This window comes from Filicampus tigris, chromosome 17, assembly GCF_054856515.1.
Source record: "Filicampus tigris isolate MCC_2025a chromosome 17, RoL_Ftig_1.0, whole genome shotgun sequence".
Taxonomy (NCBI): Eukaryota; Metazoa; Chordata; class Actinopteri; order Syngnathiformes; family Syngnathidae; genus Filicampus; species Filicampus tigris.
The window spans coordinates 2468026-2731953 of NC_141233.1; the positions used below are offsets into that span (position 1 = coordinate 2468026).

General features: G+C 40.6%; 2 protein-coding genes and 55 non-coding genes across 62 annotated transcripts; all 57 read right to left on the minus strand.

Moving 5' to 3' along the window:
• Positions 1-3292: 3292 nt before the first annotated feature.
• cfap58 (cilia and flagella associated protein 58) lies at positions 3293-22245 on the minus strand. The gene is made up of 18 exons (XM_086012658.1): positions 22166-22245; positions 21620-21901; positions 21307-21455; positions 21050-21200; positions 20728-20922; positions 18707-18844; positions 18141-18300; positions 12868-12950; positions 12574-12765; positions 11653-11814; positions 11402-11548; positions 10044-10184; positions 9110-9333; positions 7502-7610; positions 5973-6077; positions 4986-5105; positions 4732-4856; positions 3293-3738 (listed from the first exon to the last, which is right to left on the minus strand). Exons 2-18 carry the CDS (start codon positions 21872-21874, stop codon positions 3636-3638), a joined length of 2559 nt encoding a protein of 852 aa, XP_085868784.1. The 5' UTR covers positions 21875-21901; positions 22166-22245; the 3' UTR covers positions 3293-3635.
• A 9119-nt stretch (positions 22246-31364) lies between these two features.
• On the minus strand, positions 31365-134926 carry igsf9bb (immunoglobulin superfamily, member 9Bb). Of its 6 annotated transcripts, none has more exons than XM_086013040.1 (22): positions 134675-134926; positions 109523-109714; positions 104284-104430; positions 98823-98974; positions 96550-96667; positions 82985-83126; positions 81379-81524; positions 70205-70347; positions 67538-67678; positions 66483-66599; positions 65639-65789; positions 63617-63740; positions 62042-62217; positions 59625-59851; positions 57503-57587; positions 53393-53557; positions 51747-51792; positions 39911-40395; positions 38758-38956; positions 35352-35479; positions 34094-34326; positions 31365-32965 (listed from the first exon to the last, which is right to left on the minus strand). In XM_086013040.1, the coding sequence occupies exons 1-21, from the start codon at positions 134736-134738 to the stop codon at positions 34112-34114; spliced, it is 3363 nt and encodes a 1120-aa protein (XP_085869166.1). In that variant the 5' UTR covers positions 134739-134926; the 3' UTR covers positions 31365-32965; positions 34094-34111. The 6 variants fall into 6 exon arrangements, with proteins under 6 accessions (XP_085869166.1, XP_085869163.1, XP_085869162.1 ...); XM_086013037.1 differs by having other exon boundaries at positions 34094-34173; positions 34286-34326; positions 38758-40395; XM_086013036.1 differs by having other exon boundaries at positions 38758-40395; positions 63629-63740.
• A 34472-nt stretch (positions 134927-169398) lies between these two features.
• Positions 169399-169480, minus strand: trnas-gcu (transfer RNA serine (anticodon GCU)). Its single transcript has one exon. It is a non-coding gene; the product is annotated as a tRNA-Ser (tRNA).
• A 12498-nt stretch (positions 169481-181978) lies between these two features.
• On the minus strand, positions 181979-182060 carry trnas-gcu (transfer RNA serine (anticodon GCU)). Its single transcript has one exon. It is a non-coding gene; the product is annotated as a tRNA-Ser (tRNA).
• Positions 182061-182265: 205 nt separating this feature from the next.
• trnas-gcu (transfer RNA serine (anticodon GCU)) lies at positions 182266-182347 on the minus strand. The gene has a single exon. It is a non-coding gene; the product is annotated as a tRNA-Ser (tRNA).
• Positions 182348-182543: 196 nt separating this feature from the next.
• Positions 182544-182625, minus strand: trnas-gcu (transfer RNA serine (anticodon GCU)). Its single transcript has one exon. It is a non-coding gene; the product is annotated as a tRNA-Ser (tRNA).
• A 997-nt stretch (positions 182626-183622) lies between these two features.
• On the minus strand, positions 183623-183704 carry trnas-gcu (transfer RNA serine (anticodon GCU)). The gene has a single exon. It is a non-coding gene; the product is annotated as a tRNA-Ser (tRNA).
• Positions 183705-184036: 332 nt separating this feature from the next.
• trnas-gcu (transfer RNA serine (anticodon GCU)) lies at positions 184037-184118 on the minus strand. Its single transcript has one exon. It is a non-coding gene; the product is annotated as a tRNA-Ser (tRNA).
• A 617-nt stretch (positions 184119-184735) lies between these two features.
• trnas-gcu (transfer RNA serine (anticodon GCU)) lies at positions 184736-184817 on the minus strand. The gene has a single exon. It is a non-coding gene; the product is annotated as a tRNA-Ser (tRNA).
• Positions 184818-189580: 4763 nt separating this feature from the next.
• On the minus strand, positions 189581-189662 carry trnas-gcu (transfer RNA serine (anticodon GCU)). Its single transcript has one exon. It is a non-coding gene; the product is annotated as a tRNA-Ser (tRNA).
• A 563-nt stretch (positions 189663-190225) lies between these two features.
• On the minus strand, positions 190226-190307 carry trnas-gcu (transfer RNA serine (anticodon GCU)). Its single transcript has one exon. It is a non-coding gene; the product is annotated as a tRNA-Ser (tRNA).
• A 204-nt stretch (positions 190308-190511) lies between these two features.
• Positions 190512-190593, minus strand: trnas-gcu (transfer RNA serine (anticodon GCU)). The gene has a single exon. It is a non-coding gene; the product is annotated as a tRNA-Ser (tRNA).
• A 206-nt stretch (positions 190594-190799) lies between these two features.
• On the minus strand, positions 190800-190880 carry trnas-gcu (transfer RNA serine (anticodon GCU)). The gene has a single exon. It is a non-coding gene; the product is annotated as a tRNA-Ser (tRNA).
• A 206-nt stretch (positions 190881-191086) lies between these two features.
• Positions 191087-191168, minus strand: trnas-gcu (transfer RNA serine (anticodon GCU)). The gene has a single exon. It is a non-coding gene; the product is annotated as a tRNA-Ser (tRNA).
• Positions 191169-191243: 75 nt separating this feature from the next.
• Positions 191244-191325, minus strand: trnas-gcu (transfer RNA serine (anticodon GCU)). Its single transcript has one exon. It is a non-coding gene; the product is annotated as a tRNA-Ser (tRNA).
• A 208-nt stretch (positions 191326-191533) lies between these two features.
• trnas-gcu (transfer RNA serine (anticodon GCU)) lies at positions 191534-191615 on the minus strand. Its single transcript has one exon. It is a non-coding gene; the product is annotated as a tRNA-Ser (tRNA).
• A 681-nt stretch (positions 191616-192296) lies between these two features.
• Positions 192297-192378, minus strand: trnas-gcu (transfer RNA serine (anticodon GCU)). The gene has a single exon. It is a non-coding gene; the product is annotated as a tRNA-Ser (tRNA).
• Positions 192379-192584: 206 nt separating this feature from the next.
• Positions 192585-192666, minus strand: trnas-gcu (transfer RNA serine (anticodon GCU)). The gene has a single exon. It is a non-coding gene; the product is annotated as a tRNA-Ser (tRNA).
• Positions 192667-193344: 678 nt separating this feature from the next.
• On the minus strand, positions 193345-193426 carry trnas-gcu (transfer RNA serine (anticodon GCU)). The gene has a single exon. It is a non-coding gene; the product is annotated as a tRNA-Ser (tRNA).
• A 366-nt stretch (positions 193427-193792) lies between these two features.
• On the minus strand, positions 193793-193874 carry trnas-gcu (transfer RNA serine (anticodon GCU)). The gene has a single exon. It is a non-coding gene; the product is annotated as a tRNA-Ser (tRNA).
• A 205-nt stretch (positions 193875-194079) lies between these two features.
• trnas-gcu (transfer RNA serine (anticodon GCU)) lies at positions 194080-194161 on the minus strand. The gene has a single exon. It is a non-coding gene; the product is annotated as a tRNA-Ser (tRNA).
• A 206-nt stretch (positions 194162-194367) lies between these two features.
• On the minus strand, positions 194368-194449 carry trnas-gcu (transfer RNA serine (anticodon GCU)). Its single transcript has one exon. It is a non-coding gene; the product is annotated as a tRNA-Ser (tRNA).
• A 206-nt stretch (positions 194450-194655) lies between these two features.
• trnas-gcu (transfer RNA serine (anticodon GCU)) lies at positions 194656-194737 on the minus strand. The gene has a single exon. It is a non-coding gene; the product is annotated as a tRNA-Ser (tRNA).
• A 522-nt stretch (positions 194738-195259) lies between these two features.
• trnas-gcu (transfer RNA serine (anticodon GCU)) lies at positions 195260-195341 on the minus strand. Its single transcript has one exon. It is a non-coding gene; the product is annotated as a tRNA-Ser (tRNA).
• A 208-nt stretch (positions 195342-195549) lies between these two features.
• On the minus strand, positions 195550-195631 carry trnas-gcu (transfer RNA serine (anticodon GCU)). The gene has a single exon. It is a non-coding gene; the product is annotated as a tRNA-Ser (tRNA).
• Positions 195632-195835: 204 nt separating this feature from the next.
• Positions 195836-195917, minus strand: trnas-gcu (transfer RNA serine (anticodon GCU)). Its single transcript has one exon. It is a non-coding gene; the product is annotated as a tRNA-Ser (tRNA).
• Positions 195918-196593: 676 nt separating this feature from the next.
• trnas-gcu (transfer RNA serine (anticodon GCU)) lies at positions 196594-196675 on the minus strand. Its single transcript has one exon. It is a non-coding gene; the product is annotated as a tRNA-Ser (tRNA).
• Positions 196676-196881: 206 nt separating this feature from the next.
• Positions 196882-196963, minus strand: trnas-gcu (transfer RNA serine (anticodon GCU)). Its single transcript has one exon. It is a non-coding gene; the product is annotated as a tRNA-Ser (tRNA).
• Positions 196964-197169: 206 nt separating this feature from the next.
• Positions 197170-197251, minus strand: trnas-gcu (transfer RNA serine (anticodon GCU)). The gene has a single exon. It is a non-coding gene; the product is annotated as a tRNA-Ser (tRNA).
• A 206-nt stretch (positions 197252-197457) lies between these two features.
• trnas-gcu (transfer RNA serine (anticodon GCU)) lies at positions 197458-197539 on the minus strand. Its single transcript has one exon. It is a non-coding gene; the product is annotated as a tRNA-Ser (tRNA).
• A 526-nt stretch (positions 197540-198065) lies between these two features.
• Positions 198066-198147, minus strand: trnas-gcu (transfer RNA serine (anticodon GCU)). The gene has a single exon. It is a non-coding gene; the product is annotated as a tRNA-Ser (tRNA).
• Positions 198148-198351: 204 nt separating this feature from the next.
• Positions 198352-198433, minus strand: trnas-gcu (transfer RNA serine (anticodon GCU)). The gene has a single exon. It is a non-coding gene; the product is annotated as a tRNA-Ser (tRNA).
• Positions 198434-199109: 676 nt separating this feature from the next.
• Positions 199110-199191, minus strand: trnas-gcu (transfer RNA serine (anticodon GCU)). Its single transcript has one exon. It is a non-coding gene; the product is annotated as a tRNA-Ser (tRNA).
• A 206-nt stretch (positions 199192-199397) lies between these two features.
• On the minus strand, positions 199398-199479 carry trnas-gcu (transfer RNA serine (anticodon GCU)). Its single transcript has one exon. It is a non-coding gene; the product is annotated as a tRNA-Ser (tRNA).
• Positions 199480-199685: 206 nt separating this feature from the next.
• Positions 199686-199767, minus strand: trnas-gcu (transfer RNA serine (anticodon GCU)). The gene has a single exon. It is a non-coding gene; the product is annotated as a tRNA-Ser (tRNA).
• Positions 199768-199973: 206 nt separating this feature from the next.
• Positions 199974-200055, minus strand: trnas-gcu (transfer RNA serine (anticodon GCU)). The gene has a single exon. It is a non-coding gene; the product is annotated as a tRNA-Ser (tRNA).
• A 522-nt stretch (positions 200056-200577) lies between these two features.
• Positions 200578-200659, minus strand: trnas-gcu (transfer RNA serine (anticodon GCU)). Its single transcript has one exon. It is a non-coding gene; the product is annotated as a tRNA-Ser (tRNA).
• Positions 200660-200864: 205 nt separating this feature from the next.
• Positions 200865-200946, minus strand: trnas-gcu (transfer RNA serine (anticodon GCU)). The gene has a single exon. It is a non-coding gene; the product is annotated as a tRNA-Ser (tRNA).
• Positions 200947-201619: 673 nt separating this feature from the next.
• trnas-gcu (transfer RNA serine (anticodon GCU)) lies at positions 201620-201701 on the minus strand. Its single transcript has one exon. It is a non-coding gene; the product is annotated as a tRNA-Ser (tRNA).
• Positions 201702-201907: 206 nt separating this feature from the next.
• trnas-gcu (transfer RNA serine (anticodon GCU)) lies at positions 201908-201989 on the minus strand. The gene has a single exon. It is a non-coding gene; the product is annotated as a tRNA-Ser (tRNA).
• A 205-nt stretch (positions 201990-202194) lies between these two features.
• Positions 202195-202276, minus strand: trnas-gcu (transfer RNA serine (anticodon GCU)). The gene has a single exon. It is a non-coding gene; the product is annotated as a tRNA-Ser (tRNA).
• Positions 202277-202480: 204 nt separating this feature from the next.
• Positions 202481-202562, minus strand: trnas-gcu (transfer RNA serine (anticodon GCU)). The gene has a single exon. It is a non-coding gene; the product is annotated as a tRNA-Ser (tRNA).
• A 206-nt stretch (positions 202563-202768) lies between these two features.
• trnas-gcu (transfer RNA serine (anticodon GCU)) lies at positions 202769-202850 on the minus strand. Its single transcript has one exon. It is a non-coding gene; the product is annotated as a tRNA-Ser (tRNA).
• Positions 202851-203524: 674 nt separating this feature from the next.
• trnas-gcu (transfer RNA serine (anticodon GCU)) lies at positions 203525-203606 on the minus strand. Its single transcript has one exon. It is a non-coding gene; the product is annotated as a tRNA-Ser (tRNA).
• A 206-nt stretch (positions 203607-203812) lies between these two features.
• Positions 203813-203894, minus strand: trnas-gcu (transfer RNA serine (anticodon GCU)). The gene has a single exon. It is a non-coding gene; the product is annotated as a tRNA-Ser (tRNA).
• A 206-nt stretch (positions 203895-204100) lies between these two features.
• trnas-gcu (transfer RNA serine (anticodon GCU)) lies at positions 204101-204182 on the minus strand. Its single transcript has one exon. It is a non-coding gene; the product is annotated as a tRNA-Ser (tRNA).
• A 524-nt stretch (positions 204183-204706) lies between these two features.
• Positions 204707-204788, minus strand: trnas-gcu (transfer RNA serine (anticodon GCU)). Its single transcript has one exon. It is a non-coding gene; the product is annotated as a tRNA-Ser (tRNA).
• Positions 204789-204994: 206 nt separating this feature from the next.
• Positions 204995-205076, minus strand: trnas-gcu (transfer RNA serine (anticodon GCU)). The gene has a single exon. It is a non-coding gene; the product is annotated as a tRNA-Ser (tRNA).
• Positions 205077-205750: 674 nt separating this feature from the next.
• On the minus strand, positions 205751-205832 carry trnas-gcu (transfer RNA serine (anticodon GCU)). Its single transcript has one exon. It is a non-coding gene; the product is annotated as a tRNA-Ser (tRNA).
• A 206-nt stretch (positions 205833-206038) lies between these two features.
• trnas-gcu (transfer RNA serine (anticodon GCU)) lies at positions 206039-206120 on the minus strand. The gene has a single exon. It is a non-coding gene; the product is annotated as a tRNA-Ser (tRNA).
• Positions 206121-206326: 206 nt separating this feature from the next.
• Positions 206327-206408, minus strand: trnas-gcu (transfer RNA serine (anticodon GCU)). Its single transcript has one exon. It is a non-coding gene; the product is annotated as a tRNA-Ser (tRNA).
• Positions 206409-206612: 204 nt separating this feature from the next.
• Positions 206613-206694, minus strand: trnas-gcu (transfer RNA serine (anticodon GCU)). Its single transcript has one exon. It is a non-coding gene; the product is annotated as a tRNA-Ser (tRNA).
• Positions 206695-207214: 520 nt separating this feature from the next.
• Positions 207215-207296, minus strand: trnas-gcu (transfer RNA serine (anticodon GCU)). The gene has a single exon. It is a non-coding gene; the product is annotated as a tRNA-Ser (tRNA).
• A 208-nt stretch (positions 207297-207504) lies between these two features.
• Positions 207505-207586, minus strand: trnas-gcu (transfer RNA serine (anticodon GCU)). Its single transcript has one exon. It is a non-coding gene; the product is annotated as a tRNA-Ser (tRNA).
• A 522-nt stretch (positions 207587-208108) lies between these two features.
• Positions 208109-208190, minus strand: trnas-gcu (transfer RNA serine (anticodon GCU)). The gene has a single exon. It is a non-coding gene; the product is annotated as a tRNA-Ser (tRNA).
• A 5286-nt stretch (positions 208191-213476) lies between these two features.
• trnas-gcu (transfer RNA serine (anticodon GCU)) lies at positions 213477-213558 on the minus strand. The gene has a single exon. It is a non-coding gene; the product is annotated as a tRNA-Ser (tRNA).
• A 206-nt stretch (positions 213559-213764) lies between these two features.
• On the minus strand, positions 213765-213846 carry trnas-gcu (transfer RNA serine (anticodon GCU)). Its single transcript has one exon. It is a non-coding gene; the product is annotated as a tRNA-Ser (tRNA).
• Between the last annotated feature and the right edge of the window lie 50082 nt (positions 213847-263928).

The following is a 263928-nucleotide window of genomic DNA, read 5'->3' on the forward strand; positions in this document are numbered from 1 at the left end:
AAAGTAAGGTTAAATATTTTCTGTCCGATCTCTGTGATTGCTGATTTCAAAATCAACTTGAAATTTGCAGCGTTTTTATACTCTTTGAAATTACAATTCCATTTGGCTATCTTTTCTAAGGGCAAATAATCAGCACTGTGAAAAAAAATTATCCGTCCAAAATACGACTTGGAAATACTAGCTAATATCATTAGGCATCATTATTCAATATCTTTATTTTATGAGCGAGCGTGATCATTTCAAAGGGCTCAGAAGAAAGATGGTAATTGTGCATAAGCAGATGATTCTCACTAGATTTTACACCCATGTGATCAAGTGGATCGTGATCGGTCGATATTTTGCATTTCATAATAATTTCATAATTTGTGCAATCAACATCATTGATCGGATCAACGATATAAGACAATGCAGTAAAAACAACCTCATTCACTCCGAAGTATAATTTCTGTGCTGCTATCATGTATATGTGAGGGTACACAAATGATCCGGGGTGAGAGGGACGGTACGGTCTCCAAGTGCCCACTTCACGTGCATGACTAGCGCAATGCATTTAAAAGGAATGAAAGGGCCCATCGTGGTGGTGATTGAAGTTAGCTGTGACCACCCCTACAGTGGCGCATCCCTTCTTCTTGCAGATCCACCAGCCTAGCCTGCCCATATCTGCCAAATAACCAATATAGGGCCACGCGGCATGCAGAATTTACGTTCTTCACCAAAATAGAGATCATTACCCTTCAAATACAAGACCTGGCAAAAGTTATGAAATCACAGATTCTGGAGGATAATCATTTAAATGTTTAATTTTGGAGGTATAAGGCACGATAATAGATGGTCCACAAAACAATTTTTATTCAAAAAGCCACTCTTCAGGGCATGTATCATGCAAAAAAAATGTTAACATGCTAATTCTTCACCAAAAACACCTCCAATGGTGGTGGTGTTTGCCTCCATTCACCCATCTCGGAGCATCTCTGAGCATCAGCGCCGCCCAATCCAAGAAAATGATTGGGTCCTCAATCTTATACATGTAAAGGCCTAGATAGACCAATCCGACGTCAGACGTCGGGAAGCGTCGGGGCATCAGATTGCACCGTCTGATTGATGTAATGAACACCGTTGTAACATTGGATCCCGTTGGGAAGCGTCTGGTGGGCGTTTCAACATGTTGAATCGGCATCGGAAGTCGTGACATTTGGTCACCCTTGATTGGCTGTTAGCTAGCAAATCAGCGCACGGTCCATGAACAGGAAGTGACGAATGCGTATAAACAATGAGCGGTGGAAAGCCTTGAGAATTTCTTTGCTGCCTTAATCTTCTTACAAGTACAAAAGCGGGGGTTGACAATTAAGTATTTCACGATACTGTGTCAAGAGCGTGAAGGGATTTTCTTCGTGTGGGAGTTCATCCTGAGTGAAAAATATAGCAGAATGCATTGTTTACATTTATATTTCGCCCATAGTCCATCGTCAATAGCTTTTCGGTTGTTTTTTTCGGACCATGAGGAATAGTGACAGCCGCCGCTGATGGTATGGAGGGGTATTACATCTAGCGCATGCGCAGAGGGTACTTAAAGGTCACCGTTGCTGTCTGCTGTCTGTTGTTGCGTTGTATTTTTCCAGCGTGACGTGCCAACAGTCGGTAAGCGTTGGTCACAGTTGGCCGACGTCGGATTGGTCTATATAGGCCATTAGATTGAGTGACGCTATGCCAACTTCAACATAAAGCTGAACAAGTAATACTGTACATTGATATCAATGTCTTATTTGTCTTATACTTTGAAGTCAGCCCTATGACGCAACCATGGTGGCAGCTGACTTGGCTTCGATTGGAGGCTGGCCTGACCGCAGTCAATCTGACTGAGCTGGAATATGCTGACGTAAAGGCACTCTGATGTAGGCGTACATGGTGCGCGCATGAATATTTCCAGTACTCTTCTGGGTACTCATGTGCACTCCTGGTAAATTTCTTCATAAATCTCATTGGAATGGCATCAAACAAAAGCTCCAGCATCATCACCTTGCCCAATGCAGATTTGCGATTCATCACTAAATATCACTTTCACGCAATCATCCACAGATTGCTTTTCTTTAGCCCACTATAGCCTTGTTTGTTCCTGTTTAAGGGTTAACAGTCACTTCTGTTTGGCTTTACTGTTTGTAAAGCCCATTTCCTTTTGGCGGTTTCAGTTTGGTGACAGTCAAGACTCCAGTTCCTGCTCATTTGTACCTCATTTGCTTTGTTGTGCAGTTTGTATTTTTAAGACATTAAATTTTCCATCCCAGCGCTTTGAGGTCTTCATTTATCTACCAAGATGCTTTCCTTTTACCACCTTCCCATTTTGTTTGTACTGCTATAATTCCTTCATTTGTCTCAACTGACATCACTCTTGTTGGGACCATGATTCACGTCACTCCGTTTGGTGCAACAACTTTCCAAGGTGTAAGCACTCTTATTTAACTGCTGAATAATTAGCAGACTCAATCAAATGCAGGTGTTTGTTTTAGAACTGAAAATTATAAGATGATTCCATATTTTCCCTCTCTTTGCTGTCAAAAAATTGTGACTGATAACATGTTTCTTTTAAACTTTTTATAAGTGCATTTTAAAGAAAGAAGGGGGCATTTTGAATAGAAATTGAGTGATTCTATAATGTGTGCCAGGGGTTGTAGTAGATGTGCTGTTGTATCCTACATGGGGACTAACCAGAGCTGGGCATCTATGCTTTAGACCATCCGTCTGAGTTCCCGTCTATAATTCAGACCCGCCCGGTCGGTCCGAGCCAGCCAAACAGATGAGTCGAGAACAGACTTTACCGGTACCACGTCACACGCAGGTGCCCCACTCCTGACACGCAGCCAAACAAAGAAAAAGTATCAAATAAAACAATGTTGCATACCTTTCAGTCCCACAGATGCAATGACATGTGCCCCATTTTGTTTTTATTTCACCGACCACCATTCTGTGCGTGTGTGTCTGTTGTTTTTATTTGATATTTTTTTATTATTCTTATTTATTTTTTATTATGTTCTCAACACCGATTGGCTGTCGCAGACGAGGGCCGGACTGGGACCACGTGGGGTTGGCTGGAAATGCCACCCATAAGTTATAGACGGATAGACGATGTCCAGCTCCAGGACTAACTATGCACCAAAGTTACTGCCCTTCCATTAATGCATTTGGTGCATTTGCAGCTGAATAACAAAACTCACCAAAGGCTCTTCATCCAATCTGAAAAAACTTGCCAAAACACAAACAAAGTCACGTCTCATCTTTGGAATGTGTGTACTTTTAATCAAAAAACACAAATCTTTGCACATAATGACACACATCCTCAGAATGTTTTACAGATTTGTCCTTGAAAACACATCACAAATGTGAAATTATTCATACTAAGACCTGTACAAAAAATAGCATAATTACGTGTAAAAAAACCATTCTTATAATAATGCATTGAGATTTCCCTTCCACTGTATCTATGGTATATTTGTCAACCATAATAGGGATACATAAGTTATCCATGTATTTTCACACATTCAAGGGTTTGAAGGCGCCATGTCCAGTTCCTGAGGCACATTTGATTAGTGATATTCACCTACATTAAATGATCACACTGTAATTTGAAAAATGTTCATTTGTCATCTGAAAAGTTCATCAAACTTGAAGCCTCCGCCAGCATAATGTGGCTTGTTCATGAGCTGAGGCAGTACCAACTGTTCCCCCTTGGTTTTAGACTTGTCACTGAGATGAGACAGAGCAAATACATGAATTACATTGCATGTAACGTCAGGTGTCCATGTAGAAAAAGATCATTTGAAGAATTACATAATTGTCAACTCTTTTCCAGCAGGTTCTGTAAAGGTGCTCTCTTATCTCCTTCTCAGGAAATCAAGGGAGGCTTGACGAGTGTCCAAAGAATACAAACCAAACACAAAAACGACCATTTGCTTGGTTTGTCAAGCTATAGAGGTCTGGGCATTTGAACCAGAGGATTGAAGTTAGTTGAGAGGAAATCAGAATCATGAAAGATCCACTGCTATCAAAATTCAGTTCTTTCTACTGCTTTGCGCATAACATAGGTCAAAATGAGTCTTTTCCCTCCTCAACCTTCATGGTCATGCCATGGCTCCTCGCGGCCACACAGCGAGTCCTCTGAGGCGGGCTGACTGATATGTGCCTATGTGTGGCTGTGTCGCTTAAAACTCGGAAATGTATTTTTTGTGTGTGTGAAAGATTACTCTTAGGAAGCCATCTTCCACAAAATGCGCCAGAACCAGTAATACTGGTAAAGCATTATAAAGGCATGTGTTACCCTAATATATATATATATATTTTTTTTTTACAGTAACCACTATTCTAACACATTACGTTCCTCATTTACGTAATCTGGTTGTCAATTTTATGTAAAGCAGGCATCTGTTGAATTGTAATGAAGTAACTTTTAATCTAAATTAGTTTAAAATCGAGTAATCAGTAACTTAACAAACTTACTTTTAAAGTCAAGATAGTAAAGTAACTAAGTTACAAGGTAATCAGTAAAGTAACTAAGTAATTATTTTACACATAAAAACGTGTTTTTTGATGGCATGGAACCTTGAATATTGCGAAAACAACCCGTGTTAATCTGTCAAGTAATTTTGACTAAATTAAATACCTGGACAAAGGGCATACTGGGCTTTTCCAACCCAAATTCCATTCAATTAAATGTACCTCAAGCCAATTAATTGATCTTACCTTTGTAGCTTTTTCTGACTGAAATACTTCTTCTTGAGTTCTGCCATCTCATTGATCAACTTTTGATTCTCGTTTTTATACTCATTCATCTTTGAGTCTAGCACTCTCACCTCTGCAGTCAGTGCCTGTGAAATCGAAGCACTGATTTATAAAAAACTGCTACCATGTTTTATCTGAAACCACAAATTGTGGTATATGATACATGTGGTTAGTGATTACAGGCGAGTCTTATTACAAGAAAAACGCTTGGATACCATTAGCTTTTTGGTCCTTTCCCGCAATGTCCATTGGCAATGCTGAAGCTGCTCAAGTGCCTCTGCGCCTGGCTGCCGAGCCAAAAATTGCTGCAGCTCTACATACAGTTTCTCCTTTTCCTATTTAGACAAAGGGGAGGAGAAACATTTAAAGTTGAATAAAACAGTTGCGAAAAACACTCATACACGTAACTGGAATAATAGAAAAAGTGGTTGAATGCCTCTATGATCAGGGTGCATCATCTCTGAATGAGTTTTATTAAAGTAGAAGTCAACCCAAACATATTTTTTGAAAGAATATGTTCTATGCAGGCACACTAGTTGAAACAAGGAATTCTGATTAATATTGTGTTTGTGGAATATGAGTTAAGCAGCAAAATCCACCTGTTTTTAGCCATCTTAGGGGTCGGCCATTTTGTTACTTCTGTCGACTGAAAATGTCATCACACTTGCTCAGGCCTCAGATAACGAGCAATCATGACTCAGATTCAGAAAACAGGTGAGCTGTGATTGGTCGTAACCTGAGCAACTGGGATGTCATTCTCAGTCGGCAGAAGTGATAAATGGCCGAGCCCTGAGATAGCTTAAACAGGTGGATTTTGCTGTATTCCATAAACACAATATTATTGAGAATGCCCCGTTTCAACTCGTGGGCCTGCATAGAACATATTCTGCAAAAAAATATGTTTGGGTTAACTTCTCTTTAAGGCGTTCAGTTCAGTAGCACCTTTGAAGTCATTTTATCTCTACCCAAATGATTACCCGATTGCACGTGGAGTTAGACCAATAATATATACATAATAATAATATTTGGCATATTTGTAACAGTAAAGGAAAATGTGTACATTTTAGAGATGCCCTAACATATGCAATAATCCAGACTGATTTTGGAAAGACAGGCATGAGGATAAACTGGTTTAGGGTCCATGCTGGGCACAAATCATCCAACAATTCAACAATTTTAGGGAAACACAACAAGAATGTCACCTGTAATAAGAATTCAAGTTCTTCAAAGTCTTCAGTCTTGTTGATGAGTCTTCTCTGTAAAGTGTGAACCTTCTGGATCAGTTCATACTTGCAGGGATCACTGCCCTGTCATTGACAATCATTTAAAATGTGTTAATGGTTTTGGGATCAAGTGATAATGTTGACAAGCAGTATATTTTCTAACACTTTTTCTACTTATCTAATACAGAAGAATCTCTGAAATTCTAAACAATTTGGAAGTCTGCCAACATTTTTGAGGAAAATGTATGTCTAAAGTCACAAAAAAAATGAATTTGCCATCATGGCATCAGCCGCATCATCATATCACCACACCTGAGAGCTCAGCATACATCACAAGAACTGCTTTCAGTGAGCATCAATGGAATAAGTATGTCTGTGTTTTCAGGTGTGTCACCGTATTATTGCAATCCAATGCCAATATCTCGAGTTTGTTATTATTTTGACCTTTTAACATCATTCGACTCTGTGTTCTCCTGCATTTCCTGTTTGAAGTGGGTAGCCAAATGACCAGGGAAAACATCTTATAGCCAGAGGTGGGCATTCCATCCCTGGGACGGACGAGAACTCTTTTAAAAAGGACGGACTGAGGATGAAGGTAGGTTTTCGTCCGTCCCTCTAATCTGCCCTAACCGGGTCAAGTACCGGCTGTCGTGTTGTGTTGGGTTCTTTTAAAAAGCAAGACTGCCTGCTAAGCCTGCACAACACCGGAGTGCTCTTTTTCAGGTGCGTTTCCCCTCTGCAGTATCGTTCTCATAAGCATAGTCTGCCCTCTAGTGGATGCCCGTTTCACTGACGAGGAAAAGAAAACCCCCCAGAAAGCTATGAGTCGGAAGTGGAAGACGAAATAACACAATAAAAAGTGAAAATGTGCAATAAAACCCAATAGTATTATGTTATTACGCACTTAAACTTAAATATTCTCGTGATGTCCCGTGGCTTTCTCCGGTCCTCCTTCTCGTCCTTCTCCTCCTCCTCATCATCATCACATCACGACAGTGGTTTCTGGTAGCTAAAGCTATCTTAGTGATACACAACAATTAAACAATTCAATCCACTCACGCTACTCCCAGTCGGTAAGTGGATGAGCATAGGAAAGCCAGCTCATAAGCTTGAAATAATGTTGGCACGGGCACTTATTTATTTTTTTGGGGGGGGGCACTGTAAGGTTGGAAGTGCTTTAAAAGTACGAGGACGGACGGTGTAGGAGGACGATCATTTTTATGAATAAGGACGGAGGGACGAGGACGGAAGTCTACCCAGGTCGCGGGCGGAGGAACGAACCGGCAAAAAAAGGCTCAAGTGCCCAGCTCTACTTATAGCAAGATAATTAACTTCTTTGCTGCCAGACTTAGCCAGCAAAAACGTACCTCCCTATCCGAGACCAGTCACGACACACAACATGCTGAAGATGGAAGTCGATTGCTGTCATTTTGTTTTTATGAACCCAACGTCAACAATTTGGGTTTATGAATGTAATGTTTTCAGCATATGATTAGCCTTAAACTCACCTCCAGTCGCCTCCATCTGTGAATATTTATGGGGTTTAACTGTTCCTCAAGGACACCGTTCCTCGTCCTTTCTCTAGCCAGCTCCCTTTGCAGGGCAAACAGCTCTCGTCTACAACACACCAAAGGTAAACTTTATTAGTCAAAAATGACAATGGGAATTGGTCTGAGTACTGTGGAATAAAATGACTTGCTGCTTAATGCCTGAAATAATAATAATAATAATAATAATAATAATAATAATAATAATAATAATAATAATAATAATAATAATAATAATAATAATAACAAAAAAAATAATAATAATAATAATAATAATAGTCACACCACATGATGTTTTTTCCAGGGCTCGAAATAACTTTTTTTTTTCTTTTGGGAGCAGTTTTGCAAATCAATGACTTGATTTGAGAAGCAACTTTCTGTACTTTGTAATTTTGAGGACCAATTTTTTTTGAAGGTTAATCCTAAGTACCTGAAACAAGGATTTTATTAAACACAAAAAAAATGCATCAATATAGCAATGAACAATTTTTACTTCTTATATAATAAACTGGTTTTATTTCTTAAATTCACATTGTATATAGCAGCAAACTGTATTTTCTTGTCTAGAAACATTTTCACTGGGATGAATTCAAACACAAATATATATTTCTGCTTAAACTTAATATTTCTGAATGGGTTGTATGGTATTTTAGCAAAATTAAACTGATTACAAAATACACAAAAAAAAACATACAATGTACTGTAATGTGAATTTGAGAACATGTATTGTGCAGATTTCAAAAGTTTTTTTCCTATTATTATTATACGTTATCATACGTATGTTATATTAGGCCACTCCTCCTGGCTGACGTACACCATAACAGTTTTATGGTTTCGAGTTCTGTTCAGCGAGTATGATTTTCACTCCAGAGTGCACTTATTAATTTGCCTATTTCGTAGTTCAAAGTTGGATACGTGCCGCTTTAACACGGTTCAAGCAAGACTTCTGGGAAAAGTATACTCGATCACCCAAGCACTTAATTCCGGTGTTAAATGGTTACCTGTCAATCTTAGGTCATGTCATCTTCCAAACCGCTTATCCTATATAGGGTCGCGGGGAGTTGCTGGAGCCTATCCCAGCCGTCAATGGGCGAAGGCAGACTACACCCCGAACTGGTCGCCAGCCAGTCGCAGGGCACACATAGACACTGTCACTGAGCGGGAATCGATCCCACGCTGCCCGCACACAACTCAGGCGTGTGTACCACTACACTATCAGCGGACTCAATCTTAGGTCATCAAAGCAATTCGCCTTACTTCTGTTTTTTCCCGTCATTCTTTAATGATTCTGGCTTAAGAGTGACTTCGCAACATGTTTAGCCGCACGGGCTAGCCAGCTAAAGGGTGTTGCTAGCTAGCTTGTGGCGCGTGACGTGAGTGCGACCAGATCATCCCAACGGTTCAGTTCTCGGAAACCTGAAGTCTGTGATTCTCAGTTGTGCTATTCAATGAGTTTTGATGAGGCGCAAAATGCATATTTTGACTCACAAAGTGCAACGCTAGTAGAGTTGCTAAGACATTCAGTATTGGTCTTTCATAGATACTCTAAACTATTATTTACTTTCTTACTTAAGATCATCTGTGTTGGGTACAGCCTTGTCCAAGATATTCTTTTCACGCCTGATCCTCTTAATTTCTAACTTGAGGAGGCGGATGTCTTCCATCCTCTGGTTGTGGTGAAAGTCCCTCTTGCATATGATTGATTGCTGGATCTTGACCTTCTCATACAACAGAGTTCGTTCTTCATTGCGTCGTAGCAGCTGTTTACCCAGGTTGTCCCGTTCCCTGATCACCTTGAAATTTCACCAACAAAGTTTAGTACAAGTTGAGTTGTCTTCATGTATTGTAACTTGTTTTCAATGGATTGTGGTATTATAGGCAACAAACACCAATTAATAAACAGATCTATATGGCATTGTATAATGTACAGACCCTACTATAGATCCATGTTTACCGGTAATTCATTTCTAGTAACTGTCATGTCTGCAGCAAGCTGTGGCATAAGATGCCCCCCACAAGATTTTACAAGTGGTTTTATAAAATCAAAGCTGTAAGCTTTTGTATTGAATTACCTTCCAAATGTGTTATACATCTTGTGTTCATATTATGTTGGTCTTCAAGTTATTTATATTTTCAAAGAAAATGAATAATTTCCTTTAGTGGGGAATCTTACTCTGCACTACCCTATAATTTTCAAGGGGCAGCACCCTTGGAAAACATCATGCCTCTGTTTTTGCAACACCAAACGGTGCTTTTGAAAACACATTTTTTCAGTGATGGATATTTTCTATGGTTCTAAGAAGCAAAATATTTTGTAATATCTTTTGTAAAAAGTAAAGAAAATTGGGCATGTAGATGACATCAGTAAAGTATGTATTCATTTAGGTCAGTCGTCAGCAACATGCGGCCCGCGGGCTAAAATTGACCTGTCGGCAATTATATTTGGACTGCCAGATGATGTTGATGATAAAAAAACTATGAGAATTAGGGATGTATTCCTTACTTGATCCAGTTGTTTTTTCAGTTGCATGAGTTCAATTTCTTTGTCAGTAATAATTTTCTGAAGTCTTTCTTGTTCTGTTTTCTGCTGCTCAACACGTCGGATTTCTTCCTCCAGTTGCTGAGTTATCAACTTCAGCTGTCCCTGGAATTTCATACAGCGGGAGCACAGCATGAACAATATAATAATAATAATAATAATGATCATTTTATATATATATATATCACTTCTGTCGATTGAAAATGACATCACAGATGCCCTGAGGGCTCAAATAAGGACCAATCATGGCTCAGTTTCAGAAAACAGGTGAGCTGTGATTGGTCGTTACCTGAGCCCTGAGCAACTGTGATGTCATTTTCAGTCGACAGACGTGACAAAATGGCCGCCCTCAGTGATGGCTAAAAACAGCTGGATTAACTCTTATTCCACAAACGCAATAATTATCAGAATTAGGGATGTGCGCGACTAGTCATTTAACTGTTTAACCGTCTACGATTTATTAAACGTTTAGTAATTTACTAGACGGTTAAATGTTGCATAAAGAATCACGCATCTTGCTCCTCACGCCTCTGCCTCTGTCAACAAGCTGAAGACCAAGAGAGAGAATTGCTCCCCCCCCCGCCATCCTGCCCCACCTCGCCCTCACACACACATAGTAGGGGGCGGGGACACTAAGTTTGAGGAAGAAAAGTAAATTCTGAAGATGTCGAAGCTACCACGAAAAACAACGGCACCATTTGGGAGTATTTTGATGCAGCAGATGACAACAAGGTCGTCTGTAGGCTTTGTAAGCATAAACTCGCTTCCAACCACTCTCCCGAAGCGACGAGAAACCACATCCAAAGTAAATCTCGATGTGAATCTGCAGGTCGATGGCGGCGGGGCCAGTCAGACGAGCATGAGAGCGTTTGTTCCAGCCAGGCGCTGCGATGCTCACCGCACAGCAAAGATTACTCAACTAATTTGTAAAATGACGCGATATGCTGCCGCTTTCTTTTGTTGAGGGCAGACGGTTCGAAAAATTAATGCTGTATATCGAGTTTGAGTACGTGGTGCCAAGTCGCAAAACAATAACGCCCCAACTCGAGAGTAGCCATAACCAAATGAAAGAGGAGATACGACGAGCGTTTACTACGAGTTAACTATGAAAAATGCGATTAACTACGATTAAATATTTTAATCGATATATATATATATCTAGATAGATAGATAGATAGATAGATAGATAGATAGATAGATAGATATATAAATGCTCCTGTGGGGTGGCTAAAATGACCTCCCCAAATTATTGTCATCATTGTTGGCAGGGAATAGGGAAACTCAGAACAACAAGCAACGAAGAGCAAGTTGAGCTGCGGTACCTTGAGATTATCATTATCTCGCACTAAGCGCTTGTGGTGCTGCTGTTCTTTGTGAATGGTCATCTCCTTTGCTTCTATTTCATCCTTCAACTGAGTATGCTGGGTGTTCATTGCCCGCATCTTTATCTTCAACTTTGCAATGCCGTCCTAGGTGGGGTAGAGCCATTATATATATTAAACAACAACAGAAATAACAAGAATGAAAGTAAGAGTGATTCAAGCAAATGGAACAATGTAAACTACTTTCATACCTGAGCATCAACAAGATTTTTGCTGTAGTGGTTCCTTTCAGATATCACAGAATCCAATAGCTCCTCTTTCCTTTCAAGCTTGCACTCTTCCTCTGCAACTCTCTTTTTCCAGTTATGGATTGCCATCTCGCTTGTTTCAAGTTCATTTACTTTTTGTTGCACCTTTTCCAGGAGAAAAAATATCCGAATTATTTCACAGTAAACATAATATCTTACAATATTAAAACAGAAACATGTTGTTGAAAACAGTGTGTGATCTTGACCAAAGAATTACTGACCCTGCATATACAGTAACAATACATTATGAGCTTTGAACCTATCTAAATTGGTTACATCGGTCGAGCGCCTCCCTAGCCCCGAATGGAGTGGACAAGTTAAAGTCCTGACTTAAGTGCAAATGAGTTTTTGTTGACTGTATGATTGAGTCAAAACAATTCTGTGAAGGTAAATGGGCCCAAATTCTTTCACAGCAATGCAAAACACTCATGATTTTATATCAGTCATTGCCGCTGGCACAATCAATTTGGTTCATGGGGGAATAACTTTTTATATATATATATATATATATATATATATATATATATATATATATATATATATATATATATATAGATAGATAGATAGATAGATAGATAGATAGATAGATAGATAGATAGATAGATAGATAGATAGATAGATAGATAGATAGATAGATAGATAGTGTAATAATCTGTAACATTTAAGTGTTACATAAAATCTCAAATTAGAAATTAGAGTAATTATTTGTTCAGGGAACTGAATGCGAAAACGTACAACAAAGTACATTTTGGGTAAAATGGCTATTTTCAAAAGTAAATTCATTCATTTTCCACCACTTATCCTGTTGAGGGTCACCGGTAAGATGGAGCCTCTTTCATTCAACAATTGTTATACATGACCTGCCTTTTGTAAAAGGTTGTTGTTGTCGTTGACATAGCGGTCACGTTCCTTTTCCAGCTCCTGGATGACCTTCCGCAGCTTCGATATATCCACGCAATGGCCAGTAATCTCTTGTTGTAGTACTCTTTTGTCGGTCTCAAGTTCCATCACAAGACACTGCTGTACCTCCACTGCCTCTGTAGCTTTCGCCACAGTCTTTTGATCGGGGTCACCGAAACATGTAAAAGGGTATGATTAACTGTAAACAAGGTTGAAAAGACTGTGAAGCAAGAATTTTACAATAAAAAAGTACAATACCTTAGTCAAGAGATCTCGTTCCCTGGTTAGGTCAGAAATTGCTTTCTTGTCAGCTTCAACTTGCTTTTTTGCAGCTTCAAACTCTGCAGATGGAGCAGATGGACAAGTTTTGTTCCATCCATCGTTGGTTCATTTGCTCACAAACACCAAAGCCAAGATGCTCAAACTGCGGGCCACAACATTTTTTGCAGCCCACAACATGTACTAAAGTCCGTCCGTGGGCCGGACCGGTCGGACCCTCCTGCCTGGCCGGATGCCCATTTTGCACAATGTTTATGAATATGGCTGGGGGGTCGCGGCGAGATAGATAGATAGATAGATAGATAGATAGATAGATAGATAGATAGATAGATAGATAGATAGATAGATAGATAGATAGATAGATAGATAGATAGATAGATATTTAATGTTCAAACAGATAAACTTTGTTTATAGCAAATAATCAACAACTTAGAATTCACGTTCCAAAAAAAACTGTGACACGGTCATGATTACCACTGTTATGTCACCTTTCCTTTAAACAACATCCAATAAACGTCTGGTAACTGAGGACACTATTTTTTAAAGCTTTGTATGTGGAAAGCAGGAATTTCCCATTCCTGTTTGATGTACAGCTTCAGCTGTTCAACAGTCCGATGTTTTCGTTGATATATTTTACGCTATGCATCACACATATTCAATGGAAGGCAGGTCTGGTACCCGCAGTCATTTACCACGAAGCTGTGCTGATGTCTTTGGCCCAACGGACACGACATCCACAATTTTCAAAAACAATTAGTGATGTGGACTAGTCAGACCATAGAACACTTTTCCATTTTTCACCAGTCCTTCTTGGATGAGCTCGGACCCGGAGAAGACGGCGGCGTTTCTGGTTGTTGTTGATAAATATATTTTGCTTTGCATTGTAGAGTTTTAAGTTGCACTTACGGATGTAGTGATGAACTGTATTTACTGACATTGGTTGTATGAAGTGTTCCTGAGCCCATGAGGTAATATTCTTTACACATTGATTTTGATTTTTGATGCAGTGCCACCTGAGGGATCGAAGGTCATCCATGGTGTATCCATCCATTATCTGCCACTTATCCGGAATTGGATCGTGGAGGAAGCAGCTTTAGCAGAGAAGCCCAGACTTCTTTCTCCCCTTCTTCCAGCTCTTCTTCCAGCATCCCAAGGTGTTCCCAGGCCAGCCGGGACACATACCTCAAAAGGGAGGCGTCCAGGAGGCATCCTAACCAGATGTCCGAGCCACCTGATCAGGCTCCTCTTAATGTAGAGGAGCAGCAGCTCGACTCTGAGTCCCTCCTGGATGAGCGAGCCTCCCACCTTATCTTCACAGGAGAGGCTGGACATCCTGCGGCAGAAACTCATTTTGGGCGCTTGTATCCGGGATCTTATTCTTTCGGTCACAAACCACAGCTCCTGATCATAGGTGAAGGTAGGACCACAGTTTGACCGGAAATTTGAGAGATTTGCACAAAGCTTCTTCTTCACCATGATAGACCAATACAGAGTCCGCATCACAGCAGACGCGGCAGTAGTAATCCGCCTGTCGATCTCCCACTCCATCCTGCCCTAACTCATGAACAAGACACCAAGATACTTGAACTCCTCGACTTGGGGTAGGATCATCCCCTCATCCTGACCCAGAGAGGGCATCCCACCCATTTCCAATTGAGCCCGATGGTCTCAGATATGAAGATGATGACTTTCATCCTAACCGCTTCATACTGCGAACCACTCCATTGAGAGTTTGAGATTGTGGCTTGGAGAAGTCATCAGTACCACATCATCTGCAAAAAGCAGAATATACAGATGCCACCGAACAGGATCCCCTCAATACCTTGGCTGTGCATATACTGTCCGTACAGGTTATGAACATAATCAGTGACAAAGGGCAGTCTTGGCGGAGTACAACCCTCACTGGAAACAAATCTGACTTACTGCTGGCAATGTGAACCAAACTCTGACATGACAGGTGATCTTTGTTTCCATGTCGACTTTTTGTCATGCCACTTTTTGTTATTGTTCTTTATTGTTATTGTATTGTTTAATACAGCCTGTAAACATGCTTTACTTGGGGCGGCATGGTTTAAGGGTGGAGTGGGTTCGATCCCCAGCCTTTGTGTGACCATGTCGAAGTATCCTTGAGCAAGATACTGAACCCCCAGTTGCTCCTGATGCTGCGTCATCGGTAGGTAAAATGAGGTACAGTGTGAAGCGCCTTGAGTACCGCAGATAGAAAAGCGCTATACAAGTGACAGCCCATTTACCATTACCATTTATCATTGATGGCATCCCTTATAGCCAGTGTCCAAAAGCAGGTTGGGGGATTCCCGCCACATTAGGCACCGACCACTGTATTGCAACAGTTGCGATTGGCCACCTCGATAAGAGAGGCGCCGAACATGGTCCACTCTGACTCAATGTCCCCCGCCTCTTCCAGGATGTGAGTGAAGTTGGGTGTCTGGGATGGTGGAAAGGTGGGAGTTCCTCCCAGTCACGCCCTTCTAGGTCTCCCTGTCGTGAGCAATGAAGTCACCCAGAAAAACAATGGAGTATTATCTAGCACTCCTTCCAAGGACTCCAAAAAGGGTGGGTACACTGATCTGCTTTTTGCTGCATAGGCACAGAAAGCAGTCAGGACCCATCCCCCACTCAAAGGTGGGGATAGGCTATCCTCTTGTCCATTGTGGTGAAACCCAACGTGCAGGCGGCAAACTGGCGGGAAAAAACTCTGCCCACCTACTCTGCAACTCTCACCATGGGCAACTCCAGAGTGGAAGATTCAGGTCTGGACTTTTACTTGGCCATTCTAACACCTGGATATGTTTAGTTTTAAACCATTGCATTGCTGATTAGATGTTGTATGTTTAGAATTATATTCTGGTTGGAAAATAACCCTCCATCCAATTCTCAAGGCTATTGCAGACTCCAATAGACTTTCTTCCAAAACTGCCCCGTCTTTGGCGCCATCCATCAATTTTAACCATCTTCGCTGTCCCTGCTGAAGAAAAGCAGCTCCAGACCATAATGCTGATTGCTATGTTTGACAATGAGGGATCGTGTGTTCAGGGTGATTTTCAGTGTAATTTTTATGCCTAACATAACATATTGTATTTTGCCCTGAAAGTTAAATGTTGGTTTCATTTGACCAGAGCACCTTCTTACATGTTTGGTGTGTCTCCCAGCTGTCATATGGTAACCTTCAAATGGGACTTTTTATTGATTTCTTTGAGAAATGGCTAGAAAAGGCTACATTTGTGCAGTGTGCTACAAATAGTTGTCCTACGGACAGATTCCCCCACCTCAGCTGTGGATCTCTGCATTTCATCCAGTGTGATCATGAGCCTCTTGGCTGCATCTCTGATCAGTGTCTCCTTGTTTGGGCTGACAGTTAAAGTGGAAGTCAACCCAAATATATTTTTGTCAAGAATATGTCCCCAGCAGGCCCACTAGTTGAAACACAACATTCTGATTAATTTTGTGTTTGTGGAATATAAGTTAAGCAGCAAAATGCACTTGTTTTTAGCCATCTCTGAGGGCGGCCATTTTGTTTTCTGTCGAGTGAAAATGATATCACAGCTGCTCACAACGACCAATCACGGCTGACCTATTTTTTGAATGTGAGCCGAGATTGGTCGTTGTGAGCAGTTGTGATGTCATTTTCTGTAGACAGAAGACAAAATGGCCGCCCCCAAAGATGGCTAAAAACTAGTGGATTAACAGTTATTCCACAAACGTAATATTTATCAGAATGCCCTGTTTCAACTGGTGGGCTTACATAGAACATATTCTTGAAAAAATTATGTTTGCGTTGACTTCCACTTTAAGTCCTAGATAGACCAATCCGACATCGGCCAACTGTAACCGACGCTTACCCCCTGTGGCGTTGGGCCAACTGTCGGCATGTCGGGCTGGTAAAATACACCGCAATGACAGACAGCGACACTGACCATTAAGTAACTTATGCGCATGCGTGAGATATAATATCCCTCCATACCAACGGCGGCGGTAGTCACTATTTTCCCATTGTGAGAAAAAGACAACCGGAAAACTATTGGAAATCTATAAAAATGTAAGCAATGCATTCTGCTCCATTTTTCCCTCATGATGAACTCTCACGCGAAGCAAACCCTTCACGCTCTTGACACAGTATCGTGCAATACTTAGATTGTCAGCCTTCGCTCTTGTACTTGGAAGAAGATTAAGGCGGCTAAGGCGGATTTCACAAGGCTTTCCATCGCTTACTGTTTATATGCATTCGGCACTTCCTGTTCTTGTCCCGTGCGCTGATTCGCTAGCTAACAGACAATCAGAGTGACCAAATTTACGACGACGATTCAAACGCCCGCCAGATGGTTCCCAACGGCATCCGATGTTATGACGGTGTTCGCTACATCAGAAGGCACAATCCGACGGCCCGATGCTTATTGACGTCCAATGTCGGATTGGCGTTTAGAGGGATGGCTGGGTCTTGGTAGGTTTGCAGTGGTCTCATATTCTTTTCAGTATGACCACTTCAACAGTGCGCTGTGAGATGTTTAAACCTTGTGAAATCTTTTTATATCCTAATCCTGTGTTCCTTGGTCTTCATGATGTTATTTGTGCTTTTAACAGACCTCTGAGACTATCACATATCAGGTGCATTTATATTGAGATTGATTACACACAGGTGGACGAAAGGTATCACCATCAGTCATTTAGGTCAACCTTGAATCATTCATAAATCCCGAGGGAATTTCTGGAGTGAGTTGGCTGACAGTAAAGGGAAAGGAATGTGTCATCTTGTGATTGTGTGGTCTCATCAAATGTCATTGATTTTTTGCATATCTACTGCTTGAGTCTATTTTGTTGATTGTAGAAACTGTTCATTGCCGCAATGCAATGGGACGAAAAAACAATGACAGCGCACGTTTGTACCTTTTGTTTTTGCTTCCTTTTTTTTTTTTGCTTGTGTTGACAAATGGCAGAGCACAATTGAGCGTCATTCTACCTTGATGTAACATGTCATGTGAATGGAACAACTCTTCTTTTATGCATTCATTAGAATTGTATGTGTATAAATAAAAAGCCAGTATTATATGCTGTATTGTCATATTGGTTTTGAGATGTTATATTCTGTACTTCAGGTAGTTAACAATTAGCATAATGGACATTTTTGCTCAATACATGAGGCCAACAGGGAACACCCTCATCGTTTCACCCTCAAAGTTTCCATCAGTCTCAAAGCCTTGTGTGTGTGTTTAGACGCACAAGATAAAATCGCATACCTTTCTCTAGCCCAGTGATCCGAGCTTTTAGAATCCCTCGCTGTACTTCCACATCAGCTTTCTGTTCCTCCACTAAACGGAACTTCTTTTGGATGGCCTCTTTCAACTTTCTTTCTTTGGTTATCTCATGGCGCATCTGATTCACTGCATCTTCTTTCAACTGACAGGTGTGGAAGGAAGCAAATTTTATTGACAATTAAACATAGGCAATAGAGTAGCCAAAATTAGTTCTTCTTTCAACTGACAGGTGTGGAAGGAAGCAAATTTTATTGACAATTAAACATAGGCAATAGAGTAGCCAAAATTAGTTAACTACTGTATTGACAAAAAACATTAAAATATATCATTTTCTGTAGTCAGTGTGATATTTGTTGTTCATTTTCTTTAAAGTTCTCTCCTTTAGCAATCAGGCTAATTGTATTTGAGTCACAAATCTGCCTTTTCATTGACTTTATTTTGTTTAATTTGGTTGTTGTATGCTAGTTGACTTCATCTACTGGCATCATCTACTGTAAAGACCATAGTTATTTGTGTGATTTGTATGTATTCCATTCGTGCTACGCAACCTTAATCTCGTTTAAATTCTTCTGATTCTCCCAAAAGTGGTGTTCTCTGAGCGATACGAGTTGATCTCTGTCGCGCTGCAGCTTGTTGGTTTTATTTTGCAACAGCTCGAGATCCTTGGTGATTTTGTCAAAGCCCATCTGTTGGAAAAGAAAAGTATTCATTTAGGCTGTCATTGAAATAAATCAGGAGACATAATATTTCCAGCATATCCTGGTTCGTCCCGGGGCCTCATGCCAGTGGGACATGCCCAGAACCCCTAACCAGGGAGATGTCCACGAGGCATCCTAACCAAATACCCGTGCCACCTCATCTACGTCCTTTCATCGTGGAGGAGCAGTCGCTCCCGGATGACTGAGCTTCTCACCCTATTTCAAAGGGAGAGCCCGGACATGCTGTGGAGGAAACTAATTTCAGCCACTTGTATCAGGGATCTTTCTGGCACAAGGCACAGGTTGTGACCTTAGGTGAGGGTAGGAACGAAGATAAACCGGTTAATCGAGAAATTCACCTTTGATTAAGCTCCTTCTTCACCACAACGGACTGGTACAGAGTCAACATCATTGCAGATGCCACACTGATGTCTTGACTTTCTCTTGTGTTGCTTTTATTCAATGTTTTGTTTGTTTGTGTAAAATGTATTTTTTTTGTATATATAATAATAGTTGTTCCTATATTTTATACACGTTCGACGTAAACACAGAAACACACACACACGCACACACACAAACCTTCAACGGCTCGAACAGCAGGTCAGGCTCCTTCCCTGCCAGACAGGTGACATTGCACCTCCCTATAGATCCAGCTTCTGTAGCTGAGGATGGGAAATCCAAGGTCCCCACCCTTGGCTGCCGCCCAACTCTCTATGCACCCGAACCCTTTGACCCCCCAAACCCCCCCCCCCCCCCCCACACACACACACACACAGGTAGTGAGCCCCTTTCTGACTGAGCCTGGCCGGGCCCCGTAGGTGCAGGCCCGACCACCTGAAGCTCACTTTCAAACAGCCCCTCCAGGCCCGGCTCGAGAGGGAGGCTCCGGTGACCTGTATCCGGGCAAGGGAAAATTGAATCCATTATTTTTATTCATCATAAGGGGTCTGTGAGCCATCCTTAATCTGGTCCCTCACCAAGGACCTGTTTGTCATAGTTGACCCTGCCAGGGGCATTAAGCCCCAGACAATTTAGCTCCCATGATCATTGGGACACGCAAACACCTCCACCAAAATAATGTGATAGCTCACGGAGGGGTGTTGGTTTACTTATTTAAATCAAATTTAGCTTTTTAAAATTGCTTGCTTATTTAAATTTAATACATTTTTTTTAAATGAAGAGTAGACTATGCTCAAAGTTGGTCACATTCATGATACTGACTGATGCCTTAAAGCTGCACTCTACAGGATTTTGCCCCCAAATATCTTTACAATAGCCTTTTCATTTGACCATTTATGACTCCCACATATTATGAATTGTGGATTAACACTTTAGCTGTTCACAATGGGTATTCTTACAAGCCTCCGGAAAATAATTTTCAGACTGGAATCGGGTTCGAATTACCTCGCGCTCTTTGTGAGGATGTGACCTCATGCGCGTTCTCCTCGTCTCACTGAGTCGCGACTAGAAACTATTATTTCACTATAATGGATTGTACATCTGCTCAGAAAAGACCGCCATCAAGCACGCTCCAGACATCCACAGTTTCTCAGAAAGGGCAAGAACTCGGGAACGGATGGCGGAAGGGTACTCCGGCTGTAGGTGGAAGGCAATACACGGACCGCTCCAGCACGCCCGCGACCCTTGTGAGGATAAGCGGTATAGATAATGGTCAGATATTGTGACAGCACATTGGTCAAGAGAACTATCTATACATTTACTGAAAATAAAAATAACCCACAAATGCGCGAGGAGGACATGCCAAGTTTATACAAAGAGAAGATCTGTGGAACAGTGGATTGACTCTATGCCGCACTAGAGGGTCCACACCAGCGATAGTCGTGTTTTATCATGGAATCTGTGATAAATACCTTCACTGACTTCAGTTGCTGCGCTAATCTCAGCTGCTCATCTTTGGAGTTTTGAAAGTCCTTCTTCACAGTTTGGATCTCTCGAACCTTTGATTCCAGGTCAATGGCCATCTCGTTCACTTCTTTTTCCAGTTTTTCTTTGATCCTTTGCTCGCGGGAAATCTCATTCTGTTGTAACTGAATCTCATGTTGGAGCTGCATGTAGAGAAAAAGCAACAATTTGGCAGACAAACTGGATTTAATTCAGCGCATTCAATATTGTACACATTGCCAGAATATGGTCATAAAGCGGTAGTAAATGGCATTATTTTGGTCTACGTACCTGAGAAATATTGTTCAAGGCATCCTCCCTTTGAATCTCTGTCTTCTGCTTGCTTGCAATGGCAATGGTCAGCTGTTCTCTGAGACTCTCCACTGTTGTCAGCAGTTGATCGCGCTCATTCGTCAAGTCTTCAATCATTTTCAGTAAATCACTGAAAACGCATTTTGTTACTAAGCCACCTACCTAATTACATAATAGCCACACTAAACACAAAGTTGCATTTACAAGCATGTTTACAGATGGGTGGTTGGACTCACCTCTGATCTTGGTTTGCAGAGGCCATACTTTGTTGTTCAGCTAGCTGTGTTAGGGTGGCAACCTCCTCTTGTAAATTCTTGATAGTCTCCATATTGGCTTGCTCTTTATTGTAGGCAGCATCAACCATTTTCCAAGCTTTATCTAATTCCTGTGTAAGTGATTATGATTAAATAAACTCTCATAAATCAGTTTCATTAAACTTTAATACTCTCTCTCTCTCTTTATATATATATATATATATATATATATATATATATATATATATATATATATATATATATATATAAAATTGAGCCCCTATGTAATGTATACCATCTTAAGTGAAGTCAGTGTTGCCTCATCATCTTGAGACATCTTGCGTGAAGCTTCAAATTTGGTTGAGGCTGACGCAATCTCTGCACTGAGTTCCTTGCATTTAGTCATGAGCCTTTTCTCATTGTTGTTGGACTTAGTCAACGCATTGAGGAGTTTCTCATATTCCTCTCGGATCTTGACCATGTTTGGTTCCTCTTGGTCCTCAGTGAGCTCACTGAGCACCATCTGGAACTCCTCCAATGACTCAGCCATGTCTACTCCTGTTGGACTCTTTCCCTCCTGTAAATAACAAAACAATTTATTTATTTATTTTACCATGAGCCAACACTCAGATCTTTTTTTTTTAGCATATTCCAAAACGTAAACAGCAACATTATAATTAAATTAAAATTTAAACATGTTTTGTACTTCCATAATCAATCAAAATAGAACAAATGCATTTTAAAAGAGTATTACATAATATTCTTTAAAATGTTGCTCATATTGTAATTGTAAATAAGTACCGTGGAGTACCATTTTGTAATCAAACTCTAGAACACTTACCGCAATTTATGACCCAACTAGAGAAAATAACGTAGTGTATTTTGGAAGGCTGTTGTTGGCTACCGTTTATATTGGTTGCCAGACAACGATCAATCTCGCGAGAGAAAATTGGCTTCGCCGGGGACCAGGAAGTGAGTCTGACGTGACATTGGCTCAAATGACGTGACGTTATCCGTTACGTATCCTGTTCAGCGAAATCCTACATGTTGTAGCGTGGTTACTACTCGTATATATGCTGTACTATTATCAATTGGCATGGTAATTACAGGATGATTTGGGGACTGAGGGAGGAAAAAGAAAAATTTACCTGTCGTGAGAAAACAGCCTCCGGTGCGATTAGAACATATATGCGTAATTAGTTTGGGAGCGGAAGACTGAATTGTATTGAAGATATCTGTATCACTGTATGCGTGACGTAAGGCTGCATGCACGTTAACATCAAATGCACAATGTCATAGGTGACCGTGGATAAGAGCCATGACGTGATGAGAGATTTCGGCCTTGTTGCTTAAGTTACACTTTTTTTTTCTTCATCCAGCCATTATCTATTTTAGTGTACTATTTCTGACTTTCTTGAGAATTAGTGTCTATCTGTCTATCTATCTATCTATCTATCTATCTATCTATCTATCTATCTATCTATCTATCTATCTATCTATCTATCTATCTATCTATCTATCTGTCTATCTATCTATCTATCTATCTATCTATCTATCTATCTATCTATCCATCCATCCATCCATCCATCCATCCATCCATCCATCCATCCATCCATCTAAACTTTCTGTCCTTTGTTTTGTTTGACGTCAAAAGGTGGCAAATGTAAATATTTTTTCTATGAGTATTAAGTCTGGGCTTCTCTGCTAAAGCTGCTTCCTCCACGACCCGATCCCGGATAAGTGGCAGATAATGGATGGATACACCATGAATGACCTTCGATCCCTCAGGTGGCACTGCATCAAAAACCAACATCAATGTGTAAAGAATATTACCTCATGGGCTCAGGAACACTTCATACAACCACTGTCAGTAAATACAGTTAATCACTACATCCGTAAGTGCAACTTAAAACTCTACTATGCAAAGCAAAATATATTTATCAACAACAACCAGAAACGCCGCCGTCTTCTCCGGGCCCGAGCTCATCCAAGGTGGACTGATGAAAAATGGAAAAGTGTTCTATGGTCTGACGAGTCCACATCTGTAATTGTTTTTGAAAATTGTGGATGTCGTGTCCGTTGGGCCAAAGACATCAGCACAGCTTCGTGGTAAATGACTGCGGGTACCAGACCTGCCTTCCATTGAATATGTGTGGTGCATAGCGTAAAATATATCAATGGAAACATCGGACTATTGAACAGAAGCTGTACATCAAACAGGAATGGGAAATTCCTGCTTTCCACATACAAAGCTTTAAAAAATAGTGTCTTCAGTTCCCAGACGTTTATTGAATGTTGTTTAAAGAAAAGGTGACATAACAGTGGTAATCAGGACCGTGTCACAGGTTTTTTTTAAACGTGTTGAGTTCTAAGTTGTTGATTATTTGCTATAAACAAAGTTTATCCGTTTGAACATTAAATATCTATCTATCTATCTATCTATCTATCTATCTCTCTATCGCTTGGAAACTAGCCTTATTTGAGAGTGGGGGAAGCACTGTTGTGTTTAGGTTTGTGCAATAACAGACATATTCTTTTGGAAAATTGAAACATTTTTAATAAATTAAAACTGATGTAATATACACCATTATGAATTTACAACTACAGTAAAAGCATACCAAGACATTTGAAAATACAAAGAAAACAACTGACAGTTCATTTGAGTTCAGTTTTTCAGTGATAGGGGTGAACAAGAATTCCAAATAAAATCCATTATTTCTGTCTGAAAAAGGAGGAAAACGTTATCTATAAAAAGAAAGAATTTGCAACACTTTCTCACAGCCCGTGAACAGACTGGACTAGATTGTTACATTTCTGGATGAAAACATTTGCATGAAGAAGCATCTTGAGGTACTGAGTTGTTTGAGTTACTGTGAGCACACTCAAAACATTTGACAGTGACAGAACTCAAACAGGAAGACCAAACTATGGTGAATAGTTCAGTTTGTCCTTCTTCCACGATATTGCATTTGGTTTATGGAGTAAATAAAACAGCTTCATGAAACTTTAAACTTTAGGATAGAGGCGGCACAATTGAGGATTCGAATGTTTGCAGCAATCAGTTTTTATATGAACAAAAAGTAAAGCACTATACTCCATCCAACAACATGAGAGCACATCTTATGCATTTATGTAAGCACCATAATTAACTAAAATAGCAAAATCTGCTGTTACAAACAAAGCAGTATTAGGGACGCACTGAAAAGAAACCATAACTTTTCAGCAGAAACAAAAAACAAAGTACAGGTCTCAGACTGACTGAAGTTTGACAATATTAATTTATTCTAAAGAAAATCATTTTTACAATCTCATACAAGAACTTTATTTCCATATTTTTTCACTGCAGCCCGAATACTGCTTTATAATTAAGCATATTTTCACAGGAGTAAGCAAAGTACAGGTGCATTGCAATAAATTTGAATATCATGGAAAAAAAAAAAAATTTTTTTGTGATAGTGTAAATTGATAGACTTGTCTCACAAAGTGAGGCATTTCATGTCTTGTAATTTGGATACTTTTTTTGTCATAGGATTATGTACACGTGCATTGCAATAAATTTAAATAGCGTGAAAAAAACAAATATTGTGGCAAAAAATAATTTAAGTCTGTATTGACAGACTCTCCTCACACAGTGAAGCATTTTCAAGAAATTAGAATAAAACATTACAATATTACATTGGAAATGATCTCTAAAATAGAAATTAGGTAGGGATTGGCCTTTATAAAAAATATTGTCCAATGTGTTAATGACTCATAAATAGTTATGAGTTTAACTTTTTGAACCCAAGTAAATGTTTTTTTTTCTACAATATTATAATTTATTGACAGGCACCTTTGTAGTCAATGGTAGCTAAAGGTCTGATGACTTATAATGCTTTACTTTTCATACAGAGTTGTCTCCATCTAGTGGTGAGTTTTCCAAACGTAGAGATTGCAACTTCCAATGCGTTTTCATTGACCTCATCAGATTGCTGTCATCAAGGTTATGGTGAGCATATCTGAATTACTTTCCGTCACCTCACATTCTATCAAAGCACCGTGTTGACAAAAAATGAACAACATCACAAATCAATTCCAAAGGCAAATGGTCATGAGGATGCATTCAAATCAAAATGTCCTTGCTCTAAATATTGCCACGTTGTAACTCTATCATGTCCCAGAAACAACAACAAAGACCACACATGGCCAGCTCCTACAGTACAACACGCAAGTGTGTAGCTACATTTTGTCTGAGGCAAGGAAATACAGTGAACTTAAAAAAAAAAAAGCACCACAGCTGTTTGAAAATAGCACCAGTTTTCAGAATGTACAGGTATATGGTGTGTGTGTGTCTTTTTTTTTGGCAATGTAGTGCACTAAGTTGAATTACACCAAGTGTGTTGAGTACCTTAAGAAGCTGCTGAAATGCTCGAACCAACCGAGTTAAGAGAACATCATACTACCAAACATGCTCGTGCTTCAACAGAAAAAAAACCAAACACACATTTGGAAGTCCTAAAGTCAGTTGAAAGCAGCATCATGAATCACTGTTTCATATGGTGAATACATGCATGTCAAACCATTCCAGTTGGATATATTTTGAACTCAACGAAACAATGGAGCACAAAGAGTGCCATTGTTCTCGTAAGCCCCCAATGTGGATACAATAAACTAATACAAGTAAAACATAATTTAAAAAAAACGATGAAATAAAGTTGATAGCCCACAGTCAAAATTATATTTACTATTCATGGCAAGCAAACATTGCTATAAAAATAGGTTGCTGTGTTTGTATACAGTACAGTGAAATCCATTAGAATGCACCATTCTCTTTTGTTAAATATTCTTTTTTTTTCTACTGCACCGCTACAATATAAGCACAGATGGATATAAAAATAAATATAGACTTGTACATTCTTTTAAAACATGAATTGTCCTCAAATATATATATATATATATATATATATATATATATATAGAGCCATTTGGGCAACACACATACATGGGTATATTATATTTCTATAGAGATTCTTTATATTTCTTGGCTCTATAATAATCAACTAATTTCTATAATCAGAGGATGTCTTTTACTCACATTTTGACATTGGTCTGTTACATAATGGTAATAATGTGTCACTGAACCTACACTACTCAGATCCCCACTCAAGTCTTCAACATGTGCATTATAACCTCTTCTACAAAAAAATTAAACAAGACAAGGTATGCTCATTCATTATATACAAACTGTAAGGAAAGTATGGATTTTTTTCTTCTTCTCTGTACACTGAAACAAAAAGTGATACTTAATTTTAGCAATACTTTTCCTCTGTGTCACTTTGATCGGTGAACTGACGCAAAGTGAATCCATGTTTTGTCAGCCAGTGTAAGATAAGGATCTCTGTCCCAACAAACGTATGGAGCTCATTGTCATATATATCTTGCTATTCATGGGGTAGCCATCATCCACCCCAACATCCCCCCACCCTTTTGCTGGAAGAAGCTTTATAAAGGGATGAACCAACCGCCAATGACATTGCATTATATTTTTAGGTAGTGTACTTAGGCTAAAGAGAAAATGCATTTCACAACAATACATAAATGAATATGTAAGAGAGAAAGGTTTGATTTGTGCAGCATGTGTTAGCACCAGGTTGTCTACTTGTTGTTGTGCACATGGCTAAAGCCCGTAAAGCATGTGAGACATATAATTGACCTCGAAGAAGTCGGTCTAGACTAGATGCGTGTGAAAAGCCCGAAGCAGGCTCTTTACATCTCCTCAGATTAAGTCCCAAGTGATACAGTACTGAGATTTATTTTCAAGTCGTGTGATTGAATGTCCATGGATAGAAGAAGTAGAACAGACACATAGAAATCACAACTTTAAAACAATACAAATACAACCGACTATGATGCCTTTTCCAAACAATGATTCCACTTGTTGGGCTGCGAAAAGCTGGACAAATATGTGATTTCTACGCAGAGCAGCTCTCATAGTTGTATTCAAATCAGTAACATGTTCACAGCGATTCAACTACTCTCTAGTTTTACTTATCACAAGTTAGACAGCAGTAGACAGAGCACTAAACTGATTTTTACTCGACTATTTTGGAAGGGAACTTTAATCTAATCACCATTATTAACAAACTATATACGATAAAATGACCCCCAACCTCCTACTGCCTGCACCAATAAGACAGCTCTACTTAATTAGGGGTCAAACTGTTTTAGTAAATATTCAACCTTTGTTGAAACAAATACACTGAATTTCAGTTGCCTGCCACGTCAATTCATTTTGTTCTTTGCAATGATCATTTTGTGCTTTAAATATTTATTAGGAGAATAGTGTACGTATATCATTGATTGTTTTATGTTTGGGGGTTGTATTCCTCTGGTCTGGGATCCCTACAATCCAGGTATAAATTAATCATTAAGTTCATTTTCAAAGTAGAAAAAAAAAAAATCATATGTTAGATCATTTCATTTTATAGTGACTTTAAAGTTCATGCTTTTTTTTTAACTGATTTGAATAAATTGGCATTTTTCCCCTCATTTTTGATTATAAAATATATATTTTTTATGAATATAAATGAAAAATATGTATAATTTCTGCATCAGCAATGTAACTTGGTTTTTGTAGTTATGCGTGTCTAAGTTTGTCAATTATTTGATTAACATGTTAACTGATTGTTTTTGTCCTGCTTATTTATACAGCAACTTTTCTTGAATCAGTCAGTGAGACATCTCATTCACATATTTAACATATTTAACACTAGGCAGCAGCAAGAGTGTGTTTCAGGTTTGCAAATGTCTTTTCAGTTTATGAAATGTCTTTGCAGTTTATGAAACAAGAGACCCTTCTTTGTCTCTCTGAGTGTGATTCAAAATCAAGTAACATATACCAACAAAGGACTTCAAACCTCTTTTCTACATACTTACTGTATGTGACAGTAAGTATTTTCTTTGGATATGCATGCAGAAATGCAGCCATTATACCGTCCTGGAATTGGCATAAGCATCATGAGTACAACATTGCTCAAAGGTTGTTCAGCAACCCTTGGTAAAATATAAATAGTATCATAAATTACTATTTAAATTGGCATCAAGTAGTAGTAATTATCATTTCATTGTTAAATTGTGTTTGGCAAAATGTCCATACTTTATTCTGTATTTGTAAGTAAGGCCAAACCAATGGGAAATGTTAATCTGAAATTATGGAATTTAAATTTTGAAATATGACAATTAACTAAAAAAATATATAGTGAAGCATTTTATTTAACCTTCGTATATTAGGTGTTTTGTGAGTATAGGGACAATATCAATGGTTTAGAGTCCATTGAAAATGTTTTACGATATTAGCTGTGGAAAATGGTTGAAAAACACTAAATGTAATTATCTCAATTGTAGCATATTTCAGAAGACTTTGCTGGCCTTGTGGCTGGGATAGAATCTTCACTCAAAATGATTCACATACACATATTTTTTATATATACATCTATACAGTGTATACGGAAAGTATTTAGACCCCTTGAAATTGTTGACTTTCTGTGCCATTGCAGCCATTTGCCAAAATCAAAAAAGTTCATTTTATTTCTCATTAATGTACACTCAGCACCCAATCTTGAAAAAATCAGAAATGTATAAATGTTTCCAAATTAAAAAAAAAAAAGAAAAACGGAAATATCATATGGTCATAAGTATTCAGACCGTGAAGCATTTTAGGAGAAGCACCCCTTTGAGCTAGTACAGCCATGAGTCTTATTGGGAATGATGCAACATGTTTTTCACACCTGGATATGGGAATCTCCTGGAATTCTTCCTTGCAGATCCTCTCCAGTTCTGTCAGGTTGGATGGTGAATGGTGGTGGACAGCCATTTTCGGCCCTCTCCAGAGATGCTCAATCGGGTTTAGGCCAAGGCTCTGGCTGGGCCAGTCAAGAACGGTCACAGAGTTGTTCCGAAGCCACTCTCATTTTAGCTGTGTGCTTCGGGACATTGTCCTGTTGAAAGGTGAACCTTTCCCAGTCTGAGGTCATGAGCACTCTGGCAGAGGTTTTCTTCCAGGATATTGTTGTACTTGGCCGCATTCATCTTTCCTTCAATTACAACCGGTCTTCCTATCCCTGCAGCTGAAAAACACCCCCACAACATGATGCTCCCACCACCATGTTTCATTGTAGGGATTGTATTGGGCAGATGATGATGTGGTTTTCTCCACACATACCGCTTAGAATTAACACCAAAAAGTTCAATCTTGGTCTCATCAGACCAGAGAATCTTATTTCTCATAGTCTAGGAGTCCTTCATGTGTTTTTCAGCAAACACTATGCGGGCGAGGCTTCCGTTGGGCCACTCTGCCATAAAGCCCAGACTGGTGGAGGGCTGCAGTGATAGTTGACTTTGTGTAACTTTCTCCCATCTCCCTACTGCATCTCTCGAGGTCAGCCACAGTGATCTTTGGGCTCTTCTTTACCTCTCTCACCAAGGCTCTTCTCCCACGATTGCTCAGTTTGGCAGGACGGCCAGGTCGAGGAAGAGTTGTGGTCATCCTACACTTCTTCCATTTAAGGATTATGGAGGCCACTGTGCTTTTAAACGTTGAGTGCTGGAGAAATTCTTTTGTAACCTTGGCCAGATCTGCGCCTTGCATATCTGTATCTGATCTCCTTTGGCAGTTCCTTCAGTTTTTCTATTTTCATAAATTAGCAAAACTTTCTTTATTTTTCTGTCAAGATATGGTGCTGAGTGTACCTTAATGAGAAATAAAATGAACTTTTTTGATTTGGGCAAATGGCTGCAATGATACAAAGTGAAAAATTCCGAGGGGTCTGAATACTTTCCGTACCCACCGTATACAGTGGTACCTCTACTTACGAAATTAATTGGTTCTGGAAGACATTTCTTAAGTAGAAAATTTTGTAAGTAGAGACGCGTTTTCCATGTAAATGTCCTAATCCGTTCCAAGCTCCCCAATATTCAGACAGAAATGCTTTATAAAGCATAAAAATGCATCAAAACATGTAACAAGTACATGTTACAATTGCACGATAAATGAGAGTTGTGCATAATGTAAAAAACAAAGAATAGAGTAAAGAATAAAAATGATGGTCGTTTACCTTTCAATTGCTGTCCTCATCGCTTTTTGCCCTCTTTGCCCTCTCAAATGTTCTCTCTCAGAAGTGGTTTTTGCCTGGCGTTTTGTAAATAAATGATTTAATAAAATGGTGGCTGTCGATACACTACGGTCATATTCTTTGGCGAGATCAACTAAATGCATTCCTTTTTCATACTTTTCTATTATCTCTTGCTTTGTTTGTATGGACAAAAAAAACGATTTTCTACTTGTTTTCTTTTCCTCGTTTCTAATTCACGTAAAATGATCGGAACATCTCATGGCCCGAGGGGCTAATGATGAGGACGCTGCATAGACATATCTATCACATATATATCTATCTACCTGTCTATCTACGCACATACGGTACACACACATGCGGTAGAGGTCCCTCTTAGACAATGGGATGCCAGGAAGATGCTAGGTAATAGCCAATGGCAGAGCAGCAATGAGTATGTTGCGTTCAGGAAACGAGTAGCAGCCCATACCCTATTTTTACCTTTCGTATGCTGAAATTTCTTTCGTAACAAGAGGCAATATTTTCCAGTTGAGGCGTTTCATAACTTGAAAATTTCGTATCAAGAGACGTTCGTAAGTAGAGGTACCACTGTATATATATATATATATATATATATATATATATATATATATATATATATATGGCCCTTTCGTTATCAATATTATTGCAATATTTAACATGTACCTAAAGAAATGACATTTTTTATTTTATTATATATTTTTATATATATATATTAATATATATATTTATTTTCTAATGAGAGAAATAAATGTTTTTCATGCGGTAAAATAAGCAGGCTCAATCTAGTATTAGCTATATAATTGTGATAACTTACACACACACATATGTATATATATATATATATATATATATATACACATATGTATATATATATATATATATATATATATATATATATATATATAGTTTTGTTTTGTTTTTTAAATATGTTATTCAGTGTTAATAATACTCCCAGATATTGTTCAATTATTGGATGGCGATGCAAATTTAAGGTTGCATCTGATTGGTCCAAGTCAGATGAAAACATACAATTCCCTATGAAATGCATATTGCAATGCCATTATCATGATGACAATAACAATATTTTTTCAATATACATATAATCTAAATTATTCAATTATTCGCTCACCAGCCTTGACTTTGATATGAACTCAAATGGCATCTCATTCTTAATCCATACAATTTATGACATTGGTCCATTCTTTGCATTCTTAACTCTTGTGGGAAGGCTTTCCACAAGGTTTCATTTTTGAATGTGTTTCTTGGAATGTTTGACTATTCTTCCCGAGTTTACTTGTGAGGTCACACACAGTGTTTTGACGAGAAGGCCTGGCTCGCAGTGGCTGCTATAATTCATCCCAAGAGTGTTCTGTTGTGTTGAGGTTAAGACTTTCTGCAGGAAAGTCAAGTTCTTCCACAAGAAATGATCTCATCTCATCCATGTCTTTATGGACCTTGTTTTGTGTACAGTCATGGTGAAACAGGGGGCCGTCCCTAAACTATTCTAACAAATTTGGGAGCATGGAATTGCTTGACATGCTTCCAATTCAGTGAAAACAGTTTGGAAAGGACGCTTTCTGTTCCAGTGACATGGATGACACGCATGAGAGAGAGAGAGAGAGAGTTGAACCTGACTGGCCTGCACAAAGTCCTAACCTCAAACAGATAGAACGCCTTTGGGATGAATAAGAGCGGGGACTCAGAGCCAGGCCTTCTCGTTCAACATCAGTGTGTGACTTCACAAAAGCGCTTCTGGAAGAATGGTCAAACATTCTCGGAAACATACTCCTAAACCTTGTGGAAAGCCATCCCAAAAGAGTTGACGTCGTAACAGCTGCAGAAGATGAATTGATGTCACATTAAGCCCTCCGAAATGGGATGTCATTTAGTTGATATGCTAAGTCAAGATAGGTGAGCAAATACTTTGAGCAATGTGGTGTATAGCAATCCTCAAGTCTGACTGTAACTCAGTAAGATGAAACGCAATAATCTAAGTCCGTGATTATTATGACACCTCCTGTTCTTCATTTCATCCCAACAGTATTCACTCTGTCTGTCGAAGAGCAGATTTTAACGTCTTTATACCTTCCAAAATGAAATAAAATGAATATTTAAAGAAAAAAGAGGAAACAAAAAGTGTGGCTGAAAAATGTAGCTGCCTCTAAATTGCCCATCCTATTTCTTAATAGGTGACTGTTCTTAGTCTCACTTACAGCATGAGACCGCATACAAAGGCTAACAAAATGGAAAATTACATTCGTACTGTGGAGCAAAATGGCTCAGTAGAAATAACATTAGCGAGTTGATGTGATGTGAAGCAAGCAGCAGGTCACTGATGGTGTAGTGGTTCACTTGCCTGACTTCAGTGCAGGCAGCGTGTGGCGGTGCGAATGTGAGTGTGTACGCTTGTCAGTCTTTATGTGTCCTGTCGTCGACTGGCGACGAGTTGTAGGTCTCATCGGCCTTTTCCCCAAAGATCAGCTCAGCTTGGACAGGCTCCAGCTCCCCGCGACCTTAACCAGGTTAAGTAAGTGGATGGATGAGGCACGCAACCAGACAGAAACATTTAGCTCAGTTAAATTCTCTATGTTGGCAAATCCAGTACTATGGCACAAAATCCTTTTACTTTTTAGCTATTTTAGTTTTGTCTTGATAATTTATTCTGGTTAGGATTTTGAGCCCTCTATACTACCTACAGTAGAAGAACTGGAGACTATGGTGTAAAAACTGAAACAAATGAATGGACATAGCAAGATTTTGCTCCAGTGCAAATTCTTTTCAGATGTGAGAAATGAAAGAGTGCCTGGAGCTCCTGTTCATGATTTCCTCTTGTCCAGGCTCACTAAGGCCAGAGATTGACTGTTTCTGTGAAATACAGTCCGGCTAAATAAAACATGCCACAAGCCAACAGTAAAGTCATTTCTGCAAAGAGGTGAATTGTACTATACGTTGGTCCTGTGTGGTCCCACGTCCTGTTCTGTGAGGTATACATTAGAAGTGAGAGCACCCTTTTTCTTTTTTGAGTTTCAGCAGAATTAAAAAAGGTGAGCAGGATCTGGTGGAAGGTGTGGCTGTAAACGGAGACCTACGCTACTTTGAAGGGTCCTGTACTCACTCACTTAGCACAGGCAACATGATGCAAGCCTGAAATGCGTTTCAATTGGCTAACTAAACAGGAGGAAAATTGGGATTTCAAAGAAAATGTTGGTAGAGTACCGCCTATTTTGAAATAACTTTTTGCACTGGAGAAAAACTTTGCAAAACTATGGCAGGTATCATTCTGATTTCATTTGCTAGAAATGTAAACACATTGAGAATAATACTAAATGTGACCATATAGGGAACATGGTGATTAGCACATTGATTCCAGAGGCCATCATTTAGAAATACATAATAACCCAACTTTTCAGATTTTGGAGGGATTGTCATCAGGGTTAAATGGATATCGATCTGATTGAAGTGTTCAAACTTCATTCATTGTCATAATAAATGTAGAAAACCATCATAAATGGTTGAATTGCCCACTGGTTGAACAGGTTGCACCAAATTGAAATGCTTCAAAGTCGTGCTCCTCCCCTCAGCAGTTAATACACTGCAAAGGGAAGAAGTTCTAAAACGTGTCGACATACAATATATTTGACCTTAATTTGTGTGGGTTTTCAGAGGAAGGTGGCATGGTCTAGTTCTACGTTGTCCATACAAGCCAAGATAGCCTTCTGGTCTTCTCGAAGGGGCCGGCGGTACAGCAGAGCAGAGAAGCGAGTGTATGGATCATGTAGGAGGAGCCGTTTCTTTTTCCTGTGGAGGTAGAGCGCTTCTTCGGGCTGAAGTACCTGAGTGATGTGGGCCTGCTGGGTCTGAGAGGTGGAGACACCTGGAAGAGGAAACACTGGATAGTTTACAGCCACCACATCTATGGCTAGAAACCAGCTCATATAGTTCCATTGTGTTCACTATCAAATAACAAAATTAAGGTTAGGGTGACTGGAAGACAACTTCTGATATATTTCATATACCCCAAAAATAATTTTGCTTTATTAACAATGCAAAATTCATACAGGTATGTGAACACGTGAATAAAATTACAGCTGTTCAGTGTTATTTGGGACAACTCCTCTTCCGGCCAGCTCCAACAAGGGTTTCATGAACTTGAACACAAGCCTTATAGTAGGTTCAAATTTGCAATACAGTATTTTGTTGCAGCTCTGTTCAAAATGCTACTGCCTCATTTATATTATCACATGCCTTGTTCATGGGCGGGGGAAGAATGGAGCCTGAGAATGACAACAAACAATCCTACTGTAAAAGGTGAAGAGAAAACTGAGCCAAAAGGAGAAACTTTTCATTTACTGGCTGATCAAACCTTTACCAATGATCATGGGTTCTGGGTAGGTAGTGAAAGCTTGATGAAAGTGTGACATTTTATAGTTGTATGATTACAAACAAACCAGCAGAATGTATATTTTTCAAGCTGGTAATAATAGAACATAGTGGACCACCACTATTTGCTGGGGATAACAACCGGGCTGCCCCACGAATACAGAAAATCCGTGCGTAATTGATGGCCTATACAAATGCATTGTAATTGTTATTATTGAAAAAAAAGGAACCACCAACATTCTTGAATAATCAGAAATAAATGGCCAATAAGCATTTCCCACAAAAAATGGGGGGGGTGTTGATTGTCCTCCCCCGCCACAAAAAAAAAAAAAAAAAAAAAAAAAAAAAAAAAAATATATATATATATATATATATATATATACACATATCTATATCTATAAAATAAAAAAAATTGACACAAAAAAATCCACAAATACGTGAATTTGTGGGTGCCAAATTGGGGGTCCAATGTATGTGCTTGATGTTGAAAGGTAACAAACCATGTTCATGCCAACATACCTGCTTTCCTCCTAGTCTTGGAGTTATTGTTATTCATTGTCATCTTCTTAGCTTTTCTAATACGTTGGTATCTCAGAGCATCAATCCTCTCAGACCCCGAACGGACACTCGGCGCGCCTCGACGTTTTCTAAATAAGGAGAACAAAAAGGGAAAAAGGGTAATAACTCCATGCCAAATATTTTCAAGGGAATATAATTGGATCCTAACTCTAATTGAGTCCTCCTTGATCCATGCAAGAGGTGCAACACTTTGTTAAAGGATCAACATGAGACACTTTAAGGTGCTGTCTTCCTAAACGTGTTATGATCTTGTGAGCTGCTACATTAGTTGATAAAATTTCAACAGCCTTAAACACCGGTTAAGAGGGCTCATTTGGAATATGCATATTTTGATGAAATGATCCAATCTCCATTTGAGACTGACATTGTTCATTTTGGAGCATATAAAAATTAATATAACATTTAAATGAATATGACATTTGATGAGAAGTTGAAATTATAAACTATATTTCTATGTATTTTACATGAATCTTTCCTACTCTGAAAATAACAGATGCAAATGCTCCCTTGGTGTGGCTTGTCAGTGGCATCAAAATGTATCTTTAGCTCTCTCTTTGTGAAGGCACTTATGACTTGGTAGCCCAGAGATTTCTGCCACTCACACACCATAAGCCTATTTATGTGTCTTGAAGCACAGAAAACAATTAGTATTACAGTGGGGCCATCCATCTTTCCACAGTGGCTGCAGAGAGAAACCAAGGATCATTAGAACAGGAAGGAAAATCACAGCTGAGCAACAAAGCATTATCGATATGTATTCATAGACATGGAAACTGTCTACAATGGGCTTCACCATGCTGACAGGGGGAGAGATGGCTGGAGGGGAAATGACTACGCGGGAACAGTCACATAATGAAAAATAAGCCAAAGAAAAGCGAAGCACTAGGACAAGAAATGTAACAAGAATTACTCAATAGAATTGTTTGTTTTTTGAAACGGAGGAGGATTTAGCAATGGCATGCATGGCAGTTTGCACATGGAACAGAACTTTAAAGGGGAATACATTCAAAAGCTTTTCATCGAGCAGGTCACTTGAACTTTATGTCAGCACTCCTGTGTTCCCAAATTTTTGTTCTTCCGGATCGAGGGGCACGTGCTGTATAGTGTGACACTTGCTTCACATGACTGAGAGAAATGTCCTGCAGCATTTACCTGAATCTGAAAGCAATTTTTTTTATCCAAGTATTTGTTTCATGCTTTACAAGTTTTAAGACAATGTAGGCAAATGGGATACGTATTAAAAAATTAGAAGAGCGTCGTTGGTGTTTCTGTATCTGTTATATGCTTTTTGATTCGTTTGCTTTTCAATTGGGATGCCTCCTGGACGCCTCCCTGGTGAGATGTTCTGGGCACATCCTACACATCTTAGGAGGCCCCCGGGGACCACCCAGGACCTGCTGGAGAGACTGTCTCCCGGCTGGCCTGGGAACGCCTTGGTGTCCCTCCTGAAGGCTGGGGAGAGGGACGTCTGGGCTTCACTGCTAAAGCTTCTGCGCCCGCGGCCTGACCCCGAATACACGGAAGGAAATGGATGGATGGATAGATTGATGGATGCTTTTTAATTACTTGAGGTAATGTTTCAAAAACTGTCAATTTTAACTGCGCGCTTGTTTAAGATCATAAATCTGCCAACGGGGAATTGTGGCTCCCAGTGGAGACACAGCTAAGTGTTACTTACAACCCAATACTTACAATGTACTGGATGGAAATATTATTTGGAGATCATACAAGAAATTAAATTATTTCAATTATTGATGGCAAAATGCGACACTTGAGAAGGTTTTACAGCAATCGTCCTTGGTGATGAGCAAGTAAAGACGCACTCATCGCTCTACATGACCTACAATGAGCAGTGTGGAAGCTAATTTTGTTTTTTAAAAGTTTCTAAAAATATTTAGAAATAACGCTGGGTTACTAGTCTTTTTGTTGATACAGTAAAGTAATTCAAGCAGGAGGAGTCTCAGTTGGTCATGGTCTCCTGTTGCCTAAATGTGTTTCTCAGGATGCAAAGGCAAAGGCAGTCAAGGGTAAATGATAAAGAATTATGTCTTCATTCTGCTAATCAGTTGTGTGTAACCCTTCATGTAAATTGTTTGACGCTACTGCAGGTACTGTTACACTGAGACTTAGCTTCCAGATAATAATGACGTGAGTTAGCCAAACCACCGGACCATATAACTATGTTGGTGATCCATTTCTCACTTGATATTCAATATATTCCGACTGCAGCATTGAGTATGAATACTAATGCTTGCTTTGCAAAACAGAAAAAAAAAACAACTGAAATGACCTACAATTGACTGAGCGAAGCAAAAATTGAGCCAAGACGCATCTCTTGTATTCCCCTTTAAAGGACGAGGTGATCAAAAAAGCCCCACCTGCTAACCCCCCCCTTTCAGACATGGATCCAACCCTTACCTATTGCGGTGAAGAGGACTTGGTCACAACAACGCTGCCCAGATAGCTGAGATCAATCAAAAACAAAGCACGTAAGACTCCAGGAGCTATTAAAACCAACTTACCATACTGTCCCTAATTCATAATGATGACAACATTGCGGAACATGAGAAGCGGACAGGCCCTGTGACACACTTGGCCCAACAACCTTCCCTTGGGAATGAGGTTCTTGTGAGGCAATTAAAGGGATCATTGAGAAAAGGGTTACAGAAACAGAAAAGAAAGTAGATTGGGAAAGGATCTGAAAAAGTGGATGGGGAGAATTGGTCATGAAAACAGGTTACTCAGGCCGAGGATGGGCCGCAGGGCCTGCCAAGATGAACTCTTCGTAAAGCATCCCTCTGCATGACACAGGCATCCTCAAACGCTTGGATCTAGACATAACAATGGATATTTATCTGGGGATTCAATTAGATTAATATTAGGGAATTCCTCCTGTTAGGTGAAAGCAAGATAATGTATGATCTAAATGGAGACAGGGATCCTGAGCAGATGTCTGCCAATCAACCGACTAAGGATTGCGCCGAAAAAAATCACAGACACATCTAGTAATATCGTTTGTTCTCAATGATATATTGAAGTTCATTGAGAAAGATTCAATGTACTGAGTGCATTTTTGACTGTTCCTTAATACTGCTGTGGTAAAATATTTGGATAGAATTCCAAAGCAGCATTAACAGAAAGAGGTTTAAGAGTTGGCAAGAAATATAAATTGTATGTGCAGGTAGGTCAGTAGGTAATGTTCTTAAGATGATGTTTGTTTGTTTTTTTTCAAATTGATGGATGTTGCACGCTACATTAGTTAGCAAAGTATTAAAGTGAAGTCACATCAAAGCATTATGGGTTGGGCGGATGACTCAATCCCTACCTATATGGCTGATGCACCTACCCTGAAGCTGACAACTGGGATGGAGAGGGCTCGGATGGAAGGATCTCCTCCGCAGTCCTCCTGTGAGATGGCACCTGCCCAAACATGTTGCTGCTTTCCATGGGTGGAGATGGCGACTGGGAAGCTGGATAGCTGGTTGCAGATGAAGCAAAGGCCATGTGGGAACGATAGCTAGGACTGGATCTTCTGCTACCCTGGCCTAGTGCAGGTGAGGAAGAAGGGGAAGATCTCCTTGAGAAGGTGACAGTGGAAGGAGGTAGGAGGGTAATCTCAGACATCTCTGGGGGGATGGGAGTTTGAATAATGTTTGGACGTGGCCGGGGACGAACAACAATCTCAGGAGATCCCTCTTGAGAACTAAAGGGGCTTTGGGTCAGAGGGGAAAGTCGAGAGGGCTGGAGAACCACCTGATGCACACCAGAATCCATCCTACGAGCCTGTCTTGGACTAAAATGGGGGGTAGATTCAAACCATCGGGTATCCAGGCTACTGAGGGTGGTAGGTCTGATATGAGCCATTGGATCGGTGTAAGGCAAAACTGGAACACCCATACCGTGGCTTGTACGTCTTAGCTGCCCTAAATGAGCCTCTTGCATAGCTAAATGCCTGGCTGGAGAGCCATGAGGCCTGGTCTTGCTGGGGGACTTGCTTGAGTAGCCCTGTGGTGCTTCTAGTGGCAATACAGATGGATAGGTAGGCATTGGGAGAGAGGAGGTCTGGAAAGCACTAAGGGGAAGAACAGGGGGTGGGGGTGGATAGGGAGAATCATGGCGGAGATGCAAAGAGTGGTGGGGTGGGAAAATGAATTGGGGACCCTCCACAGTTGAAAATGTAAAATCCATTCCCCGCCAGAATTCTGGTGAATGGGAGGAAGAAGCTAGTGTCAGAGGATAAGGGTAGCCAGAGACAGCATACTGTGTGAAATCACCCTCCCCCATTTCTTCTGGAATCATGGGATAACCAAAAGGACTTTCTGTCAGATATGGAGGGGAGGACATGACAGAGCTAAGTGGACTGGTATCGGTCATGTAAAAAGGAGGAGGAGGATCATGATCCCCATGGGAGCCCAGGTAGCCATAGAAAGCCCTATGATGGAGAGAGCCTCGAATCTGCCCTGTCGCCTGGAGTCGACTGCTCTCCATGATAGTCATACCTTCAAAGGGCTTCTGGAAACGAGGGCTGTAGGCTGGAGGCTGGAGGTAGGATTCATGACTCGAGATGGGTGAAATCTGGTGAGGTCGAAGGGGGGCCATAACTGGTGGAAGAGGCCTAAGATCGTCATTCTCTTCATCCGACTGCCGAAATTCAGGATAGAGATCAGATTCTTCCACGAAGGGGAACCCCTCAATTCGGCGGGGCTTGACAGAAAACTCTGCATCAGTTGGATCAACGACAAAGCGCCCATCTGGACCACGGCTGATGAGTTCGATAGGTGTTGTTGCTTCAGCCTCTTGCTTGGAGATGGTGTATCTCTTGCTTGTTATTGCTCTTTTGGTCTTCTTGTACAGAGACAACTCCTCCTTCCTCCCTGGACTTGGGGGTGGTTTCTTCCCATGTTGGTCATGACTATCCTCAGATGTTTCTGATAGTGATGTCTTTGACCGAATGCTTTCTGGACTCGCCTTTCCAGAAGATTGCCTATGGAGAAGAATATAGTCCATGTGAAAATGGAAACATAGTCATCTGTCCACTTAGGCTGGAATATTCAGAACCAGACAAAAAAGGACACATCTTAGCAAGAACTGGCCCATTGGTACAACCAAAAGGTAAATAGGAACAATTCTATAACATTTGCTCATTTACTTCTGGTCAAACAGTTATGGTGTGTTTTTTTTCTGTGACAAAATCCTGAAGGGGTAGACAAAGGAGGGAATCGCTCACGGTTATACAATTCATGCATCAAAATGTCAACAACAAATTTGTTTGTTAGTACTCATGCAAGGAAATACCTTCTTGTCAAACGCCAAGATACCAAACCAAGATTTAAAAAATAAATAAATGAAAAAATGAAAAAACATGATTGCAGTCGTGGAAATGTTACTTATCTGAAAGAAATTGTGTTTTGATGTATCACTGTGTTAAAATGTCATATCTCCACTACATGAGGATTGACTTTTTTACATAACCTGTATTCTTATTTGTGCGCACCTGCATGTTCTGCTTAAAAGTATGCAGCTAAATAACCAATTATTTGTCGCTGTGCTGTGAAAAACACTTACCGTATGTCCATTGTTTTCAATTTTCTTGTAAAATGCACTGATAACAGTGTTTTCAGCGAAAAATATAACTGAGCTTGTCAGTAACAGAGGCAACGCAAGATGTCTGACCTCTGCCTTCAGAGGTCTGCCAACTGGCTGTCCAGGTTAAACCCATGAAACACAGACAGCCGCAGCGCAAACAGAACACAATGGCTACTTGTGAACGTTTTAATGTTTTCTAACTTAAATGCTAATAAATAAATACATTGCTTGACAGGGGATAGGCAGATTTCAGACGAGGCTATAGCACCCCTTAGCTAGTGTACCACTGTGCATGAAGATACTCCATTTTCCGACGAGCGCCTTCATTTTTGTTTTCTTCTGCAGAGCGACTCGGTTAGTTTAAGTTTGAATATTTGTTCTGTTTGGAATGTCGCTAGCTACCTGTGTCATCCGTGTGTGTTGTTTTTCTTTACCCCAAAGCTTGGCTCTGTGTAACTTCGTTGGTGTTTTTGCAGAGCATGGCTCATCCAGTTTTGTTGAGAGTATTGTCTAGCAATTCCCATGTTGTGAAATAAATTATTTTTATTATAAGACGATTGCCTGTTTATTGCCTGTTTCCTGATCCCATCGGTGACTACTGAGCCTGTCGTGTTACCACAAATATTAACTCATTTTGAATTTGATGCCTGCGATACATTCCAAAAAAGCTTGGACATAGACATGTTTACCACTGTGTTGAATCACCTTTCCTTTTAATAACACTCAACAAGCATTTGGGAACTGAGGGCACTAATTTTTGAAGCTTTGTAAGTGCAATTGTTTCCCATTCTTGCTTGATGTACAACTTCACATGCTTAACAGTCCGGGGTCGCTGTCATATTTTGCGCTTCATAATATGCCACATATTTTCACTGGAAAACAGATCTACACTAATGGCAAGCCAGTGCATGGTCACTAACACACCCCTACACCATTACAGATGCGGGCTTTTGAACTTTGCGCTGATAACAATCCGGATGGTAGTTTTTCTCTTGGGCCCGAAGGACGACATCCATGATTTCCAAAAACAATTTGAAATATGGACTCGTCAGACCACAGCAAACTTTAAAACTTTGTGTCAGTCTATCTAAGATGAACTCTAACCCAGAGAAGCCAGCCGTGTTTCTGTGTGCATGGTCACATGAGACACATCACAGGCGGGCTTCTGCCTTGTGCGCGCAGTCTGACAGAGTGATAGAGTCCGAGAAATGTAGTTACACTAGTAGTGTGGCCACTGCCCACAACTGCTGCTTATGACTGAAAGCATAACGTTATTTATGGAGCACAGCGTGAGAGCTCTCGCTCTTGTTTTAAAAGATGAGTAATGTATATCAGTCCAAAGCCCGACATGGGGGGAAAATGTGGCCCGACTATTTTTTCACTGAAGTACGCAACAGCTGTGTCTGTCTCATTTGCAAGGAGACTGTTACTTATTTCTCATTTTTTTCTTCTCTGTCGCTGGTCCTTCCCTTTGGAATGACCTTCCACTGGATGTAAGGCAAGCCCCCTCTCTGTCCATTTTTAGAACCTGTTTGAAGACACATTTCTATTTGTTGGCTTTTCAAATTTCAAATTTTCGGCTGTTTACCATTGTCTATTGTATATAGTGTTTTGTGTTAATTTATTGATTTCACTTGTTGTGTTATGGCTATTTTTGTTGTTGCATGTAAAGTGCTTTGTTACAGCTGGAGCTGTTGTGAAATGCACTATACAAATAAAATTGTATTGTATTGTATTGTATTGTATTGTAAATGTAGAAATTCAGTGAACATTTTTTTTCAACAATTTGCCATTTTTCAAATTAACACTGGCCTGTACTGGTGAATATGATATATGCTGACTCACAACAGAGGACACATCCTGGATTTGGTCATAACTAGGGGTGTAACGGTGTTCTAAATCACATTTCGGTTCGTTTCGGTTTTTGGGGAAAATTCGGTTTGGTATATTTTCGGTACAAAAAAAAAGATTTTTTAAAAATATATGTTTATTTTGAAAAGATGACAAGTAAATGGTACTTTTTTTTTCCCAAAAAATAAATAGCGAACCATTCGGGTGATATTCTAAGAAATTACACCAGAATAAAAAAAATACACTAACAATATAGATCTCTTAATTTAGTAAATTTTTAAGACACTGAAATCTTTAAACACTCAGCAGCAAAAGCCTATGACACACCTAAGTATTCAAGTTAAGTTGTCATTACAGTACATGTATACACTTTTTGTGATAAAAAAAAATACATACAATTACAGTTACAATTATCACTAACTATATTAAAACTCTTTTTATAATGAACACTTTTTTAAAAGTCTTTATGAAATTGTATACACTTTTTAGGCATTGCGATCTTTGAATGTTCAACAACATATTGTAACAAATTGGGTTATCTGTGTTGTGGTCGGATTTGTGTGTCGCTGAGTTGTGATGTTTCCGAGGTTCATGAATGCATCGCACGACAAGTGATTGGAGCAGCGGAGAAAGAAGAGCGCGAGCAGTTGTACTTGGATTAATAAAAACGTTTTAAATTTTAAATTAAACTATGTCTGACGGTGTGTTCCTGGAAGACGCTACAATATGATAAATCTCGCTATTTAAGTTTGACGTTTTGGGCTAAAAAGACTGCTTGCTTCCTCGTCTAAGAAACATTCACAGTCGGATGATGCCGTGCATGTTAGACGTGCTAGCCGCAACATAGCCGCCGGTTTCATGTAGCAATGTCGGCACACAACTTTCGGACTTATCCACGCACCTTTCCCCTTCGCCAATGGGGAACAGGAAAGCCAGAATGTTCCCAAACAGGAGACCGCAGTATACGCGGGTAACTTCGAGCTCTGGCTCTTTTCTGGCTCTCTCTTTTGTGCCGCCACTCTCGTCTCCCGCATTCAACAGTCAGCGTCCGTGCGTAAGCTCGCGCTAATAAGTGGACCGAACCGAACGCAAGTGAACCGAACCGAACATGCCATACCGAAACGTATTAATACACTCGAGTGTACCGTTACACCCCTAGTCATAACCTATGGCCTGTCCGCTGGTGTGTCCTCTGTTGTTGACCTGGCTGTGTCAGACCATTACTGTGCGTATTTTAACATCACCGGTTTTAACCATCTGGCAGCCCCGGTGAGAACAGTGAGGAAACGCTACCTATCTTCTGAGGTGGCTGCAAATTTTGACATTTCAAAGTGCACTCCTGCCGACATTTTACCTGCACCCTGTGATTTTATTGTTGACAATTTTAACCAGAACCTGAAATCAGCCTTGGACTCAGTAGCTCCACTTTTAATAAAAACGACAAAAACAAAGACTGTACCCCCGTGGAGGAATACTTCAATCACAATTTCAAAAAGAAAATGCAGGAGTGCAGAAAGGAGATGGAGAAAGAGTAAACTTACAGTACACCATGAAATATTATGTGAACAACTAAAATCCTACAATGAAAAATAAAAACCGTCAAACGGGCAAGAATTTCCTATTTCTCAAACCTCATTACAGTTATTAGAAAAAAAAACAGATTCCTCTCCTCCACCTTTGAACTTTTAAGTAGCTCTGATTTTAACAAGTCCCCACAGAGACCAACAGACACGCTCTCTGTGAGGACTTTGCAGACCACTTCAGAAGTAAAATCAATAGCATAAGATCCAGTCTTTTAGCCCGTCACATCACAAATTTCAGTAAATCTGGACAATCACATTTACAAGAGGAAACATTGGGCCGTAGAGTCACTGATAGTGTAGTGGTACACACGCCTGAGTTGTGTGTGGGCAGCGTGGGATCGATTCCCGCTCAGTGACGGTGTCTGTGTGTGCCCTGCGACTGGCTGGCGACCAGTTTGGGGTGTAGTCTGCCTTCGCCGGTTGACGGCTGGGATAGGCTCCAGCACCTCTCCCCGCGACCCTGTATAGGATAAGCGGTTTGGAAGATGACACATGACACACTGGGACGTTTTGCCCTGGTTGACGCAAGAACAGTTGGTTGAGTTTTCTCCCAGGTAAATCCAACAACCTGCCTTTTGGACCCAATTCCCACATTTCTTTTTAAGACTTTTTATGGATTCTTTGAGGAACAAATTTTAAATATAGTCAATTGCTCTCTCCAGATGGGCGTCTTCCCAACTTTTATAACGGTGGCGGTGAAGCCCCTTCTGAAGAAGAGGAACTCTGACCCCAGCGTTTTTAATAATTACAGACCTTTATCCAACTTACCATTTTTAAGTAAGATTTGAGAAAAAACTGTGTTTCTCCAGTTAAATCATTTTTTAAACACAAATAATATTTTAGAGAAATATCAATCTGGTTTTAGGATGAACCACAGGGACGGCTCTTTTAAGGATTTTGAATGATATTAGGTGCACTGCAGACGTGAGAAAACTCACAAAATTGTTGCTACTGTATCTAAGCGCTGCTTTTGATACAGTAGATCGCCAAATTTTATTAAATAGACTTAGTGGGCATCTCTGGTACTGTTTTTAACTGTTTTTATTCCTATCTCACAGACCGATCTTTCTTTGTAAGTATGGATACTTGTTCCTCCAGAACCCATGAAATTAAACGTGGGGTTGCCCAAGGTTCAATTTTAGGCCCAATACTTTTTAATCTTTATATGCTTCCCCTTGGGGATGTCATCATGAGACACGGCGTCAGCTTCCACAGCTATGCTGATGACACACAGCTGTATATTTCCGTGTCTCCTGATGACACAGGACCCATTGATACCCTTTTAAATTGCATTTTAGATATTAAGTCATGGATGGCAGAAAATTTCATACAGCTCAATCAGGACAAAACTGAGGTTTTAGTTATTGGCCCTGAAGGTCAGAGAGAGAAACTTTTACCAAAACTACAAGATTTTAAACACTCAGAATGTGTGAAGAACCTGGGCGTCATCTTTGACTCTGAGCTTAGTTTTATTCCTCATATTAAAAATGTAACTAAGATAGGTTTCTATCACATTAAGAATATCACTAGAGTCCGCCCGTTTCTCTCTCAGGCTAACACAGAAGTGCTGATGCATGCTTTTATTTCCTGTCGTTTCGATTATCGTAATGCCCTGGCCTCCCCAAAAAGAGTATCTCTCCTTTACAACTACTCCAGAATTCAGCCGCTCGGGTGTTGACGAGAACCAGAGGGTGGGAGCACATTAAACCAGTTTTAAAATCGCTGCATTGGCTACCCTTGTGTTTCAGGATCGATTTTAAAGTACTTTTATTAGTTTATAAATGTGTTAATGGTCTAGGGCCATCTTATTTGTCTGATTTGCTTTTACCATACCAACCTTCGCGGATCCTGAGGTCCTTTGGCGCCGGCCTTTTAATTATTCCTAGGGTGAGGACCAAAACCAACGGCGAGGCTGCATTCAGCCATTTTGGTCCTCAACTTTGGAATAGACTGCCAGAGGACGTCAGGTCCGCAGAGACTGTTGATATTTTTAAGAGGAAGCTCATGATCTACCTTTTTAGTTGAGCTTTTAAATAATTTGAGTAATTTATTATTATTATTATTGTTTTTTTTTTATTGGGGATTATTTTTACTTTATCATATTTTATCATACTGATTTTAGTTCTTAGATTATATTACTGTTTTGTCTTTTACTTTTGTTGTTTTCTGTTGTTGTTAGCTTTTAGCTCCAGTGTTTCCTCATGGGGAGCCTCCACGTTGGGGTGGGTAGCTGCCATTCCCGCGGGGGGCGTCATCGCAGGGGCTCCTTAGGTCCAGGTGACCGGGGGCCTCCACGCTAGGTGTGGGGTCTCCCCGACTGATCTGGGCCAGGGTCTCTGTGATGGTGGCACTCCCCGTGGCCCGTGGGCTGTCATTCCCCTCAGCGTGAATGAGCCCCGCTTGGGTACCCTTTCCTCATATGGTCTCTCTGTGCCTTGTCATGTCTTTTTTAACACAGTTTATCAGGTTGTGTGCTTTGTGTGTGTGTATGTGTGTGGGTGTGTGTGGTTGTATGTGTATGTGCGAGTGCTAATGTACTTGCGGATATATGTCTTTGGGTTTGTTGGGAGGGATGATGTTTGCGGGTCTTCCTTTTATGTTGTCTTTTGGACATTTTTATTTGAACAGCACTTTGAGTTGCATTTTTTTTTAATGAAAAGTACTATAGAAATAAATTTGATTGATTGAATGATATATTTGCTAACATATTTCCCTGTTATTGAATTTGAATGAGTTCAGAGAACATTTAATTGCAAGTGTCAAATGTTTCAAATGGACGAAAAGTGTTTAAGAATCTCGACATTTAAATAAAGTAAAAAACTAAATTCAGACTGGTTTGCTAAAATGTGCTTGGATTTATTGGTGTTCCATATAAAAAAGAATGTCACGATAAATGGTCAGCAACCCACATTTTCACCTCACCAAATCTGGCCCTCTTTGCAAAATGTTTGAACACCCCTGATGTAAATGCTCACATAAGCAATTGCAAGCCTCGTGATAGTCGGTCCACAGCTCTATTTAAGTATCTACTGTAAGGATTCCTTGTATCCATTGAGGAGTCTGTTCATACAGTATCTCTCATACTTATGGACGGTAGCCGGTTGTCTCGGCTTATGGTTCCCAATCTAATAGTTTTCCCACGTCCATGAGTATGAGTTTAAGGCATCAGAAGCAGATGATTTGGGAGGATTTCTTGATACATAAAACCATTGAATTGGAAGTGTGTACTTTTTTACTTGACTGTAGACAAACAGACAAATTGATAGTTGCATTGCGAGATGTTTTCACTAAGAATAAATACTCTATTTTCTATGTTCAGCTGAGAAAAAAAAAACCACAAACAGTATTGTTGTTGCATTGAGGGTGTATTCGACCCAGAGCATGCAGCTAGGTCAAATGTTTGGACCGGGAATCAAACACAAGTGTCAAGGTGAATACAGTGTGCAATTTTTAGGGGATACTGTACTGTTTGGCACTCACTGGGCACTGGAAAGTTCAGGTTTGTACCTACTTGCATCCAGCCCCTCCCAATAATGCTCAATACTGGGAGTGAGGCTAATTGGACTCCTGTAAAATTGGGGAGATCAGAAAATAAGGTGGTATAAGGGTGAAAAGGAGTGCTTGGAAAATACAGTAGCTTGGTACTGATATAGACAGTAGTTAGGAATAGCTAGATGGGATGAAGAAATGAAGAAAACAGAGGTCTTAATATTAGGGTAACTGGGAATTTAGGGTAAGCAAGTGAGAAAGTAATGACTGGACCATAGCGTGTGGAAGTGTATGCATAGCAAATAACAAACACATGACATTACCCCTCCAAAGGCCAATTTCTATCTTTCTGCTGTAAACTGAAAACATTTGGTTCCTCAAAAGATGAATAGATAATAGATAAGATACCAATAGCACAGGTTTTACTCCCAGGTATTTCCATCTGGATCAGACGCTTAATTAGAAAATAGCAGACAAATTAACATTGAGTTATCCTTTACTTAACTACAATATACTGGTATATTTTAAAAAATAAACTATAATGTGTGTGTGTGACAAATTGATGTCAGTAAACATTTGCATAATTTTTTTTAAATACGCTTTTTCATGATTTCAACTTTCAGTTATTGTTTTTGAAGGTCACTTACTTCATCTAAAGTTTAAGTCTCTTATCTTGGTCAGTCTAAAACATTCACTTCTCGCCCCCAATGAACTCATTTATTGAAGTTTTTTTAAAAAATCATTTTAGTGGCATCTATCTTTTAAATGTTTCTGGAGACTTCTGAGTTCATTTGCTGCTGCTATCATGTGTTACATCAATGAACAATGAGCACGGCCCAGAAAAAGCCACGTAACGCAAGCCATTACCTCCTCTGTGTTTCACAGATGAGATTGTACCTTTGGGATCATGAACACTTTGAGGTTCATTTTTGTCCCATCAGTTCATGCAACTTAATCCCAGAATTTTTTGGTCTTGTTTCTGTAAATTTCAGCTTTCCTGACATACCTATTCTTCTTGCTGACATGTGGGTTACCTGTACTTTTTTTCCATGTTCAGTGAGTTCATTGCTTTCTCTAAAGCAGGGGTGCTCAATCATGGTCCTCAAGAGCCCCAATCCAGCCTGTTTTCCATCTCTCCCCACGTGAACACAGTTGATACAAATGATCACAATCGTTATCAGGCTTGTGCAACGCTTGGTGATGAGCGGATCATTTAAATCGGATGTGTTGTAGGCAGGGAGGGATCGAAAACAGGCTAGATAGGGGCTCTTGAGGATCAGGTTTGAGCCCCCCTGCTCTAAAGCTATCAAAATGTTTCTGTCAACACCCGCTGCTGCCTGTTTTCCCTCCCTGGTTTACCTGTTTGACATCTGTCACTCAACATTACCAATGGTTGGACTGGTGTTAACTTTTGTGCAATGGTTCTGATTGATATCCCATCTTCACAAAAACTTGTTTTTCCACCCATACACAGTTCTCCTGTTTTCATGTTGGTCACACCTCAAGCTAGTGTAAATCGTCTTCACAGGAAAAACTCACTTTTGAAAGTTAATTATTTATTATCTGCACTTTATATGTTGCTGTTTCAATCCAAAATAAAATTTGAAACAGCATATGTTTAATATTGTACTTGGTGTGAACATAAATGGCATATTAATATTTCATAAGCGCTATCTGCATGATGGCATTTGATTGCCATTGTTCTATAACAGATATATCACTGATGGCATTCCACACTGTTTCATGAAACTGTGTAATTCTCCAGTTTTTTTTTGACTGGTCTAGTTTGTCTTCATTGGATCTTTTCCATCTGTTTGTGTATTTAGTGTAATGAATGCTTTTTCTCAGAATGTCATCGATCACGTGCTACAGTCAGATGACTGCTTTTTCGCTTTAAACGTGCTGCACACCTGTGATGCCTCATAAACCGTGATGAAGAGTCGGAACGTAACTCATCGCGTTTACAACAAACTCATTGTGCTTCAGCTTCTCCGTGCCTTTAATGATGCGCTTATTATTTAATTTGGTTAAAAGCATGACTGATGTCAGTTCAGCCCTTTCTTTTTGGTTACCTTGGTGCACAAATATAAGCCTTTTTGATTATTATCATAAAAATATAACCTTAAGGGAGGCGGCACGGTGGTCGACTGGTTAGCACGTCCGCCTCACAGTTCAGAGGTCGTGGGTTCAATCCCGGCCCTGGCCTCCCTGTGTGGAGTTTGCATGTTCTCCCCGTGCCTGCGTGGGTTTTCTCCGGGTACCCCGGTTTCCTCCCACATTCCAAAAACATGCATGGTAAGTTGATTGGACACACTAAATTGCCCCTAGGCGTGATTGTGAGTGTGGATGTTTGTCTCTGTGTGCCCTGCGATGGGCTGGCAACCAATTCAGGGTGTCCCGCGCCTACTGCCCGAAGACAGCTGGGATCGGCTCCAGCACGCCCGCGACCCTTGTGAGGATAAGCGGTATAGATAATGGATGGATGGATGGATAACCTAAAGGGGGAAGTCTCCCCAAATATATATTTTTTCAAGAATATGTTCTATGCAGGCCCACTAGTTGAAACAAGGCATTCTGATAAATATTGCGTTTGTGGAATAAGAGTTAATCCATCCGTTTTTAGCCATCTCTAGGTCAACTGAAAATGACACATCACAGTGTCTCAGGGCTTCAGTAACAACCAATCACAGCTCACCTGTTTTCTGAAGCTGAGCCATGATTTGTCGTTATCTGAGCCCTGAGACACTGTGATGTCATTTTCAGTCGACAGAGGTGACAAAATGGCTGCCCCCTGAGATGGCTAAAAGCGGGTGGATTTTGCTGCTTAACTCATATTCCACAAACACAATATTAATCAGAATGGTTTGTCTCAACTAGTGGGCCTTCACAGAACATATTCTGGAAATAATATGTTTGGGTTGACTTCCACTTTAAGTTATTGAATAGAGCTGAATAGCTAGAACTCAGTGCAATAAAATGGCACCGCTCCAAGCATTGGTGGGCTTGTCCCATATTATAGTGTTTTGAGATTGTTGCACAGTTTTTCCAGGTTTTTCCAAATATTTATATTTGAAATGTTTAATGTTATGGTAAATGTTCAATTTACCACTTTAAAAATTATAATAATCCCTCCCTCTAATCCTCCACTCAAGATATGATGTGGAGGTAGCTGTTGAGGAGAGAGACAAGAGACTTCACACACTACTGCGCAACATAACATATACCTGTACAACTCACCATAATAATAACTTCATTTGGGTGACTAATACATTACTAGTTGGTTGTGCTTTACTATGGGGCACGTCTAAGACAAAAATTCCAGGTCTGATTTTTGGCCCCAGTCGAGCCCTGGATGCTATTTTCCAAGTTGGGTACCTGATGCAGTTGTTTTCAGTCTACAGCAAAAATAAAGGATCTGACCTCACTTTTCGAAAATTAGAGGAAGGGCACATATATGATCAGATTCAGATCAATAGTTACCTGATGCCACTTTATTTCACATCAATTCGAAATTGGAAGTAGAGAGATTGAGAATTTTTTTTTCAAATGGATTTATCATCACTCCATGCTCGAATTGCAATTCACTTTAAATATCCAGATTTATGGATGGTAAGACTGCATATAGGATTTGTCTGATTCCCATCACTTGTCTTATGAACCTCTGCTACAGTGATCAATGTAATGTTTTGCTTTCTACTCTGATGGGCCTGACAGCTGCTTTTTTCTGAACAAATGTGCATATACAGTGTTTGTACCCTAAAGTCAGTTTTACAATTATTATAAGATTATCAGGGTGTTCCTATTGAGTTGTGTGTACGGTACTTACGGTGTTGCCATACTTTTTCTTAAGTGGGTAATGGAAAGAGGCGGATCTGGAAGAAAAAAAAAAACCCGGTGAATTCCACTGGTTCATGTCATTATTTTTAACAACTCAAACACTGTAGAAATTATGGAAAGAAAGTACACAAATTTCGACACTTGTCTGTCTTTAAGATGATGTAAACATGTATATAAAACCCGTATCACACTGATCGGCAAAGGTTTGTAAGTGTTTATGTAGGTAGCGAATATTGTTTTTTCTTCAGGGTTCTTTCAAGGTCACAAACATTCGCCAGACATTTGCAAACGGTTTTAACCCATTAAGGACGGGAGCGCATAACCGCGTTTCTACCACTAGAGCCGGGAGAGCGTATACCGTGCGTCATTTTCTATTTTTCTATTTAATATTTAATTCTCGGTCCAATGAAATGCATCAGAATATACACGTGACGATGTCGTAAGCCCGCGGAAGATGTTCCAGAATTCTTTCGAGTGATAATGGCGGACCCCGCGGAGCTCTTAAATGAGTAACGGCAGTGATATAGATGATGCGATTGTGGACTTTGAACCAGTAGAACCAATTGAACGTGGTATATGGCTGAGATATATGTTTGTAGACAATGACAATATCAACGTCTTTGTAACAGAATAGAGGATGGTTATTACCACTCGATTTTTAAAAAAATTAAAAATAGTACTTCTCTTGCACTGAAAGTTTATTTTTACTTCGATTGAAACAGTAAAGATGAATAAACTCGGGTCTGTGTGAAAGCCACATGTCTGAGCTCTTTAATTCTTTTGGAATTATGTTTCTGGATACGGGCTTAAGACAATCAACTCCGAACATTTACACCTATTTAGCTTTCAGAAATATTGTAAAACTGAGTCTAAAAACTAATAACCTTTAACTGGCCACTTTTTTTTCAGGATTTACAATTGATTTTGTCACATAAATAGGAATAAATTGGTTGCACGTGACAAACTGAAGTCATCCAAAAACCTGAATTTACTGTATGAACAACATTTAAAGAAATATTTTAAGATTCTTTACTCTTTTACAAGAGGTTTATTAGTTGGAAGAGTCACCTCATAAATACTTCATGAGGAATATGCCACATTGTAGTATTTACAATATTCCTTGAAAGGCATGCTATATACACTAGTTATAATAATAATTTCAAGCAAATAGTTAGCACTTAAAGCAGGGGTCACCAGCATGGTGCCTGCAGGCATTAGCGTTGCCCCCAAGGTGCACATGAGTAGTCTGTGGACTTGTTCTAATACCTCACCAGTGAGGGGACATTGTGGTTTCCAAGGAATGTTTTTGCCCCGATCATCTGAAAACGTAAACACTTGCAGAGAATATCATTGTATCTGTTTCGTACTTTATCGAATATTTTTTGATAATTATTGTCAGAAATCATTAACATGATAAGTATCTTCCCTGCATAGAGGAATATAAATTATTAATGATAAAATATTAATCAAGCTAATTTGAGTGAATGTGTTATTCCAGGAGTGTGTATGCAACTGGTAGTCATTCACAATAATCAGTACCCAAGAGGTAGCTCTCAGTTTTAAAAAGGTTGGTGACCCCTGCCTGAAAGGTTCCACAATATTAGATACAAAAATACACTTCGTCTTTTCCCTTACCCTTTTTCTTTTTTAACTTCCGCCTCCGCTGCTTATTGACAAAGCAGGCTGCCATTGTACTGAAAAGGATGGCTGCAGCCAAGAAGCAGATGGTGGCCACTATGCCAGCAACAACTGGTCGCGCCAACCCTGATTCTTCAACCATCTCTGGAGGTGGAAAGAAGTCTGCAGAGTAAGAAGAAAATGCATGTCATGAATAGTAAGAAAATAACAGCGCATAAGCAACAACAATTACATGGTGATGGTGCTTACTGACGCAAGCACCGGTAGTTATCCTCTCTCTTTGTTTGTGTGGGTTCTCCTTGGGTTTTATGGCTCTAGTACTTTAAAATATGTGAAGGTGCGACTGTGAGCATGAATGGCTGTCTGTCACTATGGGTGAGTCTTATGATTCAGCTGAGTCAGAAAACGTCTTTCTGTGCAACAACTGAAGGGTTTACCTCTACTCTAAGAGATAATAATGCATAGCATTGCACCAATGTAGGAACACTTTGTGCCAACCCGGCCGCAACGACATTGTTAATTTTATGTTTTTGCTTTAAAGTTTCAAGCTTGGAGAGCCAGGAAAGAATTTTATTATTTAACGTTTGGGGGCAGCAGAGAACTTGGAGAGTGCTTCAGCCAGCCAGAAACTCGCTTTGAGCAACTGTTATGTACTCAGTGATCACTTCAACATCAAGTTTTTGAGAGGTTTAATTTTAGATGAAAACTGGCATATTGCAACTGTAAATGCTTGCAGGATGTGTCTTTGAATACCAAGCATAATCATACAACCATGGTCTAAAGCAGCAATACTGAAATTGAAATCTGAAAGGGCCAAAAAGATTGTTTTCAATAGGTCAAAGGTCCATTTATTAGGGTCGGTCAGGCCACATGCGATAATACTGTAAAATTCAAAACAACAACAAAAATTGTTAAAATAAGATTTGTTTCCATTTTGACATACGACAAAAGATGATCCCTGTCATGAATCCAAAACAAATACACCAGGAGGTGGGTTAAGGAATATTTTTCTTTTTAAAGGAAAGAGGTTTTTATGTCCGAAGGTGAATCAAGCACCTCTGGAATTCCAAAAATAACACACGCTACAATCAAATCAAATGGTCACTCTTTTATTATTTCTGCATCTGTGAATGGCTTCTTGTGCTTACCCAAAATCGATGTCCAAGCTTTTACTGGGCAACTCAAAGACATTCATAGAGTTGTCCTGAAGCCACTCCTTTGTGATGTTTGGCTGTATGCTTAGAGTTAGTTGTTCTCCTGCTGAAAGATGAACCATTCCCACCGTTTGAGGTCAAGAGCGCTAAGGAGCAGTGTTATTATAGTTTTCTCGGCTAGATTACTGTAATGCACTTTATTTTGGAGTCAGCCAGTCCTCTCTCAAAGGCTCCAGTTTGTCCAAAATGCATGCGTACTAACTGGAGCTCGGAAGATGGAGCACATGACACCAATTCTGGCCTCCCTTAACTGGCTCCCAGTGCATTTTAGGGTTCAATTTAAGATTCTCTTATTTGTCTATAAATCATTAAATGGTCCCGCCCCGGCGTACCTGAGCTCCTCCCCTCCTACGCACCTTCCCGCAGCCTCAGGTCTGCGGATCAGGCGCTGCTCGAGGTGCCGAGGACCAAGCGGAGCCTCAGTGGGGATCGAGCCTTTTCGTCTGCTGGTCCTTCCCTTTAGAATGATCTCGCACTGGATATTAGGCAAGCCCCCTCGCCGTCCATTTTTAAAACCCGGTTGAAGACACATTTCTATTCTTCGGCTTTTGATCAGACCTGACATTTTCGGCTCTTTTCTGGTGTCTATTGTATATAGTGTTTTGTGTTAATTTATTGATTCGATTTTGTTGTATTATGGGTATTTTGTTGTTTGTGCTTTTTTATAGCTCTAGCTGTTATGAAATGCGCAATATAAATAAAAATGTAAGTGTAAAAGTGTTTAAAAGGGTAGGAATCGTGTGTGTGGAGTCCTAATGGTTTAATAGAGGAGTAAATCCCCCCCCCAAGATAAAATTAAAAACAAAATATTCTTAAAAAAAGTAACCTTTACGTCGCAGAAATTCACTACTTGTGTGGGGGTTTTGGAATTGATCACCTGCAAAATGTGAGTGGACACCAGCTCAAAAAGCTAATGTGCTTGAAAAAAATAAAGACATTTTTTAAATCAGTGTCAAAAATATTTTTAGGGACACATAAAGCCATTTATGATTCAAATTTGCTGTTGATCAGTGTTATCTGAGATTAATGGATGACGTGATGTGAAACGGGACGGTTGCCTTCGCGAAATTCATGAATCCTTGATAATTATACAGCTTGAATAGAAAATAACCGGCTTATCCCACGGGCACTTGGAACAAAAATGATTAGTGAAACTACCAAATCATAATTTCACACATTTTGTTAGTCAAAATGGAAAGATTTATGTGTGGTTGCAAATAGGGAATTTTAACGCTATTCAGTACTCAAGTGAACAGATTTTCTAGTTTGACTATGTTAAATAACAACCACAGTTATGACGGTAAAATCATTTTTTATTGTTACACATATATTTGCTATACAGGTGATGCAAGCTCTTAGGCTGTACTCTCGTCAGTCTTTGTGGTTTTGTTGCAGCATATCATTCGAAAAATCAATTGTTAAATGTTCAGTTAGGGCTGCTCGATTAAGCGATTTTGAACTGTAACCGAATTTTCTGGATAAAACAATGTTAAAAACTTTCAAATCGGCACGTTCGATTTTGTCATTTTTGGTGTATCCAAGCCACCGTAGTTTCCTCAGCATTTCCGCTTCCTCCCACGAGCGTGCAGTCCGAAACAACGACAACATCCATGGCTACCGGCGATTCTGCTATTTGCTCAGGCAAGTGAGCGTTTAGTTAATAAATCGGGCAAAAATAGATCTGTAGTGTAGTGTGTGCCCCGCATGTACAATACAACCCGTGAGCAAGTAACTCAACGGCTGAAAGTTGTCCCTTTTTTTCCTCCTCTACAACGGACCTCTGGTCTAGCTGGACTATGCATCCGTACTTAAGCTTGACAGTGAATTGTATTATTGAGTGACAGTTTTGCACTAATCATTGATTTATGTTTAAGTAAGACCAGGGAGAAAAGTGAAAGGCTAGTCACTAGCTGGTTGGAAAAATGACTTGCTGACAGACTGTTTGGTTTACAGACTTGACTGTCTACCTTCTCTCATGTTGATGATTTCGTTTCAGATGGTATATGCACTTTCATTATTGGTTTAATAAAGAACATATCTGAAATCTATTGTGTAAGTAAAATACTGTTAATCCCAATGGATTGTTCTGTGTGTATTAAGTTAAATTGACTGGCATTTTGAGTTCAAAGGAAGAAAAATTAAGTTTAAATAAAAGACATTCACTGCAATTGGCTGGCAACCAGTTCAGGGTGTCCCCCGCCTAATGCCTGAAGACAGCTGGGATAGGCTCCAGCACAACCCTTGTGAGGATAAGCGGTACAGATAATGGATGGATAAAAGACATTCAAAATACTTAATTTTTCATTATTTTTCATTTTACAAAGAAATCGTAATCGTAATCGTAAAATTGAGTTTGAGAGAAAATAATCGGGATTTTCCTTTTGGAAGGTTCTCCTCTTTTCAGCTGGGAGAAATCCTTGAGGTGTGACAAAGTGACCAGAAGGGTCTTGTTCAGCTCACTTACTAAGGACCTCCCCACCCCACACAGTCACGCTCAATTCATATGGGTGGCCAGCCCTCTGAAGAATCCAAGTGGGTCCAAAGTTCCCCCATTTACAGATACAATGTGCTCATTGGGACCGTCAAAGCAGCAGACAATTTCCTGTACCCTTCCCCAGATCTGTGCCTCATGACAGCCTGTCTCGAAGGTCTACACACCTTTGTCTTCATGGTTGATTTATCCCCTTGAAAGGCTCTTATGGACTATGGGCCCTAATTTAGACAGGTTGCTGCCTTTCCAAATCACGTCTAAGCAATCGAAATCACAACACGGGCACTCAAGTTAAACTGCAGAAACATTTTAAGGATGATGAGCTAATACTGCATTTAATCTCACTGAAGACTGTTTTGTTTGTAAGTTTCTGAATCAGCATCCCGTGGCAGAATGTCTTACCTGTACTGGACACACCGACAATGTTGCTAGGCTCACTGATGGTGTCATCCATGACGGCCATGACGCGGAACTCATACCAGGCCTCCTACGAGAAGAACATACATATCAAATGTTTAATAATAAATATTTTGCTGGCGTCGGGGCGAATTCATCACCTCCAAAATCATCACTTTTCAGGAGACCCCAAAAACGGCACATTTGTTCAATCATTAACATCATATCGTCAAAGAGAGCAATCCATTTTCAACACTTTGGATTGGTCAATAATTTGTAAAGGTAACACCCACATGTGTGGACTGACCAATAGTATAGATTTGTGAAAAAATCTGAAAAGTATCAAATTGTGTCGTAGGAGGTTCTGGCCCAGCAGGTGGGGGTTCTCCAGGTTGTGTCAGAGGTGAATCTCGGCCAGGGTAGAATTTCAGAACAAATGTGCAAGAGACATCTTCAGTAGCGTGCCCTTATTTCATCGGCTTGATGGTCAACACCATCTACAAGGGTGGCCCTCAGCAGGCTAATCAGTCCTCACCTTGTTTCTCATGCTCAACCATCGCTGAAATTCATCCTGTTATGTTGATGTTCTTGGTGCTTCCGCTTAAGCCAAATCCACTGGCTGCTTACTTCAGTCGTCTCTGAGCATCCTCTGCAAAGCTTGACCGTGGCTTCCAAATGTTTTCAGTGCCACAAATCCTCTGACTACTTCAACTACTTGTAGATGGACTTCGCTTTTCTAGCCACTGCTTCATCACTACTGCTAGTTCAGAGTACTTCAGATTCTTTACACAAAAAGACTTCCTCAAAAGCGTTCTCCCATGGGACCGTGAGCTCTGTAATGTAAGCAGTCTGATTGAATGGGACCAGAGCACAGAGTCTGGTCTGATAGAATAATCAATAGGATAATCAATTCTAAAAAAAATTCAGTTGTCACAGTGTTTCAAAATTTCAGTACTAAGAAAGAATGTAGAAGCCTTTCTAAGCACCGCTGATGAGATGCTGATCTCAACCCAGTACAACATGCTTTTCAGTTAAATCACTTCCCAAATTACACATGCCAAAGACTCTCAAATTAAAACTGGTCCACACTCAAGTAATTGCATCCATTGTGGGCAGATAAAGATAAAGGTAAAATCCCAAAAACGTCAGTCTGAAAAATGTCCAAATATTTCTGAAGTACCTTCTTTTTCTACTAAACAAATATTTGTGTCCCTCTGTTTACAAATTATGGATTATGGACCAATCACTATGACTTCCTGGCCTCGAGTCTTTCTTTTGTCTTTCTGAACACTTTCTGTACCTATTACATCACTCTTGATACGTCATTGTATTTTCCTTAGCTGTTCCAGACTGTTTTGAGACTTGGTGCATTGTTCCCAAGAGCAATTTATGATAATGCAAATCCTAGACAAACGGTGTAACAAAATCATCCACCAAGTCATTTCCTTGACTGACATGGGACACTAAACTTTGATAAACATGACACACTAAATAAGAAAAACGATAATTTCAGTGGAATAAGAAACCAGTAGTAGAAAAGTATTCAAGCGAGTAGGTGTGTCATGAGAGCGTGTAGGAGAAATGTGAGTGGGTGTTTTCAGTTTGATGAAAGGAGAGATAAAAGAATCAGCATGGCACTGGATGTAGATTAAAGACAGAAGCTCACACATTATGTTTTACAGCAGAATCATTCCAGCAAGCAATTGAAAAAAAATCCATGTGACATTAAGAATGATAGAGTCCAATATGTTGGTTTTATTCTCCTGACACAACTATTTTTCAAGGAGACTTGTCATGATATTCATAATTTATATTGATTCATTTTCACATAGTACTTAGGTAAATAAGCAAGTGTGTTGTGGATTCTTTCAGCACGAGGGGAGTCAAAATTCTGGCATTATACATCTTTCAAACTTACTGTTATTATGACGCACATGAACAACAAACCTTTAAGTTTGTAAGGGAGATACAAACACAATGAACCAACAAACCAACAAAGCTCAGTGTAGCTATTTTTAAAATTTTCCTATATCAGTCATGTGATTTAAAACTATTTAACCATCCAACTGGCCCAAGTAGTTGAACATGGAGCTACCAGAAGAGAACTTATTCTGGTTCCTATGTTTACCTGGATGAGGTCACGAGCAAGCATCTCTGTCTCGCCCGAGGGGATGCTGTCGTCCAGGACCTCCCATCGCTCCCCCAAGCGAAACTCCATAACATAATGCTGGATCGGTGCTGTGTGATTGGCGGGCGGGATCCAGGTAAGCAGGACTCCCTGCTGCGTGCGATTGGCTGTGAGGCACCGTGGTGGGGTAAGCAGCACCAGTGGTTCAGGGGTACTTATAGGAAATACTGGAAGAGCAAATTTGGATTAAAATCCCATGGTTAAGATATGACAAAATGTTGTAGCAGCATGACAACAGTGAATCACTACACATTTTTGTATATGACACGAATCCCCTCACAAACCATTCCTATTATCTGACTTCAGTCATACTTAGATACCACAGTATAAACTTCCTCCTTGGCAATGTTACATTCATTTTCTCCAAGCTATAACATTTTGGAAGCATGTCTGAGTTGCTCTAGGGGCTGACTGGCAATTGGAAGATAACTGGTCTTACTCCGAGCAGTTCCTACACAATATATGTTTATCGCCATTATGTAGATGTGTGAATTTGTAAACTAGCTAAATTTTGTTTCTGTGTAGTGGAAGGAGACACTGAGTGAATTTAAAGAAATGCTATCAAAATAAAAATGTGCAAATAAAAAAAAGTCTTCACAGTGCTTCACTTTTTCCAAGATTTGTTACATTACAGCCTCATTTCAAGACGGAATAAATCACATTATACACACAACACCCCATAGTGATAACTTGATTTTTTTTTTTTTTTTTTTTTGCAAATTAAAAATGAAAAACTAAGACATCACCTAAGTATTCACAGCCTTTTCTCAATACTTGGCATGAATTTTCTGCCAAACAAAATATGGCTGTGGGCCTATAAGCGTTGTTTTTCTTGTGATTAATCCTTGGCCAACGTAAGGAATAGTTAAGTTAGTAACTTATCACATTGCTATTTAAGCAGGAACATATTCTCCCAAAAAATACTCCCGCTCATCAAGCAAACTCAACAAATCATAAACAAATTTCATTTCCAAACTAAAAAAAAAAATCGTGCTAATATGTTAATGTTTATATTTATCTCACAGTGTAATTTGATGACATTTTAAATTCAGATTGCATTTTTCTTAATGTTGGATCTGTCTTTCATACAAGTATAAGGAACCATGGTGACTGACGAAATGGTGTTCTTGTATTGTACTATTGGAATTTATTATAGTGTAAGTTTGTACATATAAACATCCTTGAACCTCAACATTAGAGCTTGTTATTCATATGTGAAATAAAACGGGTTTTTCACATCACTTATGAAGCTACATTTCTTTCCTTGTTGCACGCTTATATTCCACTGATTTCATACAGTATTTGATCTGAAAATTGAATACACAAATACAGCTGAATATCGTTGGCAATTAACGGATAAAATGTTAGGAACAATGAAATAATGATGTATTAATACTAGTGCTGTCTAGCAATCAAATTTTTAAACTAATTAATCGCAAAATGTTCCATAATTGATCGCGATTAATCGCATTTTTCAACTACAATTTTTTACAAAGCTTGGAACCGATATTTACTTGAGTAAATTCTTGGAATCAATGTGGAAAAAAAAATTAAAATATATTTCGACAACAGTTGAACGATACACCAAAGACGTACAACTAATATGATATTTGAATTTGGCTGTGCAAAGTGTGCAAATTAGTTTGGATTTCTCCAATGAGCCGTCAAGCAACTTTTTAAAGTAAAACTACGTAAAAGTCCGTCTTTGCGACAGTGACTCTCTTCTAAGTTTGGCTGCACAGTGAGCAGGAGTCAGCTGCTACAGGAAGTAAATCAAACTGAGTTAACTGAGTTAATTTTTTTTGTGTGTTATGAAATTTAAATTAATCTCCATAGTTAATGCTTTAATTTTGAAAGCCTTAATTAATACTTATGATGCGGTTTAATGAATATGGTCCTCTATAATTTACTATTACACAAAATGTAGATCAGGGGTCACCAAGACGCTCCTCAAGGGCACCTATCCTGCATGTTTTCCATCTCTCCCCGCTGCAACACACCTGCATGAAATGATCAGCTCATCAGCAAGCTTTTCAGAAGCCTGATAACGATACATATCATTTGAAACAGGTGTGTTGCAGCAGGGAGAGATGGAAAACATGCAGGATAGGTGCCCTTGAGGAGCGGACTTGGTGAACCCTGATGTAGATCATTACATTTATTTTTATTATGCTCATTAGTATCCCTCAAGAGAAATTCAACTCACACTCTACGGTATAGTTGATGTTGCACACCACACCGAGAACACGATTCAACAAATGCAGGCATGCAAGGAGATATGTCAGAGTGAAAGTAGTGCACAAACTTTAGTAATATCAGATCCTTTTGTCATTGGCAAGTGACACCAATATGCTCACCTAATGTGTTCACAGTGACAACCTCGCTGAAGGGTCCTGTGCCAAGCTTGTTTTGGGCTAGGACGCTGCACTGGTATGTTGTCTCGGGCTCCAAGCCAGGCACCACCATCCACTCTTGGCCTCCTGGCACAGGTACTGAGAACCAGTCATGTGGACCTAAACGCTCCCTTTTTAGCCTGCACATGAGTCAGGGTGAGAGGTGAGCTGGACAGGCAGAGACTGTTACATTTACAACTACAGTTCATCTGACTTTGTAGGATATAATTCAATACCCATGTCATTTAGTCATTATTTCTGTTACTTCTGTACTGCATATAATCATCCTTTCTCAAACTGTTCACACGATTTTGCTACACATGTGAAAAGGTTGTCATGTAGCACACTTGTCACTAAAACATGCAGTCAACTTTTATCCAAAATAACCTAATTTTCCCTACCCCCGTTCACTCACAATATACACTGATCACATCATCAGTTGAACTTTCACTTGATGGTAAGCCCATGCTGCAGTTAGCTTTGCATTTTGCCGTTTGCCCATGCCATACATTCAGGAGCTGATATATGATTACCAAAAGATGCACATGCAGCAGTTGCAACAATCTTGTAAAACAATACTGTAATGACAAATCTTGCCTGTAAATATAATGACAAAAACATTACTGTATCTTTGAGTTCATACATTTGAGAGAAGGGCATCACTGACTAATGCGTGATCAATAACTATATAATATATTGTAGAGGTAATCAATCATCAATCATTATCTCTGCCTTGCACAGAGTTATAGAAATTTAGTTTTTGGCTAGTTTAATTAATTAATTAATTAATTGATTAATGTATTTGTTCATTTGTATTATTTGTATGTTGCTGCAGCATACGTAACTCCAAACCTCTCATGCTTGTGAAAGGCACCAGAAAACAAAACATCGAATGACGTCCTTTGTCCGGATTTAGGATCGACTATTTTTAAAGAATAATCCACAGAAAACGGACACCACCTACAGGACATATATGCACATTTTCATTGCTATATATCATGATTTTTTTTATTTTGTTGCATACAAATTGTAATTAATTATTGATATTTCACCTAAACTTATAATTTCAAGTATAGTCTGAAAGCTGCAGACAAGCATAAAGCAGCTTTGTATCAATGTTAATTATTGTGATGTAAAGATCAGATGTGCTACTGTATGTCCCACGCCATAGAGGTATGGCCAAAACAGTGCTGGAAATAATGTGTCAAGAAGATGTTGTATTATACTGGGTAAAAAAAAATAATATTTACTATGACAGAGCTTATATCGTGTGAGAAATTGTTCACATTGTCAGGTTACCAAAATACAAGGAGTACAGCATATGGACTACAGTCAAGCAAAGCAAAGCAGCAACAGCAGCAGAGGTAAAGGAGGTAATTACTATGTTCAGAGTGCAAATTTGAGAAATATCAACTCAATCTGGATTTAATGTTTTCTAAAAAAAAAACCTCTTCTGTATGCAATCCTGGAGAAGACATTTTTAGAAATAAATACTACGAGAAGAAAAAGCAGGAAGCGAAGCAGGCTGGGATGACTCACACATGGCCGTACCAGACTGAGAATGTCTGCTGGAAGCCTCCGTCGTAGCCCACCTGCCACGACACATTCGCCCAGGTGGAGGATGCCACCACATGGACGCTGGTGGGTGCGTGGGGGCTTGTGCCTACAGGGAGGGCAAGCAGTCGGATGTGTGTTGATAAAAGAGCATGTGAGTCATTGAAACTGTCTTTGTGTATAACAAACAGATAAAACATAATCAGCCACTACAACAAATTATCTCTGTAAAAATAAAGTCTCTTTCAGTGCTAATATCAAACCTGCATGTTTTTTCTTTCCTGACTGCACAAAAAAAAAATGTTGAACTTAAATTAGAAATTAGTTGCCATCCTTGCATCAAATGTTTACTCACCACTACTGGGAAATCGTATCACATAAAAAAACAAGAATGCTGTCGCAAGGTAGGCGCAAGGCAAATAAAACATCACAGGATATTTGTGTTATTAATAGTCAGTATATACGCTACATATATTTTAAGAGCAAATCATCTATCATCTTACTGGAAAATCATTCTATAAACAGGGGCACAAATAATAGTTTTGGTCGTGTTTCTGCTTTTTGTTATTGTGGCAAAATTGAGCCACACACCCTACCACAAGGGGCGTGTGGCTCCAACAATTAAGGGGCCCCCTATAAATAGATTGGGGTGGCATCCTTGTGCCTCTTCCTCATCTTCCTCTTCCATGGAGCCGGCACGCAGGTGGAGTGCGCGGGTTGGCGTCGATCTGAGAGCGTGGCATTGTCATCTAAGGTACGCATGTTTGGTCGATTCAGCCTCGTAATAATAATATGTTTAATTCAGTTCCGCTCCATTACTGCAGTGTGGTGTGACTTGGAGCGGAACTGCTCCGTGGTGTCTGTCTGGGCGCGGGGCGCTCCAACGGGTAAGGCTCTGGCTGTCTACTTTCAGTAGTTGGCTGGGAAGGAAAAATAATAGTTGTTTCCCCCAGCCATTGATTGTGGAGCCGGGCCGCGTGCTTTCTCCAGTCACTCACTGAGCCTGTTATCATTCCCTCCGGTAGGACCTTTTAATGTTGTGGTGTTAATCTTGTTTTTGAGATTTTGATTAATTCAGTTATTTCATTTTTCAGTGTTGTCACTCACCATTGGTCCTGGGCCACCTGCTGTCTTGGCTCTTACAGGACACTTTTAACTTGTCGGGGGGACTGGCGACAGACAATTTTTATCGGGTTGTGCCTGACGGCAACCCGATTGGGAACAGCTGGGCCGTCTATGCCCCAATCGGGTAACACATTGCCCCAGTTCTTCCAGCTTGGCCCCTCTCCATAGTCCAACCGCTGTACCAGTCCCCTTGAATTGTTTTAGAAGTATCATTATTTTGGTTAGCCTTATTTCTGTTTTTGTTACATTACCGTTGGATTCATTGATCACTGTTGGTTTTATTGTTGGTTGTTTTTTTTCTGTAGCACTATGAGGTCTGACGCGATGGTCTGCTTTCATTGTGTGCTTTTTTTTTCTTTTTGATTGACAGGTTCTGAGGGCCGGGTGTGGCAGCGGTTGCCTGGTGGTGGTCCTTTTGTTCACTTGTTTTGGTTTGTGTTTCACGGGTGCTGTGCAGTTTTGGATCTTCCCCTTTTTGTTACCGCTGCCACGGTAAGCCCCCAGTCCTGGCTGTGTTGTGGCAGGCCTCTTATACCACTCTTTTGATTTAGTTAGTTTTCCTATTTTATTAAATTTGTAACAAAGAAATTGTATTTTTGTCATAACATCTTGTCCTGTGGATGTTTGATTTGCGCACCTTTTTATTTTTCGTTTGCTGATTTAACATTGTGTTCCTGGGGAGCAAGTCCCCAGATGGTGTTATCCCGCAATGACGTGAGTCCACATTGCCACGTTATCCTGACCCACTGACCTCATGGATGACTTGAAAGACTGAAAGCACACTTTCGTATATTACGGCCCGCGGGACACATCCGGGCCATCCAGTCTCTGAGCGGCTCTTGCAGCCTTTATAAAGTTAAATTAAAAATGTATATGCATTACCTATGACTTGGACATGCGTGCTGGCAGTGATGCTCGTAGCAACGTTAGTGGCAACACACTCCCATTCGCCATGGTCCTCCTTTGTAAGTGACTTGAACTGTAAGTTGCCGCGAGGCAGAACGTTGTGCTTGCTTTTACTGGGCTTTCCGACCTGCAGATCACACAAACATGAGACAAATAAAGCCGATTAAATGTTGTAGAACGCAATACAATATTCAATATCTCACTCACAGTTGTAAGCCAGTGCTGAAGGTCCTGAGGCAATAGTGAAGATGTCATTGCCTTTCTCTTACGACTTAATAGTGAAATGCATGAAAATATAACTACAGGCTGGAATTCATTCTGTGGATGAATAAGACCCCATCATATCTGCTTTTCATTTCACATACACACATATTTCATATCCATCCGGTTTGGGAACTTATCTTGGTCGCAGTTGAGCCTGAATACCAGTCAATCAAAACGAAAACAGAGAAACAACCATTCAAACTCACATCACACCAACGGGCGGTCTTAAATTAACCTACATGCATGTTTGGAGTGGGAAGAAGTTGGCTACACAGCCTCATAACAAAGAAAAGATCCTAATTTTTATTCATGACATGCATACACATGCCATAATCAGGGTGTCACAAACATTCTTCATTCTAAATATTTGTTGCTGTTACTATAACAACGCTGTTACTGTTGCTAAGTATGTCACCTGGTTCCACGTAATTGCAGTGTGTCATTTAGGCAAAAAAAAAAAAAAAAAATCAACTGTTGTTGTTACTCTCAGTCAAAAGTGAGCTAATATATGATGACCGCATATGCTAGCAAGTGTGTGAATGCAGGCAATACATACCTTCCTCCATGTTATATTGGGAAAGGGGTCTCCTTCTGCCTCGCATGGGATAACCAGTTCTCTTCCAGCCTCCTGTCTATACTCCCCTCCAGGGACCACTGAGAATTTGGGAGGGTCCTGCACAGGTTAGCGTAGAAAATGTGCAATTTTGTTTTGATACCCTTCCACATTCCAGTCAGAGACTAAAAAAAATAACAAATTAACTCTCAAATCCTGGCACCAGGAAACAAGCTAATGGACATTTAAATGTCATCTTACAACATTGGCCAGAACTTCTGTGCCCATTAATCTAGATGTCACTTAGCATGCTAATGTGATTTTACTCTTAGAATATGCGACCTTTGACGAACATTTCTGGCCTAAATAAAGAATGGCATTCCTTATCATCTTACATCACAGCTATTATTGATATAATTCCTCAGTACTGCTGTTTTTCTGACTGTTTTGGGGAACGACTTATGAACCAACGGACTTCTGACGGGGTAACTGACGGACTGACGATTACAATTCAGTTTGCCATGAAAAATGACGGGTTGACGAATGACGGACGGGTACCCTGTCCGCTGACCAGCAAAATGTTATAAATTGCCCACCTCTGCTAATTCCCAGTGGTCGAAATGAAAGCCAGCAGGCTACTGATATGACACAGCACAGTCACATACACAGAAATTTCTGTAGTGTGGACAGGGCTAATGTGCCAATGTGTGCCGTAAAATAGTATTTGCCGAAGGTCATCTTTGCGAGTTAGTGACAGTTTGGGAGACCACTGAAAATCGTTTCCGTCGACGCTTATTCCATCGGTATTTCAAAGCTTCCGTCAGTCATCAGTCTGCCACTGAAATGAAAGTCTGTAAAGGACGGACTGACGGATTCTGTATTTTATATCATTTGTACAAGAAATCAGAAATAAAGTAAGTGACTGAACCAATGCCAGCCCCTCCCTGAGTGCTAATAAAACTTAAGTTTAACAGTGCGACATGAGCATAATCTGACGATTTTTAAAGCTTTAAATTTAGATTGTGACATTTAAAAATAAGCAGAAACAGCAAATGTACCTTTAGCACCAGGGGAGCAGGAGGAGACCATCCCATGGAACCCAGGGCATTGTAAGGCATGCAGGTATAGGTGCCGAGAGAATCCTCTGTCACCTCTGCCACGCGGATGCTCCCATCGTCCATTTGGCTCCAACCAGGGTACTGTAGGTGTTATTAATTCCCAATTTTTAATTCTTTAATTCTTCTTCTTTTAATTCAATTTAAATAATGAATATATATATACATGCTTCGTTTTTTTGGTAATCCCATAATTATTTATGCATATATATTAGGGGTGTAATGTTCACAAAAGTCACGGTTCGGTACGTTACCTCGGTATGGGGGTCACTGTTCGGTACGGGTTTGGTACAGCAATAAGTCTCAAATGCATAAGACTAGGTTGTTTTTTTTAAATTCTGTTTTAAATTCAGAGCGCAAGCTACAATTCAATTTGCTATAAAGCAAAAAACATTCCCTGTTATAAAAGCACAAAATAGAATAAAAAGTTGCCCATTAGGATTGTTCATAAATAGTAATAATAATAATAGTGATAATAAAAGATTACACACAGGAAAACACCCTTTCTTGTATGGATAGAATGATGTTGCAGATAAAGTCAGGTAGCACTTGCCAACTAGTAACTATAACTTCATTATAAGAGCAGTGGAGGACAGCTCATGTTCCACCTTCTGCTATTGTATATGACAGGGACCACGGTCAAATGTGGCGGTCGCTTGAATGCTGCAGTCGCTCATTTGCGCACAGCGGAGAGGGGAGGGCTTCGCTTGGTGGTAGACTATGACAGCATTTTTCAACATCGCAATCAAAATGGCCGACACACTATGCCAATGCTAACAATATTGCTGTCTTGGTAAAGTTCATGAACTGTAAAAAAAAAAAAAGCCGCCGAGTGAACAGGACACTGTTTGGCTGTGTCTGACGTAGTATGCCTGACGCTGATTGGCTGCTGCGAGGCGGAATGGCAAAAAAGTTGACTTGTTTAATACATGAAATGGGGCGAATGGACGGATTTTCGGCTCCGTGTGCCACTACTCCAAACGCATCAGTTGCACCGCCCGGCATGCAACTGCGCCCCCCCACGCGAACTACATTGACTCCAATTGAAACGCGCGCCAGAAACACTCCCACCGCAGTTGGTGTGAACATGGCATGAATGCAGCATCAGGTGCAGTCTTTTTAGCCAAAAACGACAAACTTAAATAGTGGGATTAATCATATTGTAGCGTCTTCCAGGAACACGCCCTCAGACGTAATTTAATTATCACGTTTGTATTAATCCAAGTACAACTGCTCGCACTCTTCTTTCTCCGCTGCGCCTCTCGCTTGCCGTACGATGCATTCATGAACCTCGGAAACATCACAACTCAGTAACACACAAATCCGACCACAACACAGCTAACCCAATTCGTTCAATATGCTGTTCAACATTCAAAGATTTTAATGCCTAAAAAATGTATACAATTTTATAAAGACTTTTTAAAGTTACTGTATTTTTTTCATTATAAAAAGAGTTTTGGGCGGCACGGTGGTCGACTGGTTAGCACGTCCGCCTCACAGTTGAGAGGTCGTGGGTTCGATCCCGGCTCCGGCCTCCCTGTGTGGAGTTTGCATGTTCTCCCCGTGCCTGCGTGGGTTTTCTCCGGGTACTCCGATTTCCTCCCACATTCCAAAAACATACATGGTAAGTTGATTAGACTGTCTAAATTGCCCCTTGGTGTGATTGTGAGTGCGGATGTTTGTCTATGTGTGGCCTGCGATTGGCTGGCAAACAATTCAGGGTGTCCCCCGCCTACTGCCCGAAGACAGCTGGGATAGGCTCCAGCACGCCCCGCGACCCTTGTGACGATAAGCGGTATCGATAATGGATGGATGAAAAAAGAGTTTTAATATAGTTAGCCCCAATTGCAACTGTTATTGTATGTATTTTTTTTCATCACAAAAAGTGTATACGCATATGTACTGTAATGACTTGTCTTTAACTTGGATACTTGGTGTAATTCCTTAGAATATCATATTGTTCGCTTTTATTTATTTTTTCCCCAAAATGTACCATTCACTTGTCATCTTCTCAAAATTAACATATTTTGTTTTAAAAAATACGTTTTTTTGTAGCGAAAATATACCAAACCGAAGTTTCCAAAAAAAATGAACCGAACCGAAATGTGATTTAGCGTACCGTTACACCCCTAATAATATATATATATATATATATATATATATATATATATCTTGGTAGACATGATCCCTACCAGCTCAAAACACGATGTTGTGTTGTGTTGTGTTATGTTGTTTAAGGCTGTCAAACGATTAAACATTTTAATAGAGTTAATCATAGCTTAAAAAATAATTGATCGCAATTCAAACTATCTCCAAAATATGCCATATTTTTCTGTAAATTGTTGTTGGAATGGAAAGATAAAAGACACGGATAAAAGACGGATATATATATTCAACATACTGTTAATATGTAATGTATTTTTTTATTACAACAACAAAACCTTATGAGATGAAAATTAACATTCGTTCTGAAGTAGACAGTATTTTTATATACAGTATATACACACACTACACTAAATTACATATTAAATCATACACTATACTATAATGTACTGGAGTGTAAAATGAATACATGAGTGAGGTTTAAACTGCATGAGTGCTTCATCTTACCTTATCTACCCGGAGAGGGAGACCATCTTTCTTCCACTTAACTAACGTTACAGGCGGGTTGGCATCTACAGGACATCGGATAAACCCCGGCAGACCAATGGCCACATAGAGTACAGATGGCATGTTTACAACACGAGCAGGATCTACTCAAACACAAATCACAAGAAAGCACATGAAAACAGTGGCGGTGTCTTTGAAATAAGAGTAAGGTTATTACAGTAGATTGTATGAAGAGATGCTTAATGAAAGGTTGGCGTACCATGAAATGGGTGTATTCCCAACTGTTCTATGAGGATATGCACAGTGAAGATTTCGATTAAAATGTACTTATTTACTGTAGTACCAATTCAGAAAAAAATGTTTAGCTTTTATAGGAACATGCTCCATAACCTCGTAAGTGATAGAAGCCAGTAAAAACGTAATTAATTATTCATTATAGGGTAGCCATCTGGTTAGAATAAGAACAACAGAGGATAGAGGGAGATAGCGTAAAGGGAGATGGGACAAGACAATGCATGATGACATAAAATAGTGATTATTCTATTAAAAGACAATACTGTGCGACTATTACTAATAATGATAATGATAGATGTAGTAGCATTGTTTGCTGCTTCCAAGAGAGAATCAATACTGTATATAACCATTGGAATCCCAACAGTCTAGGCCAATCACAGAGAGGATTCAGGACAAGCCTGAGCCTGCCTGAACAACAACTTATTTCAAAAATTATTTTTTACTATTTGCTGCTAAATATAGACAGGGGGTCTACTCCATAGACCAAATCTGGAAGGCAGTTCCATAGAAGAGGAGCCTGGAAGGGGGATTCCCCCATCTGCGGTCCCTTCTCAAGGTTTCTAATTTTTCCCCATAGATGTTTTTTTTTTTCTTTAAGTTTTCCTTGCCCTCCAGGGGGTTAAGATCAGGGGATGTAATTAATATTTGTCAACTGTGGGCATGTGAAGCTATTTGAGAATTTCTGTGATTAAGGGCTATATAAATAAATTTTACGTGACTTATAACTAAGGATTCTTTCTGCCTTCCATTGTTCTTATGTAGATTCTCTAGAATCTAGATCTTTTAGCGCATGGGTCATCAACCATTTTGAAACTGAGAGTTACTTCTTGGATATTGATTAACACGAAGGGCTACTTGTGTGATTGAAATACCAGATTTGCTCAAATGACCTATATTAATGTTGTTATATATTATTATTAATTACTTATATTCATTCATGTGAAGATACTGAGCAATTCAAGAATTTCTTACAATAATTAGCAAACTGATAAATATCAAAAGGCAAAGCTTTTTTTTTTTCCTTTCCAAATCTCTGTCAGTGTTTGTTTACAAATGATCCTTTCTAGAACATTCCTAGAAAATCACAATGTCCCATCACTGGTAAGTATATTTTTAGAACAGGCCCACAGGCTACTCTTGGCGTGCTCAAGGTAACCACGTTGGTGACCCCTGATTTAGAGGCTTTTAAGAGAGAATAATTTCTTAGCAGTTCTATTTCTTTTTATTTTATGGGGGGGAGCATAGAAGCAAATATGCTATTCTTTTGCAACTCATCTCAGCATCTGAGGAACTGGCTGTCCTTGACTTATGTGGAATGAAAGGCCATGTCCTAAAACAAGATAGTAATGAGGTTCTTTACAGTGTTGCAGCGCAGAGCAAACCAACATTACAATCTGAAAATAATAATGTGAAATTGCAGGTCTGCCAATTTTATTATATTCTTGAAGGATAGTATTGAAATTCAAGTTCCATTAATACACTTGAGCTTTCTGGAGTTTTGCAGTATTACCAGTTACCACAGAGAGAACGTTAGGTAGCTATCCCGAAACTAATAATGAGGACGGAAAAACACTTTTGTTTTGTTTTAATAGGGTTGCCAATAGTTAAATGTGAAATGCTGTAAACTACTTCAAATGATCATGAAGCCGTTTCAGAATTTGGTAGCAAATATCTTTATTTATTCATTTGTTTTACTTTTATTTACTTAACTTTTAACTAGAATACATTTCTTTTTGTTGTATTATTTCTCATTAATTTAGCCATATTATACGTCTTGAGGATAAAGTGTATTTTCACTGTCTATGAGTGAAAAACAAGCTACTTTGAAGCTGAAATCAGAGCTATTGCACAAACATTCCCATGATCAAAACTATTTGAAATGTCCTCAAGAAGAGAGAAACAAGTGGTGTACTAAGTAATAGACATTAGTCACGCAACAATTCTTAGTGGTATCAAAAACAACCTCCAAGACGGATGTCTTAAAGGTATCATCAATGAGACCTCATGAACAAAAGCACAGAGGCTATAACATAAACTGCTAACTATTCAAAAGTAAGAATAGGAAAACAAGACGGGGATCTGCTGAAAAACACAGTGACAGGCCTCATTAATTCGGAGACAAAACCTTTCAGGATGATGAAACAAAGAAGAACCTTTAACAAAGTGATTGAAAGGCTAATGTTTGTAGAGAAAAAAAGGATCTGCCCATGATCCCAAAGATACAAAATCATCACATGCATTGGTTTGCATGGTTGCCAGTGGGACATCCTCATCTTCATTTATTATGTAACATATGATAGCAGCAGTACAATGAACTCGGATGTCTCCAGAAATATTTTGTGTGGCATTTTAAAGAAAGATGCAAACAAAATGACTGGGGGGCTTTCATCATAGACTAAGACAATCACCCAAACACAATCTGAAAGCACCAAGGTGCAATCATCAACAGCAATAAGTGGAAGAGTTATGTAGCAAGAAGGAAAAAATAAATAAATAAATAAATAAAATTGGGAATTGACCTCACTGTTCCAATACTATGGGAGGAGAGTGTATATGTCTGGACACCGTGGGTATAGAAATGTCTGTCTATGTCTTCGACCTTTCAAAACAATCACACACTTACAACAACAGTGATAGATATAAAATCATTTTATATATTTTTTTTAAAAGATGTAGGCTTCTGTTACAAAATCAGTCCAATAACTTTTTTGTGTGTGTTTTTGTATGAAATAGAGCGGATATAAAAAGTATACACACCCCTGTGCAAGTGCTAGATTTTTGTGATGAGACCACAATAAATTAATTTGACCTATAACCTTCCATCCATCCATTATCTGTACCGCTTCTCCTCACAAGGGTCGCGGGGCGTGCTGGAGCCTATCCCAGCTGTCTTTGGGCAGTAGGCGGGGGACACCCTGAACTGGTTGCCAGCCAATCGCAGGGCACACAGAGACAAACATCCGCACTCACAATCACACCTAGGGGCAATTTAGAGTATCCAATCAACTTACCATGCATGTTTTTGGAATGTGGGAGGAAACCGGAGTGCCCGGAGAAAACCCACGCAGGCACGGGGAGAACATGCAAACTCCACACAGGGAGGCCGGAGCCGGGATCGAACCCACGACCTCTGAACTGTGAGGCGGACGTGCTAACCAGTCGCCCACCGTGCCGCCCGACCTATAACCTGTATGGCTAAAAACAAAAGAAAATAAATATTTTCTATGAAATAAATATCAACAACTGAGATGTTGTGCTTTCACACATGTGTAACTGGGGATCAAGCTGTGTTCATTACAAATCACATTCAAACCATTCAAAATACCAGTCAGTGATAGCACAAAAATGTCTGGCGTCTGCTAGAAAGCAAACAATGTCATGAACAGCCTTCTAGTATAGCTGAAATTTTTAGGGGTTAATTAGTGGCCTTTTAAATGACAAATGTGCTTTGATCCCTTCTTAACATGAGTTTCATTGTGACTGGTTAATTTTGAACACAGCCAACCCACTGATTTAAGACGGTGTGCACACTTATGAAACCACATTCTATTTTTCTTTTTGTTCAGATTTATTTATTTTTTTGTTAGACTGTTCAGATTCCATTTTTTCAACTGAGTTCTACAGGCTATAGGTCACATTAATGATGGAAAAAGTTTTAAAACAATTTATAAATACCGTCACTGCACCTATGTGATCCCTCTGATGCTACCACACAGTGGTCACGACCTCAACACCTTATTCTGTATTGGTACCTTTCACACAGAAAAGCGATTTGCGGAAAAGTCAGCAAAAACACAGCTTTGGTAGGCAGTGTGAAAAGGGCCTATAAGCGGGTAAATAGGTTCGAATAAGGTTGATTGATGGCTAAAACACCTCCTCAACATATAATGTATTTTAGAGCTTTTTGAGAGCTTTGATTAATTGCTTGTCAACCTACAGGCAGAGTTGGGCATCGCCTAACCATCACAAAGTTCCTGTCTGCATATTTAGCCGACCCATGTGGTCCCAGACAGTCTCAGTCAGCCTAACAGCGTCGAGAAGGAGGTGCCGCACTCCTGACACGCAAACGAAATAAATGAAAAATAAAACAGTGTTGTATACCTTTCGGTCCCACAGACACAATGACATGTGCCCCAAATTGTTTTTATTTCACCGATCACCACGCTATCCGTGTGTCTGTTGTTTTTATTTGATATTTTTTCTTTACTTAGCGCAGTGTCTGCTTGTGTGGCGCCTGCGTGTGTCGTGTACATTAAGTTCTCGACGCTAATTGACTGTCGCCGACAAGGGGCGGACTGGGACCACGTGGGTCGGCTAAATACACAGACAGGAACTTTGTGACGGTTAAGCGATGCCCAGCTCTGCCTACAGTTATATATTAATAAATACATGAAGAGCTTTTTTTTTATTTTGTTTTGTTTTATTTTTATTATAACATGCTATTAATTCATTTAAAAAAAAAAAAAAAGTATGAAATGAGCCCTGGAAATTTAACAAGGAATTCCATCCTCATGCCACACCAGAGACAATAAAACACTGGACCTTTTCTATGCCAACACCAAGGAGGCATACACATCACTGCCCCTCCCCCCGCTGGGCAAAGCTGATCACAACCTGGTGGCTCTCCAGTCTGTGTACAAACCTCTGGTCCGCAGGCAGCCAGCTGTGACCCGCACGGTTCAGAGATGGTCTGGAGAGGCCGAGGAGGCCTTAAAGGACTGCTTCAGCACAACTGTGTGGGAAGTATTCAGCGATGCTCATGGGGAAGACATTAGTAGTCTAACGGACACTGTTACAGACTATATAAATTTCTGCATGGAGAACACCATACCCACCAGGACAGTAAGGTGTTTCTCCAACAACAAACCCTGGATCACACCAGACATAAAAGCTCTCCTGAAGGAGAAGAGGAGGGCTTTTGCGTCAGGCAACATAGAGGAGCGGAGGACTGTGCAGCGCCAGCTGAGGAGGAGGATCAGAGAGGGGAAAAGGTCCTACAGGAAGAGGATGGAGGAGCAGCTGCTGCAGAATAACGCCAGGGGAGTCTGGAGGGGCCTGAAGACCATCTCAGGCCACGGACAACCCAAGACCCGGACTGAGGGGGACCTGCAGTGGGCAAATGAGCTGAATCTCTTTTTCAATAGGTTCGATCAGATGCCTGCCTCCACTCAGTCTCTCCTGCTGCAGTCTCCACCTACTCCTCCTGCTGGGCGTGTCACCCCCTCCCCTCTTTTCTCCACAGACTCCAGCTCCCAGCTACACCAGATAGCCACCACTCCTTCCTGTCCAGCCTTGGCCTTCACAACATCTCAGGTGAGGAACCAGCTGAAGAAGATGAAGGCGAGGAAGGCAGCGGGTCCAGATGGCATCAGCCCCCATCTCCTCAAATCCTGCGCAGACCAGCTGTGTGGAATTGTCCAGCACATGTTCAACCTGAGCCTGAAGCTGGGCAGGGTCCCCCAGCTATGGAAAACATCCTGCCTGGTCCCGGTGCCAGAGACCCCCCACCCGAAGGAGCTCAACAGCTTCAGACCGGTGGCGCTGACGTCTCACCTGATGAAGACCCTGGAGAGACTGGTCCTTGTCCACCTGCGCCCCCTGGTGAGCTCCTCAATGGACCCACTCCAGTTCGCATACCAGCCTGGCATCAGTGTGGATGATGCCATCATCTACCTCCTCCACACTTCACTCTCCCACCTGGAGAAGGCGGGGAGCACTGTGAGGATCATGTTCTTTGATTTCTCCAGTGCTTTCAACACCATCCAGCCCACCCTACTGGGAGACAAGCTGGAGCGGGCGGGGGTGGCGCACCACCTCACCACATGGATCCAGGACTACCTCACAAACCGGCCACAGTATGTGAGGACACAGGACTGTGTGTCTGACGTGCTCCTCTGCAGCACGGGGGCCCCACAGGGAACTGGCTTGGCTCCCTTCCTGTTCACCCTCTACACCTCGGACTTCAACTACAACACCCCTACCTGTCACCTGCAGAAGTTCTCTGACGACTCTGCGATTGTCGGCCTCATCACAGGTGGAGATGATCGGGAGTACAGAGAACTTACTCAGGGTTTTGTGGACTGGTGCCAGCAGAACCGCCTCCTGATCAATGCGGGGAAATCCAAAGAAATGGTGGTGGATTTCGGTAGGCGCCAGCACTCTTCACCTGCACCAGTGAATATCCGGGGAACAGATGTTGAGAGAGTCTCAATTTACAAGTACCTGGGTGTTCATCTGAACAATAAACTGGACTGGTGCGACAACACAGACGCCCTCTATAGGAAGAGTCAGAGCAGACTCTTCCTACTCAGGAGACTGAGGTCTTTTGGGGTTCAGGGGACACTCCTCAGGAACTTTTATGACTCGGTGGTTGCATCGGTCATCTTCCAGGGAGTGGTCACCTGGGCAGGCGGCGTCTCGGCCCGGGACAAGAAGCGGCTGGACAAACTGGTCAAGAGGGCCGGCTCTGTCCTGGGCTGCTCCCTGGACTCTGTGGACTCGGTGGGGGACAGGAGGATGTTGACCAAGCTGTCATCAATGCTGGGCAACCCGGACCACCCCCTCCAGGGCACCCTAACAGCACTCCACAGCACCTTCAGTGACAGACTGTTACACCCTCGCTGTGCAAAGGAGAGATTCCGCCGTTCCTTCTTGCCTGCTGCTGTCAGACTCTTTAACAAGAACATTGTGTAGTCTCTACAAACTGGCGGACATTAGTGCAATTGTGCAGTCCTGCACCTGAGCTCATATCGTGCAATACCCAATATTCCCCACTACTGTAATACCGTGCAATACTCAACATTCCCCACTACTGTTAGTCTAGTTTTATTTTTATCCAATGCTGTTCCTTACATTTCACTACAGCACTGCAGCACTGTCACTTAGAGTATTTTTTCCTCTGTACTATGTACAGGCCGAAATGAGTGTTCCTCATATTTTTTATGTAGATGTAGGTTGGTGTGTATACACGTGTGTATATACACATGTTACTGCGTATATCTACATAGGTTTGATTCTAAATGTTTGCCGTCAATGTTATACATTAATGGCCACATTATGCCGCCGCCCCTGTGTGACCTATATCTTTGCTACTGTAACAACGAAAATTTCCCCACTGTGGGATCAATAAAGGCATTCTTATCTTATCTTATCTTATTGGCTCAGTCTGAACATGTTCATCATAAGTTGGAGACTGTACACAATGAATGTCGTGGCAGATCTATTATTTTTAAATGAGGATATTATCTCAGTCTGGAAAAGAGTGCTTAATGTATTAATTCATTCATGTCTAGCAGAGAACTTGTGTATGAACAAATTTACATTGGCAGGACATAATCATACGATTTTAACCCAAGAACACTAATGTTAAAATTAGTAACATCATCACTAACGTCGGGTACATTTAACCCGATATAATATCCTGGATAAAATACAATTTTCATCCATTTATGTAAAAGTTCAACACTGTATGCCAAATTGGAAGTTGTCTTCTTTACTTTCTCAAATACAATATATCACATGAAAAAATTATGTGAGTGAAAACCATCCGACGTTAGTGTTCCAGGGTTAAGTCAGTATTGGAATAAATCATTTATTTATCCCCTTATGAAAACATTACTGTTTGTCGATACTCAATCATTTCCATGTTTTTCAGAAATGGTGCTAACAGATTGACAAGTCTGTTTGATTGACCTTAAGGGAACTGTCTATCCTTTCTAAAAAAAAAAAAATGTCTATATGGCCTTTTTTATCTGAAGAAAAAGGGTCGAAAAGAGAACAAGAAGATGGTGGTAAAATTATGATGAAACTATTGGCATGACAGCTGAAGGACAAGTGAGGCAGAGCACATGCTTGAGGTAAGAGAGAGAGAGAGAGAGAGAGAGAGAGAGAGAGAGAGAGAGAGAGAGAGAGAGAGAGAGAGAGATGTTACAGATGACGTAAGGTAGAGAGAAGCCAGCAGAGGATGTAGGAGTGGAGGAGGTGGTGTGACTGTGAGTATGATAGTGACATCTGGTATTGCGAAAGAGTGGAGATGGGGGAGGAAAAAAAACATTTTAGGTTGTGTTAAAGTGGAACCGAGTGAATAAAGACATTATTGTGATATTGCCGGATTAAATTTGTAACCTCCAAAGTCCAAACCGCCAGCTTGGCAACACTCTGGAGCCCAGAGGAGTGCTTCTAGCACCACCACAGACAAGAATATCAGCCAAGTTTCTAAAAATAGCTCACAGACACAGCCATTGCTTGCAGACGCCGCTATCGCTCACGACCCGCTGGTTCCCACTACAAGATAATTATTCACTGGAAAGTACCCAGGTAGAAAGGCTGCCATAACAGTGGTGGAATATTGTGGGAGAAAGATTTAAACTGAATCTAATATTTTTTTTTAAATCAAATAATAATTCTGAGTGAATGTGGAATTCAGTAAGAGCATTCAAGTATAGGCCACAGAGCAGATGAAATGGGCATAAACGGACAATACTATCGGGGGGAGCCCTCTGCAGTCTAACAGACACGCCTGCTCAAACAGCAATGATGTAATCCTTTCGCTCACCCTCCCCCCGTCTTTCCCAAGACTGGTGTTGCCGGCTTCTATTTGTCACACACAGCACACGCTAATGTATAACAATCTGAAGAGGCAGGCGAGTGAGGGAATGCAAAACATCTGTTGCCTTGACTACTGCCAGTATCACTACAGTACTGCTATTCTGCTCCACATAGGAGCCAGTGTCCAACTGTCAAAATCCAGTGGATGTTTTCTGTAGTTACTTGCATTGAGTGATGGATCACTGTGAGTGTGTTAAGTGGGGAGAGCACAAGGAGGAGTATTTTTATACAAGGTGTACATATTTCACACAAATGGTATGGTGGCTCTTTGTAGTTTCCTTGAATTGGCCAATTCTATTTTATGTGCCTCAGTCTTCAAAAATGGCTTGTTAAGCAACTAATTGCAATAATCACAAAAGCCCTGTAGGCAAGATGTTTCTTATTTGAAATACTGTATTACAGTTTGGGCTGAACGATGAATGCATTTGCAATATAATCGTGATTTGAGAAAGCGCAGTTTTGTGATCGCGAAGACTGCGTTTTAAATGGTCATTACTTGACAGCAGAGGGGAGAGAGGGATTCACCTAACGCTGCCGCGCTCGCTTTCATCCACACTAGCATTCAGCTTTCTAACATGCTTGATGCTTTTCATCTCGCACAGTTAAAACTTCCCACGTGTGGGGAAAAAAACATGTACGCGTGTTGTCTATTTTGTGATGTTTTGGATGCCCTTGTATGTCGCAGCGCATGTGTGAGGAAGTTTCTTTCATGACTGTCAGATGTGCGCCGCTGTTGTAAGAGTTGACTGCATTTTACGTGCCTTCAATGTTTGAGCACACACAGAGACGATGATGTGCGGCTCCTTGAGCAATGAAAAATAAAAACGCATCCATGCAAATTTGTCAAGTGGTTAAATATTATGAGGATGAAGATGTTTAATGATGAGTTGCTGCCGAGTGGTAATGCCCGCTGGCGCTTGATATTATGTCATGAATAGGCATTATCTTACTTTTCCTTCTAGTTGGTGTGTGTTATGTTACTAACTGGAGATCGGGTAAGTTTTCATTTATACATGTATGTTTTATTTATTTATCTGTCTAATGATAAGTTCAGTGAGTGATTAAGAAGTGTGGTCCACGTTTACATATCATGTTTCATGAAATGAAGTGTAGGATGTGGCAAAGCTACTGATTTGTTTACATTAGTGTTGTAATCTGCACTTGAGTTTGTGCATTTACAGTATAGTATCAGTGTACTGTATACATATACACACGTTTATGCCACACCTGTGTGGCAGAATTATTTTGTCGTGGTGAACGCTTACCAAACTGCACATCAAAATATTTAATGAGTTTATACCTCTAATTGTAGACAGACAGGCAGACAGACAGACGTGTGTTGCTTCTGCCTCCTTTTTTAAAAAAACAACAAAGGCGGTGCGACCGCAATAAACAGCCACCCATCCTCGCTGCTTTCTGCTGTTTGGGGCCTATCGAGGCAAGCTCAGTTACTACCTCTGCCACAACAGCAAGCTAGCAACAAGCTTTGGTTGGATAGCTAGTGCGGCTATATATGTCAAAGAGTTGCTGCTACGTCAGTAATCTTCACCTCCAGGACAGTAACGAGACACAGTTGAGTAATTTCCGTAACAAAATACGGACAATCCGTCACGGTTGGCAGCTCTGCAATACCATCCATCCATCCATTATCGATACACTTATCCTCACAAGGGTCGCGGGGCGTGCTGGAGCTTATCCCAGCTGTTTTCGGGCAGTAGGCGGAGGACACCCTGAATTGGTTGCCAGCCAATCGCAGGGCACACAGAGACAAACATCCGCACTCACAATCACGCTCTGCAATACCATCGTGTACAATTAATTTAACATACACTGAAAAGCAAGTTCATTTGCATCTTTCAAACACCCACCCAATTTCCTTGCTATACCTTTATGCAATGCAGCACACTGTAGTACCGGTAGTTAGAATGTCTGCCTCGCGGTTCTGTGTTAGAATGTCAGCTCAGGCCTTCCTGTGTGAAGTGTCCATGTTCTCTTTGTTTTTGCCTAGTTTATTTTTGTGTAAATGTGAATTGTTGTTTGTCGATATGTGCCCTGTGATTGACTGGCGAGCAGGTCAGGATGTACCTAGATCTCGCCTCAAATCAGCTGGGGTAAATTCCAGCTCACCTGCGATTCTAATGAGGACAAACGATACAGAAAGTGGATTGATGAATTTTCATTTTCATGCCATGAGTTTATAAGAAAACCGCGGTCGCACAAACGTATTAAGCTAAGAGAAGTTGGATGCCACCTTTACTGAGCAGGTCACTCACATTGCACAGTCAGGTAAGCGGAGGCAGTCGGTGGTAGGCCAAGGCTGTTACTAGGAGCACAGGTGTATTTCCCAGCATCCTCTGGCTTGACTTGCGCAATGATAAGGGAGCCGTCGATCAGAACACTGACTCTGCGCTTTAGGTCACTGTGAAAAGTAAGGGGAAAATGGCATGCGTTTAAACTCTCATTTAACAATAACATCCATAATGTGCATGCATTTTACAAGCGTACTCAGAAAGGAAGGGTTGTAACCTTAGCCCTGAACTACTCTGGATGTTTTAACGTTTTTTACTTAATTTTTTCATTTAGTCTCTTTGACCATTTGGGGTGGTTTAATGTAGGGTAATGTAAGTGGGCTTGTTATGTGCACCTTCACGAGCACCTAGTTTACAACAGGTCTGTTACTTTCCATAACTGTCTGAGGATGCAAGTGTTTTGGCTGAGGTATTTTATTGAGCGGAGAATATTGGCACAATTGGTCTTTTGCCATGTCTATCCATCCCAACGTGGAGCCGGCCGACATTGATTTCGGCGAAGAATATAGGGGAGATGGGACAAGAGCTTGTGCTAAAGTTAAGAGAAGTGAAGTGAGAGAAAGGACTAAATTAGACAGCAAAAATGAACTAATTCTTCTGTATGGGTGTTTCTCACTAACGGACCAACTATCGTCTGTTAGGAAACTGGAGTTGTTGGTTTACTTTTAAACTCTGCTTGTGGCAAATGTCATGCACGCTGTGATCCTGATTCGTGAGATTAAAATTTCAGTGGACATCTATTATCCCAGCGCCCTCATACTGGTTGTTGGAGACTTCAATCTTGTTATTCTTTCACATCTACTGACAGTTTCACATAACATGTGCAAAAAGAAGGAGTGGAACTCTGCACCTCCTGTATGATAAATGGTGATGTAAATTAGAAAATAATATATTATTTAGCTAGCACTTTGTCACAGCAGCGGCTGTTAAACTGCTATAGAAATAAATTTGAGTTGAAGTGAGTAATGTTTGCCAGAGAGTTAACAGATACAAAAACAAGGTGAGGTACAGAAAGATTTGCAAAAACAATCCCAGTTCTGGAGAGAAGTGCCTTCGTGTTGAAATGTCTCCTTTCATAACCAGACAAAACATTGTGAGGTAGACTTTCCACAAGAGCGGACCATTTAAATTTGGTTTACGTCTGATGTCAAAAGGAAAAATCTCAATTTATGCTCGCCACTACTGTATACTGTATATTGCTATAAACCGAAAGAAAAACGATATGCTGTTCAGCAAATTAATTTACAGCCATGAGAGTAGAGTATGTACGGTTACGGTTTTTTTGTATTCATCTATGCACTATGCTCAAATAACCCTAGATGGAAGGAGGGCTGCTGATTAAAACTGAGGGTGTACAAGAGGTCCTTAGTGAAAATGAACGCTCCCAAAGGGAACATAATTCTGCAGATGGATCGACATTAGCGGAATCTCCCCTACCACTAAGATAATGCCTCCTAAGTAGTCTTTTAGACGGTAAAAGAAAGAATATGGAGACTCATGACAAGGAGGCTAAACAGAAGGCACACATGGATGATGTGATGAACAATAATAAACCCCATCATAACTTTACTTCTTGAAAAAGACATTGTCTTCCTCCCAGAACCAGGAGTAGGTCAAGTTCCGGGGGTAGGCCTCCGCCTGGCAGGTGAAGAAGGCGTCTTGCGAGATGTTCACTGTAATGTTGTCTGGCGGTGATACAATGAACGGAGGGCCTGGTGCAGAAAACACATGAGAAACATAAAGAAATATACAGCACTGTATCACTCAAACTAAATGCTACTATATACACTTTATTTCTATTTTCAATTACCTTCTTTCTTTGACAGTAATAGTATGTTTATATTTGTTACAGTGTTAGGAAAAAAATCAAAGTTACAACAGCACTATAGAGAAATGTTTTTTTCCCCCCTTTTTGGTCACAAAGAGATTAACACCAGCACATGCACTGTTTCTCTTCAGTGTCATCGCAATTATTCTGCATTCAGAAAAGGATTATGACAATTTATCAAGTGATCCTTGCTATGCCAGATGGATGACCCTCCTTGCACACAGTTTTTAAGTGTCCTGGGGAAATAAAGTAACTTCATGTTGTGACTTTAACCGCATTGTTAATCTTTACTTGATCACAGCAACTTGTAAACACTGAATCATTGAATTCATCTGAGGTATACGGTATACAAATAATATTACTGATAGAGTATCCCCAAACACACACACACACACACAACCCCACACACCCACACCCATCCCCACCCCCACGCACACACACCCACGCACACGCACACGCACACGCACACACACACACACACACACACACGCGCGCAGGTTGCAAGTCCCATATGTTAGTTTGATCTGTGGTCCACATTCTGATCCTTTAACAGGCAGAGTATTTCCATCTGCCACCTCTTAGCCAGACAAGCAGTGTGTGTGTGCACGTGCGCGTGCGCATGTGTGCCAACCTGCCCTATTTGGAACCAGCTGAGCGCTGGAGATTTGCTAGCACTGTAGTCTCTTAGTTGATCTGCAGCTCAGTGGCTTTCCAGGAGGACCTCTATTAATCCATCTCTGCTATAAACTATACACAGCCGGTCAACTGAACATAGTGGCTTATATTAGGCTACAATTCTAAAAAGAAAATATATTTTCAGTGGTTTGAATATCGGTTGGACAAAAATTACATAATTGTAAATATGATCACAACCTTCAGTTGCTTCTCTCATTTTTGACCTAAGTCAAAAGCAGTGTATATTTTTTTCTGAATTATTTATTTGATGGAGAAAAAGCCTCATCAGCAACATGAACAGTCAAGAAACATCTGGAGAAGAGCGGGCATTATTTGATTTCGTCACAGGATGAAGCATCGATCTAGCCTCGCATCTATCCATGCATATTCCTGAGTTTATCCAGGGTCAGGTCATTGGGGCTTCTTACTTACCTTTCCTGTCTCAGTAAAAGTACAAAATTGGGTGAAGGTCTGGCCACCAGGCACTCGCCACCTGTATGTCTGGCTCCGAAGCTGGGCTTGGAGGACCCGTGTCCAAGCAAGTGAACGTAAGGTCCATTCATTTTGCTTTTCATAGTGGCTTTCTGTACTATGCTTTGACTGGTCCCTCACCTAGGACCTACACAAACCCCTCCGTCACTATAAGGTGACAGCTCAGAGATCATTATTGTAAACATGAACAAGTGAGTGATCAAGTGAGAATGTCAAATCTAAATACAGAGGGCTGAATTCACTAAGTCATATGATCAGAGAGCACATTGTCCAAAACTTTCAAATTTGAGACCGATAGACCACAAGAAAGGACAAGGTCTAAGGTATGTCCTTGTTTGTGAGTGGAGCCAGCTACACACTGCACCAAATTGAAAGAGTCAATGAGTCTTAAAAAGTCCTTTGCCAGTGTTTTTTAAGGACAGCACACGTGAATTTTAAAGTCCCCCATGAACAGAATGCGCGATCATATCGCAACAAGATCTTGGCGAGAAGATTTGAAAAGTCATTCAGAAACTCCTTGTTGTATTTGGGAGGACATGCTTTGCTTTAACATTGACATACTATATTTTGTAGTATGACTTTATATGTAATCATGTTGTGCACACGTGCTTTTCCCATTGCTCTGATTCATGTGGCGTCGCACACGCATTCCCTGCTGCCATTTCGCGCCGCAGCGCGCTATCCGCATTGACTCTGTGTGGGATCACTTTGCACTAATGGTTATAGTAGCGGCCAGTGTGAACGTAGCATTAGAGTTTGCATTTGTTTTTTTAATGTGAACGAGTACATATAAAGATCATGTCATCATTCCTTGCAGTGTGAATGTAGCCAATATGTGCCCTGTGATTGCCTGGTAACTAGTCCATATTGCCTGGTAACTAGCTGTGTCATATAACTTTACTGTAAGTATTCCCACCTACGGACCTCTGTCAAACGGAAATTCCCTCAACCGGAAAAAAAAACGTATGCATTAAATTTTCTACTCCTGTATTACATTAACGATAGATTCCTGACAACGGAAGTTCCGGTACTGTATCCGGAACCCATAGGGAAGCCCGCAGTAGCGTAAACTCAAGCAGCTCCCGGTCGTACTATGGAAAAACTCTGACCGCTCCGCCATCATCGGATTCAAAACGGCGACGTAAGTTACTTCTTTGGCATGCGTTTTACTGAAATTGCGAAATTGCGAAATTTAATCATTTACATTTTCATCTGCAGTTCATGGCATCCAAACGAAGAAGAACGGTAATGACCGTGAAAGAGAGAGTGACATGCATCCGATCATGCGAACCTGGACACAAAGTAAAAAACATCCAGGAGACTTGGAGTCGGAAAAATGTCCTGATGTAAGGCCACCGTCCAGCAAGAGAGCTATGGAGATGGCATGAAAACTGCTTTTGTATGCACAAGAATCCCCAGACATCAGTGATGATCAATGGGACAGTTTCTTGCAATTAGCAACAAAACTGTATGATACGCAGGCAAACATTTTCATACAGCAAGGAATGAAGCCAACACAACAACTCAAAATAGACTCATTTTTTCCCAACTCCTAGAAAAATCAACACTAAAATACAGTACAGTTTACTGTAGTTAAGTACTGTACTGCATTGGTGTTACAGTATTTACAGTATTTTTTCAACAGTATTTGGACCATCTCTGTTATACTGTACTGTATTTTGTTCATATATCTGTACTTTATAGTTTAGTTTTTAATAAAAATTTGGGGGAAAATATTTTTTGGGGCATTATATTGCTTGTGTTGTTACTCATGTATTTTGTTAACATACTTGCACGTTCAATGTCCGCTGATAGTGTAGTGGTACACACGCCTGAGTTGTGTGCGGGCAGCGTGGGATCGATTCCCGCTCAGTGACAGTGTCTATGTGTGCCCTGCGACTGGCTGGCGACCAGTTCGGGGTGTAGTCTGCCTTCGCCCATTGACGGCTGGGATAGGCTCCAGCAACTCCCCGCGACCCTATATAGGATAAGCGGTTTGGAAGATGACATGACATGACTTGCACGTTCAAACAGGACATCTATCGTAGTCGTTTCCCACATAAGGAAATTCTGTTATAAGGAAAGATTAAACAATGCAAATATGATTCCTTACTAGAGAATACTTACTGTATACAGTGAACTCCGGAATAGCCGCAGTTCGAATTCCGATTTTTTTTTTTTACCCAATACTATGCTTATTTGCATTTTTTCAAATATTTTTTTCATGGCAATTATAAGTTACCGTCAATTATTCACAATTTTGTTTGCCATTCCTGGTTGGGCTCCGTCCCTATCCTCCACGAATAGAAGGGTCCACTGCATATCGTAGTGCAATCTCCTGTAAAACATTTAGTGTACAATATAACAATAATGTTAAAATTGCTATTTTAGATTTTAGATTTTGCTCGCCACTACTAAGGGAATCCTGTAGTTACTTTTGCTCCACTTAGTTACATGCTTAATTAAGCTCAATGGGGAGGAACCACTGCCACTTGGCTGCCGGATACTGTGTACAGATGCGCTGGTCCATCCACTAGGTGCATTCAAAGGGTTGATAATCAATATGTCCTGCAATAATTCATTCACATTAGGTTCAGACCTAGCTGTCTTCTTCTTCTTCAACATATGAGCTGAGTGATCCACCGCTAAAAGTCTTGGAAGGCCGGGTTTGGTCAGTGCGGTGATCTTAAGTAGAAGCCTTGTATTTCCTTTTTCTATTTTTTATACTATTTTTACCACTTAGCACATAGAGCAAACACAGCATCCATAGACTGCATCTACTTGTATATTTATATGACTATACCTTTTCATCCCTTATTTCTCCTAGGCTGTCATCTACATGTCTTATCTATGTACCGTATTTTCCGGGCTATAAGCCGCACCGTTATATAAACTGCACCCACTCTATTTTTAGAACATTTTGGAAAAAAACTTAAGCCGCACCTTTATATAAGCCACACCTATCTATGTTGAAAACTTTTATATTTACTGCATTTACAGAACGATTATGAACTTTAAATGTACATGTATGTACCTGAGCAGATTCTTTCCAAACAATGCCTTTTAACACTGCAGCAACGTTGCTGATTAAAACGGAACAGAACCAAGAGAAAATAAACAGTACTTATCTTCATTTCCGACTGCCACTCTAGTTTTTCAGCTAATGTCCACCAGACTCAACCATCTATTGTTCTACTACATTCTACAAATGCAACTGTCTTGTTTTATGTTAATAAAGTCAGCCAATATAACACACAACGTGCTAAATCAACAATAGCATTTCACATCGCAACAACAGAACAGACCTAATATCAGCCAATCGCATTCATGTGCACTTCAGTGACCTCTAGGAAAACATAAAATCAAAGCATTACAGCACCTAATGCAATAACCTAGTCTATGGCTCCCTCACCTGTTGAACTCCTCCACCTGCAGTCACATCCAGTTAATGGGAAATGTATTGCATTGAATTGTACTGTCATTCCGGTTAGAGCGCCCCGAGCGTTGGAAGAAAAATCCAGAGAGTAGCCGCACCGGACTATAAGCCGCATGGCTCAAAATCTAAGAAAAAAGTAGCGGCTTATTGTCCGGAAAATACGGTACTCCTTTTACATGGTATGGTGCTCCTTGTGTTTAGGTTTAGACACCACGGTTGGGTAAAGTCGAGCCTTTCAGAACAAGCTGACAAATTTTTGTTTCTGAACCTCACCCTCAGAAAAGGTTTGATTATTAGCACTTTTAAAGATTAAATGGTCGGCATACTTGAATGCTACTTGAAGCACTTTGTTTTTGCTACTGTAATTAATTGAATTCTTTGCACTTTATTGCATTGTTTGTAGACTGGTTGTACTGCCAGATATACTGAGAGGTATTTATTTGGCCATTTGTATTTTATTTTATCTGTTTGTATTAATCTTTTCCTCGGCGTATTGTTTTTTTAATGTACTGGTAAATTACATTTTTTAATAAATAAATGGAGAAAAGTTAGAGAAAATTATGTAATTTTAAGGAAAATACTATACCGGGATTTATATTGTTTTTCGGATATAAAATTACCAACAGTATATAGGGATATGAATGATAATTGATAAATGTGATCCATATTGCACAGCATTAGTTCAGGGTGTACCCAGCTTCTTGCCCGTAGTCCGCTAGAATAGGCTCCAGCTTACCGGTGAGCCAAGTGAGGATAATTGGTATAGAAAATAGTTGGATGGATGATTGCTGAGTATGAAAGATTGTAAAGACCCCTCACAATGCTGCCTCTTTGTCCCCCTTTCACCAGATCCTGCATCATCAATATCTGAAAGGTTCTGCAATATCTTCTTCCACTCAGCTGCCTGACCCCTGAACCCCACCGCTACCATAATTGTACCCCCAAAATTGCCTGCCACTCAAAGTCAGTTGGAAAAAAAATAATGCACGGTCACAGAGAATGTAACTGTATACTTTTGTACCTTTTATATATTATTATTTTTTATTATTATTATATTTTTATATTTTATACACTCACTAAAAAGATGTGCATTGTCACTTCACTATGGCATCCTGGCTTATTCTGGTATTGATACATTAGTTGATCATTCACTATGGTTAGTGTGTATTTCTGGCGCTAACTGGTGATTGAGCATTATGTTGAGTGCATTTACTGAGTTTTGCGTGAATGGAGGTGTATTGTATTATAGAGAAGGTGTATTGTATTATAGAGGGTGTGACTGCTCTGTATTGTATTTTATCACCTTGGAAAATACAATTTTTTGTAAGCTCTATTTTCAGTATAGCTTTCAGGACAGCTTATAGTCATTTTGTTTATTTACATTTTTTTTTACTTTTTCATTTGATTTAGTTCACTAATGATCTTGGCTAACAGTCACAATTCGTTTCCATTGTTTTACCTGTATTTATCCAGTATTCACTAGTATTAGGCTGATTATCCTCCCCACGACCTGCTCTTCTCGCTGAGAAAATGTTGTCAATTGAGTTGAGAGATCAGATGGCCAATTCCATGGTTAGATTTTTGGAAGAAAAACACAGAAGGAGGCTAAGATGATAGTTAAGACAAAAGACAGCACAAAGACCAAGTCAGCAAACAGGGAGGTACGGGCTAGGATTGCACAGTATACCGGTACCAGTATAGTACCACAATAGTAGAGGTTTTTTTTAAACGGTACTATACCAGCATTTAAAAACAAACGGTACTTTTATTTCATTTTATTGAACGTGACTGAATTGGTAAATTGGAGCCTGTCCACTTTAACACAGTGGGCCAGCGAGTGTGACGTAGTTGCTCACGCGCCTCTTTACATGCTCACAAGCAGAGTGTAAAGTCGCGGAGGCAAAGCAGGTGGAAGACAACGAGGAACAGAGATAGCAGCTGTATAAAAGCCCGTACTCGTTGATAAAACGGGGACCCGAAGTACGGTGTGAAAGTACTTGGGGTTCAAACCGAATGACTGTCATGTTTGGTTTGTTTTGGTTTTGGGCTTTCTTTAGTTTCATGTTTTGCTCAGTGTTCTGTGTCCGTCTCGTCATGATTATTGTGTCCACTTGTGTGCCTTCCACTCCCTAGTGTTGGCCAATCAGCTTCCTCCTACCTTGTGTCTCTTGTCCAGGTGTTTCTCATTCTCATTCTCTCGTCAGTGTGCTTGTATTTAAGTTTCTGTTTTTTGTTCAGTTCTTGTCGGGTCATTGTTGTATGGTTGCTGTTGTGTTCTCCTAGTTGTTGGTTTAGTCCTTGCTGTGGCTGTCATGTTGTTTTGTTTCTCCCAGTGTTATGTTTTGCTTCTGAGTGTTTCTTTGTTACTTTGAGTTTTCAAGATTTGTTTGTGTTGGTTTTGTTTTTGTTAATAAATACACTCTTCAGTACCCCCTGCTTCTCCTGCCTCCCTGCATTTGGGTCCTCCTTCCCCAGACCCATTTGACAAATGTGAGCGATTTTTGTATTTAGTAATTTATGATGACCAGTGGTCAAAAAAAAAAAAAAGGAAAGTCCATCGTATCTTTCTTGTGTAGAAGCTTTTAGTAAAATATTGTGAAGAGACACAATGTGATTGCTTTGATTGAAAATCAATTTAGACAGACCACCATATGAAAAAGTAATTCTAACAAATGACAATTTTATATACTGTATTGTCTAGTAGAAATGTTCTATCTACTCACCAGTTGTTGGGTACGCCAAAAAGACACTTTCAAAACCGCGTGCTGGAGCCTATCCCAGCTTTCTTCGGGCAGTAGGCGGGGCACACAGAGACAAACATCCGCACTCACAATCACACCTCGAGGCAATTCAGAGAGTCCAATCAACTTATCATGCATGTTTTTGGAATGTGGGAGGAAACCGGAGCACGGGGAGAACATGCAAACTCCACACAGGGAGGCCGGAGCCGGGATCGAACCCACGACCTCTGAACTGTGAGGCGGATGTGCTAACCAGTCAACCACCGTGCCACCCAAACATGAACATGTCCATGGTTGATAAATACATAAAATATATTTCTTAAAATGTAATTACATTCTTAAAATATTTAGATAACCAATTAAGGCATAAACATTATATAAATTAAATATTATATTGAAACGCGTTTTTGTAAAACATTTTATTAGCCCACAATATCTAATCCTATCCTAGATGGTATAATGAGCTGCAATTTATTTTTGTAGTTATGACCATTAAATGTTTCATGTATAGTTTCAAAACACAAACCCTTTGAAAAACAAGAACAAGTAAAATAAAGCAATGATATTCCAATTAAAATGATCATCTTAATTAAAATACTGTACCTTCTCCATCCACCAACAACAAAAGTCTACACAGCAAAAATTGGAGAGTTAAAATGTCAGGGTTAAATTTTTGGGAGTTAAAATTTAACTCCTGAAGAGTAATTGAAGTATTTTCAGAGTTAAATTGTGTCCATTGTAGGTGTTATTTTACAGAGTTGTAGATTAACACTGCAGGGACGTAATTAAGCTCCGCCTTAGCACTGGCACTTCTGAAGTTTGAGAGAGACGAGTCGACGCCATTTTCCTCCTTCTCCTCCTTTGTCACAGAAACGTCGACATTCGTACAAAAGGCATAAAGTAATTTTCACTCACATGAGACGAAGAGACTTCCCAGCAAAAAAATGAAGTGTTGAAGTTTGGGTCTTAAACATAGAAATGATTTTTACTTTAGTTTGTTTATTCTGTCATCACATTAGTTGTACATTCCACTATACGCGCCGCGACAGCCAACAGTCATATACTGGTCAGCGACAGAATGGCACTGGAAGAAGAAAGACTTATTTAAGCTTGGCTATAATATTTGATTTTTTTAAACACATGCTCTTCCCACACCTGCCTCGCATTTCTCTAATTTTCACTCTCTCTTCCCCGTCGGTTGGAAAACTAAATCATGTCACGCCACTCTACAAGGTAAGTCTAGCGTTCCACTTTGTAAAACAATTTTCGACTAATGCTATTAAGTACAGTCTTGTGTGAAGTAAACGGTGTCTGGGTTGATTTTCTTTTTTTTTTTTACTGTGAATATGTCTTGCCAGGACAGAACATGAAGGTTAAAAGTCTGTGTGCTGGTGGGATAAATGTAGTTAGATAAAAAGCAGAGCACATGGTAAGCCATAGCACTGTAACTGTGAACTATATGGGAAGACAGCTAGTTATTCGCCTTACATTTTTACAATGAGGATACAGAGAGGAAAAAAAGCAACATAACAACCAACTAGAAGACAAATGGTTAACATACTGGTGGCTCACATGATCGATACACAGCCAACTAACCGTAAAACCCGTTGCATGGGTTTAGATTACTAATTGTCACGTCTCTTCTTAGGCACCTCCCCTACGAAGCAACCAGAAGAACAGTATGCTCTCGGTATAGTGACAACGTTCCCTTCTCTGAAGGATCCTTATGCCAAGAAGGCTATGCAATTATTTTTTATTTTCATAGCAGCAATTCAGAAAAATCTGTATGATATTGACATTTGAATTTTCAGTGAATACTTTGAAAACTGAAAACCCCACTTTTTGTCGTATGTTGTTTTACCCAGGAACACTTCTATGATGCTGCGAGTGGTACAGGATACATTTCTTGGCATCTGAAAATTGTCCACAGGAAGATTTGAGGATCTGAACCACCAAATACCTCTCATGACTGTTCTTCAAGAGGCCCAAATTTCCAAAAGATAGTTAATGTAGAAAGGCAGCTTGATGGGGACGCTTGCTAAGATGCCATGTCCTTACTCAACGTCACTACTCACACTTCAACAACTATTGATGTCCTCCCAACCTTCCCAAGATTGTTGGATACCAAACGATTGGTATGTTGCAAATAATCTTGATGTTTTTAAGAGCTTGTAAGAGTAGTTACATGAGTTGTTCATATCTCCTTTCCTCAAGGTGGACCAGGACTTTGCACTATGACACATCCTCCAGGCTGCTTCAGAAATGCGATGTGTTCTTCAAGCCAAACGTCATAAAGGAAGCTAAGCGGCTCGCTTCTATTTGAGAATTGTTGCTTGTTGCAGTCAGCTGAAAATTCCCCCAGAGGTGATCTCCATGAGCAAACGAGTGAGTTATATTGCTAGTTTTAATACATTTGGTGAACTTGCATTTACATGAGCTTTCATTCAATGTTTTTCAACAGAACAATCCTGACCACGTGGCAGTACTTGCTGTTGTTTTTATGATTTTTTAATTATTTTATTTTTAGTTCTTGTGTTTTTTTTATTACTCCCATTTTCAATTAATTCCCATAGAAAGTTTCCGGTTTGGAGTGTTTCCAACATTCCCCAGCCGAACTTCCAATGGGAAGTTTCTGGAAATTTACTGGAAATTTTATGCCCCGTTGCTACCCTTCTGGCCACTAAGAATATGTTTAAAAAATAACTTGTACCATGTTTTCTCTGTCATCATTCACGTGTATACATTTTAGTTTCCTCTTTCCACCCACAGTCCTGCCGCATGTCCAGAGCCAGGCATCAGTTTCTAATGAATGCAGGATTTCGGAAACACCTTAAATGGGAAGTCAGCCCAAACTTTTTTTTTTTTTCAAGAATATGTTCTATGCAGGCCCACTAGTTGAAACAAGGAATTCTGATTAATATTGCGTTTGTGGAATAAGAGATAAGCAGGAAAATACACCCGTTTTAGCCATCTCAGGGGGCGGCCATTTGGTCACATCTGTCGACTGAAAATGACATCACAGTTGCGTAGGTAACGACCAATCACAGCTCACCTGTTTTCTGAAGCTGAGCCATGATCTCAGTGTTTCTCCATTGATAAGCAAATGCCACCTAATGTTTTTAGCAAATGATTTTTTACATCTCAATATTTTTTTATATCTCAAAAAATGTTTGATATTCAAAGCTCATGTAATGTTTCAGATAACAGCCTGTATATTATACAGCCTTTCAAAATGGTTTTATTTAATATGAATCCGTAAAATAAAGGCTACTGTCACAAAAATACATTTTTTTCATTTTTCACTCTTTCTGGTGTTAAAAGCCTCTTTGAAGGAGTCAAACTAACACTGAATGAGAGGGAAAACAAATGTCTGAAAAGAGTTACTCGTGTAGTGTTAATTTGCCTTTTTAGTTTGTTAAAAAATGTACACTCTCCCAGTGTTAAATGCTTTACCATTTTAAAAGTGTTGATTTGACTCCAGAAAGTATGGAGATATATAAACTCTGAGAAAGTGTTGAAATGAACTCTGTGGGAGTCAATTCAACACGGGACCTTTTGCTGTGTGGTGCTACTGGCTCAGAGACGGTGACACCACTCACTCAGAAGCAACCTACTCTCCAAGATGTCTTTCAACAGCATATCGTCATTGTCTTGTGAAAAACACGTATGTCCAATTTTGGAAACATTTTTAATTTTTACATTCATGCGATGTCTGTAACGGGGGAAACACCATTCACGTAAAAATAAGAAAATTGAAAAAAAAATGGATATCAGTGTTTTTCACATAACAGCGACAAAATGAAGTACCCAAAGGACAGCAAAGATGCTAAAAGGCTTAACAGGGAAGTTACAGAGTTTATCTGTATGGATCAAGTGCCAATATATTCAGTCGAGAAAGCTATTAAAGTTATTGTTCCCAAAGTCAGTTAATAAAATATTGACATTTAAGTGTTTAACCTGTTTGCAAAAAGTATCGAAATACATATTGGTATTGGTATCGAAACAGAAATTTGGTCTCGTGACAACCCTAGTACGGGCGGGAGAGGAATAGAGTAAAAAGTGTCCGCCTTCGTTGAGAGCCAAGCAGGAATAATCCAACTGGACATTACGAGTAGTTGGTGATGTCCTTTGGATCTGCTATTTTCAAACCTTGGTCAACGATGTGCTGAGGGACATGCTGAACCTCTCCGTGTTCGTTTACTTGGATCACATGCTGATTTTTATCAAATCAAATTATTGAGGCTTATGTACTACTTTAAAATCTTGCTAGCACCTTGAAGCTCATGTCATCATATTTTAGTTTAAAGAGAAAGTCAACCCAAATGTATTTTTTTCAAGATTATGTTCTATGCAAGACCACTAGTTGAAACAAAGCATTCTGATAAATATTGTGTTTGTGGAATTAAAGTTAATCCACCCGTTTTTAGCCATCTCTCATTTTGTCACTTCTGTCAACTAAAAATGACATCATAACTACCCAGGGCTCAGGTAACAACCAATCACAGCTCACCTGTTTTCTAAAGCTGAGCTGTGATTGGCCCCCTGAGATGGCTAAAAATAGGTGAATTTTGCTGCTTAACTCTATTATACATATATCTATATATATCTACTATTCCACAAACGCAATATTAATCAGAATTCCGTGTTTCAACTGGTGGGCCTTTGCGTTGATTTCCCCTTTAAAGTATACTGTAAGTGCTTTATAAGTGAACATGCTTTTGTCTGAAAAGTGAAACTCAATCTGTTGAAAATGTTAACATTTAATCCTGAGAGATTGCATCATATTTTGGTCGGTTCAGTTTTGAAGTCTGTGCATTTGGTGCTGCAATCTAAAAAGTAAATGAGGTGGACTATTTGCAGCACCATCTGTTTTGGTAAACCTGAGCAAATTAAAGGTTAAATAATGTAAAAAGAACACAGAGTTACAGTTGCTGTAGAAAGTAAAGACAGAGGGTTGTGTTTGTTATTGTATTTTGTATAAAATGAATTATTCATTTACAAAAGGAGTCTTGGTTTTTGTGGCAAATAGCAGCTTGATATATTGCTTTAGTTCCAAAAACTGACATTTCATTCACAGCTGAAAGCAAAACGTTCTCCCATCAATTACTTTTCTTTTCTTTACTTTACTTATTTTTGTCCACAAGGCTCCTAAAAATATTGTTAAATAAATACACTTTTGCTGGTTGAAGCTTAGTTGGTGGTGTTCCCTAAATTGCATTGATAATTGTCTCGTCCTGAATCTCAATAACACACAGAGCTGGGCAGTCCGTCCTGGGGCCGGACCGGTCGGACCGTCTGGCCTAGACGGATACCCATTTTTGGGGCGGGGGCTGACAAATTTTTAAAAAGGGCTGGACTAAGCATGGCCGAAAGTGTATTTTAGTCCGGTCCACTAATCGTCCCTCATGCGTGTGACGTGGTCGCGATCATGAGAATCATGATAAAATCGTGACCGTGATTTTATTTTTAAAAAATCGTGATCTGATATGTTTGCCAGATCGCCCACCCCTATGTCAAACTGAAAAAAAAAAATGAAAATATCTCAAAAACAAAAGTGAAGACATTTTTAAATCGGTGTTTAAAGCCAGCCCTTATTAGAATTTGCTGTTGACCAATGTAATTACAGCAAATTTGTTACTTCAGAAGTGTGAATCAATCTGGTGGCACTTTACATTAATCATTACCCAAAGAGTAGCTCTCAACTTCAAAAAGGTTAGTGACTCCTGGTCCAAGTACTCATACTTGAACTATCTCTTGCTTCATCAAGTCTCTGAAACCCTGTCCATACTGTACACTACAACAAGTAGCTCCTGTTTGATTACAAAATGCTGCCACTTGACTGATTTTGGCCATTTACGTCAGGTGAAGGGATTCTTGTTTGAGGAACAAGCGACTTCTTCGTCTTTTTCATGAATAAATGCTTAAGATAAGCACTAGAGAGTGAAAACAAAGGAGCTACCCACCTTGAACTAGCAGCCGTGTTGTGTGAATGGCCTCTCCTTGGGGGCTAAAGGCTCGACATGTATAGGCACCACGATCCTCTCGGGCGATGGATAGCACTGTCAAACTTCCATCAAATACCTGAACATACAAATATGTGAATGTTAAGACGATTCATGGCAGGTAATATTGTCCTATATGGTTCCCTGATTTATAGTGTATTTTTTTTGTTGTTGGAGTTGCTTTTTCCTTTATCCATTCAATTAATTCAGTTTGTGGCAGACAATCATCATTTGTTCATCTGACTGCTCCCGTATGCAAGTATGCAAGCATTTTTCTGTGTCTGACTCTGGCCAAATTTGGGCTGTTACTGTTTCTTTTTTAATTTATTTCATTTTAACAGTATAGAATACTAACCTTGGCCATCTCTTTTGAGAAACTGCATTTAAAGTCGATATAAAAAGCATAAAACCCCCTCTGCTCAAATGTGAGGTTTAAGTGATATAAAAACACAAGACCACAATGAATCATTTCAAAACTTAATAGAATTTGACACATGCATTGTTTTTTTCCTTTGTATACAAAGGTTTCCGTCTTGCCACCCTAACCCACAGCACACACCTAAAGAAGATGGGAGGTTGTTGTCACAAATACTAAACAGCCGTAATTTGCCAAAATTTCCTGCAGCACCTTCATTGTTGCGGTCAGCCTCTTGGTAGTCTCCCTGACCACTTTTCTTCTTTTCATCAATTATGGAGGGACGTCAAGTTTTTTGTTATGTCACTGTTATGCCATATTTTCCCAGATGATAATGACAGTCTTCACTGCATTCCATGGTATATTGAAATTCTTTCCTGACTGACACTTCTGAACAACAGCAGGTGAGGCTGGTGGAAACCAAATTATCCACAAGCACCGCGCAGGGATTGTAGTTTGGACACCCCGAAAAGATTTGAAATTGAAAAATCGTTTGGAACCGGAATCGAAACAAGTAACTAGAATCAGAATCATTTAAATTCAAATGCTGCCCAACCCTACAGTACTGTTTTGTTCTCGGTCATTTGTATCGCACCATTTTTTTTAAAAAAAGGTAATTTATACTGTACCATTTTAAAAAAATTAAAATAATAAAATTGGCTAGTAGAACGACTGTTTGTCTGGTAACTATAGAGAGTCAAAAGCCAGATTGGCTGGTGTTCAAAAAAGTTCATTTAGAATCCTGTGAGTAGGATAGCACCTGTATTTTGAATGAAAGTTTGCTAATTATATACATTTAATAATATGGTAGATGACATTTAAGCCTATGTACTTGTAATAGTTTTTGTATCAATCGGATTGTCGGACCGTGACAATTTTTCAACTAGTTTCCTTCAATTCATGTGTTCCTAACCCCCACCATGTAGGTAATGACTACAACCTTCGCAGCAAACAAACACAGGTAAGCTAATTTTAACTCATTCAGTACCAGACTTTGTCAGACCCTCTGTAGCGACGGTTGAAATGATGAAGCTTTACTGGTGGCCAGAAGTTTCCTTTTAATTCCTTTTGACTTGTATATAAACCTCTTACACCGTAAGAGCTAGAAAATAAAAACATGAAGCCATGAGTCACACTTATCTCCATATGTGCAAAGTGCGGTTAATTAAACGCATATACTAATCATAAACATTAATCTATAAGCATATAAACACAAATATTCTTGTTGCCACTTTCAACGGGGCCAAGTATCTTGAACTGTTAGTTTTGTCGTCTGATGAAAAGTCTGTTTTGTCTCTTCAGAATTGTTTCTAATTTACCATATAATCAGCCACAATCCCCTTCCGTATTCCTTCAAAGTAAGACTTCCGCTTAACAGGAAGTCAAAAACAAAGGTCCGATGTTACTGCATATTTAACAAATAAATCCATAGTCCTTTACACCCTCTGTGAAATTACATATACATATGTCATTGGGATAGAATGACTTAAAAGAAAATTAACCCTGGAGAACCCAAGAACGCAAGCATTCAAGAGAAAATGCTCTTTAAATGGTCAATCATGTCATGGTTTTGAAAATTGATTTTTATGGTCTTGGTCTTTCTCTGTCTCGAGTTGTCTTGGTCTTGGTCTTGACTCGATCTCGACTCTCGAAAACCTTAGTCTTGTCTTGGTCCAGGTGAGTTCTGGTCTCGGGAAAGTCTTGGTCTCAAATAGTGTGGTTTTGAGCACAACACTACAATTCAGTAGGCTAGGTGCATCGAGTTTGTCAATGTCCAATTTCATCAAATATCTCAAGTTACTACAATCAATATTTATACCTTATACTTGGCACTGGTGACCAGAAGGTTGCCGTCCCGCAACCAGCTGACCGAGGGTTTGGGGTTGCCAAAGGCAATGCAAGTCAAAATGATGCTTCCTCCCTCCTTGGCCTCAACATACTGAGGTGGCGTATCTGTGAATGTGGGAGGAGCTTGGGAGGTGGGAAAAAGCAAAGGTAAAAATATTAATAAAGTGTTGTTATCAAAATCCTGAATATGTTTAAATGCAACATTGTCATTCTCAATAGAGAATTCCACATTTTCTTACACACATGAGATAAAATAGTGGAACTTATAGTTTTGACTGCCCATGAGGTTATAGAATTCAGGATGTCACCAACATTATAAGAAAAACTTCAAATGACTGCATAAGATCCCAATACAGTAAACAAGACCAAAATTCTTCTAGCCATCAGTTTTCAACAAGTGTCCTCATTAGGGTCAAGGACGAGCTGCAGCCTATACCAGTTTACTTTTGCAGAGAGGCGGGGTAGGGCGCATACAGAAAAAACAACATTCACACTCACATTAACAGTTATGGAAAAATTGGAGCCAAGAGTAGGCTAGAGTAGTAGTAGTAGTGAGCCAAAATACTGGTTTACCACTCTTTTAAAAAGTCAAGGTTTCAATATCCGCTAAGACTGTCTGTCTCCGGTTATTTGGGGTGTGTGAGCAGTTTCACACAGATACCACATAGAGATGAGGAGGAGGAAGGAGACAAGAGAGATTATAGCCTGGTTCACACGGCAGGATAGTCGGCTCGATTTTACAATCGTAGGTCAGGGCCAACTCTTGTAATGGCTCCAATGATAATCTCAGCACATAATCCTGCTGTATGTGGTGTGCTCAGCATGATCTCGGCCGCTCGGAAGGACGTCCGATCTCAAATGGGGTATATTTGACATGTTGGATTGTTTTGGCCCGACTTCGCACCGTGTGTTCTGTGCCCCGAGGACAAACGAGCACGCAGCTGGATGACAGTGACATACAGCCAATCAGAAAGGGAGGTGACGGTGGGAATCCAAAATTAAAACAGTCATGCCGCAACAGAGCCCAATGCTGTTTCTTTTTGTGTCACTTTTTTTCTCACAAAAAATAATTCGGAAACTAGCGAGACACGACCTGTGACCCCTTCTGCCTTTTCATCCACCATGTTTGTTCACTTTGAAGTGTAATTTAATCTTGAGGAGTTTTGCAAGATTTTCCATCTGATGTGAGAATATCTGTGAATGAATGTGGTTCATGTGTGATGTGTTGATCTTGCCATGTGGCTGCACACCACACACGGTAGGTTCAAAACTGTAATACGCATGATTTTTTGTGAAGGGTGTCCAGGGGTGGCAGTGCAGGCGCGCGTGCGTCATTGTTTATCATATCATCCACAGTTAGAGTTTCATGAAATAAAATTCACACATATTCGGATCAGTGCCCACCACACTCATAATCAAGCATGAACAAGTCTAAGTAAAAAGCAGCATTTTGCTGATCTTAATTTACTAGATCAAACCAAATCAATTTAGCAAATGTATACATGCCTTTAAAGAATGGTTGGGCCGGGATGGCCATGTTTTCACTAATAAGTTAATTTTATATATTTTTTGATCAGGAAAATGAAAAGAGTTGTCATTTTCTATTTTATCAATAAATTTGGGAGAAATTACGAAATAAGTGACTCCATGAATAACGCCCCTTGTTAATGAGGAGAATGGCCTCGCCCCATTGCGTTCTATCCCTGTTCGGCCGGAGTCACGGGAGTAACCGATTCCAAACTCTCCAATGGAAATCATTGTACTTTCATTGCTTATAACGTCCAAAAACGTGATCAATTGGCACCAAAATTTATGAGGACATCCCTACTAATGCCCACTTTAACATATCAAAAGGATTAACCTCTCCGTGGCTGATTTATATGACAATGAGGAAATGTGGAAGTGAGCAGAGCAACATAGATTTAGGCTGGGATGAGCGCACACTGCTTCTTTACTTAAAAAAAACAACAAAAAAAACAATGCTTCTTTGCTGATCACGGTTAGGACGAGTGAGGCATTTAACACCAGTTAGGATATTTACAGAGACTGAAGTGGAAAAATTAATAGACATGCACATTTATTTGGATGAGGAATGGCCCCATTTTCACCATCCAGAAACGGTAATGAACAGTTGTTATCACTGGGCAGACTAGTGCCACTTTTCAATTAGTCCCAAACAGACCCCCAGCTAGATGAAACACTGCCCCCCAGACTCAAACTTAAACAGGAAAGACTGGGTAACTCTAAACAGAGCAAGAGTAAATTGGGGACTTGTAGAGAAACACCAACAATTAACCACATCTTTCGTGATAACCAATTTGGTCCTTACTGTTCCAAACAATACCTTACAGAAGCAAATAATACAGCCCTACAATGGGTGAAGTTTTGTCAAGGTAAGATACAGAGCTGAGCATTCCGTCCCTGGGCCGGACCGGTCGGACCCTCCGACCCGGCCGGATGCCCATTTTTGGGGCGGGGGGTGGGGGCTGACAAAAATCTTAAAAAATGGCTGGACTAAGCATGGTCGGAAGTGGATTTTAGTCCGGCCCACTAATCGGCCCTCATGCGTTTGACGTGGTCGTGAGGCGGCCAAATTTAATCTCAGCCTAGTCTGTGAAAGGCTTCTTTTTAGGCTTCTTTCAAAACAACTTGTGTCCGGGAGTATATTCAAGCTGCGTGCAGCACTCAAGTATGGCTCATCATACACTTTCCTACTTCCGGAAACGCCGTAGCAAACCTGCTATTTATAGTGGTTTGCTAGTATGCTTTTATTTTGAAGGCCGGTAAGTGTGAAGGAGGGTTAGTGTGGAAAATAAATAACTTGTTGGATGCTTGCAGACTTGTTGTCTGTTGGACCCAAATAATTATACAATACGACAAAACCAACCCCAGGACTCGCAATGGAAGTTAGTACACGCAGCTGGGTAGGTACGTGAGTAAGTGGCACTCCCACGAGCAACAACTGCCGCATTGATTCACATGACCGACGCATTGTGCTGTTGGCTACAGGTCTGCAACACATGCCACGCACACATCAGGAATTGTTGCTGCTCTGATCGGTCCATTATGTCACATGTTGCGATGACATACAGTTTCCCACACGGAAAGGAGGAGAGCTGCAAAGCAAATTAGTTTGGCAATAAAATTAAATGCATAGTCTAGTCATCTCGGTCTCTTTATGGTTGTAGTAGGCCCGATATCCATTGCTGTCGCTGTCTTTTTGAAGCGACGCCCACCGACTTGGAACGTAACTGTTTCAAAACAACTTGTGTCCGGGAGTATATTAAGCTGCGCGCAGCACTTAAGTATGACGCTGGCACATCAAGGTGGAGTTCATGGACTTCCTCTGGCGTCTTCCCTACTTCCGGAAATACGCCGTAGCAAACTTGCTGTGTATAGTGGTTTGCTGGTATGCTTTTATTTTGAAGGCCGTGAAGGAGGGGAAGTGTGTAAAATAAATAAGTAACTTGTTGACTGCGACTTCTGGCCGTCAGTTGGACCCAAACAATTATACAATACGACAAAACCAAACCCGGGGCTCGCAATAGAAGCAAACACACGCAGTTGGGTAAGTAGTAAAGTACTATGGCGCATTTTGAAGCGTGTTTGAAGCGTGTCCACAGTGGGTTTGAATCGTAAATTAGCCAGCTAATGATCCTTAAAAAGCCTCTGCCGTTAGCATCTCTCCCGCGGCCTCGTCAATGACGGACACTTTTTTTTTTGAGGGCCGGGGGCGGAACGGGGCGGGGGGGTGATAATTTTTCTGAATAAGGGCGGGGGGTCGCGGCCGGAAGGGTACCCAGGTCAAGGGTGGAGGCAAAAAAGGGTCAAGTGCCCAGCTCTGGTAAGATATGATGATAACAATAAGGGTGAAAATGTTCTAAATCATACTGAAGGGTTTTTTCTTTTTTATAAGGGTACCTCGGTTTGCTAGAATACAATTGGTGCACGATGAACTAATTCAGATTTTTTAACCCGTATCATAGTATTTCTTTACCACTGTTGGACTGCCTACTTGCTCAATCCCTACTTTTAAAATATATTTATTTATCTATTTATAAAAGATCTGTTGTACTATGTCCCAGTGCCATACCTTTGGGGAATTTCTGAGTGAGTGAATAAGACATGTCTATTTCACAGTTGAAATCCTCAATGACGGGAATAAACCAGACCTTCAGACACATTCAAGCCTTGTGCTGAAAAAACAGAGGATGACATCTTAGCCAAGGATTTAACACTACACAACAAAAACTCCCAGTAGTGGACCTAATCACTGTTACAGAATCAGCCATTATTCCTGATGAGAAGTGTCCCCCGGATACTGAAGCAATATAACTCAGGCTAATGGTGTCAGCAGCATTCTCGCGGCTCGAGCTTCTTCCATTAATCTGGAATACACTACGGTGGACCCCCGCTATTCAGGGATAGAGACCGGGCCGGCCTATGAACAGCGAAAATACGCATATAACTGACGTCCATTTGGGGGGGAAAAATGTAATCCCGTAAAATTCTTCCAAAAGTGTTGTCATACTTTCAATACGCATTTTCCATGAAAAACAGGGGGGAATGGGGGGGAAAAATCCCCCCAAACCCCCCAACATATTAAAAAATATTGAAAAATAAGCTAAATATGCAAATGCACTGTATAAAATATGGGGGTCCAATCTATATGAAAGCTATAACAACAAACTTCATAAATAATGTAAGGTAACTTTGAAAATCAAATTAAACAAAATTATGTTTTGTGCGCGTGTTAAGCATTGGTTTGGTCAACTCCACGTTAATACTTATGCTGTGGATAATTCTATCGCTCGGTCTCTAAATACAAAAAGCTTTGACCACGCAGCACCTCAATAACAGTTTTTGAAAGTACAAGATAAAATAGCCAACTCCAAAAACAAGAAGACCCAAGACAGACTGAAGAGACTGCATGTCTACACAGCCCGCTCCATTCTTTAAACCAGGTAAAAAGAATTTCAGTAGTCTTTTCATATTAGTTGCATTAATGTGTCTATGCCACCCTAAAATTCATCCAGCCATCCATTATCTATACCGCTTGTCCTCACAAGGGTCGCGGGGCGTTCTGGAGCCTATCCCAGCTGTCTTCGGGTAGTAAGCGGGGGACACCTTGAATTGAGAGACAAACAAACATCAAAACTCACAATCACACCTAGGGGCAATTTAGAGTGTCCAATTAACCTACCAAGCATGTTTTTGGAATGTGGGAGGAAACCGGAGCACCTGGAGAAAACCCACGCAAGCACGGGGAGAACATGCAAACTCCACACAGGGAGGCCGGAGCCGGGATCGAACCCATGACCTCTGAACTGTGAGGCGGACGTGCTAACCAGTCGACCACCGTGCCGTGCCGCCTTAAATAATTTCGCTTTTTAAAAATAAAGTAAACCACTTCTTCAATCGATTGCTCTTACCATTGACAGTTAGATGCACCCAACTGCCATTGTAGAAAGTATCATACTGCTGCTCCAGCATCAGCACCTTACACTCATACCAGCCTTGGTCGTCTGAACGAACATTTTCTATCCGCAGGGAGGACTTGCCGTATAGAGTGGCCCGGCCTAGAGAGAGGAAAATACAGATGAGATCAGCAGGAAGGCAGATGGGTGGGTAATGTAATGAGGAAGGCAAAGGTGAGAAGTGTAAGAACAAAAAAGTAGAAGGATGAAAAATGGCAAGTCAACATTAAGAAACGAATCAACCTTCAAATAGCTCAGATATAAATAGCCATGGATTCAAGAGTGTGCACTGTGGGTAATATGTAACATCAGTGCGCGTCACCTTTTTCTGAACAGCACTGCAACAGTAACACAACATCAAAGTGCAAAATTGACTTGAGACATAAATAGAAAGTGACACCTGTCAGCCTCGGTGGGGATGAGATGTTCTCTTCATGAGTATGGCAATCTGTTTTTAAGAGACATTGTGGCAAGGGCAGGACATAACTTCCTGTAATGAGTGGCAAGTAGCCAAAATGTGACAGTCCATTATGTTGCTGGATATTCCTATCCAACAGATATCAAATTTTGACTGGATGATTATAGGGTGAGTGGTAAATGCATTTTGCTCAATGCCAGCTGTTAACAGGATCACAGCAGATGGTCTTTTGGCAATAAGGGTTAAACAAAGGATTTCTGGGAGTGTATGCCAGCTCAAAAACATCAGCATTATCAAAGCGAAGCTAGCACTCAATAATCCCTTTGCCCTCCTCTATCCTATCTACTTAGTGACTATTTCGGACTTATTTTGCATAGCTTTCCAAATCCATTCTGAAGAACACAGAAAAAAATCTTTTGTTTTTGCTCCCATTTCGATGAACTCAAAAATCTAAAACTTTTTTCACATACACAATATCACCATGCCTCTGAAATATTGTTCACAGACCAGTCTAAATCTGTGATAGTGAGCACTTCTCCTTTGCCAAGACATTCCATCCCACCTCACCGGTGTGCCATATCAAGGTGCTGATTAAACACCATGATTAGTGCACAGGTGAGCCTTAGACTGCCCACAACGGCTCTCTTGCCATCTGCCAGTGGATTCAGAAGTTCCTGGCAGCCAGGACAAAGCAGGTGAGGCTGGGAGAAACCACTTAATTCACAGGCGCCATCAGTACCAGGGCCCCACAAGAGACGTCTTTTCTCTGCTGTTCTACTCCCTCTACACCAGGAGTCACCAAGTCTGGTCCTAAAGGGCACCTATCCTGCATGTTTTCCATCCCTCCCTGCTGCAACACACCTGTTTCAAATGATCTGTATCGTTATCAGGCTTCTGCAAAGCTTGCTGATGAGCTGATCATTTCAATCAGGTGTGTTGTAGCGGGGAGGGATGGAAAACATGCAGGATAGGTGACCTTGAGGACTGGACTTGGTGAACCCTGCTCTACACATACAAATGCACCTCAACTAGGATGCACTGATCCGATCACCTGATCAGAAATGAGCCCTATCACATGATTTTTTTTTTTTTTTAATTTTGCTAATTGGAGTGTCGCTCAATGTATTTTGGACGATTTAGAAAAAAATGTCTTTGCTTTTTTTCTAGCACATCAGGTTTTTGAGATATTTTCAATTTGTTTAAGTTTAATCTATAAAAGCTTGTACAGTACGGATTTTACCATACATTGTAATTCATAGCTATGACGTTTCAGAATAAAATTCCACCTGTTGCTCAACCTAACTCGTAATTCCTAAAAATTATGTTATTATTATTATTATTATTATTATTACTATTATTATTATTATAAAAACCTGATGTGCTAGAGAAAAAGGACAAATTCTGAATCAATGCAAAAAAAATTATTATATGATTATAGTTCACCGTATTTTCCAGGCTATAAGCCGCACCGTTATATAAACCGCAACCACTCTATTTTTAGAACATTTTGGAAAAAAATTAAATAAGCTGCACCTTTATATAAGCCGCACCTATATATGTTGAAAACTTTTATATTTACTGCATTTACAGAACGATTATGAACTGTAAATGTACACGTATGTACCTGAGCAGATTCTTTCCTAACAGTACCTTTTAACACTGCAGCAACGTTGCTGATTAAAACAGAAGAGAACCAAGAGAAAATACACAATACTTATCTTTATTTTACTGCGGACTGCCGCTCCAGTTTGTCAGCTAATGTCCACCAGACTCCACCATCTATTGTTCTACTACATTCTACATATGCACCTGTCTTGTTTTATGTTAATAAAGTCAGCCAATCTAACACACGACGTGCTAAATCAACAATAGCATTTCACATCGAAACAACAGAACAGACATAACACCAGCCAATCGCATTCATGTGCACTTCAGGGACCTCTAGGAAAACATCAAATCAAAGCATTACAGCACCTAATGCAATAACCTAGTGCATAGCGCCCTTGCCTGTTGAACTCCTCCACCTGCAGTCACATCCAGTTAATGGGAAATGTATTGTATTGAATTGTACTGTCATTACGGTTAAAGCGCCCTGAGCGGTGGAAGAAAAAGCCACAGAATAGCCGCATCGGACTATAAGCCGCATGGCTCAAAATCTAGGAAAAATTTGCGGTTTATAGTCCGGAAAATACGGTACTTGTGTCTCTGATTAAAGCAACACTGTAACCTTAAGTTTTCGTTGATTATGGTGGTCCCATGTGGACAAAAGTGGTAGTGTTTTGAGTCAACAACATTTTCCATGAGCACGCACGTGTACTGTCTGAAATCCTGATCCTTCGCTCGCCTGCAGTTGGACTGAATTGCATTTCTGTTTCCAGTGGCTGTGTTTAGTATGAATGGTGATGATGTACTGAATATAATTGTGCCTAAACAATATAATATAACAACGTTTTGTCTTTGTAAACAAGACCTCGGGTGAGTATCCCCAGTCTAGCTAATGTATTTGCCCAAGATGGCCGCCGCACTGGGGAGACCTCGGGGTGAGTATCCCCAGTCTAGCTAATGTCCCTGTCCAAGATGGCCGCCGCACTCCGGAGACATCGGGGTGAGTATCCCAGTCTAGTTAATGTCACTGTCCAAGATGGCGGCAGCACTGGGGAGACCAAGGGGCAATAACACCGGTCCACTGGAAATGAATGGTGAAATTGAGTGGCTTTTTTAAGGGTGAATGAATTGAATGTGTGGAAAGAAGGAATTTTGGGGGGGGTTGAAAAGCTGAATGTGAGCTGAATGAGTTGAATGACTTGAATTTGTGGAAATTGGAATGGTGTAAATACGAAAAGTTAAATCTGCCAATGGAAATGAATGATGAATAGTTGATTTTTTGTGTTTTTTTTAAGTGTGAATGAGTTGAATGTGTGGGAAGTACGAATTTTGGGGGTGTTGAAAAGCTGAATGTGAGTTGAATGAGTTGAATGACTTGAATTTGTGGAAATTGGGAAGGTGTAAATGTGAAAAGTCTATTGTTCCAATGGAAATGAATGGTTCATAATGGCATTTTGGTGGGTTTTTTAGGGTGAATGAGTTGGATGTATGGGAATTAGGAATTTTGAGGGTGTTGAAAAGCTGAATGTGAGCTGAATGAGTTGAATGACTTAAATTTGTGGAATTTGGAATGTTGGAAATGTGAAAAGTTAAATGTGCCATTGGAAATGAATGGTGAATAATGGCATTTTTGTGGATTTTCTAAGGGTGAATGAGTTGAATGTGTGGGAAATAGGAATTTAGTATATGTTGAAAAGCTTGACCAATATGGGTCGAATTAGATGAAAGTTGTGAATTTCAAATTGGAATGATGTAAATGTGAATCGTTGAATATGGCAATGGGAATGAATGGTGAAATTTTGTGGGATTTTTATGGGTGAATAAGTTGAATTTTTGGGAAGTAGGAATTCTGGGTGTGTTGAATAGCTTTTCCAATGTGAGTTAGTCCGCTGATAGTGTAGTGGTACACACGCCTGAGTTGTGTGCGGGCAGCGTGGGAACGATTCCCGCTCAGTGACAGTGTCTATGTGTGCCCTGCGACTGGCTGGCGACCAGTTCGGGGTGTAGTCTGCCTTCGCCCATTGACGGCTGGGATAGGCTCCAGCAACTCCCCGCGACCCTATATAGGATAAGCGGTTTGGAAGATGACATGACATGACATGACATGACAATGTGAGTTAAATGAGTTGAATCTTGTGAATTTTAAATTGGAATGGTGGAAATGGGAAATGTTGAAAGTGCCATTGGAAATGAATGGTTTTTTTGGGGGTGAAAAATGGGGAATATTGGGGAAACAGTAAATTTGGGGAATGTAAAAAAATACTACCCCGGAATTAATTTTCTGAATGTTTTGAAACTTGAATGAATCATGTCAAAAATGTGGAAGGAGTAGCACGCCAAAAAAGTGGAGTGGAATAATAATAATAAACTGTAGGAATAACATATGTGTGAAGGCCTTCACCCTCACACAATTAGGTCTGATGGGTCTAAAACAAAACTATGCATGCAAATGCATTGTCACGGAGACGGGTCTCGTCCGGCATATTGCTCAAGATTTTTCTCTCTCTCTCTCACACACATTCAATATGGAAGGACTTAAATTTGTTGACATATTCTGATGTTACAAGTCTGCACTCTCCTGTTCAGTTGCCAGGTTTTTATGTTATGTTTTATGTTTCATCTGCATTTTCACTTTAGAAGCAGCATTAATGCACTGCATTGCACTTAAGTTTAAGTGGACTGTTGTTTTATTTGTTGATGGTTATTCATACATTGGTAGCAAGTTAATACATTTTGCAAATGTTATCTTTAATTGAATAAATAACACTTCTTACTGCAAAAAAAAAAAGCCGCACCTGACAAATACATCAAATTCTAAAAAACTAAAAACTACACTAAAACTAAGCATTTTCCCCAAAACTAAAACTAATAAAAAACAAACAAATTTATTCTAAAAACTAATTAAAACTAACTGAATTAGAAATACAAAGTCAAAACGAAATAAAAACTAAATTAAAATGAAAAATCCAAAACTATAATAACCCCGCTAAGATCTCAAATATTTTGGGAATTATGTTTCTATCTGCTACAGGGGCTGAGATGTTAATTATTTTGTCGGTGGCGAAAATGTCAGTGACTCCAAAGATGAGATGTCTCACGAGGGGCTTCAAGGCTTTGATGGGTTAACAGATTTTCTTCAACCTCAAAGACCACTAAATAAACGCATCTTACCAGCATACTCTGGGTCCACATGAGGAGGATAAAACCGGAAGTTGATGAAGAAGGGGATTGGCATTCCATACTTGAACCACTCCACCACATAGGGCTGGCCGTTTAAAGGGTGGGACACATCGCACCCCAGGATGATGTTCTCTCCTGCACGTGCTGTCACAAACTGGGGCTCGTCTCGCACTCCGTGGGCACCTGTAGCAACAGCAAGGAAAGTTCACTCTCTACTCCTGTCTACCACTGGCTGACAAAAAGGTCATATAGAAGTTGTACTTTTAATCAACACAGTCATTTAAATGATGACATACTGTACACCAAGCCAAATTATTTTTTAGCCTATTACACATATGGTATTGACCAATTCCCTCAGTGGCACCTGTGATTAACAAGCATGTCATACAGTATGTCCAACTATAGCTTTAGGAATTTCAGTTGGTGTTTGATGGATGTATAATGATGTGTATGTTGGAGGAAAGGGTGTACATCTCTCCAATAAAAGACGATTCTATGTATCTTGATATATAGGCACGATATGATTCAAGAATGCTACATTTTCATAGGGGACAATTTGATTTGGTTTGATTCAGTGGGATTACGATTCAATGTGGTACAGCTGTATCTTTTGTCATGCTTTTTAACATGTAATGTAACAACATGTAAGAACTCCATCAAACTATTCAAGTTAATTACAGTCAAAGAAACAACAAGTCATCACCAACATCAAACCGATTTATACCTGGTGTGCATCTCTCATAAAAAGACAATTCGATATGTATCTCAATGCATGGGGTACGATACGATTCAAGGACGGTACATTGTAAAATGTAATGATTCAATTCAGTTTGGTTACCGGTAAATCAAAATCCCATCCATCCATTATCGATACCGCTTATCCTCACAAGGGTCGTGGGGCGTGCTGGAGCCTATCTTAGCTGTCTTCGGGCAGTAGGCAGGGGACACCCTGAATTGGTTGCCAGCCAATCGCAGGGCACACAGAGACAAACATCCGCACTCACAATCACACCTAGGGGCAAATTAGAGAGTCCAATCAACTTACCATGCATGTTTTTTTGGAATGTGGGAGGAAACCGGAGTACCCGGAGAAAACCCGGGGAGAACATGCAAACTCCACACAAAATTGATTTTCCAATTTAAATCATTTTTGGAGGTTCTTTTATTTGTCGGATTTTGGTTTAGCTATTCACTGACCTAAATCAATCTAAAAATATAACAAAGGTCTGAAAAATAATTCCACAAGTTTATCATAAAAGCAGCACCATTAAGCAAGACTGGACAGGGATATATTAATAGCTATATTGAGAGTTGTGGTCTTATTATAGGGATTATTTGTATCTGATAACAAAAACATATGATAAGCTTTGAATTCCTTCAGTCAGGATTGTAACGCCTGGTAGTGATAAATTAAGGTGCTAAAATGAACGCCTTGGGGGAGAAGGATTACAACACTTGAATGTGATCCATCAAGACAGAATCTTTTCATCTTGTCTTGCCTTTTTTATCTTATTTGAAAGAATGTAGGCGACCAATGTAGGAAATATAATGAGAAAGGGTAATGGGAAACGATTGTGCAAAGGATATCTTTTTTGTTTTTTAATAGAACTGCTTTGACACACCCCAATGAGATTATGTGCACACTGAAGCGCTCACGTTGATGCTGTGCTAATTACTTGGTGGTAGCTTGGCTTTATGGGTGTTAACCTTTTACTTGTCAATATGACTAATCAGTAAGCATTGCATTAAAACATTAGTTATTGTTTTTGTTATAGTACAATTTGTACTTTTTTTGCTCCAATGAAAAAGAAATATCATAAGTTATTTACCAGTTACTCAGTACTTGAGTATGACCCTGAATACTCATACTCAAATAATTATTTTGAGTAGGGATACGTGGATTAATTGGGCACTGATCATGATCGGCTGATTTTCGTGAAAAATTATGTGATCTGAATATTTGATCAAAGCCTTTTATTGCCAATCAAAAAAAACGATCACCCGCAGCTCATGCTTCACAGCCTACTACAGCCATGAGAGACCAACCTGCGTGCAGTGTTGCGCCCCCGTCTCCTCTCCCCCTGCACGCCGCAGAGGCGTGCGGCACTAACAAACAGAGGCTAACATGTCTGCTGTGTGGAGTTTGCGCCATATAATATATGCCATGAAAAGGTACCTCGCGGGGGCCAAAGGTTATAGCACAACCGACTTTCACAATTTGACATTTGAAGAACAAGCAATTGGAGACTATGTTGAGTTTACAAGGCTCACTGCATTGAATAAAGTACCGTATTTTCCGGACTTTAAATCTTTAAATCTACATATAGATTTTTGTCAAAATTACGGCAAAAATATGGCTGCTTTTTTTCAGATAATATTGCATAATAGCAGTCACCATAAATAAATGGAAAAATATACAGATATTCCATGTGATCGGAATCGGTATCGGACGATCTCACTCGTGCATGATCGGTATTGGTGTCGGTGTCATAAAACCCTGATCGTAACAGCCCTAATTCGGAGGACTAGTTTTTACTTTTACTTGAGGCCTACTATTGTTAAAGTGGAAGTCAATGTTACAATAATATGTTCTATGCAGCCCCACTAGTCTAAAAACGGCAGTCTGATGTATATTGTGTTTGTGGAATATGAATTAAGTAAAATCCACCCATTTTTGTCCATCTCAGGCGACGGCCATTATGTCAGTTGCTGTCAACTGAAAATTACATCACGGTTACGCAGGGCTCAGGCAACAACCAATCATGGCTCAGCTTCGGAAAACAGGTGAGGCGTGATTGGTCGTTACCTGAGCAACTGTGATGTCATTTTCAGTCGACAGGAAGTGCCAAACTGGCCGCCCCCTGAGATGACTAAAAACAGGTGGATTTTGCTCATTGACTCATATTCCACAAACGCAATATTAATCAGAATGCCATATCGGAATGCCGTGTTTACTTACCTATCAAGTTGTACACTTTCGGCATAATTTGTACAGGTAGAAACACCTTTTCAAACATGTATGCCATACATCTTTGATTTTCGTTCACGTGATAGCAGCCATTCGAAAATAATGTGTAATGTGTACGATTATATACAGATATGTAAGGGCAAATTACAACATTTGTAAGATTCAGTAAGATTCAACCCCGGGGTTGACAGGTATGTGTTTAGACTAGTGGAGTTGCATAGAACATATTATTATAAAGAAAATGTGGGGATTGACTTCCCCTTTAAGTAACAGTAGTCTTACTTGAGTACAGTTTTTGGCTACTCAACCCACCCTCTGCCAATGACTGCATGTCCAGTCTGCCAAACTACCACCTTGTTAAAATTTCTGATGACACAGCAGTCCTTGCTGTCAGATCCCATATTGCTTTGCGCTGCAAGAATTTGTGATGATGAGTGAAAGCTCCTGTCTTTAACTAAATGTAAGCAGGACAAACAAAACCAAAGTGACAACAAACCTGGGCTATTAACTGAGGCAATACATGCGGCCGCAAGTCTGACGACATGGCACAAAGTCGATCAGTGAGGCTGCCTCTGTGCCATTGCATGTATTGCATGTGTATTGCATTGTATGGACACCCATGTGTTTGAACATGTTTGTTATGCACAATCCATGGCAAGCACATAAATCCAATAACAAAGCACTACTTGGGTTCAGATCGGGGGTGAGGGGGCATTCCTCCCAGTCGCACCCTTACAGGTCTCACTGTCATAGCCGACGTGAGATTTTGAATGTACAACAATATACAGATAATAATAAAATCACTGCATTTCTTGTAGGAGCACGGTAAATATTTAGTTCATGAATAGGAGAGCTCTCAAGCTTGCCAGTAGAACCAGATAATAACTGTGTGTGCGCTATTCCCAGTGGTGTAGAACACACACTCACACACACTATTTCAAGCTTTACAATGTGTTGATTGGCTGCTGGTGACATCATCTGAGATTCCACACCAACAGGGCCCTTGGTGCTATGACTTCACTGTTGATGATGAAAGCAGGAGAGAGAGAGAGAGAGGAGAGGATCGAGAAGTAAACCAGAGCAAATTTTCCTCTGCCACCCCCTCACCAACCCAATTAGGATTTCGTTCATTGACAATCAAAGACCCACGGGAATAAGCAGTTGTAAGGTTCGCCCCTAAGAAACTCATTTTGATGATCCAGACAATGATCGAAAGACAAATAACCTTAAAAAAAAATAGCTCAATTCATCAGGTACAGTTTCACCAGAATTTGCAGGAACAAATATACCTTTCAACTCTCACAAAAACGTTGAGTTAGAAGCACTGTCATTTTGGTGACTTTTTGTAGAACTAATTTATATTGTGTATGGTGCCTCATGTGATGTCAGCAAGTATCAAATTATTTAATTCGATGCAATTTCCTTTGTAGTAGACTTATTTCAAAAAGGCAATTTAACAAAGGGTGTTAGTGAAAGAAAAGTAAAGCCTGGTTCACAAAGCAGTATTTTAAAATTGTCGGCCGACTTCCAAACTCTGCGTAACCCCACACGTGAAAAAGTTACGCGTATTACAGTTTTGAACGTACCGTGTGGTGTGCACCCACACGGCAAGATCAACACATCACACACGAACCACAGTCATTCCGATATTCTCACATCAGAAGGAAAATCTTGCAAACCCCCCTCGAGATTAAACGAGACTTCGGAGTGAACAAGCATGGCTGATAAAAATGATTTTATAGTGGAAACAGGTTATGACGTTAGATTGATGCCAAAATTACGTCAGCGTAATGTCAAACACCGCATACAAAAATGTGTTTTTCGCGTGGATGTAATACCGCGTACATAAAGCAGGTTTTCTGTGATACAAAATGTGTTTCGCGTGTACAAATCCGTCCACACGCACGCACAAGATTGTTTTTACGCTTACATCTTCTCTACCCGTACAATACGCTGATTCACACATGCAATACAGGTGTGATAATTGTGACACATCGGGAATCTGACAGTAGGGCTAATTCTGATTGGCTGTTTACTATCCAATCGTAACTAAAAGAGGAAGGGAGAAACTGGGGGAAAAAATCAACTGCTGGTGTCTCAAGGGACAATAATGTCAAACCAAACAAAGATACTTGGAAAAAATATATTTTTGAAATATTACCACAGCAATAAGAATGCAAAGTGTGTTAGAATCCAGAAGAATACTGACCCTTCCATCAACTGAGATCAGGCTGAGCACACCACACATGGCAGGATTATCTGATAAAATCACTACGAGAGTCAGCCACGACCTACGATTGTCGGGAGGGGAGATTCGGGGGTAAAATGGGGCCGGTTATCCTGCCGTATGAACCAGGCTTCACACGAACGTATGGAAAGAAAATTCCAGCATATGCGGCAATATTGCTGTCCAATAAGAACCATAGGTTTGATCCTGAATGTTTGCCGTTAATGTTATACATTGATGGCTACATTATGCCGCGGCCCCTGTGTGACCTATATCTTTGCTGCTGTAACACTGAAAATGTCCCCACTGTGGGATCAATAAAGGCCTTCATATCTTATCTTATCTTATCTTATCTTATCTTATCTTATCTTGTCCATTGTAGATTTTTTTTTCAAGGAGCAATTATAACCTGTAAACCATATGGTATGACAAAAACAAAAACAAAAATCACATATGACTAGCAGAGGGATTCAGCACCTATGTTCCATAGCCACAACTGTGTTTTGTTTGTATGTATTTAGATGTTTTGACATTTTCAATATCATATCATAATGTTAGTGGAATAATGGATTTCTATGACAAAATGAATCCTTTCTACATGTAGCACTGTGTAGCAAAGTCAAATGAGACATCGTAATGTTCATAGATTAATGGACGTTTTGACCAACGTTGTTCACCGGGAATTTACCTTTATTATCAAACATCTGCTCTAAACACTTGTTGACACTTGGTTCATTAACATGAAGTACAGTAATGTGGTCATATTTCCTCTTGAGCATTTTGTTATTGCTTGTCTTCAGCCTGGTCAAATCGTTTTTTTTACCCTGCATGGCATGAAATGGGTTGATCAGTAAATTACTCGATGATTACAACATAAAACAGCAACAACAGAATACATTTCAGGCTCATTAACATGTGACATGTTATTAGCTAAAATGACCACAGCGCATTTGAGTCTCACATAAAATATCTTCCACCTCACCGTCTCTATTGTGTTGGGCGCTGATGATAGTGCTGTGACTGTATGGACAGGCTAATACTCGCATATTTCATCACATTTTCTCATGTGTTATTTTGCTGGATTTGTTATGAACTTTCCCCTAAAGACTGACATTTTGGGGGGGAATGGGAGTCAACTTGATCTTTAACCATGGGATTGGGACAGTACAGGATAAAAAGTTCACAGGAGAGTCCATGAGGAAGAGGGGGCAACAAACTGTTTTGGGGTTTGTTTGGTTATTTCTATTCAACTGACCTCCAAATTGGGAGCGGTGCGAAAGTGGGAGTCATTCTGAATGGGGACAGGACGGGATGAAAGTCGTTTTCACCGGGACAGGACTTTTTTTATTTTTTACTATTGTCCAGGATGGGAAGGTACTGGATTTTTTTCTGTGAAAATCCACTCCCATGTCACACTCTACTTTCCACAAGAGAAAATATTTCTACAGATATTCTATGTTTGTTTCTTAACCCATTGAGGCCTAAAGAGCCTGGCTCAACAGCTCCCCAAAACCTAAGTGTAACTATAGAATCGCCCTCTCAAACCTGAAGTTTCCCCAGGCATTCAACACCTACAAAATAGTATCTTAGTCCCTGTAACAGATAGAAACACAATTCCAAAGAATTTGAGAGCTTAGACGAGGCTTTCAACAGGTCCGAGTTTATTCATATTCACTGTTTCAATCGAAGATGCAGAAAGTGTCAGTGCAAGAGAAGCACTATTTTTAATTTTTAAAACATTGAGTTGTAATTACCATCCTCTATTATGTTACAAAGTTGTCGATATTGTCATTGTCTATAAACATATATCCCGTTTGACTGGTTCCACAGGTTTTAAGTCCACAAGTGCATCTATATCACTGCCGTTACTTATTTAAGTGTTCCCACGATCGTCTGCGCGTCCGCCGATACGGCTCGAAAAAATTCTGCAACATCCTCCAAGGGGTCACGACACCGTCACGTGTATAGAGAATTGGATTTAAAAAAGAAAATGACGTATACGCTCTCCCGGCTTTAAAGGGAGAAAGACGCAACAACGCTCCGGCTCTAGCGGTAGAAACGCGGTTATGCACTTTTCGCTTAAAGTGGAAGTCAACCCCAAAAAATGTCTTTGCAAGAATATGTTTTATGCAGGCCCACTAGTCGAAACACTGCATTCTTATTACTATTAAGTTTGTGAAATATGAGTCAAGCAGTCAAATCCACCCATTTTTGTCAATCTCAGGGGGCGGTCATTTTGTCGACTGAAAATGACATCACAGTTGCTCAGGGCTCAGGTCATGACCAATCATGGCTCAGCTTCAGAAAACAGGTGAGCCGTGAACCAAACCCAAACCCTTTGTTTCCCTGACACAGAGAACACAAATAGTCAATAGAAATAGTAATCTCATAAATTTGACCTAATTAGCTCCTCCTCATTTTCACATTCCATTCTAATGCACAAATATTGCTCCTGACAGCCCTTAGAATGTCATTGCTTTCCCAATTTGTCCTCTGTTAAATTGAAAAGGAAAACTTTTCCGTAGTTAGAAGCGGAAGTATCGTCCAACTGGAACTCGTTTGCTGCGGTCAACACGGGGTCATTCGGAATTTCACTCCGATACCCTAACACCACCGTGAGAGGGTGTGTGTTCGGAGAGCCGCTCACCTCCCATTAATTTCCCTACGTAGTCTATGTTATAAACGTATCAACAGCTGGAGCTCCGCACTTTAAATTTCCCCAAAAATTAGACTTATTTCTTTATTATGCCATCCATCCATTATCGATACCGCTTATCCTCACAAGGGTCGCGGGGCATGCTGGAGCCTATCCCAGCTGTCTTTGGGCAGTAGGCGGGGGACACCCTGAAATGGTTGCCAGCCAATCGCAGGGCACACAAAGACAAACATCCGCACTCACAATCACACCTAGGGGCAATTTAGACAGTCCAATCAACTTACCATGCATGTTTTTTGGAATGTGGGAGGAAACCGGAGTACCCGGAGAAAACCCACACAGGCACGGGGAGAACATGCAAACTCCACACAGAGAGGCCGCAGCCGGGATCGAACCCACGACCTCTGAACTGTGAGCCGGGCGTGCTAACCAGTCGACCACCGTGCCGCATTCTTCATTATGCATTATTTTTAATAATGTGATTCATACTCAGGTAATAATCAAAATATATCAAAAATATACATTTTCCTTCTTTATGTAAGAATTGTATTAATTAAATTCCGAATGGTCTATAAAATACGATCAATAGTTGATGAATATTGCCTGTCGCTATTTTACTTGTAAGTACTTTAACAAACAGAGGGAACACTATCATTCAAACACCACACTACTAGGGGTGTAACAAAAAAACTATTTGAATCGAAACCAAATCAATCATTCCACTTTAAAATATAATGAGATACAAAAGTATAATGTATCAAATCGTCTTGGATCGCAGAAGGATATCTTTGAAGGAAAGGCATTTACAGTACTAGCATGTTCATTCATAGGTTTGTAAAATGACAAGAAATTCCCCATATCATTTCGAATCTTAATAGGACTGAATAAAATCCAATCAAATCCTTCCACTTAAAAATCAAAATGTCTTTGAATTGTATCGCACTACATGTATCGAGATATGCATTGAATTGACTTTAATTACAGAAATTCACACCCCTACTCTCTAACCAAATAGTGTTAATATTAGTGCTAATATAACTGTAGGACAGTCAATGTATTGGTAGTATGTGGTATACGGTTCTCTGTTCTTTGTCTGCATTCTGAAACTGCTTTCTGAATTTTGGTCCAACTGCCTCCACTATCCGTAATGGCTTTGAGCTTCTTACCTCCTGCTGACTGTTAGAATTAGGCCAGACTACTGAGAGTGGATCAGTGAACAATTAATTCAAGAAAGCTCATGAACAAACACTCTGAAATTACATCATCAGATGATCCACTTTTTAAACATAATTATCATGAGACTCCGATCTAAGAGCAGGACAAATAAAATATGTGTGTTTTTAAATGCACCCATGTCTCAGGTGAAAGACTGGGTAGACCTTGAACTAATCATCAGACAATTATAAGACATACTTAAAAAACAATTTGTGTAAATCCCAACACATGACTAGTAAAATGCACACCAGGTATTTACGAAAGCAAGCCAATAGAGGAATTCAACCGTTCCTAATTGCAGATTATGAACCAAATATTTTTTAAAACACTGATCCAACATACAGTAGAATAGAGTATGTTAAAGTTTTCAATGGTTTGTGCAAATGTGCAGAACTACTTACTGCTGTCAAAGACTGCTGTCTGAGGACGACAACTTAACAGGGCAGCTATAGTCAAGTGATCACAAATGCGAACGTAGGGATCCTGATTTCAAACCATGTAGAGGCGGGAATTGATCGGAATTCAATGACTCCAATTCCATTTAGGGGTGGGCGATATGACGATATTAGATTGTTAAGCGGTTTAACGTGATCACAATCTCATAATGCCGAAAGATCGTTTGATCGTCTCCATGGCACATTCTAAACAGTTTAGCTCTATGGTGGCGCAAAGCCACTGACGCGTATACCCGACCAACCAATCACAGCACGTACAGTGCACGGTATGTGACACTCCCCGCCTCCTTGTTTGTGTGTATAGCGGGAGGTTATAGCGGAAAGTCATTACAAGGCAGAGTTGGTCCCGAAAAGAAACTCCACATCCACAGTGTCGATTTGGTTTGGCTATTCCTCGGAGGAGAAAGCGCAAACCAGTTATTAGCAAAGTTTGCAGAGACTCGGTTCGGACGTTAGCGCCGACAGCCAAAGCAAACGGAGATCAGCCAGAGACAGCCGCTAGCTCCAAGCTAACGCAACCCACGGTAACACAGTCATTTAACAAGAGCACTCCATATGAAAAAACAAGTAAGCGGTGTAAAGAGGTACCTGAGGCAGTGACATAACCATGCTGAAGACGATTCCCATTAAAACAGTGGAAAACGAGGGCTTTAAAAGACTCTTCAAAGTACTACACCTGGGTTACAAGCTGTGTTTTTATGTTTACATTGTTACCTTTTATGTTTACATTCACTGCACATTTTGATAAAAATTGTCACTATTCAAATTAGAACCTGTCAGAAAGATTAGCTGACTTAAAATGTCATTTTTTTCCTTTTAGAGTTTTATACACATTTTAAATGTTTTATGTTGAACATGAGGAAAATGGTCAGAAATGTGCAAACTAGTCTTAAAAAACGAATCATGATAAAATTGTAATCGTGACATTATTTTTTAAAAATTTTGTTTTTTTGTGCAAAGTTGTACTTTTGCCAGATCACCCACCCCTAATTCCATTATTGATAATGCACCTGGAGTCACCTGGAGCACTGAGGGAGCTCAACGAGGCTGCTCTTCCTGGACTTTAGCTCGGCTCTCATCCACATCATCCCCAAGATATTTCGATGCAAAAACTTCCGCACTTAGGCCTTTCCACACCCAACTGTCAGTGGATTAAGGGCGTTTCAAGAAACCGCCCTCAATCCGTCAAACTAGGCCCCACCTCTCCTCCACACTCACACTCAGCACGGGATCTCCACAAGGTTGTGTATTGAGCCCCCTCTTCTTCTCTTTAGACACAAATGACTACACTGCGACTCACTCCTCCGACACCATCATAAAGGATGACAACACCACGGTCAGGATCATCTCTGAAAAGGATGAGTTTTACTACAGAGATGAGATCAACAGACTGGCAGCAACAAGCGATCATTTTAGACTTCAGGAGGGACAGAGCAGACCCCGCCCCACTCTACAGAAATGAGGACTGCGTGTGTGGAAAGAGTTCATGCCATTCAATTCCTGGGCATGCACATCTCTGATGATCTCTCCTTTAAGTGGTGCCTTCACCATAGGTTTGACAAAGGCACGGGCGCAACCGGCGCCAATCACAAGTGTGGCTTAACTTTGTTCAACTAAATCGCCTCATTGCAACACTTACAATAAGATTACATTGTGGAAAGGAGGTTGCATGACGTGTATAAAGTATCGGAGTGCCGTGTCTAACAGGCTTGGTGCTTCCTCCCGCTCCGAGCCAAAGCCTACAGCGCGCTGAACTTCAGTGTCATAATCGGGTGAGTTAAGCAGTAAAATACGTTTAACTGCCAACATTGACGCATCTATCATGGGTTAACTGAAATGTAAATAACATGCTAACATTAGTATTTATAGGCTACAGCAGGAGTGTCCAATCAGGTGTGTTGGAGTAGGGATACATATAAAACATGCAGGACAGCACCCTTCAAGAACCGGGTTTGGACATGCCTGGGCCACAGTTTTTTTTATACTAAGGGATTGTGTGTGTACACAACATGCACATTGTAAACACACGTTGCATCTGCTGCTAATCTGGATTTGTTTTGTCTGCACAGTAGGTTAGCCCATCAGTAGGAGTTCAGTGTAGTGTTTACACTAGTGCGTGAATTTATTTTCATGAGGTTTTCAAAACCAAAGCTCTCTAGTGAAGGTAAAAAATGACTTGTCAACTCAAGAACATTGATGTTGATACTGGTTAAAAATACCCCTGTGAGAAATTCATAGTAAAGTTAATCAAAAAGTGAAATGTTAATAGAAATAATCAGAGCATGCAGGAGTGCTCCTAGGATATGTTGAGTTTTCTCAAAAGTTGTCTCTTCGGCGTTCTTCAGTTGAGGGATCTGCACAGGACTTAAAAAACTGGGGACTAGTACAAAGGCCGAAACGCCTAAATAATGTTTGGCCATGTTAAAATTAGTGTTGTTCTGATACCGATACTGGTAAGCATTAAAACGCTGGTATCGGATCGGGTGGTACGAACAAATAAAACGCTGATGCCGGTTATCGATATTGGTATCATTACATGAACGCAGCACGCATATTTGAGAGCCGCATGTGGAAGGAAAATACGAGGAGAAGAAGCCTTATCCATTATTAGCGTTAGGTCATTTGGATCATTAGGTCGCTATAATGACATACATCGCCATATTGGAGGCAGTTGCTTGGGGGGGACTTTGATGCTATCAAGAGCCTGCAATTACTTTGGGGGCATGTCCGCTGGATCTTTGTCTCGTAGCAAAGTATTTAGCTTTTGTTTGACACAGTACATCGATCACTAGTTTAATGATGTAAAAGGTCTTTCATGAAATGGTTTGTGTCCCGATAAACTCGCCTTTATGACGCATCGAAGCTTTTCGAGCTCGCGCTAGCTTGCTAACTGCTAACAAAGAGACGAGTTTGTTTACAACACATCACTCAGCCAAATTTTCTACCTATATAATTAACAGATTAATGTTGAACAGCAGTGCAAACTAAATCTTGAATGAAAAGTAAAAAGAAAACAATAACTGATATAAAGTAATCAGGTCATAACCTTGTATGTTGTGATGGTGTTAAGTGATCACGTTGAAGATTTGACAGCCATTGTGCGCGTTTGCTTTCAAACAACTTCCTTTTTGCCTCCGGTTAATTTGAATCACTGCCAGTATCACAAAATAAAATCTGTAGTTGACCGATTAGAGCAACCATAAACAGCACAGGTGTTAACCATTTTTACATACACATGACGGACTTCTGTTATCTCACTCACTCGACCGCCTGCCCCTCTGGCAGCATACAAATGTGACGTCACGCATTGGGGGGGTCGGTTAGAATCACTGAATATATTTTTTAGAAGTACAAATGCTGCACCTTGCTTTATTCCAAATGTACATTCATGTGAATACAGTATTTATCCCATGTCTCACTCTCACAAGCACGAAGAGCTATGAAAAGAGGCTGTTTATTCAACATGTGTATTTTGTGTGTATATGTTACTACAGATACTTCGCAAGTGATGATTTAAATATGAATAATTTTACATCCAAGTGAGTGTGCAATTCTTTAGAATTACAAAAAAAATGCGCTTATTTGGGGTTTTTTTCAAACGGCGAGGTATCGGTGCAGTATTGGCCGATACTGCACAGCCAGGTAGCGGATTCGGTATCGGGGCCAAAAAGTGGTATCGGAACAACACTAGTTAAAATAAAATAAAGGCCTTTTATCCACAACCACTTTAAGTGCCTCAGTCTCCTGTTTTTTTTATTTATTTTATTTTTTTAATAGAAATAAATTGGAGACAATTCATCAGTAGATGTAAAGATATGTGAAGCTTTATTCATTTTTAGATATACTGTAGAGTTGAAAAATCTGCTAGGTAATAAAGCAAAAAAAAAAAGATTTTTTTCAAGATTTTGGCAGTTGCGCAGCTATCACAATTGGCCAAAAAACGGCCTTCACTTGTATAGCGCTTTTCTACCTTAGGTACTCAAAGTGCTTCCCACTGTTTGTGTACAATCTGTACATACTGTACATAAATCAATATTAAAAGACAAAGAGATTCTTAAAGCAGATTTAGCATAAAGCTCATTTGCAGTCCATCTAGCATTACATTTCCCTCACGGGAATGCTGTTGTTTCTTTTCTTCCGTTCAGTAATGTACTTGAGCTGATCGGGATTTATTTTTTCATTCACTTAATTTACAACTCAGTAGACAGAGCCAACATGGCATCCGTCTCTCTACTTCTAAACAGTATCCATTCACATGATTATCCGTACGCATTATTACATTTCAGTGGTTTTTGTGAGCTTGCTTTATCAACAAAAAAAGTGCACACTCATGCATGTACTCCCACATGGCATGCAGCTACAGAGAATCTTAGCGACAATGTTAGCTGAGATCATCAGTGTGTAAGCCACAGTACACAGGCCAAATGCAGCCCTCAGCTCATTGTTTATTGGATTGCAAGAAATTCAAATAATTTAAGCAAACATATACTCGAGTGGAACATAGCTAATGGGTTTTTACAACTTTCCCTGCTGGTTCTGTTTCAGTTTGCACAGAAAAAAAAGAAACAAAAAGCAAAATGTGTCTCTGCAAACCACTTGTGCACTTTTTGGTCTGAAGAATGTAAACAAAGTCTGGTCTATGGAGTAGTGACTGATGCCAGGCTACAATACACCAACAAATCACTAAGGGGACATCTTTAAGTGGAAGTAAACCCAAACATATGTTTTTCAACAATAGGTTCTTATGTTGAAACAGGACATTCTGGTTGATATTGCACTTGTGGAATAAGAGTTAATCCACCCGTTTTTAGCCATCTCAGGGGGCGGCCATTTTGTCATTTCTGTCGACTGAAAATGACATCACAGTTGCTCGGGGCTCAGGTAACGACCAATCAGAGCTCACCTGTTTTCTGAAGCTGAGCTATGATTTGTTGTTATCTGAGCCCTGAGGGTTTGTGATGTCATTTTCAGTCAACAGAAGTGACAAAATGGCCGACCCCAGAGATGGCTAAAAACGGGTGGATTTTGCTGCTTAACTCATATTCCAAAAACACAATCAGAACGCCGTGTTTCAACTAGTAGAACATATTCTTGAAAAAATATGTTTGGGTTGACTTCGCCTTTAAGCACATTATCCTCTTCACACAGTGAAAATATGTGCTGCTATTAGAAGATATGCTAAAGTAAACATGTTGAGCCAAAGACTAATGTGTTAACCAGTCAGACTCTACCTGTAAATCACCCTTTTGTAGTTAACACTAACTTCATTAATAAATTTTCCAGCTGGTCTGAACTTGATTTTCATTCATGTGTTCACCCTTAAACCACGACCAGGTGGAAAGCAAATCTGCATTCCAATAAAAACTGTATGAAGGATGCACGGGTAACAGCACCTTAAAATTGGCATGTTAGGCCATATTGTGTGGCTCTCAACATACTCTTCATTACAGTCTTTCAGGGTCAGGCAATCATCAAAATAATGTCGCTTACTCCCAAGATCCTGTTAATTGTGTTGTGTGGCCTGTAGGGTTGTCACGATACCAAATTTCTCTTTCCATACCGATACCAACATGGATTTCGATATTTTTTTATACTTTCCGATACTTTTTGCAAACAGGTGAAACACTCAAATGTCAATATTTTTCCTTTATTTTAAAACAGACTTTGGGAACAATAACTTAAATAGCTTTCTCTACTGAATATATTGGCACTTGATCCGTACAGATAAACTCTGCAACTGCCCTGTTGAACCTTTTAGCATCTTTGCTGTCCTTTGGGTACTTCATATGCTGTTGAAAGACATCTTGGAGGGTAGGTTGCTTATGAGTAGGTGGTGTCACCCTCTCTGAGCCAGTAGCACTAGACATATGTTGATGGTGGAGGGAGAAGGTGCTTAACATGATAATTTTAATTTTAATGTCATTGCTTTATTTGACTTGTTCTTAATTCTTAAATAATTCAGAGGGTTTGTGTTTTGAAACGATACATGAAACATTTAATGGACATAACTAGAAAATAAATTGAGGCTCATATCATCTAGGATAGGGTTAGATATTGTGGGCTAATAAAATGTTTTACAAAATCGTGTTTCAATATACTTAATTTATATAATGCACTGCCTGTATGCCTTAATTGGTGATTTAAATATTTTAAGAATGTAATTACATTTTTAAAAATATATTTTATGTATTTTTTTTACCATGGACATGTTCAGGGGTGGGCGGCACAGTGGGCGACTGGTTAGCACATCCGCCTCACAGTTCAGAGGTCGCGGGTTCGATCCCGGCTCCGGCCTCCCTGTTTGGAGTTTGCATGTTCTCCCCGTGCCTGCGTGGGTTTTCTCCGGGTACTCCGGTTTCCTCCCACATTCCAAAAACATGCATGGTAAGTTGATTGGACTCTCTAAAATTGCCCCTAGGTGTGATTGTGAGTGCGGATGTTTGTCTCTGTGTGCCCTGCGATTGGCTGGCAACCAATTCAGGGTGTGCCCCGCCTACTGCCCAAAGACAGCTGGGATAGGCTCCAGGACGCCCCGCGACCCTTGTGAGGATAAGCGGTACAGATAATGGATGGATGGATGGATGTTCAGGGGTTGAATGTAGATAGCAAGTAGAACATTTCTACTAGACAAACAGATTTTTTTTTTTACAAGATAATACAGTAATATAAAATTGTCATTTGTTAGAATTACATTTTCATGTTGATCTGTCTAAATTGATTTTTATTCTTTTCTTCACAATATTTTATTAAAAGCTTCTACACAAGAACGATACGATGGACTTTCCTTTTTTTTTAGACCACTGGTTTTCATAAATTACTAAACATACAAAAATCACTCGCATTTGGCAAATATAACACATTAATTTCACCCCCTGGACATGTTGTAGCTCTCTGTTATGTTGGCTACTGATGGTCTACTACAGGGTTGGAAGGAGCTCTTTACTTCTTTCATTGACATTACGGTGTAGTGAACTGGTGAACAACTTAATCACCGTTTTTCGTCGTTTTGCACAGAAGTAGTGGAACAAATCCGCATGGTTGTCCTTCAAGTGTTTGGACAAATTTGACGTGTTGCCTTTTTTCGCAAGGCAGACTTTGTAGCACCGCTTGTACTGCGGTGCTTCTGTGTTCAGTGGCTCGCCTTTTTCATTCGGTTTGAACCCGAAGCACTTCCACACCGTACTTTGGGCCCCCATTTTGTCGACCAGTACGGGCTTTTCTGCAGCTGCCATCTCTGTTATTGTCTTCCACCTGGTTTGTCTGCGTGACTTCACTTTCTCTCTCAGCCCGAGCATGTAAGGAGGCGAAGGCACTTGGGCAACTACGTCACACTCGCTGGCTGCGCTTGAACTTTACCAATTCAATCACATTCAATAAAATTCAATAAACGTATCGTTTGTTTGCCGTTTTAAAATCTCTAGTATTGGGATACTATACTGATACCGGTATACCGTGCAACCTTAGTGCCCTGAGCCTCCATCAACATCATCCAGCATATTCATTGGCCACTTTTAACCTGCCGGTGAGTGAGTTCACCCAAGTCTGCAGAAGTGAAGGAGAGGCTGTTGAAGAACTGAGTCAGATCTGACAGCAGGAGTGAGCCAGTCTGGCTCAAGTCCAGGGTTATCACTGGCAAAAGTGGTAGCGTTTGCCAGCTGCCAGCTTGGGACAGCACAACTCAGCTCGAGGGATGCAGCCCTGCCTGGCCGGTGTCCTCACGTCTGTGCGTACACTCACTGATGCTGACTCACCCAGAGGGCACCATTGACATATTCAGGCCCATGACAAACTGCATTAGCAGTTTGAATACCTGAGGCACTATTTCTGTAAAACAAACCCAGTTGCATGTCGAGATGATTCTTTTAGTTTCCTCACCCAAGGAAGAGACGAGGGAAGCCGCTTATAAATGGCTTCTTAAGTCTTCTTTTGGGAAACGAAGTTCAACTCTATCCTCTTTGGGTAAGACATTATATAACATTTGCTGTGTAGCCAATGAAGATCAGCAGCATGCAACAAATTACTGAATAAATTTGGTGTCAAAAGTTGAACACTGCATATGAGATTGATAACATTTTTTAAAGTCGTCAAACATTGCTCAAGTGCCTATCTAATCAGAGATTCTGACGCACACACCAAGTCCCGATTTCCCTCCATGATCTCCACTCTCACGAATGTAATAGTATAGTCGTGGACATGGGGGAGGAAAAATAATCACTCTAGACATTCACAGCACATCTGCAAACTTCCTGTCTGACAAATCAGCAGTACATACATTGCCATGCAGAATTATTGGACCATTGGTTTGACCAGAGATGGAGACTCGAGGCATTGAGACTTGAACCTGAGTCATTGCGTCTTCAACTCAAGGCACCGTTTTGATATGTTATAAAAACCACAAGTATGATGTGAAATACGTGGACAATGCAAACCATGAGAAACATCCATAATACCTCATCAAATTTAGTTTTCCATGTCAAGTCTACCAGAATCAGTAAATTATTTAGCCTGTGAAACTGAGTCAATACTCGCAACTGCACTTTTCTAGAACACTTAACCACAACCACAGCTGAACGGTGCATTGCTTAAGACATATTGGCGGCAATGGCTCAGTGGTAGAGTGGTCTTCTCGCAACACAAAAGTTGTGGGTTCGATCCTCAACCCTTGTGACCATATTGAAGTGTCCTTGAGTAAGAAACTGAAGCCTAAAGCCTGGTTCAGGCGGGATAATCGGCCCGATTTTAGCCCCGAATCTCCCCTCCCGACAATCGTATATCGGGGCCGACTCGTAATGGCTCCAAAAATAATCTTAGCAGATAATCCTGCCGGGTGTGGTGTGCTCAGCCTGATCTCGGACACTCAGAAGGATGTCCGACCTCAAATCGGGGACATGTTGAATTTTTTCAGCCCGACTTTGCACCGTGTGTGCTGTGCCCCGAGGACAAACGGCCATGCAGGCGATTAAAAGTGACGTACAGCCAATCAGAAAGTGAGGTGACGGGGCGGCGAAGAAGTGCGGTGGGAATCTAAAATGAAAACAGTCATGGCGCAACAGAGCCCCCAACGTCTTTTCTTTTTGTGTCACTTTTTTCCTCTAAAAATAATTTGCAAACTAGCGCCACTGTCAAGACCCCTCCTGCCTTTTCATCTGCCATGTTTGTTCACTCCGAAGTCTCGTTTATTCTCACATGTCAAGTCCTAATGATTATTTTGATCACGTTTGTCTTCAAACCATTCTCATCTTTGTACAGAAACTGGGGCCAAAAGCCAAATTTGTCCAGCATAGCAAATATTGTACAGTAGGTATTCATATTTAACCCAGTCAAAGGTTTTTTGTGCATCCAGTGAAATAATCAGCTCTGGAGAAGCTGACTGCGGATGAGCATAGAATGTTAAAGTCGAAGTAGGTTACCAGAAAGCTGACACCTGCATATGAATCTTGGTTGATAGCAGTGAATTATGGGGCGTAAGACTTGTACCGAGAACTCTAGTCAAAATCTTATCACAGTTGAGTGGACTCACCAGCCTGTGAGAATCACATTTCAAATAGTCCTATTCTTTTCTTCTTTTTTTTTAAATCCAAAACTTCAATTATCGCCTCTGACACATTGTTGGTTGTTGGAAATTCTGTCTAATACATATTGTGTCTCCCCAATGATTCAATTCTGATTTGTTTAAATCTTCAAAAAATTGGTTGTTGAATTCTGATTGGTCCACTTTTGTACTGAGCGCTACCGCTATAAAACTCTCTTTACCATTGTGTCGGAGCTGATGCTTGAGCAGTTTAGTGCCACGCTCTCCAATTTGATATTCCGGCTGTCTGGACCTAAGACATTTGTCTTCTTCCAAGTAAGTTGTTTCAACTAAACATAAATTAAAACCAACCCCTTCTCCCATTTTTCCGCAAGGACACAGACGCACACATAGAGGTTAAATTCACATACTAGTTAAACATAATACTGTAATGACCTAAGGAACCTGAAGCGCGGCACGAAGCATCCAGGTGAGTTCGTTCACTTTCTCATGTGTGTTCCCTTGGCATTTTTATATATATATATATATATATATATATATATATATATATATATATATATATATATATATATATATATATATATATATATATATATATATATATATATATATATATATATATATAAAAAAGAGGCGTTCAGTGCCTCCCAGAGTGTTATACTTATACGGGATGTCTGGAAAACTTATCCAATTTATGATCAATCCAACGACCGATTTAATCAATGTAAACCAAACGTTCCTGCCTGTAATTAGTATCATTCTTGTTGAGGAGTTATATATTCGAAATTAATTCGCCAATTAATCGGTTATCTGACTTTTAATCTGCTTAATATCGGAATCGGCATTGACTGAGAAAAAAATCCATATTGACTGGGCCCTGAATTATTCCACTGTCATTGCAGGACCCCAGCATGATTTATCTATAGGGATGTCACGATATCCAAATGTCACAATACAATAATATCACGATATGAACCTCATGATACGATAATTATCACAATATTGTGGAGAGGTTGGGAATTTATAAAAAGCTCACGATACTGTATAAAAACTCACGATATTGAAAAAAAAAGAGCTCATATTAAAAAAAAAAAACACCACAATATTCTGTTTTTGTACATTAATAGCATTCACAAAGAAATAGGCTTGGCCACTGATTACAAACTTAGATCTGTCTAAAGCTAAGTGTAGTGCGCAGCTGAAATCACCAAGTTGAGGGGGATTTGAGAGACAAACGCAATAAAGAGATAAGGGTAATACTTATTCAAGGCTTCAATGTATGCATAGATACAGTACAAGGCATCAAAGGTGTGGATGTAGCAGAATGAAAATGCAAGAGGCTTGAATTTCAGGTGCTATAACAAGGTCATTTTGTACTTGACAAAGTGTTCAAGAATAACATGTTCAACGTGCAGGGATGAATGCACATGAGGATATGATAGTTTTGAGTAGTTGAGTTTTAGTAGATGAATAAATACCAAGTTTTGAAATCAATGAATATGTGTTTTAATAATCATGATTTCAAACTCAAAATAATTGTGATTATTATTTGTGTGCAGGGGCGGAGCCAAGGGTGGGCCTGGGTGTGCATTGGCCCACCCAGTCAGATTCATGAAAAAAATATATACTTTTACATTTTTAGTAAATCGTGAAATTATTTGTGTTTTTTTAAATAGAATAATAAGAATGGCATAATTGTGGTTGTCTAAGGAAGATCTGAACTTCATATTATTTGGTTTGTCATTTTATTTGAATATACGATGTGTCGGGACAGGAGGATTGTGCGAAGTGAGAGGAATATTCAGGCCCACCCTAACTTTTCCAGGCCCACCCATTAGCCATGTTCTGGCTCCGCCCCTGTTTGTATGATAACCGTCCAGCCCTAGTTGTGTGTGTTTATTTTTGGGATAATGTCAGGTTTCATCCCATACATCTTCACATGGCTCTGCTTAAATCAGAAGTCAATTTGTAAATGAAGTTATAAGACAAAATGGCTAAATGTTATCAATGGAGGGCTCTGGAAATGATAAGGATTTGGCTTCTGAAAAGGTCAAACTCGTAATTGCAATGAAGTGGGCCTGCTTGGAAGGCCAGATGAAGAATCAATAAAATGAGAAAGCATGCAATTAGTACTCTGTGACATGACTGCAGTGGTTCTTTGGATTACAACAGATTTCTGTTGCTATGCACAGGAGCCAAAAGTATTCATGTTCATTACTCAAGTAAAAGTACAGATATTAGGGTTTAAGAAGACTTCTACCCAGGTTGAAGTTTCACATCAAGCTTCTTACTCAAGTAAAAGTGTAAAAAAATGTTTCAAGACTAGTTAAAATGTAAAAATAAAGTTATGCAAGGGAAAATCATTTCCATTAAGAACAAAAGCTTCACAGAGGCCTATTGTGCGCCTCTCAGGCTCCCTCACCAGGCCCAGGCAAACGGAAGCTGCAGCGGCAACTCTGGACGTGGGCCGGGCCCCTTCCCGCGGGTCTCCCCAGTTGCGGCACCCACCGGGCTCTCGCAAGGGCGGCGGTCACCCTTTGCGGGGTCGGCGGTCACCCATTGCAGGGTCAGCTATCCCGACCGGACCGGCCCCTAGCCAGACAACTGGTGCGGATTTGGACTGGAAGTCAGAATCGGGTAAGTACCGGATTTTACAGACTATAAATCGCACCAGCCATAAAATGCATAAAAAAGATCAAAAAGATTTAAAAAAAAAAAAAATATATATATATATATATATATGTATATATATATATATATATATATATATATATATATATATATATATATATATGTATATATATATATATATATATATATATGTATATATATATATATATATATATATATATATATATATATATATATATATATATATATATATATATATATATGTATATATATATATATATATATATGTATATATATATATATATATATATATATATATATATATATGTATATATATATATATATATATGTATATATATATATATATATATATATATATATATATACATATATATATATATATATACATATATATATATATATATATATATATATATATGTATATATATATATATATATATATATATATATATATATATATATATATATATATATATATATATATATATATATATTAGGGTGGAAAAATACAATAGTATCGTCGAAAACCGAGGACCCCTGTAAAGCTGTGTGCTATGTAAGCTTTGTGTCTATTAAATTTGTCATCCAGTTCCACCAATATAAGACTTTTCATGTCACTTGGGACACAGGTCATATTTCACTTGTGCCACTCAGAGAGCGTGTAAATATATTACATTTAATAATTTATTAATTTATTCATTTATTTATGTATTCATGTAATACCTCCATCTCCACTTGCCAAATATTATGACAAAAAGAGGCGGTGTGAGCAGCTGGGACACTACAGTATGCTAGAGCACAATGCATGCGAATAAACTGTGTGTGAGTGTATGCATACCACTTTTTTTTATACCAATTGTCCTCATTTGGGTCACAAGTGAGCAGTGGCCTAACACACCCACCCTGGACTGGTATGGCAGAGTGCATGTAGACCAGGGGTGCTCAATATGTTGATCGCGATCTACCAATCGATCGCAGAGGTAGTATTGGTAGGTCGCATGACATTTGTAATGGCTGCCATCTGTATTTTGAAACACAATGCCTTTATTTTGAAAATGTCATACCGGAAATTGTGTTTTACAGAATCGCCGTATGCTTTACGCAGAGACTGAGAAGCACTTGTGGCTGCATTCACCATGCGTGTTGCTTACTTTTTCTTCGTTGTTTTGCCAAATCCGAGTGAATATACAAAGTTGATATAACAAGTTTGTTGAAGCATCACATTTTTGACATTAAAGGTTATCTCTGGGAGAAGACTGCCGTTGGTTGAAAGCAGGCCAAAGTGGTCAGCACAATTTTGCATTGTCTATCGTGATTTGCTTTGACGCTAAGCAAAGCTATCTTTGTCATAAATATTATACTGTATGTTGTTTTCTGTCGTATGTCTGAACTTTTAGTTCTACAGCGTGTTGGCGTTCTACATTGTGTTGGCGTTTTACAGCGTTTTGCTGAGCAATAAACATCTGTAAAAGGAACTGGAGTTTTCATTGGAGCATCTAATCAATGGACGGCATAACATAAAATGTATGTTCATTGTTAATTATGTTGTGTTGTGCAACACTGGTTCATGCGGTTATGCAAAGTACATCAACATACATTGTAAATAAAGAATCCTCAATATATTTGAAAATAAATATGTTTTGCATTTTTGTAGTGGGTAGGATCTACCTACAAATATGCAAATCATACTCTACCTGGAAGGTAGACCATTTTGACTTGGTCATTTTATAAGTAGCTCGCATGCTGAAAAAGTGTGAGCACCCCTGATGTAGACTAACAACCATTCACTCTCACATTAACATCATGAGCAATAATGTGGCTATAAAAACAAACATTAGATAAAGAATGTACTTAAAAAGTACAAGATTTCAATTAAAGAAAGTGTATATGTGCCTGCAAATGGTTGGCAACCAGTTAAGGATGTACCTTGCCGATCGCCCAAAGTCAGCTAAGGTTGGTTGCAGCACAATCGCCACGCCAATGAGGATAAGAGATATTGAAGATGAATGGATGGATGGATGAAAAGTAGATGACCTATTAAGACTATTAGCATCTTGGCATTGCTGCCTCTGATAAATGTAACTCAAATAAATTACAATTACATTCATACTACATTTTCCTACAATGTTGATGCCCGAGGGGAAAGTCTGTTGTGCAATGGCACAATAAACAATGTTGTGTCTGGTGTAGACTGGCTGGGTCGCACACTGAAGGGAGACAGCTGGTGTCTGTCCCGGCCAGGTTTTTAAATTGATTGGACTCCCATAAATGCACTGTAGAAATACTTTGCTCCTTCTGAATGACAATGACCACCCGCACCCGTGTGACTTTCACAGCTCATTTTGAGCGGATTGTTTTTTGTCAATCACTGCGCAAACGCAAGGTCAGAGGTGACAGGGTCAACTGCTTGACTGAAAGGCCTTTCAAAAAAAAAAGAAGCTTATTTTAACAATATAAGTGTTATATTGTTTATATAAGCATTTTTTAACATTGAAGAATTATAATGTCTTGAATAGGAATTAAATAAACACAAAGAAAATGTATTTTATAATGTTCCATATTGATACTCATTGTGAAACATGGGCCTGTTTGGATAAATATACGTCACTAATTCGCTTGTCTCTAAACAAAGACAATTAGCTACCTACTGCTTCTGCTGCTGCTGCTACCTGCTGGTATGGAAGAGTACTACAATGTAGTAAAGACATGATTACGCTGCCAGGCGCTAGGCCGCACAGGCACACAAATCAGATAATTTCCCACGGCACACCTGACAATATCTCGCGGCACACTGATATGCTGCGGCACAGTGTTTGAAAAACACTTCCATAACACACTGTTAACAAACCAACATGTTTGTTACGTAACATTAAGCTTGACATCATAAGTTCTGGTGACCCTAACTTGAGGAGAAGCAGCAGTGTGCAGGCTGACTATTACGTCAAGCCCACATTCGAACGTCCACGCACGCACACTCACACAGGTAGTGCTCTCTCTGGCGGGCAAAAGTGGTAAGACGAGGGCAACCCACCATGCAATCATATTCCAGCACATTACCACTGACGCTGGCAATCTGGGAAGCTAAGGTGCATGCTGCAACCGCTGGCTCACCTTCCACTTTGCAGAGCTGCATTCTCAAAGTCCTCAAAGTGCAAAATGCTCCACCTGAATCCCACCGCGATTATGCAGCCAGTATTGCAGTCAGCAAAGCATGTTTGTACTACACACCTTGAAGAACCTCTGTTACAATGCATTACTTAGTGTGGACGGGTCGACTCAAGACAGGTGCAGCAATGAACCAACTTTGCTTTGTAATTTTAAACACTGAAACTATTCCAAAAATAGTCTAATAAAATCATGTCTTCAAATAAAAGCATTTCAAGGGTTAAACTTTGAGCAGAAGTCACCGGTACTTAAAGGGAATCTGCTTTCACTCACCTTGAGCGGCCGTTCCTCGGGTGCTGAATACACTTGCTATCAAAGTGGCCACATACCAAATCATAGTACTATTCCCGACCGGAAATAAACCTCATCATATCTCAAAGTGCCCCTTTGGGTGAAGCTGTCATCGTCGAGTGTTCCAGTGGATGTTGAAGGTGGCCGGTATCCTTTTTGGATTGAAAGCTAGCCCTGGACACTTCCCCATCCGAGCGTGCCCCTCTCTTCCCCTCGCCGCCACTCTCCTCTCTCATCCCGAGACGGATCACCTGCGCCAATGGGACTACAGCAAACCACTCTTGGAGACCGAGCAACAATCATGAGGTCATCGCGAGCCCGCCTTTGCGCTTACCCCCATTGGTGGATTTAGGAGTAATCCATCATTGATTGGGTACTTGCGGTGTCACTTTCTTTGCCGGTTTGATGCGTTCAATTGTCTCATATTGACTGCGAGGTTATAGTTTCCAAACTGAAGGAATTACGTCAACGACGACAAAAACGAAAAGAATTATCTTTAGGCATTTAACAGGTCTAATTACTAATATTAACCGTTTGAACATGTTGAAAAATACTATTATATTGTCTGCATTCTTAAAGATGCAGTACTGTATACCGTTTTATAAATCACCAAATAAAACGGCATTTTAAAATTATACTGTACGTTATTGGCAACGTCCCCATTGTAAAACTGGGCTATGTACAATAGATACATCAAGAATAAAGGTTACCTTTATTTATTTGGCAGGGCGCCTGGAAGACTACAACGAACGAACGAACAATTTCCCTGTCAGTTGGACTCTAATTTTCAGATTTCCATGAGAACTTTAATGCAACATCAGAGGAAGCATTTTCATGGTGGGTTGGCTCGCGAAGCCTTTGCGGAGCTGCAGCATCATCCTGCGCAATAATATGAGCGGAAACCTCTGCCTTAATCATTGCTCAGTGAAATCAATTTGTTGGCATGTATTATTTAGTTAAATGTTCACTCGCCATTAATAAAATATTCCCTTTTGCTCAGGCACTGACACTTACTCTGCAGCGGAGGAACTATGTTAATTAGTTGTGATTCATGCTGTTTGATGCACTTCAAAAACTGTGCGTCAGCAATGTAACCCAGATATGTCTAAATATGGACAGTTTGAAATTCAACTGACTCAGTTTCCGTTCACATCAGACAGCATGTGCATCATAACCTGCTGCTTCGGCTCTGCAGGTCTCCTGGAAGGGCTCTGCTCTTCGGGCAATGCACAGGAGTGCACAATAATATCAATGATCAATTGTGTGGTGTGGACAAGTCCAGTATAAGCGCTTTGACATTAATTTCTATGTTGGTAACGGTAAAATTTAGACTTGAAAATCCCTAATGCTGAACTTTCTTGATTGATAATGTTGACATCCCCACGAGGGTGGTGGGCGTGCTGGAGCCTATCTCAGTTGTCATCCGGCAGTTGGCTGGGTACACCCTGTTCTGGTTGGACCATAGACACAAAACAATGTATAGTATTTATACTCTGTCCTAATGAACATAGTCTCTTAGTTTCATTTGGAAGACAGCAGAGCTTTAATTAGAATGGCCAGGTATGGGGTCACCATCATCCAGGTGCAAGACCTACTTTAGCCATTTGTTTTGCATTGTCACTTCCCTTTCCATCACTTTCTGACGTGCTAACTCTGTTTCTTGTCACACAGCCTGATTGGGTTCACTACCTCTCACTGGGATGGACTTCAGCTCCCCAAGATCCTGAGCAGAATAAGAAAATGAATGTAGGGTTTTGACATGACATAACAAATGGAACTCAATAACAGAAATCATTTTGTGTGGTCATATAGCTGGCTCGCCCATTAGGCAAAACTGTATTGGCAAATGCTTTCGGTGCTGTGGCCTCAAATTATGGAATTATTGTATAACAATAAAAAATAACAAGTTCTAAAACTATTTAATATTATTAACTCTTAAATTGGAACCCCTAAAATATATTCAAATGTAAAGCAATGCTCAGTTGATAGTTATTGATTGATTCAAATCTTTATTTTGAACAAAGTGGCTGATGCTGGGACAATGCTTCAGTTCCACACCGTCTGTCCCACAGCCTTACTAAATTATTTGTTATGCAAAATCTTTTCATTGTAGTTCGACACCTCTATAGCTTAGAATTAAACCTTCCCCTTAAATCATACCCTCCTTCTCTTTCATGAAACATTTTCAGGAAGTGACTTGGTAATAAATTGTTCCTGGCTATAAACAGAATCTTTGCTGCTTGGAATTCTCCGATATCATAAAATGTTAATTTTAGAATCAACAGATAATGGATTGGTGTGTTCAAGATAACCAACATTACGAATCATTCTGTTTGCTCTTTTTTGCAGTATGAATACTGGCTTGAGTGACATTTTTTATGTATTGCCCCAGACCGCTGTACAGTACGTTAAGTATGGTAAGGCCAGTTAGCAGAACGGAATGTGAAGTGATTTTGATCTAAAAAGTGCCTTGCTTTGGCCATGATTGAAATTCTTCACTATATTTTAGTGCAGATGTATCTAATTGAAGACTTCAGCAAAAGCCATTTGTTTTTACTTGAATTTGATAGCATTTACTTTTTCTATGTCCACCTGAACCAAATATATTTAGAATATCCTTATCCAGCCATTATCTATACCGCTTATCCTCACAAGGGTTGCGGGCGTGCTGGAGCCTATCTCAGCTGTCTTAGGGCAGTAGGCGGCGGACACCCTGAATTGGTTGCCAGCCAATCGCAGGGCACAGAGAGACAAACAAACATCCGCACTCACAATCACAACTAGGGGCAATTTAGAGTGTCCAATCAACCTACCATGCATGTTTTTTGGAATGGGAGGAAACCGGAGTACCCGGAGAAAACCCACGCAGGCACGGGGAGAACATGCAAACTCCACACAGGGAGGCCAGAGCCGGGATCGAACCCACGACCTCTGAACTGGGAGGCGGACGTGCTAACCAGTCGACCACATTTAGAATATATATAAAATAAATGAATTTGAGTATTTGTGATATTTCACATCATTCATGTAGATAATGAATTATTTATAATTAGTATTACAAATGATAACACTGAATAAGCAAAGGTGAGGTACTCACGTCATATGAGTCCAGTCGCAAGTTTTAGGACTTTAGACTTTTCTAATTTATTAAATACTAGACTTGACTGGATTGGCTGGCAACCAGTTTACAGTGCCGCTTCTTGCCCAAAGTTAGCTGGAATCATCTCCAGCACACCCACGACCCCAGTGAGAATAAGCGGACTAGAGAATCAATGGATGGCTGGACTTTGACTTGAACTCCATGACTTGACAAGTATTTCTGTTTACATTTGAAAATCAGAATTTTCATGCTAGTGTGCCCTGTGTTTATCAAAGGAAAATTACCATTTTTGTGTTGTGCATGCTGCAAACCTGGCAACCCAATACTATGCTCTGAGTCATTAATCAAGTATCATGGAAATCCAAAAATGATTACATTTGGATACAAGGATTATGTTTTCAATCAAATTGAGAAGAAGAAAATGACAAAATGCATGTTACGACTGGCGGAATAGACTGATACGTGAACCAAAAAAAGCAGACATAGCAAAGTAAATGAGCTTTTAAACAAAGCTTTATTGAGCAAAGACTGTTATTTTACATAATGCGAGTCCCAAACCAGAAGTGTAGAGTAAAAAATAATGAAGGTGAAAGAGAACAACTATCAACAAAAAGAGTGGGTGAAAACACCATGCATCCGTCCATCCATTTTCTTCCTCTTATCCGAGGTTGGCAGAAGCTTTGGCAAGGAAGCCCAGACTTCCCCTGTTGAATAAGCAAGCAATACGACATCCCTTTCATTCGTCTGTGTTTCACCACTGTGGTTGAAGTCACTGGACCGAGAGGTGTGGTACATTTATCTGTTGAACAAGCCAAATACAACTGCAGTCGTTTCGCCCCGACTACAGTTCAGAGTTGAGGACAGCGATGACACACAATAAAGGTAACCGTGCAAATCTCACACGTACATGTTTCACGTCTATCAAAGGGGAAGTTAACCCAAACATGTTTTTATCAAGAATATGTTCTATGCAGGTCCACTAGTTGAAACACGGCAATCTGATAAATATTGTGTTTGTGGAATAAGAGTTAATCCACCCATTTTAGCCATCGGGGGCGGCCATTTTGTCAGTTCTGTCGAGTGAAAATTACATCACAGTTGCTCAGAGCTCAGGTAACGACCAATCACAACTCACCTGTTTTCTGAATCTGAGCCATGATTGGTCATTATCTGAGCCCTGAGTATCTTTGATGTAATTTTCAGTCGACAGAAATGACAAAATGGCCGCCCCCTGACATGGCTAAAAACGGGTGGATTTTGCTGCTTAACTCATATTCCACAAACGGAATATTAATCAGAATGCCGTGTTTCAACTAGTGGGTCTGCATAGAACATATTGTTGAAAAAAATACGTTTGGGTTGACTTCAACTTTAAAGGTGCCGATCGGAGATCTTAAACCGCATATGGACACAGAAAAACACAATAAATCTGTATGAGGAGAGTATCTGCAAAGTTGACTGACTTCCTTTTTAGACACGGGAACACAGGATGGAGAGGAAAACAATGAGGAGGAAGAAAACTAACGACAATTTTTTCTTTGTTAAATTAATATCCTTGTGAGACTACTGACATTACATTCTTATTCATTCTTAACATTTACATTCTTACACTGAAAAAATAGTAAGAAATATGTTGTAAAAGCTGGATTTTCCAAGAAGAGGCATTATAGAACATTATTGTCATATTTAAGTAAAACTTCCAATGAGAGCTACTATTATGTGTTTATTTATTTTGTTTTATTTTCTACCCATACAGATTAGGCATCATTTAAATTAGGGCTGCACAATACATTAAAAACATATTGTCATTGTGATAATGGCACATGCAGTGCAGAGTGCAGAATTCCAAAGACTTGCAAAAAAATCATATGGATTTGTATGCTTCAATCTAACTTTGACCAATCAGATGCAACCTTACATGTGCATTGCCAGCCAATAGGAGAACCGTATATAGTGAAAGTACTAACATAAAAAAACTTAATTAGATATGAATACATTCATATTTTTCCACATGAAAAAAATGTTTTTTCCATGAGATAATAAAGATGTTGTTTCTTTTGGTGCATGTTAAATATGGCAATAATATTGATATTGCCTACAGTCCTCTTTTTGGAAATCAAAATATGGTCACTCTAATTTTATTGTCGTGTCGTCATGTTGTGCAAATAGTAGCAATGTCAGGTTTTTTGCTTGTTCTTCTGACACGTCGCGTCGTATCCACCTAACATCACCTGCTGCCGTTTTGCGCCCCAGCGTACCATCTGCATTGACTCGATGGTATCACTCCAATGGTTAAAAATGCATCCGGTGTGAACGTAGGATAAGATTTATATCTTAGGAATTAAGAATTAAGTGATAAAAACTGCTACACAATATCTTTTGTAGGTGTATGTAGATCATCAGTTAAAGGGGAAATCAACCCGAACATATTCTTTTCAAGAATGTGTTTTATGCAAGCCCACTAGTTGAAATAAGGCATTCTGATAAATATTGCGTTTGTGGAATAAGAGTTAATCCACTCGTTTTTAGCCATTTACGGGGGCGGCCATTTTGTTGGATTTTGCTGCTTAACTCATATTGCATAAACGCACTATTAATCAGAATACTGTGTTTCTGATAGTGGGCCTGCTGGGAACATATTCTTGATAAAAACATGTTTGGGTTGAATTCTCCCTTTAAGGGCAGCACCATATAAAATCTTGCCTATAGGGAGCAACATTGGTGTAGTACCCAGAGGCATTCATGCTGTTTCACATCCATAAAATATGTATTTTTGCTGTTTACCATGTATATGTATGTATGCATGTTGACACAATGGTGTACTTTCCTGTTGGGATCTGGACACTTAGTGTACATTGTATGTAAATACCAGTTCAGTGAACTTGTGCATGACAGCTTTTCCTGCCTTAAAGTGAACATATTTTTTTCAAAAATATGCAGGCCCACTAGTTGAAACAAGGCAATCTGATTAATATGAAGTACGAGTTAAGCAGCAAAATCCACCTGTTGTTAGCTATGTCAGGGGTCGGACATTTAGTCACTTTTGTCGACTGATAATGACATCACAGACCCTCAGGGCTCAGATAACGACAAATCACGGTTCACCTGTTTTTTAAAATGGGCGTCCGTCATAGGCGGAATGGTCCGTTGGCTCGGCGGAATGCCCTGCTCTGCTCATTATATTCCCTTAAGGAGAAATTCACCTCACACTCTGCCTTTGTGCGCTAGACCACACAGAAAAACGGACAACACACATGCAAGGCATGCAAGGAGAGATGTCAGACTATAATGAGTGCAGAAACATTGATGCACTTCTTACCCCTTTGTGACCGTTCATAAATAAATTCTAGTCTAAAGCCCCTGATATACCAAAAAGACGCTGGCCAACAGTGACAGACGCTTATCCCTTGTGGCGTCCGGCCGGCTGTCACGCTGGAGGAATACACAGCAACGACAGACAGCGACACTGACCATTAAAGTACCTTCTGCGCATGCGTAAGATGTAATACTCTTCCATACCATCGGCGGCGGTAGTCACCATATCTCATGGTTAGAAAACTCCAGCCGTAAAGCTGTTGGCCGGGGGCGGATTATAAAAAACGTACACAATGCATTCGGCTATAATCTTCGCCCACAATGAACTCCCCGGCTAACAGTAGGATAACGGTACGCGAAGTAAACCATCACGTTCTTGACACGGTATTGTGAAATACTTACGTTGTCAACCCTTGCTCTTGTACTTGTAAGAAGATTAAGGCAGCAGAGGCGTGCTCACTGTTTTTCCGCATTTGTCACTTCCCGTTGGTACTCCGCGCGCTGATTTGGTAGCTAACAGCCTATCAGAGTGACCAAATGTCACGAATGGCGACGCCGATTCAACAAACGTAAACGCCCCCAAGACGCTTACAGACGGGTTACGGGTTATGACACTACGATGGTGGCCACTACACCAAACAGACGGACGGCGCTTAAAGACACCACGACGCTTCACGACCTCAGACGTCGGTTTGGTGTATCAGGGCCTTAAAAGTCTAAAATGCTTAACCTAAGTGTAAAAAAGCTTAATGTTGCTTAATATCAGAAAACTGTGATCAATCATCCACAATATGTATGTAGTCATTTATACTTATGCCCACTTCAACCTCTGAAAATGTCAGAACTATTTTGGAATTTCTGGACATTAAGCCTTTTCCTCTCCATAGACACTCACTATAGAGAAAAGCCTAATATTGCTTAACATATAAAAAGCTGCAATGAATCATCACCAAAATTGATATGGGAATCTCTACCTATGCCCGCTTGAACCTCTCAAATTAATGGAACGATCACCTCAATACTTGCTGTTGTGAGCGCCTATGGAGAGGAACACATTAAAGGGACACTTGGATGAGCTGAACATTGGCACTTATATAAAAGGTTTGCACGTAAAAATGACATCAGAACTAAAATGTTACGCCCAAAAGACTCTGTAGTGATTTAAGCGCTTTTTTGTGATTAGATTTACGACAAATTGCCCCGCCCCTTTGTGGTCTGGGTTTTTAATTTTTTCGGTCTCAGTGGTCTACATCACGGGAGGGAGGCAAGCATGGTAATATTGCTCACTTTGTCAGTTCTGTTGTTTAAAACAGCGACCGATTGCCATCAAAATGTAAATGCACATTACTACTTTTGTCCAGAACAAAGTGTTCTGCACAAGAGTTTGGATTTATTAACATAGAACGTAATGTCATCATGATCACCTCCACAAAATCAAAAATGCCGTGGCGATCGCTTCTCCACTTACACCGGTTGACGCGGACAAGAGCATGAATGCGCACACGAACCCGACTGGTTATATTTTGGACATTTTGAGACGCTAAACTCGTGTCAACTCTCAGGAGGCAGATGGCGACTGGCAGCTGGCAAGCAATTGGGCAAGCATGGGTCTTTAACCCTCCCCAGGCCCCCTTCTATCCCCGGCTAACAGTAGGATAACGGTACAGCTAATAGCAACAACTAGCTTCAGGCCGTTAAAACAAAAGGCGTTAGCACAACAACATTAGCTCCTTATTGTCTGCGCAGCGTGTGGAGATGATCATGAGCCTGCGTCTTCATGTCGCGGGGTTGCCTCCCCATCAGTCGCGTGCGTTGTCCGACACCGCTTGCAGCCACGAGAGTGAAGCAGCGTCAGAGTGACGTAAGACCTCATCGAACACCGGGGGTGTCTTGAACGCGCGCATCCGACTCGACAGCCGAGTGTGGCCGCCTTGGAACGCACCATTTTGGCTGTTACGTTCCAAATTGAACGGCGTGTTGTAGGTCGAAAAACTGTTGGATTCCTCATCCAAATAAATGTGCACGTCTCCTCATTCCCACTTCAGTCTCTGTAAACTTCCTGACTGATGTTAAATGCGTTGCTCGTCCTAACCGCGATCAGCAAAGAAGCAGTGGGTTTTTTGGGTTGTTTTTTTTTTTTTAGAAAAGAAGCAGTGTTTATGCTCATCCCAGCATAAATCTGTGTAGCTCTGCTCATGTCCACATTTCCTCATCATCATATAAATCAGCACATGATTTTTGGTGATGATTGATCAGGGTTTCCAGACATTAAGCAACATTGAGCTTTATAAACTGCCCCCCTTCATTTTCAGATGAATAATAACATTCCAAGTTCTGGACTTTCACATTCATTGACTGAACAGTCTACAAGAAGAATTTGAAGATTTGAAGATGTAGTTGAATGTAGTTGTTGGAACCAAATAAGGTTATTTGTTGGTTTTTAAATTTTATATGGGGATTGTCCACACATGTACTGTATAGCCATGCATTTTACTAGGAATAGCTGGCTAACATCAAAACAAGTTCGTGGTGTGCCTGGAAGCACTCAGTCTGGGCCAGCGAGATCAATGCTGTTTTAGTAACAGCTTGTCAATATTTGTGTTTACAGCCAACCACAATGAAACTCCATATTCTTAAAATGTCATTGATGTTGTTAATATCTCTGTAACATCCCATATAATACAAAACCATTAGTATTTTATATTGAGCCAAATATTAAATCCATGTCGATTTATCAACCAGTGAAAAGAAAAACTAGATTATAATCTATTAATTTGGTTTGTTGAATTCCTTTATATATCAGTTGGTTATTTCCACATCCAGCAATTACACAGTGGTAAGAAATGCGCCATTTATTTGGACAGGATTTACATTTGTATCCACTGCAAAGCTAAGAAAACAATGGTGTTTAATTTTAAGGAGAGCAAAAGGTTTGGAACAGATAGACTGAAAACATTTAGTTGCAAATCCTTTGTTTGTGAAAGGTAGCTATGACCCATTGACAAAACAAACTTTTACATTTTTTTTTATGTTGCTTTTTTTCCCTAGGTTTTGAACCATACAGCTTATACACAGGTGCGTCTATTCTGTGGATTTTTCTTCCACCACTCGGGGCGTCCTAATCAGACTTCCAATACAAAACAATACAATTTCCAATGAGCGTCCACTGATAGTGTAGTGGTACACACGCCTGAGTTGTGTGCGGGCAGCGTGGGATCGATTCCCGCTCAGTGACAGTGTCTATGTGTGCCCTGCGACTGGCTGGCGACCAGTTCGGGGTGTAGTCTGCCTTCGCCCATTGACGGCTGGGATAGGCTCCAGCAACTCCCCGCGACCCTATATAGGATAAGCGGTTTGGAAGATGACATGACATGACATGACAATTTCCAATGACAGGATGTGACAGCGGTTATGAATTATGTGGTATGCAGGTATAGAGCTGACAAACTGGAGTCGCAGCGGGCAGTGAAATGAAGATAAGTACTTTATTTTCTCTTGGTTCTGTTCCATTTTAAGCAAATTTGCTGCCGTGTTAAAAGGCGTTGTTAGGAAAGAATCTGTTCAGGTACATAAATGCACATTTACAGTTCAAAATCGTTTTGTAAATGCAGTAAATATCACATTTTTACACAACACATATATTGATATCTATATTGAGTCGACAGTAAAAAGGTAAAAATTTACCTCACTGTTCCAATGCTTTTTGTTGATGTTGTTATTGCTCTAAGAGTTAACACCAGTTTAGAAATGAAGTGAAAAAACAAACAAAGCTATGCAGAGTACCTCTAATGAAAGTTTTGTTTCATGATGATTATAAACGTATCATACAATCTCTCTAATTTGCTTTCGGACTAAGGTTGCAAAACACTGACTGACAAAATTTCAGCCATAATTCAATCCATATTTAATTACTTTCAATACCATCATCCCATTCGTTGTCTACAGGCATGTGCAGGGCTGAATAACACATCATGCGCTGTAATGAACTAGGTCGATTTGGGTTGTCTGGGTGCCTTCCGCCATCCCTCACTTCCAGACACATATTCCGCTTCTTCCTCTTGCAACTTTTTCCATGGGCCCCAGGAGAGCTAGAGTCCAGCTGGCATTCAGCCCAGGAAATGCCTCCACCACTTAGACCACCACAACAGGGAGTGAACCAAAATGAATCACAAACATATCCAGGTCAGCATGCAATACTGGTAGAGATGAAGGCACAACACTCATTCACAGAGACGTGGAAACAGAATATGGTGGAACCCTCAATTGTAGGACACTGGTTCCAAAAGGATTTTTGGTTATAGATACAAACGAAAATGGAATTACTTTATGGTACCATCATTAAACCTGTACTTATCGTACAGGCAATTTTAAAGTAATATTTAACTTGGAGAAGAATACACTGCTCGAGATAACGCTAGAGACCCCATTGGACTAATGAGAGTCCGACTGAAAATTTGCTGATTTCAAGTGTATTCCTTTTCTTCATCTCACGCTCTTCTTTTTATATTCTTCCTCACTCTGCATCAGTTCGCTGTGTTAATTCTCTGTGGGTATTCCAGTTTCCACCCATACTCAGATAGCATGCATCTTAGATTAATTGAAGAATTGAAATGAGCCAGATAATGAGGTAATTCGGTTATGGTTCTGCATATGAACAGATGATGAGGAGAGTGAGTGGGTTGGTGCAAAATGGAAAATCCCTGGTCTAGTTTATAGGAGTACTGTATAGCTAAAGGACGATCAAGCCAATAGTACTTTTATGCTTGTCAAAAAGGACCTTTTTTTTTTTTTTAACTCATCTTAGGTGCTGTGACTGCTGCTGTTCTACCATCCCAAAATGTTAGAGGGAACATATAAAGGAATTATTTTATATAAATAGTTTGGTCTCTGTAATGCCACCCAAGACCATGTTTTCAAAATGCTAAATATATTTATTCACTCTGAACTGTACATTTTAGAAACATGACTTTTATCCCGTTAAAATAATCAGCTCATTCTGAGCTTGTTCATCAATAACTTACAAATCCTACAATAGTGTTATATTATGTTACTTCCAGAGCTGGGCACTTGACCCTTTTTTGCCGGTCCGGCCGCAACCCTCTACGCTTGACCTGGGTACCCTTCCGGCCGCGACCCCCTGCCCTTATTCATAAAAATTATCACAGGCCAGAAGTCGCAGTCAACAAGTTACTTATTTATTTTACACACTTTCCCTCCTTCACGGCCTAAATAAAAGCATACCAGCAAACCACTATACACAGCAGGTTTGCTACAGCGCATTTCTGGAAGCAGGGAAGGCGCCAGAAGAAGTGCATGAACTCCACCTTGATGTGCCAGCATCATACTTGATTGCTGCACGCAGCTTAATATACTCCCGGACACAAGTTGTTTTAAAACAGTTACGTTCCAAGTCGGGGGGCGTCGCTTCAAAAAGACAACGACAACAATGGATATCGTGCCTGTTACAACCATAAAGGGACTGAGATGACTAGACGATGAATTTAATTTTATTGCCAAACTTTTTTGCTTTGCAGCAGCAACAAGCGGCGTGCTGCATTCTCTACTGCTCTCTTCTGTGGGAAACAGTATGTCATCGCAACATGTGACATAATGGACCGATCAGAGCAGCAACAATTCCTGATGTGTGCGTGGCATGTGTCGCAGACCTGTCGCCAACAGCACAATGCGTCGGTCATGTAAATCAATGCGGCAGTTGTCGCTCACGCCGAAGCGGGAGTAGAAAGAATCCTAAAAAGAAGCCTTTCACCGAGTAGGCTGAGATGAAATTTGGCCACATCGCAACCACGTCAAATGCATGAGTAGGCCGGACTAAAATCCACTTCCGACCATGCTTAGTCCAGCCATTTTTAAAAATTTGTCAGCCCCGACCCCCCGCCCCAAAAATGGGCATCCGGCCGGGCCGGAGGGTCCGTCCCAAGGATGGACTGCCCAGCTCTGATTGCTTCAAAACACTAAATCCAGAAATTCGTTTTTTTAATAGACTGGAGAGTGAGAACTCTTGCTGCTTCAATGAACCCAGAACCTGCTCATATTTTTTTTTAAATCCTCCACTGCCATCTGAATTCTGAATTTCCTCAATTGGTGCTTAAAAAAGTGAAATGAAACATGTGTCCATGACTGAGTGCTTCCATTTTGGATTGTGTATGACACTTATTGGTTGAACAGAAATTACACTGCTTGTTAAAAAAATAAAATAAAATAGCAAGAGAAAGAAAAGAATATATATATATATATATATATATATATATATATATATATATATATATATATATATATATATATATATATATATATATATATATATATATATATATATATATAAATAATAAAAATAAAAAAGCAAGAGAAAGAAAGAAAGAAAAAGAAAACATGCATGATGCGTGACACAATGTCATGTGATGCATGGAAGAGGACCCAAACGCAGGGAGGCAGGTAGTGAAAATCAAGTGCAATGTCCATCCATCCATCCATTATCTATACCGCTTATCCTCACAAGGGTCACAGGGAATGCTGGAGCCTATCCCAGCTGTCTTCGGGCAGAAGGCGGGGGACAACCTGAATTGGTTGCCAGCCAATCGCAGGGCACACATAGACAAACAAACATCCACACTTACAATCACACCTAGGGGCAATTTAGAGTGTCCAATTAACCTACCATGCATGTTTTTGGAATGTGGGAGGAAACCGGATTACCCGGAGAAAACCCACACAGGCACGGGGAGAACATGCAAACTCCACACAGGGAGGCCGGGGCCGGGATCAAACCAACGACCTCTGGACTGTGAGGCGGACGTGCTAACCAGTCGACCACCGTGCCGCCCCAAGTGCAATGTATAGTATTTAATTAAAAGAAAACAAAAAGGCAAAAAAGGCACTGGGATAACACCAAAACAACAAGGACCAAAAGAAACTAAGCAAACACTCGGACTAGGACTTGACAACTGTCTAATGACATTCGACAACAAACCAACAAGGACCGAAGGAAAGCAGGGAACAAAATACAGACACGTTGACGAGACAACGAGGAAAACCTGGACAAGACACAAAGGGTTGGAGGGAGCTGATTGGCTAACACCAGGGACTGGGATGAAAAGCACAGGCAGACTCAATAACCTAATGTGTCAGACAGACAAAGCAATTCAAGCACTTCCACTTACATAGTTTATTTTAAAGCCTTGAATTTTAGATTTTTGGATGGTCCATTTGTTTGAGTGATTGTAGTCAAACAATAGCAAAAAGTAAAGGAAGCACATTGAAAAAGCATAATGAAACTGAATTCTGGGCCACTTTTTTTACTTGCATTTTACCATCAAACAGTGCTGACTCACAGCCAGCAAGAAATTTTACTTTCCTTCAGTATGTGGGCTCCAACTATGAATAATCATGACTAATGTTACTGACCTTTCAGGTCCAGCCTACTTTACACCAGCTGAGCAGATACTGTACCCTGAGCCCTCTGAGATCACTGGTTTTGCAGCCACCCACGAACACCTGATGCAAACAAGTGGCCTGTCACTGTTGTCGTCAACAACCCCTGGTCAGTTGCTCATATTGCATGACACTGACAGAAAAAAAGAATGAGTCACACACTACCATCTACTCCTACTTGCCTTCTTTCATTGGGTGAAGCAGATTATTTTCACCCAACACTCATCCGTACGGAAGAGGATTAGGGCCAGTGGGGGGAAAAAAATAAGGTTGGTAAGATTCTCACTTTTATTTCAGAATTCTGACTTTATTCTCAGAATTCTGACATTAAAGTGAGAAATCTGACTTTAAAGTGAGAATTCTGACTTTATTCTCAGAATTCTGATTTTAAAGTGGGAATTCTCACTTTATTCTCAGAATTCTAAGACTAAGAATAAGGATAAGAATAAGAAGGCCTTTATTGATCTCACAGTGGGGAAATTTTCAGTGTTACAGCAGCAAAGATATAGGTCACACAGGGACGGCGGCATAATGTAGCCATTAATGCAAAACATTAACGGAAAACATTCAGGATCAAACCTATGTAAATATATGCAGTAACTATGTGTATATACACATATATATACACCAACATACATCTACATAAAAAGTATGAGGAACACTCATTTTAGCCTGTACATAGTCCAGAGGAAAAATACTCTAAGTAAGTGACAGTGCTACAGTGCTGCAGTAAAATGTAAGGAACAGCATTGGATAAAAATAAAACCGGACTAACAGTAGTGGGGAATGTTGAGTATTGCACGATATAAGGTCAGGTGCAGGACTGCACAATTGCACTAATGTCCGCCAGTTTGTAGAGACTACACAATGTTCTTGTTAAAGAGTTTGACAGCAGCAGGCAAGAAGGAGCAGCGGAATCTGTCCTTTGCACAGTGAGGGTGTAACAGTCTGTCACTGAGGGAGCTGTGGAGTGCTGTTAGGGTGCCCTGGAGGGGGTGGGCCGGGTTGTCCAGCATTGATGACAGCTTGGCCATCATCCTCCTGTCCCCCACTGAGTCCACAGAGTCCATTGAGCAGCCCAGGACAGAGCTGGCCCTCCTGACCAGTTTGTCCAGCCGCTTCTTGTCCCGGGCCGAGACGCCGCATGCCCAGGTGACCACTCCCTGGAAAATGACCGATGCAACCACCGAGCCATAAAAGTTCCTGAGTGTCCCCTGAACCCCAAAAGGCCTCACTCTCCTGAGTAGGAAGAGTCTCCTCTGACTCTTCCTATAGAGGGCGTCTGTGTTGTCGCTCCAGTCCAGTTTATTGTTCAGATGAACACCCAGGCACTTGTAAGTTGAGACTCTTTTAACATCTGTTCCCCGGATATTCACTGGTGCAGGTGCAGAGTGATGGCGCCTAGCGAAATCCACCACAATTTCTTTGGATTTCCCCGCATTGATCAGGAGGCAGTTCTGCTGGCACCAGTCCACAAAATCCTGAGTAAGTTCTCTGTACTCCCGATCATCTCCGCCTGTGATGAGGCCGACATTCGCAGAGTCGTCAGAGAACTTCTGCAGGTGACAGGTAGGGGTGCTGTAGTTGAAGTCCGAGGTGTAGAGGGTGAACAGGAAGGGAGCAAGACAGTTCCCTGTGGGGCCCCCGTACTACAGAGGAGCACGTCAGACACACAGTCTCACATACTGTGGCCGGTTTGTGAGGTCGTCCTGGATCCATGTGGTGAGGTGGTGGGCCACTCTCGCCCGCTCCAGCTTGTCTTCCAATAGGGTGGGCTGGATGGTGTTGAAAGCACTGGAGGAATCAAAGAACATGATCCTCACAGTGCTCCCCGCCTTCTCCAGGTGGAGGAGGAGGTAGATGATGGCATCATCCACACTGATGCCAGGTTGGTATGCAAACTGGAGTGGGTCCATTGAGGAGCTCACCAAGGGTGCAGGTGGACGAGGACCAGTCTCTCCAGGGTCTTCATCAGGTGAGACGTCAGCACCACTGGTCTGAAGCTGTTGAGCTCCTTCGGGTGGGGGATCTTTGGCACCGGGACCAGGCAGGATGTTTTCCACAGCTGGGGGACTCTGCCCAGCTTCAGGCTCAGGTTGAACATTCATTCATTCATTCATTCATTCTCCATACCGCTTATCCTCACAAGGGTCGCGGGGCGTGCTGGAGCCTATCCCAGCTGTCTTCAGGCAGTAGGCGGGGGACACCCTGAATTGGTTGCCAGCCAATCGCAGGGCACACAGAGACCAACATCCGCACTCACAATCACACCTAGGGGCAATTTAGAGAGTCCAATCAACTTACCATGCATGTTTTTGGAATGTGGGAGGAAACCGGAGTACCCGGAGAAAACCCACGCAGGCACGGGGAGAACATGCAAACTCCACACAGGGAGGCCGGGGCCGGGATCGAACCCACGACCTCTGAACTGTGAGGCGGACATGCTAACCAGTCGATCACCGTGCCGCCCTGACTTAAAGTCAGAATTCTAATTCCCACTTTAAAGCTAGAATTCTGAGAATAAAGTCAGAATTTTGCCTTTAAAGTGAGAATTCTGAGAATAAAGTCACTTTAATGTCTGAATTCTGAGAATAAAGTCAGAAATAAAAGTGAAAATCTTACCTACCTTTTTTTCCCCCCCACTGGCCCTAATCCTCTTCCGTAGATCCGTGCATACACTCAAACAAAAAAAGATGACTTTCCTGAATATTTTAATTTTGTTTGTTCAACAAGTAGGCATCTATCTGGTTATATGGCTAAATCAAGAATTATGTTCTTGTGCAGTAAAAAGCTCAGTCCCAAACCAGTACACTTGAAGAATAAAGTTTATTCTTAATGTGTTTGCTATTGTTGGTTTGAATCAGCATTTGTTTCCAGTTGACCAGTGGTTCATTCACAAAGCAGGTTTATTGAAAATTCAGTCTGCTAACTCTGAAATAGGAAACTCTGACTTTTCAGTTTCAAGAAGGTAGGTAACTCTAGTCGGTTTCAGAGAGAGAGGTAACTTAAAGAGGGAATCAACCCAAACATATTTTCTTCAAGGACATGTTCTATGTAAGCCCACTAGTTGAAACAAGGCATTCTTATAAATATTGCGTTTGTGGAATAAGGGTTAATCCATTTGTTTTAGCCATCTCTGGGTCACTTCTGTCAACTGAAAATGACATCACAACTAACCGGGGCTCAGGGGACAACCAATCACGGCTCTGCTTTAAAAAACAAGCGAGCTGTGATTGGTCGTTCCCTGAGCCATGGGTAGTTGTGATGTCATTTTCAGTCGACAGAAATGACAAAATGGCCTCCCCCAGAGATGGCTGAAAGCGGGTGGATTTTACTGCTTAACTCATTATTGCACGGATGAACTATTAATCAGAATGCCATGTTTGAACTAGTGGGCCTGCTGGGAACATATTCTTGAAAAAAATATGTTGGGTTGATTTCACTTTAAGGTCAGTTACTGCAGTAACAGACTCTGAAACTAACGGAAGCAGGTTTATCTCAGTGAACCTCGAGTTCTGCTCTGTCGGTTCCTCTTTCTGTGCCACACACCACTTTTCATTTCCTCATTCCTTCAGTTCGCCCAGGCGAGTTTTGTTTTTGAGTTTAGCATAGTTCTGCCGTCTGTCAAAAATCTGAGTGAGTAAATGAGAAGTCCATTAGGCACAGTATTACTGAAAAATGTTTCTGTTGAAATAAAAAAAATATTTTGTCAAGTGGTTGCACGAAATATAATAATCTGGATTAAGAGACATTTTTTATGTAGACAATAGATCTACTAAATGAATGTATCTGGACCCAGATGATTTTATTTTGTGCAACCATTTGACGAAATAAAAGTGATTAAATTCAACACACCATTTTTTCAGGGTAAGTGGAGACAAACATGACATATCCTGTATGTGGATGAAGGTGCAGCATTGCTACGCAGAGAATTAAATATTCGCCAAGAGATCAAACCGAGTAGTGACGTTGTAGCATTTCCAGAAAATTTGCTTTTTGAGCAGTACCGTTTCACGTGACATCATCTACATACACTGAAATAAATTTCTTTGAATATTTACTCAATTTTATTTCTTCAGGTGGTTGCACAAAATATAATCATCAGAATCTAGATACATTTTTTAAGTAGACTATACATCTACATCTGGCTCCATATTATTATTATATTGTATATTATATTTTAATATAATTGACTAAATTCAATCACCATTTTTTTCTGTGTACCCCCATGAGATTATGCCGAGGTCTTAACTTTGAACAATGTTTTTATATACAGTATCATCAGCTGTTAAGTGCAGAAACGCCCCCCCCCCCCGCCCCCCGCGAGATTGCACCAACATGAAATAAATTTGCACCTAAATAAAATAAATTAATAGGCAGAAGCAAGCAGTTTTCCTCTGTTAAATTATTGTGATTGTAAAGGACTTGAAACCTCTGCATATATTGACCCAAACAGCAATGTTCTTCCACGCCCCTCCCTTGTTGCCATGGTGACTCTGCAAATCGGGACATTCATGCTGTCTTTTCATGGTTGCCATGCACGCACTTAATTCCAGGTGAAGGTACTCTGAGTTGAGTAAACTGATTTAAATCAGATGTTCTGTAACCAGAAACTGGGCGTTTTCTATCTCAGAGTATATCAACTCAGACTTCAGGATTAAACTCAGTGTTTGATGAACCTACTTTGTGAAATAGACCCCAGAACTTCTATAGTAACACATACAAAGGAGCAGAGGTGGGCATTTTACTAAATGTTGCCGGTCTGTCATTCGTCATCCGCCAGTGGCCTAGGTACCCGTGCGCCATCCGTCAATTCGTTATTTTTCATGACGAACCGAATCAGTTTGTCACTTAAGTCCATCAGTTAGTGCGTCAGAAGTCTGTCGGTCCGTCACTCTGTCCCCCCAACACCCGCAAAAAAACATCAGCAGAGCAGGTGATGGTCCGTCAGTCCATCACTGATGGACGATGTTAGTGACGATTACTCAGACAAACGAATACTTCCGTCACTGCTTACTCTGTCATTTTGAAAGTTTGCCGTCAATCGTCAGGAAAACGAGAATTCGTCAGTCACGGAATGCCCACCTCTGCAAACGAGGGTAGTGAATATGCCTTCATTTGGACCACATCTTCAGGGCTGGAGACAAGATTCAGCCAGATGCTATCAAGTCTGCCAGCCTCACTTCAAAACAATGGAATCACCAGGGGACCCCTGTCATTTCACTTAACAAGGACATGCTAGGACTCAGGAAGAATCATGATAAGGAGCCACTCGTTGTCACCTGAAAACCTCTCCAAACAAAGGATGTGGATTCGAACGGCCTTAAAACAGACTTTTTGGAGCCTCCTCAGCAGGGGGCCTGCCCGACAAACATTGACAATGCTGGATGAAGACCGACCCCAAGAGGTCGACATGGGAACTGCAGCATTAAACTTCCTATGCTTTTGATCAATCAAAATTACCTTGAAATGAAACATGAAACATATTTGATTGTATGTTTGCGTATTGCTTACTTTGTGCATTGAGGAATCTGCTTCACTATGGTAACAATCATTTTTCTGGTCAGGTTTATGAAATAACCATGTAGATGTTGGGTTAAACTCATATCTTTGACTCCTAAACTTTAGACGCATTCAGAATGAGATGTTTCCAGCTGAGGTATGACAGTTGATGCCAGTTACAAATTGTGAAATTTACAAATGTTTTAAACAGGACAATTTAATAGACTCAAATCTAACTTTATTGAAATCTGAAACCTGAGCTGGAGGGGGGGTGGACACTGCAAAACTGCATTTTTGACTGCAGTCCAGTCCCGCACGCATTGAATATCACCCGCGGTCGACTGGCACAAAGCTGAACATTGGAGTCCTCCAAACCTTCGTCGCCACACATGTGGTAGATGCGCCGAACTCCGGCGGGGCAGCAAACACTGAAGCGACACGCCAGGGCTACCCCCTTTGGAGCCCGACACCACGCAGCGGCCGGACTCCATGAAAACCCAACCAAGCTTTGGTACCGCTCCAAGCAGCCTTCTTCTATTTTTCCTTTTTTTGTTTTTTTTTACATCTGCAAACGTGTAAAGGTCCTTCCCCTCTTCGCTCATCACGTGAGCTTCAGTAAAAAGAAGTAAGTGACCACTCTGTAGCCTGCAGGGCTTTTCAGTGGAGGCATACAAAATTGGTAGCGAACGCTAGCAAACTTTGTGCATTTCATAAGGTCCTCCAGCTGGCTCTATAGTCGTCCTTACGCTCACCTGTCAGACGTCCCCTTTTCCCTTACCTCCCAGTTAATTTCGATATTTGTTTTCTTATTTTTTTCTTCATTTATTTAGGCTTGCTATATTTTAGTGTTTTCTTGTTATGTTCCACTAGAATAGTTAATAAATATTGTCCATATACAGAAGTCAAGCGTGAATTGTGTATGTTTGGGTCAAGGTATTAACCTCTATTTTATTCCAAGAGCTCACAACTTATTTTATTGTAGCACCTTCACATTTTATGACTGATTTAATGAGGTTTTTCGTCAAATTCCCCTTTAAACAACAAAAAACTTTGACGTGGTGCCCCTAGAGGCAGGCAGGAGTAATGCAGGCATTGCTCCCGGCTGCTACAAACTATTGACACTCTTACGAGTGACCCCCATTTTTGCTAAACGAGTATTAGTACCACTCTAAAAGAAAATAAAAGGGTTACAAGAGGTCATCAACTTTTTTGCAGTATTATAATGTGCGGCACGGTGGTCGACTGGTTAGCACGTCCGCCTCACAGTTCAGAGGTTGTGGGTTCAATCCCGGCTCCAGCCTCCCTGTGTGGAGTTTGCATGTTCTCCCCGTGGGTTTTCTCCGGGTACTCCGGTTTCCTCCCACATTCCAAAAACATGCATGGTAAGTTGATTGGACTCTCTAAATTGCCCCTAGGTGTGATTGTGAGTGCGGATGTTTGTCTCTGTGTGCCTAGGGCTGGCAACCAATTCAGGGTGTCCCCCGCCTACTGCCCAAAGACAGCTGGGATAGGCTCCAGTATGCCCCGCGACCCTTGTGAGGATAAACGGTATCGATAATGGATGATGGATAATGTTGTAGAGTGAGCTCTACAACTAGTTTAGGAAGTAGGAACCATTGTTCTAGTTTGTTTTCCTCCCAGTCCAGGTTTTGGGCAGGAACGCTAACCCCCAGGATTAAACTGGATGCATGAGGTTGAAGAAATTTGCGAGTACCATTAGTTTATAATGATCTGTCACGAGCCGTGTTCCGAAAACGTGTTTGACCTAAACGAGCACAGGGCAGCCCCCATTCAGGCCACTCTGTTGATAAATGGAAAAGAGTTGAAAATGGAGGTGGACACGGGGGCCTCGGCTTCAGTGATAAGTCAAGAGACCTACAGAAAATTGTGGCCCTCTGGAGAAGCACCTGTAGTGAAACCGACTAAGATTAGACTAAAAACTTACACAGGAGAGTGCATTCCACTTGTGGGAGCCATTGAAGTGAAGGCCGAGTATCAGGGGCAACAGGCAGCAGTGAGACTCCTTGTGGTCAAGGGGAGCAGCCTTAGCTTGCTTGGATGAGGCATCCTACTGAAAGTGCGATTGAATTGGGAAGAAATCAAGCATATTGGGGTGATTCCTCTTCCACGAGTGGAGGATCTGTTTGCTACCCTGGCAGGGGGCAAAAACGTTTCCAAGCTAGATATGAGCCAGGCATATCAACATTTGAAGCTCGAGGAGAACTCCAAACAGTATGTGACCATTAACACACATAAGGGACTGTTCAGATACAACCGCTTGGTGTTTGGCGTTGCATCTAGCCCAGCTATTTTTCAGCGCACCATGGAAAGTCTCCTACAGAACATTCCGCTGTTTACTTGGACGACATCCTCATCACAGACAGGACGGAGGAAGAGCACCTGGAAAATTTGGACCAGGTGTTGAAAAGAATGGCATATGCTGGGCTGCGGCTGAAACGCAGTAAGTGTGTGTTTCAAGGTCCCAGTGTCACTTACCTGGGCCACCAGATTTCGGCTCAGGGGCTTTTGCCAGTAGAAGAGAAGGTGAGGGCAATTAAGGAAGCCCGAACCCAAAGAATGTGACAGAGCTCAGGTCGTTTTTGGGCTTAGTAAACTACTACTGGCGTTTTTTGCCGGCCCTCTCTACGGTGCTTGCTCCCCTCTACTAGCTGCTGCATAAAGACTGCTTGTGGAAGTGGCAGGGAGCCCAGAAGACAGATTTTCAGAAGGTTAAAGGGCTTTTACACTCTTCACATCTGCTAGTGCACTTTGACCCAGCCAGAGAGGTGGTCTTGTCCTGTGATGCGTCACCCTATGGGGTGGGGGCAGTTCTTTCACATCGGATGGAAGATGGAAATGAAAGGCCAGTAGGCTATGTATCACGTACCCTCACCTCAGCAGAAAAAGGGTACTCGCAGTTGGAAAAGGAAGGACTTGCGGTGGTCTATGCCTTGAAACGATTCCACCAGTACCTGTATGGACGCCCTTTTATTATTTTTACAGACCACAAACCCCTGATAGGTCTGTTTGGTGAAACTAAGGGCATCCCACCCATGGCATCGGCACGTGTGCAGCGCTGGGCATTGACCCTTTCAGCATATCAGTATCGCATTGTCTACAAGGCAGGAAGTGAAAATAGCAATGCAGACGCATTCAGCCGTCTCCCTCTTCCATATACACCAAGACTGACGAACCTGCCCCCAGAGACTGTATTTTTGATGGACCGACTGTCTAACTCCCGTGACAGCAAAACACAAAATGTGGACAGCCTGAGATCCTGTGTTGGCACAGGTTAGGAGGTGGGTGATGCAGGGCTGGCCAGCAACAGTTGAGCAGGAGGAGCTCAAGCCCTATGTAAAGCAGCAGCGGGAGCTAAGTGTACATGATGGCTGTTTGCTGTGGGGGAGTCGAGTAATTGTAACCTCCGCCCGGACGAGCACAAGTGATGGAGGAGCTGCATGAGGCCCACCCGGGCGCGTCAAGAATGAAGGGACTCGCCAGGTCATTTGTGTGGTGGCCTGGGATGGACAAAGCCTTAGAAAAAAGGGTAAAAGCGTGGTCTCAGTGTCAAATAAATCAAAAGATGCCAGTACCAGCTCCCCTCCACCCATGGGAGTGGCGGGGCCGTCCCTGGTCCAGACTCCACCTTGATTTTGCTGGCCCTTACATGGGTCACATGTTCTTGGTGCTCATGGACTCTCATTCAAAGTGGCTAGAAGCACATATCATGTCGAGCATAACGACCTCAACCACCATAGAGAAGCTCAGACCAATCTTTGCCACTTATGGATTGCCAGGCACGGTGGTGACCGATAACGGAACTACTTTCACAAGTGAGGTGTTCCAAGAATTTATGGAGAAAAATGGAAGTCGTCATGTCCGCACAGCCCCATACCATCCTGCCTCAAATGGTTTAGCGGAACGGGCTGTGGGCACCATTAAGGAGGGACTGCTAAACATGACAGGACCTTCACTGGAAGTCAAGCTGCAGCGGTTCTTGTTCCAGTACAGAATCACTCCTCACACGACTACAGGAGTGCCCCCAGCGGGGATGTTAATGGGGAGAAGACCCAAGTCACGTCTTGATCTACTCCACCCAGACATTGGAGCGAGAGTTACCCAGTCACAGGAGGAGCAGAGAGAGAGACATGATAGACATGCAAAAGGGAGGCTGTTTAAACCGATGGACTGTGTGTATGTGAAAAATTTTGCCAGGGGTTTGCCCTGGTTGCCAGGTGTTATTCACGACCAGTCAGGTCCAGTGTCATTCGTGGTGGATCTGCAGACAGGAAGACAGGTCCGCAGGCACCAGGATCATCTGCGGGTTCGTAATGAAGCGGAAGAGGAGGAGCCGCGGACCATGGTACAGGAGGACAATGTGAGCTCTGTGACTTAGCTGCGGTACCAGAGAGAGGAGAGGAGCTGTCAAAGGAAGCTGAGGGACCATCCGTGCAGGCAGCCGCACCAACCCCACCACAGCCTGAAAGGCCGCAGCCTGGACCTGTGGCCTCCATAGTGGAGCTCAGAAGGTTCACAGAGGCAACACAAGCCTCCCGATAGACTGAAACTTAGACACAAAGGTCCACAGCAACTGTTGACCCTTCTGAAAGACCAGTCTTATAGGGTCTTATAGTCATCGGGTTGTATCGAAAAAATATTTATTAAGAACTCTGGCTAGGTGCTTTTAGGTTTGGTTTGGTTCAATTCGGTTAGGTTAGACTACATAACTAGTTAGTTAATCCCAAACTAAATGGTTTAATGATTGAACAAACTCAATAAAACTCATTGATTATTAAGAGAAAAGAGATTTGCATTAAAGTGCTATACGATGTTAATGTGCTAAAGCATTTTGTTTTGTTTCAAAAGTTATGCCAAATTTAACAAGATCCTCATCCCTCTTCATCTTAATTAATGCAGGTTTGAGCAAATTTTAGTACAGTACGTTATTCTTTTAATATCAGACATTTTTCCGGACTTAATTATCATAATATTACTACTTCTTCATGTAATTACCATTTTCACACTACTATTGAATGACTTTATTTTCTTGGATTCACTATAAATATTTATTTTCTCGCCCTAATGTTCCTTTTTACAACACTGCTTGGTTCATGTTAGGTGAGAAGAAATGTGGAGGCAACTCACTTAAATCTAGACAAATATTAACAATGCATGAGGCCCTTGAGCATAAAATCTCTGATAAAATCAAAATTTGATCAAAATCAAATATGCAGTACTTGACATTTAATGCAGTCTCACAGAACAAGAGCAGCCAGAAAGAAAGCAGCAGATTATGTGTGCAGAGGAAAGGGTCTTAAATTGCATAAAAACGTCTTTCTGCCTGATTGGATGAGCTGAAGCCCACCACAGCTGACTTTGGGCGAGAGGCAGGGTACACCCTGTGACATAACAAGTAAAAAGTATAAGATAAACATGACAAAACATGACTAAAATGTACAGATATCAAATAAAATCTTATAAATGAAAATCTGGCTTTCGTTTCTGACACAGCACTAAAAAAGCTTCTGCGGGGTCTTTTATAATTTGATGCTTACTGCTGACTCCATTTTACTTTTCGGCCACTTCTACCCAGCAGGTAAAGTCCTTCTCAGACATCTGAAAAAACAATGTTGGCATTCATCTGTGCGGCACTACACTGATTTACCTTCTGTGCTCTCCAGTCTCTAACAAATGGAACCTTTTCCATTACGCTTGTATTGTGTTGAGATTTACTGGTAGTACCGCTCTCTACCAGTAGATAGCATCAGTGTGTAAGGGACTGGGAGCAGACTGTAAAGAAGCTGAGAGGTCACCTAGAGTAGGCCAGAGGGTAGAATGAAGGAAAGAATGGAACAAACAGTCTGCTACAGAGATATGTAGGCGAGTGTGAGAATATAAAAACCTGAGTTACAATACTCATATTAAAAGTGACTAAACGGTCCGTGGTCTCCTGATTCACCAACTCAAGAATTGGCAACAGGAGAAAGGATGGCTATTTCAGTACAGAGTCCAGCTCCTTTTCTTCAAAACGGTGAGCTGCCGATACCATTTGTTAACAAATATGAAGCAGCAAGGCAGTATGAAAGCATTCAAGGCAAAAAGGAGGAAGATGTGACTGCTATTCACCGTTTGGAACGTAAACACTGGAAGAATGATTTATCGTAAACAACATTTACAAAGAAAGGTTTCAGCTATCAGAGTCCTTGCGGCGTCCTGTTACGGCAGAGCTAGTTGCTAGCCCACTAAACAGCTAACGTGAGCGAATGTGACAACAAAATTACAACCCAAATTCCATTGAAGTTGGGGCATTGTCTAAAATGTACATGAAAAAAGAATACAATGATTTGCAAATCACATTCAACCTATGTTTAATTGAATACACTACAAAGACAAGAGCTTTAATGTTCAAACTGATAAACTTGATTGTTTTTAGCAAATAATCATAAACTTGGAATTTTATGGCTGCAATACTTTTCAAAAAAGCTGGGACAGGTAGCAAAAAAGACTGAGAAAGTTGAGGAATCATCAAACACCTGTTGGAACATCCCACAGGTAAACAGGCTAACTGGGAGCTGGTGCGTGCCATGATTAGGTATAAAAGGAGCTTCCCTGAATTTCTCAGTCATTAACAAGCAAAGATGGGGCAAGGTCCACCTCAACTGTATGAGAAAATAGTTGAACAGTTTAAGGACAATCTTTCTCAACGTACAATTTAAAGGAATTTAGGGATTTCATCATCTACGGTCCACAATATCATCAAAAGTTTCAGAGAATCTGAAGAAATCACTGCAATGTAAGCAGCAAGGCCGAAAACCAACATTGAATGCCCGTGACCTTCGATCCCTCAGACGGCAGTGCATCAAAAACCGACATCAATATGTAAAAGATATTACCACACAGTTTCAGGAACACTTCAGAAAACCAATGTCAATAAATAAAGTTTGGTGCTACATCCGTAAGTGCAACTTAAAACTCTACTACGCAACGCAAAAGCCATCAACAAGACCCGGCTTCTCTGAGCCCAAGCATCATTTAAGATGGACTGATGCAAAGTGGAAAAGTATTCTGTAGTCTGAAGTTTCAAATTGTTTTGGAATGTTGTGGGCGTCGTGTCCTCCGGCCTAAATAGGGAAAGAACCATCCGGACTGTTACGGACGCAAAATTCAAAAGATAGCATCTGTGATGGTATGGGGCTGTGTTAATGTCAATGGCATGCATAATTTACACATCTGTGAAGGTACCATTAATGCTGAAAGGTACATCCAGGATTTGAAGAAACATATGTGGGAATCCAAGCAAATCTTTTTCATGGAGGCCCCTACTTATTTCAGCAAGACAATGCCAAACCACATTATGCACGTGTTACAACAGCGTGGCTTCGCAGTCAAAGACTGCAGGTACTAGTCTGGCCTGCCTGCAGTCCAGACATGTCTCCCATTGAAAATGTGAGGTGCATTAGAAGGCCTGAAGTCTTACCGTTTAAATCTTTGAGTTACACACTGACACATTGTCAGTACGTCCAATCTTCATGATCCTTGTTGTTACTTTGTATTTTTGTTGATAAAGACTTTTTACCCTTCAACTTCCGTGTCATATCTGCGAATGGGTCCAAATCACCATCCTCACATGACAGAACGTACTGACCAGTCATGGACCCAGCAGACTCTGACACTTCCCTCAAGTCGAAGACGTCACCACCTGCTCCTAACCATCCCTCCACCTCAAATCAGGGAGTGATTGTCTCACCGGCTGCTGCTTTGCTTTTTCACTGGGAACCTCTCGTGTCACTCCTCCACGATGGGTCGCTCAAGCCATCGCAAGTCCAAGTGTGCCTCCCACCGCCCTCAGCCTGCCGACCACCCCCACACCCTTCGTGTAAGCTCTGTCTCATCTTTGCCGTCTACTTGTCCGAATTTTGCACATTCCCCTTCTAGTTTGACACCCAATGTTTTGTTCTTAGACTCAGATTTTTCTGACTGTGAAGATGGCCATGATTTAGTTAATCTCCTTTCTGATTCTGATTCTGACATTGATTTTGGGCTTCCTGGTTTTTCAAGCCCTCCTCAGTTTTTGTACGATGATGATCTCTTAGTTTCCGATTCAGATTTTGACACTGATTTTGTTTTTTCGAGTCCCTTCCCCACTATTCAAGCCCTTGTCAGTTTTTGTCACGTTTTTCCGATGGTCATCCCTTAGTGTCGACTCCAGAACCCTTCCCGGCAGACTCTGGCTTGGGCGCTAGGTTGGGTATTTACACAGGACAGAACGTAGGCGCCCGAGAAGATGTTCTGGTTCCTCTTGTAAGTCTGCTTTTTCCAAGTCGTGTCATTCCGAACCTGTACCCTTAGTGTCCACCACTGAACCCTTCCCTTCAGACCCTTCTACGGGTGCCCGGTTGGCCATTTACACGGGACCCCCACGGGGTGGCCAACGTAGGCGTCCAAGTAGAGATTCTGGTTCCTCAACAGCTTTTTCCAAGACACGTCTTTGCAAACCTATACCCAAGCCACTACACTCGGCACCTTGTACACTGCGTACTGCTTCACCTAGTCCCGTTCCTCGCATTTCTTCTAGTATACCTTCCTCACTATCTGTATTCCCAGCCCCGCGTGTCTCGTACGCGTCCCAACCTTTATGGTGGCAGGCTCCCATGCCAGCTCCTCAGCAGTTCCAGGCCCCGTTACCGTTTCCTCAGCAAATGCAGGCCCCCTTGCTGGCACCTTGTCATCTACAGGCTCCCATGTCAGCTCCTCTGCAGTTCCAGGCCCCGTTCCTGGTGCCTCAGCAAATGCCGGCCCTCGTCCAGGTGCCTCAGCAATGCCAGGCCCCCTTTCTGGGACCTCAGCAACAACAGGCTCCCATGCCGGCTCCTCTGCACCTAGTACCTCAGCGGTGCCAGGCCCTCTACCCGGCAACTCAGCCACTACAGGCTCCCATGCCGGATCCTGCAGTGCCAGGCCCCCTTTCTGGCACTTCAGCAAATACGGGCCCATGTCCCAGTGCCTCTGCTATGCCAGGCTCATCTTCCCGGCGCCTCAGAAAATGCAGGCCCCCATTCTAGCTCCTCAGCACCACCAGACTCTGACGCTGTTCCGGCGGCGCAACTTCTGCGGCTGCCCTTGGATTCTGCTACGACGGCTCCGGCAGCGCAACCTATGCAGCACAAACCCAAGTTTGAGACTGTTGGCTTTAGATGTGAAGACATAGGGCCCAGGTCAACAGGGTGGGATGGAGACAAGCCATTGGGACCAAACACCATAACTTCTGTTTTCTTTTCGTTGAAATTTAGTGACATCCAGTCTTTGATGTCTTCTAGGCAAGAGAAAAGTGGTCTTAAGGATAAAGCCTCTTTTTTGCTTAGCGGGATATAGATTTGACAGTCGTACGTACACAGCGGTGGAGTACGTCTGTGCGTCCGGGAGCGAGCAGGGGACGAAGCGTGCACCTGCTCCCTTTTCAGCCTCGCTAGCATTTCCCTCGGCGTCGTTTTCGCCGCGGTGGTAGCGCTGGGAGATGGAAGAGGTCCGCCGCGATGTCAGCGGCCAACGTCTCTTTCCAGTCGTGCTCAAACGCACTGAACCTCCAACCCCGCATCGCAAGTCCAATAAAGTTTGCCGATCATACACAAAGGAGGAGGAACCTCTGCCACATCATGTCTTGCCTCCCTTCTCTAGCGCAGTTCTAGGGTTGGTGTACAATGGAACTCCAGGAGGAGGCTTTGCTGCACTTCCCACACTCGGGACATGCTCTCATGATTAATGAGATGCAGTCCAGTGCTGTCAGAGAGCCACCACATAGAGTGCAGCAGTCTTTGGATTAGAGCACAGGTATCCTCCACCCCTCGGGTTCTTCTGCGGCAGTGCTTGGCTAGCCTGCTTGAGCGGATGCTTGCCAACACCTGGGCATCTGTTGGCTCATGGACCCGATGGTTCTTTTTCAGCTCTGCTCGCTTAGCCTCTTTCAAGTGAGAGATGTCCCGCTTGTGCCACTCAAAAAGGCAGCTTGAAAGTTTAGAGCAGAATGTGCCATACAGTGGATGGTGCTCTGTGGTGACGCTATTGGTGAATTTCCTCATGAAATGGAAGATATCCAACCGCACAGTAGACGTCCATGGCTGATACAAACGAAGAACTGGGCTCCCTCCTGTGTAAATTCACAATATCAGAAATAGAATACCGAGATTCACCAGAGCTGGAGGGGTGATATCAGTTCCCAGAGATTGTAATCGCCTAACAAAACATATCATATCAAAACATATAACACAATTTGAAAATAACATACCTCTGTCACTGCAACAATCTCTGTCCACATAGATAGCATCTGGTTGTGGTTCACCAGCATCCCTGTATCGCTTGATGATACCCTGACACAGATCATCCAGCCCAACCCCTTCACCAGTTGTGAGGACTGAATTGAGGATTTCACCGTACTCGTTTCCGACATTGGTCATCCACATTGCGGTGTCCACAATTCCTCCGGCCAGTTTTTTAGTGATCTATATTGTAACAGTGCAAACATTATAAGTACACTATACGGTATTCAGTATACAGTATTTAGCCAACCTGAAAAGCGCATATTAAATCAAGCTTATAGAGGTTTACATTTACCTTCTTGGTGGTGTCAAGCTTCAAAATTCTCCCAAATGTTGAAGTGATAACACCTTTGAGTTCATCCAGATGACCCACAACATTGTTGGTATGAACTGTCTCAAACCACTGGGCCAGGGGCAGGGGAGACAAGGGCAGGGGTGGCAGATACATAGGTTTAGACTGTGTGAGGATAGCTGATTTTTTATGGATTTCACGATCCGCCTCTTGGAAGGCCTGCTACAGGTAACTGGAACTATTCCCTGCTGTTTGGGTACGCAGAAGAGTGACACACTTTCTGTCCAGTGCTAAACGTGTCGTTAACACAGCAGGAAATTTGTTGCGATTGGAAGGATCTAGCTGATTTAAAATGTCAATACTCCAACAGACAGGTACTTTGCAGTGACTGCACTTTGGGTAGTCTCCCCCGATCAAATAATATTTGGAGTCCACATCTATGACCTCTCTGACTTTAGTATATATGCCCGAGTGATGCATCTTTCGACTGCACTGGGCAAGTTTCAGAGGGATGCCCTTCATGCGCATTGTAGCCCACAGGAACATCCTCTGCCGAAAGTAGTGATGGGGGTCTGTAGGTGCAGCAGATCTAATAGGCCTTGGGGGATGGTGCCAGTCTTATTTATGTTTTGTTTTAAATGCCCATTTGCATCATACAGGATATGAGCAATCCATTCCTGGTCACCCGGTTTAATAACCCGACGAAACTGCTGTGGAAGACAGCTTGCAAGGCTTTGCGATGGAAAATGCAGAGGGAGTGGGTGCCCTGGTTGTGTGGTAGGGGGGGCATGAGCGGGGGCAGGAACATGTGGTAGACCACTTTGAGTCACTGGTACCATCTCAGTAACTCCAGGAGTGACGGCAGCAGGAACATCTTGTGGAGAGGGTGTGATGTTGCGCATCACTGGTGCCATCGTTTGAGCTGTGGTAGGGGCAGGAGCAGGTTTTTCGGGGAGATTTGTTGATCCATGACTGTCCTCCAGGTGGTATGACAAGCCAACAGCACCCAACACCTTCACACCACAATGTTCACATTGTTCCGCAACGTGATAGTCAGAGAGGTGCTCTGTGTACTCATCAGCCAGCACATCTTGTCCACACAGTGAGCAGTAGAGAGAATTCCTTTCAAGTCTTGCAGCTGCCTGAGATGTGCTTGCAGCACTCGATCCCTGCTGATAGTCAGAAGCCTGCGAAGCCTCCACTTTTACAGCTGCTGCACTGCTCTGTGAATCTGAACTCGCAGCTGCCTCCCCCGTCTCCTCTGCTGCGGACTGGGAAAACAGAACTGGGTTTTACATTTACAGCTCACTTTTACTGAGCCTAAAAACATGTTGTTGCCAGATCTTACAGGGGGTTTAAAGTGCCATCCATTTGCTAGTATGGTTCTATAATTTCAGAGATCCTTCCATCCATTATCGATAACGCTTATCCTCACAAGGGTCGCGGGGCATGCTCGAGCCTATCCCAGCTGTCTTCGGGCAGTAGGCGGGGGACACCCTGAATTGGTTGCCAGCCAATCGCAGGGCACACAGAGACAAACAACTGCACTCAGAATCACACCTAGGGGCAATTTAGAGCGTCCAATCAACCTACCAAGCATGTTTTTGGAATGTGGGAGGAAACCGGAGCACCCGGAGAAAACCCACACAGGCACGGGGAGAACATGCAAACTCCACACATGGAGGCCGGAGCCGGGATCGAACCCACGACCTCTGAACTGTGAGGCAGACGTGCCAACCAGTCGACCACCGTGCCGCCAATTTCAGGGATTTGCAACTCAATAATATAAGTTACCTGATGGTAGCCACATTTGCGGGGGATCTTTTTCCCAAATTTGTCCACCTTGCGGACACTTTGACCGGGACTCGGGGTGAGGGGGCAATGCGTAATTCTCTCCAGCGTCGATCCCCATATTCTGATTTGGGCTTCTAGCCGGTTGAAAAAGTGTATTTCTCCTGAGCATACAGGGACATTATACCAGCCTAGTATGAATCCGGTTTCCCACTCTTTGTCATTTTAGCTGATAAATTACAATTGTAGTCATTAGCCTATACGGCCTACTCGGCGACCACCCACACGACGGCCCAAAAAAAAAAAAGTAATGATTAAGTTACAACGAATGGTAACACTTGCAAACACTTACGTACGGCACAACATCTCCGTAATAATTAGTCCGTAATATATGCTACGGAACTATTTTAACTTACTGTTAAGATTTTCCAAACGTTCTGGTCCGGTCCGTAAAAGCCCACCTTGATGTTTAATGCCGACCCCGCCTGCATGTAAGCTAAATTATACGTCACTAAGAGATGTCGCGAGTATTCATGAAAATAATAATATGCACAAAAATTAAACAGTATAGGACCGTCCAAGATACGTGCACTTAGCAATTTTTAATACTTAATAAAATACTCATTTTTATGGAGACGCGCCGCTCGTGCGTGATGCGTTGAGAGACCGGTTATGATTGGTTCCTTTACTCGCTGGCGAAGATGATTGGCTCTTTTGGCCCTCTTCGCCCCGCCGGTGAAGATGATTGGCTCTTTTGCCCCTCTTCACCCCGCTGTTAGGAAACCCGTTAGGACTCATGCTAGGACACTGTTAGGAAGTGTTAGGACCTTGTTAGGACCTTGTTAGGAAGTGTTAGGACTTTGTTAGGAAGTGTTAGGACTTTGTTAGGAGATGTTAGGAATTGGTTAGGAACTGTTAGGACCTGGTTAGGAATGTGTTTACCGTCCAATGTTTTTTTGTAATCATTTTATTGTCCCTACTGATGCTTGGGTATTGCAGTTATGCGAGATGCACATACCTTTAAGCTGCTTGCTGACCTGGGGCAGAGCCACTGAGTTTATGCGCAGCTCTCCAAGGTTCTGGTAAAGTACCCCTTTTGGGTTTGAGGGTATCTCGTAGGAGACTGGTCAAATTCCTTGAGACATGAATACAACCTCAAAATTTCAGATACCTCTGCATTACTGGGGCTGTTATTGTTCTGTTCCATTCAACCAGGTATCCTGCCAGGGCATCAACAGCCTCCCATCCTGAAATCCCTCTGAAATCACACTTTGTATCCTCCCACAACAAAGACTCTTACAAAACCAATTCTACATTTCTGGTGAGGAGAAAATAATTTTAAAAAACCAACAAATTACTAAAGGTCAGACATTAGCCACTTTACCAGAGCTGGAGAGACAGGCCCACTTTCCTCTGATGGGGATGGGACTGGCCTGGGAAAGACAGCTCCTAAAGTAATTAACAGGAGTAGCATACAATTATCTTGTAAGGGTTTGTTGTGTCTATGCAACATTTAAAAATACTTTTTATATGATGAGTCATGAGTACAGTGGTTTAAACTTCAACAAAATAAGCTTCTATTTTTTAAATAGATAATCAAACTTATCATACTGATACCTCAGAAAATGGGGCATAACCTAAAAATATGATTTCGTATTGTCAACTTTAGCTCTGTCAGTGTAGAACTCCATATTCTGGGTCCGGGCTTCTGGCCAGTTGACAACGTATATTTCCCCCGAGCGAACAGGGACATTACAACAGCCCAGAACCCGGTTTCCCAATCTTTGTTATTTCAGCTGATAAGGCACAATTATGTTGGGTAATATAAACACGGCCGAAACTAAACTTAATCTACCACCAATGCGACGACGGCAAAAAAAAAAAAAAAAAAAAAAAAAAAGAAAAACGAACAACAAAAATAATAATGACAAACTATAACAGTTATGGTAAAAGTCCTCCATAATAATATATCTGTATATAAAACACAATTATTCCATGGTATTTTACCTTCTGTAAAGGTTTCTACAGCGGGTCTGGTCCTGTCCGTCTAGGTTTGCTTGCTTGCTTGTTTACAGCCGACTACCCCTGCATGTTAGCTAAGCAGCTAAGCTATATGTTCATAAACCACATCGCGAGTATTCATGAACATACTCGTGCGCATAAAAATTAAATAGTATACAAGCATACAATATTATTGCACTTAGTAATTTTTAATACTTACTACTACTTTAATGGAGATGTGCCACTACTACGTGGTGCGTTGAAATGGACCATGATTGGCTCCTTTGCCCCCCGGCGTAGATGATTGGCTTCTTTGGCCACCGGCAAAGACGATTGGCTCTTCTGCCCCTCTTCGCTGTTAGGAAACCCGTTAGGACTCATGTTAGGAAGTGTTAGGACCTTGTAAGGAAGTGTTAGGACTTTGTTAGGAGATGTGAGGAATTGGTTAGGAACTGTTAGGACCTGGTTAGGAATGTTTTTGCCGGCCGCTCGGCGCAGGGGCCAACTCATCTGTTTAGTTGTCATTAAACTGGGTCCATTGTACTCAAATGCGTCTTGTAATCAATGGCAGATGCGATGTGTCAGGACACAATCTTCTTTTTGGGGAATTAGCTCAACTGTAGAGCATTCGCTTTTCATGATAACCAAGATGAAGTTGAAGCTTTTTGAAAGTCAAGAAAGGTTGTGAGTGTATACTTAATTAGTTCAACTGTAGAGCGCTCGCTCAGCATAATAACCATGCTGAAGTTGTAAGGTTTTATAAGTCAAAGGTTGTATGAGTGTTAACTCCATTGTGGTGGACCAAGACTGCGTTTTGACTTTTATTCCTTTGCAATTAAAACTTCTTGAAAGAGCACATACTTCCAGACAATCCTCCACATTTGACGAGTGTTACGGTCAAACTCTTTCCTCAAAGAAGCAGGAGCATCTGAAACCCTCAGGACGATGAAGATGGGATTCGAACCCATGCGTGTAGAACACAATGGATCAGCAGTCCATCGCCTTAACCACTATGCGACCTCATCTATTTGGCTAACATTAAACCGGCATTGCATTGGACTCAAATGTGTATACTGTTGTGGACGAACTGCCTCTCAACTTTGATCCCTTTGCAGTTTAAACTATAATTAAAATCTCTTGGATGTGTACGCACTTCCAGACAACGCTCCATATATGATGAGGGTTACAATCGAACTCTTTCCTCAAAGAAGCAGGAGCATCTGAAACCCACAGGACGATGGGATTCAAGCCCATGCATGTAGAACACAATGGATTATCAACCCATTGCCTTAACCACTCGTCCACCTCATATATGCGGCTGTGTGTCAAAGAAGTCCACTCGGAAGACCAAGACAAGCCTAGTGATAGGACTAAAAGCAACTCAGACCAGCCAAGACTGACTTTTCTTACGCGCGGGACAGTGGAGGCCACTCGAGGTGGTTGCTCCTCCAGTCTGTCAGCCTCCATGCCCCCGTTGTTCTCATTTTATTGAGTTCAAGCAACATACATTCCGAGAAACAGATACATGACGATATAGGTACTTCCGCTTTGTCTGCATTTTGCAACTGTTGGTGGTTTAACCGTCAGCTGCTGACAGCTTCCTGTTTCACAATTTTATTCAGCACATTCAACTCAGATGGAAACTGAGTGGGTGAGTTCAACTAAATGTCACAAGAGGAGTATCAAAGAAATAAACTTTTAAACAAGATATCATTGTAACTGTCAATTTCTCTCACATTTCCCTCCTGTATATCATGATTAAAATAAAATAAAACATTCATATCACCCAAAAGCTATTGCTTGAGTGGGGGGAAAACTGTCCAAAAACCCAATGGGAAAGGGCAGAAACTTGTCGCAAGCCGTAGCTAAACACAAAAACAGAGCAAGAACTAAAACTGTTTTTGGTCCAATACATGCATGTACAAGATGAACCCGGAAACATCAAACATTCACAACTGCATTGCTTTTCTGTGAAGTCGTCAAAAAGGGTTCACACAATAGTAGAATCATCGTCATCATCAGAGTTCATGTAACCTTGTTGGTATTCAGACATGGCTACAGTAACATGAGCAGCTACTTTCAATTCAACAACATCCAAAAATTTGGCAGTACAAATTTTGCACAGGGGAATACCACAAGAGATACAAAAACAGGATAATAATAGAATACTAATGATAATTGGAGCTATAGCGACAGCTATACCTTTCCAATTTCCAAATGTATCCTGTAGCCATTGCAAAAAGGCTTTTGGTTCAACTCCATACATAACTTCCATATTTTGAGTTTTCTCCCTGTAAGCTCTAAGCAGTGTAAGGGTTTCTGTTAACGATCCATTAGACAATGTGTGTAGAGGGATGTAGGTGCAGCAATCACCAGTTATAATCATTTGACAAACCCCTCCTTTTTCCGCCAATATCATGTCTAATGCCTGCCTATTCTGCAAAGCCACAAGTGAAGTTGCATGCCATTGTGAAGCTGTATGCGCAAATAATGCTTCTGTGAAATTTGTTAAAGTGTTTACCTTGTGATTCAGATAATTGATTAGTTCGGTGTGCTTATATGTGCTAATAGGAAAGAGATAACCTATAAATGGCAGCTGTATAAACGCTGCGCATATTTCATACAATAATTTATCTTTATTTATCTTTCTGGGTTAGCCAATTGCATCAAAATAAACAGGAGTGTTCTGTGTAATTTGAATTTTTGAATTAGCACTTTCCAAATCTCTTTTCGCTCTGTGTGTACTGTTCAGTGTCACCATTTCATCATTGACAACATAGGAGGTTGTTTTCTGGACTCCGGTAACATATACATAAGTTCATCATTGTCCCTGTTTTGTCCGTCAGGAGCTGTAGATTTCCCAGGATAGAGGTAGACAGCAGTCTACAACTAGGCGATTGTTCAATGTTGGTGTTTTCTTGGTCAAGAGGCTGTGTGACAACTTCCATCAGGCACAGTCCTGCACGGATGCAAACAGTGTACTTAGCCGACAGGACTGCGGTCAGCTTCCGACCTGTGGTCTGCTCCATCTTCCCGAGAAGGGTGTGCAAGCACGGAAAACCCTCTCTCCAACTGTGGTCTTTCGACGATGCGCAGTCAGTGCACTGGGTGCTGATCCTACTTTGAGGGACTGGCGTCGCTAGGCCCGTCAACAGGGAACCGAAGGAGCTTGCACTGCGACTGGTGGATCCAGCCGTCACGCCCTTCGACCTTTACAGCAGTTGGACTTGCTGCATTCACCTGGAAGGGGCCATCCCAGCGTTCACTGTCCCAACGGGGTTGTCTCAGCACCTTGAGGAAGTCCAGGTCTCCAATCTGGACCTGGCACATCTGTGGAGCAGAACACTCTGGCAAGTCATTGTGCTTATGCATTTCTTTCTGATCAAACAGGTTTTTCATGTGGACAGGAATAGAAGTCCCTGCTAATGGTTACTCTGGTGCAAGGTCAGGGAGTCTATATGGCCGTCCATACAGAATCTCAAATGGGGATAGAGTTTTTCCTCCCTTCCTCCTTCGTAGGTACTATCTTCATTCTTGTGGCTACAATAGGAATACAATCAGGCCACTGTCTCTTTGTTTCTTTCATGGTCTTAATGAGTCTGGCTTTGACTGTTCCATTGGTTTGTTCCTGCTGACTGTGGATGGTACACACAATGTCGCTTCAAGTCAATGTTTAACAGTTCACCCACTCTGGTAACTGCTTTGTTCAAAAAAGTGTGTTCCATTGTCACTTCTGATTACAAATGGAATCCCAAATGTTGGAATTATGCGTTCACATAACGCTTTTACAACAGTTTTCACATCATTGTGGGTGCTTGTAAAAAGTTCAACCCACTTTGAAAACACGTCAACAATTAGACAATATTGTTTCCCTTGTGTTTTGTTCAATTCAATATAATCCATTGGTATTGTGCGTTGTTTTTTTAAACAAATAATACATCTTTTGCAAAAAATTTTTTGAATAGTGCGTAAATCCATGTGTGTGGTAGTGCTGGTGTACCTGTGTTACAATCCCTCCTGCTGACACATGACTCAATCCATGTGTCAATTTTGCTGCCCACTCATATAAGGATTTAGATATTCCTGTGTCATCAGTTTTTCCCCCTTGTTTTCCCAATATTGTTGTTATGTACGTGGTGCTTGTTTTTGTCGTAACTTCAAAATGTCTTGTGTTGTGTTCTGTGTTTCTGTTGCAAGCAGGTCATGTGCTAATGTTGTGTCAACTGGGGAAATCCCCTGGGCAACTTCCATAGCAGCTTTATCAGCTAAGCAGTTGCCAATTGTGATTGAGCCATTTCCTGTCAAATGTGCTTCACATTTTCAAATTGCAATTCTTCTGGGCAGTTGTACTGCTTCTGGTAGCTGTTGAAGTAATGCCTTGTGGGCGACTTCTTTTTCTGTTGTGGTTTTGAACCCTTGGTTTGCCCAGTGTTGACAGAACACATGCATTGAACCCCAGTCATATTGGCTGTCTGTCCAAATGACTACATCTCTCCCTTGAAACGTTTTGCATGAAATAAAATCTTGGCCTGTGTTTTAACTGCATATCCCACCCTGTTTGCGGCCCTGTTTGCGGCTGTCTTCCGCTAAGCTGATCCGTCAACAAAAACAACTTCTCCAGTCTGGAGAGGTATGTCTGTTAGGTTGGGTAAGGGTTTGGTGGAAATTTGGACTTGGCTACCACAGTCGTGTGGCGTGCCATCTACTGGTGTGGGTAGAAGTGTCGCTGGGTTTAATGCACCACACCTTATGATGTTAATGTGTCCCTGTGATAGGAGAAGCGCGGTGCAGTGTAGGTGTTGTGCTGGTGACAAAAATGTCATCTTTGTTTCTAAGAGCAGTATAGAAACTGCATGTGGCACCTTCAAAGTTAAAGGATGGAACAACACCCGCTGATGCATCGACCCCCAAAGCTGCAGCCAACACACATGGACACATTCAGGAGTAGCTCTAGCCACAGGATCAAGTTGTTGTGAATAATAAGACACAGGTCTCATTTTTGTTCCATGTTTTTGCATCAACACGAGGTCATAAAACCTTGCTTAGCTGTCACTGTTTGCTCAAAAGGTTTGTCATAATTTGGCAAAGCAATTACTGATGAGGTTATCAATTCTTGCTTTATCTCTTCAAATGCCATGTCAGCACTCAGCACCCATGTTACCTGGTCTTGCAATGCCATTGGTTTGTCATAGATGATGTCTAGCAGCGGCCTGGTGATTTCTGAATAATTTGCAATCCAAGCCTTGCAATAATTTCACAAGCCTAAAAATGATATCATCTGTTTCTTTGTCTGTGGTTTCGGGGCGCCTTCATGACTGCTTCATCTGTGTTTCTGGCATGTTGTCCAATTCAGCTTATGTCTTTTAAATAACATATCTTATGCAAATATACACTACTCTTACTAGCACAAAAATAGAAACCATACTAAACATTATTTCTATGGCTTAAGTTAAATTTCTCGTGTAGTCTATAATATGAAGTCAATTTTTCTTTTCTTTTTTTTTTTGTCAAATTGCTTCAAATGAAATTTGCAAACATATTATTGGTCATTATATTTTAATAGTTTATATATTGCCTACTATAATTTAGAAGTATTGTATAGATTACTAGTATGCAACAGTCAACATTTAAATTAGTTTGACCCAATCAGCATATTAGATTTACGTTATCAGAAGCAAATTACTTTAACTTTGTTTACTGTGTAAGTATGACTTAAAAAACAAAACAAAAACAAAACTCAAGACAAAGGTCTAAATGTATAGATGAATAGCATGTTTGTTATTCTGTCAAAATTGGCATTTTACTTCAAGCATATTATTACTTTGGCACTTTATAAGTGCATAGCAAATTAACTCCAATGCACTATTTGTTTATACAAGGAAAACCACACTTCAATTTATACATTTTAACTTTTTTTTTTTTTTTAAATAATTAATTCAATAAATGGTGTTGAGTCTAAAAGGAACTTAAATTATTACAGTGTTTCAAAGAATTTTGTCTTAATATATTTTACATGTTTAAACCTGTTCTTGTTTTGTAGCAAAAAAATAAATAATCGTTTGAATAATCGTGATTTCGATTATTATCAATAATTAATGACAGTTAATTAATAAAATAATAAATAGTAAATGGCTGCTGTAGCGGTCATTGTTAAGTCCTCATCCATTTTTTTTTCTTTCCTCTGCTGTTTTCTTAGCTCATTTTTCTCTAGCCCGGTCAACGAGGGCTTTACACTTAAACCATTCCTCACTATCATCTACAACACCTGAAAAACCATACTTGTTTCTCCATTTTTGCACAAATTGTGTTGACCCTTTATAATCTCCTTCTGAAAACCGTATTTTTTTCCTTCAACTCTTCTTGACTATGTAACACTTCTGGAGTGACTACAGTTAAAGAGATCAATGGATCAGAACTAAGTTCGACTATTTGAAGTAGTAGTAATTAATATAAACCAATTGAATGACCACAGACCAAGAATAAGTTTAAACTGCCGGCTTCTTTTAGTTGAATTCAAACATATTGACATACAAATGACACACAAAATTGACACATAATGGACATACGATTTACATAAAACTGTAAGGAAAATATATTCCCTCTGCTTTCAAGTAATATTTTTGGTTGTTTATCCCTTTTCTTTAAACCTATTATCTAGTTTAGAAAATACAGTTCTCAACCCGGGTTGTTATTTTAATAAATTCTAATTTTACGTTTAAATCTATTTATGTGACCCTACCTTTGTTTTGAATAAAGTTCAGTAAAGGCAGGTATCTTGTTCAAATCACTTAAGTCCACCTTTAAATCTCAACCATTTCTGCTTTGTTGCTTAAACCAATCAACAATTCAATAACACCATTACAGCATCATTATGTATGGTTGACAAAAAAATAAAAGTGACACAATGTACAAACTCAAAACAATTCAGCAAAAGACTGAACTAATCCAAGTATTCAATTGTCTCTGGTTCAATCATTCATGTTCTTCTGAATGTCCGAATAGTCAATCCTGAGTTTAGAGTCCACTGCGGTGTAGCAGAGAAAACAACAGATAGATCCTACCAGGTCCAATGGATATTAAAACGTCCCGCAATTGCTCTCCGCTCCTGCGTGAGACAGTTCAAGGGGTTCGTGGGTGGCTCGCCATCTTGCGTCTCGCACAAAGAATCCAACTCCGTTAAGAGTTCAGACGTTTCTGAATCAAACCTTAGTAGCCTATCATAACAACAAAATAATATGCATAAATAACCCAATTAGTACATCGGGTAACTTCAATTGCAAGTTAAAGTCCGTTTACTGTCGAATGAAACGAATACAAATAAAATGACGCAGTTTCAATAATGGCGGTGGCAGGTGGAAAAAAAAACATCGCAGAGATATTGTATCACGACCCGCATTCTATTAAGCACCAATTCACCGTTTACAGCCATCATTTTAACATAAAACAACATAAATTTGACATCTTAGCTTCTTTTTTTCATCAATTGACCAATACAATATTATAAAATGTTCGTTGCATAAAAGAAAATACAAGTCTTAAACTCACGTCAAGTCACTCAAGTCCCGTTCAGTAATTAGTACATCACCAATGTAGAACAGGTTGTGAAAAATACAAAAAATAAGTCTTTCTCCGTACAAAAATAGCATTCGATAGCTCGGTTTCCTTCTATTTTTTCTTTTTTCGTTTAGCAGCAACTCCGCGAGGACTTACTGCACCTTCGTCGTATTCAGAAAGCACGAGGGAAAAAAGAAAATATAAAGTGCGCATTTCTGGTCACATGCGTCACGACGTTACGTCGCTACGTGTCCTTCAAAATAAGTTTTGATAAATAGATTAATCATTTTATACAAATACATTAATAAATTGGAGGTCCGCTGATAGTGTAGTGGTACACACGCCTGAGTTGTGTGCGGGCAGCGTGGGATCGATTCCCGCTCAGTGACAGTGTCTATGTGTGCCCTGCGACTGGCTGGCGACCAGTTCAGGGTGTAGTCTGCCTTCGCCCATTGACGGCTGGGATAGGCTCCAGCAACTCCCCGCGACCCTATATGGGATAAGCGGTTTGGAAGATGACATGACATGACATTAATAAATTAATGAATTTGCACGGTTTTCAACCTTGTAACATACTTTTAAGATATGTTTATCTATTTAGTATTTACATTGCATGTATTTCCTTAACGACTGTTTTTATTAACAGGCTCTTATTTTATGACACTATGTTAACCTGGGTTACACCTACAACAACAAGTTGTTGTCCCACTTGCCTCCTTGGACCTCACCCCATGCACTGGAGGTCTTATTTGCTTTCACCATTCTATTCATGTATTTTTCCTTTGTTCAGAGAAAAATGCTACGTGCCTGGTGTCGTGTCAGATACCAAGCTTCTACTCCCAATTGGAACGGGTACCTTCTGGGCGTTTATACTTGCGACCATTTCACCAGTTTTAGATTCCTCTTAACTCCGGACATTCACACAACATTCACATTCGCACTCAATGAAGTGACTAATTTGTGTCCTGAAAGCCAAGCTTTCTCTTCGAAAGCTTTATTCTCTACTATCTGCTTCGGAATTATTAACAATACAGTGATCCCTCGCTACTTAGCGCTTCAATTTTCGCGCCCTCAGTGCATTGCGGATTTTTCAGAAGCATTCATAAATTAAAAATGAAACAACACAGCCATATCGGGAGCTATATTGCAGAAAGACGCATTGTTTCAAAGATATGAGTTGACTCAGAGGCTTTGTACATACCCGCAGGCACTCATAAAAGGCGGTGACTGGTTCCCAGCGTGAGATCAACCATTGATAGCACAAGTGGATTTACTTTTTCCACACACTGTGCTGTACGTGAGCTGACTCGATGTGCGTCATCGCAGCCTCTCGCTTAGTCTCGTCCACTATTCAAATGTGCCGTTGATTTAGTCAGAGTCAAGCTGGATACTTTCTCCTCCATATTTGTAATGATGTGTTTGCTCTAATAAAGTTTTGTAAAAATCGGATAGTACAGCACAACAGCTGTGTTTATCGCAGCGCGCTCCCGGCCGTCCAGCAGCACGGACGCCTTAAGACTTCGCCAAATAAAGTGTGAAAATGTTTGTTACTTTTATCTTAGGTTGTCTTAAAACAGTTTACCTTAACTATAATCCCGCGTTGCATTTTATCCAAAGGACTTTATTGATGTTGTTGTGCAAAGATAAAGTTAATGCATGATGCCCCCGGCGGGCATGCTTTTTCTTCGTTTTTGAAATGAAGTAGGAGGAGAAGAAGAAGAAAAAGCAGGCGAAGAAGAATGAGGGAAGAAGAATAAGAAGTGGACGCTTTTACTTTCACTTTTCACGATGGCAACAACCGTTTTAAAGTGCAGGATTGGATAAATTACACTATGGCATTCTAGTTAAGGTAAGTCAATTTTATGATAAAAATTAAAATTTTAACGTAGTTTTTAGCCAAGGTTCCGTCGTGCTCGTCAGCTGCCACGGTCGGTCGAAGCTAAATTCTGATCACAGCCTGCAAGCTTGGTATTTATAGTCTTCATTTTGCAGTTTTATAGTTAAATTGATTGTTTAACAAGTATTTAGAAGTGTGGGAACCATGTTGGGGTTCGCAACAGCATAACAGAGGCGCACATCCCCCAAAATAAAACTATACAATAAATGTCATATAAAATAATAATCATGATCATAAGTCCGACTCTACTTTGCGGGTTTCACTTATCGCGGCGGGTTCTGTCCCTCCATTAACCACGATGAATGAGGGATCACTGTAATTCCTACTATCTATCTTCAGGTTTTCACCTTACTATCTGCTTCAGAATCATTAACTCTAACAATTCCTACTATCCTGTCGGACTGACCTTAGGTTCCTGCAACTTCGGTTCGTTGGATGGATGTTTGCGTTCCTCCGGTGAGCGGTGTCCGACTTCTGGCCTCGTGGAAAGGAGGGCTTGCAGGGCCCAGCGGGTTCTGATAGTGCACTGATTGGTTCAGTCGTCGTCAATCGTCCACCGAAGAGAAGGCGTTACCATCTGGCTCGAAGGACCACATTTTAGAATGTCAGGGAAGTCCATTCGGAAGACCGAGACAAGCCTAGTAATAGGACTGTAAAAACAACTCAGACACATGACAATAGAGGTACTTCCTCTTTGTCTACACTTTGCAACTGTTGGTGGTTTAACCATCAACTGCTGACAGCTTCCTGTTTCACAGTTTTATTCAGAACATTCAACTTAGATGGAAACTGAGTAGGTGAGTTCAACTAAATGTCACAAGAGGAGTTTCAAGGAAATAAACTTTTAAATATGATATCATTGTAACTGTCGATTACTCTCACACTGTGATTAAAGTGTTTCCATTGGACTCAAAAGCGTTTCGTAATCAATGGCAGATGAGATGTGTCAGGACCCGGTCTTCTCTGTGGGGAATTAGTTCAACTGGAGTGCATACGCTTATCAAAATAACCAAGATGAAGTTGAAGCTTTTGTAAGTCAAGAAAGGTTGTGAGTCTATACTCAATTGTGGTGGACAAAGACTGCGTTTCGACTTTGATTGCAATTTAAACAATGATTAAAATTTCTTGAAAGAGCACAAACTTATAGGCAACCCTACATATATGACGAGGGTTATGGTCAAACTCTTCCCTGAGAGAAGCAGTAGCATCTGAAACCCACAAGAAGATGAGGATGGGATTCGAAAACATGTATGTAGAACACAATGGATTAGCACTCCATCGCCTTACCCACTCGGCCACCTCATCTATTTGGCTGTCATTAAAATGTGTCCATTGGACTCAAATGTGTCTTGTAATCAATGGCAGATGAGATATGTCAGGACACGGTCTTTGTGGGGAATTAGTTCAACTAGAGAGCATTCACTTATCATAACTACCAAGATGAAGTTAAAGCTTTTTATAAATCAAGAATGGTTGTGAGTGTATACTCCATTGTGGTGGACCAGGGCTGTGTTTTGACTTAATACCTTTGCAATTAAAACAATGATTAAATTTTTGAAAGAGTAAATAATTCCAGACAAACCTCCATATATGACGAGGGTTACAGTCGAACACTTAGATCCATCGCCTTAACCAGTCGGCCACCTCATCTGTTTGGCTGTCGTTAAACTGGGTCCATCGGACTCAAATGTGTCTTGTAATGGCAGGAGGTGTCAGGACACGGTCTTCTTTGTGGGGAATTACTTCAACTGGAGAGCAATCGCTTAATATTATAACCAAGAGGAAGTTGAAGTTTTTGTAAGTCAAGAGAGGTTGTATGAGTGATCCATTGTGATGGACCAGGAATATGTTCTGACTTTTATTCATTTGCAATTTTAACAATGATTAAAATTTCTTTAAAGGGCACAGACTTCTAGACAACCCTCAGTAATTGACAAGGTTTGCGGTTGAACTCCTACCTCAGAGAAACATGAGCATTTGAAACCCACAGGACTTAGTGGATAGGATTCAAATCTATAGGTGTAGAACACAATGGATTAGCAGTCCATCGCCTTAACCACTCGGCCACCTCATCTATTGGCATCATTAAATTGGGTCCATTGGACTCACGTGTATACTCTGTTGTGGACATCTGAGTTTCAACTTTTATTCATTTGCAATTTAAACAATGATTAAAATTCCTTGAGAGAGCACATACTTCCAGACATCCCTCCATATCTGACGAGGGTTAGGTTCAAACACTTTTCTGAGTGAAGCAGGATCATCTGAACCCCTCAGTATGGTGAGGATGGGATTCAAACCCGTGCGTGTAGAACAGAACGGATTAGCAGTCAATCACTTGAACCACTCGGCCACCTCATCTGTTTGGCTGTCATTAAACTGGATCCATCACACTCAAATGTGTCTTATAATGGCAGGAGGTGTCAGCACACGGTCTTCTTTGTGGGGAATTACTTCAACTGGAGAACATTCGCTTATCATTATAACAAAGATGAAGTTGAAGTTTTTGTAAGTCATTGTTGTATGAGTGTGTACTCCATTGTGGTGGACCAGGAATATGTTTGAACTTTTATTCCTTTGAAATTCAAACAATGATGAAAATTTCTTTAAAGGGCACACACTTCTAGACAACCCTCAGTAATTGACAAGGTTTACGGTGGAACTCTTATCTCAGAGAAACATGAGCACTTAAAACCCACAGGACTTTGTGGATGGGATTCAAACCTATAGGTGTAGAAAACAATGGATTAGCATATCATCGCCTTAACCACACGACCACCACATCTATTTGAATGTCATTAAATTGTGTCCATTGGACTCAAGTATGTCTTGCAATCGCAGATGAGATTTGTCAGGATATGTTCTTCTTTGTGGGGAATTAGTTAAACTGGACTACATTCTTTTCTCAAAATAATCAAGATGAAGTTGGAGCTTTTGTAAATCAAGAAAGGTTGTTAGTCTATACTCCATTGTGGTGGATAAAGACTGCATTTCGACTTTGAATTCTTTGCTATTTAAAAAATGATTAAAAGTTCTTGAAAGAGCACATACTTCCAGACAATCCTACACATTTGACAAGGGTTAGAGTCAAACTTTTTCCCTCGAAGTATCAGGAGCATTTGAAACACTCAGGACAATGAGCATGGGGTTCGAACCCATGCGTATAGAACACAATGGATGAGCAGACCATGGCTTTAACCACTCGGCCGCCTCATCTACTTGGGCTGTTGTAAAACTGGGTCCATTGGACTCAAATGTGTATACTGTTGTGGACGAAAAACCTCGACTTTGATACCTTTGCAATTGAAACAATGACTAAAATCACTTGGAAGCACGGACTTCCAGACAACCCTCAATATATGACATTAGTTACTGTCGAACTCTTTCCTCAAAGAAGAAGGAGTTTCTGAAAAGCACTTGACAATTGAAACAATGATTAAAATCATTTGGTACAGCACGCACTTCCAGTCAACACTCCATATATGACGACGGTTACTGTCGAACTATTTCCTCAAAGACGTGGGAGCATCTGAAAACTACTTGATGGGATTCTAACCCTTGCGTGTAGAACACAATGGATTAGCAGACCATCGCCTTAGCCACTCGGCCACCTCATCTATTTGTCTGTCTTTAAATTGGGTCCATTGAACTCAAATGTGTATAATGTGGACGAAAAGCATTTAAGACTTCGATTCCTTTGCAATTGAAACAATGATTAAAATCACATGGAATAGTGCGCATATCCAGACAAAGCTTCTCATATGACGATGGTTAGTGTTGAACCCTTTCCTCAAACAAGCAGGAGCTTCTGAAAAACACTTGACAATGAGGATGGGAAGCGAACCCATGCGTGTAGAACACAATGGATTAACTGTCCATCGCCTTAAACACTCGGCCACCTCATCCATTCTTTAAAGTGGGTCCATTGGACTCAAATGTGTATACTGTCGTGGACAGAATGCATCTCGACTTTGATTCCTTTGCAATTCAAACAATGATCAAAATGACTTGGAAGATTACACACTTCGAGACAACGCTCCATATATGATGAGGGTTACATACGAACTCTTTCCTCAAAGGACGGGATTTAAACCCATGCATGTAGAACACAATGGATTAGCAGTCCATCACCTTAACCACTCGGCCACCTCAGCTGTCTTGCTGACCTCAAACTGGGTCCATTGGACCAAATGTGTATACTGTTGTGGACGAAATATCTCGACCTTGATTCCTTTGCAATTGAAACAATGATTAAAATCACTCAGAAGAGCACGCACTTCTAGACAACGCTCGATATATGATGAGGGTTACTTTGGAAATCTTTCCTCAAATAAGCAGCAGCTTTTGAAAACCACTTGACGATGAGGATGGGATTCGAACCCATGCATGTAAAACACAATGGATTAGCAGTCCATCGCCTTAACCACTCGGCCACCTCATCTATTTTGCCAACCTTAAACTGGGTCCATTGGACCAAATGTGTATACTGTTATGGACGAAATATCTCGACCTTGATTCCTTTGCAATGATTAAAATCACTCAGAAGAGCACACACTTCTAGACAACGCTCACTATATGATGAGGGTTACTTTGGAAATCTTTCCTCAAATAAGCAGCAGCTTTTGAAAACCACTTGACGATGAGGATGGGATTTGAACGCATGCGTGTAGAACACAATGGATTAGCAATCCAACGCCTTAACCACTCGGCCACCTCATCTATTTGGCTAACACTAAACTGGGTCCATTGGACTCAAATGTGTAGACTGTTATGGACGAAAAGCATGTCGACTTTGATTTCTTTGCAATTGAAACAATGATTAAAATCACTTCGAATAGCACGCACTTCGAGTCACGAATTTGAACCCACGCGTGTAGAACATAATCGATTAGCAGTCCATCACCTTAACCACTCGGCCAACTCATCTAATGGGTTAACCACTCGTTCACCTCATTTATTTGGCTAACCTTAAACTGGGTCCATGTACTCCAATGTGTATACTGTTGTGGACGAAAAACATGTCGACTTTGATTCCTTTGCTATTGTAACAATGATTAAAATCACTTGGAAGAGCACGCACTTCGAGACAACGCTCAATATATGACAACAGGTACTCTTCCCTCAAAGAAGCAGGAGCAGGACTTTGATTCCTTTGCAATTCAAACAATGATCAGAATCACTTGGAAGAGCACGCACTTCTAGACAATGCTCGATATTGAGCTGCTAGCTGTTGGCATGAGGCCATTCTACATCCCGCGAGAGTTTAGTCATGTGATCGCGGTGACCGTCGTGATGTCTTGACTGCAGCAGTGAGCAGGCTACAAACACAGCACCCAAATGCCCTGGATTAGCAGTCCATCGCCTTAACCACTCGTTCACCTCATTTATTTGGCTAACCTTAAACTGGGTCCATGTACTCCAATGTGTATACTGTTGTGGACGAAAAACATCTCGACTTTGATTCCTTTGCTATTGTAACAATGATTAAAATCACTTGGAAGAGCACGCACTTCGAGACAACGCTCAATATATGACAACAGGTACTGTCGAACTCTTCCCTCAAAGAAGCAGGAGCAGGACTTTGATTCCTTTGCAATTCAAACAATGATCAAAATAACTTGGAAGAGCACGCACTTCTAGACAATGCTTGATATATGATGAGGGTTACTTTCTAACTATTTCCTCAAAGAAGCAGGAGCTTCTGAAAACCACTTGACGATGAGGATGGGATTCGAACCCATGCGTGTAGAACACAATGGATTAGCAGTCCATCGCCTTAACCACTCAGCCACCTCATCTATTTTGATAACCTTAAACTGGGTCCATTGGACTCCAATGTGTATACTGTTGTGGACGAAAAACATCTCGACTTTGATTCCTTTGCTATTGTAACAATGATTAAAATCACTTGGAAGAGCACGCACTTCGAGACAACGCTCAATATATGACAACAGGTACTGTCGAACTCTTCCCTCAAAGAAGCAGGAGCAGGACTTTGATTCCTTTGCAATTCAAACAATTATCAAAATCACTTGGAAGAGCACGCACTTCTAGACAATGCTTGATATATGATGAGGGTTACTTTCTAACTATTTCCTCAAAGAAGCAGGAGCTTCTGAAAACCACTTGACGATGAGGATGGGATTCGAACCCATGCGTGTAGAACACAATGGATTAGCAGTCCATCGCCTTAACCACTCAGCCACCTCATCTATTTTGATAACCTTAAACTGGGTCCATTGGACTCCAATGTGTATACTGTTGTGGACGAAAAACGTCGACTTTGATTCCTTTGCTATTGAAACAATGATTAAAATCACTTGGAAGAACACGCACTTCGAGACAACGCTCCATATATGACAACAGGTACTGTCGAACTCTTCCCTCAAAGAAGCAGGAGCAGGACTTTGATTCCTTTGCAATTCAAACAATGATCAGAATCACTTGGAAGAGCACACACTTCTAGACAATGCTGGATATATGATGAGGGTTACTTTCTAACTATTTCCTCAAAGAAGCAGGGGCTTCTGAAAACCACTTGATGATGAGGATTAGACTCGAACCCATGTGTGTAGAACTTAATGGATTAGCAGTCCATCGCCTTAACCACTCGTTCACCTCATTTATTTGGCTAACCTTAAACTGGGTCCAAGTACTCCAATGTCTATACTGTCGGACGAAATCCATCTCGACTTCAATTCCTTTGCAATTCAAACAATGATCAAAATCACTTGGAAGAGCACGCACTTCTAGACAATACTCGATATATGAGGAGGGTTACTTTCTAACTATTTCCTCAAAGAAGCAGGAGCTTCTGAAAACCACTTGACGATGAGGATGGGATTCAAACCCATGCGTGTAGAACACAATGGATTAGCAGTCCATCGCCTTAACCACTCATCCACCTCATCTAATTGGCTAACCTTTAACTCAATCAATCACATTTTATTAATATAGCACTTTTCATAAAAATGCAACTCAAAGTGCTTTAAAACATACAAAGCAAAACATAGATAATTAGAAAAAAAAAAAAATCCGTTCATGCCCTCCCTCCCAACAAACCCAAGACAGATATCCATAGTACATCAGCAATCATTCACACACACCCACACAAAGTGCACAACCTGATAAAATGTGTTAAAAAGACATGACAAGGCACAGAGAAACCATATGAGGAAAGGGTACCCAAGACCTGACGTCCTCTGGCAGGCTATTCCAAAGGTGAGGACCAAAATGGCTGAATGCAGCCTCGCCATGCATTTTGGTCCTCACCCTTGGAATAAATAAAAGGCCGGCGCCAGAGAACCCCAGGATCCGCGAGGGTTGGTATGATAAAAGCAAATCAGATAAATAAGATGGCCCAAGACCATTAACACATTTATAAACTAATAAAAGTACCTTAAAGGAACTGTCTTGGCTCCCTTCCTGTTCACCCTCTACACCTCGGACTTCAACTACAACACCCCTACCTGTCACCTGCAGAAGTTCTCTGACGACTCTGCGATTGTCGGCGTCATCACAGGCGGAGATGATCGGGAGTACAGAGAACTTACTCAGGGTTTTGTGGACTGGTGCCAGCAGAACCGCCTCCTGATCAATGCGGGGAAATCCAAAGAAATGGTGGTGGATTTCGGTAGGCGCCAGCACGCTTCACCTGCACCAGTGAATATCCGGGGAACAGATGTTGAGAGAGTCTCAACTTACAAGTACCTGGGTGTTCATCTGAACAATAAACTGGACTGGTGCGACAACACAGACGCCCTCTATAGGAAGAGTCAGAGCAGATTCTTCCTACTCAGGAGACTGAGGTCTTTTGGGGTTCAGGGGACACTCCTCAGGAACTTTTATGACTCGGTGGTTGCATCGGTCATCTTCCAGGGGGTGGTCACCTGGGCAGGCGGCGTCTCGGCCCGGGACAAGAAGCGGCTGGACAAACTGGTCAGGAGGGCCGGCTCTGTCCTGGGCTGCTCCCTGGACTCTGTGGACTCGGTGGGGACAGGAGGATGTTGGCCAAGCTGTCATCAATGCTGGACAACCCGGACCACCCCCTCCAGGGCACCCTAACAGCACTCCACAGCTCCTTCAGTGACAGACTGTTACACCCTCGCTGTGCAAAGGAGAGATTCCGCCGTTCCTTCTTGCCTGCTGCTGTCAGACTCTTTAACAAGAACATTGTGCAGTCTCTACAAACTGGCGGACATTAGTGCAATTGTGCAGCTCTGCACCTGAGCTCATATCGTGCAATACCCAATATTCCCCACTACTGTAATACCGTGCAATACTCAACATTCCCCACTACTGTTAGTCTAGATTTATTTTTATCCAATGCTGTCCCTTACATTTCACTACAGCACTGCAGCACTGTCACTTACTTAGAGTATTTTTTCCTCTCTACTATGTACAGGCCGAAATGAGTGTTCCTCATACTTTTTATGTAGATGTAGGTTGGTGTGTATATACATGTGTATATGTGTTACTGCGTATATTTACATAGGTTTGATCGTAAATGTTTGCCGTCAATGTTATACATTAATGGCCACATTACGCCGCCGTCCCTGTGTGTCCTATATCTTTGCTGCTGTAACAATGAAAATTTCCCCACTGTGGGATCAATAAAGGCATTCTTATCTTATCTTATCTTATCTTAAAATCGATCCTGAAACACACAGGGAGCCAATGCAGCAATTTCAAAACTGGCGTAATGTGCTCCTGCCCTCTGGTTCTCGTCAGCACCCGAGCGGCTGAATTCTGCAGTAGTTGCAGTGGTGAAATGCTCTTTTTCGGGATCAGCACTACCGTGTTAGCCTGAGAGAGAACTCTGGCGATATTCTTAAGGTGATAAAAACCAATCTTGGTTACATTTTTAATATGAGGAATAAAACTGAGCTCAGAGTCAAAAATGACGCCAAGGTTCTTCACACAATGTGAGGGATTAAAAATGTGTAGTTTTGGTAAAAGCTTCTCTCTCTGACCTTCGGTCAGTTTTGTCCTGAGTGAGCTGTAGGAAATTATCTGCCATCCATGACTTGATATCTAAAATGCAATTTAAAAGGGTATCAATGGGTCCTGTGTCATCAGGAGACACGGCAATATACAGCTGCGTGTCATCAGCATAGCTGTGAAAGCTGATGCCGTGTCCCCTGATGACATCCCCAAGGGGAAGCATATAAAGATTAAAAAGTAGGGGGTCTAAAATCAAACCTTGGGGAACCCCACATTTAATTTCATGGGTTTTGGAGGAACAAGTATCCATACTTACAAAGAAATATCGGTCTGTGAGATAGGAATAAAACCAGTCAAAAACAGTACCAGAGATGCCCACTAGATTTTTAAGTCTATTTAATAAAATTTGGTGATCTACTGTATCAAAAGCATCACTTAGATCCAGTAGCACCAAGACTGTGAGTTTTCTCACGTCTGCAGTGCACCTAATATCATTTAAAATCCTTAAAAGAGCAGTCTCCGTACTGTGGTTCATCCTAAAACCAGGTTGATATTACTCCAAAATATTATTTGTATTTAAAAAATGATTCAACTGGATGAAAACCAGTTTTTCTAAAATCTTACTTAAAAACGGTAAGTTGGATACAGGTCTGTAATTATTAAAAACGCTCGGGTCAGAATTGCTCTTCTTCAGAAGGGGCTTCACCACCGCCGTTTTAAAGGCAGCGGGGAAGACGCCCGTCTGAAGAGAGCAATTGACTATATTTAAAATCCATAAAATGTCTTAAAAAGAAATGTGGGAATTGGATCTAAAAGGCAGGTTGTTGGGTTTACCTGGGAGAAAACTCGAACAAGTGTCCTTGCATCAACCAGGGCAAAACTTTCCAGTGTTTCCTCATGTAAATATGATTGTCCGGGTTTATTAAAACTTGTGTTTTGACGGGCTAAAAAACTGGATCTTATGTCATCGATTTTGCTTCTGAAGTGGTCTGCAAAGTCCTCACAGAGAGCGTCTGTTGGTCTCTGTGGGGACTTATTAAAATCAGAACTAGTTAAAAGTTCAAAGGTGGAGAAGAGAACTCTAGGGTTGTTTTTATTGACTGTAATGAGGTTTGAGAAATAGGAAGATCTTGCCAGTTTGACTGTTTTATTGTAGGATTTCAGTTGTTCGCAAAAAATTTCATAGTGTACTGTAAGTTTACTTTTTCTCCACCTCCTCTCTGCACTCCTGCATTTTCTCTTTGATGTTTTGATAGCATTGTTTCTCCACGGGGGTACAGTCTTTGTTTTTGTTGTTTTAATTAAAAGTGGAGCTACTGAATCTAATGATGATTTAAGATGTAGGTTAAAATTGTCAACAATAAGATCACAGGGTGCAGGTAAAATGTCAGCAGGAGTCCTTTTTAAGATCTCGATAAAATTTGCAGCCACCTCAGAAGATAGGTAGCGTTTCTTCACTGCTAGATGGTTAAAACTGGCGATGTTAAAATAGACACAGTAGTGGTCTGACACTGCCAAGTCAACAACAGAGGACACACCAGCAGACAAGCCATAGGTTATAACCAAATCCAGGGTGTGTCCTCTGTTGTGAGTTGGCTGCAAGACGTGCTGTTTAAAATTCAAGCAGTTTAAAAGGTTTAAAAAATCTCTGGAAAGTGGGTCCGAGATGTTGTCCATGTGTATATTAAAATCGCCAGTTATTAAAATCCTGTTATAGTCACTCTGCAGCGGTGTCGAGCAGGATGGCCCCGGGCAGGCAATCGGATCCCACCTCGCCGTGTCCAAGAGGCCAGCCGCCTCAGCCGTCATTGTCGCCGACAGGATTTGACGAGCGTGCCTCCTCATGACCACCGCGGAGAGTTCGGGGAAACGGGTCGCGAAGCAAGAGATGACTGATTCCTTCTCATGGAGCTCCTCTGAGAGACGACTAATATCCCTTCTTAGGTCAGAGATTGTTTTATTTGGCTTCTCCAGCAGGCCATTGTGTTCGTCGCTGTCGTCTGAAGGCATTTTAATACAGTAGCACCAAGCTAGCACCAAGCTAGCCTGTTTCCGTCGCAAGCTAGCTATATGCTAGTCAACGAGATCAAGCGACCCAGAGATTAAAAAAATAAATAAATAAATAATAATAATAATAATTAAAAATAAGATAAAAATAGTCTCCAAAAATAAATAAAAAAAGTAAAACCGCAACGCGCAGGTGAGGTAGACTCGAAGGAGAAGAAGTGCTATCGTTACCATCCACGTCAAAGCTCTGACGTCACTTCCTCTGGGTCCATTGGACCAAATGTGTTTTGGACAAAATATCTCGACTTTGCAATTGAAACAATGATTAATATCACTTGGAAGAGCACGCACTTCTAGACAATGCTCGATATATGACGACAGGTACTGTCAAACTCTTTCCTGAAAGAAGCAGGAGCTTCTGAACACCACCTGACGATGAGGATGTGATTTAAACTCATGATTGTAGAACACAATGGATTAGCAGTCCATCGCCTTAACCCCTCGGCCACCTCATCTATACAGATGTTTTTAAACTGGGTCCATTGGACTCAAATGTAAGTACTGTTGTGGAGGAAAAACATCTCGACTTTGATACTTTTGCAAATGAAACAATGCTTAAAATCACTTGGAAGAGCACGCACTTCTAGACAACGCTCCATATATGACAATGGTGACTGTCAATTTCTTTCCCCCAAAGAAGCAGCAGCTTCTGAGAAATGCTTGACGATGAGGATGGGATTCAAACCCATGCATGTAGAACACAATGGATTAGCAGTCCATTGCCTTAACCACTCGGCCACCTCATCGATTTCACTGACCTTAAACTGGGTCCATTGGACTCAAATGTGTGTACTGTCGTGGACGAAATGCATCTCGACAACGCTCGATATATGATGAGGGTTACTTTTGAATTCTTTCCTCAAAGAAGCAGGGTCTTCTGAAAAACAATTGACGAAGAGGACGGGAATCGAATCAATGCATCACTTGGAAGAGCACGCACTTCTAGACAACGCTCCATATATGACAATGGTTACTGTCGAACTCTTTCCTCAAAGACGCAGCATCTTCTGAAAAATACTTGGCAATGAGGATGGGATTAAACCCATGCGTGTAGAACACAATGGATTAGCAGTCCATCTCCTTTACCACTCGGCCACCTCATCTATTTTGATGACCTTAAACTGGGTCCATTGGACTCAAATGTGTGTACTGTTTTGGACAAAACCTCTCAACTTTGATACTTTTGCAATTGAAACAATGATTGAAATTACTTAGAACAGCATGCACTTCCAGACAAAGCTTTGTATATGTTCACAGGTACTGTCGAACTCTTTCCTCAAAGAAGCGTTAGCTTCTGAAAACCACTTGACGATGAGGATGGGATTCGAACCCATGCATGCAGAACACATTGGATTAGCAGTCCATCGCCTTAACCACTCGGCCACCTCATCTATTTTGCTCACCTTAAACTGGGTCCATTGGACTCAAATTTGTGTACTGTTTTGGACAACCTCTCAACTTTGATACTTTTGCAATTGAAACAATGATTGAAATTACTTAGAATAGCATGCACTTCCAGACAAAGCTCTGTATATGTTGACAGGTACTGTCGAACTCTTTCCTCAAAGAAGCATTAGCTTCTGAAAACCACTTGACGATGAGGATGGGATTCGAACCCATACATGCAGAACACAATGGATTAGCAGTCCACCGCCTTAACCACTCGGCCACCTCATCTATTTTGCTCACCTTAAACTGGGTCCATTGGACTCAAATGTGTGTACTGTCGGACGAAAAACATCTCGACTTTGATACTTTTGCAATTGAAACAATGATTAAAATCACTTAGAATAGCATGCACTTCCAGACAACGCTCTATATATGAAGATAGGTACTGTCGAACTCCTTCCTCAAAGAAGCATTAGCTTCTGAAAACCACTTGACGATGAGGATGGGATTCGAACCATGCATGTAGAACACAATGGATTAGCAGTCCATCGCCTTAACCACTCGGCCACCTCATCTATTTTGCTCAGCTTAAACTGGGTCCATTGGACTCAAATGTGTGTACTGTTTTGGACAACACCTCTCAACTTTGATACTTTTGCAATTGAAACAATGTTTGAAATTACTTAGAATAGCATGCACTTCGAGACAAAGCTCTGTATATGTTGACAGGTACTGTCGAACTTTTTCCTCCAAGAAGCATTAGCTTCTGAAAACCACTTGACGATGAGGATGGGATTCGAACCCATGCGTGTAGAACACAATGGATTAGCAGTCGATCACCTTAACCACTCGGCCACCTCATCTATTCTACTGTGCTTAAACTGTGCAGGTACTGTCGAACTCTTTCCTCAAAGAAGCAGCTTCCGAAAACCACTTGACGATGAGGATGGGATTCGAACCCATGCATGTAGAACACAATGGATTAGCAGTCCATCGCCTTAACCACTCGGCCACCTCATCTATTTTGCTGACCTTAAACTGTGTCGATTGGACTCAAATGTGTATACTGTTGTGGACGAAAGAAATATCGACTTTGATTCTTTTGCAATTGAAACAATGATTAAAACCTCTTGGAATAGCATGCACTTCCTGACAACGCTCCATGTACGATCACAGGTGCTGTCGAACTCTTTCCTTGAAGAAAGAGGAAGTTCTGAAAACCACTTGACGATGAGGATGGGATTCGAACCCATGCATGGAGAACACAATGGATTAGCAGTCCATCGCCTTAACCACTCGGCCACCTCATCTATTCTACTGTGCTTAAACTGTGCAGGTACTGTCGAACTCTTTCCTCAAAGAAGCAGCTTCCGAAAACCACTTGACGATGAGGATGAGATTTGAACGCATGCATGTAGAACACAATGGATTAGCAGTCCATCGCCTTAACCACTCTGCCACCTAATCTATTTTGATGACCTTAAACTGGGTCCATTGGACTCAAATATGTATACTGTTGTGGACGAAAAAAATCTCAACTTTGATTCTTTTGCAATTGAAACAATGATTAAAATCTCTTGGAATAGCATGCACGTCCTGACAAAGCTCCATGTATGTAAAGCTCCATGTATGTAAAGCTTCTGAAAACCATTAGACTCAAATGTGTGTACTGTCGTGGACGAAAAACATCTCGACTTTGATACTTTTGCAATTGAAACAAGGATTAAAATGACTCAGAATAGCATGCACTTCCATCGCCATCGCCTGAACCACTCGGCCACCTCATCTGTTCAGCTGTTTTTAAACTGGGTCCATTGGACTCAAATGTGTATACTGTTGTGGACAACATCTCGACTTTTATTCTTTTGCAATTGAAAAAATGATTAAAACCACTTGGGGTAGCATGAACTTCCTGACAACGCTCCATGTATGATCAGAGGTACTGTCGAACTCTTTCCTTGAAGAAAGAGGAACTTCTGAAAACCACTTGACGATGAGGATGGGATTCGAACCCATGCGTGTAGAACACAATGGATTAGCAGTCCATCACCTTAACCACTCAGCCACCTCATCTGTTCAGCAGTTTTTAAACTGGGTCCATTGGACTCAAATGTGTGTACTGTTGTGGAAAAAACATCTCGACTTTGATACTTTTGCAATTGAAACAATGGTTTAAATTACTAAGAATAGTATGCACTTCCAGACAATGCTCTATATATGATGGCAGGTACTGTCGAACTCTTTCCTCAAAGAAGCATTAGCTTCTGAAAACCACTTGACGATGAGGATGGGATTCGAACCCATGCATGTAGAACACAATGGATTAGCAGTCCATCGCCTTAACCACTCGGCCACCTCATCTATTTTGCTCACCTTAAACTGGGTCCATTGGACTCAAATGTGTGTACTGTTTTGGACAAAACCTCTCAACTTTGATTCTTTTGCAATTGAAACAATGATTAAAATCTCTTGGAATAGCATGCACTTCCTGACAAAGCTCCATGTATGTAAAGCTCCATGTATGTAAAGCTTCTGAAAACCATTAGACTCAAATGTGTGTACTGTCGTGGACGAAAAACATCTCGACTTTGATACTTTTGCAATTGAAACAAGGATTAAAATGACTCAAAATAGCATGCACTTCCATCGCCATCGCCTTAACCACTCGGCCACCTCATCTGTTCAGCTGTTTTTAAACTGGGTCCATTGGACTCAAATGTGTATACTGTTGTGGACAACATCTCGACTTTTATTCTTTTGCAATTGAAACAATGATTAAAACCACTTGGGGTAGCATGCACTTCCAGACAAAGCTCTGTATATGTTGACAGGTACTGTCGAACTCTTTCCTCAAAGAAGAGGACTCAAATGTGTATACTGTTGTGGACGAAAAACATGTTGACTTTGATTCTTTTGCAATTGAAACAATGATTAAAATCCCTTGGGGTAGCATGAACTTCCAGACAATGCTCTATATATGATGACAGGTACTGTTGAACTCTTTCCTCAAAGAAGCATTAGCTTCTGAAAACCACTTGACGATGAGGATGGGATTCGAACCCATGCATGTAGAACACAATGGATTAGCAGTCCATCGCCTTAACCACTCGGCCACCTCATCTATTTTGCTCATTTTAAACTGGGTCCATTGGACTCAAATGTGTGTACTGTTTTGGACAAAACCGCTGAACTTTGATACTTTTGCAATTGAAACAATGGTTGAAATTACTTAGAATAGCATGCACTTCCATCGCCATCGCCTTAACCACTCGGCCACCTCATCTGTTCAGCTGTTTTTAAACTGGGTCCATTGGACTCAAATGTGTATACTGTTGTGGACAACATCTCGACTTTGATTCTTTTGCAATTGAAACAATGATTAAAACCACTTGGGGTAGCATGAACTTCCTGACAACACTCCATGTATGATCACAGGTACTGTCGAACTCTTTCCTTGAAGAAAGAGGAACTTCTGAAAACCACTTGACGATGAGGAAGGGATTCGAACCCATGCGTGTAGAACACAATGGATTAGCAGTCCATCGCCTTAACCACTCGGCCACCTCATCTGTTCAGCTGTTTTTAAACTGGGTCCATTGGACTCAAATGTGTATACTGTTGTGGACAAACATGTTGACTTTGATTCTTTTGCAATTGAAACAATGATTAAAATCACTTGGGGTTGCATGAACTTCCAGACAATGCTCTATATATGATGAAAGGTACTGTCGAACTCTTTCCTCGAAGAAGCAGGAACTTCTGAAAACCACTTGACGATGAGGATGGTATTCGAACCCATGCATGTAGAACACAATGGATTAGCAGTCCATCGCCTTAACCACTCGGCCACCTCATCTATTTTGCTCACCTTAAACTGGGTCCATTGGACTCAAATGTGTCTACTGTTTTGGACAAAACCTCTCAACTTTGATACTTTTGCAATTGAAACAATGGTTGAAATTACTTAGAATAGTATGCACTTCCAGACAATGCTCTATATATGATGGCAGGTACTGTCGAACTCTTTCCTCAAAGAAGCATTAGCTTCTGAAAACCACTTGACGATGAGGATGGGATTCGAACCCATGCATGTAGAACACAATGGATTAGCAGTCCATCGCCTTAACCACTCGGCCACCTCATCTATTTTGCTCACCTTAAACTGGGTCCATTGGACTCAAATGTGTGTACTGTCTGACGAAAAACATCTCGACTTTGATACTTTTGCAATTGAAACAATGATTAAAATCACTTAGAATAGCATGCACTTCCAGACAACGCTCTATATATGATGACAGGTACTGTCGAACTCTTTCCTCAAAGAAGCATTAGCTTCTGAAAGCCACTTGACGATGAGGATGGGATTCGAACCCATGCATGTAGAACACAATGGATTAGCAGTCCATCGCCTTAACCACTCGGCCACCTCATCTATTTTGCTCACCTTAAACTGGGTCCATTGGACTCAAATGTGTGTACTGTTTTGGACAAAACCTCTCACTTTTGATTCTTTTGCAATTGAAACAATGATTAAAATCTCTTGGAATAGCATGCACTTCCTGACAAAGCTCCATGTATGTAAAGCTCCATGTATGTAAAGCTTCTGAAAACCATTAGACTCAAATGTGTGTACTGTAGTGGACGAAAAACATCTCGACTTTGATACTTTTGCAATTGAAACAAGGATTAAAATGACTCAGAATAGCATGCACTTCCATCGCCATCACCTTAACCACTCGGCCACCTCATCTGTTCAGCTGTTTTTAAACTGGGTCCATTGGACTCAAATGTGTATACTGTTGTGGACAACATCTCGACTTTGATTCTTTTGCAATTGAAACAATGATTAAAACCACTTGGGGTAGCATGAACTTCCTGACAACACTCCATGTATGATCACAGGTACTGTCGAACTCTTTCCTTGAAGAAAGAGGAACTTCTGAAAACCACTTGACGATGAGGAAGGGATTCGAACCCATGCGTGTAGAACACAATGGATTAGCAGTCCATCGCCTTAACCACTCGGCCACCTCATCTGTTCAGCTGTTTTTAAACTGGGTCCATTGGACTCAAATGTGTATACTGTTGTGGACGAAAAACATGTTGACTTTGATTCTTTTGCAATTGAAACAATGATTAAAATCACTTGGGGTAGCATGAACTTCCAGACAATGCTCTATATATGATGAAAGGTACTGTCGAACTCTTTCCTCAAAGAAGCATTAGCTTCTGAAAACCACTTGACGATGAGGATGGGATTCGAACCCATGCATGTAGAACACAATGGATTAGCAGTCCATCGCCTTAACCACTCGGCCACCTCATCTATTTTGCTCACCTTAAACTGGGTCCATTGGACTCAAATGTGTGTACTCTTTTGGACAACATCTCGACTTTGATACTTTTGCAATTGAAACAATGATTAAAATCACTTAGAATAGCATGCACTTCCAGACAACGCTCTATATATGATGACAGGTACTGTCGAACTCTTTCCTCAGAGAAGCATTAGATTCTGAAAACCACTTGACGATGAGGATGGGATTCGAACCCATGCATGTAGAACACAATGGATTAGCAGTCCATCGCCTTAACCACTCGGCCACCTCATCTATTTTGCTCACCTTAAACTGGGTCCATTGGACTCAAATGTGTGTACTGTTTTGGACAAAACCTCTCAACTTTGATTCTTTTGCAATTGAAACAATGATTAAAATCTCTTGGAATTGCATGCACTTCCTGACAAAGCTCCATGTATGTAAAGCTCCATGTATGTAAAGCTTCTGAAAACCATTAGACTCAAATGTGTGTACTGTCGTGGACGAAAAACATCTCGACTTTGATACTTTTGCAATTGAAACAAGGATTAAAATGACTCAGAATAGCATGCACTTCCATCGCCATCGCCTTAACCACTCGGCCACCTCATCTGTTCAGCTGTTTTTAAACTGGGTCCATTGGACTCAAATGTGTATACTGTTGTGGACAACCTCGACTTTTATTCTTTTGCAATTGAAACAATGATTAAAACCACTTGGGGTAGCATGCACTTCCAGACAAAGCTCTGTATATGTTGACAGGTACTGTCGAACTCTTTCCTCAAAGAAGAGGACTCAAATGTGTATACTGTTGTGGACGAAAAACATGTTGACTTTGATTCTTTTGCAATTGAAACAATGATTAAAATCCCTTGGGGTAACATGAACTTCCAGACAATGCTCTATATATGATGACAGGTACTGTCGAACTCTTTCCTCAAAGAAGCATTAGCTTCTGAAAACCACTTGACGATGAGGATGGGATTCGAACCCATGCATGTAGAACACAATGGATTAGCAGTCCATCGCCTTAACCACTCTGCCACCTCATCTATTTTGCTCATTTTAAACTGGGTCCATTGGACTCAAATGTGTGTACTCTTTTGGACAAAACCTCTCAACTTTGATACTTTTGCAATTGAAACAATGGTTGAAATTACTTAGAATAGTATGCACTTCCAGACAATGCTCTATATATGATGGCAGGTACTGTCGAACTCTTTCCTCGAAGAAGCATTAGCTTCTGAAAACCACTTGACGATGAGGATGGGATTCGAACCCATGCATGTAGAACACAATGGATTAGCAGTCCATCGCCTTAACCACTCGGCCACCTCATCTATTTTGCTCACCTTAAACTGTGTCCATTGGACTCAAATGTGTGTACTGTCGGACGAAATACATCTCGACTTTGATACTTTTGCAATTGAAACAATGATTAAAATCACTTAGAATAGCATGGACTTCCAGACAACGCTCTATATATGATGACAGGTACTGTCAAACTCTTTCCTCAAAGAAGCATTAGCTTCTGAAAGCCACTTGACGATGAGGATGGGATTCGAACCCATGCATGTAGAACACAATGGATTAGCAGTCCATCGCCTTAACCACTCGGCCACCTCATCTATTTTGCTCACCTTAAACTGGGTCCATTGGACTCAAATGTGTGTACTCTTTTGGACAAAACCGCTGAACTTTGATACTTTTGCAATTGAAACAATGATTGAAATTACTTAGAATAGCATGCACTTCCAGACAAAGCTCTGTATATGTTGACAGGTACTGTCGAACTCTTTCCTCAAAGAAGCATTAGCTTCTGAAAACCACTTGACGATGAGGATGGGATTCGAACCCATGTATGTAGAACACAATGGATTAGCAGTCCATCGCCTTAACCACTCGGCCACCTCATCTATTTTGCTCAACTTAAACTGGGTCCATTGGACTCAAATGTGTGTACTGTTTTGGACAAAACCTCTCAACTTTGATTCTTTTGCAATTGAAACAATGATTAAAATCTCTTGGAATAGCATGCACTTCCTGACAAAGCTCCATGTATGTAAAGCTCCATGTATGTAAAGCTTCTGAAAACCATTAGACTCAAATGTGTGTACTGTCGTGGACGAAAAACATCTCGACTTTGATACTTTTGCAATTGAAACAAGGATTAAAATGACTCAGAATAGCATGCACTTCCATCGCCATCGCCTTAACCACTCGGCCACCTCATCTGTTCAGCTGTTTTTAAACTGGGTCCATTGGACTCAAATGTGTATACTGTTGTGGACGAAAAACATGTTGACTTTGATTCTTTTGCAATTGAAACAATGATTAAAATCACTTGGGGTAGCATGAACTTCCAGACAATGCTCTATATATGATGAAAGGTACTGTCGAACTCTTTCCTCAAAGAAGCATTAGCTTCTGAAAACCACTTGACGATGAGGATGGGATTCGAACCCATGCATGTAGAACACAATGGATTAGCAGTCCATCGCCTTAACCACTCGGCCACCTCATCTATTTTGCTCACCTTAAACTGGGTCCATTGGACTCAAATGTGTGTACTCTTTTGGACAACATCTCGACTTTGATACTTTTGCAATTGAAACAATGATTAAAATCACTTAGAATAGCATGCACTTCCAGACAACGCTCTATATATGATGACAGGTACTGTCGAACTCTTTCCTCAGAGAAGCATTAGATTCTGAAAACCACTTGACGATGAGGATGGGATTCGAACCCATGCATGTAGAACACAATGGATTAGCAGTCCATCGCCTTAACCACTCGGCCACCTCATCTATTTTGCTCACCTTAAACTGGGTCCATTGGACTCAAATGTGTGTACTGTTTTGGACAAAACCTCTCAACTTTGATTCTTTTGCAATTGAAACAATGATTAAAATCTCTTGGAATAGCATGCACTTCCTGACAAAGCTCCATGTATGTAAAGCTCCATGTATGTAAAGCTTCTGAAAACCATTAGACTCAAATGTGTGTACTGTCGTGGACGAAAAACATCTCGACTTTGATACTTTTGCAATTGAAACAAGGATTAAAATGACTCAGAATAGCATGCACTTCCATCGCCATCGCCTTAACCACTCGGCCACCTCATCTGTTCAGCTGTTTTTAAACTGGGTCCATTGGACTCAAATGTGTATACTGTTGTGGACAACCCCGACTTTTATTCTTTTGCAATTGAAACAATGATTAAAACCACTTGGGGTAGCATGCACTTCCAGACAAAGCTCTGTATATGTTGACAGGTACTGTCGAACTCTTTCCTCAAAGAAGAGGACTCAAATGTGTATACTGTTGTGGACGAAAAACATGTTGACTTTGATTCTTTTGCAATTGAAACAATGATTAAAATCCCTTGGGGTAACATGAACTTCCAGACAATGCTCTATATATGATGACAGGTACTGTCGAACTCTTTCCTCAAAGAAGCATTAGCTTCTAAAAACCACTTGACGATGAGGATGGGATTCGAACCCATGCATGTAGAACACAATGGATTAGCAGTCCATCGCCTTAACCACTCTGCCACCTCATCTATTTTGCTCATTTTAAACTGGGTCCATTGGACTCAAATGTGTGTACTCTTTTGGACAAAACCTCTCAACTTTGATACTTTTGCAATTGAAACAATGGTTGAAATTACTTAGAATAGTATGCACTTCCAGACAATGCTCTATATATGATGGCAGGTACTGTCGAACTCTTTCCTCAAAGAAGCATTAGCTTCTGAAAACCACTTGACGATGAGGATGGGATTCGAACCCATGCATGTAGAACACAATGGATTAGCAGTCCATCGCCTTAACCACTCGGCCACCTCATCTATTTTGCTCACCTTAAACTGGGTCCATTGGACTCAAATGTGTGTACTGTCGGACGAAATACATCTCGACTTTGATACTTTTGCAATTGAAACAATGATTAAAATCACTTAGAATAGCATGGACTTCCAGACAACGCTCTATATATGATGACAGGTACTGTCAAACTCTTTCCTCAAAGAAGCATTAGCTTCTGAAAGCCACTTGACGATGAGGATGGGATTCGAACCCATGCATGTAGAACACAATGGATTAGCAGTCCATCGCCTTAACCACTCGGCCACCTCATCTATTTTGCTCACCTTAAACTGGGTCCATTGGACTCAAATGTGTGTACTCTTTTGGACAAAACCGCTGAACTTTGATACTTTTGCAATTGAAACAATGATTGAAATTACTTAGAATAGCATGCACTTCCAGACAAAGCTCTGTATATGTTGACAGGTACTGTCGAACTCTTTCCTCAAAGAAGCATTAGCTTCTGAAAACCACTTGACGATGAGGACGGGATTCGAACCCATGTATGTAGAACACAATGGATTAGCAGTCCATCGCCTTAACCACTCGGCCACCTCATCTATTTTGCTCAACTTAAACTGGGTCCATTGGACTCAAATGTGTGTACTGTTTTGGACAAAACCTCTCAACTTTGATTCTTTTGCAATTGAAACAATGATTAAAATCTCTTGGAATAGCATGCACTTCCTGACAAAGCTCCATGTATGTAAAGCTCCATGTATGTAAAGCTTCTGAAAACCATTAGACTCAAATGTGTGTACTGTCGTGGACGAAAAACATCTCGACTTTGATACTTTTGCAATTGAAACAAGGATTAAAATGACTCAGAATAGCATGCACTTCCATCGCCATCGCCTTAACCACTCGGCCACCTCATCTGTTCAGCTGTTTTTAAACTGGGTCCATTGGACTCAAATGTGTATACTGTTGTGGACAACTTCTCGACTTTGATTCTTTTGCAATTGAAACAATGATTAAAACCACTTGGGGTAGCATGAACTTCCTGACAACACTCCATGTATGATCACAGGTACTGTCGAACTCTTTCCTTGAAGAAAGAGGAACTTCTGAAAACCACTTGACGATGAGGAAGGGATTCGAACCCATGCGTGTAGAACACAATGGATTAGCAGTCCATCGCCTTAACCACTCGGCCACCTCATCTGTTCAGCTGTTTTTAAACTGGGTCCATTGGACTCAAATGTGTATACTGTTGTGGACAAACATGTTGACTTTGATTCTTTTGCAATTGAAACAATGATTAAAATCACTTGGGGTAGCATGAACTTCCAGACAATGCTCTATATATGATGAAAGGTACTGTCGAACTCTTTCCTCAAAGAAGCATTAGCTTCTGAAAACCACTTGACGATGAGGATGGGATTCGAACCCATGCATGTAGAACACAATGGATTAGCAGTCCATCGCCTTAACCACTCGGCCACCTCATCTATTTTGCTCACCTTAAACTGGGTCCATTGGACTCAAATGTGTGTACTGTTTTGGACAACCTCTCAACTTTGATTCTTTTGCAATTGAAACAATGATTAAAATCTCTTGGAATAGCATGCACTTCCTGACAAAGCTCCATGTATGTAAAGCTCCATGTATGTAAAGCTTCTGAAAACCATTAGACTCAAATGTGTGTACTGTCGTGGACGAAAAACATCTCGACTTTGATACTTTTGCAATTGAAACAAGGATTAAAATGACTCAGAATAGCATGCACTTCCATCGCCATCGCCTTAACCACTCGGCCACCTCATCTGTTCAGCTGTTTTTAAACTGGGTCCATTGGACTCAAATGTGTATACTGTTGTGGACAACTCGACTTTTATTCTTTTGCAATTGAAACAATGATTAAAACCACTTGGGGTAGCATGCACTTCCAGACAAAGCTCTGTATATGTTGACAGGTACTGTCGAACTCTTTCCTCAAAGAAGAGGACTCAAATGTGTATACTGTTGTGGACGAAAAACATGTTGACTTTGATTCTTTTGCAATTGAAACAATGATTAAAATCCCTTGGGGTAGCATGAACTTCCAGACAATGCTCTATATATGATGACAGGTACTGTTGAACTCTTTCCTCAAAGAAGCATTAGCTTCTGAAAACCACTTGACGATGAGGATGGGATACGAACCCATGCATGTAGAACACAATGGATTAGCAGTCCATCGCCTTAACCACTCGGCCACCTCATCTATTTTGCTCATTTTAAACTGGGTCCATTGGACTCAAATGTGTGTACTCTTTTGGACAAAACATCTCAACTTTGATACTTTTGCAATTGAAACAATGGTTGAAATTACTTAGAATAGCATGCACTTCCAGACAAAGCTCTGTATATGTTGACAGGTACTGTCGAACTCTTTCCTCGAAGAAGCAGGAACTTCTGAAAACCACTTGACGATGAGGATGGTATTCGAACCCATGCATGTAGAACACAATGGATTAGCAGTCCATCGCCTTAACCACTCGGCCACCTCATCTATTTTGCTCACCTTAAATGGGTCCATTGGACTCAAGTGTGTCTACTGTTTTGGACAAAACCTCTCAACTTTGATACTTTTGCAATTGAAACAATGGTTGAAATTACTTAGAATAGTATGCACTTCCAGACAATGCTCTTTATATGATGGCAGGTACTGTCGAACTCTTTCCTCAAAGAAGCATTAGCTTCTGAAAACCACTTGACGATGAGGATGGGATTCGAACCCATGCATGTAGAACACAATGGATCAGCAGTCCATCGCCTTAACCACTCGGCCACCTCATCTATTTTGCTCACCTTAAACTGGGTCCATTGGACTCAAATGTGTCTACTGTTTTGGACAACCTCTCAACTTTGATACTTTTGCAATTGAAACAATGGTTGAAATTACTTAGAATAGTATGCACTTCCAGACAATGCTCTATATATGATGGCAGGTACTGTCGAACTCTTTCCTCAAAGAAGCATTAGCTTCTGAAAACCACTTGACGATGAGGATGGGATTCGAACCCATGCATGTAGAACACAATGGATTAGCAGTCCATCGCCTTAACCACTCGGCCACCTCATCTATTTTGCTCACCTTAAACTGGGTCCATTGGACTCAAATGTGTGTACTGTCGGACGAAAAAAATCTCGACTTTGATACTTTTGCAATTGAAACAATGATTAAAATCACTTAGAATAGCATGCACTTCCAGACAACGCTCTATATATGATGACAGGTACTGTCGAACTCTTTCCTCAAAGAAGCATTAGCTTCTGAAAACCACTTGACAATGAGGATGGGATTCGAACCCATGCATGTAGAACACAATGGATTAGCAGTCCATCGCCTTAACCACTCGGCCACCTCATCTATTTTGCTCACCTTAAACTGGGTCCATTGGACTCAAATGTGTGTACTGTTTTGGACAAAACCTCTCAACTTTGATTCTTTTGCAATTGAAACAATGATTAAAATCTCTTGGAATAGCATGCACTTCCTGACAAAGCTCCATGTATGTAAAGCTCCATGTATGTAAAGCTTCTGAAAACCATTAGACTCAAATGTGTGTACTGTCGTGGACGAAAAACATCTCGACTTTGATACTTTTGCAATTGAAACAAGGATTAAAATGACTCAGAATAGCATGCACTTCCATCGCCATCGCCTTAACCACTCGGCCACCTCATCTGTTCAGCTGTTTTTAAACTGGGTCCATTGGACTCAAATGTGTATACTGTTGTGGACAACCTCGACTTATTCTTTTGCAATTGAAACAATGATTAAAACCACTTGGGGTAGCATGCACTTCCAGACAAAGCTCTGTATATGTTGACAGGTACTGTCGAACTCTTTCCTCAAAGAAGAGGACTCAAATGTGTATACTGTTGTGGACGAAAAGCATGTTGACTTTGATTCTTTTGCAATTGAAACAATGATTAAAATCCCTTGGGGTAACATGAACTTCCAGACAATGCTCTATATATGATGACAGGTACTGTCGAACTCTTTCCTCAAAGAAGCATTAGCTTCTGAAAACCACTTGACGATGAGGATGGGATTCGAACCCATGCATGTAGAACACAATGGATTAGCAGTCCATCGCCTTAACCACTCTGCCACCTCATCTATTTTGCTCATTTTAAACTGGGTCCATTGGACTCAAATGTGTGTACTCTTTTGGACAAAACCTCTCAACTTTGATACTTTTGCAATTGAAACAATGGTTGAAATTACTTAGAATAGCATGCACTTCCAGACAACGCTCTATATATGATGACAGGTACTGTCAAACTCTTTCCTCAAAGAAGCATTAGCTTCTGAAAGCCACTTGACGATGAGGATGGGATTCGAACCCATGCATGTAGAACACAATGGATTAGCAGTCCATCGCCTTAACCACTCGGCCACCTCATCTATTTTGCTCGCCTTAAACTGGGTCCATTGGACTCAAATGTGTGTACTCTTTTGGACAAAACCGCTGAACTTTGATACTTTTGCAATTGAAACAATGATTGAAATTACTTAGAATAGCATGCACTTCCAGACAAAGCTCTGTATATGTTGACAGGTACTGTCGAACTCTTTCCTCAAAGAAGCATTAGCTTCTGAAAACCACTTGACGATGAGGATGGGATTCGAACCCATGCATGTAGAACACAATGGATTAGCAGTCCATCGCCTTAACCACTCGGCCACCTCATCTATTTTGCTCAACTTAAACTGGGTCCATTGGACTCAAATGTGTGTACTGTTTTGGACAACCTCTCAACTTTGATTCTTTTGCAATTGAAACAATGATTAAAATCTCTTGGAATAGCATGCACTTCCTGACAAAGCTCCATGTATGTAAAGCTCCATGTATGTAAAGCTTCTGAAAACCATTAGACTCAAATGTGTGTACTGTCGTGGACGAAAAACATCTCGACTTTGATACTTTTGCAATTGAAACAAGGATTAAAATGACTCAGAATAGCATGCACTTCCATCGCCATCACCTTAACCACTCGGCCACCTCATCTGTTCAGCTGTTTTTAAACTGGGTCCATTGGACTCAAATGTGTATACTGTTGTGGACGAAAAACATGTTGACTTTGATTCTTTTGCAATTGAAACAATGATTAAAATCACTTGGGGTAGCATGAACTTCCAGACAATGCTCTATATATGATGAAAGGTACTGTCGAACTCTTTCCTCAAAGAAGCATTAGCTTCTGAAAACCACTTGACGATGAGGATGGGATTCGAACCCATGCATGTTGAACACAATGGATTAGCAGTCCATCGCCTTAACCACTCGGCCACCTCATCTATTTTGCTCATTTTAAACTGGGTCCATTGGACTCAAATGTGTGTACTCTTTTGGACAAAACCTCTCAACTTTGATACTTTTGCACTTGAAACAATGGTTGAAATTACTTAGAATAGTATGCACTTCCAGACAATGCTCTATATATGATGGCAGGTACTGTCGAACTCTTTCCTCAAAGAAGCATTAGCTTCTGAAAACCACTTGACGATGAGGATGGGATTCGAACCCATGCATGTAGAACACAATGGATTAGCAGTCCATCGCCTTAACCACTCGGCCACCTCATCTATTTTGCTCACCTTAAACTGGGTCCATTGGACTCAAATGTGTGTACTGTTTTGGACCCTCTCAACTTTGATTCTTTTGCAATTGAAACAATGATTAAAATCTCTTGGAATAGCATGCACTTCCTGACAAAGCTCCATGTATGTAAAGCTCCATGTATGTAAAGCTTCTGAAAACCATTAGACTCAAATGTGTGTACTGTCGTGGACGAAAAACATCTCGACTTTGATACTTTTGCAATTGAAACAAGGATTAAAATGACTCAGAATAGCATGCACTTCCATCGCCATCGCCTTAACCACTCGGCCACCTCATCTGTTCAGCTGTTTTTAAACTGGGTCCATTGGACTCAAATGTGTATACTGTTGTGGACAACATCTCGACTTTTATTCTTTTGCAATTGAAACAATGATTAAAACCACTTGGGGTAGCATGCACTTCCAGACAAAGCTCTGTATATGTCGACAGGTACTGTCGAACTCTTTCCTCAAAGAAGAGGACTCAAATGTGTATACTGTTGTGGACGAAAAACATGTTGACTTTGATTCTTTTGCAATTGAAACAATGATTAAAATCCCTTGGGGTAGCATGAACTTCCAGACAATGCTCTATATATGATGACAGGTACTGTCGAACTCTTTCCTCAAAGAAGCATTAGCTTCTGAAAACCACTTGACGATGAGGATGGGATTTGAACCCATGCATGTTGAACACAATGGATTAGCAGTCCATCGCCTTAACCACTCGGCCACCTCATCTATTTTGCTCATTTTAAACTGGGTCCATTGGACTCAAATGTGTGTACTCTTTTGGACAAAACCTCTCAACTTTGATACTTTTGCACTTGAAACAATGGTTGAAATTACTTAGAATAGTATGCACTTCCAGACAATGCTCTATATATGATGGCAGGTACTGTCGAACTCTTTCCTCAAAGAAGCATTAGCTTCTGAAAACCACTTGACGATGAGGATGGGATTCGAACCCATGCATGTAGAACACAATGGATTAGCAGTCCATCGCCTTAACCACTCGGCCACCTCATCTATTTTGCTCACCTTAAACTGTGTCCATTGGACTCAAATGTGTGTACTGTCGGACGAAATACATCTCGACTTTGATACTTTTGCAATTGAAACAATGATTAAAATCACTTAGAATAGCATGCACTTCCAGACAACGCTCTATATATGATGACAGGTACTGTCGAACTCTTTCCTCAAAGAAGCATTAGCTTCTGAAAGCCACTTGACGATGAGGATGGGATTCGAACCCATGCATGTAGAACACAATGGATTAGCAGTCCATCGCCTTAACCACTCGGCCACCTCATCGATTTTGCTCATCTTAAACTGGGTCCATTGGACTCAAATGTGTGTACTCTTTTGGACAACCACTGAACTTTGATACTTTTGCAATTGAAACAATGATTGAAATTACTTAGAATAGCATGCACTTCCAGACAAAGCTCTGTATATGTTGACAGGTACTGTCGAACTCTTTCCTCAAAGAAGCATTAGCTTCTGAAAACCACTTGACGATGAGGATGGGATTCGAACCCATGCATGTAGAACACAATGGATTAGCAGTCCATCGCCTTAACCACTCGGCCACCTCATCTATTTTGCTCAACTTAAACTGGGTCCATTGGACTCAAATGTGTGTACTGTTTTGGACAACCTCTCAACTTTGATTCTTTTGCAATTGAAACAATGATTAAAATCTCTTGGAATAGCATGCACTTCCTGACAAAGCTCCATGTATGTAAAGCTCCATGTATGTAAAGCTTCTGAAAACCATTAGACTCAAATGTGTGTACTGTCGTGGACGAAAAACATCTCGACTTTGATACTTTTGCAATTGAAACAAGGATTAAAATGACTCAGAATAGCATGCACTTCCATCGCCATCGCCTTAACCACTCGGCCACCTCATCTGTTCAGCTGTTTTTAAACTGGGTCCATTGGACTCAAATGTGTATACTGTTGTGGACAACATCTCGACTTTGATTCTTTTGCAATTGAAACAATGATTAAAACCACTTGGGGTAGCATGAACTTCCTGACAACACTCCATGTATGATCACAGGTACTGTCGAACTCTTTCCTTGAAGAAAGAGGAACTTCTGAAAACCACTTGACGATGAGGATGGGATTCGAACCCATGCGTGTAGAACACAATGGATTAGCAGTCCATCGCCTTAACCACTCGGCCACCTCATCTGTTCAGCTGTTTTTAAACTGGGTCCATTGGACTCAAATGTGTATACTGTTGTGGACAAAAAACATGTTGACTTTGATACTTTTGCAATTGAAACAATGATTAAAATCACTTAGAATAGCATGCACTTCCAGACAACGCTCTATATATGATGACAGGTACTGTCGAACTCTTTCCTCAAAGAAGCATTAGATTCTGAAAACCACTTGACGATGAGGATGGGATTCGAACCCATGCATGTAGAACACAATGGATTAGCAGTCCATCGCCTTAACCACTCGGCCACCTCATCTATTTTGCTCACCTTAAACTGGGTCCATTGGATTCAAATGTGTGTACTGTTTTGGACAAAACCTCTCAACTTTGATTCTTTTGCAATTGAAACAATGATTAAAATCTCTTGGAATAGCATGCACTTCCTGACAAAGCTCCATGTATGTAAAGCTCCATGTATGTAAAGCTTCTGAAAACCATTAGACTCAAATGTGTGTACTGTCGTGGACGAAAAACATCTCGACTTTGATACTTTTGCAATTGAAACAAGGATTAAAATGACTCAGAATAGCATGCACTTCCATCGCCATCGCCTTAACCACTCGGCCACCTCATCTGTTCAGCTGTTTTTAAACTAGGTCCATTGGACTCAAATGTGTATACTGTTGTGGACAACATCTCGACTTTGATTCTTTTGCAATTGAAACAATGATTAAAACCACTTGGGGTAGCATGAACTTCCTGACAACACTCCATGTATGATCACAGGTACTGTCGAACTCTTTCCTTGAAGAAAGAGGAACTTCTGAAAACCACTTGACGATGAGGAAGGGATTCGAACCCATGCGTGTAGAACACAATGGATTAGCAGTCCATCGCCTTAACCACTCAGCCACCTCATCTGTTCAGCTGTTTTTAAACTGGGTCCATTGGACTCAAATGTGTATACTGTTGTGGACAAACATGTTGACTTTGATTCTTTTGCAATTGAAACAATGATTAAAATCACTTGGGGTAGCATGCACTTCCAGACAAAGCTCTGTATATGTTGACAGGTACTGTCGAACTCTTTCCTCAAAGAAGAGGACTCAAATGTGTATACTGTTGTGGACGAAAAACATGTTGACTTCGATTCTTTTGCAATTGAAACAATGATTAAAATCACTTGGGGTAGCATGAACTTCCAGACAATGCTCTATATATCAATCAATCAATCAATCAATCACATTTTATTTATATAGCACTTTTCATACATAAAAATGCAACTCAAAGTGCTTTAAAACATTCAAAGCAAAACATAGAATTATCTTCAATCAAAAGAAAAGATAAATTATTTAAAAGTTGTTGAAAGCCAAACTAAAAAGGTGTGTCTTGAGCTTCCTCTTAAAAATATCAACAGTCTCTGCAGACCTGACATCCTCTGGCAGGCTATTCCAAAGGTGAGGACCAAAACGGCTGAATGCAGCCTCGCCATGCATTTTGGTCCTCACCCTTGGAATAAATAAAAGGCCGGCGCCAGAGGACCTCAGGATCCGCGAGGGCTGGTATGATAAAAGCAAATCAGATAAATAAGATGGCCCAAGACCATTAACACATTTATAAACTAATGAAAGTACTTTAAAATCGATCCTGAAACACACAGGGAGCCAATGCAGCAATTTCAAAACTGGCGTAATGTGCTCCCGCCCTCTGGTTCTCGTCAGCACCCGAGCGGCTGAATTCTGCAGTAGTTGCAGTGGTGAAATGCTCTTTTTCGGGAGGCCAGAGAGCAGGGCATTACAGTAATCTAAACGACAGGTAATAAAGGCATGCATCAGCACTTCCGTGTTAGCCTGAGAGAGAAACGGGCGGACTCTGGCGATATTCTTAAGGTGATAAAAACCAATCTTGGTTACATTTTTAATATGAGGAATAAAACTGAGCTCAGAGTCAAAAATGACGCCAAGGTTCTTCACACAGTGTGAGGGATTAAAAATGTGTAGTTTTGGTAAAAGCTTCTCTCTCTGACCTTCGGGACCGATAACTAAAACCTCAGTCTTGTCCTGATTGAGCTGTAGGAAATTATCTGCCATCCATGACTTGATATCTAAAATGCAATTTAAAAGGGTATCAATGGGTCCTGTGTCATCAGGAGACACGGCAATATACAGCTGCGTGTCATCAGCATAGCTGTGAAAGCTGATGCCGTGTCCCCTGATGACATCCCCGAGGGGAAGCATATAAAGATTAAAAAGTAGGGGGCCTAAAATCGAACCTTGAGGAACCCCACATTTAATTTCATGAGTTTTAGAGGAACAAGTATCCATACTTACAAAGAAATATCGGTCTGTGAGATAGGAATAAAACCAGTCAAAAACAGTACCAGAGATGCCCACTAGATTTTTAAGTCTATTTAATAAAATTTGGTGATCTACTGTATCAAAAGCAGCGCTTAGATCCAGTAGCACCAAGACTGTGAGTTTTCTCACGTCTGCAGTGCACCTAATATCATTTAAGATCCTTAAAAGAGCAGTCTCCGTACTGTGGTTCATCCTAAAACCAGATTGATATTTCTCCAAAATATTATTTGTATTTAAAAAATGATTCAACTGGATGAAAACCAGTTTTTCTAAAATCTTACTTAAAAACGGTAAGTTGGATACGGGTCTGTAGTTATTAAAAACGCTCGGGTCAGAACCGCTCTTCTTCAGAAGGGGCTTCACCACCGCCGTTTTAAAGGCAGCGGGGAAGACGCCTGTCTGAAGAGAGCAATTGACTATATATAAAATTTGTTCTTCAAAAAATCCATAAAATGTCTTAAAAAGAAATGTGGGAATTGGATCCAAAAGGCAGGTTGTTGGGTTTACCTGGGAGAAAACTCGAACAAGTGTCCTTGCATCAACCAGGTCAAAACTTTCCAGTGTTTCCTCATGTAAATATGATTGTCCGGGTTTATTAAAACTTGTGTTTTGACGGGCTAAAAGACTGGATCTTATGTCATCGATTTTACTTCTGAAGTGGTCTGCAAAGTCCTCACAGAGAGCATCTGTTGGTCTCTGTGGGGACTTATTAAAATCAGAACTAGTTAAAAGTTCAAAGGTGGAGAAGAGAACCCTGGGGTTGTTTTTATTGACTGTAATGAGGTTTGAGAAATAGGAAGATCTTGCCAGTTTTACTGTTTTATTGTAGGATTTCAGTTGTTCGCATAAAATTTCATAGTGTACTGTAAGTTTACTTTTTCTCCACCTCCTCTCTGCACTCCTGCATTTTCTCTTTGATATTTTGATAGCATTGTTTCTCCACGGGGGTACAGTCTTTGTTTTTGTTGTTTTAATTAAAAGTGGAGCTACTGAATCTAATGATGATTTAAGATGTAGGTTAAAATTGTCAACAATAAGATCACAGGGTGCAGGTAAAATGTCAGCAGGAGTGTTTTTTAAGATCTCGATAAAATTTGCAGCCACCTCAGAAGATAGGTAGCGTTTCTTCACTGTTCTGACCGGGACTGCTAGATGGTTAAAACTGGCGATGTTAAAATAGACACAGTAGTGGTCTGACACTGCCAAGTCAACAACAGAGGACACACCAGCAGACAAGCCATAGGTTATAACCAAATGCAGGGTGTGTCCTCTGTTGTGAGTTGGCTGCAAGACGTGCTGTTTAAAATCCAAGCAGTTTAAAAGGTTTGAAAAATCTCTGGATAGTGGGTCCGAGATGTTGTCCATGTGTATATTAAAATCGCCAGTTATTAATATCCTGTTATAACTGGAATATAAAATGGATAAGAATTCTGAAAATTCTGTAATAAAAGAAGTGGAATGATGGGGAGGTCTATAGACGGTAATGCAGAGAATAGGGGGACTGCTAAAAACAAAGGCATGGTGTTCAAATGATAAATAGCTGCTAAAAATGATCTCCTTTGATAAAAGAGTATTAATAAAAATTGATGCAGTCCCGCCTCCTCTTTTGCCATCCCTTGTAGAAAATAAAAAGTTAAAATTCGGTGGGCAAGCCTCGTTGAGAGCAACTGGAGCATCTGTACCAAGCCATGTCTCAGACAAAAGTATACCATGTAAATTATTGTCTAAAATCAGGTCGTTTATGATAAAAGTTTTGTTTAAAAGGGAGCGCACGTTCAGCACGGCCAGATTAATTATTGTGCTGGACGTGCGCTCATGGTGGTACGAATGAGCAGTATTAACATATACTAGATTACCACTGTTAAAACCACGTTGTTTGTGTGTGCAAGGGAAGCGTCTGCCGGTGATGGTTTCAATGGGAAAATTGTCCGATAGTGGTAATGATAATGAGGGCCTGCAGGGGGAGCTAGTGAGGGTGGTGGTACTGTGAGCAGCTGGTATTGGCCTGTAAGTGATGGTAGTGACATTGTCATTGCAGCGTTTATGAGTAGAAGAAGAAATATGATTGGTAAACAAGAGTCAGCTGGGAGTGGAATTGGTTACGACATGGTGGATGTTAGCGGCTAAAATCTTGCTACCAAGAGAGTTCGGATGAACACCATCCGGCTGATAAAAAGACGGGCGATTCCAGAATAGGTTAAAATTGTCAATAAAAGCAAAGTCAAGGTGGCCACAGGTGCGTAGGAGCCACGTGTTCAAGCTTAAAAAGCGGCTGAAGCGCTCGGCTCCGCGAGACAATGCCGGCAAAATGCCACTCACCCAGACCGACAGACCGCAGGTTCTTAACAAGGCAAAGAGGGCGTGAAAGTCTCTCTTCGTCTGCTCAGACTGTCGGCGTATTGTCTCGTTTGTCCCAACGTGAACGATGAGCCGGGTAATGGATGATGGCAGAGAGTCAAGAACACCCGGCAGGATGTTAACTATGTCCATGACTTTCGCTCCGGGAAAACAGCGGGTGACGCAGCCGGGATAGTGAGTACGTCTAATGGTGCTGTCGCCAATTATAACGGTGGCCGGTGGGTGACGTGAGGAGGGAACGCCAAGGGACTCACCACCGGCGGAAGATTCACGACCCCACTGTCCAGGATGGCTCCGCCGAGGCCGAGTGAAGACGGTGGATGACACCGATGAGTGTCGCCGATGATGCTGGTGATGACGACCACCCTTGTACCGGGACACCGCGTCCCGGAGCAGCCCGACGCGTGAGTGGACGGCCGTGTCACCGGCGGACCCGCCCAACATGGGGTTCCCGGCCGAGGTCGTCGCCGTGGGTGGCGGGGAATCCGAGGGAGCCCCTGGGAGCACAGCCCCAGCGTCGGACGCAGCAGTCGGTGTCTCCGACTGCTGTAGTGCAGTGATGGGAACAGGAGACTCACTCGCCAGGGCGGCGAACCGATTCCCCAGGACCAGTTGGGGGCGGTGGGGTGGCTCCCCGGCCCTCCGGCCGCGGGACACCACCTTGACCCAGGTGTCACTCTGCAGCGGTGTCGAGCAGGATGGCCCCGGGCAGGCAATTGGATCCCACTTCGCCGTGTCCGAGAGGCCAGCCGCCTCAGCCGTCATTGTCGCCGACAGGATTTCACGAGCGCGCCTCCTCATGACCACCGCGGAGAGTTCGGGGAAACGGGTCGCGAAGCAAGAGATGACCGATTCCTTCTCATGGAGCTCCTCTGAGAGACGACGAATATCCCTTCTTAGGTCAGAGATTGTCTTATTTGCCTTCTCCAGCAGGCCATTGTGTTCGTCGCTGTCGTCTGAAGGCATTTTAATACACTAGCTCCAAGCTAGCCCCAAGCTAGCCCGTTTCCGTCTCAAGCTAGCTGTATGCTAGTCCGCGAGATCAAGCGACCCAGAGATTAACAAAAATTTAAATAAATAATAATAAAAAATCAGATAAAAATAGTCTCCAAAAATTAAAAAGAGTAAAAACGCAACGCGCAGGTGAGGTAGATTCGAAGGCGAAAGTGCAATCGATACCATCCACGTCCAAACTCTATATATGATGACAGGTACTGTTGAACTCTTTCCTCAAAGAAGCATTAGCTTCTGAAAGAAGCATTAGCTTCTGAAAGAAGCATTAGCTTCTGAAAGAAGCATTAGCTTCTGAAAGAAGCATTAGCTTCTGAAAGAAGCATTAGCTTCTGAAAGAAGCATTAGCTTCTGAAAGAAGCATTAGCTTCTGAAAGAAGCATTAGCTTCTGAAAGAAGCATTAGCTTCTGAAAGAAGCATTAGCTTCTGAAAGAAGCATTAGCTTCTGAAAGAAGCATTAGCTTCTGAAAACCACTTGACGATGAGGATGGGATTCGAACCCATGCATGTAGAACACAATGGATTAGCAGTCCATCGCCTTAACCACTCGGCCACCTCATCTATTTTGCTCACCTTAAACTGGGTCCATTGGACTCAAATGTGTGTACTCTTTTGGACAAAACCGCTGAACTTTGATACTTTTGCAATTGAAACAATGATTGAAATTACTTAGAATAGCATGCACTTCCAGACAAAGCTCTGTATATGTTGACAGGTACTGTCGAACTCTTTCCTCAAAGAAGCATTAGCTTCTGAAAACCACTTGACGATGAGGATGGGATTTGAACCCATGCATGCAGAACACAATGGATTAGCAGTCCATCGCCTTAACCACTCGGCCACCTCATCTATTTTGCTCACCTTAAACTGTGTCCATTGGACTCAAATGTGTATACTGTTGTGGAAGAAACATCTCGACTTTGATTCCTTTGCAATTCAAACAATGATTAAAATCACTTGGAAGAGCACGGACTTCTAGACAACGCTCCATATATGACCAGGGTTACTGTTGAACTTTCCTCAAAGTAACAGGAGCATCTGAAAACCACAAGACAATGAGGATGGGATTCGAAATGTGTGTATGGTATTCCCACCTCCGGACCTCTGTCAAAAGGAAATTCCCTCACCCGGAAAAACAATGTATGCATTAAATTTTCTACTCCCATACAGTAAGTATTCTCTAGTAAGGAGTCAGATTTGCATTATCCAATCTTTCCCTACTAATGGCTTCCCCGTGAGCATCGCTGAATACTTCCCACACAGGGGCCTCAGTCTTTGCTGTATGAAAATGTTTGTCTGCGTATCATACAGTTTTGTAGCTTAAAAATAACGAAAAATAAGAAAAGTGTTTGTACATTACAGTTCCTTTGTGAATTATCTCTGATTGATCTCGAATGAATGTTTATTGTGCCTTATAGGCCTATATAATTATTGTTATTTTATTTTTTATTTCTATTTATTTATTTTTTGTTTTTAATGTTGGTTATGTGTGTATGTAGCATTATATTGATATTTTCATTTTGTTACACAACAATATTTGTAAATGTTTGACAGCATTAAAAAAAAAAACACGCACGCACACTACTGGTGCAGTGGAACGAATCACCTTTGATTGGTAAGGACCAAGCATCGGTTCAGGATGGGCACGATCCGGTGAATGGTTGGTGAAAAAAACTGTTTGTGTTCACAATATAAGGCAACGTGATTAGTCCGCATTCAGCAAAGGAAGTTGAATACCCAAGATCATGGACAAGGGCGTTGTGCAAACATACTCAACGAACACACGGCCTCCGCAAAGGCTAACTTCAAAATAAAGCTCACCAAACAATACATTGAGTCATTAGTGCCAACAAAATAGCCTTTTTTATTCGCTTTTACTTTGAAATTAGCCCGCGTTGTGGTGTAACAGCTAACTTGACTTACTTCCGTTTTTGACGTACCGGCAGTTTTAACGCTTGCTTTCGAACACCAACACTACGCTGTCTCGAAATCGTATTCAGTCGCTGATTTAGGACACGAACAAACCGCTGGTTAATGACGCTACCATTGTATGATACGGCACAAGTCTCCTGCGTTAGTGGCTAGCAGCTGTTATCATTAGCTGGTAGTACAACAGCTGCCTCCTGGCTTTTTTTTTTCTATATTGTGAACCTAGATTACTTTGTAATGTGCTGTCCATGTTTTAGGAAAGGTGCCTTAAATTGTACTTCGTCTTTTTTCTTCTGAAAAATAAAAATAAAACGTTGTCTTCATTTAATTTATAACAACGCGTTTGCCTAATAATTGTAAGAAAACATTCAGCTCAAAACGTCTGGCAGATACCTTGAAATGTATACACTGCACAACTTAGAAAATTGCGTTAAATTGTGTTCTTAAATCCTAAATGGCCATATTATACTTAAGGAGTTAATTTATTTCTATTTTTTTTATTAATAAAAAAATTAATGAAGACAAAGTTCTATTAAGCTTTTTTTTTTCTCATACAAAAAAATGATCCGATCCGTGATATATATATATATATATATATATATATATATATATATATATATCTATATCTATCTATCTATCTATCTATCTATCTATCTATCTCCATCCATTATCGATACTGCTTAACCTCACAAGGGTCGCGGGGCGTGCTGCAGCCTATCCCAGCTGTCTTCGGGCAGTAGGTAACACCTTGAATTGGTTGCCAGCCAATCGCAGGGCACCCAGAGACAAGCAAACATCTGCACTCACAATCAATATATATCGATGGATAGATGAACTTATTTCTTTCAAATTAGGACCTGCGAAATTGAATTGAAAAGGACATCTGTTAGGGCACATATGTCAAAGTCAAGGCCCGCGGGCCACATCACGGCTAACCTGTTTTCTGAATCTGAGCCCTGATTGGTCGTTGTGAGCAGTTATGATGTCATTTTCAGTTGACAGGAGACAAAATGGCCGCCCCCGCAGATGACTAAAAACGAGTGCATTTTGCTGATTAAATTATATTCCACAAACAGAAAATTAATCAGAATGCCGTGTTTCAACTAGGGGGCCTGCTGGGAACATATACTTGAGAAAAATATGTTAGGGTCGACTTCCACTTTAAGAGTTGCAACTGAATAAAAAGTCAATCAAACTGGATGACTTCTTTCTGACAAAAATCTAATTGCTGGAGTTACTCTAATCCATGTCATCAAAACAAATGTTTACATTTGGAATCGAGTGATGCCTGCTCACTCTGTTGATAATGGAGTGTGAGTGTGCAAAATCGAATCTCTCATGCTGTACAACCTATTCATCTATCCATCCATTTTCTATACCGCATACTGTTGCCTATCTCGGCTGACTTTGCATGTCAAAATTACTGACAGTTAAAAAAAAAAGATTATTAACTACATTTATAAAATGTTATCTTGTTCAGTGTTGTGTGAAAACTAATCTTGTGGATAATCACTTTTTAAATACAAATAAGGGGTCAAAATGTATCCATTTGTTTTTGGAGATCTAAAGCAGGCTGTCTGGCTTGTTTATGGCGATTAATATTACATTAGCTTGCTCGGGAGCTGAGTTATTTCATTACATTTCTAGTCATCAGTCTCATGATGAATTCATTGTTGCAAATAACTGGTTTAAACAATCCATATTAAATTATGTAAGGTGGGTCAATCGGACAAGACGTGCAAATATGCCTATGGAAATTAGATTACAGCACTGCATCATGGATAAGAACCATTCTGGGCAGCAAATGGAATAGGATTACTAGGGAAAATATGTTTGAGAGTTTAATTGAAGACTAAAGTGTCCATAAAATGTGAGTGTGAATGGCGACTGGTATGTTTATTTTATTTTTAGAAATAAATCCAAAAGCATGCAAAAGCATAATGGTAATGGTGTAAAAGTTTTAAGTTCAGACCCACCCAAGATGAAAATGATTACATTGTCACGCTTTCACTAGAAGTCTGACAGCTTTGATGCTGAACTGTCACCAGAGGACGCTGTTGTTTGATTTTTGTCCACACTATAGGTTACTTGAGATGCTTTGACTGTTCTAATTCAGGGGTCCGCATCAAAGACATCACATAAAAATAGACATCACCTTGCGCTCTCTATAGTAAAATGGAGATGTGTCTCATATGGGATATATGGGATTAAAAGACTGAACAACGATCTTTGATTGTATCTGGACATTCCATTATAACATTATTTTACAAACAGAATTTTCTGACTTTATGGCTCATAGTATTAAGTCATATAGGTACACGTGCACAATATTGTTGCTGTTGATCAGCTAATTTCTAAAACTCCCCTCCCCTAAAAGTCCCTCTCCAGCAACTTGACTCGCAAGTTCAATTTGTTCTCAAATTTCTGGTCAAGCAATTACATTTTCTACACTGAAATGAATCAAGTGCCAACGGATAATAATGTGTTCCACAACAGCCCCAATCCCCTGCAAAACACCCATTATTTTGTTACTTGTTTTTTTATTTTTAATCAAGAAAAATGTGCTTGTATACAATAATACAGTAAAAGACAATATAAAGAAATACCGGTTTTATAAAGTGTCATTACTGTACGTTGGGGCAAGCTAAATCACAACAACGCCAATAATCGTGCTTACTGAAGCTGTCAACTCTTTTCCTATATTCCTGGTAATTGGCCAGTTACTTTTCACTGTAACGCAGTTACTGGTTGACTACTGTAAAGCGTATCAGTCAAGAATTAACTCCCTTTTGTAGGTGCATTTCATTCCATTTTGCTGTACCAAAATTCCTGAACTTGGATTTAACAGAGGTCCGCCAAAATCACATTTCTCATTGTAACACCAAAGAAAATCCTTGTTCCATTTGCCAGTGACGATATTCTGTGGTTCTGTCAAAGATCATAATGTTCCTCGATTTCGGCGTTCAAAATCAAACTCTGGATTTCAACACAATTGAAAGGTAGACCGATGAACCGATGTGATGAACTCTTATTATTCTTGTTTTCTCTAAAATTTGATGCAAATCTGACAATTAGCTTGCTCTCAGTGTCACGAGGAACTAGATAGCTCAAGTGGACGTCATCATCTAAAAAAAAATCTGAAATATAAAAACATACCTTCCACCTTAAAAACACCAATGATTTGTATGTTAGTGTAGCTTTTTTTTGGGTGGGGTAAACGTTGCTTGAACTAATAAGAAAAATGTGGGCAGTATTCCACCACCGATTCAAGGTTTCAGTCAAAAATTTCCCATAGACAGACAATTTAGGTCGATTCTCAACATTAAATGTGTCATAAAATCTTTAATCCTTAACCAATTTTTGCAGACTATGACTCATTTTATTTGTGTTTCGCATATATCTCCAATATTATCCTGTATTATGATCGATTTCTTTTGGTAACATGCCTATCTTTTGGATCGCTACTAGCTCTCCAAGCTAGCAGCAAAACAATCCAGGGTCAACTGACACCAAACAACCAAACTCAACGGTGACCCCGCTGTACATCTGTTCAACGACTTGACTTGACTTGAGGGGAAAAGTACTGTACTCGTGCCAGATTGCTAGCTACACCACAACTGCAAATAGCACTCGGTCACTTGTATGCTCCCACAGTAGATAACATACACTGTCGCAGTATCTGAGGATTGCTCATATATTTTCCCCAATTCTTTTGTTTATAAACTTGTGCAAGTAGTCAAAGATCAGGCAGAGAATCAAATTCCATTTTCTATTAACAACATCATGGACAAGATATTTATAGTTAGTAATTAGTGCACCGGAGACTATGCAACAAGTGTCTCATCTTCCAGTCAGGTGTGTGAATGCCTTTGTTCACCAAAAATCCAGCCTTTTGATATTACGAAGTGTGATGATAATTGCCCAAAAGTTCTCAATTGACATCTAATGCAGTGAGAAAAATATAACGTCCAACTCAGGTTTTGGCACGCTACAAAAAGCAAAAAAAAAAACAAAAAACAATCAACTCGAAAAAAGTTGGGGTACCCACGTCACATCTACATTTGAGGATCTTCTTATAATCGGCACAGATTAAATATGCAATATTGATGTCACATTATTTGTCATCACAGGAAGAGTGTTACAGTATATACATTGGTAGCTGTAAACATTCATTAGAAATCATTACAAAAATACATACAGTAAGATGGTACATACAGTATAAGGAGTGAACATTTTATTTTATCTTTTGCTTTTGCTTTTGAAATGTATATGACTGTAAACATTAATAATCATCAGATTAATAAATGGCATACATAGTTTCTGTCATGCGTATGAATGATTGTCTTCACAAAAGGCATTATTTTCGTACCCTTTGTAGAAAGGTGCTTTATGAAGATGTCACATATCTGAATCCAAAATCGTGGTTGCACTGACTGACTGGTTTATCAACCCCTAATTAAAAGAGTGTGGCAAAAATAAATAAAACTATCAAAATTAAAATAACAATTGGTAACTAAGTAGCTGTAAAGTGACACATAAATAAATAATTAAATATTAATTCTTAATTATGTTGTCTTAATTCATGTAATTGTGACAGCAGGATATGGCTATGAAAGCATGATTTTTAAAAAGCGTGTTTTATAAAAACGTTTTTTTATCTTGAGATGCAAGATAAAACGTACAAATGTTTTTTAAGTCTCTCTATGGAATGCATTGTATTTGACCCAAGTCGAACTTAATATTATAAGTTGAGTCACATTTTTTGTTCAAAATATATTTTTTAAATATTCATGATATTTAACAATTTTCTTGTTCTATTACAGCATTATTCTTGTAGTATTGTTTTATTCTTTTATTTTCAGTCTGGCACTAATACTCCTTTGAATTAAAAAGCTGCTCCATGGCATGGGTCAAGGCAAACCCCCTGAACCTCCTACAGGGTCATGAGGTTCATGCCGGGACGCTAGAGGGGAGAATGACGATTCAAAGGGCACATAATTGAAAGGGGGCCAAGAAAATACTATTTCCAATTTGCAGTATTGAAGTAGTGTGGCCCAAAGTGATATTTTTTTGCCATGGGGCAGCAAATCTCTTTGTGGAACTATACGTGTGTGTTTGACAGGTTTCCATTTATTGCTTGAGGGCAGTCCTTGACTCACCACAAGAGTCTGTATAAACAGACCTATGGGTTTAGAACAGAATTTAGGCATGAAAACTCATTTTAATAAATGCCGGACATTATATTCAAGCAATTGAAAAATATGTCTTCCAAAAAAACAGAAAAAGACTATATTAAGTCTTAAAGGAACCAATCAAATCCTTAAAGTTAATCTTTATTTAAGTCTATGAATAAATGATATTTGCATTATTTTCCTTCTGAGACGAGCAGCTGACCTTGTGAGGAAAAGAGCACTCCTAATGATGCACAAGGTTCACCTGCCTTGGTACTTACTTTTAAAATGAATCACGGCTTCTCGGACCAGGCAATAACACTTAGAAAGCTAAAAAAGAACTAGAGGCAATAAATCTCAAGGGATATTACACAGTGCCAAGTATGGTCAGTAAACTCAGGCTTGGCTTCTAACTACGCCCCCCCCTCCCCACTCCCCCATTATTCTTCATGCTGGCAGAGACAATTTACACAGCCCCCCGGTGCCCTTGTTTTATTTTATATAAAACTGACAGCCAGTGGTTTTGGCTTTGGGCAGGGAACACGTAGGCTGTGAGCTCTGATTGACCAGACAGAGCAATTAAATCACCTCCACAGGGTCGTCTGCTTGCATCCTCCAGTGAAGACAGTCATCTGAGCATTTAGCAAAAGTAAAGGCTTGCATTTCAGTGTATGAGGGGAGTTGAGACTAGAGCTGCTGCACGGTTGTGCTCTCTGGCATTTAGGCAGCGAGTAACTGAAAACAGTGGATTAAGAGAAAGGTCATGGCCTTGCTGGTTGGATTTTGCAGAAAATATACACTCCCATTTAAACATAATGGAACAGGCAAGCCAATTCCTTTATTTTTGCTGTAGACTGAACACATTTGTGTTTGACAAAAGCTGGATATGACAAAACAGCACAACATTTACACTTGTAGTTCCAGCTAGGGTAGTTACTATACTAATCAGCATTTATATATATATATATATATATATATATATATATATATATATATATATTAGTGCTGTCAGGCGATTAAATTTTTAATCGTAGTTAATCGCATTTTTCATAGTTAACTCATAGTTAATCCCATATTTTATTTATTGTAAAAAAAAAAAATTATTGATATTCTGTCCCATTATTTTCTTGAATTTTAATACCCTTAACATGAATATGACGATTGATTTTCTCATGTAAATACTTTATTAAAGCGAAGTCAACCCAAACATATTATTTTTTAAGAATATGCTCCATGCAAGCCCACTTGTTGAAACAAGGCATTCTGATAAATATTGCGTTTGTGGAATAAGAGTTCATCCACCCATTTTTAGTCATCACTGGGGGCGGCCATTTTGTCACATCTTTCAACTAAAAATGATATCACAGTTGCTCAGGGCTCACATAACGACCAATCACAGCTCACCTGTTTTCTGAAACTGAGCCATGATTGGTCATTATTTGAGCCCTCAGCATATCTGTGATGTAATTTTCAGTCGACAGAAGTAATAAAATGGCTGACCCCTGAGATGGTAAAAAAATGGAAGGATTTTACAACTTAACTCATATTCCACAAACACAATATTAATCAGAATGCCTTGTTTGAACTATGGGGCCTGCATAGAACATATTCTTGAAAAAAAAAGTTTGGGTTGACTTTCCCTTCAATTGAAAAAACAAGCATTGGATTCAACTCACGCGAACAGCCCCTCAGCCCTTTTCAAACACATACATATACGCTCACACCCATGCACGCGTGCGTCTTTCAGCTGTTACTAAAAGCATGCTACAGAACACCAATTGGTTGGCTAACCTTGTCTTGCTTTAGAGAGAAAATATATATGACAAACACAACGCTGCATTTTAAGGGCAAGCAAGGAAAGTCTATCTAATATAAGCAATCTATGTAACCATAGAATGTATCCGTATGTACAGTATTTATGTATATGCTGCAGCTACGTATGATCTAAACTAAATATCAGCTGGATGTGTGCATTTGTGTGTTGAACTTGTTGATTCAATGTTGCAATTAGACGTACTTAGCCGATTCTGACTTTGCGTCATGAGCCTCATCGCGTCATTCTATGGCTAGGCGTCGGGGAGTCGGCCGAATGAGCCGGCCGGGTCGGGCAGGATCACAGAGTGCGTGAAGGGCGACTGCTGCCGCCGCGGTGTCTCAGCGGCCAGCTGTGCGGATCTGTGGGAACTGGCCCGCCCAGAGTCGCCGCCGCTGCCCACGCTTGCCGGCCCTGATGAAGCGAGCCGAGGAGCTGAGCACGAGTGGGGGCAAGCTAACGTGCTATTGCTACGCAGCTTCGGCGGCAGGAGCCCGAGGCTGCGCGCCATGCGCACACACATTTTTTATTTTTAATCAGTCGTACTTTGTACGTAGTTCTTCCGCGCGGCTAACTAGGAATCGAAACTTAGCACCGACATTCTAAAATCCGAACGGTTCCGGGTGAACCGGAATGATGGAACCGATTCCACTCGAATCCGGGGTTTTGGTGCCCAACCCTAAGGGGGACACAGCTGTGCATGTGTCTGCCGAACAATTCATCCTCATCGCCAATATTTTGAAGCAGATGTAACGCCTCCTCTACTCTAAAGCTTTTTTTGTTCAAGATACATGTATAGATCATGGTGACCAGCAGCCTTTATCAATGCAGCCGCTGGTTGTTATGGAAACCTTGATCACGCGATCAAAAAAATTGACGGCGTCAAAAGGGGGTTGGATTAACTTTGAAAATAACGTGCCAAATTGACAGCCCTAATATATATATATATATATATATATATATATATATATATATATATATATATATATATATATATATATATATATATATATAGATATATATCCTCGGCCTCCCTGTATGGAGTTTGCATGTTCTCCCCGTGCCTGCGTGGGTTTCCTCCGGGTACTACGGTTTCCTCCCACATTCCAAAAACATGCATGGTAAGTTGATAGGACTCTCTAAATTGCCCCTAGGTGTGATTGTGAGTGCGGATGTTTGTCTCTGTGTGCCCTGCGATTGGCTGGCAACCAACTCAGGGCGTCCCCCGCCTACTGCCGGTATCGATAATGGATGGATGGATATATATATAAATATTATATATATATATATATATATATATATATATATATATATATATATATATATATATATATATATATATATATATATATATATATATATATATATATATCATATATATACACATATATATATTAGGGTTGTAACGGTATACGTGGGTGTATTAATACGTTTCGGTATGGCATGTTGGGTTCAGTCCACTTATTAGCGCGACTTTACGCACGGGCACTATTGACTGTTGCATGCGGGAGAGGAGGGCGGCGGCACTAAAGAGAAGCCAGGACACCAGAAGCTGCGATTAATCATAAATGCATGGATTATAATGGCCAGAGCTCGAAGGTTCCCTGTACACTGCGGTCTCCTGTTTGGGAACAGTCTAGCTTTCCTGTTAAAATCGCCTGTGGGGAAAGGTCCGTGTATAAGTCCCAAAGTTGTGTGCCGACATTGCTACATGAGATCGGCGGCTATGCTGTAGCCAGAGGTGGGTGGTAACGAGTTACATTTACTCCATTATTTACTTATTTACTTGAGTACGTTTTGGGAAATATTGTAATTCTAGGAGTAGTTTTAAATCACTATATTTTTTACTTTTACTTGAGTAGATTTGTGAAGAAGAAACTGTACACTTACTTCGCTACATTAGGCTCTCTCTCGCTCGCTCTCTCTCTCGCCCTCTCTCTCTCTCTCCCTCTCTCTCTCTCTCTCTCTCTCTCTCAGGGAAAGACGCATTTACTTTTTCAGAGACCTGCGCTAGGCTCTACCATGTGACTGTGTTTCACCAATCAAACGTAGCCATATGGCCGCATAGCCCTGCAGTTTCGTCACGTGAACATATTCAACTTCAGCTGCGGGAAAGTTGTTTTCGAAAATGTCACGCAGCAATGCCGACTATGCAGACACAGAAGAGGAGGTTCTTTGAGAAAAAATTTTGTTTTGCATGTTTTGTCACATACACACAGACTGAAACACACACACACACACAGACACACACAGACACACAAACACACACACAGTTATTCATTAATGAAATGTAATTCATTTTATTGATTGGATTTACTTTAATTTGCCAGAAGATGATTATTTTGTATTTTCGTCTGATTTAATGGTTGTTTTTAAAAAAATAAAAAATAAATGAGACGCTACAGTTACTCAGTACTTGAGTAGTTTTTTCACCAAGTACTTTTTTACTTTCACTCAAGTAATTATTTGGATGACTACTTTTTACTTCTACTTGAGTCATATTATTCTGAAGTAACAGTACTTTTACTTGAGTTCAATTTTTGGCTACCCTACCCATGCAGAGTAGCTAGAGTGTAGCTAGCACGTCTAACTAATAGCGCTTAAAACGACATCATCCGACTTTGAATGTTTCTTAGACGAGGAAGCAAGCAGTATTTTTTGCCAAAAACAAAGTACAACAGCTCTGTTCTTCGTTCTCCGCTGCTTCTCTCGATGTATTCTGTACGATGCATTCATGAACCTCGGAAACATCAAACTCAGCAAAACACAAATCCGACCACAACACAAATAACCCAATTTGTTATAATATGCTGTTGAACATTCAATACCAATGCCTAAAAAGTGTATACAATTTCATAAAGACTTTAAAGTTACTGGGTTTTTTTTCATTATAAAATGAGTTTTGATATCCACCATTATCTATACCGCTTGTCCTCACAATGGTCACGGGCGTGCTGGAGCCTATCCCAGCTGTCTTCGGGCAGTAGGTGGGGGACACCCTGAATTGGTTGCCAGCCAATCGCAGGGCACAGAGACAAACAAACATCTGCACTCACTATCACACCTACGGGCAATTTCGAGTGTCCAATCAATTTACCATACATGTTTTTGGAATGTGAGAGGAAACCGGAGTTCCCGTAGAAAACCCACGCAAGCACGGGGAGAACATGCAAACTCCACACAGGGAGGCCGGAGCCAGGATCGAACCCACGACCTCTGAACTGTGAGGCGGACGTGCTAACCAGTCGACCTCCGTGCCGCCCTGAGCTTTAATATAGTAAGCAATAATTCTAACTGTTATTGTATGTTGTTTTTTTTCATCACAAAAAGTGTATACATGTACTATAATGAAAACTTGTCTTTAACTTGAATACTTAGATGTGTCATAGCCTGTTGTTGCTGAGTGTTTGAAGATTTCAGTGTCTTAATAATTTACAAAATCAAGAGATCTTTGTTAGTGTATTTTTTATTCTGGTGTAATTTCTTAGAATGTCACCCAAATGGTTCGCTTTTATTTATTTTTTTTCCAAAAAAAAACAAGAACCATTTACTTGTCATCTTTTCAAAACAAATATATATATTTTTTAAAAATCTGTCATATATATATATGACTAATATATACAATGACTAATGGTCATTGTATATATATATATAGAGAGAAAATGAATCTTTTTCATGTTTGTTAAAGTGAAAGTCAACCCAAACATACTTTTTTAAAGTATATGTTCTATGCAAGTACACTATTTGAAACAAAGCCTTCTGATAAATATTGTGTTTATAGAATAAGAGTTAATCCACTCGTTTTTAGCCATCTCTGGGGGCAGCCGTTTGATCACTTCTGTCAACTGAAAATGACATCACAACAACCCAGGGCTCAGGTAACAACCAATCACGGCTCAGCTTTAGAAAACAGGCGAGCTGTGATTGGTCGTTACCCGAGCCCTAGGTAGTTGTGCTGTCATTTTCAGTCGACAGAACAAAATGGATGCCCCCTGAGATGGCTAAAAAGGGATGGATTTTGCTGCTTAACTCATATTCCACAAATGCAATATTAATCAGAATGCCTTGTTTCAACTAATGGGCCTGCATAGAACATATTCTTGAAAAAAATGTGTTTGGGTTGATTCCCTTTTAATCAATTTTCAATAAACAATTGAAACAAAAATATTGGTAACTCTGCTTTTAGGAAATAAAACTTTCTGTTGATTTAAAAAAAAAAAAAAGTGAGTGAACCGAATAAATAGAAACTCAAACTTGGCTGAGCACCATCGAACCCTGAAAACCTCAACACATCCAGCATTATTTAATCTATAGTCTATATGTAGTATTGTGGGGGAATGTAAAACTGGAGCATTGTATCACGTGACACATAATCCAGGGATCAGAAATAGACATTGTAAACACAAGGATCTGTGAGCGTGATATATAGATTTGTAAAAATATGTGCTATGAAAACGCAGCATAGCTTCACAATCAATGTACAATCAAGTACACTGCTTATAATGCAAATTTGCGAAGTACGGTAGATTGGATGGATGAACGGATGGATATCTGCATATTAGTCATCGGTCCTAAGTGTGTGTATTGAGCTTTCCACAATCCTGATCCACAACAGAAGCTGGCCTAGTTTGTTGGCATTCCTCAATTATCTCAATACACACAGGCATTCACTCTCACCACATTATTGTTTTCCACTCATAATCATATTCAGTCAAATTAATGAACTCGTTGTCATTGCAACTTTCAGGTTATTGCTTTTTAAGAGAGTATACATACTGTTATCATTTGTTACACACAATGCCTCTGATTATAAAGAAAACAGATAGAGTGGCCCAGAAAGCAAATAGAAAGGGATGGAGGGTTGATTAATTCAAAAACATTTGTGTGTGTGTGTGTGGGGGGGGGGTGTCGCTGCGCGATTGAAACTTTCACACTTGGGATAAAACAATCAATAAAATTAACCGGAACAGTTCAGGGAATTGAAGCAGTAACTGTTCGATATTTAATTTGAAAGATTAACCATCATTGGATGCTCTGTAGAGCTTTCTGAATATAACACACTGACACAGTGTTGTTGTGTAATATTTGCAAGCGCAATAGGAGTCCTCAATAGAAATGTAATCTAACAGGACATTGACATGGCATTTTATCCACCCCCTTGAGAAGACAAAGGTAAATAATAAATAAGCCTAATAGATCATGTCTGCCAACTTCTGTGGCTGTATTTAAAGGCTACAGTGGAATGGCCTACCCACGGAAATTAGAGCTTCCACCTCAGTAGAAATGTTTAAAACTCAATTATACTCTTGCGATTAGCTGAACTACATGTTGGCCTGTTTGACTGCCTTCTCTTTCTCCTCCCCGTCTTTGAGAGGGGGCAAGGTGACGATGACCAAAATGGATGTCGCTTTTCGGATTCTGCACCGACTGACTGGAACAAGAGCTGAAGTGGACCACGTCTTCAGAGGTGCTGCTAATGGGGATGTCCGCATTTACCAACCAGGCCGGTTTTTGAGGAGAGCGCACTTCTCCAATGGCGTCCTCCTTCATCAGCGCTTCATCACGTTAACTCATTCACTACCAGACATTTTGAGACCCTAGTTTACCCTAACATTTGAAAAAAATGGAAAAAAAATATAGCTAAATTTGTTGCATTGAATGGCTGGACTGCGAAAAGACGTGTAAATTTGTCAATGGCAGTGAATGAGTTAAACACAATTTTAACTAGCCTTGTATAGCATCACATTATGTGTTAAATGTTGCCCACTCAGCATCCACTGCAGCCTGGTCATCCTGGAAGGGGGATTCACTCAAGGTTTCTTTTTTTTCCCCAGAATTTCTAAATTTTCCTTGCCCTTCTGTGGGGTTAAGATCAGATCGACCTTAATATTTGTCAACTGTGGGTTTGTGAATCCCTTTGAGACTCCTTTGTGATTGGAACTATATAAATAAATTTGACTTGACTTGAATTTATTCAGTTCTAGTTTATTCATTCCATTCTCCAGCCGGCTCACACAAAAGGATTGACAGAGGGCAGATACCCACCTAAGAACTTGACTCACATACTTTAAGTTAACATAATATAGTGAGTGACATTTTGCAAACAGTTGGTGAAATGAAAGAAAACACCACTTGCCACATAAAGTATGACACTGAAGTGCTTCTGTTACATCATCACAACCAATCCAAGAAATGCTCTGGTAGTCAAAGGAGGACCTAACATTAGCAGTCAGCCAATCCAGTCAGGTATGTACAGTAAATGAATAGAATAGAATAGAATAGAATAGAATAGAATAGAATAGGATATACCGCCAAATATACAGGTTTAAGATATAACTCAATTAATTATATACTACAGCTTGTAGCTATACTAGAGGACTGGAACCTTAAAAGTCAAACGCCTGAGATATTTTATCAATGGGGCCTGCATGTACATACTGGTGCATGTGTTTCAATGTAATTTAGATGTTTCGCTGTTCTGACAGGTTGGCATTCTTTACTCATACCAAGGGCTGTGACAGAGCCATGTTATTCTGCGGCATATATGCTCACAAGTTCAGCCAACCATAAAAATCCATCCCCGCCACCATTTTCACTGAGGTGCGATGCAGTTTGGTTTGTGGAAACAAACGGAATGCAAACTTAGCATTTCACTGCCATTCCTGGACCTGATCATATGGCCCTGAGTTATTAAATAGCCAACAGATGGTGTGTGCGGTACTTGAAAATAATGACAGCTCAAAGAAAGTGCTTCACACGTACACGACTCCCTCAAATAAATTCCACTGTCAGAGTGGCTTAGAATTTAGTGGTGTTTGGTGTCACAATAATCATGATCTGCTATACACAGATTGTTAAGTATACAATATTGTGGCTGGAGTTGTTATTGTCCCTAATACTTAGTCCTCTTATTTTCTCATGTTTCATCAGTGAGCAAAAGTCAGTAGAGCCTTGAGAATTAATTAGTTGTAAACATATGCACACACAACCAATTATATACACACAACCAATTTGCATACAAATAGTTGGGTCTCTGGAGTGCCTGCTCACCCATCAAGTGTGAAATTAAACAACCAAGTACATCTTTGTTATCAGCCTATTTCTGAAAAACTTGTCTGTGAGCAAGCTGGTTGTCATGGTAACAAAGGGTAACTCACCTTTAGTCCAGCAGGGTATATGAGGTGTGTCAGAAAAGTTGTAGGACTGGTTCATGAAAGATATATTACATAGATATAGATATATTACAAAAATACAAATACATTGATAGGGTACATTATACATAGATATATTTCAAACCCAAACTACAAGGGACTAAAACTACAATTTTCATTCAAGCAGAAATGCTGGCATATTCTGATTTTCATGAAGAGGCAGGGCTCCTGTTTGCCATTTTGGCAGAAAGGACTGTGCCATGCTTGGCATTTTGGTGTAGCAAGGGTGTGTCCTTGAAGAAACGGCTGGTGGAATGCCAATTTGGTGGCAGAGAGTTAGTCTAAAGCACATATGTCAAAGTCAAGGCCCGCGGGCCGGAGAAGGTTTTCTACCCTGGGATGATATTGATTTATTATTAGAACCGGCCCGCAGACCGCAGCAAGCTGGTGTGAGTAGCAGATGTGATCGGGTCCTTCACGCCTGCCGATCACGTCACGCTTTATAATATTTTGTAGCCCCTTCAAAGAACACGCCATCAGACGTAGTTTAATTATCATGTTTTTATTAGTCCAACCGGCTAATGTGGGCCGCGGCCGACGCCAATGCAGAACGACAACCGTTCAGTCAAAAAAGTGCAACGGCTCTCCTCCTCGTCCTCCGTTCGCTCTCATCCCCTCCCATCCAGCGAGCCGCGCGATTAACCTCGGAAATAACAAACTCGGCAAAACATAAATTCGACCACAACACAGATAACCCAATTAATCAATTTGTTACACTATTTCTGTAATATATTCCTTTGCATCTATGTTTGTCACCCCCTGGCTGTTGCGTTTGCTAATGAAAAATAAAATAAAATAACGAACATTACTCCTACTTTTGCGAGGATCGTCCTTTGGTCGTGTACGTGCCGACTGAAGACGTCACGTCACTGTTTTGTGGCTTTCGGAATCGGATTGTGGTGAAAAGTTATTCGGGGTGAACACGTTTTATTAAGAAAAGCTTCACATTATGTACATTTCATACAATCTTGCAGCCCAGTGAACCACAAAATTGACAACCATATAGGCAAAGAAATATATATATATATATATATATATATAAAATTTATATATATATATATTTTTTATAAACATTAACAAACCATAATACACAGAGAAAAAAAAAAGAAGAACCAGGGGGATTTTAAACAAAAATTCTAAATAAATAACATAAAGAAACAATCTTAATTGCTTTCATATTTTTAGAATCCAGAATAGAATTTATATATTACCTGGTTCTGCCTCGAAAATTACAGAGAGGTTTTGTGTGACTAAATGTGGATTTGTGGATTTGTGGATATGGAATTTTAGGCAAAGAAATATATCATGAAGCATGACGTCATCACCAGGCGCGAAGGACCCGATCCAATCTGGACAATTTAAACATTTTCGATCAGTCCGGCCCCCGGCTTGTAGCTAATTTTTTTTATTTGGCCCTCCGTTCATTTGACTTTGACACCCCTGGTCTAAAGTTTCACCTGCTCAGACCATGTCTAGATAGCACAGTTAGTCTAAGGTGATTTTAGTGAATTTGATCGGGGGACAGGCCGAACGATTCAGAGCCTCAGGATGTGCGTAAATGTTGTAGTGTTTCATTCAGGATTATGACAACTGGTTGCATCAACCATCACCCTTTGAAACATTGTAGAAATCAATTTGTTGTCATTATTATAGTGTGGTGGTGATAAATACGTTTAAGTTTCCGGTGGTTTTCACCATCTCATTTTGTATTTAATGAGGGTACCTACTTACATTGTCTATTGCCACAAGGGCTAAGAGCAGTGACATTGCTCTGGTCACACATAGATCGCTGCGTCCTTTTTTAAGATATGCCATCTTGCACGCATCTGGGAAATTACCAACTCTGGATCTAACACGCCTCAGTGCACATTTACACCACACGGAGCACTGGATTTGCACCAGCCACAAAAATAGAGCTTCAAATTACAAGTTTTTCCATTCAAAGTAATCCTCCGGGAGTCTAATAGACACTCCCAGTCTACTTTGCCACACCTTTACGTACTCCAGAAAAGATTCTTCTGGGAGCCTATGCATCTTCATGATGACGAACATCATGAAGTCATACATGTCTTTCAAACATGTCTCCTTGATGACCTGCTTGAGTTTACGAAATAGTCACTTGAAATTTTCAAAGGCTCACAAATGTTTTGACACAATTGTAAATATAATCACAATGTCTTATTCTTGGATTTTATTCCTATACAGTGACCAAGTGCTTGAAGTCTGGAGCCCATGGGCGTCAACAAATGCTGAGTTTCCTCCTGGGGCCTTCACCACAGTCACTAGCCAGTTGCTGCTTCTTTGTAGATCTTGCTGTCTTCACTTTTGCCGTAAGTGAAAATAATTCTCTATATTGGGTTGAAAAATATTACATTTCATTGCTCAAATAAAATAAATGATCTGTTATTATCTGTTATGCCACCGTGGTTAATCAGGTGATTTATCTCAATAAAAGCAAAACCATCAAAACAAACAAAATGCAGTCAAGTCTTCATCTACGCTAATTAGCATTAGCTCAGTGAGCTTCTCGCCTCATCAGGGGTAAACAGAGGCGGGCAGAGAGGAAGCAGTGGAGCACACTGTTGGAAGACACAGAGACTAGTAAAGCTGTGGCAAAGCATCTGGAAGGCAGGCACACAGCCAGTCCATTTTTCTCATTTTGCTGTTTATATCTGAGGCTGACTCATGTTTTTGCACAGATGTTTGCACATTCACAACATATAAGTGAGGCCCACAGGCAGCTGGAGAGGACCAAATTCTGGCTATGTGCCTCACTGGAGGTGGCAAGGGAGCATGCCGTCGCTATGAAGTGCTCACTCAGACTTAACCAACCAGGCAATTTGTTGGCTTGGCTGTCCTGTGTACCATGCACGCCAAGAATGTTGGGATTCATGACAGCTGCAGGCAGGGAGCACACATATTCAGGCAGTCTTGGGCAGCTGGAATCAAGGACAGGTGGACTAGGCACCATTTGATTGGGGATTGCATGAGTGTGGAACTATCATCATAATTCTAAAATTCAGACAAAGATTAAAGGGACGGTGGGGCCACGTTTTCACGAACACGTTCATTTTATATATTTTTTGATCAGGAAAATGAAAAAAGTCATTTTCTATTTTATCAATAAATTTGTGAGAAATTAGGAAATAAGTGACTCTATGAATAACGCCCCTTGTTAATGAGCAGAATGGCCATGCCCCCTAACGTTCTATCCTTGTTCAGCCGGAGTCACGCGAGGGACCGATTTCAAACTCTCCATTGAAAATCATTGTACTTTCATTGCTTATAACGTCCAAAAACGGCGATCAATTGGCACCAACATTTATGTGGACATCTCTACTAATGCCCACTTCAACATATCAAAAGGATTAACCTCTCCGTGGCTTATTTATATGAGAATGAGGAAATGTGGAAGTCAGCAGAGCTGCATACGCTGGAATTGTCATGGTCTGTTCTTGTTGTGGTCATGTTTTGTTTTTGTTGTTCCCAGTTGCTCCAGTAGGGGCAGTAGGTGGATCCCCTGCACGCACCTGTTCGTAATCTTAATCAATGGATTATTTAAGGACTGCCAATGCTCTTGTCCGCTTCAGCTTGTGAAAGTGGAGGAGCAATCGCTACGGTATTTTTGATATTGTGGATGTAATCATGATGAGATCACGTTTTATGTCAATAAATTAAAACTATCGTGCAGAACCCTTTTATACTTTCACAATTTAAAGTGGACATGAGTAGTAATGTGCATTTGCATTTTGGTGGCGATCTCACCGTTTAAGACAACAGAACTGACAAAGCAAGCAATATTACCAAGCATGCCTTCCTTGCGTGACGTAGATCGCTGAGACCAAAACATAACATAAGCCACGCCCCTTTGTACCGCGTGGAAATTTGACGAAACCCTAATCGCAAAAAAAAGACCTTAAATCAATACAGAGTCTTTTGAGGTGGGCATTTTAGTATTAATGTCGTTTTTACATGCAAACCTATTATATAAGTGCCAATGTTAAGATCACCCAAGTGTCCCTTTAAAAATGTGTGATGATATGTGAAAGGAGTGAAGGGTGGTGAAACACACTGATGATTTATCAATCCACTGTCAGCTTCAAGCAAACACTACATGTACTTTATTTACATAAATCAAGGAAAATACATTTATAAATCAAATACATTTTGTTATGAGAATGACAAATATTTATTCACACAAAATAATGCTTAAAGGGTGGTATATGGGTCAAGAAAAAGCCCATTACTGTATGCTTCAAATCCTGAATGTAAGGTTAATAAGACTCTAAACTTAATGATTATGTGCCCTGTGATTGACTGGTGAGCAGTCTAGGTTGTACCTGTGCCCAGAGCACTTGACCCTTTTTTGCCAGTTTGTTCTCCGTCCTCCATCTGCCACCTGGGTACCCTTCCATCCTTGTCCCTCCGTCCTTATTCATGAAAATTCTCGTCCTTATAAAGTACTTCCATCCTTGCATTTTGTCAGTTCCGCCCCACATCAGCTGCCATTTTTTTTTTATTGCATTATTTCACAATAGAAATAATTATTGCAAAATAACGCAATGTTATTTTAGGAGGAGAACAAACGTCTTCCACTTCCAGGTCAAAGCTTTCAGTGTGTTATTTTTTTCCCTCGTGCCATAGATAAGGACTTTACCAAAAAAAAAAAAAACTGTTGTGTACTGTACCAAAAATTGCATGTTGAGAAATGTGTACATGACTGGCGCCTGAGTAAACAGCAGCCAAAGATGAATACATAGATATAACATGTCCTTTGAGCTGCACGCTTCTGCGACACTAAGCTAATGTCAATGCTTCCCATTACCTTTGACAGGAACATCACTACTGCCAACATGGCCGCCAAACTGATGCATGTTTTAGCCTGCCTACTGTAAATCTGTTTATCTATGCAACCCAGTCTCTGTTGTGGATCGCACCACAGTTTACTGACCTTGTGGCAGATTGAGTCCAATTGTGGAACTAACAGACCTAAACATGTACTTTAGACATGGCATTTTGAGTGGACTGGACTAAATTTCGCTGAATCCAGGGTCCATTGGTTCCGGGTTCCGTTAAATCGAGGTTCCACTATAATGTGAAACGACTGTAAAAGTTGAATAGCAGTATACAATAGGTTACATGCTATTGTAATACACATCCTGGGCCCTCAGAAGGCACTGAGCTTTTGGATACCGACATTTTTGAAGATACGATAAAGAGATGGAAGTGCATGTGCAGAAAAACGAACTGAATGGTGGGAACTTCACATGCTCGTTAAACAGCTTGCGTAACAACATCTGAGGAGTACGTAGGTTCTGCGAAAGAGAAGAAGTTAAAATGTAACACTGGTGTGAACAGATTGGACAAGATGCAGAGAGGACAGATGTGCAAAATTCATCCAGCCTGAATGCCTTTAATAATGAAAAGATTAGCATGGCTATCTGTGTGTGTGTGCCTGTGTGTGCGTGGGGGTGTGTGTGTGTGCGTGTGTGAAGTTGGATAGAGAGATATGAGGGTGTGTGTCTGTGTGTGAATAGGGGGGGGTGTATGTGCATAATCGCTTTATTATGTTATTGTTTTATATTTATATTGTACTAGTAAATGTGTTATTGGGTTAATTTTAAAGTTGTATTTTGTCTTATTAACCTGTTAGTATCGTCTCTCCTCATCTCACGTTCCACCAGACTGAAATTACAATTCGCTATTATTCATTTTTGAGGTGTAACCACCTGCCCTGAGATGTTGGGTCAGCGAGCCTGCGAAATGCCGATTTGTAAAGATCCATTGAGCCCCTCTCTCTGGCTCTGGGTCCATGTGTGGCTGGCTCATGCCTGCTGTCAGCTCCCATTACCTAATTGGAATTGAGATGCATCTGGCCTGCATTTTTGTCTCTGCTGCACTCTGTCGGAGATACCATCACCTCCCCCACTCGCACTGTTTTCCATGCCATCCCACTAGGAACGGCTTTCCCTTCTACTCGCATGTGTGGTCAAACGGCCATTTACATTACTTTGAAAAAAAAAAAAAGAGCGAAGGCACTGAGCAAATCACAGGCGAGTACAGAGAGGTAACTTCTGTGGTTCACTTTAGTTAATAAGAGCATTGTTTAATTCATGAGATCTGTCACGCTACAGTGGTTTCATCTTCACTCTTAGTCAAATTTACAGGAGCTCCCACTTCAAAGTCTTTATCTGTCAGGATCAGTGACCTCGCGTCTCAAGTTCAAAGATCCCGAGTGACATCTCTGCAGCTACACTTCCATCCACACGGCTTCGAGCATTATATGGATGTGCTTTATAGACACGAACCACAGACTCACATTATTCACAGTCATTTTCTTGCCACGGCCCTGAGAGAATCAGCCCTCTCTACCCGCAGAAAGTCTGATCAGTCAGTCATACCAAATGGATTCTGGTTCATTAATATCCATTAATTTGGCAGAGAAACTATGAGGAAATGACTAACGTCTTAACTTATATCAGGACATTAAAACTGGAGCATTGGAAACAAAAGAGGAAGCCTTCTGTCTCAGTTTCTTTTCTCCCGTTTAATTCAAATGAAACTGGTGATAACTAAAAAAATATATTAATTAACAACGTAAAGGAACTAAAGTATTAGCTGAGCTGGATTACTCCTTCAAGTTCCTTTAGAAATAATGGAGTTATGTTAAGTGGGACATTTTATCAGAGGTTTCAAGGTTCATTCTCTTCTAGTCCTTTTCATTACGCACACTTCTTTCTGAAGTTAATCTTTTCCGTCCGGTCCAAGACTGCTCAAACACACACACACAATTTGAGTTCGATTTTTCCACATCCCTGAGATTGTGGGTTCAGCTGCTTCTTTTAGCATAAATGAGCCTGAAATAGCTCTACAATGAGCAAGCGTAATACAGCACGAGACTTAGAGCCTCATCTTGAATACAGAATGGTCCTCGGTCCTTGGTGTGATACGCCACAGGAACACAGACTATCAGACTTGCAATTTCACTGAGAACAAATGCCAGTGGACTAAAAGCCCATTGTCATTTATCCGACATAAAAGACTTAATCAGTCAGGTCATGGGAAAAGTTGAACATTTGATATTTTTCAAATCAGCAGTGTTGCTTTTGGACTAGACATCAAAAGCGGAGGCGCCATATGAAAAGCTTACTCTGCAAACTAGCAAAAGCAGATCCTTTAAAAAATGAGTATTTTTCCTGTTCAAATCGATTCCTTACTGGTGTAATTGTCCTTTCCTAGAAATAGATTACACAGCTGGTTTAGCATGCAGCCACAAAAAAGGAAAATTTACACCAATAAACACCCAGGGAAGAAACCCTTTCTGGCTGAAACCCAAACGGATTATGTTGTGTGTTAGATCAACTGAAAGTCTGTGGAAATGAATGAATAACCTAGAGAATTTTTTTTAATAGCATTGAGTTATTAAAGTAGTATTTTTTTATGGGTATCATTGCTGGCGTCATTAACACCACTGCACTTCAAATGTAGTGATGCAAGACCAAAGTGAGCTTCCACAAGCCACTTAAACCTCCACGATATTTTTGGGACATAGGAATCCATTCACTTTCTTTCTCTGATTATCAGCACAGTGTTGATTGATAGAGGCTGTGCACAGCAACTCAGCACAGTGTTGATTGATAGAGGCTGTGCACAGCAACAACACCTTGCACTCAACTCTGGGGTCTGTAGATTTACAAGCCTATCATTTTTTTTTTTTTTAGCACCATAAACATTTGAACCTCCAGTCAGACACGATCCATTCCATGACACTGGACAACTTCCAGTTTGTTCCAATTTTCATGTTTAATTGGTTTTAAGTGATCTTCTGCATTTGACTGACCACCCGTCCTGCAGGGATTAGGCTCCAGCTCACTCCACCATTATGACGACAAGCACTATAGAAAATGGATGGATAGATAATCCGTTGTCGAATTAAAACTGCCAGCATCTTAAATTCTTTATGAATTGTCAATGATATAATTAGCATTTGAACATTCTTGACTGTCATACAGGTTCAAGCAGAAGTTAATCACATTAAGACCTTAAAACAACAGTGTAACTATAATGAAAAGTCCTAAACATTGCATCACATCTCATTTGTTGACATTTAGAATGTCAAGCATGTATCAACTAGCTTGTTGAGTTCTTGATGAAATAATTATTGCTTATATGTCAGCTAATGTTTTTTTGTTTGTTTCGGTTTTATAAATAAAGGGGCAGTTTTTTCCCCGTAAATTCTGGTCAGACCCCAAATTTTAGTCTTTTTTTTTTTTTTTAACAGTTAAATAAATATGAGAAAAAGGGGCCTGCTGTTAGTTAGTGGCAGTGCTTAGCAGCCCATCGCCATTTCTCATATTAATTACATGCATTGATGTGTAGTGCATTTCCCATCCCTGCGTTATGGACTATTTTCACAGTTGTATTTTACAATGAAGACAATCTAATGATTACCGATTCGGTAGTTAATTATCATCCAAATAAGATGTCATTCCAAATGTTTTAATCCCTCCACAATTAAACTTCTTTCAGCGGCATTTGTATGCAGTGGAGAAGGGAAATTGTGATTGGCTGGCTGCCAGTCTAGTGTTTACCCCGCCCTTCGCCCAAAGCAAGCTGGGAAAGTTTGCAGCTCCCCAGCAATCCTAAAGTGGACAAGCCATAGAGAAAAAGGATGGATGGAATGGGAAAATCTGTAAAATTGAAAGAAAAGCAACGTAAGGGTTTGCTGTCGTCACAACCAAGTCTAATCTAATGCAATTAGGCGCAATACGGTTCAATGTGAATATCTGTCAAAAGAAAACAACATTTCTGAAAAATGGACAGTAGAATACTTGATTCTCCGTGACAATAACTTGACTTGTCTGAGGGTCTCCACGCATGGATGACATAAGCACACCAATGGGGCTTCAACCTCTTCATCCTTGTTGACCACCTCCCACAGTGCCATCTGGCATCCCTTTTCAGAGGCGACTACGGCTCTGTGTCAGCTTACATGTTTATTTGTGCGTGCGTGTACATGTGTGTGTCTGTGTGTAAGAGAGAGAGAGAGAGAGAGAGAGAGAGGGAGAGAGAGAGAGAGAGACCCTGCCCCTTTGTGTGGACTGAACCATACAGCAGCTCTCCTGTACTATACCTGTAAACAAAACTGTGGCCTGATTTATTATTCTCACCTTAGATCACACAACACAACCTTGATGACCCGCTGAGTCACGGTGCACACTTTTCACCCGCCACTGTATTCATTTGTTGATTTGTTTTGATCTGTATACTAACATAGGTAACTCCCCTGTGGAACCAGTGTTTATATTTGTTCACGGTGTAATCAAATCATGCATTTAGGGAATCTTTCATAGGGATATAAATAGTCACCATTGATAATCTGGGATTACTGCTTCACTTCCAAAACTGACTGAAAAAACAGATACCCGGTATATTAGGGCCACGTGGCGGAACTCCACAGCACACTTACGCAGTGTGCGGGGATCTGCCACAAGAATGCGGCAATTCAAAATATGAATCGTAGTTGTGCCATGTGGTAGTTGTGTGTCACAAATTATAGCCAATCTAAATGCACAGAAGCTTTCATAAAAAATCAGTCAGTATCCCCATTGTTTTGTGTTTATTATCACCCACTCCTTCTTTCTATGACTACCTGTGCCTTCAATCCTTTTCTGGATTAAAAAAAGTGACATTATATAATGAGCCTCACAACGCGATATAGGTTTGAACAGTCCGGGCTTCGCATGCTGTCTTGACATAAATACGTAGTGACGTTGTCGTATAAGCACTTTAAAATGGCAGCATCTTACCACTCATCTGCGACGGGAGAACTTGTGTTAAAGTACAGTACTTATAACCTGTTTGTTGCTTTCACAAAAATGTTAAATTTAAAGCTAAATAGACAAATGAGCTCTATCTTGATAAATCACATCATGTTTACATCTATCTCCGCATGCCACACGGCTGTAACACGGCTGATCTGATTAACGTAGTGGAGCATGTAAACGAAAAGAACATGACACAAACAGTTGACCAGAGATCTTCATTCAGAATGATTTAAATCAGAATGACAAAAAAAAAACGAGGCGGGCATTTTACTAAAATTTACCGGTCCGTTTATTCGTCTATCCGCCTTTTTGTCAGGCCGGATCAAATAGTAATCGCCTATCGGTCAGTCTGTCTATCATTTTAAACACGATTCTGTTAGCGTTTCCGTCGACCAACTCCTACCTCCGCAAGCGCGCTTCTATGTTCACTCTTCAACCTCTTCCGGTTCATGATGTGATGTCACGCGGTTGAAAAATAGCAGAAGTTGCGGCACGCTAATAGGACCCATTAGCTAACCTAAAACATGCTTGATGTAAAATACACGAATCAGGCAGTAAACTGACCTGCATCAAACGAAACAATAATCATCAAGGTAAGGTTTGAGACGATTACATAAACGGGTGAAAATCTACTTCCGCTTATGCTTGATCTGTCTTTTTTTTTTTTAAGTTTCCCATTTATAGTTTATCACCTGCAAAATGGGCGTCCGCCCGTCATAGGTGGATAGACGGACCGGTTCGTCAGCTAGCCAGAATGCCCCGCTCTGACAAAAAAGTCCAAATGCAATTTATACTAAGAAGCACAATAAAGAGATCATTTTGAGAGTATCGCAACTTTATTCTTACACTATTTTGACCATGTTCTTGTAATATATCATTTTATTCCAACAGTCATATTTTTTTCTTTGCAGTGTACTCCCCATCTATAAATGTTTTCCCCCTTCAGGATCAATACTGTCCCTTGAGGAGGTGATGGTTGAATAAATAATACAATAGTACATAAATACAGTCGCATTTGTGATCCTTCCATGACAAATTTACTGAGCTTGAGAAATGATTGCTTGTGACATACTGTGTGACCTATTTATTTTCATCTGAATGTATTCCTTATTTTGCATTTATTTCCCATGCCTTTTGATTCCTTCATCCTCCACATTATAGCCCTGAGTCGGAATTACTTAGAGTAGAAAAATAGACTTTTAAGTAATCCAAATATTGCCGTGATGCGGAAGATTATTCTACTTTTTTTAGTTTGAAGGGGCAGGGGCATGAAACAAGAGAATTGATGGTGTGGAGAATTTTGTGTGACAGAAGCTTTCAGTTTCAAAGACGTGAGACATGAGGAGTATACTCTAAATAACCTGCCTACATACTTTCCTTCCTTCTCTAAATCCTCTCCCTGTCAGTCACGGGGCACATACAGACAAACAACCAATCACAGTCACATTCACAACCATGGACAATTTAGTGTTAACGTAACTTACATATTTTGGGGGTGTGCAACTCGGGGAGAACTCCACACAGGAAGGTCTAAAGTGAGATTCAAACCTGAGTCAGAACCTCCCTACTGTGAGGTACTCATTTTAACTACTAGCCCACCGTACTGTCTTGTAAATAAATAAATGAAGTGACGGCACAAGATGCGGATCTTTTACGGCCTTGCAATGTCCAAAAACTCACCATTTTTGCATGGTCGTGTATTCTGGTGAAAATGTATTGATGTGTGCTTAATGTTGTTTTGACTTGAATTTGGGGTTGATGTAGTTGTTGTTGTTGTTGTTGTGCTTAATCTTGTATTTACATGAATTCTTAAACCGAGAGGGGAGAAGGGCACAAAGCAAGTCGAGGATGCAAAGCAGCCAGCATTTTTAATTATGGCCACTTCTACAGACAGTTACAACCAAATTTGGGATTGTTGAATTTCATCTTCTGGTTCTGAAATGGAAAGAAAGTGGCAGAAAAAAAAGTCCCAATACCAACATTAAAGGGCCGTATTATGGAAAACTGATATTCTAATCTTTTATATTATTGTTTGTATACATTCTATGCAAGGCCACTAGTTGAAACAAGGCATTCTGATAAATATTGCAAATAAGAGTTAATCCACCTATTTTTAGCCACCTCTGGGGGCAACCATTTTGTCACTTCTGTCGACTGAAAATGACATCACAACTGCTCTGGGCTCAGGTAACGATCTGTTTTCTGAATCTGAATCGTCATTGGTCGTTAACTAGGCCCTGAGCAGTTGTGATGTCATTTTCAGTCAACGGAAGTGACAAAATGGCTGCCCCTGAGATGGCTAAAACGGGTGGATTTTGCTGCTTAACTCATATTCCACAAATGCAATATTAATCAGAATGCCGTGTTTCAACTTCTGAGCCTGTTGGGAACATATTCTTGAAAAAAATGGGCACTTAAATTGTATTATGGATTCTTTTAAAACTGGTGACTAAGCACACATTTCACCAAAACGTTGGGAACACCTGTTCTCAACAGAGTGATTGGCTGTTAATGACTAAAAATGAGTTCACAAAAGCTTCCAGCAGTTGCACGCAAGTGATGGGAGTAATGGCTTAACTTTTTCCAGTAACACTTTTTCAATCGTGATGACGCCTTTACCGTTACGGTCAATAAAATGATTTCATCATTGAAGCTGTTATCATCCGACTGGTAAGATTTCCATTTGTTGTTTTTATTCTGCTTCTTTGAGTGTGGGCATAAGGCAACTACATAAATGATGATGATTAGCTGAGGTAGGGTTAAATTAAATATAATTCTTTGTCGAGTTGGGAGGGTGTTGACAACAAAAGCTAGGATACACAGACACACAACGCGTCGACACAAATATGAAGTGTGAGGACCCTGGAAATGACAAACAACAGGAATGGCAAGGCCGGTCAAATAGACAATACTTTTTACGTATTTAAAGAAAAATGCACATTGTGCCAATGCCCAAAGTGCTTCTCCACATCGATGCCCAGCAATTCAAACCTGATAAAACATTTTTCACCAGCACATGCCTCTCTACGAAATGAATGGCAATTCATTCCAAGCTGAATAAGATGAAGGTAGTGAGTGCCATGCAACCAAATCATTCATTCATTATCCATACCGCTCATCCTCACAAGGGTCGGGGGCGTGCTGGAGCCTATCCCAGCTGTCTTCGGGCAGTAGGTGGGTGACACCCTGAATTAGTTGCCAGCCAATTGCAGGGCACACAGAGACAAACAACCGCACTCACAACCACCCCTCGGGGCAATTTAGAGTGTCCAATCAACTTACCATGCATGTTTTTGGAATGTGGGAGGAAACCGGAGTACCCGGAGAAAGCCCACGCAGGCACGGGGAGAACATGCAAACTCCACACTGGGAGGCCGGAGCCGGGATCGAACCCACGACCTCTGAACTGTGAGGCGGACTAGCTAACAGTTAACTATTTTACAGTGATGTTAATGTAAATCTAATCTACCTTTTTAATATAACATTACCCTGTGGAGGGCTTCATCTCTCTTAAGGACTACTGTTGATTTGCATCTTATGACCATGGTGACAAGTACGCTAAATCGTTATGCCCGTAACACTTACAGCTCCAGGTATTTAACTAAAAAAAGTCTTGGGTTTAATTGCTCAAATACAGTGAAACAAATGAATAGTTGTATAATTGCAATGTGTTTGACGTTTGACAACACATCAATTGGAGACTCTGCGTTGACAATCCACCGTTCACACTGTCCACTCGTCATCTCCCTAATCCCCTCATAACCGATCTGGGAAAAGATGCTGAGTGAGAATATATCTGTACAATTGAAGCAGAAGCATATTACCGCGACATACGGATGAACTGTCGATGTCGTGCAATTCACAGGAGTTCTTGCAGCTTCCTCATATCATCATTGCATGAGCCATAAATGACGACATGTTAGCTGGCCTAGTCCAGGGCTGTAGCTAGTCATTTGGAGGCCCAGGGCAAATATTGTCAGAGCCCCAAGCATATACACCAACATTTCTTTTTGTACATTTTTGAATTGTGAATTTTGTTGCTTTTTGATGATGTATAGGTTGGCTGAGTGCACCCTGAGTGTCCAGAGTTCAGTCGTATCGGATACATATACGTACATACTGTATTTATATCTACATACAAAAGAGGCCTGGGTCAGATTTGACAAAAATTGAATTTCACGGTTCACATTGCATGAAAAACAATTGATACATGTCCCATATGGGCAAAAAAAATCCAAATTAACCTGCAGTGTCAACATGGCCAAGTGAATGTCAAAATAAAAGCATGAAGTGTACTTTCCAAAAAGAAGGGCAGAACAGGAGGGTTCTTTGACACATGGACACATCAAAATGATTGAAAGGGCAGCTGGTTGCTTTTATCTTTGTGATCATGCCAAATGCTTGGAAATTCTGACCTTTGCTTCAAAAATATTGTGCAATCCTGAATGATTTCCATCCATTCTACTGACAGCGAGCTCCAGTGTAAGCCAATCTTTTGAGATTGTGTTTGTTTTTGTTACTCAGTCAATGAATTGGATGGCTTGTTTGTTGAATTGGCATGCTGGTCCCTTTAATTGCAAAATTAATTTGAAATGTTTTATCGAGTACAATTGACAAGGATACAAAAAAGTGATCTTAATAGATGGTGTGATTGCTGGCAGAAGTGACAAGATGATATCGATCTATAATTTGCTCACATTCAGTTATATGCAACTACATGTCATAAAACTGATAGGACAGCACCAAGTCAGAAAACGGATTTTTCCCTTGAGGAATTAAAATGTGTAAAGTAAATAACTTTCCAATGCAGACTGTTAACAACCCCAACATAAGACAGGACATTTTGAAGGCAGAAGAGTGGAATCTTCCATAGTGGCCAAGACAGAGGCCTGATTTCAACCTAATAGAAAACGCTTTTCTCTTACTGAAGGCAGAGAGACACAAACAAGCAGCAACTGAAGGTACCCGCAAAGATGACCTGGCAGATCATCTCAAGGAAGAACAAATTTAGTGATCCCCATAGCCTCCACTTCAGGCAGTCATTGACAGCGAAGTATTTTTACTTTGTCAATTTGTCCAGATATTATTGAGCTGCTGAAAGCGAAGGTACTATCGTTAATCAAATAATGCTGTGATAATAAATTGTTAGTAAAAAGTGTAGTAGACATCAGCAAAGCCTAACTTGTCTTGCTGATCCGACCCCTCACGCAAGCTTTGCGAATGATTCTGCAACGTTGTGATTCGGTATCATGTTAACTCAGGCTGACACACGTAAGTCACACTCCAGCTGTCACAGCCTCGGAGATGTTATGCATGTGATGGCTTGCTTCATTTTCCATGTTTGATTTAACGTCATCATTTCAGAAGTGGGGAGACCAATTGTTCAGGAGTGAGCTAATTTTTGAGAGAAAATAATCATCCTCTTGCATTCACCTGCTCCTCTCGATAGTGTCCAAAGAACTAACTGACCAAACTGTAAAACTCTGAAGACTGTAATATGTCCATAGGTGTGAATGTAAGTGTAGGGTTGCTTGTCCATTTCTGCCCTGTGATTTGCTGGCGATCAGTACAGAGTGTACACTGCCTCACGCCCAAAGTCAGTTGAGATGGGCTCCGGCACAACCGTGACTCTCGTGAGGATAAGCAGTACAGAGAAGTTGAATTGGGGAAGTTGAATGGAGGGCTGGAGATGAAGAGAACGAGGCCTTTGTAATCTATATCGTTCATTCTTTACATTTTCATAACGATCCATTGAATACACTACAGTATAAGTCACATTATAACATGGACAATTATGTGTAGCTTTGATGGTTAAAATGGTTTTCAATTATTTTTTACATCAAGTACTATATGAAAAAAAATACTTGGCACTCCAGGTACACCAAAATTAAAATACAGTTGTGCAGTAGGCCTGAGTATTCATCACAAACTAGGTTTTATTCTAAAAAGTTAATCTAATATTATCATAAACCACTGAACATTATGCACAGTTTGAACACTATCACCATTTTTTTAAATATAAGAAGCCGGTACTTGACCTGGTTAGGGATGATTAGAGGGATGAACGAAAACCTACCTCCATCCTTGCTTAGTCCGTCCTTTTTAAAAGAGTTCTCGTCCTCTGAAAATGGGCGTCCGGACCGTACCGTCCCAGGGAAGGAATGCCCACCTCATTTACAGTATATACCTATAGTTAACAGTGGAAAGCTTAAAATAGCATGATACTGACCCTTTAAAGGAATAAATTAAATTCTGCACCTACTAAGAACTTTATATGCTGCACAAGTGGTGAGTATGTCAACATTACATTAAGTTTAATGCTAATAGTGCCTGCAACCATTTGTAATTCAACAGCCATGTATGCACCTTCAGGAAATGAAACATTTTGCATTCAAATAAATATTTATTTGGCGTGATGCTCTCGTTTGCAAACACAGAATAAAAAGACGGATCTGTGAAATCAGTGGGGGAGACAGATGCGGGAGCAAATCAGTAATATAATCAGTGTCAGCATGGCATACTTAAATGTATTTTTAGCATTGCAACCAAAGCTGTGACTAAATTCATTTTTTTATTTGAAATGTCCTCATAAATGGCTCCTTTCTGTACCAACTGTTCTGTTTTGCTTGGACAGCTCTGTCATCCCATAAGGCTAATAAGCGTCTTGGTCTTGGCTGCAGGGATGTGCATCGTCCTCCTTTTATAGTTCTACCATGATTAGTATTGTTGACATATATAGAGAATAGTAGGCATGTAGTCATTAAAAGGCCAAAATGCATTGTAACCCGTGTTGCTGAGACACATTTTACAGAAATGTTGTTAGAAGTGCAAACCAGAAATAGTGACAATTGCTGTGACTGTCTTAGTTTTGTAACACACTGCTACTAACAATGATAGTATTGTGAGAAAACTACTATGGATTCGAAGTTAATCCAAACCAAGATACAGGCTGGTATTATAATAAAGAACGGTGTATTTTTAAGTGTAGCGATTCAACTCGGTTCGGTTAAGTTAAAATAGATTTTCTGATTCAAATTGGTTATCGCTCCACCGCTAGCTAATACCTTTAATCATACATTTGTTTTTTGTTTTTTTCATCTTGAGTTAAGATGCCTCCCTAGAGAATCAATTGTATTACCAGGTCCCTTGTCATAAAAGTCTTATTTTCTGTGTGCTGATTGCTGCTGTTTTATGAATATCCTTATAATCTAATATCAATCAATTCAGAGACCCTGCAAAAATGCCAGTCGGTTCATCTGGTATTTGGTAAGACACATATCATGTTGTGGTTACAGTAACAATACTGCAATATGTGTTTGATTACTATGGGGACAATTACAAGTGGTAAGTGGAGATGTATGCTAGTGTGGGAGGAATGACAAATGGCTTGCCCGGAGAGAATGCAGCAGAAGGCTTTGCTCATATGTGCAGTCTGGTGGCACACATGCCTTGGTTTTACGGTAATGAGGACACCACTGTGCCACAGTTCACATTGTTTACAGTGGCGGGTGCCCCTCAAGGTCATACATAAGATCCCTTGCAAATGACTTGGAACACTTAGTTCAAATACATCACTTTTGCTATAAAGTGAAAAGATGAATATGAAAAAGAGATCATCAATCAGTTCAGATTTTATCTCCAAGTATTTACATCTGGATCTGATGAGGAAATTAAACATTTTTTCGAGTGAGCAAATGCATTTTTTTTATTCTGTTGTGACTGACAGGTGTGTTGAGTTGCGCAAGTGTGTAACAATAATTACGCAAACAATTTATAGTGCTGAATGATTTCTCTGACTTTCAGATTAAGGTTTTGCCAACATTTAAAGCAGCCAGACGTTTATGGGTGTAAAAAACTAGCGATTGGCCAGTACAAACCTTTGGAATGTCTTAAAGAAGAAAGAAACTATTGGTGTACATTGGTCCCTCGTTTATTGCAGGGGTTATGTTCCAAAATTATTATTATATTCTAATTATTAAACTGTATGTTTTAAGGCTGTAAACCTCACCATTAACATTTTCTCACATTTCTCTCATGGTTATCAAACCTTAGTAAGAAAAATATGTACAGATATACATGATTATTATTATTGTTATTATTTGGACTAATTATTAATATTGTTACTATTATTTATAACGAAACAAAGATTAAAACCTTTTTTAACCCTCATGTGAGTTAAAATTGACCCATTAAGAGGAAAGGAAAAAAAGGATTTAACATTGTCAACTGGTCGTTTTTTATTTATTTTTTTTATTTTTGTTTCTTAAGATATTTGTTTCTTGTGTTATGTGAGAAAGTTGTGAGAGATGTAAAGGCCCCCAAGAACTGTTAGTGACATTGGCAACAACCTGAGTTAATATAATACAATCTATTTAAAAGTGCAATATTCCAGAAGATCCCAACCACTCATGAGCAAGAAGAGCAGAAAGACTGGGGTGGAGTTTGAGCTCTCTCCATTTTCTGGATCTTTCTCAGAGTCTGGCCATTGGAATGGGGATGGAACCCGGAAGATGGACTGACGGTGGATCCAACGAGGCTCGAAAAGTCTCTGATGACAAAACTGATGTGAAGTGTGATCCCTCGTCAGGGACCACATGAGTGGGCAGACCTTGGAGGCAGAAGAGGTGCTACAGATCTAGCTGCAGTGTCACCTTGGCCAAAGGGGAGCTTAGGCAGAGGCACAAAGTGACCCCGCTTGCTAAAACAGCCAACAAATGTGGGGACAGTTTTGTTGCTGTCGGATGGTGGAAGACTCATAACAAAGTCAAGCCAGCATGGGCTAAGTACCACAGCTTGTGTTGCTTGCAGATGGGCATGTATTTTCATGTAATTGTCATGTGTTCTCTTCTAGAGCGGGCCAACCGAGGAGAAAGATCACAGTTTCTCTTGGTCTGCGTCTGACAGGTGAGCACCCCGGAGCACATCTGACTGTAGAGCTGGAGGCGCAAACAGGTCTTCGGGAGGTAGGTTAATGTGGCAACCACACAAGTGGCAGGAACAATTGCATTGTGCCTGGTGGCAGAATCCTCTTCCCTCTGGAATTGGAGGAACAAGGCGTCAGGATGACGTTGCGGGACCCGGGGCAGTAGGAGAGGGAGAAATGGAAAACAGGGAATAGCAGTCCTGACGGGTGTTCAGTCTCTTTGTTGTCCTGATATACTCAAGGTTCTTGTGATACGTCCACATCAAAAACTGTTGCTTGACTCCCCTAGAGCCAGTGCGGTCAATCTTGCAACATCAATTTGTGGGCCTGCAGCTCCATGGTACCAGTGTTGCAGTTTCTCTAAGCAGGTGACCTGCCCCGTGTGTGTTGTTAATAATCACTGTTGAGGACCTATTCAAGACTATTTCTATGGCTAAAATTCACTTGATGTAGTCGATGGAAATAACTGGTAATCCTCAAAGTTTGAATTAGAGTCCATGTCATGATGACAATACAGCGGAATTCTAAAAATATAACACTGAAGTCATATGATTTGGAATTTGACTTTTTCATGGAAAAACTTGCCTGCATACTCAAAGCAAAACTTCAGCGTTCGAACCGCCATCATGCCTCAAAGGATTACCTGATGACGTGTCTTGCGTTTTCTTTGACTTTTTAAAGCTTTTTACGACACGTTCCAAAAAAAAAAGATCAAAACCGAAAAATGACAACAAAAGAGGACGAATATACTCCAGAAGTTATGCAAAGTAAAGCAACCCCTGTTCAAATAAAAAAAAACTCTTTAACTTGTTGTCACGTGAGAGTGGTTTATTGTAATTGGATGTTACTCTACGTGTGTGTGTGCATGCGTGCGTGCGTGCGTGGGTGTGTGCATGTGTGCTTCTGGATGAAACAATTAACATGTGATATTTTGTTACTTAAAACACCGCACACATTTCAACAATTTCAACATGGTGAGTCAGCGACTTTGGTGGATTACTGCCTACCTAAGCACAATCAGAAGTACTGGCCTACAATTACAATTTACATGAAAGTGTTTTCTTATATTCATATACATTCATTTTAAAGTCTGTCTCTTGGCTGCCCAGCTTCTAGCAGTGTGTATGTTACATTTTCTTCTGTCCAATCAGATTTCATATTCCATGGGTTACCATGTCAGAGTAATCTCTTCAGAATCCAGAGTGCTGGTATAACGAAGGTCATCCGGCGGAGTCCTTGCCCAAGGCTCATACTCGTGCAACCAACGTACCCCAGGTTGAATGTCGAGTGCACTAGCCGCTGAGCTAAAAGCCAGACTCACTAACTCAGCAGTCAACACCCTCTCTGAGCATTCTAATACAGTAGTGTGGTGTTTGTCTAACATACGTACACATTCTATGAGTAATGCAGTCTTTTTTTTTTTCAGTCTATTAAACAAATTGCTTCATTTGGATAATAACTTTTGATACCCTGTATCAACTGATCAAGGAACCAAGGTATGGATATACCGGGTATGTGTTGAGTACATAGAGTTCATATATATATATATATATATATATATATATATATATATATATATTAAGGGTTTAACGGTTCACAAAAGTCACGGTACATACCTCGTTATGCTCCCCTGAAACTCCAGGTGATGGGCCACTGTGCTCCTAGTTAAAAAAAAAGTTATTAGTTAAAAAAAAAAGTTAGTCTGAAGGACAGAATGGTGTTGACCCCTTTGGTTTTCTTCTTGCCAAGCTAAATTCTGTTAATTTCACGTCGAGTGCTACTCATGGCAGTCACCTGCGCTATACGACAATTTAGAGCTAGTACTTTGCAGTGCTGCGATTACATTGGGATTGCAATTTTGTGCACGTTTAGCCTTTTGCATAACTCAAATAAAGAATCTGAAGTCAATGCACACACACCATAATTACTACCGAGTGCACCTGTGAACGGCACGTACGTTAGCGTTAGCCGTTTGTTGGTCAGCTAAGAAATGTTTTAACCAACACAGGGGACCAGCGTACACGTGTTGACTATTGTTGTACTATAACCGCAGTAGTTCACAGCGGTAGATGCAATTCTATCACTGCATGGCATCAAAATAACCGGTAAGAGAGTAAGAGAGAGAGAGAGCGTACGTACCCGGAAGCATCAAACAGAAGGTCGCCAAGTGGTGGTCAGGGTGTTCCAGCGTGCGCGCTCCCGCTGGGTGACCAAGGTTAACCAATGAGGTTGAGCTTCAGCCGCCCAAATCCGTCGCACTTGATTGGTCGAGATGGCGCATATCACCTAGCCCCGCCCCCAGCACCCACGTGCCTACAAAGTACAAATCGTGAATCTTACAAGCACAAATCTGCTTTGCACCACACGGTAGTGGTAAATTAGGTGCAAAAGTCACGTGTGCGTACAGCAGCAGGAAAACCACTCGTGACTCCTAGTGGCGACTTCTTCAACTAGAAATTGCCATCCATACAGGTACAAATCAGTATTTATTTGTATTAAGTACAAATTAAATTTTGCACTTCAAGTACAATTTCTTTTTTCCACAACAACAAGTTGTTTTTCTTACCAAGGAGAATTTTGTTTTTCACACATACAAGTTGTCGTTTCTACAGGTACAAATTTTCAAGTACAAGTACAATTTTTTTTTTTTTTTTCAGGTACAATTTTGTTTTTTTTACGGATACAAACGCCTTCAAATTGTTTTCTCTACGAATAGAATTTTTTACCATTTCCTTGTTACAAGTACAAATTTCCTTGGTACAAGTACAAGTTACTTTTGCACCAAATTTAGCTCCATAGGTTTCCTCCCACATTCCAAAAACATGCATGGTAAGTTGATTGGACACTCTAAATTGCCCCTAGACTGTGAGTGTGGATGTTTGTTTGTCTCTGTGTGCCCTGCAATTGGCTGGCGACCTATTTAGGGTGTCCCCCGCCTACTGCCCAAAGACAGCTGGGATAGGCTCCACCCCTTGTGAGGATAAGCGGTATGGATAATGGATGTATATATATATATGTATATATGGTATTCTACATATGTACTTCTGATTGCTGAGTCACACTAAAGGAGGGGAGGTATGCAAAGAAACATTTTCAAATACAATTTAGGCTAGAGGCAGACTACTTTTTTTTTATGTTGTTTTTAGTGCTGGAAGTAAATCTGAGAATTCAATACATCTCAAGTCACTTCTATTATTCAAAAGACACAAGGAACACAATGAAAACAAGAGGCAGTGTGTGTGCGTGTGTGGGTGTGTGTGTGTTGCAAAGTTCTATTTCTTTCCATCAACCTCACGAAGTAGAAAGCTTGATGCATTTGGTGCATAATTTAGCTGTGTTGTATCTGTCTATGCTCTGGGGGACGTAACATCATTGTTCCATGGAAATAACTGAACTGCATAAAGTACATGTCCAGAGTAGATGTCTCATAGTGTACCTGTTCACTCAACTACACTCAAAATAGAGCTCGCCCATGCTTACACCCTTCTGTTTTTCATATACTGTAACTAATGTAAAAATATGGCGAGTATATCGACCAAATTCAATGCAGCAGTCATGTCACATATTCGGAATACAGTGAAATCTCCAAAGTGACTCTAATGACCATCTGAAAGTCAATGTTCACAATGTTTGGGAAAATATTGTTTTAAAGTCCATAAAGGATTAACATCCCAAATGTATATTGGGTCAAAATGGTAACAGTGTTGTCAAAGGGGATAAATAAGATGGCACCCAAGGAAATGGTAACAGACGCACAACATGGTAAAGCAGTACACACGTCTCCCTCCTGCCTGCTGCCCAGTACAATAATAGAAACAATATAAAACTCAGCACCAAAAAATGAACTATTTAATCTTTTTGGCAACCAGCTATTTTTGACATATCCCAAAACCTCAAGATCGAGGACAGATTGCCAGTGTCCGCGTTGAAAAGGAGTTAGCGCGGTCTCCTTTCAAAATTATTCACATGCTTGGTAGTTTGGTGAATGCATCACAATACAGCTAACTCAAGTGAACACTAATAATAAAAGAAGAATGGAATGTGCACGGCTAAGTGAGCCGTGTGTATGTGACGCGACCCGTCCTCCCTCCCTCCACATCACTGCATTTGATGCACATCATTACAGTTATGGATGTGTACAAGTAGTATTGTTTTATACTGTACTATATTGGTTGTATTATTTGCCTGACATGTATCGACATATATATTATTACATTTACACTTGTACAAGTTGGAAGTGTTCTAATTTATTTGAAAACATTGTGTAGAACTGGTAAAATACTTCTATAATGCAAATGTATATATTTGCGTTTTTGATGCAAAGATCTTGTGAAAATAATATGATAGGTGTATGTGCTTAGAAATGTAGGTAATCTGCAGTTTATTACAGATCAATTTGACTATCACACAAACAACGTTGGAGACGTCAGATTGCCTGTCGCAGCCAGGGTGTCCTGGCACACTACTCTGCAGCAGGAAATTTTGGTTGGTTGATTGGTTGGTTGGTTGGTTGGTTGGTTGGTTATTCTATTCAATCAACATAAATTAAAAAAAAAAAAAAAAGAACAGTCAACACAGTTTTTCAAGGAAACAATCCAATCGAAAAGGCGTAGAATGAATCTTCATCTTATCAAGCCTACGCCTTTATTACATGACGTGAAATGTTCCCATTTTAAATAATTTGTCCAAAAATTGTTATTTGTTGATTACAAATAGAGTATACCCTTGTTAATCTACCTATGCCAGCAATGTATCGTGGCGAGCAGAACAATTAAATTCTCCGCCATTTGACAACAGAGAGTATAACAAAACTGCAGCCGTTCATACAGCAGATAAGGCATGGCTTGATAGAATGAAGGGACTGTTTGAAGCCCAGTTTAAATTTGAAAAGGCAAAATAGGGATGTCACGATATCCAAATGGCACGATACGATAATATCACAATATGAACCTCACGATACGATACTTATCACGATATTGTGGAGAGGTTGGCAATATATAAAAAGCTCACAATATTGTAAAAAAAATAACAAAAGAAGCTGTAAGAGTAATAATGTATTTTATTATTCATGTGTTGGATTCTTGTGGACAAGGCCTGTTAGCTTTATTAGCTTGTGGGTTTAGCTTTAGCTTTTTCCAAATCTACGCCCAACTTGCTTGATGTGCTTTGCTTGCACATATGTATGCTAATGGCTCACACACACACAAACACACCCACACCCACACACACACACACACACACACACACACACACACACATAGACAAAACAAGTTCATAGTGTTCCAGCTGCTTTCGCTCCCCTTTCCCTTAGAGCTGGAACACCTTTGTAATCAGGGAGTCTGAAGAAAATTAAAAGAGAGGAGGCGCGGGAGCCGGGCAGAGGGTTTTAGGAACTGTAATCGTACACTTCCCTGCGCTCTCCTTGCAAGTAAAAAGACAATATTGTTGTCGAGTGTCTTCTCTCCTCATTGTGTGCATTGTTTATTAATGTCTCACTTGGTGTGAACCTGACAGAAGCTCATATTTTTTAAAAATACATCACATAATAGCATTTACGAAGGAATAAGCTTAGCCAGTCATGCGCTCCTATTGGCGGTTAGCGTGGGTCTTAAAATACAGTAGGTGGCATCAAATTAAACTGCACTGCATAAACTAACCACCAGACTGTATTGGAACTGCACAAATGGAAAACAACTTGGGATTTTAAACAGATTTGCTGCTATTAATATCATGGCATGATGACGACGATATATTGTGGCAATTTTAATCTCGCGATATCGCCGATATTGTGACATCCCGAAGGCAAAACCAAGCAACACGTGCGTGCAGTTTTATAGTGATCTTACTGAAATTGTGAAACATTGCATATTATCATCATTAGAAGGTCTTCATTATTTTACTGTGTGATTGTCTGATTTATTGCTCTAAATCTGCATTCATTGCATGTATGCTTTCATGTTGAGAAATATACTGTAATTGGTCCAGCCGATAGCAATGATGCCTGCATTCAAGTCTCTGACCTTTAGCTGACTTCCATTTTGCACGACAATTACCTGAGGCCGTTCATGCTTCACGCCATTGTATGATGCATGATTTTAAATCCAACAAATGATTGGCGCATGATTAACACAAGAAAAAAGGTATGTGGATTACGAGATTACCGGTACGTATTTTATCATGCACTTTGTAAATATAAATTGTTCTAGTTGTAGTTTGGTGCTGGTGAGGGATTATCTTGGCATGAGAGCAATAACAGACAAAGCTGGAATTTCAGGTCCATTGGGATGCCATCACCTATTGCCATCTGGCTGCTTGATCCATGGATGACTCGTGGATAAAGACTTTCCATACATCAAACATTCAAGCTCTAATAACAAACGTCCGTCTATAGTAGCCTGCATGCTCACTGCATATAATTAAATCAGATAGCAAAAACTAAATGTATCTGTTGTTTAGTCTAACATTGTCAGTACAGATGGAATGCTGATATTTTAATTAAAAAAAAGAATTAAGCACCATTACAAAAAGCTCAACTGATCATGAGCACAGACATATTTTAACTTACATACAGCACATTTATGTGCTTAGTCTAAAGCCATTGTGCAAATTGTCAACTGTAAGCGACAACAAACAGATGAAATTAAAGTTTACCAAAGAGCAATCATGTTCTTATTGACTCTGCCCTGAAATCCTTTATAATAATTTTACACACGCACACACACACGCACACGCGGACAAACATTTTCAATTGTACAACTCTACCCCACGGCCCACGGGAGCAGAGTACATGAAAGCCCTTCGGTGTAATTCTATTTCCCTTCGACATGACGAAAAACTATTTGTGTGCTAACACAGAAGAGTAGTAAAGGCAGATTATGTCCCAAAGACAAAACTCTATAGGTTTATACACTGAATAAGTTTTAACATACTCAGAGTCCAAATAAGTACAATGCTACACCAAGATTTAGACAATTGGCCATAACATGCTGTTGCAGGGTTAAGAAAGGCCCGGAATTACCTTTTTAATTACTATGAAGGAGAATGTGTGAGGGATGACACCAGAATAATTTGAATTGATGCTTGGTAAAGCTTTATCATCTGACAGTTGTTGTATCATTGACTTTTTTTTATTAAAAAAAAAATACACCAATGAAAATCCATTAATCGTCTTGTTTCCTATTTAGAACTATGCTTCAACAAAACGAGAACAAGAAATAAATCATGTCCAAGAGGAAATACTAGGACAATGTATGTTACTATAATGCTTGTAATGCTATTTATAAGCATGTTAATGCATCACAGATATCATAGTAATCTCCAGAGAACATTTAAATGTTTCCCATTGGGCCTGTAAGCAGCAGAAGATTGCATAGGAATTGTCATACCTAATAGCAGGTGTGTGTTTTGATTAGCATTTTAAAACATGATAAGAAATTAATATGCTATATGTTATACAAAGTCTCATATAATGTTTGTTATTTGTCAAACTCATATCAATATTTGATTGAACTATTTCAACTATACAGTATTTTCTAATTATTGCCATTTCTGTGGGTTACCTTGTGTAATATCTAAACAGACTACAGTATATTTAAAAAGGCTGTCGTCACTGACTCTTAATGCAAACCTAGATAGCAGAGCCTTAAGGGAAAAGTGATGTTAAAATCACTGCACCTGATTCATTTCAGGGTCTTACTTGAATAACAGATGTATTATGCAGTACAGTTCATATGCATGTGAGCATAATTAGAGATAGATCTATTTTTAAACTTACAATTTTCACAGTATCAAAGTGTGCGGTGGACATTGCAACCATCTCAGATGTCAGTGAGAATATTGACAAACTGACAGATGGATGCATTTCTGCATTACATGCATGGGTGGAGATAATGATGCCGTATGTCCCACAGGGATTTGGTGTCAACAAACTGTTCGGTGGAAGAGTTTATTAGGATCTGTGAGTAAAATCTTTGTATTTAGATGTCAGTGGAATGGGAATCTTATCAGGCAGACTTCCACAATGATTACATTATTGAGGAAGGACTCAATAATATTTTACTGTACTTTGAATGCTGTCTTTGAGAATGAGGCAAGGAGAACTCCGGGAAGAATCAGATATAGTGCCTGTCAGAGGAGTCCAATATGAGTGGGCCCACAGTCCTCAACAGCACTATAAATCACAGCCATGAAAAATGGTTAAGCGACCATTTCATGGAGAGCCTAGAATGCACTATTGGAGCCCATAATAAGAGAGGCCATTCAATTTGGAAGTTCAAATACATCTATCCATCTATCTATATATCCATCCATTATCTGTACCATATATATATATATATATATATATATATATATATATATATTTTTTTTTTTTTTTTTTTTTTTTTTTTTTCAGTTCAGAGGTTGTGGGTTCGATCTCAGGTGACCTGGCCTCCCTGTGTGGGGGTTGCATGGGTACTCCGGTTTCCTCCCAGATTCCAAAAACATGCTTGGTAGGTTAATTGGACACTCTAAATTGCCCCTCGGTGTGACTGTGAGTGCGGATGTTTGTTTGTCTCTGTGTGCCCTGCGATTGGCTGGCAACCAATTCAGGGTGTCCCCCGCCTACTGCCCGAAGACTGCTGGGATAGGCTCCAGCACTCCCCGTGACCCTTGTGAGGATATGCGGTATAGATAATGGATGGATATATATATCCAGCGAGTCTATTTTCTTTTCTACAGCTTGATTTGCAAAATGTAGCAAATATCAAATTAAAGAAAACTCCACCCATGCACACATTTAGACTGTTCTTTGCACTAGATTTGTGCTTGACACGAAAATAGGGCCCTATGTGCCAGATAGCAGCCCCAGAACAAAACAGATCCTCCTCCATGTTTCATGATAATGACAGTGCTCTTTTCTTGCTATGCCTCATTTTTGCATCAGTGAACATAGAGCTGATGTGTCTCGCCAAGAAGTTCCAGTTTTGTCTCATTTGTCCAAAGGACATTCTCTCAGAAGCTTTATGGCTTGTCAACATGCAATTTGGCAATATTTTAACACTAAGACTCCGGGAGCAGTCATTTTGACTGTTTTCAAATTTTGATGTGTTATTACTCTGCATTTATTGTTATGCGCCTGGCCTCTTGACTTTTTCTAATTCTGTGTATACGAGGTGCCTTCAATAAGTTTTGAGACTTTTTTCATAGGGACATTTTTTTCCTCGGACAAGCACTAAACTCTAGTCCCCTTCAAAGCACTCCCCTCCAGCTGCAATGCACTTCTTTTAATATCATTCCAACAATTTTTGGAAGGCCCCTTGGAAGTCCTCCCATGTGAACGTGAAGCAATCTGAAGCAGTTCATAAGTCAGCATCGCGTTCTTTCCACGCTTAACGAAAAATGTTATAGCGTATCGCACTTCCAAAGTGTCCTCCCATCTCGACTGCATTCTGCAAAAAGTCAGCTGTGACGAGCATGGTTTAGTAGGGTTCACTTAAGGTCCACGTACAGCTGTCTCTTTCAACCTGGAATAACAAAAAATAGTATGTTATATCCAGAGCTGGGCACTTGACCATTTTTTGCCGGTCCGGCCGCGACCCTCCACCCTTGACCTTCCGGCAACGACCCTCCGGCATATTCATAAACATTGTTGGCCCCCGCCCCATTCCGCCCCCCGACTCAAAAAAAAAAAAAAAGCGTGATTGACGTCTTTTTAAAGATCATTAGCTGGCTAATTTACTATTCGAACCCGCTGTGGACACACTTCGAATGCGCCAGTAGTACTTACCCAACTGCGTGCTTACTTGCATTGCAAGCCCCGGGGTTGGATTTGTCGTATTGTATAATTATTTGGGTCGAACAGACGGCCAGAAGTTGCAGTCAAGTTACTTATTTATTTTGCACACTTCCCCTCATTAAGACATATATCATGATTCAGGTCTGTTGCAGGCAGCGGCGGGACTGGAGGGTGTGCTTTCTGATGCCGCACCTGTTGTGAATGAGTAATCAAGGACTTTAAAAGGACTGCCTCCACGACTGCCCGCTGTCGGATTATTCACCTTGCTTACCCTAGTTGTTCCAAGGGACTGAATTTTCCTAGACACCATAGCTCTTGTTTCTGGTCCGTTCTGATCGTTTGAGTTTTTCCGTGTTGAGTGTTTGTTTGATTATTCTGACGTGTTTTGTTTGTTTGAAATTGGAGTTTCCTTGTCCCTCGTTTGACAAGTGATTTTGCGTTGTTTAGTCTTTTTCGCAAGCGCTTTTTGTTGATCGTTTTTCTCCTCGCAGATTACGCCAGCAACCTTTGTTATACTTTTACGGAAGTGAAATTTATTTTTCTGTAAATACATTTTGTTAAATATATTTTTTCTTCTCCTTGTCTGCGTTTATCGACGCCCTTCCAGTTCCCACTGTAAAGCGTGACAACATATAGTAATAATGACATCTCAAAATTTCAAGAGTGTGGGATGATTATAACTAGCCCTACGAAAAAAATCTCAAAGCTAACTGAAGGCACCTCGTATTTCATTACCATGGTGCAATTTTGTGGTTTTAAAGAATATAAAAATAGTTACGGGTCATTTTTTCTTTAACGACGGATTGCCAGTCAATTTAACGGCTCTACTTAATCTTACGCACGTTGCGGTGAGACAGAGCCAACAGGTTTCTACAGCAACCAACATTGAGAGACCCTGCTGTTCACCATGATCTATAAAAAAAAATCTTATGGAGTAACATCTGCTTCAAAATATTGATGAGTCTGAGGATGAATTGCTTGACTTACACACAGAGAGTCCGAGTAAAAAGTGCCCCTGGCGAGGAGGAGGAGGAGTCGTGTCATGTGGTAAAATAGGGTGTTAGATGTGATAGTCATGGGAGTTGTTGGTAGTACACGCCAGACAGTCGAAATAAATAAAATAATGAACTTATATGGTGCTTGTTGACATAATTCCCCCATGGAAAATAAGTGTTCCGGGGTGGGTGGGAGTTGGGTGGTTGGGAGTTGAAAGTTTAGTCGGAATCACAGGCGGAAGCCCGTTTAAAATTAGAGGCAGACCGGCCTATAGACGGGTACTATTTTTTCCCCCCCGGAAAAAAAAGGTGAATGACGGACAACAGAAAGATACCCACGCTGCAGACGGATGACGAATGACGGACGCTTAATTTTTTGTAAAAATGCCCAGCTCTGCTAGGTATAGGCTAGCAATAAATTAGGTAGTGTAAGGTAACAATTAACAAAGTATTTTTATTAGGGGTGTCAGTTTAGCACGTTATTTTCTGCGTTAATCCAACCCCCTTTTGACGCCATAAATTTTTGGGATCGTGTAATTAAGGTTTCCATAGCAACCAGCGGCTGCATTGATAAAGGCTGCTGGTCACCATGATCTATACATGTATATTAAAACAAAAACCTTTAGAGTAGAGGAGGCGTTACATCTGCTTCAAAATATTGGCAAAGAGGATGAATTGCTCGGCTGAATTGTCCCCCTGCCCCGGTGATAGTCGTGACGTAGGTGTTGGTAGTGTAACACTTAAAAGTTGTTGTTACTTATCTTTGGAGGCCGTGGTATGGCGGGTTACAATATAGGATTGACTTTATGTATTTCTTCTGGCGTCTTCCTTGCTAAAGACCGACACGGCAGGACAGTGTTTTGTTGCGTCTTTATTCAGACGTGAACAGCCTCGCTCTAATTCACCTCTCTCTCTCCTTTCTTCTTCGCTCAGGAAATGCGCCGTACCAAACCAAATCAAAAAGGAAGAAATACTTAAGCACAATATACATAAATAAATATATACTCATGAAACAATATTGCATCATTTTAGAAAAATAATAAATACAAAATCATATTCCGTTTGCTCCAAAGCAGCTGTATTTTATAACATCACGACCAGTGTTGCGGGAAACGCGTTACAAAAGTAACGCAGTACAGTAATGCATTACATTTAGGCGGTAACGACGTAATGTAACTTGTTATTCCGATTTTTTTGTAATATTATTACAGTTACTGAGACTGGTAACGCGTTACAAATTTCAGGACCATAATACATATGTTGACATCACTTAGCAAGTAGAGCAGTTCACAGCATCACTTGGTTGTAAGCTATTACTTCCAGCGATACTCAAATAAAATGTTCTTTTCGCACTTGGAGCTTTACGCAACAATGTAAGTGTGCGAATTAGGTCTTTGCCAAATAATACAATTGTCATTACACCATTGACAACAATTAAAAGGGCTGAGAACGTATTGTTTGTGACAATAATCACTGTCACGGTTTTTAAAATAAAATGCAAATCATAGACACAAAATACAAGCAGGAACAAACCTAAGTAAAACGAAGCGAATAAACTGCAAAAAAATAAGCCACTGTGCTTTTTAGATATGATTTATAGAACTTAGTGCCATCAATTGCCATATGTAAAACGTAGTGATTCTGATTGGCTGTTTGCAATCAAAATGCAAATCATCTCCCGGTGACAAATGACGTCATGCTACTGCACCATCAATCAGACGAACTACAATAGACGCCATTATTAGAGTCTGATGCGCTCGTTTCTTAATTACCTTTTTTTTTTTTTTTTAAATCGTCCTCGAAACTTTGTCTCCATGTACTAAAAGAATATTAGAACTCACTGAACTTTCAATTATTATAAATAGAAAAAATAATAATGAAAAAGGGCGGCACGGTGGTCGACTGGTTAGCATGTCCGCCTCACAGTTCAGAGGTCATGGGTTCGATCCCGGCTCCGGCCTCCCTGTGTGGAGTTTGCATGTTCTCCCCATGCCTGCGTGGGTTTCCTCCGGGTACTCCGGTTTCCTCCCACATTCCAAAAACATGCATGGTAAGTTGATTGGATACTCTAAATTGTCCCTAGGTGTGATTGAGAGTGCGGATGTTTGTCTCTGTGTGCCCTGCGATTGGCTGGCAACCAATTCAGGGTGTCCCCCGCCTACTGCCCAAAGACAGCTGGGATAGGCTCCAGCACGCCCCGCGACTCTTGTGAGGATAAGCGGTACAGACAATGGATGGATGGATAATGAAAAAGGGGCGGCACGGTGATCGACTGTTTAGCACATCCGCCTCACAGTTCAGAGGTTGTGGGTTCGATCCCGGCTCCGGCCTCCCTGTGTGCATGTTCTCCCCGTGCCTGTGTGTGTTTTCTCCGGGTACTCCGGTTTCCTCTCACATTCCAAAAACATGCATAGTAAGTTGATGGGGCTGTCTAAATTGACCTTAGGTGTGATTGTGAGTGCGGATGTTTGTCTTTGTGTGCCCTGCGATTGGCTGGCAACCAGTTCAGGGTGTCCCCGGCCTACTGCCCAAAGACAGCTGGGATAGGCTCCAGCACGCCCCGCGACCCTTGTGAGGATAAGCGGTATAGATAATGGATGGATGAATAATAAAAAAGGAAAAAACTTTTAGTCAAGTCAGTTTTGACTTGATCAATATATATTTTTTCTTTTATTACACATGCCCTACACATCCGTAAAAATGACGTATATCCAGGTAGTCCAATTTTAAGCACAGTCCAGAAAACCAAGCGCCGCTTGACCAACAAGTCGCCCTCAAGAGGCATTAAATATATTTGTCAGAACAACACCAATGTAAATGGCTGTGTGTGGGCGTGCGCGGACGCGCGTGTATGTGAGTGTGCGTGTGTGTTTGAAAATGCTGAGGGGCTGTTTGTGTGACTTGAATCCAATGCTTGCTTTTTCAATTGAAGTGGAAGTCAACCCAAACATTTTTTTTCAAGAATATGTTCTATGCAGGCCCCCTAGTTGAAACAATGCATTCTGATTAATATTGTTTTTGTGGAATATGAGTCAAGCAGCAAAATCTAGCCATCTCAGGGGTCGGCCATTTTATCACTTCTGTCAACTGAAAATGACATCACAGATGCCCTGAGGGCTCAAATAACGACGAATCGTGGCTCAGTTTCAGAAAACAGGTGAGCTGTGATTGGTCGTTAACTGAGTCCTGAGCAACTGTGATGTCATTTTCAGTCGACAAACATTACAAAATGGCTGCCCCTGTGATGACTAAAAGCAGGTGGATTAACTCTTATTGCACAAACACAATATTTATCAGAATGCCTTGTTTTAACAAGTGGGCATGCATAGAGCATATTCTTGAAAAAGAATATGTTTGGGTTGACTTCCCTTTAATAAAGTATTTGCATGAGAAAATCAATCCTCTTATTCATGTTAAGGGTATTAAAATTCAAGAAAATAATGGGACAGAAAAATCAAGGGATTTTTTTACAATAAATAAAATGTGCGATTAATTACGAGTTAACTATGAAAAAATGAGATTAATTACGATTAAATATTTGAATCGATTGACAGCACAAATTTCTACTTCATTACTTGACACCTCTGAAAGCACATTATGTTGCAAAGGGATATAGCTAAAAGATAGGTGTAGATTATGAGAAATTTTCAGCCACTGCAAACATGGCTAGCATCAGAGTGAGAATGCAAAAAGCAGTACAAGATAGCATATGTGAATGCACTAGTTAACTGTGAAATTTACATTGAGCAGCCTGAGGGCTATAAAGTCAAATCAAGCACAGTAGACAAATTGGTGCAAGTTACAAAGGTCACACGCACCAAAACAGTCCGTCAGAAATTCACACCTGTCAAGTTGTATGCTTTCGGCATAATTTGTACAGGTGGAAAAACCTTTTCAAACATGTAAACCATATATCGTGAATCTGTACGGCCAATGTCAATTTTATCAGTGTTATCCGTTCCTGTTTTTGTCACCTAACCGCAGTCGAGAGACGCAGGGGAGCGCTTTCTCCAAAGCCGGAGTTGCCAACCAGATCACGGTCGTCGCACGTTGTCGAAAAGGGGGAGCCCAGTAGCGTCACAACACACGTCAGAGGGAGACAAGGGTCTTCCGCACTCTTCCTCACGCATGCGCACAACACACTAACACAAGCTCACATGACAGCAGCCATTCGAAAATAATAATGTGTAATGTGTAAGATCATATGCAGATATGTACGGGCAAATTACAACTTTTGTAAGATTCGGTACACCCCGGAGTTGACAGATATGGAAATTGGAAGAAAATTCTGCATGAATATCTGGACCAAAAATATTTTGTGCAAAACGCTGCTGATCATTGTGTATACACAAAAGTAAACAATGGTGAAAGTGATCATAATAATAGCCTATGGGTTGATGTCTCGGTTATTGCTGAAAGCAATGCAAAATTATTGACGGGAGTGAACGAAATTATGACAGCAAAATTCATTGTAAAAAATGTGAGTGAAGTGTATAGATCAATTTTGGACTATGTGGGATTAAACAAGCGGGTGTGTTATGTGCTATCAAATGCTTCTGTATTGCATGCACGTTTCTTGCAGTGTTCCTTTGATTCTTTGTTGCTTTGTGATAAAGTTATTCATTCTTCCACACTGTCAGACAAGGAAGTTTGTGTGTAGTTATTCCTTCGTAATTTCCTCCAGCAATATGTCATTGCATTGGTTTGTTGGTCCTGAAAAATTGCCCGACATGCTGCGTAGTACCACTCTGCCAATAGCCTATAGTGATTCAGAAGGTTTGATAATTGGTGTTAACATACATTACTCACAAAAAGCTAGTGATATTTGGCTTCTAGGTGAAACGAGACTAAAATGTATTCAAACCTTTACAGGTGAACTTAATGTGACCTTCTATGAATGCACATGGCCAACTATTAAATGTTTCAGCACTTTTTGTACAAGTTGTTCAATGGCAAAATTTACAACAGGTGTTTGGTCCTTCAATCGAACAATAAATGTCCTGGTTCAATTAGAGCTGATGTTTAAACAGTTGTCCTCATCATGCTGTTCACATTTGGACATCATGAGACCAAGATGACACCTAATAATGGATCAACAGTACCTGATGCCTCAAACAGGACTTTCTCAGACGGGAGTGGGCTTAGAGAGCCACAGAATGTCATCAGCAGCAACAACAGAGATACCGAGAGACTGGAAGAGTCACAGAAAGATGTAGAGGTGGATGTCCTTTGGCTACATCCCATGCTGATGACCGCTATATTATGAACAATGTCCTGAGAAACCGGA

Bases quoted from the DNA above. Each gene is read 5' to 3' on its own strand.
- igsf9bb (XM_086013035.1), bottom strand. From the start codon at position 134,738: ATGATTTGGTATGTGGCCACTTTGATAGCAAGTGTATTCAGCACCCGA. The intron at 98,975-104,283 runs GTAAGAGCAATC...CCACCTCCCAAG, and splicing joins GGTGCATCTAACTGTCAATG to CTCCTCCCACATTCACAGAT. The intron at 70,348-81,378 runs GTGAGTGACCTG...GTGTTTGAGTAG, and splicing joins CGCTTACCTGACTGTGCAAT to ATCCTGCTCGTGTTGTAAAC.
- cfap58 (XM_086012658.1), bottom strand. From the start codon at position 21,874: ATGGCTGAGTCATTGGAGGAGTTCCAGATGGTGCTCAGTGAGCTCACT. The intron at 21,456-21,619 runs GTATACATTACA...TCACTTACACAG, and splicing joins CACTGACTTCACTTAAGATG to GAATTAGATAAAGCTTGGAA. The intron at 11,815-12,573 runs GCAGGTCATGTA...CTCCTGGAAAAG, and splicing joins ACAACAACCTTTTACAAAAG to GTGCAACAAAAAGTAAATGA.